Here is a 288,358-nt window from a genome sequence, read left to right on the forward strand (position 1 = left end):
TGAGCTGTATTCGCCAGCAACTCAGATCGTTTGATCACGGAACTTTTTCGAAGCGACATTCCAATTTTGTTCGAAGTCGTCTGCAATATCCACTTATAAACACCCTAGGAACGTCGTATGGGATATCCACTTCTGAAGATGCTGGCAGATACTGCAGTACCATAACAAGTAGTTAAGAATTTATTGTTATCGGTCCATGCATGACACTTCATTTCAGTATCAGTTTAACGCACCTAGGCGTTTGTCTATGGCTGAAAATAATGGACAAAAAAACAACTTCGATGTTCAAATCAAATGTAACTCACATGTCGCAATTAAAACATAATTTCGTTATTACATCTACATGACTACATCTACACGATTTCTTTGTAATCCAGACCTACGTGCCTGGCAGAGGGTTCTTCGAACCACCTTCGGACTATTTCTCTACCGTCCCACTCTTTAACAGCGTGCGGGAAAAAGGACCACTTAAATATTTTCTTACGAGCCCTGAATTACATTATTACTATGGTTATTTCTTCCTGTGTAAGTTCCCGAGGATATAATGCTTCGGCATTCAGAACAGATTTTGGTGATTGAAATTTCGTGAAAAGATCTCGCGGCAAGGAAAAACGCTTTTGTTTTCTTGAATGTCACCCCAACTCTCTTATCAAATCTTGGACTCTCTCCCCTGTTTCGTGTCATTACAAATCGTGCTACCGTTCCTTGGACGTTTTTGGTGTGCACCGTCAGTCACGTCTGTCAAGGATCCCATACCGCGCAGGAATACTATAGCAGTGGATGGACAAACGTAGTGTAGGCAGTGTTTTCAGTAAACCTGTTGCGTATTCTTAATGGTCGGCTAATAAAACGCAGTCTTTCGTTTGCCTTCCCCACAAAAGTATGTTTGCGATCGTTCCAGTTTAAGTTTAACTGGGTGCTGAGATGAATTGACAGTATTTCGACTTGTGTTTTTTCATGTAACCGGAAGTTAATTATTGTTACTGGATCAAGCTTTCGAGTTAAATGTATTCCTCATTCAACAGAGTACACTCCTGTACAACACACGCAACTGTTTCAAAGTATTAGATTGTTACTGATGTTACCAAGTTGCAATGGTCATCTAAACTTGCCGTTTTGAAACAAAGAAAAATATTATAGCGAAATATTGCAACTAAGAAGCGGACTGTCCAAAAACATTTCCGATTCAAGTCGTTGCAGTGGGTCTACTACACAGTAACGTAAATTAGGAACAAAGTCTATTAGTAGATCGTTATCAGGAAAACCAGCCCTCATAATGCAAACTGCCACTACAAGAACGAAAGTTTCCAAACATGTCAGTGAGTAGTCAAGGAATGAGGACGCATTCTGTCTACTGAATCGCAACGCACGCCACTTACAAGGGGACCCGCCAAGTGTCATACCCCGAGCTTGCTGAAACTTCGTTCAGTGAAAGAGGGGACAAAATAAGCGAACACGTGTCTCGGCTTTTCTGCATACACTCGACCGCTTCTGAGAAAACGACGGTCAAAGTTTTCAATGCGCTGTTGCTATAGTGTGGATACCTTTTAACGTATAAGGGCTCAATTGAAGCTGTGGCTCAGCGGCTATCGTTGCAACTTCAGAACTTTGCGTTGCGAATTCGAAATCAGGGTGTTCCTTTTTTTTCCCCCTCACTCTCCGAATTATCTACGAATATTTATTCTAATTTATGCTGAAACAATGTGGTCGTTATTCGTCAATTAAGTTACTATGCAATGAAAGAAGTTAAAAAAATAAAAGAATGAGAAAATGATGTGAAATATTTGTGAATGTCCTCGTAACCTTGCGAGTTGGAAGGAGGTTCAAAAACATTTCACATTATTTTCTCATTCGTTTATTATTTTTTTAATTCATTAATTAGACAGAAAGTTAATTGACGAATAAAGACAACATTATTTCAACATAAATAGGAAAAATATTCGTAGATATTTCTGATAGAGAGGGAGGAAAAAACAATAATAGAAAAACCAATATGGTCTCGAACTCGGGAATCAAAGTTAAGAAGGACGGTAGCCATTGAGCCACCGCTTCAATTTGCATTCTCGGGCGCAAAAGGTATCTACACTATAGCAACAGCGCGTTGATAACTTTGACTGTCGTTTTCTCGGAAACGTTAGAGTGTCTGTAGTTAAGCCGAAACACATGTCCGCTTATTTTGTCCTCTTCTTCACTGTGAAGTTTCCGGACAATCAGCGTATGGCACCTGGTGAATTACCCTCGTTAGTCGAGTCGCTTCTTACACCATGCGAGAATTATGTATGCATCAGAGTAAACTGCGCCACTTGGAAACACGGCGAGTGAGGACAAACACGTTTTCCTTCTTATAAGCCAACCTTCTACAGATAAAATTCACGCAGTGTTCTTCAGGTTGCCTCAGATATTTCAGAAATTTTTCTTGCGTTAGGCCTGCCGTATATGCAAAACGTAAACGTTTCATTTCATGTAATATTTATCAGGATAAGACATGACAAGAACGGACCGGTTTCGGACAGATTCTAAGCTGCTCCAGTGTGTAATGACATGGCTACGGGCTTGCGATCTCTCGTTTTTGCCATCGATTTCCTTGTTACACATACTTGGCCATTGCGTTGTGGCTGCAGTCATGGAGGAGGCAGTATGTTTCCTACTAGCGCTGTTTTCAAAAATGGTTCAAATGGCTCTGAGCACTATGGGACTTAACATCTATGGTCATCAGTCCCCTAGAACTTAGAACTACTTAAACCTAACTAACCTAAGGACATCACACAACACCCAGCCATCACGAGGCAGAGAAAATCTCTGACCCCGCCGGGAATCGAACCCGGGAACCCGGGCGTGGGAAGCGAGAACGCTACCGCACGACCACGAGATGCGTGCGCGCTGTTTTCGCAGCAGATATTAACCGCGACGAATCGTTCAGTCAACGCTAAATGGCCCATCTGGCTGAGGCAGACACGGGCGCTATAATAGCACTCCATGCAAAGGGATTTTCAATTGGCTATATAGCAAGAACTATGGGTCGTCACAAGTCGACAGTAGCCAGGTGGATTAGACGAAAGGAAGAGGGTGGTAACCTGAATGGAAGGCCACATGGCCGTCGCCGCAAAACAACAACGGCTCAGGATCGGCAGATACGCCGTTTCAGTGAGAACCACCCATTTGTCAACGCACGACAAATTCAGCAGACTCTGGGTCTACATGTTAGCAGTAAGACCGTCACTCTTCGTATAGGGGAAGGCGGACTGAGAGCAAGAAGCGCTGCTGTGAAAGAGACATTGACTGTTTCCCATAGAGAAGCCCGCCTTTCTTCTGCTGCTAAAAATGTCGACAAACCTCTTCAGTTTTGGAGGCGAGTGTTTTCACGGACGAAAAAGTTTTCTCTACGGCATAAACTGGAAATGTACTTGTTTACCGGCCAAAAGGTGCTAGGTATGATCCAAAATATATTTACAGTTGCCGAAGGAGTGGCAAGGAGTCGTTAACGGTATGGGCATGGATATCGGCCGAAGGGTGTGGGTTTCTGTGGGAAGTGGAAGGAAGATTCGATGCGCGCAGTTACATATCAGTTCTGGGGAACGTGATGTTGCCATCTGTGACAGCAGGATTTGGCGATGTTCCAACAAGATCGCTCGCCTATTCATATGGCACGTGTGGTTAAGAGGTGGTTTGACGACCATGGTAATATTACTGTAATGGAATGGCCACCTAAAGGAGCTGACAAGAATCCCATTGAGAATATTTGAGCAGAAATGGTCAGAGTAATACTAGAAAAGGGGCAGTCACCGTCGACTCGCCGACAGCTTTCTGATGTGATTCATGACGCTTGGAATGAGTTAATTGAATCTCCTAGTTATGTGGCAGACTTCGAGCCGTTGTGGAAGCCGAAGGAGGCTATACGCGATACTAAGCAGCATCAGCAGAGGTGGTTTTTTTTTTTTAGCCCTTAACCAATCAGCTGCAACAGATGTTTCAAGTTTTTTTTTACAGATATATATTTTATATAATTTTAAGGAAACGCAGTAAGTGGAATCTGGACAAACAAATTAACTCACAAAAAGATATGTAATATTTAATCTGCTAAGGGAAGAAATACGTTATATATTCATACAGTCTCTAAAAAATACATGACACACGTACATATGCAAGAAGGGTAAAAAGCAATTCAGCACAAATGAAAAATATTGAGGAGAAACTCGCCGATGAAAGCGTAATTGGACAGCGAAGGTTGGGCTAGAAGGGGGGGGGTAAGGGGGCCCGAAAAAGAAGAGAAAAACCAAATACCCTATAGCCTTCGAGTCGTTGTTGCTGCAGAGGGCGGTTGGTATAAACGATTCGGAGCAACAGTAGAAGAATAGATTCATTTTCTGATTTTTGAGACTTTACTTAGTGACAGCTAAACAGCGCTGATTCATGAAACCCCGTATTTGTCCACATGTGGCTAAACATTAGACGTGTAAAAAATTTTGAGAGTGCCGAAGTTCTCTGGAACAGTAACGTGTTTTAGACAAGAAGATGATTTCATTTCATTTAAACCATTCACAGTATGCTTTGAGATTCTAATCTATGATTTCATTTTATTATCATGTATCTTTTCTTCAGTGAAAGTGAACGGTAGTAGCTTTCAAGACTCGAAGAATAACTGCAAGTTTTTAATTTGTGGAATAGTTAATATAGTTAATATTTTCAACAAATGTCTAGTTATAGGACAGATTAAGAAGCAAGTCAAAAATGGCATTGTGGAAAGATCAGGTTGGTCTCTAAAGGGTGACGACGGTCAAATAACAAATACAAAATTATGGATAACAACTATTGTTGATGGTGAGGAGCCATAATCGATACGCCACTATTCTGTAATTGTATTTCTGAAATTTATCGTCGATCCTAGGACTGAAATCAATACTCTGTTTTACGTAAAGAATATAACCTTTAAAATTTACGTAGCAGCGCAGAATATTAATACACAGTATATAGATCAGGAACTTAATCCCACTGCCTTTAATTTTATTCTCATTGATCACACTGAGACAGTAAATAACAAGAGGAATAACAAAACTCTCAGAATCAATTTAGAGAATTCAAGTGTATTCAAATGTTTGCTATAATAGCGAATAATTGCTTTCACTGACTCCTTCATGCCTACGTATTTTGGCCGGCCGGAGTGGCCGAGCGGTTAAAGGCGCTACAGTCTGGAACCACACGACCGCTACGGTCGCAGGTTCGAATCCTGCCTCGGGCATGGATGTGTGTGATGTCCTTAGGTTAGTTAGGTTTAAGTAGTTCTAAGTTCTAGGGGACTTATGACCACAGCAGTTGAGTCCCATAGTGCTCAGAGCCATTTGAACCTACGTATTCTCAGTCAGACAATGTTTGAAACTAGGACTAGCAAAGGTAAAACATTTTTCCACAAATTGTCAAATTGGAAGACGGAGAGCAAGTTGCATAAATTACGATAGCAACAATCGTTTTTCAAGTAGACTGCTCACTGTAGGCATCTAACGCTTTTACTGTGTGTTACATTTGCAGTATGTAAACTGGCAAAGCCAACAACATAAAATACCACTAAACTATGAAACAACTGTAGCAAAACAGAGCATCCTTGTTGTCTATGTGATGGATACGACTGGCGAAGCTCGCGCTTCGAAGACACCACAGCATCGTCTGCCACCACTTAGTGGGAAACGAAATACCTCAAATATAAGCCAATGTGTTGTATTCGCATATCTGTGCATATGACTTGGCGCTAAAGTGTAGTTATGGACAGCACGTATGCTCAGATTGCGAATCTAACATCATAAATAAAGACAAGGGAAAATGAATTAGGCGTCCTTCCTCTTCCGAAAAATCAAATATATTTTAGTTATTCTGTCTTAAATGAACTGTGCAGAAAATCATTCACCAGAAGTGAATAACTTTTTAGCAACACCAGATGATGTTAGCAGCTTGCTGGCGCGGGTTAGCCGTGCGTTCAACGACGTCATATCGCGGACAGCGCGACTGTTGCGCCGTCGGTTAGAATCTTTCTCCGGGCTTGAATGTGTGTTAGGTTAGGTAGGTATAAGTAGTTCTAGGTCTAGGGGACTGATGACCAAAGCAGTTTGGTCGCATAATTCTTAGAGCCATTATTTGACCTTTCGCATACATTTTCATTACATAAACGGCCGTATCTTTAGATTGCGTTGACATAGAAGCTCACTTTTTTACGCCACCAAGGCACCGTACACCGCAGGAGGTGCGATATATTTCCGCTTATTATGTCTATCCGTACTCGAGGTAAACGGGTTTTAAGGGTTGGGTAAACAGAAGGACGGTCAAGAAAGTAAGACTAGTAGGGTTACATTTTTACCGATTTAGGTGACGAAATCCTAACAACGAAAACAGCTACGACAGTTACTGCATAAATAATTCCCCCTACTCTTTATTCTATATGTTCTAGTTGCAGTCGATACATCAGCATATTACTCGTAGCTGCGCTTTCGATCCAAATCACGTTTACAGGAATGCAAATAAAATCCATTTGCGTGTACACGTGGTAATTCAGATCCCAGTATTAATGTCATCGCGTTTTAGAAGTGCGAGCATTCCCATTGGTAGCTAGCTTAAGAAACACTTCGACTAATGGAAGTTTTCTGGTTGTGGCGAGTCTAATGGAGAATTCGAAACATTGTAGAATACGTTTGGTAGCTATATAGCCGTTTATTTCCTGGGTGGTGCAGAATTATCCTACTAAATTTACTCGCTAATAACAGTATTTTGTTAATTCGATAAACATCCCGAATGATTGGCACATAAGCGGTGACATAAAGGTAGAAAATTCTTGTTCTTGAGTCCAAAAAGCTTTATGCAACAGAAACTGCAGATCATTTTGCCATTTTCATTGCGAAATTGCCAGCTTATTCATGTCTGGGGTAATAATAGAGGGCTGTTTGCCTGGATTGTCTGCTAGCGTAGTGAAAGGTGTTTGCTACTGCAAGGGAGGTCTTGTTTGTTTTCGGTTCTAATCTCGATGGAGGCAGATAGACTATCAGTAAAGCAATGTTAAGAAATTCTCGCGCCCACAATACGTTTTACTGCTACCTTTATTCTGTACCGCTGCCCTGTGAATGTTGTTGTTGTTGTGGTCTTCAGTCCTGAGACTGGTTTGATGCAGCCCTCCATACTACTCTACCTGTGCAAGCTTCTTCATCTCCCAGTACCTACTGCAACCTACATCCTTCTGAATCTGCTTAGTGTATACATCTCTTGGTCTCCCCCTATGAATTTTACACTCCACGCTGCCCTCCAATACTAAATTGGTGATCCCTTGATGCCTCAAAACATGTCCTACCAACCGGTCCCCTCTTTTTGTCAAGTTGTGCCACAAACTCCTCTTCTCCCCAATTCTATTCAATACCTCCTCATTAGTTATGTGATTACCCATCTAATCTTCAGCATTCTTCTGTAGCACCACATTTCAAAAGCTTCTATTCTCTTCTTGTCCAAACTACACTCCTGGAAATTGAAATAAGAACACCGTGAATTCATTGTCCCAGGAAGGGGAAACTTTATTGACACATTCCTGGGGTCAGATACATCACATGATCACACTGACAGAACCACAGGCACATAGACACAGGCAACAGAGCATGCACAATGTCGGCACTAGTACAGTGTATATCCACCTTTCGCAGCAATGCAGGCTGCTATTCTCCCATGGAGACGATCGTAGAGATGCTGGATGTAGTCCTGTGGAACGGCTTGCCATGCCATTTCCACCTGGCGCCTCAGTTGGACCAGCGTTCGTGCTGGACGTGCAGACCGCGTGAGACGACGCTTCATCCAGTCCCAAACATGCTCAATGGGGGACAGATCCGGAGATCTTGCTGGCCAGGGTAGTTGACTTACACCTTCTAGAGCACGTTGGGTGGCACGGGATACATGCGGACGTGCATTGTCCTGTTGGAACAGCAAGTTCCCTTGCCGGTCTAGGAATGGTAGAACGATGGGTTCGATGACGGTTTGGATGTACCGCGCACTATTCAGTGTCCCCTCGACGATCACCAGTGGTGTACGGCCAGTGTAGGAGATCGCTCCCCACACCATGATGCCGGGTGTTGGCCCTGTGTGCCTCGGTCGTATGCAGTCCTGATTGTGGCGCTCACCTGCACGGCGCCAAACACGCATACGACCATCATTGGCACCAAGGCAGAAGCGACTCTCATCGCTGAAGACGACACGTCTCCATTCGTCCCTCCATTCACGCCTGTCGCGACACCACTGGAGGCGGGCTGCACGATGTTGGGGCGTGAGCGGAAGACGGCCTAACAGTGTGCGGGACCGTAGCCCAGCTTCATGGAGACGTTTGCGAATGGTCCTCGCCGATACCCCAGGAGCAACAGTGTCCTTAATTTGCTGGGAAGTGGCGGTGCGGTCCCCTACGGCACTGCGTAGGATCCTACGGTCTTGGCGTGCATCCGTGCGTCGCTGCGGTCCGGTCCCAGGTCGACGGGCACGTGCACCTTCCGTCGACCACTGGCGACAACATCGATGTACTGTGGAGACCTCACGCCCCACGTGTTGAGCAATTCGGCGGTACGTCCACCCGGCCTCCCGCATGCCCACTACACGCCCTCGCTCAAAGTCCGTCAACTGCACATACGGTTAACGTCCACGCTGTCGCTGCATGCTACCAGTGTTAAAGACTGCGATGGAGCTCCGTATGCCACGGCAAACTGGCTGACACTGACGGCGGCGGTGCACAAATGCTGCGCAGCTAGCGCCATTCGACGGCCAACACCGCGGTTCCTGGTGTGTCCGCTGTGCCGTGCGTGTGATCATTGCTTGTACAGCCCTCTCGCAGTGTCCGGAGCAAGTATGGTGGGTCTGACACACCGGTGTCAATGTGTTCTTTTTTCCATTTCCAGGAGTGTATTTACCGTCCATGTTTCACTTTCATACATGGCTACACTCCATACAAATACTTTCAGAAATAACTTCCTGACACTTAAATCTATACTCGATGTTAACAAAGTTCTCTTCTTCAGAAACGCTTTCCTTGCCATTGCCAGTCTACATTTTATATCCTCTCTACTTCGACCATCATCAGTTATTTTGCTCCCCAAATAGCAAAACTCCTTTACTACTTTAAGTGTCTCATTTCCTAATCTAATACCCTCAGCATCACCCGACTTAATTCGACTACATTGCATTATCCTCGTTTTGCATTTGTTGATGTTCATCTTATATCCTCCCTTCAAGACACCATCCATTCCGTTCAACTGCTCTTCCAAGTCCTTTGCTGTCTCTGACAGAATTACAATGTCATCGGCGAACCTGAAAGTTATTATTTCTTCTCCATGGATTTTAATACCTACTCCAAATTTTTCTTTTTTTTCCTTTACTGCTTGCTCAATGTAGAGATTGAATAACATCGGGGAGAGGCTACAACCCTGTCTTACTCCCTTCCCAACCACTGCTTCCCTTTCATGTCCCTCAACTCTTATAACTGCCATCTGGTTTCTGTACAAATTGTAAATACCCTTTCGCTCCCTGTATTTTACCCCTGCCACTTTTAGAATTTGAAAGAGAGTATTCCAGTCAACATTGTCAAAAGCTTTCTCTAAGTCTACGTGTTCCAGTATTTCTACGGAATCCAAACTGATCTTCCCCGAGGTCGGCTTCTACTAGTTTTTGCATTCGTCTGTAAAGAATTCGTGGTAGTACTTTGCAGCTGTGGCTTATTAAACTGATTGTTCGGTAATTTTCACATCTGTCAACACCTGCTTTCTTTGGGATTGGAATTATTATATTCCTCTTGAAGTCTGAGGGTATTTCGCCTGTTTCATACGTCTTGCTCACCAGATGGTCAGGACTGGCTCTCCCAAGGCCGTCAGTAGTTCCAATGGAATGTTGTCTACTCCGGGGGCCTTGTTTCGACGAAAGTAATTATGAAAATCTTGTAGAATGTCATACTTGTTACTGCCTAATTTTTCCGTTTCTGTCAATAATTGAACTGACTTACGAGAGGCAATGAATGATTTTTAAGTGATTTTCGTTATGGATCTTCATGCATTGCTAAATTTGCACATCTTTGTGGTAGGTCAGCAACGGTAATCCAGTATGACTGGTCTGAACGTTGACACAGACCGTTTCGCAGCCGAATGCGCATAATAATTTGCTAATTCGTAACGATCTGGGGTTCTTTGCCTTACTAAAACAGTTATGTTATCTCGATAAGCTGAAATTCATGTTTATTAGTACAGTTCATACTAATTAGCGTTTCTTCTTTGATTTATATCTTATATTTACGTATTGTGTTTAACACACTAATGAGCATTAATATAGTCTTAAACATGACTGAAAACAGTCTGACAGAGTTCCGATAGTTTTTCAATTTGTTGGCAGCTCTTCGTCGCCTTGCCTGTTACGCTGTGTAGCAGACTTTACAGCTGTGCGGATCAGCATAACGAAAAAGCGAGGGGTCTCGCTCGTTTTGTCCACGACTGTACAGTACCCTACATGTCGGACCTGACATTATTTGTCTTCCAGCTGTTTCGAAGTGGGTCATCTCGACTACTGGTCCTGTTGCAATCTGTTGCGGTCGGAACAGTACCAACATAAAAAATCCTCAATTATTTGTTGGATGTATTTCAGTTTCTGCCTTACCCTGCGGGTCTTTCTCTCTACTGCTTCCTGTCAGTCTTACCTTGTACTGTACACAGTGCTGAATGAATGAATTGAAGTCATTATGGTCTTGATTAAACAGGGTGATTCAGCTGTCCCTATCTACAGGTTTTATACAACGTGCAACGGATTCGAAAACCACAAGCGAGGTTTTCATATTCTCTTGCTCGCTACATGTAAACTATTAGTCCTAGCGAAAAAATCGAAGAAGACCCTATTGCAGGATATTTAATGCAGTTGAATTTTGTACTGGGATACGTATTCGCTGGACGTAAGTTTTCGAGTTATTCAAGGAAAACATATTTGACGGTCATTTTTGTACACTTTTCTTGAATAATTCGGAAACAACGGTCTCTAGCGAAAACGTACCCCAGTACGAAATTTAACTACATTAAATTTTGCTACAAAAAGGTCCTATTCATTTTGTCTGTAGGACTAGTAGTTTGTGCACAGCGAACGGGAGAATATGAAAATCTTGCGTGTGGTATTTGAAGGAGTTGCCGGTTGCTTGAACTAATCTGTAGAGGCAACTGAATCAGCATGCGGGCTAGACTCAGTCCATCGAACCTGAGGTGCTAGCTGGCTGAGTAATGGAGGTTACTGCTTGATGTCGTAACACATATTCCACCATCCTGCTCCTTGTTCTAGTCAGTATTTTCCATACCATCCTTTCCTCGATGGTTCAGCGGAAGGGCACTTCATTCCTTATCTTATCAGCCACCTAATTTTTACTATCCTTCTGTAGAACCAGCTAGCGGCTTTGCCACAGTGGTAGCACCAGTTCCCGTTGGATCTCCGAAGTTAGACGCTGTTGGGCTTGGCTAGCACTTAGATGGGTCACCGTCCGGTAGAGCCGAGTGCTTTCGGTTCAAATGGCTCTGAGCACTATGGGACTTAACATATGAGGTCATCAGTCCCCTAGACTTAGAACTACTTAAACCTAACTAACCTAAGGACATCACACACAACCATGCCCGAGGCAGGATTCGAATCTGCGACCGTAGCAGCAGCACGGTTCCGGACTAAAGCGCTTAGAACTACCCGGCCACAGCGGCCGGCCGAGTGCTCATCGCAAGTGGGGTGCACTCAGCCCTTGTGAGACCAACTGAGGAGCTACTTGATTCAGAAGTAGCGGCACGGTCAAGAAAACAAGGCCTGTTCAGTCGGTGGTTGTTCTATATTACCACGATTCAAATGTTTTGATTGTCTTCGTTTCTGGTTTTCGTAACAGAATTGCATACAATGCCGCGCTCCAGATGTACTTTCTCAAAGTCCCTTAGGCAAGGAAAGGCATCTTCGTCTATGATAGTCTGCTTTTTACGTCCTCCTGCCTGCGTCCGTCACGTGTGATTTTGCATCGTGGCTTCTCTTTTATGTTAAATTCGTCGCTAATTTCTTTTCTGCTACCCCTCGCAACTTTTGCTCTTTTTCTAGATTACTCTCAGTCCATAGCATGTACTCATGAATCTATTCATTCCGCTCAACAGGTCCTGTAACTGTTATCACCCTGACCCATGTGTCTGACCACTGCCATTCTTGCCCGACAATGTTTCGCCTATCGATCTTTTTGAATGTCGGACCAGTTGTGACTGGTGCGTTCTCTTTCGACCAAAAGCGGGTACCTCTAACTCAGCTGCTGAATGCTTTGCAACGACTCGTAGTGTTTCGAATCGCAGTGATAGGCAGCATCACTAAATGTTGAGTTTGGACCCGTACATTGTCTTATTGCTCTGCACAACAAAACAATGTACATTATATGTAGAAAATGTAAGGACGATTAGATTTTATAGTCCCGTCGCTTTTACACACGATCACATAAAAAATTAGTTTGCCGTGTGTTACTAGTGGCTGCCATACACGTAAAGCTCCGCTCCGTCATTAAAGAAGGACCACAAAGTGGGTTTGTGAAAGGATGGGGAAGGAAATCGGTCGTATCAAAAATGGTTCAAATGGCTCTGAGCACTATGGGACTTAACATCTATGGTCATCAGTCCCCTAGAATTTAGAACTACTTAAACCTAACTAACCTAAGGACAGCACACAACACCCAGTCATCACTAGGCAGAGAAAATCCCTAACCCCGCCGAGAATCGAACCCGGGAACCCGTGCGCGGGAAGCGAGAACGCTACCGCACAACCACGAGCTGCGGACGTCGGTCGTATCCTTTTCAAATGAACCATCTGGCCTGGAGCGATTTAAGCAACTCACGTAAAACCTAGATCTAGCTAAGCTGGATGGGGATTTGAACAGTCGTACTCCAGAACGCGAATCATGTGTAGAGGAAGTGTCGCTCTTTTCTCATCACTCACTTATGCTGCTGCAGTTATCACAAACATAATTTCTTCGTGTCGCTCAATGGCTAGGTACAAGTTTCTCACCTGGACGCCACTTCAGCGACTTGCGGGTCCCTAATGTGCCCCAGTTATACAACGGGGAAAGAGAAACTACAGTTCAATGTGGAATTAGAAACACGTGTGGTTACTGGCGACTCCTCACCTCGTTGTGAAGTGGGGGTTATATAAAGGGGAGACCGAAAATTTCCGGTGTCCAACTAGGATTCGATCCCGCGACATACCGGTTTCCAGGCACACACATTGCTAGACCGCTTTTAATTATTATTTCCAACGAAACGACCTGCACTGGTCTTAAAAAATGATCTACACGAAAATTGCAAGCAAAACATTTTTACAAAGAGTTCTTAGCAAGGACCTGGAAACTAAAGAGCTACTGAAAAATATTATCATACAGCAATATTTGAAGTGTTCTCACACAGATTTCATCTAACAACATATTACATAAATTTATGGTATAATGGAGATAGTGACGAAAGTTGTATAAAAACTGATAATACCTTTATATATCAAACAGACATAAAGAATTGAAAGCAATCTTAAATGTTTCAACATCGGATTATACAGCCAACAGGTTGAAAATAACTGTTTGGTACATTGACCTACGTTTCGGCACCGCTACGGATGTACGGATGTCTTCATCAGAGTGAAATTTTTAGAAGCCCTATAACAATTTACATAATATTTATATGGATTGGAAACAGCTTGTAATACTTCCATGATGAAAGCCAGATATCGCTTCTGTTTCACTAAACGGCTTCACAACATTTACTACGAACAGTGAATCTTCTGAGAGGAAATCGCGTATTTTGGAAAGCCCTATGAAAATTAAACTAAATCTATAACAGACAGATGTGTAGCATAAATAAAGTACAAAACTTAATGTATTTCTGTCGATAAACACCGTAGCCACTGCGACAGATAATTATGAAACGTACAACACGTTAATATGATTCTTTATGTTAAAAATGTTAATAGAACATGTATTTCAGTATCAAGGAATAACTACGCAATGTAAAGACATTGTTTGTAACCATGGAAGTCCTATATCATTAGTGTTAAAAGACTTGGTTTAAAGATCTATTCCTACTTTCGTTTCTCCTATTGAAGAATTAAGTCGCTTAGTTGTTTTGACGCAGTAAATATTCCTTGTACGTATTTTCTGTTTCAGTGTATGGTAAAAAGTAAATTTTTCCTGTTCTTATTCCTTCCCTTGGAAATATGCAAGTGAAAATACAGAGAGTGAGTTTCGTACAGGATTGCCCATCTGGCTTACTCTTGTCATGACACACGGGCGGCCGTTACGTGGAATTTATTAAAATATTAAATATTGGACTTCGTCATCGAGTGAACATAATAAATACTTTGAATAATGATAATAATTTTCAAGCACTAATATTTGAAAACTCCATTTTATCAGAATTTTTACGGAATTGCATGGATAAATTTAACTGCATTAGGCCACAAGGCTTAGGTTTGCTTCTCGATCTCTTTGAATTTGCAATTAGATTTAGTTCTGTCAAGTAAATGCTTAACCTAACTGCAGCTAGTGTGATATAAATGCAATTATTTATTGTGAGCACAAATCCTTACGCTACGTAGGTACTTCTACCGTCTCTTTCTTCGCAACAATTAATTTATAGGGCGATAACAGTAATACACTGCTCAGCCAAAAAAAAAAAAAAAACTGTTAACCTGCCTGATATAGTGAAGGGCCTCTGCGAGCACGAGGAAGTGCCGCAACACGACGTGGCAAGGACCCGACTGATGTCTGAAGTAGTGCTGGAGGGAACTGACACCATGAATGCTGCAGGGCTGTCCATAAATCCGTAAGAGTACTAGGGGGCGGAGACCTCTTCTGATCCGCACGTTGCAAGGCATCCCAGATATGCTCAATAATGTTCATGTCCGGGGAGTCTGGTGGGCAGCGGAAGTGTTTAAACTCAGAAGAGAGTTGCTGGAGCCATTCTGTAACAATTCTGGACGAATGGGGTGTCGCATTGTCCTGCTGGAATTTCCCAAGTCTGTCGGAATGCACAATGGACATGAATGGATGCAGGTGATCGGACAGGATGCTTACGTACGTGACACGTGTCAGAGTCGTATTTAGACGTATCAGGGGTACCGTATCACTCCAACTGCACACATCCCACACCATTACAGAACCTCCACCAGCTTGAACAGTCCCCTATTGACAAACAGCGTCCATGGATTCATGAGGTTGTTTCCATACCAGTACACGTCCATCCGATAGATACAATGTGAAACGAGACTCGTCCGACTATGCAGCATGTTTCCAGTCATCAACAGTCCAATGTCGGTGTTGACGGGTCCAGGCGAGGCGTAAAGCTTTACGTCTTGCAGTCATCAAAGGTACATGAGTGGGTCTACGGCTCCGAAAGTCCATATCGATGATGTTTCGTTGAATGGTTCGCACGCTGACACTTGTTGATGGCACAGCATTGAAATCTGCAGCAATCAGCGGAAGAGTTGCACTTTTCGCCGCTTTGAACGATTATCTTCAGTCGTCGTTGGTCCCGTTCTTGCAGGACCTTTTTCCGGACTCACCGATGTCGGAGCTTTGATGTTTTACCGGATTCCTGATATTCACGGTACACTCGTGAAATGGTGGCACGGGAAAATCCCCACTTCATCGCTACCTCGGAGACGCTATGTCTCATCGCTCGTGCGCCGACTATAACACCACGTTCAAACTCTCTTAAATCTTGATAACCTGCCATAGTAGCAGTAGTAACCGATCTAACAACTGCGCCAGGCACTTGTTTTCTTATATAGGCGTTGCGACCACAGAGCCGTATTCTGCCTGTTTACATACAGTATCTCATCTCTATATATGAATACGCATGCCTATACCAGTTTATTTGGCGCTTAAGTGTAGTTTCGTGCTACTTCTGTTTATCTTTGAGCTAGGAGCAGGTTTGGATAACGCAATTAAACCATTTCAAGCAAAACTATAGCAATTTTTACTAATATTTTTGCCTGCGTAGCAACTTTGATTACCGTCGGCGTATATGTAAACCGCACTTACGAGTGTGCAGAATATACGCGACGACCACATCTTACATTAAAAATCAAAACACTTTGATACCAAAGATGAGAGAGAGACGATGCAGTTTTCTTAGATGTATTTCGTAATATTCGAAAACTGTATACGTTCCAACGTCCTACTGGAAATCGATGTCAGTGATAATTTGCTGCGGTTGATGATTTAGTTCAATCCAAGCGGACTGACGATTTGGAGAGGCACCACCCCTGTGCTAAACGCAGACGTGTTCTTAGGGAGTGATTACGAGTATAAGGAAATATCGTTGATTTTAATCCCATCTGGCGATTGCCTTGTCGTTGCATTCGTTTTTAATATTTAACGTATCATACTTGGGATGAGGATGTTGCAGTCAGCGAGTAGCTGGGAAAAATATTTTGTCTAGTTTGGATACTGTGTTACTGGGCGCCACTGTGATAAAATATCACGCCGTAATTTAACTGAGGTTCCACCAGCGGCCGGTACAGGGAGAGATTCGTGGCAGGTATTACACTACTGGCCATTAAAATTGCTACACCAAGAAGAAATGCAGATAATAAACGGGTATTCATTGGACAAATATATTATTCTAGAACTGACATGTGATTACATTTCCACGCAATTTGGGTGCATAGATACTGAGAAATCAGTACCCAGAACAACCACCTCTGGCCGTAATAACGGCCTTGATACCCCTGGGCATTGAGTCAAACAGAGCTTGGATGGCTTGTACAGGTACAGCTGCCCATGAAGCTTCAACACGATACCACAGTTCATCAAGAGTAGTGACTGCCGTATTGTGGCGAGCCAGTTGCTCGGCCACCATTGACCAGACGTTTTCAATTGTTGAGAGATCTGGAGCATGTGCTGGCCCCAGAAAGGCCCATACAGGACATGCAACATGCGGTCGTGCATTATCCTGCTGAAATGTAGGGTTTCGCAGGGATCGAATGAAGGGTAGAGCCACGGGTCGTAACACATCCGAACTGTAACGTCCACTTTTCAAAGTGCCGTCAGTGCGAACAAGAGGTGATCGAGACGCGTAACCAATGGCACCCTATACCATCACGCCGGGTGATACGCCAGTATGGCGATGACGAATACACGCTTCCAATGTGCGTTCACCGCGATGTCGCCAAACACGGATGCGACCATCATGATGCTGTAAACAGAACCTGGATTCATCCGAAAAAAATGCCATTCGTGCACCCAGGTTCGTCATTGAGAACACCATCGCAGGCGCTCTTGTCTGTGATACAGCGTCGAGGGTAACTGCAGCCATGGTCTCCGAACTGATAGTCCATGCTGCTGGAAACGTCGTAGAACTGTACGTGCAGATGGTTGTTGTCTTCCAAATGTTCCCATCTGTTGACTCAGGAATCGAGACGTGGCTGCACGATCCGTTACAGCCATGCGGATAAGATGCCTGTCATCTCGACTGCTAGTGATACGAGGCCTTTGAGATCCGGCACGGCGTTCCGTATTACCCTCCTGAACTCAACCGATTCCATATTCTGCTAACAGTCATTGGATCTCGACCAACTCGAGCAGCAATGTCGCGATACGATAAACGGCAATCGCGATAGGCTACAATCCGACCTTTATCAAAGTCGGAAACGTGATGGTACGCATTTCTCCTCCTTACACGAGGTATCACAACAACGTTTCACCAGCCTACGCCGGTCAACTGCTGTTTGCGTATGAGAAATCGGTTGGAAACTCTCCTCATGTCAGCACGTTGTAGGTGTCGCCACAGGCGCCTAGCTTGTGTGAATGCTCTGAAAAGCTAATCATGTGCATATCACAGCATCTTCTTACTGACGGTTACATTTCGCGTCTGTAGCACGTCATCTTCGTGGTGTAGCAATTTTAATGGCCAGTAGTGTACTATCGTACCACCTGATACGAGACAAAACAGAGAGAAACTTACCACTTCATCTAGCTTTGAAAGATGCAGGAATATCACATCAGCCTTGAGTCCGACATATCGAGACTGCTTCCGAGAGGCGTTCAGTAAGTAACGCAACACTTTTTTTCTCGGCCAGTTTCGGTTGAAAAGATGCAGAATTTGTTGTGGGATTTCGTGCGATATTCTGGGTTCATCCCGTATAGTCTCGTGAAGTTTCGATAGGTGACGGCGCTATACGTAACGTACGGCATCTGTAACAGAGGTGCGTTCCGGGCAGAGGAGATTTTTTGGCGGAAATTAAGAGAAACGCAGGTATTTATAGGCACTTATAGAATGTCTACGGAGAACTGGCAGTGAATAAAGGCACGGCGGGTCGTCGGGAGAGCGTCTGTCATCATCGCAATAAGGTCGGCAAATCTGTCCGCTCTGCCGGCCGGAGTGTCCGCGCGGTTCTAGGCGCTTCAGTCTGGAACCGCGCGACCGCTACGGTCGCAGTTTCGAATCCTGCCTCGGGCATGGATATGTGTGATGTCCTTAGGTTAGATAGGTTTAAGTAGTTCTAAGTTCTAGGGGACTGATGACCTCAGACGTTAAGTCCCATAGTGCTCAGAGCCATTTGAACCATTTGAACCTGTCCGCTCTCATGCGTGGCGGCCAGCTGCACACGGTTGTGACTCGTGCAGTGTTGGAACGTGCAGACACTCTCATTCGACGGATGACAACCAATCACCTCTCTGCAAAAGTGGTCATCTCTGTTGGTAGTGATGATACAATCGCCCACCAGTTGGGGTACTAAAAGACGTGTGCAGAACGAGACTGAATACTGTAAGCCCCAAATCCTCGAAAAATAAGCGAAAAATATACCTATTCAACAAAGCAGATAAAAATTCGCTTGACGCCTTCCTGAGAGACAATCTCCACTCATTCCAAATTAATAATATAAGTATAGACCAGATGTGGCTTAAATTCAAAGAAATAGTATTGGCAGCAATTGAAAGGTTTATACCAAATAATCTAACAAACGACGGAGCTGATCCTCCTTGGTACACAAAACGGGTTAGAACACTGTTACAGAAACAACGAAACAAACACATCAAATTTAAACAGACGCAAAATCCCCAAGATTGGCGATCCTTTGCAGAAGCTCGAAACTTAGCGCGGAGTTCAATGCGAAACGCGTATAACAGTTTCCACAACGAAATTTTGTCTCGAAACCTGGCAGAAAATCCAAAGAGATTCTGTTCGTATGTGAAGTATGTTAGCGGTAAGAAACAATCAATGCCTTCTCTGCGCGACAACAATGTAGATACTATCGAAGACAGTGCTGCCAAAGCAGATTTACTAAACACAGCCTTCCGAAATGCCTTCACAAAAGAAGACGAAGTAAATGTTCTAGAATTCGAATCGAGAACAGCTGCCAACATGAGTAACATAGGAGTAAATATCATCGGAGTAGTGAAGCAACTCAAATCACTTAATAAAAGCGTCTTCTTGTCCAGACTGTATACCAATTAGGTTCCTATCGGATTATGCTGATGCATTAGCTCCATACTTAACAATCATAAACGCCGGCCGGAGTGGCCGAGCGGTTCTAGGCGCTACAGTCTGGAACCGCGCGACCGCTACGGTCGCAGGTTCGAATCCTGCCTCGGGCATGGATGTGTGTGATGTCCTTAGGATAGTTAGGTTTAAGTAGTTCTAAGTTCCAGGGGACTGATGACCTCAGACGTTAAGTCCCATAGTACTCAGAGCCATTTCAACCATTTGAACAATCATATACAACCGTTCGCTCGACGAAAGATCCGTACCCAAAGACTGGAATGTTGCACGGGCCACACTAATATTCAAAAAAGGTAGTAGGAGTAATCCACTAAATTACAGGCTCATATCGTTAACGTCGATATGCAGCACGATTTTAGAACATATATTGTGTTCTAACATTATGAATAACCTCGAAGGAAAAGGTCTATTGACACACAGTCAACATGGGTTTAGAAAACATCGTTCCTGTGAAACACAACTAGCTCTTTATTCACATGAAGTGCTGAGTGCCATTGGCAAGGAATTTGAGATCGATTCCGTATTCCTGGATTTCCGGAAGGCGTTTGACACTCTACCACACAAGCGGCTCGTAGCAAAATTGCGTGCTTATGGAATATCGTCTCCGTTATGTGACTGGATTTGCGATTACCTGTCAGAGAGGTCACAGTTCGTAGTAATTAGCGGAAAGTCATCGAGTAAAACAGAATTAATTTCAGGCGTTCCCCAAGGTAGTGTTATAGGCCCTTTGCTGTTCCTTATCTATATAAACGATTTGGGAGATAATCTGAGCAGCCGTCTTCGGTTGTTTGCAGATGACGCTGTCGTTTATCGACTAAAAAGTCGTCAGAAGATCAAAACAAACTGCAAAATGATTTAGAAAAAATATCTGAATGGTGTGGAAAGTGGCAGTTGACCCTAAATAACGAAAAGTGTGAGGTCATCCACATGAGTGCTAAAAGGAACTCGTTAAACTTCGGTTACACGATAAATCAGTCTAATATAAAAGCCGTAAATTCAACTAAATACGTAGGTATTACAATTACGAACAACTTAAATTGGAAAGAACACATAGAAAATGTTGTGGGGAAGGCTAACCAAAGGCTGCGTTTTATTGGCAGGATACTCACAAAATGTAACATATCTACTAAAGAGACTGCCTACAATACGCTTGTCCGTCCTCTTTTAGAATACTGCTGCGCGTTGTGGAATCCTTACCAGGTAGGACTGACGGAGTACATCGAAAAAGTTCAAAGAAGGGCAGCACGTTTTGTATTATCGCGAAATGTGAGAGAGAGTGTCACAGAAATGATACAGTATTTGGGCTGGAAATCATTAAAAGAAAGGCGTTTTTCGTTGCGACGGAATCTTCTCACGAAATTCCAATCACCAAATATCTCCTCCGAATGAGAAAATATTTTGTTGACACCGACCTACATAGGGCGGACCGATCACCACGATAAAATAAGGGAAATCTGAGATCGCATGGAAAGGTATAAGTGTTCATTCTTTCCGCGCGCTATACGAGGTTGGAATAACAGAGAATTGTGAAGGTGGTTCGATGAACCCTCTACCAGACACTTAAATGTGATTTGCAGAGTATCCATGTACATTCAGATGTTGATGTAGATGCAGGAGCATGCAGGGATCCTCGCCGACTAACAGAAGACCATAAAGAGCAACGAAGGATAATCTATGCTGAGTTGCTTGCGCGTTGCGAGCTTGATGGTGAAAAGTTTTTGTCGAACATCGACCCAGGCGATGAAACATGTGTTCATGACTTCGAACTGGAAACTAAACATCAATCCACGCAGTGGCACCACATTACCTCTCCTCTAGAGAAAAAGCTTGAAGCCGCACCCTCTGCAGATAAAGTCCGGCCTTCTGTGACTCTGGTGGGGCTATTCTTCTTGATGTCCACCCTCATGGCGCAACGACCAACTCGCAAGTGTTTGTAGAAATGAATTCAACGTGTTCGTCGCCACAAAAACGCAAACGAACTTCTCAGTGACAGTGCTGCAGGGATCTGACACCATGAATGCTGCAGGGCTGGCCATAAATCCGTAAGAGTACTAGGGGGCGGAGACCTCTTCTGATCTGCACGTTGCAAGGCATCCTAGATATGCTCAATAATGTTCATGTCTGGGGAGTTTGGTGGGCAGCGGAAGTGTTTAAACTCAGAAGAGAGTTGCTGGAGCCATTCTGTAGCAATTCTGGACGTATGGGGCGTCGCATTGTCCTGCTGGAATTGCCCAAGTCTGTCGGAATGCACAATGGACATGAATGGATGCAGGTGATCGGACAGGATGCTTACGTACGTGACACCTGTCAGAGTCGTATTAAGACGTATCAGGGGTACCGTATCACTCCAACTGCACACATCCCACACCATTACAGAACCTCCACCAGCTTGAACAGTCCCCTATTGACAAACAGCGTCCATGGATTCATGAGGTTGTTTCCATACCCGTACACGTCCATCCGATAGATACAATGTGAAACGAGACTCGTCCGACTAGGCAGCATGTTTCCAGTCATCAACAGTCCAATGTCACACAAGTTTGCGCAACCCAGAGGAGCTCACAAAACTTAATTGGATTATCCTTCCTCATCCACCTTACAGCCCGGATCTCGTACCATCCATCTTCTATGGGTTTGACCCCATGAAGGATGCATTTCGTGGGAAGCAGTACGTGGATGATGGGGAGGTTATTGATGCAGCGAGACGCTGACTCCGATGGCGACCAGTGGGTTGGTTCCATACAGACATAGAGGCCCTGCCAGTAGGTGGTGTAACGCCATCACATTGAATGGAGAGTGTATTGAAAAACATGATTTTGCAGCCAAAAGAGTTAGGAATAGTATGGTGTGTTGGAATCCTGAATAAAACCAACCTCTTTCTTTCTTTCTTTCGCTTACGCCATACTCCCGCAGCGATCGCAGAGTCGGCGTGGTTACAACGGATTTGGCAAGGTTAGTGTTAGGGGTGGTCGGATGCCCTTCCTGCTGCCATCCCGTACCCCCAGGGATGGAATCTGTGTACCCCAGCTGCCTGCATCTAGTGTAAATCGTGAAATAAGTCAAAAAATGTGTGAAATCTTATGGGACGTGACTGCTAAAGTCATCAGTCCCTAAGCTTACACACTACTTAACCTAATTATCCTAAGGACAAACACACACACCCATGTCCGAGGGAGGACTCGAACCTACGCCGTGACCAGCCGCACAGTCCATGACTGCAGCGCCTTAGACAGCTCAGCTAATCCCGCGCGGCAAATCGTGAAATAGTGCGGACGTGTTTCAAATATCTGCGACGTGTGTAACTGAGGCGGAACGTGGGGACCAGCCCGGTATTCACCTAGCAGGATGTGGAAAACCGCCTAAAAACAACATCCAGGCTGGCCGGCACCCCGGCCCTCGTCTTTAATCCGCCGTGTTGATTCTATCCGGGTCCGGCGCGCCTACCCGAGTCCAGGAAGCAGCGCGTTAGCGCTCTCGGCTACCCTGATGGGTCGAATAAAACCAACCTCCTTTCAGAAAAAAAGTGTTGCATTAGTTACTGAACGCCCCTCGTTATGTCGTACGGTCTCCAGTTTCATGCACATGGGAAAGTGATAGTCACGTTTCAGAGTAAACGCCAGGGCTCCGGTATCCTCAGCAATGTTATCAACAAGGAAAACGGAGAGAAAAGTTCCTGTCTATCAGTAGTGCTCCTAGCGGTGAAGTTACAGCTGTTTTTCATTGCGTAACAGGATATGGAGGTCTAACAACATGCACTTTCCACCGAGGATCCATTGTTATGGCTTTATCTGCTGCACAATCTTTCTAAGTACACCTGTGCTGTCCTGGCCGTTTATCAGGAAGGACATGGAAATCAGCAAACACGTGCTGCTTCACTGAATAATTTTCTCCATGTCGTTAACTGTCAGGAAGGCCGAGAAATACCGTCGCAAACAGTTTTCATGTATTAGCTTCTATTCGTAATGACAATTTGTGGGAGTAATACACACAAAAATTTTGTTTTCAGCATCCTTGCAAAAGTAGAATAAAATAAAGCTGTTGTAACACCTCAGCTGATACTTTCCTTGTAGAAAACAGGTTTAGTTAGTTCCAAATGAATATGTGTAGTTGCACATTTTACAGATATCAAAAACAAAAGATGATCGATCATGGAATCGCTGTTATTGGCTCGCCACAGGCACTGATTGCCGAGCTGGTGTCTAGCTTCAAGGTAACGTCTACTCTCCATTGGACCATAATGCTGCAGAGCCGTATCATGCTGGAAACACCTCCACTCATTACACAAGCAAACGATAAAAAAAAAAAAAAAATGCTTTGGAAGTTGCCGGTTATTGCGGTTTTTAGTGCACTGCATTAAAATACAACAGAAAGCCGTTAAAATTCAATAAATATGTGAAAAATATACATTTTTAGCAATTTTAAGTATATATTTCATATATTATTTCAGTCACTAGTGTGAAGTTCTAATATCGATGACAGTAGTTGCATTGTTTGTTACTTATTGTAAATAGTAAGGCAGTCTCTTTGTTGCTATCAACTGCTATCAATTAGATAAAACCTGTACTTTGCGCATTTACCACATACAGAACAACAAATGGATGCAGGAATAGGATACGAAATGAATGTAAGTAAAAACCACGATCTTGTAAATAGAAATTCTTAGATTTAAATGAGCTGCCAAGAATCACCGCAAATCTCATATGTATATTAAATAATTTTCTTTGTATTATAGGCCACTGGAAACGCCTAGCATAAATAGGCGTAACATGTTTAGTACATACACACAAATTCCGAAATGCATTTGGAAATTACAAATACTTGCATGCATGTCGGAAGGAACATTGCACCGAACTATACGGATACTGCCCTACTTTACAAATTTAGTTGCAAAAGACCGAAATTTTCTTATCTGTATGAGAAAGCATCACTGAAACTGTCTTTGGATCTTCTTCTTTATTTACAGCTGTCCATTTCACAACAATGTGCATATGCACGTGTTTAGAATAATGGTTAGTTGTGGTTAACAGTTTCTGTTACATTTGTGGTGAGTTTGTGTTTAAGAAACATCGGAGGAATATTAGTGACTTTGTGAATAAAATGTATTTCGAACACCTTTGAAATAAACTCAGTGATCAGGTTAAGTAGTGGGACTGCATAAGCTGTGCTAGGTATGTTTTGAAGATGTCATAAAATGGCCAAAAAAAGTAATCCTTCAGCTTCGCTCTCCCACAGATATGGAGGGAGTTAAGAAGGAGTTTGTAGTGTTGATGTTACTGAGCACAACTCAAAAAATAAAAAAAAGAAATAAATTAGGCTGATTTTCATTCTGTCGTTCTGCCCGTGGGTCATGGTCCCGATCTTATTGTTTCGAAACCACCAGAGGCTTTTGCTGATGTTGTTCTACAATTTTAGGGGTGGGTGGGTTTCGGTGCTGTCTTTCGTGGGGTTATTTTTGGGAAAAGTCATGTCATTGAGATGAGACCTGTTGTCAATGATGTCGCACTTAAAACTAGGTCAAGGTTTGGAGTTGAGGCTGATGCCGTTGATTCTCATAGTGATGGCAAAGTGGCTGGTACAGCTGATGCTGCTGGAAACGTGGTTCGTGGAGACCTTACAAAATAAAATTCTACAGCTGCTGGCGGCGGAAGAGGAGATGGAGCATGCGGTAGAGACAACAGCTACAAAAGGAAAGGGTGATAAGATTGGCAGTGGTGAAAATGTAGAACAAAAACCAGAAGTAGCTATCCAAGGTGCCTGGTAGGTGGAGGGCTCACGCCTTAATAGACGTAGGCACTTTGTCAATGAGTGAGGAAACTCTACCATATCGTGAATAGTAACTCATGATGGAGACGTGGAGATCAGGAATAGGCAATGACGGAACTTATGGATGTAGGTGCGGAGTGACGGTGTATATAGATGAGTGTCCATATTGTAGTGATGTGGCGAGATGATACTTTGGGTGATTATGGAGACAACTGTTGCTGAGAGTTGGGTCCATAAAACTGGACTTGAGTGTTTGCATCTTGTGGACGGTGAAAGTGGAGGCATGATGTATGACACAAGCAGCCACTTTGAAGGCAGATAATTTTAAAACTAGGGCAGTCACAGCTAAAATAGTTATACATGACTGACTGAGAATTCATAAAGTACAAAAGGCGTTTAACCACAGATGGTAAAATATAAAACTGAATGAAAAGTGCAATAGTCCTCTGTAGCTTTACTCATTTAAGTCGATTACAGACCCACACAACCGGTTTCGCAACTTCTAAGTTGCATCTTGTTGTGTATATTTGTACAGAAAATTCTTTAAATTAATGCTTTGATAACGTGGAATGAAATAATCTGAAATACCTTAAAGTATTGAGTGAATAGATTTAGACAAGGAAGAAAACATTACGCACAGGTGTAGATTACACACGACCCATAGAGAATGGGTCTTTACGTATTTAATAAATAATATTTGTAATTTGACACCAAAAGAAGGACTTACAAATGGTGTGTCAAATGGTTTACGGGATTATTACAAAATGGCGCAGAGTAACAGCTGGTGTGGCTAGGCAGAATTCTCAGCCCACCTCAGTTGACAAAAATGATCATCAATGATGAACGCCTAGCCCTTAACTACTATAGACCGTCTCTCAGACCGCTACTAATTTTTGTGTCGACGTATTTCTCACACCCCTGCAAAGCCAAATGGACTCTTCTGTGTACCTTCCTACTGGTTGTCAAGCTACACGTACCTGCATTGTTGCATTGTTGTTGCTCTTTGTTTCGTAATTATTAGCCTTGAGAGGTCTCACAGACGCACCATAGTGTTTTGTAGTGGGACGAAATTAAACGTCACCCATCCACCAAGTCAGCCCAGTTTGCAGGTGACTATAAGTTTAATTTAGTTTTGCTTATGTGTTTCTTATTATTTGTAATAAATGTGAATTATCTAAAAGTTTTGTATTTTTTTTATGTGTTTCATGTACGGAGAGATCGGCGCAACGAACGGGGACAGCATCTTCGTTGCCGCGACCAGAGAGGAAATTGCTGGCCGCTATACGTCGCGGGTCGACAGCCAAGGAGCAACAGAAGATCCTGGAACCGAGTTGTTGCGTCGTGTTTCTAAAAAATTAAAAATGAATTTTTATACTCTTTTTGTACAACAATGACGTCATAATGAGCTTAATCTTATTGAAATGTTAGTCACTGTCTGTCAACGCTCAAGTTCACATCTGTATGTGTAGGAAGCTAATAAAATAGTGTATGCTATTAAAGTTGAAACACGTGTCTTGAAGATTTATTTATGAAGAGTTATGTGAACGGGTTAATAATATATTTGACAAGATTATTGATTCAGACAGCGTTGGCCGAAACTTTGAATCTAAAAGGTTTATTTAATGTGTGATTCTGATATCGATTAGATCAAGATAACGTGTGTCGATATAATTTTCTGAGGAGAAACAAACGAACTTTAAATTCGAAAAAGTTACGAAAACCAATTGGCCCAAGTGATGTAATTCTCTGCACACGACTCAACTGATGTTTTACAGTTTCGTTCAAGAACCATTCTATGACAATTTAAAAAGAATATAAATAATTTTTTGAAGTGAGTGTAACTGACGTGGGTGACGAAGTCTGCACATGGTCATACATATATCAAACGAAAACCCAAATACGTCGTTACAACGCACCGTGGCGACCTTAGAAACAGGACTTGTGTGCAACTAAGGCACACAGGTACGAAACAAAACATCAAGAGTCCTTCGGAAGTCAACGCGAGTTTTCGTGGAGCCTGCACCAGCCAGCGGCGACTTCGTGGGTGTGGGCATCTGACGGAGCCGCAGCCAAGCAGTACGGTCACGCAGTTGTTCCACGAGAAGGCGCATCTGTTGGGCAGCAGCTGAACGCTGCAAACCCCGACAACCTTTTTTCTCCCTAAACTAATAGGCCCAGTACGTCAGCTGCGGGGCGTTCCTCCGGCTGGTATTAGAGGTGTTGCTGAGGGCTTCGCCTGTCTACGGCGGTGCCGGGCGTGGTTGCAGCCAGCGACGTTTCCGGTGTTCGACTCAGCGTCCTGCCGGTTGCGGAAACGGGGTCGCAGCATCTCAGCGGCTGCATCGACGGCTGTTACATCTGCAGCCCATAGCAGCACACTGATCATCGAGAACTACAAATTACAATATTAAGTGTCCGGTGAGTTTGTTTCAAGTTGGAAGTGGAGTGTTGTATATAGGGAGTGTGCTTTTACAGGATTGTTGATTACAAGTCTGCGTGTGTAGATAGTTAATATCTTACAATAATGTCGGGAAGTGAAATGTCAGACGAAGAGCAGTCCATGTCCGATAGGAGCATGAGATCCCTTTTTAGGGCGATCGCTAAATTAAAACAATCTAACGGGGATTTCCTAGCTGAATTAAAACAGTCTAACGAAGAATCTACTGCTAGATTAAAACAGTCTAACGAAGAATCTATGGCTAAATTGAAACAATCTAACGAAGAATCTACTGCTAGATTAAAAGAGGAATTAAAACAGTCTAACGAAGAATCTATGGCTAAATTAAAACAGTCTAACGACGAATCGACGGCTAGATTAAAAGAGGAACTTAAAGGGGAGCTAACAAAATCGACAGACAGGTTACAGGAACATCTTAATGAAACCAGTCGAGAATTAAGTGATAAAATAGAGGCTTCTAAAGTTGAAATGCAGGAAAAACTAGTAGGACTTAGTAATAAGATTGCTGATAATTGTAAAAGGTTAGAAGAACATATCCAGGAATCGCGCGAGGAAAAAGCTCGCATGCGAAACGATATCACTGACTTAACCGAGAGACTAGATAGTGTCAATATCTTACTTGTAAATGAAATACAGAAAAATAACGATATGTTACGAGATGAATTTTCTATGCAAACAGAAACTGTTCGCAGAGAATTATTGAAATCTATTAAAGAGGTCTCTACCAAACCTGTAGAGATTTCTTCAATAGATAATGTAGAATTAGAGACATTAACTCATCAAGTAGAAAAGGACCATACCGAAATCGAAAACATGAAATTTTTAATTACTGAGATATGCAGTAATCTTGAGACTGCCAAAGATAATAATATTGACGAAGGTACAGAGCGTTCACATCGTGAACACAGTGAAGAATCGATATTAGCTAATCGCGTATCCAATACAGAAATGCGGATACAGGAAATTACTAAACGGTTATCGGAATTAGATAATAACGAGAACATTTCAGGTAGCAGAGGTAATAACATAATCAGAGACAACAGTCGCATCGAATTTGCTAGCACGGACGACAACAATATGAATAAGGCAATCACGGCAAGCCAATCCGATGCAACTCCGTCTCTGCAAGCTAAACAAAATCCGACTATTTCTCTCGCAGAATGTCTGGATGACATAACAACAAATTCAAATGTAGCAAGTCGATTTCCTGTATTCAAACCAGGAGGCGAACTGCACCCTATAATCTTTATAAAAGCTTTTGAAACATCATTATCTCCTAAATGGAGTAATGAAAAACGCATTCAATTTGTAATAGGACATTTAGAAGCAGAAGCTGCGGAGTGGGCAGTACTGCATAGAACTGAATTCAGGGATTGGGATGATTTTGTTAAGCAGTTTAAACAAAATTATTGGTCAAGAGGAAAACAACAACACTTAACTTTAGAGTTGTTAGACCCTCCTCCATATTCTAAACGGTGGGGAGGTTATAGGAATTATTTTGAATGGCATTTAAACCGTGCTAAATTAATTGAAGAACCAATTATTGAAAGTCATTTAATACGAGTCCTAATTAGTAGGTTACCGTATTACGTAAAGGAAAGAATGATAGAAAGAGAATGGTCACAGCCGTGCGAATTGTTAGGATATTTAGAGCAGTTAGATATACTTAATAGAGAAAGGGAAGACGAGAAGTTTAGATTTGGTAGAAATGACAATCCTCGAAATAATAATAATGATTCAGAACCACGAAAAGCTAATAACAACAATCATAGTCGGTTCTGTTATATAAAACGTCAATCTAAAGATAAAGAGAGCCAGCAAAATCGTGGTAATAACTCTAAAGTGCGGAAATTACACAATAACGATCATGAGATAAATCATCCTCAAGTAATTAAGGAAGGTCAAGTGGTAGGTGACGTCATCATAGAACGTTCGGAAAACTAGTAAAGTCCTTTAGTACGGGTCAACTAAAGGGAACTATTGGTCAAGATTATCCAAGACCCAATTGCAATTTATCATTAAGCTGCCAAAAGGACGGTGACTGGCAACAAGATTTACTTCAGGAAGACAATCAGATAAGGGAGAATGTAACATATAAACCCGTTATTAAAGGTTATATTAAAGATACCGAAGTAAATATTATAGTTGATTCGGGTAGCGAAGTAAGTATTTTATCCAAAGAATTATTTCAGCTTAAAAGAAAATATTGGAATTTCCCGACTTTACCTGTAACTGGGGTGAAAATTGTAGGAGTTACTGGTAAAAGAAGTCAAAATATTACTGAAGAAGTTTATGTAACTTTTGAAATTGCTAAACAATTAATTGCTCACTCTGTACTCGTCGTAGCCAATTTAAATGTGGCCATAATTTTAGGTATAGATTGGCTGTGTAAATATAAAGCTATATTAGATTTTAAAGATTCTTCCTTAATCATCCATAAGGAGGCATGTACTTTTAAAGTGAGGTTCTCTAATAGTCAAGTACCTGAAAATTGCTACGAATCCTTACAGATTAAGTACGCACCGACCGTGAATCTATTAACAGATTTTAGTGATCTTGGGTATGCAGTATACCAATGTCAGGCTAGTAATAGTATCGAAACCGAAGTGAAAGAAAAATGTTTATCTACGAATTGTCTATCCGAGCAAGAAAAGGAAGAGTTGGAATCTTTGATGTTAGAATTTAGAGCCGTCTTCTCAGATGAACCGGGGAGAATTAAAGATTACGTTTGTAAACTTAAGATTAAAGATAAAAAACCATTCTTTAAGAAACCTTATCCCATTCCAGTACAATTCAAAGAACCGGCTAGTAGAGAAATAAGTAAGATGCTAGAACAAAACATTATCGAACGATCATGTAGCGCTTTTAACAGTCCGTTGTGGGTAGTTAAGAAAGCTACTGGTGGGGTACGACTGGTTCTGGATGCCCGTGAATTAAATAAAATTATAGAGATGGAAAGAGACAGACCTATTCCTATGGAGGACGTACTTCTTAAGATCGCTGGTTCTCGTTATATGAGTACAATGGATCTAACCTCTGGCTACCATCAAGTAACATTACACCCGGATTCACGGCAATATACGGCTTTTCTTTTTGAAGGCAGATCATATCAGTTCCAAGTTTTACCTTTTGGACTTAATATATCAGTGTCAACTTTCATTAGGGCATTAGATTCTGCTTTGGGTCAGCAATTGTTACAAAAGATTATTTTATATGTAGATGATATTTTGGTAGCTACTAAAACGTGGGAAGAGCACGTAACGATATTACGGGAATTGTTTAACCGTTTAATTGACAGAGGAATTACTTTAAAATTATCTAAGTCTTACTTCGGAAAGGAGGAAGTGAGATTTTTGGGGCATATAGTGGACAGTAAAGGTATTAGGCCAGACCCAGCACGTATTGAAGCTATTGCTCGATGCCCGAGTCCTAGAAATCGGAAACAATTGAAATCATTCTTAGGAATGGTAGGATTTCTGAGAAGATTTCTTCCAGGGCAGGATATTGTTAATCCTACATTACTAGATTTATTGAAAGAGAAGTCAGTATGGCTCTGGGGACAAAAGGAAGAGGAAGTTTTTAATAAGATAAAAGGAGCGTTAAGCAAAGCCAAAATGTTATACCACCCAGATTTCGATCAGGACTTTGGTATGTGTACGGATGCCTCTGATTATGGTGTGTCTTGTGTAATATTCCAAGGTGATCTGACCAATGAAGAGGGATTATATCGGCCTATTGGATTCGCTAGTCGAACTTTAAATAAACATGAAAGAAATTATTTTGTATCCGAGAAGGAAGCTCTCGCAGTGGTATGGGGTTTTCAACGATTTAGAGGATTATTAATGGGAAGAAAAACAATTGTATATACTGATCATCAGGCTTTAATCTTTTTGAACAATTGCCGGTTACTTCACCGTAGGCTATTACGTTGGGTATTATACTTGCAAGAATTTCAGTACGAAATTAGGTATATAAAAGGATCTCAGAATGTAATTTCAGATGCTCTGTCAAGGCTTCCCGTAGGAATGGAGAATATTAATATTGCAGAAGAACCAGGAACAAATTATCATGTTTATTTCCTTTTAACTAAGGAGAACGAACGTAAGGTTAAACGGATAGTAACTGCTGTTAGATGCAATCAAAGAAATGACGATCAATATAGGGACCTTATACAAAACCTTAATAATGGGGACGAAACAGTTAACACCCGGGGTGTGTGGTTATATTTTAACGACTTGTTGTATTGGAAAGCACAGAGGGAACACCAGAGATGGAAAATCTGCATTCCGAAAACTGTTGTGGACGAGTTAATTACTTATATTCATGAAGGTTACGGGCATTTTGGAATTCATAAATGTATTAAACATCTAATGAAGTATTATTATTTCAAAAATATGTCACGTATTGTGAGAAGTATTATTAGGGCTTGTGAAACCTGTCAAAAGGTTAAAGTTAATAACAAATCCAGGCGTTATAAATTATATGCTGTAATTCCTCGAGGTTTGTGGGATCTACTATCATTAGATTTTTTCGGCCCTCTGCCTCGGAGTTCAGGAGGATTAACATATGTGTTTGTTGTAATGGAATGTTGGTCCAAACATGTGAAACTATATACTTTGAAACGAGCGAATACAACAAGCGTTATACGCTGCCTCACCCGAAATTACTTTGTTAACTGGGGCATTCCTAAACGACTTATGTCTGACAACGGTAGTGCCTTTATTAGTCAAAGATTTCAAGATATGATAAGACAATATGGAATCAAACATATCTTAATTTCGAAATATCACCCTCAAAGTAATTTAGTAGAAAGAGTCATGAAAGAATTAGGACGATTATGTAGAACTTATTGTGCACATAAACATACTCGGTGGGCCAAACTAATGCCTGAATTCGAAAAGATATTAAATGAATTGCCTCACCTAACGACTGGATTATCACCTATAGAAATTTTAGGCAAACGAATTATAGGTGAGCCTTTACTAGCTGCTTTACCTTGGCCACCAGTAAATGAGATACAACAAGATATTCCAGACGAAAAAGTTTGCGAACAGATTGTAAAAAATGCCGAACGGAGAGTTAAAAGTTATAATCAACAGGCTGTAGAACCCTCATTTAGGTAGGAGATCTTGTGTTAGTACGATCTCATCCTAAAAGCTCTAAGATCGATAAGGAATGTAGAAAATTCTTCTTTATCTTTGAAGGTCCATATGTTGTACATAAGATTGTACATCCCAAAGCATTACTTCTTATGGAACCTTCATCAGGTGTAATTAAAGGATTATATAGTGTTGATCAAATGAAACTCTTCATTCCTAAATAAGTTAATATTTAGTATATGTTACATACGGAAGAGCGTTCATAGTTTATTCATGTGAAGTTTTTCGTGATAGTTACGTATTATTTTAAAGAATAGAACAGAAAGCTTAAACAAGTGTTCTGCAATAATCTACTGGTACTTCAAAAAGAGAAAGATAACCAAAAAGGGGGATTTATATGGAGGAAACTTTGCTCTTAGGTCAAAAGGAATTTTGCATATTTTAAATTTACTCGGATAGTAGGAACCAAAGGGGATAGTTAATAGTCTTAGGGACCATGGGCGTCCAGAGCTATATGGCTCACGAGAACATAGCAGAGTGCCTTTAATAGAGGTTTGTAATAGTGTTAATATAGAACACACCAAACGGGGCTCTCTCGCTTGTTTCTCCTAAATAAATGGCCATTACCCAACAAGGTGTCCGAAGGTAAAGGAAGCCGTGCCGAGATTCTAAAGAAAGTTTTGCTTGATTTCTTCTTGACCTCAGGCATAAATAAGGCATTAGGGAAGAGAATGACCTAAAGTAAATAGTACTATTAGTTATTGTGAGAAACTTATTAGTAATATACATTCTTGAAAAGAATAACTCTAGTAAATAAATGAAACTGGAACTAATCTATCACAATTTGAACGCTCTGTCCTAATGTACAACGTTAAAGAACGTACTAAATTAGTATTTATTAGCAACTATTAACTGAAGAGGAGCAATCTCCCTATATTCGGTTACGAATTACCATAAGAGCACAATTAAGAGTAAATGACAAATAGTCACAACGATATCGTATTAAAAGGATTAAATCTCTCTAATAGCAAGGACTCTAGGTTACGTAAAATGTGAGGAAAATGTATTAACAGTTAAATATTGTATATTGAACAGTTTTAATTTCGGTTAAAACCTGACAAACTGAGCTTGTGGGTGGGGTATGTAGTGGGACGAAATTAAACGTCACCCATCCACCAAGTCAGCCCAGTTTGCAGGTGACTATAAGTTTAATTTAGTTTTGCTTATGTGTTTCTTATTATTTGTAATAAATGTGAATTATCTAAAAGTTTTGTATTTTTTTTATGTGTTTCATGTACGGAGAGATCGGCGCAACGAACGGGGACAGCATCTTCGTTGCCGCGACCAGAGAGGAAATTGCTGGCCGCTATACGTCGCGGGTCGACAGCCAAGGAGCAACAGAAGATCCTGGAACCGAGTTGTTGCGTCGTGTTTCTAAAAAATTAAAAATGAATTTTTATACTCTTTTTGTACAACAATGACGTCATAATGAGCTTAATCTTATTGAAATGTTAGTCACTGTCTGTCAACGCTCAAGTTCACATCTGTATGTGTAGGAAGCTAATAAAATAGTGTATGCTATTAAAGTTGAAACACGTGTCTTGAAGATTTATTTATGAAGAGTTATGTGAACGGGTTAATAATATATTTGACAAGATTATTGATTCAGACAGCGTTGGCCGAAACTTTGAATCTAAAAGGTTTATTTAATGTGTGATTCTGATATCGATTAGATCAAGATAACGTGTGTCGATATAATTTTCTGAGGAGAAACAAACGAACTTTAAATTCGAAAAAGTTACGAAAACCAATTGGCCCAAGTGATGTAATTCTCTGCACACGACTCAACTGATGTTTTACAGTTTCGTTCAAGAACCATTCTATGACAATTTAAAAAGAATATAAATAATTTTTTGAAGTGAGTGTAACTGACGTGGGTGACGAAGTCTGCACATGGTCATACATATATCAAACGAAAACTAATACGTCGTTACAACGCAGTTTGCGTGCCGCGTTTTTGTTGCATGCTACTGTTTCTCCATGGCGGGGAAAGCTGGGCCTTTTATGCAACGTGTGTTATGTGAGGCAGATGTGGATGTTCAAGATCTCCCCATTGAATCATCGGATGAAGACTTTGATGACAGCGATAATGACCCTGATTTTGAGATATTTAGTGATCGCGACACTAATTCAGAGCAGGAAACTGAAAGTGATGAAGATGTGACAGCTGATAACGATGGAGCTTACTTCTTCAGTAAGAATAGATGTTTTCGATGGAGAAAAAAATCAGCCACCAGCTAACGTAAGAACAAGGCAACACAATATCGTCTTGCAGGTTCCTGGACTGCGACAGATGGCGAAAAGTCTTGGAGAAAACCCTGCTGTTTTGGAGGCATGGAAACTGTTCTTTACACCAGACATTCTAGACGAAATCGTTCGATGGACAAATCTGAAAATATCTAACAAGGGGAGGCCGCCAATTGTGAAATTCAGATTCAATTCATACTGCGCATGATAAAAGCGCATGGCCAGAGGTGTAATGTGGCAAAGCACCAAGATGCACTTCTCAGCCGTTGTCGAGAAAATCGACAGTTAAAAGAAACCGTTGCGGTGAAATACTCTCAACGATTAATAATTATCGACAGCGTCGTGGCGCAGCAGTAAGCGCTCGGGTTCGTAATCCGAAGGTCGCCGAATCGAATCTCGCGTCATGCAAATTTTTTTTAGTATTTGTTTTTTGTTATTCAAATGTGTCTACACACACCCACACACCCACACACACACACAAACACACACACACACACACACACACACACACACACATATATATATATATATATATATATATATATATATATATATATATATAATTCCCAGCAATCAGTTGCAACAATGTGAAATACAACTTTGTTTGCGGAAAACATAATGATGTTCGAAGTCGCCAGTTTTTCCACGACAAACGACCTTCAACAACTTATTATATGCGTAATTGTTGCAACTGATTGCTGGGAATTATATATATATATATATATATATATATATATATATATATATATATATATATAATTCCCAGCAATCAGTTGCAACAATTACGCATATAATAAGTTGTTGAAGGTCGTTTGTCGTGGAAAAACTGGCGACTTCGAACATCATTATGTTTTCCGCAAACAAAGTTGTATTTCACAAATTTTATTAATTGTCTTCATAATGTTAACCACGTATAGTTAACGGAAGACGTAGAAACGATATTCCGAAACGAATACGTATAGCGTAAGTCAAACGTTCGAATTAGAATAGAAACCCCACGAACACAAATTTGCTGTGGCAGGTATGAAATATAAGCTCCGTTACTCGCTCGTTACACTTGAAGGACAGATGTTGAATGGGCCGAAACGAGCCGCCGCATAAAAGCGTAGTTGCCTGCTAACTTAGAAAGAAGGTAGATGCGGTCCCTAGCGCAACTTATAACATCGTCGAAAATCAGTGCGGACGTGAGAGCTTTGGTACACCCTGTGAAACAAACGGAAAAATGGAGGCGGTACAATTGGAGAGCGATCCGCCTTCACCAAAATGCATAAGCAATTCATTAATAGTTTGAATTACAAAAAACTAATAATAAAAAAAAATGTTGCATGGCGCGAGATTCGATCCGGCGACCGACCTTCCGATTACAAACCCGAGCGCTTACCGCTGCGCCACGACGCTGTATAAAACTATTAACCGTAGAGAGCATTTCACCGCAACGGTTTCTTTTAACTGTCGATTTTCTCGACAACGGCTGAGAAGTGCATCTTGGTGCTTTGCCACATTACACCTCTGGCCATGAGCTTTTATTATGCGCAGTATGAATCGAATCTGAATTTCACAATTGGCGGCCTCCCCTTGTAAACTTAGAGCACAGTCTGCTAACGATCGCTTATCCTATCTACAAGATGTTGATGTCATTGAATTGAAGGCTCTAATTGGTCTATTAGTGTATTCAGCCATTTTCAAGTCGGGGAACGAGTCTGTTTGCAGCTTGTTTGCAACAGATGGAACAGGCAAAGATGTTTTCAGATGCACTGTTAGCAAAGAAAGATTTCTGTTTTTATTGCGTGCATTACGATTTAACGATCCAGATGATCGGCTGGAAAGAAAGAAAATAGACAAATCAGCAGCAGTTTCACAAATCTTTTTGCGTTTCATCGAAAACAGTCATCTTTGCTACTCTGTAGATGCAACAGTGTGTGTCGATGAAATGCTTGTTCCTTTTCGTGGAAGGTGTGGGTTTAGTGTTTGACTGACGCTCGTACAAATTACTTGTACAATGCATACATTTATTCTGGAAAAGGCAGCGACGGTCACACCCTCCCCAGCCATGAGAAAGGTCACAGTGTTCCCACACAGGCTGTTCTTCGATTGGTGAAACCAGTTGAACACACAAGGAGAAATGTTACAGGTAACAACTGGTACTCATCAGTAGAACAACTCAATGAACTTTCAAAAAAAGGTCTCACGTTGTTACGCTGGAAAAGAACAAACAGGAGATTCCACAGAACTTCTTATCTAATAAGAAACGTGGTGTGAAGACATCTGTTTACGGTTTTACAGAAGACATGACTCTGGTTTCCTTCGTGCCCAAGAAGTCCAAAGCTGCAATACTGATCTCTTCTATGCACTATTCAGTAAACAATGATCCTGAATCAGGAAAACCTGAGATCATCCTGTTGTATAACACAACAAAAGGTGGTGTGGACTGTCTCGACCAAAGGTCAAGTCGCCGGACAAGAAGATGGCCTATGGCCATTTTCTTCACATTAGTGGATGTTGCTTGCGGTCTAAATTGTTATGTGGTACATCAAGCTCATCCAAAGGCAGAGGTAATGTCGAGATTGAGCTTCATGAAGATTCTAGCAAGAGACCTAGTTGAACCTCATATGAAGCGTAGAATTTCTATTGGATGCTTGCCACGAGAGTTGAGTGACACCATCAGAAGAATACTTCACTTACAAGATGAGCCTCAGACACCGAAAGAAGAATTCGAAAATCGAAAAACATGTGCCTTTTGCCCTCCTCATTTCAAGAGGAAAACAAGATACGCATGTCAACTGTGTGGTGTTGCGATTTGTTTGGAGTGTTCGAGGAGGGTCTGCGTGAAGTGTTTTCAGGTGGAAATTTGACTAAAGTACGATTCAGTGGCACACGAGAAAACGTATTTAATTTTTACTTGTAATTTTAGAAGTAAAATGTGGCAAAGTTTCTCCATTCATAGACTTACAGACTGAAATATTCGCTCTACATTGCAAAGATGAGTCGTAAACTGAAAGTTGACTTCGCACACAATTTATCGTAAGTCAAGTTGGATTTTTCTATCTGGTTATATCGCCAGTTAGTTATATAATCCCTCTGATGAAAACCTGTGTCTTAGTAGAGAGCTAACTACACTCCTGGAAATGGAAAAAAGAACACATTGACACCGGTGTGTCAGACCCACCATACTTGCTCCGGACACTGCGAGAGGGCTGTACAAGCAATGATCACACGCACGGCACAGCGGACACACCAGGAACTGCGGTGTTGGCCGTCGAATGGCGCTAGCTGCGCAGCATTTGTGCACCGCCGCCGTCAGTGTCAGCCAGTTTGCCGTGGCATACGGAGCTCCATCGCAGTCTTTAACACTGGTAGCATGCCGCGACAGCGTGGACGTTAACCGTATGTGCAGTTGACGGACTTTGAGCGAGGGCGTATAGTGGGCATGCGGGAGGCCGGGTGGACGTACCGCCGAATTGCTCAACACGTGGGGCGTGAGGTCTCCACAGTACATCGATGTTGTCGCCAGTGGTCGGCGAAAGGTGCACGTGCCCGTCGACCTGGGACCGGACCGCAGCGACACACGGATGCACGCCAAGACCGTAGGATCCTACGCAGTGCCGTAGGGGACCGCACCGCCACTTCCCAGCAAATTAGGGACACTGTTGCTCCTGGGGTATCGGCGAGGACCATTCGCAACCGTCTCCATGAAGCTGGGCTACGGTCCCGCACACCGTTAGGCCGTCTTCCGCTCACGCCCCAACATCGTGCAGCCCGCCTCCAGTGGTGTCGCGACAGGCGTGAATGGAGGGACGAATGGAGACCTGTCGTCTTCAGCATGAGAGTCGCTGCTGACTTGGTGCCAATGATGGTCGTATGCGTGTTTGGCGCCGTGCAGGTGAGGGCCACAATCAGGACTGCATACGACCGAGGCACACAGGGCCAACACCCGGCATCATGGTGTGGGGAGCGATCTCCTACACTGGCCGTACACCACTGGTGATCGTCGAGGGGACACTGAATAGTGCACGGTACATCCAAACCGTCATCGAACCCATCGTTCTACCATTCCTAGACCGGTAAGGGAACTTGCTGTTCCAACAGGACAATGCACGTCCGCATGTATCCCGTGCCACCCAACGTGCTCTAGAAGGTGTAAGTCAACTACCCTGGCCAGCAAGATCTCCGGATCTGTCCCCCATTGAGCATGTTTGGGACTGGATGAAGCGTCGTCTCACGCGGTCTGCACGTCCAGCACGAACGCTGGTCCAACTGAGGCGCCAGGTGGAAATGGCATGGCAAGCCGTTCCACAGGACTACATCCAGCATCTCTACGATCGTCTCCATGGGAGAATAGCAGCCTGCATTGCTGCGAAAGGTGGATATACACTGTACTAGTGCCGACATTGTGCATGCTCTGTTGCCTGTGTCTATGTGCCTGTGGTTCTGTCAGTGTGATCATGTGATGTATCTGACCCCAGGAATGTGTCAATAAAGTTTCCCCTTCCTGGGACAATGAATTCACGGTGTTCTTATTTCAATTTCCAGGAGTGTATTTGCTGTTATTTTCGTAATTCATAAAATAGAAATATACTCCAAATTTCGCTTTGTTTTAATTGTCGAAGTGTTTAAAATACTGCGTTGTTTAAAAAACTCAAATTTCTATAAAAGACCACCTCTAAGAAGTGTAATGAACGACAGGAAGTCAAGAAACTATACATATATTCAGTAAAATTCTGGTTTGATACATAAAATATAAAAATGCCTTCTGTGAGACCCCTCCATAGCAATTGTGTTCCTATGAATGACCATAGTAGTTAAGGGCTGGTCTAGAAAACGAAGCAGTAGTATTAGGAATTAAACCGATTCTTGATTAAAAAACATTGTAGCAGTAACTAAAACTAAAAAATCGAAATAATATAAGAACGTACAACTGCGTCTCGCAACTGCCGATTTACAACAGCATAAATGCTTTGTTTTTATCAAACATTGTAATGCAAAGTAAACAAGTTAATGCCGTGCGTTACATTTGTTGCAACAGCCAAACATGTACCAACTAAATTGTTTATTCAACGGCAACAAAGGGACGGGGAGCGACAGGCGGCGAGAGTATTGTCACGGAGAATAGCTGGTGCCAATATTCCGAGAAGCTGATTGGAAACGTTGGGCAGTCTGATGTAAGGTGGAACAACTGACCTGTGTTAAAATTGCGAACTGTCATCACTTTATGATTTAAATAATTTCCTGTGGGCCTATGTCAAACAACAGACGATGGGCCTCGTAAATTTATCCAGGAAAGTATTGGTCCTAGAGTGACTGAAAAGTAAAATACAATAAAATACCCGTGGTCTAGCGGTACTGTCATCGGTCCCGGGTTCGAAACCCACCACCGCTTAGATTTTGATTAATAAGCAGCATTAGCGGGCGAAGGCTTCTGGCATAAGAAGTCGCCCTAATTCTGCCAAAGGCCTTGTCAAAGAGGGCGGAGGAGCGGACAGAGGTTCAGGGCACACTCTTGTCCTATGGGTGTAAAACTGCCCTAAAGGCGGACGAATCAACAATGATCTCCGGCATAAGGAAGCAGAAGGCAATGGAAACCACTGCATTAATGACACATAATGTGTATCCACAGGACACACGGCCTGTAATTGAAAGAAGTGTCATGATGGTCTCTCCATTGGCAAAAGATTCCGGAATAATCCCCCGTTCGGATCCCCGGGAGGGGACTGCCAAAAGGGAGGTGGCCATGAGAAGAAGATTGAATAATCAACGGAAGGAGAATGTTCTACTAGTCGGAGCGTAGAATGTTAGAAGCTTGAACGTAGTAGGGAAGCTAGAACATCTGAAAAGGGAAATGCAACGGACCAATCCAGATATAGTAGGCTTTAGTGAAGCGAAATGGAAAGCAGACAACGATTTCTGGTCAGATGAATATAGGGTATTACCATCACCAGCAGAAAATTATATAAGGAGAATAGGATTCGTTATGAACAGGAAGGTAGCGCAGAGAGCGTGTTACTGTGAACAGTTCAGTGACAGGAATGTTCTCGTCAGTATCGAGAGCGAACAAACACCGACAACGATAGTTCAGGCATAAAAAGAAAGGGTAATACAGTACAAAATGGAGATGGAAATCTAATAGTAGTGGGCACTGGAATGCAGTTGCACGGGAAGGAATAGAAGAAAAGGTTACAGGAGAACATAGTTTTGGGACAAGGAACGAGAGAGGAGAAAGACTAATCGACTTCTGTAATAAATTTCAGCTAGTAATAACGAATACTCTATTCAAGAATCACGAGAGGAGGAGGTATACTTGGAAAAGGCCGGGTGGTACGGGAAGATTTCAGTTACATTACATCATGGTCAGACAGAGATTCCGAAATCAGATACTGGATTGTAAGGCGTACCAAGGAGCAGATATAGACTCAGATCACAATGTAGTAGTGATGAAGAATAGGTTGAAGTTTAAGAGATTAATCAGGAAGAATCAATACGCAAAGAAGTGGGATACGCTTGACGTTCTCTAAGGCCATAGACGCAGCAGTAAGGCATAGCTCAGTAGGCAGTACAGTTGAAGAGGAATGGACGTCTCTAAAAGGGCAATCACAGAAGTTGTAAAGAAAAACATAGGTACACACAAGGTAACTGCGAAGAAACCACGGGTAACAGAAGAAATACTTCAGCAGATCGATGAAAGAAGGAAGTACAAAAATGTTCAGGGAAATTCAGGAATACAGAAATACACGTCTCTGAGCATGAAATGAATAGAAAGTGCAGGGGCGCTAAGACGAAATGGCGGCATGGAAAATGTAAAGAAATCGAAAAAGAAATGGTTGTTGGAAGGACTTGCCATATAGAAAAGTCAAAACAACCTACGGTGACATTGAAAACAATGGTGGTAACGTTGAGAGTGCAAGGGGAATTCCACTGTCAAATGCAGCGGAGAGAGCGAATTGGTGGAAAGAGCACATTGAAGGCCTCTACGAGGGGGAAGATTTGTCTGATGTGATAGAGGAAGAAACAGCAGTCGATTCATAAGAGATAAGGAATCCACTACAAGAATCATAATTTAAGAGCTCTTTGGAGGACTTAAGATCAAATAAGGCAGGCGGGATAGATAACATTCCATCAGAATTTCTAAAATCGTTGGCGGAAGTGGCAACAAAACGACTATTGATGTTGGTGTGTAGATGTATGAGTCCGGCGACATACCATCCGACTTTCGGAAAAATATCATTCACACAGTTCCTAAGACTACAAGAGCTGACAAGTGCGAGAATTATCGTACAATCAGCTCAATAGCTCATGCATCCAAGTTACTGAGAAGAATAACATACAGAAGAATGGAAAAGAAAATTAAGGATGTGTTAGATGATGATCAGTTTGGCTTTAGGAACAGTGAAGGCACCAGAGAGGCACTTATGATGTTGCGGTTAATAATGGAAGTAAGACTAAAGAAAAATCAAGACACATTCTTAGAATCTGTCGACCTGGAAAAAGTATTCGGCAATGTAGAATGGGGCAAGATGTTCGAAATTCTGGGAAAAATAGGGGTAAGCTATAGGGAGAGACGGGTAATATACAGTATGTACAAGAGCCAAGAGGGGATAACAAGAGTGGACGACCAAGAACGAAGTGCTCGGATTAAGAAAGGTGTAAGACAGGAATGTAGTCTTTCACCCCTTCTGTTCAATCTGTACATCGAAGAAGCAATTACGTATAGAAACAAAAGAAATGTTCAGGAGTAAAATTAAAATTCAAGGTGAAAGGACATCAGTGATACGATTCACTGATGGCATTGCTATCCTGAGTGAAAGTTGTGCCATTCCTGCCACAAACTTTTTTCATAAGTGAAGGAATAAAGACTGCAAATAAGTTAAGGAGACTGTCAAAGACAGTAATGACAAACAAATATTGAAATATAAGTGTGGTGGAAACATTACGTCATTAAAAGAAACAACGTGTTTATATGTAATTGAAATAAAATCACTGACAGCGTAAATTATTATTATTGTTTGTTTGATGAAGAAGGACACTTTCGTTTGTATCGTTTCATGGAGGTAGGTCTTAATCGCCGCCATTGGTGACGGAATCTGTAAAAACGCTGCCTGTCTGCTCTCGTCTGGGAATGTGTAATTCTGTGGAATACAGATTCTAAGATTTATGTGTTAGCATTCATTTATTCAAAAAGTCATTTTTTGCTTCCCCATCCCACCATATCAATTGATTATCGGATTCGCCGTTTGCTTGCAGCATTGCTTAGTCAATGGCGGTTAGACGCCTTTGAACTAACAGTAAATATAAATTCATATTACACGGCTGTAATAACCTTGAGAGCTGAATATAAATATTATTTATATCTGCAAGATTAAAGTGTACGTAAATAAAACTATGTTTTTGTTCAGAGAGAGAAAACTGGAGCATTGCACAAAGTTACTGGTGAAGACTAACTTTCTTGGCGGCCTACAGTCGCATTTCCATACATTACATAAAAGTTATGAATATCAAATGCAAATTAGTGAGCGTGAATCTTTATATCAGCCACTGCAAAAGATATGTTCGAAATACCCGGGACACAAAAATTAATATCATACGCATCTGTGCTTGTTTGTGATTTGGGAAAGGTTAATTAAACGGCAACTACAGCCACACAATTCATCTCTTCGTTTCGTAAGAAGCCAGTTCGCGCTCACGGTCGATTATTGAAAGTGCAGCGACTACCAAATTAGCAGCAATAACAATTTCTACCACGATCGCCATAATTTGAAGCGAGCGCAAATTTCAGTTCTGCTATTGCGCTACACGCACAAAAAAGTGGTTCAAATGGCTCTGAGCACTATGGACCTTAACATCTGAGGTCATGAGTCCCCTAGAACTTAGAACTACTTAAACCTAACTAACCTAAGGACATCACACACATCCATGCCCGAGGCAGGATTCGAACCTGCGAGCGTAGCGGTTCCGCGGTTCCAGACTGTAGCGCCTAGAACCGCTCGGACACCACGGCCGGCTTACACGCACACAAAATCAAACAAAAGGTAGGCAGGGGCTAGTATAAAGTGAAGAGGAATTGCGTGAGCTGCCGAATGGGATGAATATTCTAATGGGTACAGAATATGGACTGAGAGTAAATCGAAGGAAAACAAAAGTAATGACAAGTAGCAGAAACGAGAATAGCGAAAAACTTAAGATCAGGATTAATGGTCACGAATTAGATGGAGTTAAGGAATTCTGGTATCCAGGCAGCAAAACAACCGATGACGGACTGAGCAAAAAGGGCGCCAAAAGCAGACTAGCACTGGCGAAAAGAGCATTCCTGGCCAAGAGAAGTCTACAAGTATCAAACATAGGCCTTAACTTGAGGAAGAAGTTTCTGAGAACGTACGTTTGGAGCACATCGTAGTATGGTAGTGAAACATGGACTGTGGGAAAACCAGAACAGAAGAGAATCGAAGCATTTGACATGTCGTACTACAGACGAATGTTGAAAATTAGGTGAACTGGTAATATAAGGCATGAGGACCTTCTGCGCTGAATCGGAGAGAAAAGGAATATGTGGAGCCGGTCGGGGTGGCTGAGCGGTCCTAGCGTTACAGTCTGGAACCGCGCGACCGCTACGGTCGCAGGCTCAAATCCTGCCTCGGGCATGGATGTGTGTGATGTCCTTAGGTTAGTTAGGTTTAAGTAGTTGTAAGTTCTAGGGACCTGATGACCTCAGAAGTTAGGTCCCATAGTGCTCAGAGCCATTTGAACCATTTTTTTTTGAATATATGGAAAATATTGACAAAGAGAAGGGACGGGATGATAGGACATCTGTTAAGCCATCAGGCAATGACTTCCATGGTACTAGAGGGAGCTGTTGAGGGCAAAAACTTTAGAGGAAGACAGAGTGGAATACATTCAGGAAATAATTGAGGGCGTAGGTTGCAAGTGCTGAGATGAAGAAGATGCCACAGAAGAGGAATTCGTGGCGGGGTCGCATCAAACCAATCAGAAGACATGTGGCTATATACCGCGTGATCAAAAACTCAGTATAAATTTGAAAACTTAATAAACCACGGAATAATGTACATACAGAGGTAAAAATTGACACACATGCTTGGATTGACATGAGATTTTATTAGAACCACCCCATATTGCTAGACGCGTGAAAGATCTCTTGCGCGCGTCGTTTGGTGATGATCGTGTGCTCAGCCGCCACTTTCGTCATGCTTGGCCTCCCAGGTCCCCAGACCTCAGTCCGTGCGATTATTGGCTTTGGGGTTACCTGCAGTCGCAAGCGTATCGTGATCGACCGACATCTCTAGGGATGCTGAAAGACAACATCCGACGCCAATGCCTCACCATAACTCCGGACATGCTGTACAGTACTGTTCACAACATTATTCCTCGACTACAGCTATTGTTGAGGAATGATGGTGGACATATTGAGCATTTCCTGCAAAGAACATCATCTTTGTTTTGTCTTACTTTGTTATGCCAATTATTGCTATTCTGATCAGATGAAGCGCCATCTGTCGGACATTTTTTGAACTTATGTTTTTTTTTTGATGCTAATAAAACCCCAAGCCATTCCAAGCATGTGTGTCAATTTGTACCTCTCTATCTACATTATTACGTGATTTATTCAGTTTTCAAATTTATACTGACTTTTTGATCACCCGGTACACAAAAAAAAAAAAAGAGAGAGAGAGAGAGAGAGAGAGAGAGAGAGAGAGAGAGAGAGAGAGAATGGGGCAGTCTCCATGTAACGTAGAACAATTGCCAAAAACGGGACTAACCTATATTAAAATCACAAATTGTCATAACTTAGAGAATGATCTAATTTCCTGTAGGCCTGTATCAAGCAACAGGTGATGCTCTTCGTTGACCCATTGACCATTAGTATACGCTTTTTCCTGTCGATCACTGGTGCCCCCCAAATCATGTTAAAAATAATTGTTCATCGTATTTCAGTACACTAATTTTATTGATTGTTATAACTAACTTTATTTTACTCTTCAGTCACTCAAGGACCCAATACTTTCCTGGATAACATTAACGAAAGGCATCGTCTGTGCTTGATATGGGCCACCAGGAAATAATTTTAATCAGTAAAGTGATGGCAATTCGTTATTTTGAAACAGGTCACGCCAGTTCTTGGGAGTTGTTGCGCCTTAGACAGTGACTGCAAAACGTTTCCTGTCCGCTTCTCGGAATACTGGCGTCAGGACGATACTCTAGCCGCCTGCCCCACACCACCCCTTTGTTGCAGGTGCATACACAATTGTCAGGTCGTGTTTGGCTGTTGTGTCAAATGCACCTCGCGACCTGTGGAGGATTGATTTGTTTAGTTTGTTTAGAAATGTTTGATAAAACAAAGCATTTTGTAGTAAACAACAATTTTCGGGAGTATATGACTTCATGAAGTATTCTATGATAAATCAACAGTTGCGAGCTATTCTTACATTTTTTCAGGAATTTCTGGCTTCGAAACTCGTTTCCCCACAACTGCAAAGCAGGTGCCTGTGTAATAAGTGCAATATTCCGATTTTTTCGTTCGGTCACCTATTTTATCTACGGAAATGATCAGAAGTTTACGATCGTGACGTAAACACAGCGCTTCTGGAGTCAGCAGCTGCGGCGAAACAGCGTGTTCTCTGCATCTTAGAAGTGGCATATCGCGTTCCATTTAGGTTCTCCCTTGAACGACCTTTCATGTTGACTACATTTGTCCTGATTTACATTTTTTTCGAGTTTGTTACCTGAGTTTGTTAGCGAGCATGTCCTAGACAAAACAAAAGTTTGAGCTTAAAAGACCTAAATAGCTTCAGGATATTACATTTCTTTCATGTTTTTCACTCTTTATATCACTTTCCTAAGTATCGCCCTTTCAGGGTGTAAAGATCTTGAAATTAAAAGTGAAATACGACTCACAGTTTAAAATTATTTGTTTACTGTTTTCAGAAACATTACAGTAGCCCCACTGTGACTGTAGATATCAGCACGACTATCGTTAAGTGACTGCATGCACCAGAAAATGGAATACATGAAGTGCTTTCACACTTGCGGAAAATGAACGACCATCAGCTGTATAATGGAAAGAAGACTGTGAAAAATTATTCTAGACCAGAACTCGAACCCAGATGCCGGCCGCGGTGGCCGAGCGGTTCTAAGTGCTTCAGTCCGGAACCGCGTGACTACTACGGTCGCAGGTTCGAATCCTGTCTCGGGCATGGATGTGTGTGATGTCCTTAGGTTAGTTAGGTTTAAATAGTTCTAAGTTCTAGGGGACTGATGACCTCAGATGTTAAGTCGCATAGTGCTCAGAGCCATTTGAACCATTTTTGAACCCAGATGTCCTGCTTATCACGAGTGGTCGCCTAACCATCAAGCTATCCATGCACGTTTCACGCGTGACCCAGACTTCCATATGTCATCACCCACTTGTCTAAAACCTGCTGTCGCACATCCATTGTGTGTATTCCCTTACAAGGAAAACACTTTAATTGAAAGTCGTTTGCCGGATATCAGCGAATAAGTACGATATTGCAGCGCCTGTGTTCTTCAGAAGTACGATGTAATGCACTCACACATGTCCAGTGGGACATTTCACGTTACTTCTGAAGAGCACTGACACTGCTATGTCGTAGAAAATGGAGTGCTGTTTGGGCTATCGAAAGACATAGAAATTTATCTATATTAATTGCCAGTTTCCGATTTTTCATGTTGTAGAAAAAAAGGTTTAAATGGCTCTGAGCACTATGGGACTTAACATCTGAGGTCATCAATCCCCTAGAACTTAGAACTACTTAAACATAACTAACCTAAGGACAGCACACACATCCATGCCCGAGGCAGGATTCGAACCTGCGACCGTAGCAGTCACGCGGTTCCAGACTGTAGCGTCTAGAACCGCTCGGCCACACCGGCTGGCCCATGTTTTACACATCTGTTAACGCGCGAGAAATTTTTACTATGATAATCTGTGCCCTCTGTTCGATATATGTGCTTATCGCTGACACTGTTTTTTTTTTGAAGTTCTGTGGAACCATAGCAGTGTAGCATTGCAGAAGCCACTGGGAGCCGGCAAACACACACTACCGTGTACAGCAAGAGAGCTGTTTTCACATTGCGAGACAGACCATGTCCGGCAGCGGTAAGGCAGGCGTCTCACAGAACGAGGCAAGCAATTTCCCCACTGGTGGACCGTGCAAATGCTGCCAGGAACTTGACTGAAAGTGGAAACTTGCAGCAACAAACGAGCCTCTAACTAGTATAAATAGCTGTGACTTTTTAGCAGAGATATTCTCTGCCTGAAAGACCAAGTACGATGAAGAGTCTATACCGGACACAACGCACAACAAGTAGCCACCACGAGTCCGACCAAGCTGTCACTATAGCACTATCTACTAGCGCCAGGTCCATCTTCTAGGAAATGGAGCCACGTGACTGGTGGTCCAGCAGCAGCTCGACTCCTGCGCAATATGCAGTGGGTCGCGACCGGTGTGGTACACTCTCCCTTCTATTCTGGTGCTTGCACCGTGGCTCAAAAATGGTTCAAATGGATCTGAACACTATTGAACTTAACATCTGAGGTCATCAATTCTCTAGAACATGGAACTACTTAAACCTGAATAAGGACTCAGCCACACCCATGCCCGAGGCAGGATTCCAACCTGCGACCGTAGCAGTCGCACGGTTTCGGACTGAAGAGCCTAGAACCGCTCGACCACAGCGGCCGGCTGAACCGTGGCGCCTCAAAACAGCTCTGAGCACTATGGGACTTAACTGCTGACGTCATCAGTCCGTGGCTCCTCGCGCCACCACTTGTGGAGGGGTAAAGTCCCACCAGGACGCATGTACGGTCTGCAACTGTGTAGGTCGTATCCTGTGCTGCTGACGGCATGCGCAAATTGTGACGCGCATTACTGGACGCTTTTTGCTAGCATGTGCAATCTTCAGCATTCCATGTCGCTTATGTCAGGGCCTGCCGACGCGGCGCCGCTTTTGTGTACCTCACTGCGTGCTACACCATGGCATCTGAATGTGGCTTCATGGGTTGTAATAAAGTTATTGACTTGTTAGCACTGTTTCAAAGAGCTGCCACCATCTACATCGTCGCCATGTTCCTCCGCTACCGTCCAGCCCTGTGCACAAGTGACCCTCCACCTCCAGGTCGACTTCATTTGGTATCAACTGTGGAAGCAACACGGTGCACCAACTTCAGTTGGTCACAGAAGAGGGACCGACAACGTCAACAACCACCATCCATGGATGAAGAAGGTGACTCGACTAATTCAGGGTTGGAATTCCGTCAATGAGTGGTGGGGTGAGTGCAGTCTTCTTTGTGACTGTGAGTATCAGTAGTCTTCAGTGTATATAATATATTGGTAAGCTCTATATGTGGCTGGTAGCTGCAGACTGTGTTCTGTGGGTGCACAAGTAAGACTAGCAATATGCAATATGTGTTACCATAAGCAAGGGGCGTGGCTCATTGTCTAGTGGCATACAAAGTGTTAACTATGTGTAGTGATCCAGGAGCGTAAGCTGAATGTTGTGAAGAAGTATTCGTTGTTCTCAGGGTGTAAGCAATAGGTATGAACAGCCCCTCAGACAGAGTAGCAAAGGTAGGTCCTTCCGTAAGAGGTGTTTCGTTGTGTTTAGTGAACAACGTTTTCAGAGTCTGAAAATCGTAGGAAATGTACCTGCAGGCAGGCAACCACTCGACACATCTCTGTTGTTGTTGTTGTTGAGATCTTCAGTCCTGAGACTGGTTTGATGCAGCTCTCCATGCTACTCTATCCTGTGCAAGCTTCTTCATCTCCCAGTACCTACTGCAACCTACATCCTTCTGAATCTGCTTAGTGTATTCATCTCTTGGTCTCCCTCTACGATTTTTACCCTCCACGCTGCCCTCCAATGCTAAATTTGTGATCCCTTGATGTCTAAGAACATGTCCTACCAACCGATCCCTTCTTCTAGTCAAGTTGTGCCACAAACTTCTCTTCTCCCCAATCCTATTCAATACCTCCTCATTAGTTACGTGATCTACCCACCTTATCTTCAGCATTCTTCTGTAGCACCACATTTCGAAAGCTTCTATTCTCTTCTTGTCCAAACTAGTTATCGTCCATGTTTCACTTCCATACATGGCTACATTCCATACAAATACTTTCAGAAACGACTTCCTGACACTTAAATCTATACTCGACGTTAACAAATTTCTCTTCTTCAGAAACGATTTCCTTGCCATTGCCAGCCTACATTTTATATCCTCTCTACTTCGACCATCATCAGTTATTTTACTCCCTAAATAGCAAAACTCCTTTACTACTTTAAGTGTCTCATTTCCTAATGTAATTCCCTCAGCATCACCCGATTTAATTTGACTACATTCCATTATCCTCGTTTTGCCTTTGTTGATGTTCATCTTATATCCTCCTTTCAAGACACTGTCCATTCCGTCCAACTGCTCTTCCAAGTCCTTTGCTGTCTCCGACAGAATTACAATGTCATCGGCGAACCTCAAAGTTTTTACTTCTTCTCCGTGAATTTTAATACCTACTCCGAATTTTTCTCTAGTGCTAGTAATTTAGGAGTTGTTTGTGTGTCTGGAGAGTGGTCCCAAGCATGTCAGAACGTGTGTTTTGTATCAGTGTGCTAAATGTACTGCATTCCTAAATAAAATTACCAAAATAAATAGAGTGCACTCCTTCCTTACTCTCCCAGCAGCCCGGAGCAGGCTGAGTCATTTTCGCGCAATTTTCCTCCAACAGACCACCATCTTGGATTACGTCACAGGAGAGATGACAGCACCCTCTGGTGGCCATATTGTGTACTAGGTCAGTTGGAGTTCAGATCTTGTGGTGGAGACACTGCCTGCAAGATAAAAACTCATGTTCAGCACAGTCAGAGTCGTTTTCCCGCCATTTACCCCCACCATCTAGGGTTATGTCACGAGACGGACGATAGCGCTCTGTGATGTGGTACAGAGTACTAGATGCAGACCTTGTGCATGGCCGCCGTCTTGGACGACAGCGCCCTATGGTGGTGGAGCTGAGTACTGTGTCACTTGGGGTGCAGACCTCCTGGCGAACACACTGGATGGTGGTACTGCCTCTAATTCTTTAAATAAAGACTGGTGCACGATTTCGACAGCTGGCGATTAACAAGCATATTTGCAGAGTATTTTAGATGGATTATTATTTTGACAATTTACGAGTTGTTTGGCTCTCTGGACGTAAATGTATTGGATTATTTACGAGTGGTTTGCATGTCTGTATGCTGTGCAATGCGTTATTTTTGATTGTTTACAATTAGCATGTGTGTGTGTGTGTGTGTGTAGAGCATTATGCATGGGTTATTTAGGAGTAGTTTTCAGGTCTGTATGCTGTGGGGCATGCCAGAGAGTGTGTTCTGTATCACTGTGGTAAATATACTCCATCCCTAAATAAATTGCTCCAAAATAAATAAAGTAGACTCCTTCCTCTCTCCATCAGCCTAGTGCAGGCTGAGTCCTTTTCCCACCAACCCCTAGGAAGAGGTGGTGGCCGGGTGACATAGGTTAGTGGATGTGAGCTTTGTTTCCTGCAATTTTCTTAGGTTGGTATTGAAATTCCGAGTGGCCTTTCTTTACTGCCAAAATTCAAACTTGGCGCCAGTTCCTAGGAGGAGGTGGCTATCGAGTGCCTGAGGTTAGTACATGTGTCCGTTCTTTCGGGCCATTTTCTTAGCTTAGCAGGGATAAGCGAGTGGATGTTTGTTTACCGCCAAAACGGAAACTTGGCGGCAGTTTATAGGAGGAAGTGGTGGCCAGGTGACTTAGGTTAGCAGAGGTAGCCCAAGTGACCTATCTTCCCTCGATTTTCTTTGCTTAGTAGAGATAACAATGGTGTGGTGCATTATCATGTTGGAATTTCAACTTCCCGCCATTTTTCTGGGGGAGGGGAGGGGGTTAGGATAGTGGAGGTAGCCCAATTAACCTTCTTCCCGCCAAAATTCAAACTTCCTGCCAAAATCCGCCATATTGAATGAGGCCATAGCTGTCATCTTGGATGACATGCACTGTTGCCAAGTCTACACGCTGCCAACGTGGATGACGTCATCGCCGCCATCTTGGATACATCTGGCAACAATGCAGAATGTGCTCATATCAGCCTTGTTCCAGTACTATCGTAGCTAGTCGCTATTGCGGGTTTAACCATGACAATGCATATCTTCTGTCCATGGTGATGAGGATTTCCTCGAGGTTGGAAGGACAAGTTACGTCGAGTTGGTTACAAGTTACACAGGCCAAATTAATTGGAGTCTTCGAGTTGCATTGGTGGGTGGTGTTTATAGTAACTAAAGATTCCAGTGTACTAAAAACCATTTGGAATTGTTCCAGTTACTTGTCACTGAATTTGGTGTCATCACTCGATATGTTGACGGCAGTTAAGGAAGTGTAACAACGCCCACCAGACACTACTATTGGCTAAACACGTAGCTAGAAGTGTAACTAAGTAGTGTGTAAGTCTGTGTTTGGCGTTCCAAGCTGCGCTGAAATGTTTTTCCCATTCTAACTCTTATGTCATTATTTTAGTCTGGCCTTTAAATGTGCGCTGAGATTATTCTTGCTATTCTAACTTTTATACCATTATTGAAAGATATTGATAACTAGTTGTGCAGTTAGGATTGTGTATCTAATGCCTCAGAATATTGTCTGCCGCTGATGTTTTATGTTGCAGATAACTGACAGTGGTTTACGTGAGCAAACTGGAATCAGACTACCGCGGTGGCAGAGTGATATTTACGCCCCTCCCCCCCCCCCCCCCCCCCCCACGTCTTGGGTTATGTTGTAACTGTCTTGTAAGTCCATCCTTTCGGTGGAGAGTTGTGGTTTCTGAAGCTCAGTCACAGAGCAAAGTTGAGTACCTTCTTATTTCATTTCCTGTCCCGTGGATTTCTTTTATTGGTTAAAATCTTTTGGTGTGCTTGCGTCCATCACTAATTCTCATGTAGAGTGGAAGCGGCCTCTGTTAAGTTTTCTTGGGAAGATCCCATTATAGTCAGGTACTGAAATCATACGAACCTGGTATATGCAAGTAGTATTGTTCTAATTAGTCTGAAGTTGGCCGAGTAAACTTTGAAAATTTTGGGGCTTGTTGAGCTCAGAACTTTGATGTGAGTTAGTCACGTTAGGCAATATTTTATAAATCAGGGTTTTATGAACATTGTATTAGTTAATGAAAAGTTGGCCGAGTAAACCTTAAAATTTTGGTGCTTGTTGAACTCAGAACTTTTAACTGGGATAGTTGTGTCATATTTTACGAGCATGCTTTTATGAATATTGTGTTTGAATTATGAAAAGTTGGCCAAGGAAGCATTAAAACATTATTGTCTATTGAATACTGGGTTGGTTATGTCAGCCACATTTATATTAATAACGGTTTTATGAATAGTGTTTCATTTAATGAAAAGTTGCCCGAGTAAACACTAAAAACATTGGTGTTTGTGGAACTCGGAACCTTTATTTGAGCTAGTTAAGCCAGTCATATATTACAAAGGATACTTTTATGAATATTGTTTTTAAATTTTGAGAAGTTGGCTAAAGAAGCCTTAAAACATTACAATCTGTTGAATTCCGATCTTGGATGTGATGAAAAGATAGATAAAAGTATTTCCATGTGAGTGATGAAGTAGGTGTGATTTATTTGTCAGTCATATTGAATTAATTATGTGTCCATGGACATGGTTTAAATTAATGTAAGTGGTTGAAAGAAAACGACATGTGGAAGATATTTTAAAGATTTTTTTGTGTTATGTAAAAAGAAGTGTGTGGCAACAAAAACTGGTTTCGATTGTGATTTCGGTGTGTCCTTAGAGACCACATCCCAATCATTACGTTAATGATGAATGGGTTTATGCAGTTCAGTTACGAATCAAATGGAGCACTCAGAGAAAACGAATTCTGGCCCACACCAATCAAAACTGCACTTACCACCATATTGCTCATAATGACTCTGTGCAGTCATGAACACCTTGTACCAATATGGCTCGCCAAGCAACGCGAATTGCAGGAAGGACTTTGCCTCTCATGCACTGGTAAATGGAAGAGGCATTCAAACTCAGGTCGTAATAACCAACGCCACTTCTTAATGCTCAGTACATCTCAGAGCCGCCATATTCGCTCCTTACGAACCACACTCCAGCAGAGACAAAAACAGAATAGAACGAAATGAAACATTTATTTTTGCTTCAACCACACAGGCCATGCAGTTCACACTGGCCACATTGATTTTTCATTGTTACAATCACCAGTCAACCTAAAGAATATCGTCAAGATAAACCACTGCAGCTGAGCCACAAGTGACTACTCCACAGAAGTCGACCCAAGGGGTGATGGGCCAGTTCTGGGACTGGGCAGCGATAGAAGGTTGTGGTGAAGATACAGGCTGATACCAGCTCATTAAAACAGTACCAACAAGTCGCTCACTTTATCAAAACCCACGAAAGTACACTCAGATTCCGTGGTGTTGCGGCTACGGCTCTCTCAGGATGTGTAGACTGAGTGGCGGCGTTGATAGGCGTAAAGTCCCCCCTGCATCAGCGGCAGCATGATGTACTATGGTGTCAGCACTTCTGTAGAAGGGAGGGCAGCTGTACTATCCCAGTCACGACCCACAGCCGCGTGGGCAGGAATCCAAATGCTGCTAGGCGATCCTGGAGTGTCGCACCAGTGAAGTGGCACCAACTCCCAGAAGGCGGACATGGCGCTAGTAGATGGCGTTGTGGTGGCAGCTGGCTGAGCTCATGGTGGCTGCTTGCTCTCACTTGGTGCAACAGTGTCCAGCCAGGCGCCTTTTATATAATCTATCTGTAAATACTCTGCTTGGCAAAATTAATGGATCGTTTATTCGAAAGCCCAAAATTGTCGCCCATTGCAAAGTATAAGTTTGAAATTTGACTCAAATGTGTCTACAACCCTCCTCTGTAGTGGTGCAAAATCGTGCAGCCCTATGACGTCACCCGCTGGCTCGACGACGTTTCAAACAGAAGAGTGTCGACAAGTGCGGAAAAGACACACTTCCACTCAGAAACGACACAAAAGGCCTCGAGGTGGCGTAAATGTAACCACCTCTTTCCTTTGGGGGTTCATTGCCGCACCTTCTCCGGTCAAAAACGACAGTTCTCACTGCAATGTGCAACGAAACGACGTCCTTGACAACCTTTGACGCTGCTGACACCCCCGGACATTACAACCTCTCTCTAAGGACTTTGTGAGCATGACCGCACCCCATTGGAGTGCAGGCGACCGCAGGTTTTGCTCTCATGTGCACTTGGGACCGTTTAAAATCATTTGACAGAATTTAAATGTGATCCAAAGCAGCAAAGAGAGCTTATGCTTTTTCTTATTTCATGCCCTCCTGTGAGATGTGATCATAGAGAGATGTGACATTAACACAGGCATGATTAATGGCGAAGGGTCTCTCTAAGACTTGCTCCCCCCCCCTCCCCCCTGTTTCGCAACACTCTTAGTGGCACATATCCACATTTATTGGAAATTTTGAAACTGTGCCTTCACAGAGAATCCTGCTGCCTGCAGGCAGCCTACTAACACCAGAGGTCTGTCGAGTGGTTGCCTGCCTGCAGGTACATTTCTTTGCTCAGTAGAGATAACTGTGGTGTGGTGCATTCTCATGTTGGAATTTGAATTTCCCGACATTTTTCTGGGGGATGAGAGGGGGTTAGGTTAGTGGAGGTAGCCCAATTGACCTTCTTCCCACCAAAATTCAAACTTCCCACCAAAATCCGCCATCTTGAACGATGTCATGGCCGCCATCTTAGATGACGTCATCGCCGCCATCTTGGATACATGGAACAATGGAGAGTGTGCTTGTACCAGCCTTGTTCCAATACTCATGCTCCTTCACCATGCCGAATTGGCTTCTTTCTGTGCTGCATACAAACACAGTCCCATGTCACACTGTAGATACACACACACCAGCCACCAGCAGAGCATGTGGGCTCCAGTTAAAATCCCCCACCGCCAATGATGTGAAGAAGACAAGTAAGCATCGAAATCGACTCAACGATGAAAAGAAACTGGCGCCAGCAACGCACCAGCTCAATGATTCTTTGCATTTTCGTTGCTTTTATGAATGTTTTGTAAGTGTAGTATTTGTTTTGACGTGAAAGAAACATCATGTGGTTCTTTTGACGTTTACTATATTTGTTCATGGAAAATAACTGCATCTTTGTTTTCCAATAATCATTAAGTGACATAAGGTCTTCCTGCATTTTATTGACCATCGACTGACTTGTTGCCGCACGGGATTAGCCGAACAGTCTAAGGCGCTGCAGTCATGGACTCTGCAGCTGGTCCTGGCGGAGGTTGGAGTCCTCCCTCGGGCATGGGTGTGTGTGTTTGTCCTTAAGATAATTTAGGTTAAGTAGTGTGTAAGCTTAGGGACTGATGACCTTAGCAGTTAAGCCCCATAAGATTTCACACACATTCGAATATTTTTTTGACTGACTTGTTAGTACTGCTTTAATGAGCTGCCACCGGCCTGCATTCTCACCACGGCTCTCCAACGCCGCCCAGAGCTGTGCATGTGTTCGTGGTCTTGTAAATTATTGAGTAAGGGAGCCTACTGTGATCATTGCCTTGAGCACCGTTATTTAATCAACACAACTGCTTATCAATTCATAGTAATTAAAGAACAAATCCAAACACTTAAAAAATTAAATTGTAAGAAAAAGTAATCAAAATTATTTAATGAGCAAAGAGGGATAAAAAATAGTCACAAATAAATATTTTAGCCTAAAGATGTCAAGTGGTGCATTCATTCAGCCAGTGTAAGATTGCTTGCAGTATTTTTGACGAGATTCTTGCAGATTCTAGAAGGTAACATATTTTAAAGTTTTTTTGTAGAAAACGGTTTTGAACTACAGTTATGAGCCAAGTATATTCAATACACATCTTTTGTATATAAGGTATCTTACATTACACTTTTCAAAGTAATTCTTTTATTAACAAACTTGATCATTGAAGTGAATTAAGCAGTCATTATCCTTAGTTTAACTGTTGGGCGAAGTAAGTATTGCCTGTTTTAAGTCGGTCAGGAAATGAAGACAGATTGCGTTGTAATAGTATTTTTGTGTGCCAACATTCATAGAGACAAAAGGGTCATTTTATACAGGACAGTTCTGTATAGGCTGTAGCCTCCCAACAGAAAATAATTACAATATTCTCGTTTGAGTTCCCAATAGAAAAATTTCTTTCCAATAATAAAATTTCAAGTTTTAATGTGACCTTCCATTAAAGACTGACTGCATATCGATTAATAAGTTTTGATTTCAGCAGCGCTGCGTCATGGCCCTGTGAAATCATCCTGAATAAATTGAAAAATTCTTACCTCACAGTGATGTCGCCGGATAACGCTATCTATATATCCGCTCCTATAATAAATTTCTGGCACAGCCCAGTGCAGTGCTGGCCACTAGATTTTCATTTGTAGGAAAACAACTGATTTTCTTTTGCTTAATCAATATGAGTATGCACAGGAAAAATTTGTAAAATCTTGAAACTCAGATAAATGACTGGCGAAAGTTTTCTTCAGAACAAAAGTTATTATAGAAACATTTCTGCAAGGAATTACATGGGACTTTAACATTACAATTGTGGTTAAATCAGTTGTGGCAAAAATATGCGCACGTCAACAAAGAACAATATATATTATATATATATCTTTTACCTTATACCACATCGCTCAGGCACCGCCATCATTCTGCACGACGGGCACAACACAAGTCAACCGCTGCACCGCCCTGTACGAACTCCACAACTCAAGTGCCCTGTGCGAGCTACAAAACACGACTGCTCTCTGCGGGCTACTAAACTCGACGTACTGCCGACAATGCTCTGTCCTACGATTTTGTTATAGCATAGATAGTCCATACCGCAGACAGCGCGTGAGCAATCCATCGAAACTGCATCTGCTCAAGTGCACTAGCGAATAGTAATGCACCCCTAATGAACCCCTTACAAGGCATTTCAGTGTACATCAGATTATTTTAAAACTCAGGTATCTAATAAGAAGTACCAGAGATAGAAAGACATCTTTGGTACAGCTCTCTTATGTGAATACTTCCTCCTCTGCAGGCAATGAGGGAACTATTACCACTTGTCGACTTGACTGCGAGTGGCATGTCAGTGGTAAGCCTAGGGTCACTGAAAGGGTCGGGGCAGATATAAAAAAAACTGAGGGTTTTCCGTTCGTCTCCCTAAGAAATAGGTTCGATGGTGTTGTCAAGTCTATTATGAATGCTGGATGTGGCAATTGTAAACCACGACGAGGGCAAGAAGTAACAGGCGCAAGACATTATGGGCCTAGGAAATGACAAGTGCAGAATGTGATGGGTGCAGGCCAAAATTGATGTAACCACGAGAGAAAGAGGCCATGATGGTGCAGACTATATGGGTACCGTCATTTTAGGCACTGGACAGTGTTGGATCAGGCTACGGTAGATGCAGGCATGACGGACACAAGGTATAAAGACGCACACATATTGACAATTAACGTGGTAACTGTGTCATATCAAGAACAGTAATCTACGAAAGAGATGTTCCAACATTTGGATGCGTTTATCACTGAGTGGAACACGACTTATCTATGAATATAATGGCTCCGTTTTTTAAAGATAACTGTTGTAAAACGATTAAGTTTCTATGAGTCCTACATCTACATCTACATCCATACTCCGCAAGCCACCTGACGGTGTGTGGCGGAGGGTACCCTGAGAACCTCTATCGGTTCTCCCTTCTATTCCAGTCTCGTATTGTTCGTGGAAAGAAGGATTGTCGGTATGCTTCTGTGTGGGCTCTAATATCTCTGATTTTATCCTCATAGTCTCTTCGTGAGGTATACGTAGGAGGGAGCAATATACTGCTTGACTCTTCGGTGAAGGTATGTTCTCGAAACTTTAACAAAAGCCCGTACCGAGCTACTGAGTGTCTCTCCTGCAGAGTCTTCCACTGGAGTTTATCTGTCATCTCCGTAGCGCTTTCGCGATTACTAAATGATCCTGTAACGAAGCGCGCTGCTCTCCGTTGGATCTTCTCTATCTCTTCTATCAACCCTCTCTGGTACGGATCCCACACTGCTGAGCAGTATTCAAGCAGTGGGCGAACAAGCGTACTGTAACCTACTTCCTTTGTTTTCTGATTGCATTTCCTTAGGATTCTTCCAATGAATCTCAGTCTGGCATCTGCTTTACCAACGATCAACTTTATATGATCATTCCATTTTAAATCACTCCTAATGCGTGCTCCCAGATAATTTATGGAATTAACTGCTTCCAGTTGCTGACCTGCTATTTTGTAGCTAAATGATAAGGGATCTATCTTTCTATGTATTCGCAGCACATTACACTTGTCTACAATGAGATTCATTGCCATTCCCTGCACCATGCGTCAATTCGCTGCAGATCCTCCTGCATTTCAGTACAATTTTCCATTGTTACAACCTCTCGATACACCACAGCATCATCTGCAAAAAGCCTCAGTGAACTTCCGATGTCATCCCCCAGGTCATTTATGTATACTGTGAATAGGAACGGTCCTATGACACTCCCCTGCGGTACACCTGAAATCAATCTTACTTCGGAAGACTTCTCTCCATTGAGAATGACATGTTGCGTTCTGTTATCTAGGAACTCTTCAATCCAGTCACACAATTGGTCCGATAGTCCATATGCTTTTACTTTGTTCATTAAACGACTGTGAGGAACTGTATCGAACGCCTTGCGGAAGTCAAGAAACACGGCATCTACCTGTGAACCTGTGTCTATGGCCCTCTGAGTCTCGTGGACGAATAGCGCGAGCTAGGTTTCACACGACCGTCTTTTTCGAAACCCATGCTGATACCTACAGAGTAGATTTCTAGTCTCCAGAAAAGTCATTATACTCGAACATAATACGTGTCCCAAAATTCTACAACTGATCGACGTTAGAGATATAGGTCTATAGTTCTGCACATCTGTTCGACGTCCCTTCTTGAAAACGGGGATGACCTGTGCCCTTTTCCAATCCTTTGGAACGCTACGCTCTCCTAGAGACCTACGGTACACCACTGCAAGAAGGGGGGCAAGTTCCTTTGCGCACTCGGTGTAAAATCGAACTGGTATCCCATCAGGTCCAGCGGCCTTTCTTCTTTTGAGCGATTTTAATTGTTTCTCTATCCCTCTGTAGTCTATTTCGATATCTACCATTTTGTCATATGTATGACAATGTAGAGAAGGAACTACAGTGCAGTCCTCCTCTGTGAAACAGCTTTGGAAAAAGACATTTAGTATTTCGGCCTTTAGTCTGTCATCCTCTGTTTCAGTACCATTTTGGTCACAGAGAGTCTGGACATTTTGTTTTGATCCACCTACTGTTTTGACGTAAGACCAAAATTTATTAGGATTTTCTGCCAAGTCAGTACATAGAACTTTGCTTTCGAATTCATCGAACGCCTCTCACATAGCCCTCCTCACACTACATTTCGCTTCGCGTAATTTTTTTTTTGTCTGCAAGGCTTTGGCTATGTTTATGTTTGCTGTGAAGTTCCTTTTGCTTGCTTGGCACATACTCATCTGACGCATATTGTACGATGGTTTTGAATCAAACTGATACACGAAAAACAATTACCAACATACACAAGGATGTAAGGTGGAGCGCAAGATAGAAATGGGGAAGGTTGCGAAAGGAAATCGATAGAGTCCTTTAAATGGAACCGCCCGGCATTCACCTTAAGTGACTTAGGAAAAATTTCTGAAATTCTAAATGTTGATGACTGCTTGGGGATTTCAACCTTCGTCCTCCCACCTACGAGTTCCGTATCTTACTTTTCCGTCACCTCTCCCGCCTATCCCGTGTAAGAGAATTTTCCACAGTGTTTATGAGAAAGTTGTCGCTCTTATCAATACACTGCTGTCGCGTGTTTAACTATCGCTTACCGATCATAAAAGAACATGATAGGCTGGTTGTCCATCATGTTTTAACCGCCGACGTGCAACAAAGTGTATCGGTGGTGGGGAAGCTAGCTGTATATATAGCGCTTCAGCCGCTGTGTCCCAGGCAATGAGCTGCAGGATGGCGCCCGTGAGGAAGACCTTCGCCGTTGTTGTGTTGATCTGCTCAGGTACTTAAACACGTATTTTCTCGCAATAATTGGAGCGTCTTGTAACACTCTCTAAACATTTTCCGGACTGTTAATTGAAATAAAGAAAGCAGCTTAAAGCTAGTTCGTGACCGGGGTACACAGTCAAGTGCAATAGACTTGGGAAGGGAGATGTTGCAAAGGTATTCCAGGGCACCATACTAACATTGAAGCGAACTGAGGTTCCATTGTAGTCCAACACACCGTTGAATTTTAGCATAGACAAATGTGTTCTTTCGAAACATAAATACTCTGCAGTCATCCCTTCGTCTCACAAACTGATGACGGTTAATCTCTACGCGGGCCACAATGAGATACTATTTGTCACACGCCAGATGACAAACTCTCTCTCCTGTGGGGTTCCTACAGCTGTCGTCACTTCCCACATGTCTCTCGCCATCAGTGTGTATCTCCCCGCGAGTCCTCTTCCATTTCTCATGATTTCTTTTACTCCATCTAAGCAGGCAACCTTCGATCTTCTTCTTCTTCCTTGAGGATAGTATATCAAGATCTTTTTTGGCACTCTGTCATCTGTCATACGCAATCCATGTCCATACCAGGCTAGTTGCCTTCCATTTATTCTATCTGTGATGTTTTACTCGGTCTAGTAATTTTAGATTTGATACAGTACAGGAGTGATTGCACTGCTGCAAATGTTTTTAAGACATTATTTTATGACATTTTATGTGAGTACCACAATTCCACAGTAGTCTTTACAGATGGGTCGAAACAGGGGGAATCCGTTGTTGGTTGCTCTGTTGTTTTCCCTCATAGTCTTCAAAGATCCGAGTGCCTCGAGACTTCAGGACGCCCTCCTCCAATTACAACGCCTGGGCTAGGAGGTGTCTTTCTGCTGGGTGCCAGGGCATCTGCGTATTGCAGGGAATGAAAGGGCGGATGTAGCAGCCAAGGAGGCGTGACGTGATTCTCAGTTATTTCACTGTGCCTTCCCCCTGCATGCTATCACCTATCTGTTGAGGTACAGAGTCATGTGTTGATGGGAAGATGAGTGCGCCTCGTATAGCCCACTATGCGGACGCGTCGTACCTCCTTTGAGCAACGGAGACGGGATGAGGTCCTACTCACTCGTCTTCTCATAGGGCACAATCCTCCGACGAATGGCTCTTGCTCCGGCGAGAGGACCCTCCAGTATGAGGTGCTTGCGCTTGCAGATCACTGTGCGCCACATTTTACTAGACTGTATTTTATTTTCGGACGAGAGAACACCAGCAGATTTGCTGGCAGATCTGCCCTCTATTTTAAGTGACTTTCAAACGAACGTTGTGCGACTTATAAGGTATTGTGATGTGCCTAAAATTTTAGGAAGACGTTTTCATTGTGTTAACACGGTGACTGGCTCACCTACGTTTTTTGTAGTTGGTCAGCCAGTTTCATTTCCATGTGTCTTTCTTTTAGCTCTTCTACTATTTTACTCATGTTTTAATCCGAGGTGTAGGACCTTCCACCCTTTCTTAGTTGTCTGAAGGCAAATGACACAGTAATTGTGTGGCTCAACGAAAGTGAGGCGGGAGTCAATGAGTGCCATTTTATAGATTTTCTCCTCACTGTGTACAACAGGTTTGGCGATTTTATCCACATTCGTTTGTTTTAACGAACGTAAGGCACTGACAACCTCGCCGTTAAGCGCCCATAAGCTTCAAACGCGCACGCACACACACACACACACACACACACACACACACACACTCACTCTCTCTCTCTCTCTCTCTCTCTCTCTCTCACACACACACACACACACACACACACACACACACACACACACACATACAGTGTTATTTCCCTAACCGTTGTATTTCTTACGTGGTCTCGCTGAGATAGTCTATACGATCTTCTGAAATTGTACATTTCTACAAACCTCAATTTGGTCTTATTTTTTCCCAGCATAGCATCCACAGGTCGTTATAAGTTCTGCAATACTACTATGTACCATTTTACTAAGTAGTAAAGGAGTTTTGCTATTTGGCGAGCGAAATAACTGATGATGGTCGAAGTAGGGAGGCTATAAAATGTAGACTGGCAATGACAAGGAAAGTGTTTCTGAAGAAGAGAAATTTGTTAACATCGAGAATAGATTTAAGTGTCAGGAAGTCGTTTCTGAAAGTATTTGCATGGAGTGTAGCTACGTATGGAAGTGAAACATGGTCGATAAATAGTTTGGACAAGAAGAGAATAGAAATGTGGTGCTACAGAAGAATGCTGAAGATTAGATGGGTAGATCACATAACTAATGAGGAGGTATTGGATAGGATTGGGGACAAGAGAAGTTTGTGGCACAACTTGACTAGAAGAAGGGATCGGTTGGTAGGACATGTTCTGAGGCATCAAGGGATCACCAGTTTAGTATTGGAGGGCAGCGTGGAGGGTAAAAATCGTAGAGGGAGACCAAGAGATGAATACACTAAGCAGATTCGGAATGATGTAGGTTGCAGTAGATACTGGGAGATGAAGAAGCTTGCACAGGATAGAGTAGCATGGAGAGCTGCATCAAACCAGTCTCTGCACTGAAGACCACAACAACAGCATCTTACTTACTTACCAGGTACGTTATAAGATCCTTACCTGAGGGTTTAGGTTCTGAATTGGTGGTTTTTCATGCCTCGACGTGCTGCCCCTCTGCTATTACATTCCCTACATTTTCTTGGTTTCATAAATCTTCATTCTTTAGAAACTTCACTTCTGTCCCCACTTATGACACTCTTCTAATACTTTTCTTAGCATAGAGCAGATATCATCCTCTTCACTGACCACCATTACGTGATCATCTGCGAAGGACATGCACGAGACGCCCAACAGTGCAGTTCAAAAATACGTTGCCATCCAGTTTTACCGGCGTGGTAGACGTGAACACCACCGCAGTATTCAGTCGTATAACGTTCACACTACTCTCATTTTATAGTCACTCATCGTTCAAATTACGGCAATTGTTGAGGGTTTGTTCGCGGTGAAAGAGACACATTCAGCCGCTGAAGTCATAACTAACATGGGGACATTCCGCTGTCGGCACTTCGACTTCGACTATCGATACCGTCACTTATATGTGGACAATTACGCTAAGCAACGGCTTGTGGTTTCCTTACAAACTTTACACTAAATTTTCCGCATAATACACCACTGATACGTCTATAATGTCAAAATAACACCCTGCAATAAAAATCACTTGTATTCAGTGTAACATTAGAAATTCAGTTTTACAGTAACCGTTAATATTCAGAATTTGTTGCTCTCCCATTAAATTTTATTTCTGTGACCTGTTTTGTGGAAATCTTATTGTCAGGCCATGACGATAATACGAGAACATCGAGAACAATTGACACTTGTTTTTGTATGTCTTACAGAGTTACAGCAGGAACCATATTATTGTAAGATCAATTTTAAATAAGTTTGTGGGGACCTTGATTCTGCATTTCAGTAACGAGCTGGATAATTTCACTAGTACCGAGAGAATACACCTGACATTTTTGTGTATTCCTTATTTATTTTTCCTGTAAATTATCACAGAAAACGGTTTGTAGTACAGGTGGATGGTGACAAATAATTTTATAAATTTAAGATGGTGTTGGTAGGAAATTTAAAGCGTTAATATGGCAGAAAAATTCGAAATAAATTTAAAAAATTCAAGTTGGGAATAAAGTCTTGCTTCTCCCATTCCCCCTCTCTCTTGTCCTCTTGAGCCAATCACATTGTGGTTTTCAAATGATGCAAAAAAGTAACAAGTTGATGCAAAATGGAAAAGAAACTTATCTCTGATTTAGGTAAGCACGTGTGCACAGTCACACCCTCTCCTCCCTCCCTCCCTCTCTCTCTCTCTCTCTCTTTCTCTCTCTCTCTCTCACACACACACACACACACACACACACACACTGTGTAGTGTATCACCTCCCTCTCCTTTCCTTCAGTCAGAGCCTAGAATTCTGACCACATTTAAAATGAAGCAGCCAATTACAATATAAGCCCATCTGGGCTTTGTTCAGAAGTATCCAAAAGTTCTGAATTCTTTATCAAAAAATACGCCACACAGTTCAAAAAGTATCTGAATTGCATAAAAAGACAAAAAAATTGTCAACTATATTTTTATTATTAACTCAAATAATCGTTTACGGTTTGGCTCTCCAGTTGCAACAGTAAATTTCATTGAAAGCTATATATGATTTGCCGTGGGATCTTAGAGTGAGTATATAACAACCTCCATAAGGGGTTACAAAACAACATTGGCTTATCCAACGTAATAGATGAATTACTAATACATAATTTTCAAACATGACTTATACTTTAAGCTGTATTCTACTAAACTACAAGAATGCAAAATAAAAACAAGTGCTGCTTTCATGATCCTGTTGCTTGTTCTCATCAATAGATGGCTGTATCGGTAAAATGATCAAAGTTCGATAGGTGCACCATAGCGTAAGACACAACAGAATCTCACATTAATTACTTACTGAATCTATGATGTTTGTGAAATGTGAAAATATTCTTTCCAGTTTTGCAAAAATGCATCAGAAACGCAAAAGTGCAGTGTTTATGCCAAACTGGTGCCAAAAACATGACTGAATACTTAAAATAAGTACTACAATGCTATTTTCATGCCTAAACACATGTGGCCCACTAAACAGTCATATAAACTTCTTATAAAATGAGTATGAAACATACGCTCGGTAAATAGAAACTAACATCTTATCATGCAGTATAATATAAGAACAAGTACAAAAATACACTCCATAAATTATTGAGATCAATATTTGCTTCTGCAATATAATTAACGAATCTGTAATACGTAGTTATCGAAAATGTATTTTACTTTAAATAATGATCCTTAGAACTTCTAAAAGCTGAAACAGAATCAAACACTGGTGTAAGATGATATTATTTGTCATCACCAATAGGTGGAGACATTCATAGTTTGATCAGAATACCACGCTTGGTTTACGACAAACAGGGCCACATATTAAATCTTTTTCATGTATGTGACACTTGTTACAAATAACATGATAAACTAGAAGCTGGCATTACAGTTTAGATCTAGCAGATTGATGCCATTAAATTAACACGACCTGGCTTATAACAGCAGAAAATGTATGATAGCTAAAATACTACGCTAAGCAGGGAAGCACACAAACAAATAGGCAGTCTGATCTACCAGAAAAATGTAATTAATTACATGTACTGTAGTGTAGGTCACAATACATCTAAAATTAAATATTCCCACATTTTAAAATTTCTCAAGCACCAGTTTAGGAAGGACAATGATAGTGCATCTTTATACCCTAGAACAATATAATCCATGCCATTGCTAGACCCCATCCATTGATAAACGAACTTCAACCTTAGACTGGTTTCAACAGTTGCATTTGATAGGTCTGACCCCGTAACACGTCTCTCCCGAGGATACAATGTCAATTAATAAAGTTGTGCAATCGACATTTGACGAGACGGTATGGTATAATGGACCCTTATCAGTGTATCCTGAGTGTGGTCTCTAACTCTTCTCTAGCTTTTGACTATGACAGAGGATTCAATAGCTATGAAATCAGTTTTATCAATTAAAATATCTAGAATTTATTGCACTAGCAACGTTATGATTTGCAAGGAATAACAGTTTTCGTTCACAATTGCATATCAATTACTAAATACTCATGATTACTTGTTGGCGACAAATAAGCGTATTAAGGAAGATGTTCTGCAACCTATCGTTCAAAGACACGTGAATTTGTGTGGAGGTAAGAAATGGTTGCATAGCGTTGAATTGACAGTGAATGGAAGTGACGTTACTGTTGGGGCAGAAGGACCATTAAGAAGCTACCACTTTGCATTGAACGAACAGATCATTGTGCCTATATATCCTTCGTATGGCGCTCGCACATTGTCTTCTTACTAGGAGCTGCGTCGTCTGCCCTTGATTCTTATTGTTAGATCGCACGCTGGCCCTTCGTCACTGCCGTCAGATATGTGTTGTGGTGATGCCTGATCTTTCGGAGCAACTGTAAATTTCGCCTAATCAGTATTTCCATCTGAATAATACTCCTGCTATTCATCTCTGCATACACGGACCACACAATTCCTAGCTCTCAGTAATGAATCTCTAAACGTGGTCCCAGCTGTCATACGCGTCATTGGACCATGCCATTTCCGGCTTTTGCACACCTCATTCAACTTCTGTCCAGTTTTTACCACTAAAATCTGCCAATAGCATAAATTTCGTAAGATATCTCTTCCTGCTTCCTTCCGCTCTGTATTAACGCCTAGATCAATCCACTTATTTAGCGTCTTTTTCCGATCAGAAACTGTGACGTAAGACCTATGCCACTGCCCAGCAACCAATTACGAGATGTTTTCTTCCCACTAACATGATTTCACCACCGTGAGAATAGAGAAGGAAAAAAATACGTTCTGTTCTTTTAATACTGTCTGCGAGAGTCACTCGCACCATTATCCCAGCTCACAGTATTGGTGTTTGGTTAGCGTTCTAAGGTGTTACCCCCCGTTATTTCTCTTATGTTTGGCCACATACCGCAACCAAAGACGATGACAGAGTTGAAACGTCTCCAAAAAAATGGTGCACAAAGTAAATTTCTATATCTCGAAAGCAATCTCTTTGATAAAATTATTTATCATTTATTGAGTGCCGAAACACACACACACACACACACACACACACACACACACACACACACACACACTACTGCATGGTTATCGTAATATGCAGGTTCATTACAGACCACGAGAAAGTTCCAGGATAACTAAATTTGTATTATTTCTCAAAATATATAGGTTAGTTGCACCATACTTTCCAAGCTTCATGGAAATTCATATTAAATATTTGTAGTTGTAAACTGTCTGTGTAATTTATTAAGACGCACACAGCTCGTTTATTAGCATTATTTAAATAAGTTATAGGTTGGCAACTCGACAACAAGTTCGATATCTGTACCACACATTAAATTCATCAGAGCCACTGCCGCAAATGTAACTTACAGCTTAAAGTACACTGGGAAGTACAAACGTTAGTCTCAAGTATAAAACTTGTCTGCAAAACTGAAAGGGCGATATTCTTACCACACTTTTCAAGCACAACGGACGTTCAAATTAACTATTTCCACACCTAAATTGTTTGTATAACAGAGTAAAGTATTGTTTACTGAAAACTTTTCATTCGTCTAGAATAGTGCCTTAGATATAACTTACACCGTAAAGTACACTGAGAATTAGCAATTTAAACACTGAAAACATCGCAAAAAAGCGGTTCAATGTATGTACTGGATTGTATTTAGCATAGCAATGTGATCAGAATGTCTGCCACTAGCACAGTACGAAACGTTGTCATCTTCTGACGTTACACAGTGAAAAACTGTATTTCCTGTGTATAGATGCAGAAATATTATACATAATTTTTTGATGTATGATGCACACATGTGTGATGAAAATTAATGATGAGGCAGTACGGTAGATGAGGCAGGTATAGACACATCCGACAATCATTACTGTGCGTATTATTAGGTGGAGAGAATTAGAGTGAGTGGACAATATGGTCAGTGATGGTCAGTGGACAATGATTATCAGTGATTAATGATGATGATCAATGGTCAATTATTATTGCCGGTTTTTTCAGTGGAGAATGATGGTGTGTAGTCAATGATGGTGCTAGATCATTGTCTTTTGCAGTCCATTTAGCTTGTTCAGTTCTCCTGTATTTTCTGATCAAAAACGAACGCTGTTAGGCCAATGATGGCTTGAATACCATTACCCCAAACGAATGGTTTCATTGAATAACTGTCGGGTACAAACTAGAATTTACATTCGTGTCGTGTAATCAGTAGTATGTTTGCAGAAGCTGAGAAACAACCAATTAATTGTGAATTGTTCTGTGGCTTCAAACAATCTTAAGCAAAAACTAGCAAGAAAGCTCACACTATGTCTCTTAAATACAGAAGACAGCTGCCAAGTCGGCTTCAAAAGACCCAAACTTAATTGAGAACGTTGTGAACAAATAGTAGGTATGCCTGGTACAACATTCTTTGATCACAATCATTGATCACTGATCACCATTGATCACTGATCATCATTGATAACTTATCATCATTAAACTGATAATCATTAATCACTGATCATCATTGAGCAATGATCATCATCAGTGACCACAGATCATCTTCATTGATCAGTGATAATAATTTGCCACTAATCATCATTCTCCAGTGACCAGTCTGGGGGTCATCATTGACCCCTGTTTATCATCACTGATCACTGAACATCACCCATTCATTAACTATCACTGATCGCCATTGACCAGTAATCGTCATTCTCAACTGACCACCATTAACCACTGATCATCATTGACCACTGACTATCATTCTCTCCCCTTAAAGGCTGCAGTGTAGTTCTCCTCTGACCATCACTGTCCATTGACCTTCATTCTTCACCCAGTAGTGTACACAGTTATGATGGTTAGATATTTCCATATCTGTCTGTCTACTGTACTGCCGCATTATAAATTTTCGTCACACAAGTGCACACATGACATCTAAGAAATACATACAATATTTTCTACATTCTCATCAATACCTCTCTGATTTACACTTCCCACTAAACTCCCTCTCTCTGCAGTGGTTACTTTAATGATGCAACAGCATTGTAATATATGTTACAGAGGAAGCATAATTTTCCAGAGTGTATCAGTAGAAGATGACAATATTTTGTACTGTGCTGGTGGTAGGCATTCTCATCATATTGCTACGCTAAATGAATTCCGAGATATACAGTGAACAGCTTTTAGTGGTGTTGGCATTTTTCACTTCTCTAATTCTCAGAGTTTACTTTAGGCGGTAAGTTATATCTGCAGTAGTGTTCTAAATGTATGTAATGTTTTCAGTAGGCAATCTGTGTATACTTTAACAAGTGATACAAACAATTTAGAGGTGAAAAAAATTAATTTCAAGTTCCATTGTACTTGGAAAGTATAGTAGGAGTATCGCCGTTTCAGTTTTAGAGATGGATCTTAGACTTGATGTGGTATCATGTATCAGTACCACCCAATGGGCGTCACAGCGACGGAGTAAAAATTTCTGTCTGACGCCGATAATAGCCATGTGGATTCTGGTGGACACAATCGTGCGTGCCCCCTTAGCCACACCTCCAGCAGCTCTGTACTTCGAGTGACCTCTGCCACTGCAGTATAGGACGCCTCACTAGGGCTTGGAGTCGTTTCGCGGTGGGACACCACATGGACGCCACCTATTCGCGGCTGCTACATCATCGTTGTTTCTATTCAGTGAGCTGGACTATTTCTTGTTGCATCATTTATTATGATTTTTCATATTTTTGGAAAAATGAAAGTTACTGTATCTTCTGTTTGTTGTATTACTTGTTTACTAATCATTTCTGCTCCTATCCAGATTTCCTGTAACAACAAAAATGGTTCATATGGCGCTGAACACTATGACATTTAACATCTGAGGTCATGTCCCCTAGACTTTGAACTACTTAAACCTAACTAACACAAGGACATCACACACATCCATGCTCGAGGCAGGATTCGAACCTGAGACCATAGCGGTCTCGTGGTTCAAGACTGAAGCGCCTAGAACCGCTCGGCCACACCGACCGGCCCTATAACAACAGTTGCTGCACAACTCTGTAGCCCAACTCTCCTTGGGTGATTTCCCTAAATCGCTTCAGGCAAATGCCGGGATGGTTCCTTTGAAAGAGCACGGCCGATTTCCTTCCCAATCCTTCCCTAACCCGAGCTTGCGCTCCGTCTCTAATGACCTCGTTGTCGACGGGACGTTAAACACTAACCACCACCACCACCACCACCCAACTCTCCTTATAATTGTGTATAAAATCGCACAAAACGCGTGAGAGCCGTGATGGTAATTCTTGGTGTACTTAAAGCTGGAAGCTATACCTGCAGGAGGTCTCTAGATGAACCTTCTGAATAGTACAGATATCGAACTTTTCGGTGAGTTGCTAATCTGTAACTTATTTAAGTAGTACCAATAAGCGAGCTGTTTTTGTCTTAGTAAGCTACACAGACAATTTAGATGCAGAAGCAGAAGTGTTTAAGTTCCATGGAGCTAGAAAAGTGTAGTAGAACTGTGCAAATAGTATCGTTAAGAAATGCTACTCACCTTAACAGTTTTAAAAGTAGTGTCAGTATGCAAGCTGTGTGCATTTTAATCAGTAACATAGACAGTTTGGACGAGCAGACACTTAGTTTGCAAGTGCTTTGTGCTTGCAATAGTACACATATCGACAAGTAATACAATTGTAGTTGAATTTTTGTAGTGGTCTGAACTAATCTGCATGTTATGATAATGCAGATTTGTGTGTGTGTGAGTGTGTGTGTGTGTGTGTGTGTGTGTGTGTGTGTGTGTGTGTGTGTGTGTACTCGCTAATGAGAAATCATTTTTTCAACGAATTTACTTTATATATATACCGGCTGTTTCTTGTTGCACGATCTTCTTTGGAGACATCTGAACCATTTTATCGTATGTGTTCAAGTATGTGTGTAAAAATAAGATAAGTTCTCGTTCTCTATTACGAAAAACACTTTCTTCCTTCCATCACAATATCGTGTTTGGTCAGTTTGTTTGTTGTGTGTGTATGTGTGTTTTTTTCACACTGCCTGTTTTTATTAGATGTTCGTATTATTTAATAGTTGATTATGAGAAATACAGTCTATAAGCGTTTAGAGAGCCGTGATATAATAGACCTGATTGTAAAGATTGCAACATTCGTCAAAAGTTGTTATTGCACATAACCTGTAGTAGTCTTGAGTCATTCGCAGTGAAGGCAATAACTGTCTACCAATGTCACGATCACATTTTTCTAGTATATTTAAACTGAGGGTGTCTTGTGACTTACAACAAGAGTAGACCTAATTAATTACATTCTTCCAGTAAAACAGACTGCGTATTTGTTTAAGTGCTACTCTGTTTAGCGTAATACAAAAACACGTATTTTCTGCGGTTATAAACCTACTGAGACTCCACTCCTTTTCACATTCGCCAGACATCAGCAAAAACACCTGGCGAGTGCGTTAGCGTCACTTGCATAAATTACTGGGTTTAGGAGTGGACCCTTATTCTATGAAGAGCACATCGTTGTTTAGCTGTACAAAATTTGTTTAATATCTGTATTGTTGTCAAAGAAGCAGACGGGTTTACATAGATTGCGACATGACACTTTCATGACAGTTGTCAAGATAATGTGTTACGCCCTGATTAGCAGAAATAATACTGTACATAACAATATAAAATTTAAATAAAGTGTTCTTTACGAGATTTTTCTTACTTCTAGAGAGTGAAGCACTGTCTGAATTGATCAATATTATGACAAATCATCCAGTTCTGGTTCTAAGTTCAGTACTATTTAGGACGACGATCAAGTCTACAGAAGACGGTTAGTTTTTGTGACAAGATGAGCAAAAGATTACTCAAGGTTGCTCGAGTTCGCATTGGACGCAAGCTGGTGAACCAACAAGCTTACTCCTCTGCCAGCGACATTTACCTTTTAGCTGCAACGTACTGTCGGCTGCATGGCTGCTCTCGCCCTCTGAAAATCCTATAAAAAGCAAATCAAAATCTTTACTGATTTTATCAGCTGAAACTGTCCTATGTTTCTCGCCAGGCGAGAAACCATGCACTCATCCCTAGCCTGCAAACTATGGTGATATACACGTACATAGATGGAGCAGCGTGTAAGCTTCAATGCCCTCTCAAATCTCGCAAGTACAATTAACTACGTGGCTGTTTCGTTTCTCCGCTCTCGGAGCTCAACGACTCTTCAGCTAATTTCTAGCTAAATGTCAGCCAAAGTGGACGCAGTGTTCACACAAAATTCCTCTTTTGGCGTCATACAGAGCGTGATGAGCCCTTTTCTACATTTGACACTGGTTCAGAGGAGAGTCCATGAAGTTTTCGGTATTGTGTCCTTCGTAGCAAACCGTCCCCCATCTGTGTCCCTTCGTGCTTCACGCTACAACTTTTTCGTACCAATGGGAGTGTTCCTTTCATCTTGTGGAAAGTACACTTGCCAATCGCAAAGGGCCTCTTTTACTCCTTCTGAGTTTATTTTAGCCGATCGAACATTTTGTGTCGTCTTCTGACGCATAAAAGTTACATGCGTGCATCACGAGAGTACCACGGGCCTTTCATCTGATCAGTTGCGTCTTTGGCCTGTTTGTATTCATCTGGAAATTTCCCAACGCAGTTTACAAATAATTTCTCCGTCGCAGGCAGTGCTGGACCGCTACCTGCCGCCCTCGATGTATCGCCTGGCGCGTTTGTTATCTCTCTTGCTGTGGGTTACAAAACCTCTGTTAGAAGCCTTTTGTTGTGGGCCGTGACAGCGCAACTACCATCTGCCCCAAACTAAAATGTTTCTTCCAGTAGCTTTTTTCACTTTTTGTTCATTGACATGCAGGATTTGTGTTCGGTGTGTTAATACAGTCGAATCGAGTGTCATCCCTTTGCTTTACATGCTGTACATTTTGATAGGAAAATCTGCTCACTATTGCCGAAGTATGTCAGGTGACATATCCATCAACTTGTTATGATGTATAAACTCTCATGTAAGGTGCGAAATTAACATTCATTTAAGCTGTCACCTTACAGCCTGGTCAGGTTATTTTTACTGTATCGATCTGTTAGACATAAACTGTAATGCCAACTATTAGTTCATCATGTTTTTCGTAACCATTTAAGCACACATCTAGCACTGGATTGCTTACTTTAGATTTAAAAATCATGTTTTAGACCCTAATTTGACGGTTAAAAGTGCATATGAAAAATAACAATGTGATACTTGACGTAAACATTGCATTTTTAGACTTAGAAAGAAAACTGTGACTATTCACAAGCATAATACACGTGGAAAATATTTAATTTGATGCTGTTCTGTCTTTTCATCCAAGTTTGGTGCTCAGATGAAACTATGGATATTGTCACCTATTGGTGACTATTAGGAACCGTAACTTAAACAAGTTGTTGATCTTATGTTGAGTTTTTGAAGTTTTGAGGAATACTGCATAAAGTAAAACTCATTTCCAACAATGCTTATTAGTAATTAGTTAATCACATTACAGAGGCAACCGTTGATTTTTAGTTATTTATGAAGTGTATGTTTTGCGCTTGTCATATTATATTGCATAAGCAGATTGTGGTTTCTACCCGTTTATGGAGAGTATGTTCTATACTCACCGTTGTATTCCGTGAGAAGTTTACCTGCCTTTTGAGAATACCAGATGTTTTTAGGGGTGAGAGCAGCAAAGCAGTACTTTTGAGTTCGCTATCATGTTTTTGTCTCCAGTGTCATGTCAGCTTTGCACTTCCTTGCATTGGTGGTGCATTTTTGCAGATTTCCAAAGAATATTTTCACAATTGACGAGTATAATACATACGGTAAACAATTAATGTGAATTTCTGTCGTATCTGACATTAGGGTGCATCTATCGAACTCTGATATTTTACCAGTGGAGCCATCTGTTGATGAAGAAAAGCAACAGCAGCATAAATGGAGCAGTTATTATTATTTTGATTTCTTGCAGTTTAAAGTAGCATTTAAAGAAAAACTCATTCTTGACAACTATATATTACTAATCAATTTATTACACTGGATAAGCAAGTGTAGGTTTTTGACTATTTCTGGAGAGTATGGTAAATACTTTCTCTAACATTCCATAAGAAACCATATATAGGTTTATGTGAAATTTAGCGATGTAACTGGTGGGCCAGTCCATTAAAGATTTTTTAAAGGAATTAATGAAACACAGTTGACAATTTTTTTCTCATTTTACCCAATTCAGATACTTCTTGGTGAAGTATGTGACTTATTTTTTGATAAATAATTCGGGTCTTTCGGATACCTTTGAGAACAGTCCAGGTGTGACTACATTGTAATTGGCTCTTTCATTTAAATGGTGGATAAAGTACTGGGGTTTAATGGGAAGAGTGGAGAGGAGGAGAAGGTTGTACCTTATGGAGCATGTACATGCACATGCTCACCTTTGTGTGTGTGTGTGCTCTTACCTAACTCAGAGACAAATATCTTTCCCATTTTAAATGAACTTGTCTTTCCTATGCTTCATTTTAATACTACTCTGCAATTGTATCGAGAGGAGAGGGAGGCAGAGGTAGGGTACAAAGTGCAACTGTGCTAGTCCCACTGTCTTCGATTTTTAAAATTTATTTTGAATTCTCTGCCATGTTACAGTTTTAAAATACCCACCAACTCCATCTTTAATTTTGAACTTCCCTGATAATTTTTAAATTTCCCGTAAAGCCACCTTTGAATTTCGCACACGACTGCAGCGAACAGTGGTGGAACTTATGTGCCAGAATCCCCATAGATACACAAATGAGCAAACATTCTGGTACGATAGGGACTACAATTTTTAACAGATTATTAACAGTTATGTACCATGGTAGTAAGGAGGATACTGATAATTGCACATTCAAAGCAGAACCACCCACGATGTGACCAAGTTCAAACGACTTCCTGCAGATTCAGATGAAAAACAACTGACAAACTGTTCCCCAGCAAATGATTCACCTCTGGCATGAATGTACGTTCGTTTCGCTGACACAAAGCTCTACCCAAACTGTTTCTCACATCTCACTATCAGCACTGCAATAATTCCTTAAAACATCTTCATCTTTAAGCGTTACCACATACTCCAATATATTCCCTCAGAATTAGTCCCATTTCAATTGTTTTTCAGGTCCTTTTCCATTACCCAGTTCCTCGTAATGTTCATCGAGATTTCACTCGATCAACTCCGACCCTACTATGAGTTGCCTTCCTATACTGCACCTCATCTTTCCTTCACGCAGTCGTATGGCATTCAACTGTTTTAAGATCCGATCGTCAGATAGACTATCTGCGGAGAGGCTCACCAGCTCCTACACATACATCCTCAGCAGCACAGCAACGCCAACACCATTACCGCCGAAGTAGTTGGTTAACATATCAAGCAGAAAAGTTTCAATTAGCGAAATATGTAGTTTCCCTTATGTAACTTCAAGTCGAAGCACAATCAGCATGATGCATCTCATCGTCAGTAGCTCCCTTATTTATCATCACAAAGAGCGTGTAGAACCTCCCATTCCAAATGCCATGCATACTACTACTACAAGGGACTGATTTGTGGAGTAAATCTACGTAATGACTACACATATTTTCAAGTTATGTTCACTAAAATCATATATCAAATAAATAAAATGTCAGCTGAAGGAATCGCAAAATCATTTCAAAAATTCATCACAGCTGCTGATCCTGTTGCAATGAAGATTATAAAGCTACAATAACAAGCTTAAACCTGCTATTCCCATAAATAACAAACAAAACAACTTGTGGCTAGGGCCTCCCGTCGGGTAGACCGTTCGTCTGGTGCAGGTCCTTCTGGTTGACGCCACTTCGGCGACCTGCGCGTCGATGGGGATGAAATGATGATGAGTAGGACAACACAACACTCAGTCCGTGAGCGGAGAAAATCTCCGACCCAGCCGGGAATCGAACCCGGGCCCTTAGTATTGACAGTCTGCCACGCTGACCACTCAGCTACCGGGAGCGTACATTCCCATATACGTGAAAGACCTATGACCTGTACCAACCCATCTGCTCCTGTAAATGAAAGGGGAGCACACTTTCCAGCGCTTCTGCAGGAACCATCATCCAATCTGCCTATCAATATATCATTCCATCCAAACAACTTCTTACACGCCACTACTTTCCCCGAAGGTATTCGTTAATGCCATCCTCCAAAATATTCATCGTTCACCGTTTTGAGCACCCCTCACATTCTTTCAAATTGATGTTGGCCTACCAGCCATATTCCATGCAGATCCCAGTGTCACAGTTCCAGAACCACTCCCACTTCCTTCTCTTATGGTTAGACACTATCGTAGAATACTGTCTTTGTTGTACCCTATGAAAGGGCAGCAATATCCTTCACTTTCCTGCAATCTCACAATGCTCTCCGTAACAAACTCGCGTTCAGTTCACATTCCTGAACCAACTCCATAATCCCATCCGACTTTCATCTCCCTCTTTACAATCCTACTTCTTCAGTGTAAACTTGAGCTGATAATCAAGCTTCATTAACATAATTATCTTCAACATCAATATCGTCATCATCATATTCTGTATCAACTACAAAGTTTCAAAAACTCATCATCACATAACGCAACACAAGCATTACCTTTTACCGCATCCAGTCAGTGGAGGGCATGTGCCTTCTTCCAAGACACAGACAATTTTTATTCTCCTGGTCACAAGAGAAAGAAGTAACCAAAGGAAGAAAGAGAGTCCTTTTTTAATGTCTCAAAAAACGTCACAGTGTGGATAGATCATTAATAACTTAGAACCAAATGAATTTAATGTCAGGAGAGGTATATAACAGCAATGAAGCATTAGTAAACGTGTCTTTACATGTTCAGCACACGCTAGAACTAATACTTTAGAATATTTTATAGGGTGTTGGATATATAGTTACGCTACGTGGAATTACAACAAAGTTTTCTTATCTGTTTCAGGTGTCTGGTGGGGATCCGAGGCTCGTAAGTATCAACGTTAGTTTCATTATTAAAGCGTAATCACAGAACAGTGTGCAAGCTACTCATTAATAAAATACCTCCACAGCTACATTAAATTCAAGTTTACAGACACGTTGCCTCCATATTTACCACACTACATTCCAAGAGACTATTGTCTTAAGATTTGTTTTGCTTTGGAACTGGTCATCAGCGATGATGTTGTAGAAAGAGAGAATCTTATTTGTCTGTACATTGTGAGATGTATTCCAGCAGAACAATAACTCAGACGTATCGTGTTATCTGAAACAAGAAAAATTCGTGCTTGATACAAGAGAAAACTGGAGAACTAAAATAGAGGCCACAGTGGCACGTGACTGAAGACAACACATTTCACTTCTTACATAACTGCATCCAGGATAGGGAGGCAGTCCAGTTTGACTTGGAGGTGATGACCCAGCGAGCCAGCGAGGTATTAGGAAGGACTGCGGTTTCCACTTCCGGACAGCCAGCTGTAAGGTCGGAATATTCTTTCGAGAGGACATGGCCGATTTCCCTCCTCAATTACATATCCTGCATCTCCTGCTCCATCTCCAACGACCATGTCGTCGACGGGACGTTACCCCCTTAGCTTCTCACCTTAAAGTTGTAAGTTGATGGAGATCAACAACAAATGCCTGAACTTCAGCGAAACTCCGCCAGTGTTAAAACTTTCCTGAGGAACCAGTCCCTAAATCTGGTGTAATACATTCTCTCCTGGCCTTTTTTCCATGCAAGAATGTAATTTAGAAACTAATGTTCTCATTGTATTGACTTTCCTGTTCCAATCGCAAACACAGAGAGGCGAAAACGACTATCTATGACTCCGTAAGAGCCCTAATTTATCTTATCTTATCTGCATGGTTCTCACGTCAAATAGACACTGAAGAGCCAATGAAACTGGTACAGCTGGCTAATATCGTGTAGGGCCCCCGCGAGCATGCAGAAGTGCGGCAGCACGACGTGGCATGAAGTCGATTAATGTCTGAAACAGTGCTAAGGGAACTGACACCATCCTCCAGGGCTGTCCATAGATTCGTAAGAGTACGAGGGGGGTGGAGCTCTCCTCTGAACAGCACGTTGCAAGGCATCCCAGATATGCTCAATAATGTTCACGTCTGGGGTGTTTGGTGGTCATCGGAAGTGTTTAAGCTCAGAAGAGTGTTCCTGAAGCCACTCCGTAGCAATCCACTGTGCAGCAGTTCTAGACGGGTGGGGTCCAGAATTGCTACAGAGTGGATTGCTGCTGAGTATCACCAGCAGAGTGTCGCCTGTCAGAGTCATATCTAGACTTATGAGGGTTCCCATACCACTCCAACTGCACACCCCGACACCATTACTGAGTCTCCATCAGCTTGAACAGCCCCCTGGTGACATGCAGCGTCCATGGATTCATGAGGTTGTCTCAATATCCGTACACGTCCATACACACGATGCAATTTGAAATAAAATTCATCCGACCAGGCAACAAGTTTCCAGTCAACAGCCTACGTCGGCCCTGACGGGTGCAAGCGAGGCGTAAAGCTTTATGTCGTGAAGTCATCATGTTTACACGAGAGGACCTGCGGCTCCGAAATGCCTTATCGATGATGTTTCGTTGAATGGTTCGCACGCTGACACTTGTTGATAGCCTAGAATTAAAATTTGCAGCAATTTGAAGAAGGGTTTCACTTCTGTCACGTTGAACGATTATCTTCAGTAGTAGTTGGTCCCGTTCTTGCAGGATCTTTTGCCGGCTGCAGCGATGTGGGAGATTTGTTGTTTTACAGGATTCTCGATATTCACTGTACACTCGTGAAATGGTAGTACGGGAAAATCCTCACTTCATCGCTACCTCGGAGATGCTTTGTCCCATCGCTCGTGCGTCGACTCTAACGCCAAACTCACTTAAATCTTGATAACCTGCCATTGTTGCAGCAGTGACCGATCTAACAACTGCGCCAGACGCTTGTTGTCTCATATAGGTGTTGCCGACCGCAGCACCGTATTCTGCCTGTTTACATGTCTCTGTATTTGAGTACGCATGACTATACCAGTTTCTTTGGCGCTTCAGTGTAGAATAATTCTGCAGTCAGCTTCAATGCTGGTTCTCTAAATTTTCAAAATAGAGTTCTTCGAAAAGGTCGTTGACTTCCCGGAGCATCTCCGTAATACTTGTACCGAATCTATCAGCATCTATCAGCACTCCTCTGAACTGGCTCGATGTCTTCTTTCAGTGCGAACTGCCGTCGATCGCAAACACTCGAGCAGCATTCAAGAATGGGTTGCACTAGTGTCCGATATGTGGTCTCCTTAACAGAAGAACCAAGCTTTCCTAAAATTCTCCGAATAAACCAAAGTCGACCGTTCGCCATTCCTACTACAACCCGTACAAGCTCGTTTTATTTCATATGGCATTGCAATATTACACCTAGACATTTAATGGACATAACTGTGTCAAGCAGCACACTACGAATGCTGTATTCGAACATTATTAATTCTTGTTTCCTACATATCTGCATTAACTTATACTTACATTTAGAACTAGCTGCATTCCATCACTCCAGGTAGAAATTCCGTCCAAGACGTCTTGTATCCTCCCACAAATCACTCAACGGTGACATCTTCCCGTACACTACAGCATCATCAGCAAACAACCGCAGGCAGAAACTCACCGTATATCATTCCTTTACATAAAAAATAATGGCGGTCCTAGGGCACACCTGACGATAACCTCTTGCCATTGAGGGCAACGTACTCCGTTCTTTTACTTAAGAAGTGGCACAAAATTAACGGAGGGAAGAACTCAGTTTCAAAGTGCTACAAGCTGTCCATCTGGCACAGTGAGTGTGTAGGGAGTTAAAAAAATGGGATGCGGTGGTCGAGAAACTCCTCATAAGCCATATATTTCTGTCGTCAGTGTTAAGTGAGGCGATAGCTTTGGCCAATGTCTGGATTAAATAGCCTGCAGTCGTCTGTAGTGCCAATCGTGACGCACAGAGGAGGTGGTTTTATTGTATGGGAGTGCATCTCGTGGTTGGGTTGTGGTCCACTTATTGCCTTAAGAAAACACTAAATGCTGAAGATGTGAACACATTTTACATCCTCCTGTATTGCACACAGTAGAAAAATAGTTCGGAGATGGTGGTTGTAACAGCATGACAATGCAACCTGCTATAAACGATCGTCTGTGAGACCATGATTTGGGGACAATGACATTCCCGAAATTGTCTGGCCTGCCCAGAGTCTCGACCTGAAGCCAAAGAACACCTTTGGTATGATTTACATCGTTGACTTCCTCCAGACGCCAACGTCCAAAGTTTCCATCGTTTCAGCTCTTGAGGAAGAATTGGCTACGAATCCTCCGCAGACATTTAGACACCTCATTGAAAGTGTCCCCAGCAACAATCAAGATGTCATAAAGCCGAAGATTGGAAACATCAATATTAATGTCCTCTAATAGATGTCCTGACGCTTGATCACACCGTATAGAAGCAACGGGGAGCGTTGAAAATGGCATCTGACATCGAGATGTGTATAAAACAGATCAATGTCACAGAGGCATTCACTGATGAAGAAGAGGTGACATAAAATTTATAGAATTTTCCTGAATATTTACTGTTATAGCAATGTTGACGTGAGTAATATGAGGCGGTAGGTACTGCATTGCAGTAGTGTTGCGAAGGATGTATACGACACAAGCTTAAAACTTGTGTGTGAAGCTCAACATCATGGAAAAATCATTGCCATTTCTGCAGATAGCTTGAAGTTGGACCCTACCTATTTTTGAGCAGTGTGTAACGCAGAAAGGCTGTCATTGATAGCACAAATAGAGTGTTCATGATGGGAAATATTTGCAGCTACTCTCAAGAGCCAAACAAACAGGTGCACCTGCGTAATATCGTGTAGGGCCCCCGCGAGCACGCAGATGTGCCGCAACACGACTAATGTCTGAAGTAGTGCTGGAGGGAATTGAAACCATGAATCCGTAAGAGTACGAGGGGGGGTGTGATCTCTGAAGAGCACGTTGCAAGGCACTCCAGATATGGTCAATAATGATCATATCTGGGGAGTTTGGTAGCCAGCGGAAGTGTTTAAACGCAGAAGACTATTCCATGAGCCACTCTGTGGCAATTCTGGGGAGTCGCACTGTCCTACTGGAACTGCCGAAGACCGTCGGAAGGCACAATGGACGTGAATGGATGCAGGTAATCAGAGAGGATGCTTACGTACGTGTCACCTGTCAGAGTCTTACCTATATGTATCAAGGGTCCCACAACATTCAGCGCTCGCACGGAGCACGTTTTACCATGCGTTATTCGAGAGTGTAACGGTAGAGTCGTAGCTTAAAAATGGTTCGATGACCCTCTGCGAGGAACTTAACTGTGAACAGCAGAGTAATCTTATAGATGATAGAGTACGGAAGGAGATGGTGAGACAAGATAAGCGCATACCAGACAGCATAGAAAAGAAATTGTTAAGGTGGTATGACCACGTCAAAAGAATGGGAGTTGGAAGGATACAGAGACAGGCAAGTGAGATAACAGTAGAGGCAAGAGGCCTAGAGGAAGACGGAGATAGAGATGGATCGTTGGAGGGGATGTATGTGTGAAGAAGGGAGGAGAAAATTAGTACAGAGTATAGAGGAAAGAATGAAGACAGACAAGGAAAGAGGAGAAGTTTGTGCTCTAAACAGAACCAGCCAGGGGATTGAAACTGGCTCAAAAAATGATTCAAATGGCTCTGAGCACTATAGGACTTAACATCTGAGGTCATCAGTCCCCTAGAACTTAGAACTACTTAAACCTAACTAACCTAAGGGCATCACACACATCCATGCCCGAGGCAGGATTCGAACCTGCAACCTTAGCGGTCGCGCGGTTCCAGACTGTAGCGCCTAGAACCGCTCAGCCACCACAGGCAGCTCACATTTGATGATAATCACTTTTGTGGCAGTGGTAACTGCATGTATGTGTCACAATAAAAGGTGTCCGATGGGTTTCGACACATATCGGATTTGTCCGGAACACTTTATGTAGACTTCCTTGTTTTTTCGTTTCTGCCACGCCAGCGGCCTAGCAGCTGCAGTGTCAAAACTGCGTGGTGAAGTTAAACGTTGCAGTTTCTGTTGGTAGCGCCGAGCGCCGATTACGTCAGAATTTCCCCTCACACGTCTCCACCCTCCGCAAAGACCGATTTTTGTTCATCATTTTCGGCAACTGTTTGTGAAGAGTGCCGATGTGAAGAAATACCACACTAATTACTTCAAAATTGTTTTTTAACGCAAGTAGTGTGCTATTTCTTCATTTCACCACCTCCACTGGAATCGCACTTCTTCTTTTGTGCCACTTATACTTCTTTCACACAATCAAAGACAATGACTGGATCCGAAGAAAGCTCAGAAAGTGGCGAGTCCCTCTAGACTCCTTCACATAGAAAAGTAAAATTATATTCTACTACCATTTAGAAAAACACAATTTCAAATATTTACTGAAAATAGCGAAAAAAATTAATATAAATTAAAAATATCGCCACTTGATACTGCCATTTTGACATCGATATATCGAGGAAAGAAATATCGTTATAAACAGCCCTAGTTTCTACATACCAAATAAAATACACTCAAGCGCCAAAGAAACTGGTATGGGCATGCGTATTCAAATAAAGAGATATACAAATAGGCGGAATACGGCGCTGCGGTCAGCTTCACCTATAGCGTTCAACATTTGTCTGGAGCAGTTGTTGGATTGGTTACTGCTGCTACACTGGCAGGTTATCAAGATTTAAGTGAGTTTTAACGTGTTGTTATAGTCGGCGCACGAGCGATGGGACACAGCAACTCCCAGGTAGCGATGAAGTGGCGATTTTCCCGTACGACCATTTCACGAGTGTTTCGTGAATATCAGGAATCCCGTAAAACATCAAATCTCCGACAACGCTGAGGCCGGAAAAAGATCCTGCAAGAACGGGACCAACGACGACTGAAGAGAATCGTCCAGAGTGACAGAAATGCAACCCTTCCGCAAATTGCTACAGATTTCAATGGTGGCCCATCAACAAGTGTCAGTGTGCGAACCATTCAACGAAACATCATCGACATGGTCTTTCGTAGTCTAAGAATCATCCTTTATGATTGAACGACACAAAGCTTTACTCCTCGCCTGGGCGCATCAACACAGACATTGGACTGGTGATGACTGGAAACATGTTGCCTGGTCGGACGAGTCTCGTTTCAAATTGTATCGAGCGGACAACCTCATGAATCTATGGACCCTACATGACAGAAGATGATTGTTTAAGCCGCTGGAGGCTCTGTAATGGTGTGGGGCCGGTGCAGTTGGAGTGATATGGGACCCCTGATATGTCTAGATACGACTCTGACAGGTGGCACGTACGCAAGCATCCTATCTTATTACCTGCATCCATTCATGTCCATTGTGCATTGCGACGGCCGTGGGCAATTCCAGCAGAACAATGCGACATCCCACACTTCCAGACTGGCTACGGAGTGACTCCAGGAACACTCTTCTGAGTTTAAACACTTCCTCTGGCCACCATACTCCCCAGACATGAACATTATTGAATATATCTGGGATGCCTTGTAACGTGCTGTTCAAAGGAGACCTTCATCCCCTCGTACTCTTACAGATTTACGGACAGCCCTTCAGGATTCATGGTGTCATTTCGCTCCAGCACTACTCCAGACATTAATGGTGTCCATGCCACGTCGTATTGCGTCACTTCTGCGTGCTCGCGGGGGCACTATAATATATTATGCAGTTGTACCTGTGTCTTTGGCTCTTCCGAGTAATACATAGGTAACTTTACAGGCTTGAACTGTCATGAATACGTTAACTGACTTAAATGTTAACAGCACCATTCACGTAATGCAATGTCGTATACTCGCACAGAAGTATTCACAGCATCATTTATGTTGTGTCTAGACAAGACAGCCTAGACACAATGAGAGGAAGCCGAAAGGCACGCGCTAAGCTAAAGCAGGATGGCGTGAGGTCTGAAACGGGATACGTAATGAATGCTATAAAGAAAAGTACGTAGCTTCTGGACTACTTAACTTTAATCCATCCTTTTTGGTACATCTGGAGATTGTGGCGATACAAGTGAGACTCTTTAGATACATGAAATGTTACTAATGGCGCCTTGCTAGGTCGTAGCCATGGACTTAGCTGAAGGCTATTCGAACTATCTGCTCTGCAAATGAGCGAGGCTTCGTCAGTCTAGTCGCTAGCTACGTCGTTCGTACAACTGGGGTGAGTGCTAGTCCGTATCTCGAGACCTGCCTTGTGGTGGCGTTCGGTCTGCGATCACACAGTGGCGACACGCGGGTCCGACATGTACTAATGGACCGCGGCCGATTTAAAACTACCACCTAGCAAGTGTGGTGTCTGGCGGTGACACCACAATTTAGGCGAATTATAAAATCATTATCGTCAGGTGATAAAACCATGAATTTTGTACTGAAAATAAATGTTTGCCGTAACATAGTGACGTGAATCACTATGAAAACCACTTATCGTAAAAAGGTAATCACATTTTTAAAGACTTACCCTGTTATCGCATCGCAATATAAATTACATCATCAATCTACAAAAACCCCGCTGGGTAGTTTACTCGTTCATTACTGTGAACAGGTTTGTACCGCATACAGGCGACTCCATTTTTATTGGCAGAGGCAAGAATGGTCACAGAGAACTATATCGATAGTGACCAGTATCTTTCAATTAAGGAGCTTTGTGTCGTCTTTTACATAAAGCACACGTGACGGTCATGACAGGTGTTCTATGTTAAGCACCAAATAGCAGTTTGTGCGTGTTACAGTCAGAAGAGCGGTGACAGAAAACAAAATATTGTGTATAGTTCATGGCTTTATCATCTCATGATAATCATTTTATATTTCGCCTAACATGATGCTGTGAATAATTAAATGTGAATATGTGACATTTCATTACGTGAGTGTCGTTGTTAACATTTGGGCCAATTACCAGATTCGTCACTGTTTAAGCCTGCAATGTTAATTGTGTGTTGATTTATGTGGTATGCAGGAACCTAATATTGGGCACACGACTGAGATTGTTTATGCAAATAAAGTATTTTACTAGCAGATCAAGGCAGTAATATGACATTTTTCTACTATAATAATCACGTGCGCCAAGATGCAGAGCCTCGAGCTATCATGGACTCAATTCATCACGTTAGTTTTGTTATCGTTGTGTGAGGAGGAATTCTGAATGACAAACACATAAGGCCACTTTACCCGAAAAATTAACAGATTTTATTAATGTAGAATGCTACCCACGCAGAAGAACAACAGATGTGGCTTATGCACGAGGGCATGAAACCATTGTCTGCGCCTCATACGCGTCCCGCCACCACGAATTCCTCTCCTGTAACAACCTATTCATCTCAGAACCTACGTCATCAATTATATGCTCGATGTATTCAAGTTTTCCTCTACAGCTTTTGTCCTCTGCAGCCCCCTCTAGCACCATGGAAGTCATTCCCTGATGTCTTAAGAGATGTCCTACCATAGTGTCCCTTCTTCATGTCAGTGTTTTCCATATATTCCTTTCCTCGCCGATTTTGCAAAAGAACCTCGTCGTCAGTCCACCTAATTTTCAAAATTCTTCTAGAGCACCACGTCTCAAATGATTCGATTCTCTTCTTTTCCAGTTTTCCCATTTTTCACTGTGCTTCAAACGAACATTCGCAGAAATTTCTTCCTCCAATTAAGGCCTGTGTTTATTAGTAGTAGATTTTTCTTGCCCAGGAATGCCCTTTTTGCCAGTGCTCGACTACTTTTGTGTCCTCCTAGCTCCGTTCGTCCTGGGTTTTTTTGCTGCCTAGGTAGCACAATTACTTAACTCATCTACTTTGTGACCATCAAACCTGATATTCAACTTCTCGCTGTTCTCATTTCTACTTCTTGTCATTACTTCTATCTTTCTTTGATTTGCTATCAGTCGATATTCTGTACTCGTTAGAGAGTTCATTCCATTCAGTAGATCATTCAATTCTTCTTTACTTTCACTCAGGATAGCACAGTCATCGGCGAATCGTATCATTGGTATCGTTCCACATTGAATTTAATTCCACTCCTGAATCTTTCTTTTATTTCCATCATTGCTTGTTCGATGTACAGTTTGAACAGTACGGGCCAAAAACTACATCGCTGTCTTACACCCTTTTTAATCCCTGTACTTCGTTTTTGGTCGTCCACTCTTGTTATTCCCTCTTGGCTCTTGTACGTATTGTATATTACCCGTCTTTCCTTATAGCTTACCCCTATTTTTTTCTCATAATTTCGAACATCTTGCCCCATTCTCCATTGTCGAACGCTTTTTACAAGTCGACAAATCCTGTGAACGTCTCTTGATTTTCCTTTAGTCTTGCTTCCATTATCAAATGCAACGTTAGAACTGTCTCTCTGCTGCCTTTACCTTTGCTAAAGCCAAACTGGTCATCATTTAATACATCCTCATTTTTATTTTCCATTCTTCTGTATATTAGTCTTGTCAGCGGCTTGGATACATGAGCTGTTAAGCTGATTGTACAATAATTCTCGCACTTGTCGGCTCTTGCAGTCTTCGAACTGTTTGAATGTTTGTTTTCCGAAATTCATATCACCAGTCTCATACTTTCTACACATCAGTGTGAATAGTCGTTTTGTTGCCACTTCCCGCAGTGATTTTAGAAATTCTGATGAAATGTTATCTATTACTTCTGTCTTATTTTATCCTAAGTCCTCCAAAGAGCTCTTAAATTCTGTTTCTAATACTGAGTCCCCTATCTCTTCCCCGTCGACTGTTTCTACTTCTAACACGTCATCAGGCAAGATCAGGCAAGTCTTCCCCCCCCCCTCCCCCCTCCACTCTAATAGGGGCCTTCGATGTACTCTTTCCACATATCTCGCTTTCTCCTCTGCATTTATCAGTGGAGTTCCCGTAGCACTTTAATATTACCATCCTTGCTTTCAATTTTTATTTCATTCCTAAGTGACTTGTATTTCTGTGTTCCTGAATTTCCATGAACATTTTTGTTCTTCCTTCATTCGTCTATCAGCTGAAGTGTTTCTTATGTTACTATTGTTTTTTTCGCAGCTACCTTCCTGGTACCTATGTTTTTCTTTATATCTTATGTGACTGCCCCTTTTAAAGATGTTCACTGCTCTTCAACTGAACTGCCCACTGAAAAATTCCTTATCGTAGCATCTAAGATACCTTCAAGCGTATCTCGTCATTCCTTAGTTCTTACGTGTCCCACTTTTTTGTGTGTTGAGTAATCTCTTAAATTTCAGCCTACTCTTCATCACTACGAAGTTGCGACCTGAATCTGTATCGGATCCTGGGTGCAATCCCTGTCTGATTTCGGAATCTCTGCCTGACCATGATATCATCTAGCTGAATCTTTCCATCTCTCGCGGCCTTTTCCAAGTATACCTCTACCTCTTGTGATTCTTGAACAGACTGGTCGCTCTTAGTAGCTGAAGTTTATAGCATAACTCAATTAGCCTTTCTCCTGTCTCATTACTAGTACAAAGTCTATACTCTCGCATAACTTTTTCTTCTACTCTTTCCCCTACAATTCCTGTCCCCCATGACCATTAGATGTTCATCTCCCTACTACAAGTTCATTATCCTCATATACGTTAATAATCGTCTTCTGCTTGCGACGCCGGCATGTACACCTGAACTACTGTTGCTGGTGTTGATTTGCTGTCGATTCTGGTGAGAACAGCTCCCTCACGGAACTGTTCACAACAACACACTCTTTTCCCTACCTTCATTTTCATAACGAATCCTACTCCCGTTATACCATTTTCTGCTGTTGTTAGTATAACCCTATACTCATCTGACCAGAAATCCTTGTCTTCATTCGGTTCTATTTCAGAGACCCCACCCCCCGTACTGTATCGAGACTGAGACTTAACATTTCCCTTTTCAGATTTTATAGCTTCCCTACCGCATGCAAACTTCTAACATTCCACGCCCGGGCTCTCAGAACGTTGGTTATTGAGTCTAATTCTCATGATCACCTCCTCTAGCCGGCCGGTGTGGCCGTGCGGTTAAAGGCGCTTCAGTCTGGAACCGCGTGACCGCTACGGTCGCAGGTTCGAATCCTGCCTCGGGCATGGATGTGTGTGATGTCCTTAGGTTAGTTATGTTTAATTAGTTCTAAGTTCTAGGCGACTGATGACCTCAGAAGTTAAGTCGCATAGTGCTCAGAGCCATTTGAACCATTTTGATCACCTCCTCCTTGGCAGTCATATCTCGGAGATCAGAATGGAGACCAGTCTGGAATCTTTTCCCAATGGAGGGACTAGGAGGACACTTTTTTCAATTAGAGGCCACATTTTCTGAGGATACACATTATGTGTCTTTAATGCAGTGGTTTCCATTGCTTTCCGCATCCTCATGCCATTGATTATTACTGATTCTTCCGCCATTAGGCGCACTTTCCCACCCATAGGACAGGAGAGTGCCCTGAACCTCTGTCTGCTCCTCCACTCTCTTTGACAAGGCCGTTGGCAGAATGAGGCTGACTTCTTACGGCGGAAGCCTTCGGCCACCAATGCGGGTTATTAAACAAAATTGAAGCGGCGGCGGGATTAGAACTCGGAACCGATTTGATTACTAATGGAAGACGCTACCCCTTCTTTCTTTGATCTCATTTTGTTCGTTATTGTTCGTTGCATTTGTTCGGGGCGGACGTCTCATGACATTCGCTTTCAAGTTCATCGTTGATCCATTTACTCAGCTTTTTTGTTTCTGATGGCAGCTATCCCTCTGACGGAACACGCGGAGCTAACGTGGCGGCCCCCCTATACCCTATATGTGACCAAATCCGAGGGCAGGCAGCTGTGTTTACACGTTCGTGGCACTTGAAGAAAGAAGGCGGAAAGATATATAAGACAGTGGGGACGACATAAAGCAAATCTTGTAGTGTCAACATACTGGACTACTGTTGGACATAATGGTTCATATCTCAACAAGTCTTTGCTTTGTGAGTGCTAGGACTTCATTTTCCAGTTTACCTCGTACTATATGCTGTCAAGATCAGAGACATTGTTTTAAACACCCTATATACGACCAATAACTGAGGATGTTTGGTGTAAAACCGACTCTGGTATGAATTTTTGGACACAAAAGAGGAAATCGTGGCGGAGCTCATCAATCTAGTCAGACAAGAATACGTGTGGAGCACAGGATGTTGCGCCTAATTCACAATATCTGCAAAACATCAGTAAGAATATGCGAATAACAGTGGCCTTCGCTTCACATATAATTTTACATTTTGAGATTGTAAATGTAGATTAAACTTCTTAGTACATCACACCTTTATTTCCTTCTCTGAAACAGGCATGCATGAAAATATCAGTCTCGTATTAACGATGTGCTAACGAGTGTTCATCCATTCCATTTTTCTGCGCAATATTTCGAAAATCGATCCAGACGTCATCCTCTGGGTCGGTAGTCGAAATATTTTGCAGTAAAATGGCACCAACAACTCGGCTGAACACCGTAAGTCCAGCGTTAAACAGTCATGTCGATGTAACCTGAGAGATCAATCTCATATCCACACAGCATGCGAGACAGCTTGCCTCTGCACTGACGTCCCCTCTCGCAAGTTGTAACACAATGTGATATATCTAGTTAGCTCAGTCGTTCAGACATAGGAATCATATAGCTGGGAGAGCGGTGGTTGGAATCTCGCGATGTACATCTTCCACAGTGACTTTGAATAGCTAAGGCAAATAACGGAATGTTTCCTTTAAAAATGCTGAGAGCCGCAGAGCATGAAGCCCAACTTGATGCCATGTTCCTTTACTTTGGGAAGGCATTTCGTACATTTTAGTACTACCGCTTGTTGGAAAAAAATATCGGATCAACTTTGCGACTACATTCGGGACTTTTTAACAGATGTGTAAAGTCAAAAAACAGACAAACACATGTGATCGTTTGGGCTACGTAAATGACGATCTGAGTTTTTGTATGGCTGGAATCTATAGAGTACCATCTCACTGCGGCAGATCCTACAATGGTCAAACCACACGTACACTGTGTGGAACATGATCAGCACACTCGCCTTTCGCTATCCAGGAAGTCAGCCATAGCGGAGCATTGTATCTCCAGAGGAAATTCTGCACCTCGCTGAAGACAAAATACTTCTGAGATTCAGTTATTAAGGACTCTGTGGAACGTGTTAGGCAGAAAATTTTATTAATCATGTTTGCGGCTGTGAAACTGATAAGGTAGCGAATTCCTTAATACATTAGAACGACGAAGTTTTATACCTACTGAAACTTTTAGCGACAGATATTTTTACCATTGAATTTTCACTACACATTCCCCAATCCGACACCGGGCGTGCATCCGATATTACTATAATGCACGGGGCTTCGCGCCTTAGCTGAAATAATGTTCGAGAGGGCGTTAAACTCGACAGAGGATGCACATACTTGGCCAGGCATTCCCCAGCAAGCTGTATAATAAATGCAGGAACACGTTAATCCTCAGTATACTGTTTAATAAAAACTGTCTAGCACAATATGATGTAATCCCAGAGTATACAGTGATAGTGTAAGTACACTACTGGCCATTAAAATTGCTATACCACGAAGATGCGCTACAGATGCGAAATTTAACCGACAGGAAGAAGATGCTGTGATATGCAAATGATTAGCTTTTCAGAGCATTCACACAAGGTTGGCGCCGGTGGCGACACCTACAACGTGCTGACATGTGGAAAGTCTCCAACCGATTTCTCATACACAAACAGCAGTTGACCGACGTTGTCTAGTGAAACGATGTTGTGATGCCTCCTGTAAGGAGGAGAAATGCGTAATATCACGTTTCCGACTTTGATTAAGGTCGGATTGTACCCTATCGCGATTGCGGTTTATCGTTTCGCGACATTGATGCTCGCGCTGGCCGAGATCCAATGACTGTTAGCAGAATATGGAATCGGTGGGTTCAGCAGGGTAATACGGAACGCCGTGCTGGATCCCAACGGCCTCGTATCACTAGCAGTCGAGATGACAGGCATCTTATCCGCATGGCTGTAACGGATCGTGCAGCCACGTCTCGATCCCTGAGTCAACAGATGGGGGCGTTTGCACGAACAGTTCGACGACGTTTGCAGCGGCATGGACTGTCAGCTCGGAGACCATGGCTGCGGTTACTCTTGACGCTGCATCACAAACAGGAGTGCCTGCGATGGTGTACTCAACGACGAACCTGGGTGCACGAATGGCAAAACGTCATTTTTTCGGATGAAACCAGGTTCTGTTTACAGCATCATGATGGTCGCATCCGTGTTTGGCGACATCGCGGTGAACGCACATTGGAAGCGTGTAATCGTCATCGCCATACTGGCGAATCACCCGGCGTGATGGTATGGGATGCCATTGGTTACACGTCTCGGTCACCTCTTGTTCGCATTGACGGCACTTTGAACAGTGGACGCTACATTTCAGATGTTTTACGACCCGTGGTTCTACCCTTCATTCGATCCCTGCGAAACCCTACATTTCAGCAGGGTAATGCACGACCGCATGTGGCAGGTCCTGCACGGGCCTTTATGGATACAGAAAATGTTCGACTGCTGCCCTGGCCAGCAGATCTCTCACCAACTGAAAACGTCTGGTCAATGGTGGCCAAGTAACTGGCTCGTCGCAATACGCCAGTCACTACTCTTGATGAACTGTGGTATCGTGTTGAAGCTGTAGGCAGCTGTACTTGTACACGCCATCCAAGCTTTGGTTGACTCAATGCCCAGGCCTGTCAAGGCCGTTATTACGACCATAGGTGGTTGTTCTGGGTACTGATTTCTCAGGATCTATGCTCCCAAATTGCGTAAAAATGTAATCACTTGTAAGTTCTAGTCTAATATATTTGTCCAATGAATACCCGTTTATCATCTGCATTTCTTCTTGGTGTAGCAATTTTAATGGCCAGTAGTGTAATTCTGAACAAAAAATGTTATATGAACATAGGTCCGCAAATGCTTTGTTAGAGACATGTGGGTATTGAAAGGAACTTTAATTCTGCAAAACTGATGTGCACAACGTGAACCTATACGCAATACAACGTGATTTTCTTGAAAACAATGTTACAGAGAAGTACAGTTATGTTACACATTTTTACATAACGTTTATTTATTTTGCATTTAGTACATAATGCATTACAGCATGCATGTTACATGTATTCAGTTGAAAAAGACGTACCACATCTTTTACAAACGGCTTTAACACTTATCGTACAGTTCACAGAGCAGGTTCGAATATCCCACCATGAACGTCAATACACTTTTGCGCTCTAGCGATAACATATTTTGTTGCTTGTTCAGTTGCCTGTGGTTGGTTCCTAATCTATTTAGCACCATCCATGATGCGACGAAGCAGTTCATCTCGTGTATTTACCTTCACTTTGTTCACCTCTGATTTCATCGTTCATCGAACCCTATAAACAGAAATCTAAAGGTCTAAGGTCAGGTGGTGTTGGAGGCCAGTTAATAGCACCGCCACGGACGATCCACCGATTAGGGTAGGTGCGGTTGAGATGGTTCCTCACATGTAAGGTGGAGGGGCACCGTCATGTTGAAAGTACATTCCAGTTCGCTTGGCTAAAGGAACGTCTTCCAATAGTTTCACAAATGAATTTTCGAAAACATGCAGGTACCTCTCTCCCGTCAATCGGTGATTGATAATAAATGGACCTATCAAAAGGTTACCGATCATGCCGCACCAAACATTTATGGCAAAACGAACATGGAAATTGCTATCCACTGAAGCGTGTGTATTTTCCCGTGACCATCGATGATTGTTGCGTGTGTTGTGTATTCCATGTCGTGAAAACTGGGCTTCGTCGGTGAATAGTATTTCTGGAAGCAAATGACTATTCCCAATTACCCAGTGACAGAATTGAAGTCGTTGTGTATTGTACCAACGTGGAGATTTTGGACACGTTGTATGTGAATGGATACAGGTCTGCCGCATGTAATGTTTCCCGTACACGTGTCTGTGGGACATTCATACGCAGGGAGATTCTTCGTATATTCGTACTGGGACTTCGGTCAACAGTTGCGCTACTTTCTTCCTTTTCTTGCAAAGTTTGTTGACGTGGACGCTCGGACGATAAACGTCTACTTGGAAGAGAGCCTGTTGCACGCAAAGTGATAAACACTTGGGTAAACAACCTACGATCAGGTAATCGTCGTGTCGGAAAGCGCCTGTGGTATTCTTCTCTTACAGCGGTAGCGCTACCGTCGCTGAAGTCATAAACATACACCATATCTGCGTATTCCTCATTACTGTAGACGTGTGGCATTGTTAGCAACGCACGTACGAACATAGTTAACACCATACACTACACAGCTAACCGATCCGTCGCCGGTATACTACACAGTACGGCCTACACTACACGACTGCACAAACAACGGGTGATTGTACTACGTACTTCACATGACCCTAATACGTGGTAGGTTGCATAGCGTAAACATGGCATGCACCCGTGCATTGTTTGCAAGAAAATCACGTTGTATTGCGAATCCGTTCACATTGTGCACATCAATTTTGTAGAATTAAAGTTCCTTTGAATAACTATACTTCCCTAACGAAGCGTTTGCGGACCTACGTTCATATAACATTTTTTGTTCAGAATTAGTTATGGTATCAGTGTTTAAAATATTGACCTGTCCTCCCCAAACATCCTGTATGAAAGTCTCTGTGAATAGCATGTCATCTGCAGTAAGAAAAGCTAAAAGAAAGGCGGAGGTTTTGTGGTTAAATAAGAAATAAGGGAACTGTATGCGAAAAACCCCTAGCTCACTACAGAACTTTACGGAACACGTCTACAACTGACCAAAAAATTCACCATATTAGGTCAGATTGAGAAAATAACAAACAGAAGATAGCCACACATTCAAAAGTAGTACACGATAAACAGGAGGAACAAAGTAAAAACTCGACAGAATCATAAAGAACACACTACAAAGAGTCACCAGAATCATACGCAAATTAAAATGTGTGTATAGCATATCTGACAAGGAGTCCCCTTCAGGGTAGTTCACTCACCTGGTGCAAGTCTTTATTTGACATTATTTTAGCTACTTGCATGTCGATGATAATGAAATGATGATGAGAACAAACACACCCACTTCCGAGTGGGGAAAATTCCCAACCCAACCGGAAGTCGAACCCGGGACAGCTGGTGGCAAGATCATACACATAATTTCCATGACAGAATCATCCAACTAACTGACATACATCTCACCAAACAAGAAAGTACCTCCTTCATAAAAGACAAAAATACAACATTAACACTCATGTATAGCGTGGAACAACAGAAGATCTCGTAACAGAATCTGAAAATTTATAAAGAAATAAGAAAAACTCAGCCCACCAAACCGTGACACACACTTGACAAGGGAATTGGTAGCTGTGGAAACAACACAAATAGTCAACACACACACATATCCACCATAATCTCTTATAATAGAGCGGCTGAAGAAATCATATACTAGAACCTAAAAAAAGTGAGAACAACATAGTCTCTTAGTAACAAAGGCAACATAATGGTCATCATGAATGCGAAGGGGTACATAGATAAAACAGAAGATTTTCAGGAGGATAACAATATCATCAAATTGACCAATGATGCAACAGCAAGATAGCAGAGAAACATTCAGCAAACACTGTACAACATTCAAAACACATTCACAAAACGCCAGATAAAATGAATGACACAGAAAAATCAAAAGGACTCACACTAAATTGCTTATCAAAAGTGCACAAATAAATATTCCATTAAGACCAGCCATTAACTTGAGAAATGTTATATCTCATCATCCAGCTGAACACACAAACATTTTACTAAAGTAAATTCAAATTTTTGAACGATCAAAGGAACCCCGAAAAATCTTAGGAATTAATAGACAGAATCAAATACATTGACATTCCAGATGCAGCAAACGTTAGATCATTCGATGTTACATCAATGTACACTGGAATACCAATGGATGAAACAGTCAGCATCACCACACGAGGAACAAAACAAGGCAACGAGACACACACACTGATGAAACAGCAACCATTCTCAGGAGCATACCAGCAGAAAATTTCTTGGTGTTCAACAAAGAATTTTATTCCCAACACAGAGGAATGCTAATAGGATAACCAATAGTGGCCTCTTATCCAACATAATCATGAACACCATTAAGAACGAGATCTTCATACATGTAGTAAAATAAAAAAATACAATTTTATGTGCTGGTTATATTGAATCGCTGACAAAAAACCTGTCTGAGGAATCACATACACACATTAAACAGCTGCAAAATACACAATGGAATAAACAGTTACCAGCCGAAAATTCTCTTCACATTAGAAACAGCAACAGAGGATGTACTAAATTTACTGAATCTCGTCAAACAAAGAATAAACAACTCTCATGACTTCACAGGATTCAGGTAACTGGCAACCACAAGCTCCGCCATTCAAAGTCAATCAAGCCATGATTTACGAGCTTCAGTTTCATACTCCACAGACAAAAAAGAACACCCATAAGCAAACTGAGCTACACATGGCAGCTAAACACACTGAAACAAACCGCGGTCGAAAATGTTTAGGATACAGATATGAGAAACTAAACCAAAAAATACGTAAATGTGAAAGTAACGAACAGGCCTAATGTACACAAGGCATTGCACAACAACACACAAGAATACACCACACAGATTAAGACAAGCAAGAACCCACACCCAAAAAAGTGGCAATAACAAAAAAGTTCACAGAATGTGCAACATATTAAAGAAAGAGGGAAGCCAGACAAAACAACACAGGAAAAGTGGACAACACAGGAGGAACTCACAGATAAATTCAACAAATCAGACAAATATGAACTTACAAGCACACATAAGGCAAACATGCAGTAACTTTAACACAAGATGCTCAGAACGCCTCAGTTCTAAAAAGTGACAGCTCGAATAGCACATTCGCTGCTCACCTAATAGCCCACAACCACCAGCCATCAAAAATAGAAACTGATTTAAAAATACTAAAATTCAGCCGTAGCTAACAATATAAGGAAAATTCCTCATACAGAAGGCAACAGCAGAAGGTTCTCGTCAGCACCTCTGCTAGCGATCATGTATACACGTCAAAAAAAGTTTTGCACCACCCCGGTTCCCAGGACTCCTGAAGATAGACGTTGACTGTGTATATTGTCTGACAGACAGAATCCCTTTGACTGTTCAGAGATATCACTAAACCCGTCCAGAGAAGTAAACAACCCTGCATGAGCAGCGCCTATTAGACGGAGGGGTGTCTGACAGCCGATCAGTTCCAGTCATTCCACTAGGAAGGAGGAACACGGCTCGTGTTGCCTGTAGTTCAACCATGCCAGACGGACAATACCGCGGTTCGATCGCGTCTGCATTGTTATTTTGTGCCAGGAAGGGTTCTCAACAAGGGAAGTGTCAAGGCGTCTGGAAGTGAACCAAAGCAATGTTGTTCGGACAAGGAGATACAGAGAGACAGGAACTGTAGACGAAATGCCTCGCTCAGACTGCTCAAGGGCTCCTCCTGCAGTGGATGACCGCCACCTAAGGATTATGGCTCGGAGGAACGCTGACAGCAACACCTCCATGTTGAAAAATGCTCTTCGTGCAGCAACAGGACGTCGTGTTAACGACTCAAACTGTGCACAATAGGCTGCATGATGCGCAACTTCACTCCCGACATCCATGGCGAGGTCCATCTTTGCAAACACGACACCATGCAGCGTGGTACAGATGGGCCCAACAACACGCCGAATGGACCGCTCAGGATTGGTATCACGTTCTCTTCACCGATGAGTGTCGCATATGCCTTCAACCAGACAGTCATCGGAGACGTGTTTGGAGGCAACCCAGTCAGGCTGAACGCCTTAGACACACTGTCCAGCGAGTGCAGCAAGGTGCAGATGTGGAGTTTTGTGTTAACCCGCTAACCAAGTTTCACATTAATATGAATTAGCTGCAGATAAGCTATCAGTATCTGATGATGTACGGAAGGTCCTAAACAAACCAATAAAAGTTAAGGTAATAACAGACCAGAACTGTTGTTAGACTGAATTTTCGTGGAATAATTATTGCTCGAAACCTGCTCAGATTTTACACATTTGAATACAGAATACCCAGTGACTATGTGACAAAAGTGATGAAACATGTTTGGGTTTAGATGAAAGAATGGTTGTCTGCATAACAGGCGGACCTTATCCCCAATAACTCTCTGCTTCAGTTCACATTTTTCAGCCAGCTCTATAAATACACCCCATTTCCGCTTGCTTCCTTAAAATCTTATTACTCCAATGTCACCTTGAACTAGTAATCAAGCCTCACCAACATCACTACCTTCAAAATCGACAACATGGTCACTTTCTTCATCAACAACAAAGCTTCAGAGATTGATCATAATCTAGATCAAGGCCATCACATCAGAATCACATTGTAACGCAACAAGTTAGCGTTCGGCATGTCCCGTCTGCCAAGGGCCTCACAATCTACGGTAGTGGTCGTCAGTCCTCAAACTGCGGCCCGAGCAAATTGTTCGTGCGGCACACGGTTCTCAGCTGTATTTTATAAGGTGCAACTGAAAACTTCGGGAAATGATTTCAGAAAATAAAGGATACAACTGTTACAAGCAAAATACCTTTACTGGCCTTCAAAGTAGTCACCGTCAGCTACATCACACTTCTAAAAATGGCTGCTAAGCCGTCCGAAACTGTTAGTGAACGCTTCTCGTGCAACTGATCGAAACACAGTGGTTACGAGCAACGACTGCGAATCGTAAGCCTTTCAGAGCCAATTTCAACCGGGGAAGCGAAAAGAAGTCTGTCAAATGGTTCAAATGGCTCTGAGCACTATGGGACTTAATATCTGTGGTCATCAGTCCCCTAGAACTTAGAACTACTTAAACATAACTAACCTAAGGACATCACACACAGCCATGCCCGAGGCAGGATTCGAACCTGCGACCGTAGCAGTCGCGCGGTTCCGGACTGAGCGCCTAGAGAAGTCTGTCGGCGCCAAATCTAGAGTACAAGGGTTAAACAACAGAAAAACTGTGTTAAGCGAGAAGGCTGAGCACGCCTACGCTGCGGATGTCCAGCAATGTGCGACTACGCTGTTCGAGCGATTACACAAGAAGTGTTTACCGATAATTTTTAATAGTTTTACAGTCGGCGCGAAACGTGTGTTCGAGCTAACGGTTATTTCTCTGAAATTCAGTCGGCTATGTTTAACTCTCGTTCTCGTAGTTTTCTGAAATGATTCACCGTACTTATCAGACGGAACTTACATACGGGGCAATCAAAAAGTTTCCCTTTGAGGGCGCTGCTACAGCGTATACGCAACCCAGGGCGGCTCCGATACGGGTACATAAGCATCGATATGTATTCATGGCGTTAGTGTGGGTTTCGAACAGAATCTTCTTGATAGTCCATTATAATATGGATCTACACTCATGTTAACAGAAAACAGAACACATTGAACGACTAGAGATAGGATATTCATATTCACAGGACATGTAGTATCATGCGCAAAAGTATCCGAACGACCTGAATTGTGATCCGTCTGATTTGCATGCAACCAACATAAATTAGCTGTCTTTGCGGTACAGTCGTTCGACGATACAAAATGGATACCACGAGAGACCACTAGACAATACTGTTCTTTAAGGCTATCAGTGCGATGTAACATCACACCATGATACTGCAAAAACTACAAGAGCACGTAATTAGAGATAAGTTAGTCCCTAAGGCTTGTACAGGTTACAATGATTTTCATTACATTCTGAAACAACTAACTATGGCACATAAACTATGTACCAATCCTTAAACAAAGTAAATGTTTGCATGAACAAGATATTCTGAGACAAAGTCTGGACTAATAACAGTCTATGACAGTTGGAAGTATTTTTCCTCTGTATAAGATTTTCGCTCACCTGGTAAATGTCCCAGTGACGAATGGTTTTTGCATAAACTGGTCATTAAAGGAACTAGTTAAAGAAAACGCGATAAATAGCGGCAAACGCTCTATAGAAACCGCATTATTAATGGAGTATAATCAGAAACGTGACTGTATTAATTATTCATGAAGAATTATTTGCCCACATGATTGAACTATAAATGACATGACGAAATTTTTTGTTCTGGATCTGGACAGAAACCCAGCATACGTAGCCACTACTAACTGAAATACACTTTCTCACCTGCCCGGGACTTGATCAAGGCAACGATCATCAATGCTATACGTAAAGAGACGTGAAATATAGTACATTAGCACGTTCTGCAAAAATGATAAGCTTCTGAACCAAGTCGGCCCTCTTGTTTAAGGTCAGCATCGATATCGAGGCGCAACACCACCTAACGGTAAAATGCGCCTGCGGCTCGCGTTGTCGCTTTATTTGAGCAGAGGTGAAGGATGCCTCGCAGGCGTATGCGTGAGCCGTAACATCATATCAGTGTGTTTGCAAGAGGGCGCATTAGTGTAATGAGAGAAAGTGATGCATGTATCAGGAAAATTGCTACTCGTGTGGAAGGAAGTATTTCGGCGTTGCAACGAGTGTGTGCAGAATGGTCCACGGAAGACCACAGAACACGACGAGATGGGTCAGGTCGCGTCACCGAGATCATCCCGCGAGAAGATTGGCACCGCATCCGTATGGCATTACAAGACAGATCTGCGTCCTCCTCGGCTCTGGCACAACAGGGTACACATCGTACGCTATCAGGCGTGACAGTGAGTCACCGTTTATTACAGCATGGGCTACATGCTCGTCGTCCACTTCCCCGCCTACCTTTAACGATGTGTAGAAACATGCTAGACAGCAGTAAGTGTATGGGACGACATCACTGGGGACAGGAATTGCATTATCTATTGATACGTAATCAGCATGGTTTCAGAAAACATCGTTCTTGTGCAACGCAGCTAGCTCTTTATTCGCACGAAGTAACGGCTGCTATCGACGGGGGATCTCAAGTTGATTCCGTATTTCTAGATTTCCGGAAAGCTTTTGACACCGTTCCTCACAAGCGACTTCGAATCAAGCTGAGGGCCTATGGGGTATCGTCTCAGTTGTGCGACTGGATTTGTGATTTCCTCTCAGGAAGGCCGCAGTTCGTACTAATAGACGGCAAATCATCGAGTAAAACTGAAGTGATATCAGGTGTTCCCCAGGGAAGCGTCCTGGGACCTCTGCTGTTCCTGATCTATATAAATGACCTGGGTGACAATCTGAGCGGTTCTTGTTGTGGACTGGCAAGACAGCCAATCCACTAGGAGGAAGCCGAAAGGCACGCGTTTAAGCTCACGCAGGCTAGCGTGAGGTCTGGAACAGGACAAGGAATTTATAGTAGCAAAGAACGTACGTAACTACTGGAATACTTAACTTTAATTCATAATTGGTGAACATCGCTCTTGATGGTACATGTTTTACAGCATCAATAGTAACTGGTAATGGTGCCTTGCTAGGTCGTAGCAAATGACGTAGCTGAAGGCTATGCTAACTATCGTCTCGGCAAATGAGAGCGTAATTTGTCAGTGAACCATCGCTAGCAAAGTCGGCTGTCTAACTGGGCTAGTGCTAGGAAGTCTCTCTAGACCTGTCGTGTGGCGGCGCTCGGTCTGCAATCACTGATAGTGGTGACACGCGGGTCCGACGTATACTAACGGACCGCGGCCGATTTAAAGGCTACCACCTAGCAAGTGTGGTGTCTGGCGGTGACACCACAGTTCTCTTAGGTTGTTCGCAGATGATGCTGCAATTTACCGTCTAGTAAGGTCATCCGAAGACCAGTATCAATTGCAAAGCGATTTAGAAAAGATTGCTGTATGGTGTGGCAGGTGGCAGTTGACGGTAAATAACGAAAAGTGTGAGGTGATCCACATGAGTTCCAAAAGAAATCCGTTGGAATTCGATTACTCGATAAATAGTACAATTCTCAAGGCTGTCAATTCAACTAAGTACATGGGTGTTAAAATTACGAAATACTTCAGTTGGAAAGACCACATAGATAATATTGTGGGGAAGGCGAGCCAAAGGTTGCGTTTCATTGGCAGGACACTTAGAAGGTGCAACAAGTCCACTAAAGAGACAGCTTACACTACACTCGTTCGTCCTCTGTTAGAATATTGCTGCGCGGTATGGTATCTTACCAGGTGGGATTGACGGAGGACATCGTGCAAAAAAGGGCAGCTCGTTTTGTATTATCGCGTAACAGGGGAGAGAGTGTGGCAGATATGATACGCGAGTTGGGATGGAAGTCATTAAAGCAAAGACGTTTTTCGTCGCGGCGAGATCTATTTACGAAATTTCAGTCACCAACTTTCTCTTCCGCATCCGAAAATATTTTGTTGAGCCCAACCTACATAGGTAGGAATGATCATCAAAATAAAATAAGAGAAATCAGAGCTCGAACAGAAAGGTTTAGGAGTTCGTTTTTCCCACGCGCTGTTCGGGAGTGGAATGGTAGAGAGATCGTATGACTGTGGTTCGATGAACCCTTTGCCAAGCACTTAAATGTGAATTGCAGAGTAATCATGTAGATGTAGATGTAGAAGGAGTTTTCGAACGAATTTAGGTTCTGTTTGTTTGAAAATGATGGCCGCATTTTGGTTCGCCGCAGGAAAGGGGAGCGACTTCACAGATACTGTATTCGCACAAGACATTCAGCGCCAACTCAAGGCCTATGGTGTGGGGTGCTATCGGGTGCAACGACAAATCACAGTTGGTGCTCGTCCGGGGCACTGCGGCCAGAATGACATACTGCGAGCTGGAGCCATACGCTTTCTGCACAACATCCTAGACGCCATTTTTCAGCAATACAATGCACGACCACCCATAGCTGCACGAACACGTGCCTTCTTGGTGTCAAAGGATGTCACCCTTTTGCCCTGGCCCGTCAGATCATCAGACTTGTCGCCAATCCAAAATGTGTGGGATATAGTGAAAGGTCAGATGCAGCGCTGTTCCCAACGCCAACCACCATAGATGATTTTTGGAACCAGGTGAATGCAGCGTGGATGGCTGTACCACAGGATGCCACTCGCTCCTTGTACGCACAGATGCCATCACGCGTGGAACAAGTTATCAGCATCCATGGCGAGCCCTGTGCCTTCTAAGTAATAGGACACATGCTGAACCGAGGTGACTGAAATGCTAATCATTTCTGCAGAACACAGTAATGTAGCCGTCTTGCGAATATGAACGTCCTACCTCTGGTCGTTCAAGGTGTTCTGTTTTTCCTGAACATGAGTGAAGCAACTAACTGCCAAATTCAAAAAGTGAGCTAACGTTGAGAGATTCTTAAGAGTGCGATTTTCCTGCTCACAAGGGAACCTCCCCATCGCATCCCCCTCAGATTTAGTTATAAATTGACACAGTGGATAGGCCTTGAAAAACTGAACACAGATCAATCGAGAAAACAGGAAGAAGTTGTGTGGAACTATGAAAAAATAAACAAAAGATATAAACTGAGTAGTCCATGTGGAAGATAGGCAACATAAAGGACAACGAAAGCTGATGAGCGCCGTGGTCTCGTGGTTAGAGTGAGCAACTGTGGAACGAAAGGTCCTTGGTTCGACTCCTCCCTCGACCGAAAATTTTATTTTCGCAGAGTTACGATCTGCCCGTTCATTCATTGACGTCTCTGTTCACCGTAATAAGTTTGGTGTCTGTGTTTTGCGACCGCACCGCAAAACCGTGCGATTAGTAGACGAAAGGACGTGCCTCTCCAATAGGAACCGAAAACATTTGATCGCAAGGTCATAGGTCAACCGATTCCTCCACAGGAAAACACGTCTGATATATTCTTTGCGACACCGGTGACGGCATGTGCGTCACATGACAGGAATATGTTGTCGACCCACCTAACTTGCACGCTTGGCGAATGGGTAAAAAGATTCTTCTACCTTGCCCGATTTAGGTTTTCTTGTGGATGTGATAATCACTCCAAAAAAAGTGATGAGAACATAAGAGTTTGTCACATAAACTGCATCAAATGAGTGCAACGGTTTCAGAGTCGCACAGTTTTCCCTGTGCTCTGTCAAAACATATGTTTTTTTTTACGTTTTCAAATGTTTCCGTGCGTAGACCGTCAAATGCTGTATATGTCCAAGCAAATCTGAACATGTCCTGGAATTTTGGAGAGCGAAGTTGATTATGTGTGAGTGCCTGAACTTTGATAATTATCTGAAAATAAAAAATTTAAATTTTCAGTCGATAGAAGATTTGAACCAAGGACCTGTCGTTTCATAGCCGCTCACGCTAACCACGGGACCACGGCGCTCGTAAGCCATCACTCTCCTTGATGTTGCTTACCTTGCGCATGGACTACTCAGTTTGTATATTTTGCCTATTTTTTTCATAGTTCCACACTTCTTCCTGTTTTCTCGATTGATCCGTGTTCAGTTTTTCAAGGCCTATCCCTGTGCCAACTTATAACTAAATCTGAGGGGGGTGCGATGGGGAGGTTACCTTGTCAGTAACAAACAAAAATACAGAGACAGTAATATTTTGACATGTGCTTAATTTTAACTGACGTTGATGAATACGGTCGTGAGCCAAGTAAAGTTGACCGCTTGCCACAAGGACAAGAGGGTTAGGTTGCCTGCCTACTGCATGGTTAGAAGATGCGGGAGGAGGAACATTTTATTATTTGTGTTCCAGTAGGGAAAACTCATGGGCATGTGCAATTTGTACCGATCAGCTGCTGTGGTATAAATTTTGACACGGAAGTAGCAGAGATTCGCGAATATGCAGTGTAGACAGTGTCATCTTAGAATGCGACATATATTTGTTGCAAGGAATATGAAATAAAATTAAGGCTGGCTTAAATGCCTGTGCTCGAGAAATTAAGGTGTCGTAATGCAACACTATGACTAGAAGAAAAATGACATTCAACACATTTAGCAAACATTTGTCATGGTGTCTCATACTGCACAGTGCAGTGGTTCCCAACAGGTGATCCGAGGACCGCCTGGGGTCCGCAAGCTATTTTTTATTTATTTATTGCCAAATTATAGACCTGTTACCTAATGTTTAAAATAGGTCGTACATCTTACAATTTTCGTTTTTCATCTTTTTACAGTTTTCTTTCCTTTTGTTTTATCTACAACATTTACAAAGAATGATTCAAAATAACAATAATTTGAGGTTGAAATATAAATAAAATTTTGTTGTTTTTAAGAAGAATATAAAAAGAAGATAGGATAGATTAGAGATATGTTAGTACCATCACCGAGTGTGATTGACGGTGAATACCTCGGAATGGTTTCATCGAGCCGTTGACCGCCAGTCACACACACACACACACACACACACACACACACACACACACACACACAAATGGTTATTAGTAGAGAAATAATGTTTCTTATCCTATTTGTTACTAATCCTATGTTGTTGTTGTTGTGGTCTTCAGTCCTGAGACTGGTTTGATGCAGCTCTCCATGCTACTCTATCCTGTGCAAGCTTCTTCATCTCCCAGTACCTAGTGCAACCTACATCCTTCTGAATCTGCTTTGTGTATTGATCTCTTGGTCTCCCTCTACGATTTTTACCCTCCACGCTGCCCTCCAATGCTAAATTTGTGATCCCTTGATGCCTCAAAACATGTCCTACCAACCGATCCCTTCTTCTAGTCAAGTTGTGCCACAAACTTCTCTTCTCCCCAATCCTATTCAATACCTCCTCATTAGTTACGTGATCTATCCACCTTATCTTCAGCATTCTTCTGTAGCACCACATTTCGAAAGCTTCTATTCTCTTCTTGTCCAAACTGGTTATCGTCCATGTTTCACTTCCATACATGGCTACACTCCATACAAATACTTTCAGAAACGACTTCCTGACACTTAAATCTATACTCGATGTTAACAAATTTCTCTTCTTCAGAAACGATTTCCTTGCCATTGCCAGTCTACATTTTATATCCTCTCTACTTCGACCATCATCAGTTATTTTACTCCCTAAATAGCAAAACGCCTTTACTACTTTAAGTGTCTCATTTCCTAATCTAATCCCCTCAGCATCACCCGATTTAATTTGACTACATTCCATTACCCTCGTTTTGCTTTTGTTGATGTTCATCTTATATCCTCCTTTCAAGACACTGTCCATTCCGTTCAACTGCTCTTCCAAGTCCTTTGCTGTCTCTGACAGAATTACAATGTCATCGGCGAACCTCAAAGTTTTTACTTCTTCTCCATGAATTTTAATACCTACTCCGAATTTTTCTTTTGTTTCTTTTACTGCTTGCTCAATACACAGATTGAATAACATCGGAGAGAGGCTACAACCCTGTCTCACTCCTTTCCCAACCACTGCTTCCCTTTCATGCCCCTCGACTCTTATAACTGCCATCTGGTTTCTGTACAAATTATAAATGGCCTTTCGCTCCCTGTATTTTACCCCTGCCACCTTCAGAATTTGAAAGAGAGTATTCCAGTTAACGTTGTCAAAAGCTTTCTCTAAGTCTACAAATGCTAGAAACGTAGGTTTGCCTTATCTTAATCTTTCTTCTAAGATAAGTCGTAAGGTTAGTATTGCCTCACGTGTTCCAACATTTCTACGGAATCCAAACTGATCTTCCCCGAGGTCCGCTTCTGCCAGTTTTTCCATTCGTCTGTAAAGAATTCGCGTTAGTACTTTGCAGCTGTGACTTATTAAACTGATAGTTCGGTAATTTTCACATCTGTCAACACCTGCTTTCTTTGGGATTGGAATTATTATATTCTTCTTGAAGTCTGTGGGTATTTCGCCTGTCTCATACATCTTGCTCACCAGATGGTAGAGTTTTGTCAGGACTGGCTCTCCCAAGGCCATCAGTAGTTCTAATGGAATGTTGTCTACTCCCGGGGCCTTGTTTCGACTCAGGTCTTTCAGCGCTCTGTCAAACTCTTCACGCAGTATGTTATCTCCCATTTCTTCTTCATCTACATCCTCTTCCATTTCCATAATATTGTCCTCAAGTACATCGCCCTTGTATAAACCCTCTATATACTCCTTCCACCTTTCTGCCTTCCCTTCTTTGCTTAGAACTGGTTTGCCATCTGAGATCTTGATATTCATACAAGTGGTTCTCTTCTCTCCAAAGGTCTCTTTAATTTTCCTGTAGGCAGTATCTATCTTACCCCTAGTGAGATAAGCCTCTACATCCTTACATTTGTCCTCTAGCCATCCCTGCTTAGCCATTTTGCAATTCCTGTCGATCTCATTTTTGAGACGTTTGTATTCCTTTTTGCCTGCTTCATTTACTGCATTTTTATATTTTCTCCTATTGTCAATTAAATCCTATATTTCTTCTGTTATCCAAGGATTTCTACTAGCCCTCGTCATTTTACCTATTTGATCCTCTGCAGCCTTCACTACTTCATCCCTCAAAGCTACCCATTCTTCTTCTACTGTATTTCTTTCCCCCATTCCTGCCAATTGTTCCCTTATGCTCTCCCTGAAACTCTCTACAACCTCTGGTTCTTTCAGTTTATCCAGGTCCCATCTCCTTAAATTCCCGCCTTTTTGCAGTTTCTTCAGTTTCAATCTGCAGTTCATAACCAATAGATTGTAGTCAGAATCCACATCTGCCCCTGGAAATGTCTTACAATTTAAAACCTGGTTCCTAAATCTCTGTCTTACCATTATGTAATCTATCTGATACCTTTTAGTATCTCCAGGATTCTTCCAGGTATACAACCTTCTTTCATGATTCTTGAACCAAGTGTTAGCTATGATTAAGTTATGCTCTGTGCAAAATTCTACAAGGCGACTTCCTCTTTCATTTGTTCCCCCCAATCCATATTCACCTACTATGTTTCCTTCTCTCCCTTTTCCTACTGACGAATTCCAGTCACCCATGACTATTAAATTTTCATCTCCCTTCACTACCTGAATAATTTCTTTTATCTCGTCATACATTTAATCAATTTCTTCATCATCTGCAGAGCTAGTTGGCATATAAACTTGTACTACTGTAGTAGGCATGGGCTTTGTGTCTATCTTGGCCACAATAATGCGTTCACTATGCTGTTTGTAGTAGCTAACCCGCACTCCTATTTTTTTATTCATTATTAAACCTACTCCTGCATTACCCCTATTTGATTTTGTATTTATAACCCTGTAATCACCTGACCAAAAGTCTTGTTCCTCCTGCCACCGAACTTCACTAATTCCCACTATATCTAACTTTAACCTATCCATTTCCCTTTTTAAATTTTCTAACCTACCTGCCTGATTAAGGGATGTGACATTCCACGCTCCGATCCATAGAACGCCAATTTTCTTTCTCCTGATAACGACGTCCTCTTCAGTAGTCCCCGCCCGGAGATCCGAATGGGGGACTATTTTACCTCCGGAATATTTTACCCAAGAGGACGCCATCATCATTTAATCATACAGTAAAGCTGCATGCCCTCGGGAAAAATTACGGCTGTAGTTTCCCCTTGCTTTCAGCCGTTCGCAGTACCAGCACAGCAAGGCCGTTTTGGTTAATGTTACAAGGCCAGATCAGTCAATTATCCAGATTGTTGCCCCTGCAACTACTGAAAAGGCTGCTGCCCCTCTTCAGGAACCACACGTTTGTCTGGCCTCTCAACAGATACCCCTCCATTGTGGTTGCACCTACGGTACGGCCATCTGTATCGCTGAGGCACGCAAGCCTCCCCACCAACGGCAAGGTCCATGGTTCATGGGGGGAAGTAATCCTATGTATTAACTACATTAGGTGCGCATCCTTGTACAGCATTTGGTGTTTTCTTGGCTAGATTGCCAGCAATTTGCTTATTTACTGTCACATCTCAGCTTCCTCCTTCTGTTCCTCCTCATTTTCACTATTTTCGCTGTCACTGTGGGTATCGCTGTCCATCCTCTGGAGATTTCTGTTACGCTGCACATAGGCATGTCTGTGATGTCGTGTCCGCATATACTCTTCATGCGTTGTTTTTGGAACACTGTTTGTCAGTGCGTTTAATTGTGCCCATTGTTCTTCGTCTCTTATTTCTGTGTATATATCTATGTCTGTATCTGTATAATCTAAGTGTAGTGTATGTCTATTGTTCGTGTATTGCCCGCAGAAAAAGCTATGCCAGAGGGGTCCGCAGGATGCTATTAGAATTAAAAAAAATATATTAAATATATTTCGTATGATAACAGACTTTTTTGTTCTGGCCGCTTACTGCATGAGCAGAGCTTTAGCGAACACTAACTACTGCGTCTAGCGTCTTCCTAGAGCTAACTGACACTAGCACACTCCAGCGCAAAACAGGAAATATATAGAGGCAAATAGTTCTGCTGCTTGTCGTTAGACTGCGCGCGATGCCTCTTTCCAGCTGACAACTGACAGTCGCTTTACACAGAAACTCGCATTTCAGACGACAATCGGCCATTGTTATTTTATTGCCAGTGTTTTCACAGACCGTGAAAGTTTCAAGTTTGGAACGTAATATTTCAAAAGTAATGGATTCAAAGGTGAGATTGAACTTATCTGATTAAAAACTGAAAATTAAAACTAACTGTATACTGATGGAATACTCTGTTGTAACTGTATTTTTCAAATACATAATACCTTGTATGAAATTAGTGTTTTCTTGTTTTTCACACATGTCTACTCAATGCAACCTCAAGTGTAGTACACCTGAAAGACCAATACATTCAGTTTGAATTTTTTTCTGTCATTTTCAGTTCATACTCAATTTTCAGTTCATACTCAATCCCCCCCATGAACCATGGACCTTGGCGTTGGTGGGGAGGCTTGCGTGCCTCAGCGATACAGACAGCCGTACCGTAGGTGCAACCAAAACGGAAGGTTATCTGTTGAGAGGCCAGGCAAACGTGTGGTTCCTGAAGAGGGGCAGCAGCCTTTTCAGTAGTTGCAGGGGCAACAGTCTGGATGATTGACTGATCGGGCCCTGTAACACTAACCAAAACGGCCTTGCTGTCTTGGTACTGCGAACGGCTGAAAGCAAGGGGAGACTACAGCCGTAATTTTTCCCGAGGGCATGCAGCTTTACTGTATGGTTAAATGATGGTGGCGTCCTCTTGGGTAAAATATTCCGGAGGTAAAATGGTCCCCCATTCGGATCTCCGGGCGGGGACTACTCAAGAGGACATCGTTATCAGGAGAAAGAAAACTGGCATTCTACGGATCGGAGCGTGGAATGTCAGATCCCTTAATCTGGCAGGTAGGGTAGAAAATTTAAAAGGGAAATGGACAGGTTAAAGTTAGATATAGTGGGAATTAGTGAAGTTCGGTGTAGTGGGAATTAGTGAAGTTCGGTGGCAGGAGGAACAAGACTTTTGGTCAGGTGAATACAGGGTTATAAATACAAAATCAAATAGGGGTAATGCAGGAGTGGGTTTAATAATGAAGAAAAAAATAGGAGTGCGGGTAAGCTACTACAAACAGCATAGTGAACGCATTATTGTGGCCAAGATAGACACGAAGCCCTCGCCTACTACAGTAGTACAAGTTTATATGCCAACTAGCTCAGGCGATGATGAAGAAGTTGATGGAATGTATGAGGAGATAAAAGAAATTATTCAGATAGTGAAGGGAGATGAAAATTTAATAGTCATGGGTGACTCGAATTCGACAGTAGGAAAAGAAAGAGAAGGAAACGTAGTAGGTGAATATGGATTGGGGGTAAGAAATGAAAGAGGAGGCCGCCTCGTAGAATTTTGCACAGAACACAACTTAATCATAGCTAACACTTGGTTCAAGAATCCTAAAAGAAGGATGTATACATGGAAGAAGCCTGGAGATACTAAAAGGTTTCAGACAGATTATACAATGGTAAGACAGAGGTTTAGGAACCAGATTTTAAATTGTAAGACATTTCCAGGGGCAGATGTGGACTCTGACCACAATCTATTGGTTATGAACTGTAGATTAAAACTGAAGAAACTGCAAAAAGGTGGGAATTTAAGGAGGTGGGACCTGGATAAACTGAAAGAACCAGAGATTGTACAGAGTTTCAGGGAGAGCATGACGGAACAATTGACAGGAATGGGGGAAATAAATACAGTAGAAGAAGAATAGGTAGCTTTGAGGAATGAAATAGTGAAAGCAGCAGAGGATCAAGTAGGTAAAAATACGGGGGCTAGTAGAAATCCTTGGGTAACAGAAGAGATACTGAATTTCATTGATGAAAGGAGAAAATACAAAAATGCAGCAAGTGAAGCAAGCAAAAAGGAATACAAACGTCTCAAAATTGAGATCAACAGGAAGTGCAAAATGGCTAAGCAGGGATGGCTAGAGGACAAATGTAAGGATGTAGAGGCTTATCTCACTAGGGGTAAGATAGATACTGCCTACAGGAAAATTAAAGAGACCTTTGGAGAAAAGAGAACCACTTGCATGAATATCAAGAGCTCAGATGGAAACCTATTTCTAAGTAAAGAAGGGAAAGCAGAAAGGTGGAAGGAGTATATAGAGGGTCTATACAGGGGCGATGTTCTTGAGGACAATATTATGGAAATGGAAGAGGAGGTAGATGAAGATGATATGTCAGATATGATGCTGCGTGAAGAGTTCGACAGAGCACTGAAAGACCTGAGTCGAAACAAGGCCCCGGGAGTCGACAACATTCCATTGGAACTACTGACAGCCTTGGGAGAGCCAGTCCTGACAAAACTCTACCATCTGGTGAGCAAGATGTATGAGACAGCCGAAATTCCCTCAGACTTCAAGAAGAATATAATAATTCCAATCCCAAAGAAAGCAGGTGTTGACAGATGTGAAAAATACCGAACTATCAGTTTAATAAGTCACAGCTGCAAAATACTAACGCGAATTCTTTACAGATGAATGGAAAAACCGGTAGAAGCCGACCTCGGGGAAGATCAGTTTGTATTCCGTAGAAATGTTGGAACACGTGAGGCAATACTGACCCTACGACTTATCTTAGAAGAAAGATTAAGGAAAGGCAAACCTACGTTTCTAGCATTTGTACTTAGAGAAATCTTTGGACAATGTTAACTGGAATACTCTCTTTCAAATTCTGAAGGTGACAGGGGTAAAATACAGGGAGCGAAAGGCTATTTACAATTTGTACAGAAAGCAGATGGCAGTTATTATGAGTCGAGGGACATGAAAGGGAAGCAATGGTTGGTAAGGGAGTGAGACAGGGTTGTAGCCTCTCCCAGATGCTATTCAATCTGTATATTGAGCAAGCAGTAAAGGAAACGAAAGGAAAGTTCGGAGTAGGAATTAAAATCCATGAAGAAGAAATAAAAACTTTGAGGTTCGCCGATGACATTGCAATTCTGTCAGAGACAGCAAAGGACTTGGAAGAGCAGCTGAACGGAATGGACACTGTCTTGAAAGGAGGGTGTAAGATGAACATCAACATAGGCAAAACAAGGATAATGGTATGTAGTCGAATTAAGTCGGGTGATACTGCGGGAATTAGATTAGGAAATGAGACACTTAAAGTGGTAATGGAGTTTTGCTATTTGGGGAGCAAAATAACTGATGATGGTCGAAGTAGAGAGGATATAAAATGTAGACTGGCAGTGGCAAGGAAAGCGTTTCTGAAGAAGAAACATCGAGTATTGATTTAAGTGTCAGGAAGTCGTTTCTGAAAGTATTTGTATGGAGTGTAGTCATATATGGAAGTGAAACATGGACGTTAAATAGTTTAGACAAGAAGAGAATAGAAGCTTTCGAAATGTGGTGCCACAGAAGAATGCTGAAGATTAGATGGGTAGATCACATAACTAACGAGGAGGTATTGAATAGAATTGGGGAGAAGTGGAGGTTGTTGCGCAACTTGACTAGAAGTAGGGATTGGTTGGAAGGACATGTTCTGAGACATCGAAGGATCACCAATTTAGTATTGGAGGGCAGCGTGGAGGGTAAAATTCGCAGAGGAAGACCAAGAGATGAATATACTAAACAGATTCAGAAGGATGTAGGCTGCAGTAGGTACTGGGAGATGAATAGGCTTGCACAGGATAGAGTAGCATGGAGAGCTGCATCAAACCAGTCACAGGACTGAAGACCACAACAACAACAATTCAATTTTTACTTTTTAAGGAGTTTGTTATAGTAAACACCCGGATTTGAAGACAAAGATTTTGAGCAATAATCAAAAATTTAACAATAACAATGATTGCTAAATTGAAAAAGTCATACATGGTATTCAGTCACTGATACATATGCGGCTCCAAGTGCCCTTCCAAAATGTCAGTACTGGCTCTTGAGCAAAAAAGTTTGACAACCACTGATATAGAGTCTCCTGGACACCATAGTGAAGAATCGTCCAAAGGAAAAGAAACTGTGTCCCCTCTTTGAATACATCGTAAAACGTGAGAGTGTAGCTGTATCTCTGACAGGCAAAGCAACCTGCGTGAAAGGCAGGGAGAGGTCTCTAACAGTATCGAAGCAATAACAAACTTGAGGTTACTACCTTGCTCTATATGGTAGATCTAGTACTTTGGAATATTTTATAGCGTGTTAGACGTAATTGTTGTACGTGGAATTACAACAGAACTTCTTTTCTGTTTCAGAACGGTGTCCTGCTACCTGGGGATATGGAGTGGAGCGTAAGTATCAACACTGGTGCGTACTACTGATGGAAAGCTCTCGGTTTACCAGCTAGGTAGCAATTTTAAAATGCTGCCGAGAATTCTTCGGGGTTGTATGGTCGTGGTCCATGGAACTCTTCAATCCCTGACGTTTCGTCCAAGGCTACGTTGGACATCTTTGGAGTTGCTCCCGGTTGTGCTGAGTCGGCAACACTCAGCACAACCAGGAGCACCTCCGAAGATGTCCAACGTAGCTTTGAACGAAACGTAAGGGGTTGAGTTCCATGAACCATAGCCATACAACCCGGAAGAATTCTCGGCAGCCGAAAGATCCGGTCATGAAAGCCTTCATTGTATGAATTTTAAAATGCGCGAAGTTTTGAAGAGTGTCATACTCACGATCATCTGGCGAAGCGGCGAGAAACTGCGCCGCCTTCTCTCGCTGTGACCTTTGTCCGGCCGGAGGGCGGGGAGTGGGGTGCCGGTTGCGCCGGAGAATGCGCTGGTATCTCTGACTGGGCATTCCGGAGGCGAGAACGGAAACGACACAGGCTTGAGCGCTATCCCCACCACGTCGTCCCAGCTCTAACAAAGCGACCAATGAAAAGTCAGAATCTGAAGGCCAATCGGAAAACGCTATGTTTATATTCTTTTCCTTCCTAACGTTGTTTATGACGCATGGAACATTTATTACAAACACGTCACACTTGGTGGGATTTCTTATAACTAATAACAGTTAACGACGCACCGACCGAAAAAGTTATCAGGAGATATTAACATGAATGATAACGTTAAGATGGTGGTGGTGGTGGTGGGTAGTGTTTAACGTCCCGTCGACAACGAGGTCATTAGAGACGGAGCGCTAGCTCGGGTAAGGGAATGATTGCGAAGGAAATCGGCCGTGCCCTTTCAAAGAAACCATCCCGGCATTTGCCTGAAACGATTTAGAGAAATCACGAAAAACCTAAATCAGGATGCCCGGAGACGCGATTGAACCGTCGTCCTCCAGAATGCGAGTCCAGTGTGCTAACCACTGCGCCACCTCGCTCGGTGATAATGTTAATAGTTTGGCTCTCTGTTTAGTTCGGTCGTGTAGTTAGAGGCATCGTATTACTGTGTCAGAGGTCACAAGTTCGCGACGTGTCGTGCGTTAACATTTTTTTTTTAAATTGTCGATTTTGTGACGGATTCTGAGACCAGCAATGATATTTCTATTCTTATTTGTCACAAACAATTCACGGTTTTTTCTGTTTATGTCGCGATTTCCATTGGCAGGGACATGACTACAGTTTAAATCGCTGCGATTGAACATTTAGAGAAGAGATTGCCTAAAACAGGACCACCCTCCACCCAGTTTTTTTTATTTAAAGAATAGAAAATAGTAAAAATTATATTTTGAACCATGTAATATTTACTTTATATTGTTATGCACCATTTATATTTCAAAAATGGTTCAAATGGCTCTGAACACTATGGGACTTAACTTCTGAGGTCATCAGTCCCCTAGAATTAGAACTACTTAAACCTAACTAACCTAAGGACATCACACACATCCATGCCCGAGGCAGGATTCGAACCAGCGACCGTAGCGGTCGCGCTGTTCCAGACTGTAGCGCCTAGAACCGCTCTGTCACTCCGGCCGGCATTTATATTTCAGAAAAAGGAAATAAACGAAAATTTATTACGAAAAAGCTATTTTCAAAAACTTTACTCTTAGAAAATTCCAAAAAATAGCTGCCAGAATCGAATTATATGTATAAATAGTCAAAATAACACTGAGCAAAATTAGAAAAAGGTATTAAATAGGAGAAAAAGTAACCGAGTTTCAAAGAAGTCATATTCAGAAAATTATAGATTTTCTCTGTTTTGTCTTTTCAGAACCCAAGAGCCCTGCTATAGGATGTTCTTGTGGGATTTATTTCTGACAGTTTGGTATTGTGTCGTTTGGTAGTTTGATAACTACCCCAAATTTTCACAGCAATTTCGCCTTTGAAAGGGTGCTCAATGTTATTTCTCTCTGCCAGTTGTATAGTCATTCTTCACAAGTCATTACTACTAAGCGTGAAAGAAGCCTCCATACCAAGACGATACTACACCAGTTTCTCTTACGATTTTTACCCCAAAATGTAGGTCTATCTCTTTTTTTGCTGCTTCCTTAGGTGGTCTGTCCTTCTTGTTGGTCATCCTCGTAAGACTTGTTTTTGGAACGTTAAGCTGTCCACTGGCTTTCTTCCAACTCGCCTGGTTTTGAACTACGTCAGTAGCTCTAGTGATTTTTGACTCCACCTTCTTCGATCAACCTTCCCTGTTACTCTATGGGAATTAGTACGAGAATCCCGAGAGAATAAGAGTGTGTACTAATCGTAAAGGCTTAAAATAAAACAAATACATCCCGACCAGACCTTGAAGGCCTAACGGTACCGACCGACCATACCCAGTCCCTGGGCGTCACCGGATGCGGGTACGGAGGTGCCTGTGCTCAGCACACCGCTCTCCCGGCCGTTATCAGTTTTCGTGACCGATGCCGCTACTTCTCAATCGAGTAGCTCCTCAACTGGCTTCACAAGGGTTGAGTACACCCCGCTTGGCAACAGCACTCGGCAGACACGGACAGTGACTCGTGTAAGTGCTAGCCAAGCCGACAGTGTTTAACTTTGGTGATCTGGCGGAACCGGTGTTACCACTGCGGCAAGGCCGTTGGCTATGGGACGACTTCAAATGTGAAAAAGTAAAGGGTCCAGTTTAAACAGCTACACGAGGCCCAGTTTACGTGACTAAGGCTTACATTTTGTAACAGAATCACTTTTTAACCGAATATCTAAGTCAAACAGTTTCAAGACAGCCATTAAACGTAAACCTAACTATTCAGGAACGTACATATATGTTGAAACACTTGTCTGGTATTATTCAAGAGAAAGAAAGAAAACCGTAGAACAATGTAAGAACTTTTTCCATGAATAAAATTTGTAATGGTGAAATGATAAGTAAGAAGGGAAGTGACCGACTTGTACACCTCGCTAGAGAGTGGTGAAAGCCTAAACTACACTACTGGCCATTAAAATTGCCACACTACGATGATGACGTAATACAGACGCGAAATTTAACCGACAGGAAGAAGATGCTGTGATATGCAAATGATTAGCTTTTCAGAGCATTCACACAAGGTTGGCGCCGGTGGCGACACCTACAACGAGCTGACATGAGGAAAGTTTCCAACCGATTGATCATACACAAACAGCAGTTGACAGGCGTTGCCTGGTGAAACGTTGTTGTGATGCCTCGTGTAAGGAGGAGAAATGCGTACCATCACGTTTCCGACTTTGATAAAGGTCGGATTGAAGCCTATCGCGATTGCGGTTTATCGTATCGCGACATTGCTGCTCGCGTTGGTCGAGATCCAATGACTGTTAGCAAAATCGGTGGGTTCAGGAGGGTAATACGGAACGCCATGCTGAATCCTAACGGCCTCGTATCACTAGCAGTCGAGATGACAGGCATCTTATCCGCATGGCTGTAACGGATCGTGCAGCCAAGTCTCGATCCCTGAGTCAACAGATGGGGAAGTTTGCAAGACAAAAGAACAGTTCGACGACGTTTGCAGCAGCAAGGACTATCAGCTCGGAGACCATCGCTGCTGTTACCCTTGACGCTGCATCACAGACTGGAGCGCCTGCGATGGTGTACTCCACGACGAACCTGGGTGCACGAATGGCCAAACGTCATTTTTTCGGATGAATCCAGGTTCTGTTTACAGCATCATGATGGTCACATCCGTGTTTGGCGACAGCGCGGTGAACGCACATTGGAAGCGTGTATTCGTCATCGCCATACTGGCGTATTACCCGGGGTGATGGTATAGGGTGCCATTGCTTACTCGTCTCGGTCACCACTTGTTCGTATTGACGGCACTTTGAACAGTGGACGTTACGTTTCAGATGTGTTACGACCATTGGCTCTACCCTTCATTCGATCCCTGCGAAACCCTACATTTCAGCAGGATAATGCACGAGCGCATGTTGCAGGTCCTGTACGGGCCTTTCTGGATCAAGAAAATGTTGGACTGCTGTCCTGGCCAGCACATTCTCCAGATCTCTCACCAACTGAACGCGTCTGGTCAATGGTGGCCGAGCAACTGGCTCGTCACAATACGCCAGTCACTACTCTTGATGAACTGTGGTATCGTGTTGAAGCTGCATGGTCATCTGTACCTGTGTTCGCCATCCAAGCTCTGCTTGACTCAATGCCCAGGCGTATCAAGGCCGTTATTACGGCCAGAGGTCGTTGTTCTGGGTACTGATTTCTCAGGATCTATGCGCCCAAATTGCTTGAAAACGTAATCATATGTCAGTTCTAGTACAATATATTTGTCCAATGAATACCTGTTTATCACCTGCATTTCTTCTTGGTGTAGCAATTTCAATGGCCAATAGTGTATTATATACACTTGGTCCTACGGAAGTCCAGGAGAACGCCGAGCCAAGAGACCAGTTGACCTGCTTTAGGGGGAGAGGAGTACATTCTAGCGTACTTTTCTCTATTCTTCTCTCATTATAAATATTTGCTATTTATTTCCGAATATGTTGCGGTTTCCAAGGGTGTGGTTATGCAGGAGCCTAGGAGTACAGCTTAAAGGACATTAGATTCTTTGTTGTCATAAATATTTAGATGTTTTCTGCGAATATGTGCGATTTCGCCGGCCGGTGTGGCCTTGCGGTTCTAGCGCTTCAGTTTGGAACCGCGTGACCGCTACGGTCGCAGGTTCGAATCCTGCCTCGGGCATGGATGTGTGTGATGTCCTTAGGTTGGTTAGGTTTAATTAGTTCTAAGTTCTAGGCGACTGATGACCACAGCAGTTAAGTCGCATAGTGCTCAGAGCCATTTGAACCATTTGTGCGATTTCCTGGTCCGCTCACTGAAGCTATATTACTCGTTTGTTCGTCCACATCGTTATAAGTTAAGTTAGTGATGCTGAATTTGCTGCGATTTTGAAATAGGCAGGAACAAACCGAGAATATAGAGTTCATGTAACTCAGTTTAAAACATAAACCCGCACGCGGGTCAAACACTGTGCTTTTCGACTGGCCTTCCAGTACGAACTTTTCATTGCTTGCTTGGGTAGAGGTGCACCGACGTGATGCGGATAGTACTAAAGTCTGTGTCGTTTCTATCTCACTATGACAGATGCGTCTTACATGCTGCAAAGACCTAACTGTCTGTTGGGCGCATTCTCATCGATCGCCGCTAAAATGAGATTCCATGCAGCGCAAAATTGGTACGCTTCGGTCCTCCTGAAAAGATCCTCGTAAATCCTTATTTCTATTGATTCCTTTACCACAAAATGCCAGTAGTCAGTTGTTCAGCGTAGCACCTTGGTGTTATTAAAGCCAAAAGTGTGATATCAATTCTGCGCCCTAGTATCGTTGAATTCCCCGTGCGTCCCACTCTCTCATGCCTGACGTCCTACTCGCAGTGTTTCGGAATACAGCACTGTGTTCACCAGGTGTACTGGAGCCCACATTCACAAGATATGCTATGTATCCTATGTAGGTTCAATTTTAATGCCTCTTTTCCAGAGACAAGGCACTCTTTCGACCTTGGGGGGGGGGGGGGGGATGGGAAGACGGTTTTTATGATGGATGTTTCAAACAGCCTCGAAATTTGCACTGAGAGCGGTCCCAGGTAAGACTCCCTTGTCTTCTTCCCCTCATAGAAGTGATTTCTGTCGTTCCCCAAGGTAGTGTTATAGGACGTCTGCTGTTCCTTATCTATATGAACGATTTAGGAGACAATCTGAGCAGCCATCTCAGGCTTTTGCAGATGATGCTCTCGTTTATCGTCTAATAAAACAAATTGGAAAAAGATTTAGAAAAGATATCTAAATAGTGCGAAAATTGGCAGTTGGCCCTAAATAATGAAAAGTGTAAGGTCTTCCACATGACTGCTAAAACGAAACCATTAAGTTTCGGTTACACGATAAATCAGTCTAATGTAAAGGCCGTAAATTCAGCTAAATATCTAGGAATTACAGTTACGAACAATTTAAATTGGAAAGAACGCATAGAAAATGTTGCGTGAAGGCTAACCAAAGACTGTGTTTTATTGGCAGAACACTTAGAAAATGTAACAGATCTACCGCCCACGCTGCGCTTGTCCGTCCTCTTTCGGAGTACTGCTGCGCAATCTGGGGTCCTTACCAGATAGGATTAATAAAGTCGAGAAACGTTCAGAGAAGACCAGCAAGTTTTATATTGTCGCGAAATAGGGGAAAGAGCGTCACGGGAATGATACAGGGTTTGGGATGAACACAAAACAAAGGCGTTTCTCGCTGCGGCGGTATCTTCTCACGAAATTTCAATCACCAACTTCCTCCTCCGAATGCGAAAATATTTTATTGACGCCCACCTACTTAGGGGGAAATTAGAGCTTCCACGGAAAGATATAGGTGTTCGTTTTTTTCCGCGCGGTGTTCGAGAGTGGAATAATAGAGAATTATTCTAAAGGTGGTTCGATGAACCCTCTGCCAGACACTTAAATGTGATTTGCAGAATATCCGTGTTGATGTAGATGTATATGTTGTTCCCGGTTTGCAGTATCTTCTCCCTTCTTTGATGCCCTACTAAACTTTGGTTCGTTCTACTCATTTTTGCGGAACACTCCCTTCAGCTGCTGTAATTCTGAAAATTGATGTATGTTGATTGTTGTATATGGGAACTGTGTGTAACCAAATCTGGAAACTGACTTCTAAAGTCCGATTACAGGTTCTAATCTAAAATCGGCGTAGCTACCCTACTTTTGAACATGAACTTATTTACGAATATTTCGTTTTTGGGCCGTGATTTTAACTTATCTTAAATGCATCTGACTGTAAGTTAAAAGAATGAATTAAAAGTATACTCTGAATGACGAACTGTTACGCAATTTAACTGTGCCCTATTACAAAAAATTTACACGAAATTTCACTGATTAAAAACTGTTCCTAATATTCTATCAAAATGTTCACTTAGGCCCTACAACAAATTCTTACCTTCCAGCGGGTAGCTTGTCTCTGGTCTGGCTGCGCTGCGCTGCGCTGCAATAAACAACTGCGCAACAGTTTGCCTTCTTATTTTTATTGATTTTAAATTGCTGTTCAAGCAAATGATTTTTTGATCCTCTTTACAAAATTATTAATTACTGTCCACACAAAAGAGTAAGGCGTGACAGTGCATTTTTACCAAATAAATTTTTCTTTGAATTGGAGGGATATGCTTTGCGAAATATTTATAAATGAGAAAACGAAGTACTTTGAAGCTATATTCAGCCGTTTTAATGACACAAAAGTAAACTCAAACTAATATGAACACTCAGGATTGTCTTCCTTCACATTGTCATACACCACTATTTCCTCTTCCACAAAATATTTATGTGATAAAGTTTGTTTTCTTGAGTTCCTAATGCAATACTATTTAACTAAATATAATGGTGGAAAGCTAATTAGAATAATGAAGACGTGACTGATAGTATTCCCTGACTATCAACACACAGATATTATTCGACACAATGAAAACTTTGCATAGCAATAACTACTGGACCCGCGCTTGCAGCTAACAAACTCAAATTACCATTTCTGAAATGCTGTCTCTCTTTAGTGGCCATTTTCACTGAAGGTAAAATCTTGCAGGGTGTTAGGCCACGTCATCTTCTTCGTCAATATCTTCTTACCAAATCAACTTTTTGACTTCTCTGCTGGGATCTTCTTCATGATCGTCTGGTGTTCCCAGTTAGCTGGTGTTCAGCTAACGAGGATCACAGCAGAGGGATCGAAACGTCGATTGTGTATGACGATATTGAAGAGGAAAATAACATGGCCTAACACCATGCAACACTTTACCTTCAATTTTCAACATTACCAACCTTATCCTGAATTGTTTGCAATACATCAACGGATTGTCTGTGATCAATATCTTGTCTCAAAACCTAATCTTTAACTTTAACCACAGAGAGAAGCTGTTTACCTTCAGCTCTATTTCTGCACCATAGAAATTCAACACTATTTCGTGTGCACTCAAAAAAATCTGTTCCTAAAATTATATCCATGATAAGTAGAGGGAGGATGAAAAAATTCACTGCTAATGTATGCTCTTAATACATGAAATACAGCACTCTTCCCCATAATCGTTCCTTTCATATTCGTTCTCTGTAATGGGAGGACTGCTCATGCTATCTCTTGTTCATATCTACGAAATGCAGTGTCACTGATCACTGAATCAGCATTTGCAATAATGAGAATGCCCAACGGAATTACTTTATCGTTGGTAGTAATACTCACAAGGTGATCCACAAAAGTTTTGCTGGCTTCATTCTTCTCCAAAACAACGTCTCTTGTATCTTCACGAAGTTATCGCTAAAAAAAAAAGTCCGCTCCCTTCTCCCCTATTTGTCAAATCAAGTTCAGCTGGTGTTGTTTATCATTTCTACAGGAGAATGTCTGTACCATTTTTACTTCTAGGATCTGTGTACCTAACCTCAGTGGCACACATCTTCTCTGTTCGTGTCGGATCTGTCTGAACCTACGCACACTACACTCGCTATTATACCATCTTGATTTTGACAATTCCAGCCCCTGTTCCCAGTTCTGAATTCGGATCTATTGTGGGATAGTCCCAGAGATTACGACATGTTTCATGTGCCCAGCTGCGGCCATAATTTTCGCCGACTTGGTTCGTTACTGTGATTTCTTGGGTGGAGGTTAGCGATATCACGTTATAGTGGTAGCATCATTGGTTACTAATCAAAATGTCCTCGGTATCGGGTTCAACCAGGCTAGTACTTAAATTCTGAATAAAAATCATCAGCAGTGGCGGCTAAAGTCTTTCAGCATAAGAAATCATACTCATTCTGCCAACAGCCTTGCCAAAGAGGGCAGAAGAGCGGACAGAGGTTCAGAGGTCTTGCCCTTGCCTCTAAAAGGAGGAAGAATCAGCTCTGCTCAATTAAATAATGATGCAAAAGGCTATGGAAATCACTGCGTTAAAGGTATATGACGTGTATTCACAGGACATGTGGCCTGTAATTGAGGAAGTGTCATGATGACACCTCCCATGGCAAGAGAATCCGGAGTAGTCGCGAGAGTGAGTTACTGTGAACTGTTCTGTGATACGGCTGTTCTCAACAGAAACGACAGCAAACCAACACCGACAACAACAGTTCAGCGTTAAGTTCCGACATCACAGGAAGAAGACATAGAGAAAATATATAAGGATATTGAACAGGTAATTCAGTACGTAAAGGAGGAACATTTAATAGTCATGGAGTATTGGAATGCAGTTGTAGAGGAATAGTAGAAGAAAGGGTTAGGGCAGAAAATGAGCTTGGTACTAAAAATAAGAGAGAAGGAAGACTAATTGAGTTCTGCAATAAATTTCAGATGCTGCTAGCGAATACTCTGTTCAAGAATCAGAAGAGGAGAAGGTACGGGAAGATTTCAGTTTGATTACGTCATTGTCAGACAGAGGTACCGAAACCAGATGCTGGGTTGTCAGATCACATTTTGGTGATCATGAAGAGCAGGCTGATCAGGAAAAATCAATGGGCAAAGAAGCGGGATACGGAAGTACTAAGGAATGAAGAGAGACGCTTATAATTTTCTGAGGCTATAGATACTGTGATAATGAGTAGCTCAGTAGACTGTTCAGGAAGATATTTCTCCGAAAGTCTGATGGTATGTCGCCAGTGTCATCGAATCTACACAGCAACTTGAATAGTCCTTTGGTTTTCCCCAGTGATTTTAGAAATGCCGTTGGACTGTTATCTGTACTTTCTGCTGTCTTTGATCTAAGGTCTTCTAGATATCCCCTGTCTTCCTAACCGACTCAAGTTTCTTCCTCCAACACATCACAGACAGTTCATCTCCCTCACTGAGACCTTCAATGTACTTTTTCCACCTATCTGCTCTTAACTCGCTCTGCGTTTAACAATGCAAATTCCACCACACTCTTAATGCTACCACCCTTGCTTTTAATTTCACAGGAGGTTCTTTTGGCATTTCTGTATGTTGAGTCAGGTCTTCCGACGATCATTTCTTTTTCCATTTCTTCACATCTTTCATGCACCCGTTTCGCCTTGGCTGCCCTGCATTTGCTATTTATTTCATTCCTAAGGGATTTACATTGCTGTATTCCTGTCTTTCTCTGAACATTTTTGCACTTCCTCCTTTCGTCGATCAATTAAAGTATGTCTTCTAATACCTAAGATTTCTTCATAATTACCTTCCTTGTACCTATGTCTTACAGTATAACATCCGTGATCTCCACATAAAATCAGTTGAACTGTCTACCGTGACATTCACTATCGCAGTACCCACATCCTCAGAGAACTTCATCCTCAGAGAACTTCAAGCCCATATCATCTTTCCCCAGCACTGCAGTATCTCTCTTCCTTCCACGCAAATTCTTCCACACGATTCCTTTAAACTTCAGCCTACTCTTCATCATTAGTAAATTGTGTTCTGGTTCCTTGTCTGCTCCTGGGTATGCCTTATAATCCAATATCTGATTTCGGAATCTCTCTACCTGACCATAATGTAATCGATCTGCAAGCTTCCCATATCTCCCGCCCTTTTCCAAGTATGCCTCTTCCTCTTGCGATTCTTGAACAGATTATTCGATGTTATTAGCTGAAATATATTGCAGAACTCAGTTAGCCTTTCTCCTGTCTCATTCCTGCTACCAAGTCCATACGCTCAAGTAACTCTTTCTTCTACTTCTCCTCCTACAATCGCACTCCAATACCCCAAGACTATTAGATTACAATATCTACGTACTGAATTACCCGTCCAATATCCTCATATTCTTCATCGTCTGCTTGCGACGTCGGCATGTATACTGAACTACTGTTGTCGGTGTTGGTTTGCTGTCAGTTCTGATGACAACAACCCTATCACTGAACTGTTCACAGTAACACACTCTCTGCCCTACTTTCTTATTCATAGTGAATCCTAATGTTAAGCCTTATACCATTTTCTGATGCTGTTGATATTACCCTGTATTTGCCTGACGTGAGCTCCTCGTCTTCTTTCCATCTCATTTAACTGACCCCCACCACATCCCAATCGAGCCTTAGCATTTACCTTTTCGGATTTTCTAGCTTTCCCATTACGTTAAAACTTCTGACATTTCACGTTCTGACTCTTAGAATGTCATCCCTTCGTTGCTTACTCCATCTTTTTCTCATGGTCACTTAGACCTTCGCAGTCGCATCCCGGAGATCCGGAGTGGGGACTAACCCAGACTTTTTGGCCAATGGAGAGATCATGACACTTTTTCAGTTAGAGACCAGGTGTTATGCGGATACCATTTGATTTCCATTGCCTTCTGCATCCTCATACCGTTGATAACTCCTAAACACTTCGGCTGTCTGGGGCAATTTCTCACCCTGAGCGCAGGGGAGTGCTTTAAGCCTATGTCCGCACCTCCACCCTCTCTGACAATGCCGTTGACGGAACGAGTGTGACTTCTTTATCTACATCTACATAATACTCCGCAAGCCTCCTAATGGTGTGTGGCTGAGGGTACTTTCGGTACCACTATCTGATCCCTCCAACCCTGTTCAACTCGCGATTAGTCGGTTAGCATCTGTATTGGCTCTTATTTCTCGAATTTTCTCCTCGTGGTCAAGTGGAGGGAAGTAATATATAGTCCGACTGCTCATGAAAATTTCTGTCCCGAAATTTCGATAGTAAATCTCTCCGTGATGGACAACGCTTCTCTTGTAACGTCTGCCAGCAGAGTTTGTTTAGTATCTCCGTAACGCTCTCTCGCCAGCTAAACGATCCCAGTGACGAAACGCGCCGCTCTTCATTGGATCTTCTCTATCTTCTCTATCAGTCCTACTCGATAGGGATCCAAGATAGACGAACAATGCTCAAGAATCGGGCGAACAAACGCCTTATAAGCCACTCCTTTCGTGGACGAGTTTCATTTCCTTCAGATTCTTCTGACGAATCTGAGTCCGGTATCTGCTTTTCGCACTATCTGTGTTATGCGGTCATTCCACTTAAGGTCGCTCTAGGTAGTTACGCCTAGATATTTTGCGGCAGACGCTGTCTCCAACTGTTTGTCATCAATAGTGTATCTGTACAGCAGTGGATTTCTTTTCCTACGTATGCGCAAAATGTTACATTTATTTTCGTTCGCGTTTAACTGCCAGAGCCTGCACCATTCATCAATTCTCTGCACGTCGTCCTGCAAATTCTTACTATCTTCTGGCGTTGCTACTTCGGTATAGACAACTGCATCATCTGCGAATACCCTTAAAGAGTATCCGACGCTTTCTACTAGATCATTTATATCTATTGTAAACAGCAACGGTCCTACCACACTTCCCTGTCGTGCTCCGGATATTACTCTTACACCTGTGTATTTTGTTCCGTTAAGAGCGACGTGTTGAGTTCTATCTGCAAGAAAGTCTTTAATCCAATCGCAAGTCTGCTCCGGTACTCCGTAAGCTAGTATTTTTTCATGAAACGGCAATGCTAGGCGGTGTCGACGACATCAACTTGAGCGCCGTTGTCCACTGCGCTGTGATTCTCATGGAGGAACAGAGCGAGTTGAGATTCGAAGGATCTCTGTTTGCGAAATCCATGTCGATTTTTATAGAGGAGATGTACATTTCCCAAAAAGTCACAATTTTTTAACATAAAACATGTTCCATAATTCTAACAGATTGACGTCAACGGTATAGGTGTATAATTGTGTGGATCTGTCTTATGGCCTTTTTAAAACAGAAATGACCTGCGCTTTTTTCCAGTCGTTAGGTACCTTTCGTTGCTCAAGCCATCTACGATAAATTACTGCTAGATGGGGAGCAAGTTCTTTTACAGAATCTTATAGATATCTCATCTGGTCATGAAGCCATTGCACTACCAAGCGATTGTGGCTGCTTTTTAATTTCGCGATCTGTTATCTCAATATCTGCCATTTCGACGTTCGTACGACGATTGAAATGAGCGACAGTGTTATGATCTCCGCGGTGAAACAACTTCAGAAGGCCGAATTCAGCATTTCGACATTCTGTTATCTTACGTTTCGGTGCCCGTGTGGTCGCTAAGAGAACGAATAGACGATTTTGACTCGCTTAATGATTTTACATACGGCTAGAATCTCTTAACGGTTTTTACTGAGATCGGTTGACAACGTCTTACTTTCAAAATCACTGAATGCTTCTCTCATTGCTCTCCTTACGCTCATTTTCGCTTCTTTCAGCTTTTGTTGGTGAGCTAGAGTTTTACTTCTCTTGAATCTGAGATCGTTTACGTAGCGCTTTTCTAACACGGCTATTAAACCATGGTGGGTCTTTCCCATCCCTTAAAACCTTACCTGGATCAGACTTGTTTAGAGCATATTGAACGATGCCTTTGAACTTGTTCCATTTTTTCTCCGCATCTTCGTCCTCATCACCGAATGTTTGATGCTAACTGCTGAGATATTCTGAAATTTGTATCCTGTCACTTTTGCTGAGCAAGGCCCGAAATCTTCGGCTGCAATTGCTGATGATATATAGTTGAAATTTAAGAGGTGGGTGGGTTCGAACGCACGATCCGTGACGTTTTGAATGTTAGTCAAATATGCTACCCCGATACCAGCTAACGTATTCTGACTTATTTGTTCAGAAAGTCCCTCCTTACGTTTGTCTTGTCTCTTCTTCAGACATGTCAAGCTCGAGTGTACTCTCTTTTCTTCGTATCAACCTCCTCCCTCTTCAGAGTTTGCTCTCCCCCCCCCCCCCCCCCCTCTCTCTCTCTCTCTCTCTCTCTCTCTCTACAGGGTGAGTCACCTAACATTACCGCTGGATATATTTCGTAAACCACATCAAATACTGACGAATCGATTCCACAGACAGAACGTGAGGAGAGGGGCTAGTGTAATTGGTTAATACAAACCATAAAAAAATGCACGGAAGTATGTTTTTTAACACAAACCTACGTTTTTTTTAAATGGAACTCCGTTAGTTTTGTTAGCACATCTGAACGTATAAACAAATACGTAATCAGTGGCGTTTGTTGCATTGTAAAATGTTAATTACATCCGGAGATATTGTAACCTAAAGTTGACACTTGAGTACCACTCCTCCGCTGTTCGATCGTGTGTATCGTAGAGCACCGAGTTACGTAGGGATCCAAAGGGAACGGTGATGCACCTTAGGTACAGAAGAGACTGGAACAGCACATTACGTCCACATGCTAACACCTTTTTATTGGTCTTTTTCACTGACGCACATGTACATTACCATGAGGGGTGAGGTACACGTTCGACGGGCGTTTATAGGACGTGGACGACGCATAAATTGGCCAGCCCGTTCTCCTGATCTTACACCTCTGGACTTGTTTCTGTGGGGTACGTTACAGGAGAATGTGTACCGTGATGTGCCTACAACCCCAGAGGATATGAAACAATGTATTGTGGCAGCCTGCGGCGACATTACACCAGATGTACTGCGGCTTGTACGACATTCATTACGCCAGAGATTGCAATTGTGTGCAGCAAATGATGGCCACAACATTGAACATCTATTGGCCTGACATGTCGGGACATACTCTAGTCCACTCCGTAATTGAAAACGGAAACCACGTGTGTACGTGTACCTCACCCCTCGTGGTAATGTACATGTGCGTCAGTGAAAAAGATCAATAAAAAGGTGTTAGCACGTGGACGTAATGTGCTGTTCCAGTCACTTCTGTACCTAAGGTCCATCACCGTTCCCTTTGGATCCCTACGTAATTCCGTGCTCTACGATACACACGATCGAACAGCGGAGGAGTGGTACTCAAGCGTCAACTTTAGGTTACAATATCTCCGGATGTAATTAACATTTAACAATGCAACAAACGGCACTGAATTCGTATTTGTTTATATGTTCATATGTGCTAGCAAAACTAACGGGGTTCCATTTAAAAAAACGTAGGTTTGTGTTAAAAAACATAATTTCGTGCATTTTTTGTGGTTTGTATTAACCAATTACACTAGCCATTCTCCTCACGTTCGGTCTGTGGAATCGATTCGTCAGTATTTGATGTGGTTTACGAAATATATCCAGCGGTAACGTTAGGTGACTCACCCTGTATATATAGGGTGGCTCAGGGGAACGGGAAATGTTGAACGTTACAGTTGGCAGCACTGTAGCGCCGGCAGATGTTCGAAACTTTGCACAATTGATGTGAACGCATTGCCATTTAGTAATCATGGAGAATTGGATTGGTGTGGAACGTGCAGTAGCTGTGAGAGCGTTTTACAAAAATGGTGATAGTGCGACTGCCGCACAGAGAACATTTCGACAGCATTACCAGCTTGGACGTCACGGACGTGTCCCATCTGCGCATGCGATTACAACGTGGGTGCGTAATTTTGAAGAAACAGGATCTGCCTTGAAAAAGAAACCTCCATGTGGCATTCCAACGGCACGTACCCCAGAGAACATTGCAGCTGCTAGAGCTGCAATCGAGAGAAGTCCTCGCTGCTCCGTTCGACAGCATGCATCTTCGCTAGGGATTAAGCGATGAAGCTTACAAAGAATACTGCACGAATTAGACTTCCGTCCCTATAAGTTGCAGATTGTGCAACACTTACATGAACCAGACCCAGCGTCACGTATGGAGTTTAGTAGCCAGATATTGGCTAAAATCAACGAGGACGCGAATTTCCTTGGTAACTTACGGATATCAGACGAAGCCCGTTTCCACCTGAACGGATCGTGAACAAACATAATTTTCGTTATTGGGCACAGGACAATCTTTGTGAGTTTCACCAGCGACCACTACATAGCGCCAAGGTCACAATATGGTGTGCTGTATCATGTCATGGTGTTATCGGCCCTTATTTTTTTGAACGTGAGGATGGTAGTGCAGTGACAGTAACATCCGCTCGATATGTTGAAATGCTTCAAACATTCTCTACACCGAGACTGTACGAGCTTAATCTGAACGTCGAAAACATGTGGTTTCAGCAGGACGGAGCCACGTCACACACTGATCGACAATCGAGGGCAGCAGTTCGTCAATTGTTTGGAAGACGCATTATTTCACGTAACGGTGACATTGCATGGCCTGCGAGATCCCCTGATCTTAGTGTGTGCGACTTCTTCCTGTGGGGACATCTTAAAGGCAAGGTGTACCGTACACGTCCTGCAACAATCCATGAACTGAAGGAGAACATTGAAAACGAAATCACTGCCATTCCCCAAGATTTGCTACACCGCGCGTTCCAGAGTTTTCATAACAGGCTGTTAGAGTGTGAACGCCGAATGGGAGCACATCTTTCCGATGTCATCTTTAAAAACTAAAGAGACACTTTTGGACATTTTGATTGTAAAGACATACTGAATAATGGCATACTGAATACATTCACTTTCGTTAATAAATTACTAGTTTTATGAATTTATTCATGGAAATGACGTTATTTCGAAATTTCCCGTTTCCTTGGGTCAGTCTTGTCACGAATTTTATTAAAATTGGAACCACTCTTCAACACTTGTATGAGCTGTCGGATCTGGCTTTGAAAGTGAGCGGTAAGTTCATCCTTCACATTCTCGATTCTTTCTGATCATCGTCTCACCGTCTCTCGACATTCCTTTGCACCATCTTCCTACTGTTGTCTCAATTCTCAGCTGTCTGCTAAATCTCCCCTGAGCTTCGTGTGACTATTTTGAGGCCTTTTATTGTTCCCATCCCGATTGCGTTACATCGCCTGCATGTCTTCGCTCCGGTGGTTAATACTTTCCTTCGGTTGCTCAACACTTTCCACTAGTGCTTTATTAGTTTGAACTCATTACCCGCGTTTGTGCCAAAATGACATTTCATCGCATGTTCTGCAGCATTACTGTGAGCACTCGATGGATGAGAGGCAGGGTTAGCCGGTACTGAGATTATTTGAGACAAGAAATTCCAACCCTGAGTGTTAATTACAAAGCATGACAGTTCGGATAACTGACATTCCAAGGAAGTACTGTCGAGTACTGATTCTCCCGGCGCACTTGTCACACCCACCTCTAGGGGAAAATATCTGACCCCCTTGTTCTCTCCTTACGTGTGTTGCTGTTCCGCGTACACCACCAGAATGAATCCTTTAGGGAGTATCTTCAGTAATATTCATATCCGTTACAGATAAACCATCAGATACAACACCTTCCTTTCCTCCACTTTCACGTCTGCTGCTCGTAGTTGCCTCGATTACGACTAATTGTGAGAATAACAAAGCAATAAACCTGAGCAATAGAATGTCAGTGTGAAGTCTAACACTGCAGACCACATAAAGGTGCTACTTGTAGACAAGCATTTTATATAAGCAGTGTGATGTACATTTTCGGAATGTTAGTTGTTCACTTGTGTTTAATACTTCATTGAAACTCTTCGTTTATTTCACGGCATTCTCACCCCTCACCTACCTTCTCTCTGTTTGTGCCCTCTTTCCAGACATGACGACGTTTCATACGGCACTGAAGGCGGTCATCTACACAGGGTGGTACATTGATCGTGACCGTGCCAAATGTCTCACGAAATAAGCGTCAAACGAAAAAACTACAAAGATCGAAACTTGTCTAGCTTGAAGGGGGAAACCAGATGGCGCTATGGTTGACCCGCTAGATGGTGCTGCCATAGCTCAAATGGATATCAACTGCGTTTTTTTTAAAAAAAAGAACCCCCACTTTTAATTACATATTCGTGTAGTACGTAAAGAAATATGAATGTTTTAGTTGGACCACTTTTTTCGCTTTGCGATAGATGGCACTGTAACAGTCACAAACACATGGCTCACAATTTTAGACCAACAGTTGGTAACAGGTAGGTTTTTTAAATTAAAATACAGAACGTAGGTACGTTTAAACATTTTATTTCGGTTGTTACAATGTGATACATGTACCTTTGTGAACTTATCATTTCTGAGAACGCATGCTGTTACAGCGTGATTACCTGTAAATACCACATTAATGCAATAAATGCTCAAAATGATGTCCGTCAACCTCAACGCATTTGGCAATACGTGTAACGACATTACTCTCAACAGCGAGTAGTTCGCCTTCCGTAATGTTCGCACATGATTTGACAATGCGCTGACGCATGTTGTCAGGCGTTGTCGGTGGATCACGATAGCAATTATCCTTCAACTTTCCCCACAGAAAGAAATCCGGGGACGTCAGATCCGGTGAACGTGCGGGCTATGGTATGGCGCTTTGACGACCAATCCACCTGTCATGAAATATGCTATTCAATACCGCTTCCACCGCACGCGAGCTATGTGCCGGACATCCATCATGCTGGAAGTAAATCGCCATTCTGCCATGCAGTGAAACATCTTGTTGTACCATCGGTAGAACATTACGTAGGAAATCAGCATAAATTGCACCATTTAGATTGCCATCGATAAAATGGGGGCCAATTATCCTTCCTCCCATAATGCCGCACCATACATTAAACGGCCAAGGTCGCTGATGTTCCACTTGTCGCAGCCATTGTGGATTTTCCGTTGCCCAATAGTGCATTTTATGCCGGTTTACGTGGTGAATGAAGCTTCGTCGCTAAATAGAACGCGTGCAAAAAAATCTGTCATCGTCCCGTAATTTCTCTTGTGCCCAGTGGCAGAACTGTACACGACGTTCAAAGTCGTCGCCATGCAATTCCTGGTGCATAGAAATATGGTACGGGTGCAATCGATGTTGATGTAGCATTCTCAACACCGACGTTTTTGAGATTCCCAATTCTCGCGCAGTTTGTCTGCTACTGATGTACGGATTAGCCGCGACAGCAGCTAAAACACCTACTTGGGCATTATCATTTATTGCAGGTCGTGGTTGACGTTTCATATGTGGCTGAACACTTCCTGTTTCCTTAAATAACGTAACTATCCGGCGAACGGTCCGGACACATTGCATGTTGTACCACCATACAGCGTGACCTTCAGAGGTGGTGCTCCAGATTGCTGCACGCAACGGTATCTCTAATACTCAGTAGCACGTCCTCTTGAATTGATGCATGCCTGTATTCGTCGTGGCATACTATCCACATGTTCATCAAGGCGCTGGTGCTCCAGATTGTCCCACTCCTCACCGGCGATTCGGCACAGAGCCCTCAGTGTGGTTGGTGGGTCACGTCGTCCATAAACAGTCCTTTTCAATCCATCCCACGTATGTTCGATAGGGTTTGGAGAACATGCTGGTCACTATAGTTGAACGATGACGTTATCCTGAAGGAAGTCATTCACAGGACGTGCACGATGGGGGCGCGAATTTTCGTCCATGAAGACGAATACCTCGCCAATATGCTGCCGATATGGTTGCACTATCGGTCGGAAGATGGAATTCACGTTTCGTACAGTCGTTACAGCGCCTTCCATGACCACCAGCGGCGTACGTCGACCCCACATAACGCCACCCCAAAACAGCAGGGAACCTCCACTTTGCTGCACTCCCTGGACAGTGTGTCTAAGGCGTTCAGCCTGACCGGGTTGCCTCCAAACACGTCTCCTACGGTTCTCCGGTTGAAGGCATATGAGACACTCATCGGTGAAGAGAACGTGATGGCAGCCCTGAGCGGTCCATTCGACAAGTTGTTGGGCCCATCTGTACCGCGCTGCATGGTGTCGTGTTTGCAAAGATGGACCTCGCCATGGAGATCGGGAGTGAAGTTTCGTATCACGCAGTCTATTGCGCACAGTCTGAGTAGTAACGCGACGTCCTGTGGCTGCACGAAAAGCATTATTCAACATGGTGGCGTTGCTGTCAGGGTTCCTCCGAGCCATAATCCCTATGTAGCGGTCATCCACTACAGTAATAGCACTTGGTGGCCTGGGCGAAGCATGTCATCTACAGTTCCTGTCTCTCTGCATCTCCTGATGTCCGAACAACATCGCTTTGGTTCACTCCGAGACACCTGGACACTTCCCTCGTTGAGAGCCCTTCGTGGCGCAAGGTAAGAACTACAAACAACACCAGTCGTGTACCTCCTTCCTGGTAGGATGACTGGAACTGACTGGCTGTCGAACACCCTCCGTCTAATAGGCGCTGCTCATGCATGATTATTTACATCTTTGGGCGTGTTTAGTGACATCTCTGAACAGTCAAAGGGACTTTGTAATACAATATCCACAGTCAACGTCTGTCTTCTATAGTTCTGGGAACCGGTGTAATGCAAAACTTTTTTAATTTATGTTTATAAAAATCTGTTGCCGCATGTATGAAAGATCGTCAGCTGAGAACGGTTTGACCGATTTGTTCCTGTTTTTATTGTATTCGTTAGTGATTTGTATGAGAGAAAAGTTTTGGAAAATTCAACAGAAAAATCGGAAATTAACGACTGCCGCATGTATGAAATATCAGTTAGGAACGGTTCGTCAAATTTGGTTAAGTTTTGTCTTTATTGCGTTCGGAATTGTCGGACAAGGTTTGTATGAAAGACGATGTTTGGAATCAAAATCAAAGCCGAGAATCAAAATCAATTGTGAAAGATCACCACTTGAGACCTGGTTGACCGATATGGTTGATTTTCTCTTTCTGTTCGTAATTGCGGATGCTGATGGTGTTCTTGGTATGAAAAAAGAGAATAAAAACACAATTGCGTTAAGTCTGACAGTGTTGCTGTCACATGTATTCATAACACAAAAAATTTGTTTGATAGTTGTAACGTATGAAGGGGAAAATGTTGTTACGGAAAATCTCGAAATATTCTTGACCGATTTACTTCCAGTTTTGACATGATACTCTAATGAATATTGGTATGGAGATAGGCTATATACTTTTTTTATATATAAACTTATAGGTAATGCAGAAAGGGAACAGCTGTTACCATAAATTTCGAAAAGGTTTTGGCAGATTTACTTCTGATTTTTACACCGTGGAGGAAGGTGGACATTGACAGAAAGAGCGGGGGGGCATAAAGTTATGCACAGAAAGATGGGGGGGAGGACATGTACGGAGAGAGGGGATGAAAGACTGGTTGAGAGAGGGAGGGGGGGCAAGAAATTTCGGATAGCTGCAGTTCCCATACATGTTTAGCAATTACGTAGCATTGCCGGGTTCGCTAGTACGTTCATAAAAATACCATGTGATTACGAAAGAAAATTTTTTACATTACTAACAGTAATGACATCGCTAAGTCCCATTGACGATTTTATCATTTCATTTAATAGCATAATAGTTTTTCAACACACAGTTATATGAAAATCCCTTGTGTTTTGCAGCTAGCTACATCTACATCTACAAGGATACTCTACAAACCACACTTAAGTGTCTGGCAGAGGTTTCATCAAATCATCTCCACAATTCGAATAGCGCGCGGAGAAAACGAACACTTACATCTTTCCATGAGAGCTCTGATTCCCCTTATTTTACTATGATGGTCGTTCCTCCTTATGTAGGTCAGCGTCAATAAAATATTTTCACAATCGTAGAAGAAAATTGGTTACTGAAATCCCGTGGGAAGATCCCTCCGCAACGAGAAACGCCTTCGTTTTAATAATGTCCGCCCCAAATCTTGCATCATTTCCGTGACACTCTTTCCTACAGCTCTTGATAACACAAAACATGATGCCCTTCTTTGAACTTTCTCGACGTTCTTGATTAATCCTGTCTGGCAATGATCCCACACCGCGCGGCAGTACTCCAAAGCAGGATGGACAAGCATAGTGTAGCAGTCTCTTTAGTAGATCTGTTGCATCTTCCAAGTGTTCTGATAATAAAACGCACTACAAGTGAATCGTAAAAGTGAGGGTGCTATGTTGAAGCTCTTTCATTAACGTCCTTGGCCGGCCGTTGGTGCCGAGCGGTTCTAGGCGCTTCATTCTGGAACCGCGCGACCGCTACGGTCGCAGGTTCGAATGCTGCGTCGGGCATGGATGTGAGTGATGTCCGTAGGTTAGTTAGGTTTAAGTGGTTCTAAGTCCAGGGGACTGATGACCTCAGATGTTAAGTCCCATAGTGCTCAGAGCCATTTGAACCATTAACGTTCTTGTCCTTTATTTGTGGACTAATACGCACGTATGCACGTCTTGTCTTTGTCCACAGAGGAGCGCGAGTGGAGTTGTTGGTTTATGTGTGACGAAGGATATACCCAAAGCCCCATAGCGATCGGGACCAAGGGCGGATGGATTAATGATCCTTATATCAACAGGGCGGTGACAGCTGATATACCTCCTCTCACCGGGACTTTCTACGACGAACGCAACACACCGTTCCGCTTCAACATCACCAACAACAACCACACTGGTGAGTATTCAGATTCATTCGCAAGGCCAATGAACCAATTCCACCCTCCTGTCCAGCATTCCGTGGATGTTTGGTGTTGAGACAGCTGTCAGAAAGCAAAAAATTAAATTACGCTGTATGAACTATATTTTTGCCTGAGGATATCGCCGTACCAATGCATGGCCGCGCAATAGAAAACGGGCTGTACGGGTACTTACTGAAAATTTCAGTCTAACCCTTTCCAAATAATTATGTATTCAACTGAACATATTTAGTTTTGGAAAATCATTCTGTACTGAGCAAACGTACCTGTAATCTTCCTTTTTTTTCATCCATACATGTTGTTGTGTTGGTGTTCAGTCCTGAGACTGGTTTGATGCAGCTCTCCATGCCACTCTATCCTGTGCAAGCTTCTTCATCTCCCAGAACCTACTGCAACCAACATCCTTCTGAATCTATTTAGTGTATTCACCTCTTGGTCTCCCTCTACGATTTTTACCCTCCACGCTGCCCACCAATACTAAATTGGTGATTCCTTGAAGCCTCAGAACATGTTCTACCAACCGATCACTTCTTCTTGTCAAGTTGTGCCACAAACGCCTCTCTTCCCCAATTCTATTCAATACCTCATCACTAGTTATGTGATCTACACATCTAATCTTCAGCATTCTTCTGTAGCACCACATTTCGAAAGCTTCTATTCTCTTCTTGTCCAAACTATTTATCGTCCATGTTTCACTTCCATACATGGCTACACTCCATACAAATACTTTCAGAAACAATTTCCTGACACTTAAATCTATACTCGGTGTTAACAAATTTCTCTTCTTCAGAAACGCTTTCCTTGCCATTGCCAGTCTGCATTTTATATCTTCTCTACTTCGACTATCATCAGTTATTTTGCTCCCCAAACAGCAAAACTCCTTTACTACTTTAAGTGTCTCATTTCCTAATCTAATTCCCTCAGCATCACCTGACTTAATTCGACTACATTCCATTATCCTCGTTTTGATTTTGTTGATGTTCATCTTATATCCTCCTTTCAAGACACTGTCCATTCCGTTCAACTGCTCTTCCAAGTCCTTTGCTGTCTCTGACAGAATTACAATGTCATCGGCGAACCTCAAAGTTTTTATTTCTTCTCCATGGATTTTAATACCTACTCCGAATTTTTCTTTTGTTTCCTTCACTGCTTGCTCAATATACAGATTGAATAACATCGGGGAGAGGCTACAACCATGTCTCACTCCCTTCCCAACCACTGCTTCCCTTTCGTGCCCCTCGACTCTTATAACTGCCATCTGGTTTCTGTACAAGTTGTAAATAGCCTTTCGCTTCCTGTATTTTATCCCTGCCAACTTAAGATTTTGAAAGAGAGTATTCCAGTCAACATTGTCAAAAGCTTTCTCTAAGTCTACAAATGCTAGGAACGTAGGTTTGCCTTTCCTTAATCTATTTTCTAAGATAAGTTGTAAGGTCAGTATTGCCTCACTTGTTCCAGTTTTCTACGGAATCCAAACTGATCTTCCCCGATGTCGGCGTCTACCAGTTTTTCCATTCGTCTGTAACGAATCTGCGTTAATATTTTGCAGCTGTGACTTATTAAACTGATAGTTCGGTAATTTTCATATCTGCTTTCTTTGGGATTGGATTTCTCCTTGAAGTCTGAGGGTATTTCGCCTGTCTCATACATCTTGCTCGTCAGGTGGTAGAGTTTTGTCATGACTGGCTCTCCCAAGGCTGTCAGTAGTTCTAATGGAATGTTGTCTACTCCCGGAGTTTTTTTCGACTCAGATCTTTCAGTGCTCTGTCAAACTCTTCACGCAATTTCATATCTCCCATTTCATCTTTTGATCAAAATTAACGACCGTCAATGTGTTCATTTTATTTTCTGTTGAATAGCAGGTAACAGCCAAAACAATATGACCACTGCCCATCACGACGTTGGATGCCGCCTGGTGGCCCTGTGGGCACGTGACGCGGTAACAAAAGTATGTGAGCGGAGCAGACAAGGACCGGCGATCGCCGTAGCGAAGATATGGGCTGCAAATGGGGAAATACACTGAGATGGGCGACTTTGACTAAGGGCAGATTATAATTACGCGGGGCCTGTGAGCGAGTATCTCGAAAAAGGCAAAGCTGCACGAATGTTCATGTGCTGCTGTCGTGAGCATCTACGGAAAGAGGTAGAACAACAGTGAAACTACCACCAGGCGCTAAATGGTTGGACGTCCACGACTCTTCACAGAACGTGGGGCTCGGACGCTTATTTCTACATCTACATCTACATTTATACTCCGCAAGTCACCCAACGGTGTGTGGCGGAGGGCACTTTACGTGCCACTGTCATTACCTCCCTTTTCTGTTCCAGTCGCGTATGGTTCGCGGGAAGAACGACTGTCTGAAAGCCTCCGTGCGCGCTCGAATCTCTCTAATTTTACATTCGTGATCTCCTCGGGAGGTATAAGTAGGGGGAAGCAATATATTCGATACCGCATCCAGAAACGCACCCTCTGGAAACCTGGACAGCGAGCTACACTGCGATGCAGAGCGCCTCTCTTGCAGAGTCTGCCACTTGAGTTTGCTAAACATCTCCGTAACGCTATCACGGTTACCAAATAACCCTGTGACGAAACGCGCCGCTCTTCTTTGGATCTTCTCTATCTCCTCCGTCAACCCGATCTGGTACGGATCCCACACTGATGAGCAATACTCAAGTATAGGTCGAACGAGTGTTTCGTAAGCCACCTCCTTTGTTGATGGACTACATTTTCTAAGCACTCTCCCAATGAATCTCAACCTGGTACCCGCCTTACCAACCATTAATTTTATATGATCATTCCACTTCAAATCGTTCCGCACGCATACTCCCAGATATTTTACAGAAGTAACTGCTACCAGTGTTTGTTCCGCTATCATATAATCATACAATAAAGGATCCTTCTTTCTATGTATTCGCAATACATTACATTTGTTTACATTAAGGGACAGTTGCCACTACCTGCACCAAGTGCCTATCCGCTGCAGATCTTCCTGCATTTCGCTACAATTTTCTAATGCTGCAACTTCTCTGTATACTACAGCATCATCCGCGAAAAGCAGCATGGAACTTCCGACACTATCTACTAGGTCATTTATATATATTGTGAAAAGCAATGGTCCCATAACACTCCCCTGTGGCACGCCAGAGGTTACTTTAACGTCTGTAGACGTCTCTCCATTGATAACAACATGCTGTGTTCTGTTTGCTAAAACCTCTTCAATCCAGCCACACAGCTGGTCTGATATTCCGTAGGCTCTTACTTTGTTTATCAGGCGACAGTGCGGAACTGTATCGAACGCCTTCCGGAAGTAAAGAAAAATAGCATCTACCTGGGAGCCTGTATCTAATATTTTCTGGGTCTCATGAACAAATAAAGCGAGTTGGGTCTCACACGATCGCTGTTTCCGGAATCCATGTAGATTCCTACATAGTAGATTCTGGGTTTCCAAAAACGGCATGGTACTCGAGCAAAAAACATGTTCTAAAATTCTACAACAGATCGACGTCAGAGATATAGGTCTATAGTTTTGCGCATCTGCTCGACGACCCTTCTTGAAGACTGGGACTACCTGTGCTCTTTTCCAATCATTTGGAACCCTCCGTTCCTCTAGAGACTTGCGGTACACGGCTGTTAGAAGGGGGGCAAGTTCTTTCGCGTACTCTGTGTAGAATCGAATTGGTATCCCGTCAGGTCCAGTGGACTTTCCTCTGTTCAGTGATTCCAGTTGCTTTTCTATTCCTTGGACACTTATTTCGATGTCAGCCATTTTTTCGTTTGTGCGAGGATTTAGAGAAGGAACTGCCGTGCGGACTTCCTCTGTGAAACAGCTTTGGAAAAGCTCTGTTAAGTAGGATAGATGGTGATCTGTGGCATCTCTGCCGAAAGAGACCAATTTTGGTGCACGCACAAGTGATTCGGAGAACACTGTTCATCATACATTGTCGAACATGGAGCTCCGCAGCAGACCACCGCTACGTGTTCACATGTTGATGCAACGACAACGTCAATTACGATTACAGTGAGCACGGGACCATCGGGATTCGACCGTCGATCAATGGAAACGTGTCGGCTCTGCGGATGAATCACAATTTTGCAACGCTCGGTCGATGGTCGGCTCCACAAACGCAGTCATCGAGGTGAACGGCGGCTCGAAACGTTCAGCGCGCCATGGATGTAGGCTGGCGGGAGCAGTGTTGTGCTATGGGAGACATTCTCCTGCGTTTTCATGGGACGTGTGGTAGTTATCGAAGACACGCTAACAGCTGCAAACCACCTGCATCCCTTTATGCTTGATGTGGCCCCGACGGCGATGTCATCTTTTAGCGGTGTAATTACCCTTGTCTCGGTGCTAGAACCGTGCTACAGCGATTTGAGGAGCATTATAGTGAACTCACATCGCTGTCTCTGCGACCAAATTCGACTGACGTAAATCCTGTGGAACCCATCTGGATTGCTATCGAGATCAGCGGCCCTTTGTGTATGTGAATTGTATGGCCTGTGCGTAGACATCTAATGCAACATACGTCCCCAAACCTACCAACATATAACGGATTCCTCATACGCAGAATAAGTGATGTACAGGGCTATTACAAATGATTGAAGCGATTTCATAAATTCACTGTAGCTCCATTCATTGACATATGGTCACGACACACTACAGATACGTAGAAAAACTCATAAAGTTTTGTTTGGCTGAAGCCGCACTTCAGGTTTCTGCCGCCAGATCGCTCGAGAGCGCAGTGAGACAAAATGGCGACAGGAGCCGAGAAAGCGTATGTCGTGCTTGAAATGCACTCACATCAGTCAGTCATAACAGTGCAACGACACTTCAGGACGAAGTTCAACAAAGATCCACCAACTGCTAACTCCATTCGGCGATGGTATGCGCAGTTTAAAGCTTCTGGGTGCCCCTGTAAGGGGAAATCAACGGGTCGGCCTGCAGTGAGCGAAGAAACGGTTGAACGCGTGCTGGCAAGTTTCACGCGTAGCCCGCGGAAGTCGACGAATAAAGCAAGCAGGGAGCTAAACGTACCACAGCCGACGGTTTGGAAAATCTTACGGAAGAGGCTAAAGCAGAAACCTTACCGTTTACAATTGCTACAAGCCCTGACACCCGATGACAAAGTGAAACGCTTTGAATTTTCGGCGCAGTTGCAACAGCTCATGGAAGAGGATGCGTTCAGTGCGAAACTTGTTTTTAGTGATGAAGCAACATTTTTTCTTAATGGTGAAGTGAACAGACACAATGTGCGAATCTGGGCGGTAGAGAGTCCTCACGCATTCGCGCAGCAAATTCGCAATTCACCAAAAGTTAACGTGTTTTGTGCAATCTCACGGTTTAAAGTTTACGGCCCCTTTTTCTTCTGCGAAAAAAAACGTTACAGGACACGTGTATCTGGACATACTGGAAAATTGGCTCATGTCACAACTGGAGACCGACAGCGCCGACTTGATCTTTCAACAGGATGGTGCTCCACCGCACTTCCATCATGATGTTCGGCATTTCTTAAACAGGAGATTGGAAAACCGATGGATCGGTCGTGGTGGAGATCATGATCAGCAATTCATGTCATGGGCTTCACGCTCTCCCGACTTAACCCCATGCGATTTCTTTCTGTGGGGTTATGTGAAAGATTCAGTGTTTAAACCTACTCTACCAAGAAACGTGCCAGAACTGCGAGCTCGCATCAACGATGCTTTCGAACTCATTTATGGGGACATGCTGCGCCGAGTGTGGGAGGAACTTGATTATGGGCTTGATGTCTGCCGAATCACTAAAGGGGCACATATCGAACATTTGTGAATGCCTAAAAAAACTTTTTGAGTTTTTGTATGTGTGTGCAAAGCATTGTGAAAATATCTCAAATAATAAAGCTATTGTAGAGCTGTGAAATCGCTTCAATCATTTGTAATAACCCTGTATTTTGTTTAAAAGACTGACAGTCAAGCTATCGCAACTTGGTCGTCAGTGAAAGCAGTGTACTAACATGCTCATTATTACTGTTTATATGTTATATTCTCTGTATCTAAGTTTGGGTTAAATCAAAAGGGAACACACTATGTCTGCTGCCCGCTGTCTTTATTTTGTTAGTCATAATAACGGTGATCTACGAGAAGCCGTTTTTTGATTTAATATGCACTCTCCGTAACTACACCGTGACTGGCCTTTCCATTATAATGGTGTGTGAAATACTGGTCTCTTATTGGAGAAGAGGGTATAGGATAGCAGGGGGGAGGGGGTAGAGGAGAGGAGGGGAGCGGATGACTTCGTTGAGAGGACACTTGACATGTTACGTGATGATGACACCATAGATAAGGAGGAATATGGCACTCAACTGAAGTCACAAATTTCGACAAAGTGGACCAGAACATACATTGATATACTATGTCCTCTTTAGCTAATTCTGTAGCATTATACGCAAAAGGCTGGCATACAAAGTCCAGAGATATTATCGAAGATACGTAAGATTATGGCTATGCGTGCACTGCTCAATGGATGTGAAAAATAGACCCTTAAGAAGACACACGAGGAAGAGTAGAAGCATGCGAAACGAACTTTCTTATATATGTGGCTGGATATAGTTTAATAGAGAAAAGAGAAATGATGACATATGGGCTGAACTGAATATGCCAAACATAACTGACACAATAAAACGATATCAGAGAAGATTTAAAGAACAAATTAACCACATGTCAGTTGAAATCATCACTAAAAAAATGTAAACCATGAGGCAAATAAATTTTAGGAAGACCAATGAATAGATGGTTTGACAAAGTTTGAAGGAGATGGAGTGGACCAAAAGGCCCAGCCCCTTACGTAGATGATGATGACATTCATAACATTTTAACGAATTGTATACCCTAATTGCACATACTTACGTTCATGTAACTCGACTGTTGTCTTTAGTACGGTTGATAGTTTGATACACATTGCAGTCTGCAACTAATAAGGATATCTCTGTGAACATTACTTTTACTGAACGGAAGTGTTTGATCTAAAATAATTATATTGATATTTGGAGAATTTTTTAATATTTTGTATATCTTACAGCAATCATTTAAGTATAACATTTTTTTGGCAGAGCTATTATGTTAATTATTTTCAACGTTTGTTTGCTAGGTTATTGTAACAGTTTTCGAAAAGCTTGCTGTTCATTGGCTGTGAGGAAATGTTACTTGCAGTTTGTTATTTGTAAACTTATAAGTGTGTATGACGTTTACAAGGTGAATTACGTAAGAGTAACACCCCTTTTCTTTCGTGAACGGTTACACATATCGAAACGCTGTTTTCGGTATATGTTAGAGCGTCGAGGGGCGCGTGTTTTTTTTTGGTTAATGTTTTTAGCTCTAGTATCAACCGACATATTGAAGCAAGAACGTTTTTTTAAATGGAACCATATACCTATTATAACTGCATTCGATAGCTCTTGAGAAGACAATTACAGTGCTATACCGTTTGTTAATGTTGACTTTGAAAACAGTGATAAAAATTCGAGAAATGTCCTAAAATTTGAAAGTACGGAGGCCGGAATCGGCATTCGCGCTGCAAACAACGCCAAGCAGATCTCTCGTGCTACGCTACGGCAGAATGTCAACACATGTCCCTGTTTCCTTGTCTGCACTGCAGGCCACCCATTTTTACTTCACCATTCGTTGCTTGCAGAAGTTGGTTGTACAACCTTTATATGTGAAAGTAAAGGAAACGCCATAAAAACAGTACAGCGGTGTAGGGCTGTCTATCCGGATTGCCAATGTCCGACGCGCCAGGCAGTTACTCGAATTATTAAGACGCTGGTGCGGACAGGCTGCTTGAACGTCAAAAAGAGGACAAGAAAGAAGACTGCAGCTGAGAGAGAACACGAAGAAGCCGCACTATGGTAAGAGACATATTGCCAAGGAATGTGGAATCATCCATACGAGTGTCATTCGCATCCTGCATCGACAGAATTTCCGTCCCTGTCATCTGTCACTACATCAGGCACTCCACGATCATCATTTCGAACGTCGTACGGTATTTTGTCGGTTTGTTCTTCAGAAACTAAAAGAAGATCCTCTGTTTTTCCAATGTGTTCTCTACCGATGAAGCAACTTTCACTAACGATGCTAATGCAAATTTGCATAACATGCACTACTTACTTTACTTTACTTTACACGTGGTTAAGGCCTTATCGACCATACACCTGCTCTACGAGCCTCTTCCAATTATTTCTATCCAGGGAAATTGTTGTCCAATCAGAGTTGATGCCCATCCTAGCTGCATCTTCCCGGATATTCTCCATCCACCTAATTCGAGGTCTTCCTCTTCTTCTCTTTCCTTCTAATTTCTTAGTGGATGCTATTTTCGGTAGTCTGTTCTCCGGCATCCTTGCTACATGACCAGCCCAGTTCAGTCTTCTCTTCTTTAACATTTCCACAATGGTACTATGTTTGTACAGCTCCCGTAGTTCTTCATTTTTCCTTATCCTCCACTCCATGACATTTTCATCGAAGATTGGTCCAAATATTTTTCTTAGTATTTTTCTTTCAAATATCAACAGTTTTTCTTCATCTTTTTTTCTGAATGTAATAGCTTCACATCCATATAATGCTACTGGTACAATAGTTGACTGATAAAAACGGATTTTGAATTCAGTACTAAGTGATCTCATTCTTAAAATTTTGATACAGCTGTAAAAAGTTCTATTAGCTGCTGCTAGACGGGCGTCTATTTCTATTTCTGCTCTATTGTCTCTGCTAAAAAGACTCCCTAAGTACTTGAAGTGGTCAACTGCTACATGACCAGCCCAGTTCAGTCTTCTCTTCTTTAACATTTCCACAATGGTACTATGTTTGTACAGCTCCCGTAGTTCTTCATTTTTCCTTATCCTCCACTCCATGACATTTTCATCGAAGATTGGTCCAAATATTTTTCTTAGTATTTTTCTTTCAAATATCAACAGTTTTTCTTCATCTTTTTTTCTGAATGTAATAGCTTCACATCTATATAATGCTACTGGTACAATAGTTGACTGATAAAAACGGATTTTGAATTCAGTACTAAGTGATCTCATCCTTAAAATTTTGATACAGCTGTAAAAAGTTCTATTAGCTGCTGCTAGACGGGCGTCTATTTCTATTTCTGCTCTATTGTCTCTGCTAAAAAGACTCCCTAAGTACTTGAAGTGGTCAACTGCCTTGAAAGTCAGACCATTTACGGTCAGTGGTGTATTCTTTTGGAGTTTTTTACTTATGACTAGATATTCTGTCTTTTCTTCATTCACATGAAGTCCAGCTTTCTCAGCTATTTTGTAATAATTTTGCATCATCCTGATTAATTCCGCTTTTGAAGTGCTTGTTAAGGCTACATCATCTGCATAAGCAAGTCTAATAATGTTCTGTCCCTGCAGTTGGATCCCTTGTGGATTAGTTTTGGTGAATTCTCTATCAATCTTCTCTAAGATAATATTAAATAGAATAGGTGAGATGGCATCCCCTTGTCTCAGTCCAGTGTACACCTTAAAATATTCATGCACTACTGGGCAGCCGAAAATCCTTACTGGCTTCTTCAGGTGCAACATAAACGGCAGTGTAGCTTAAACGTGTGGTGCAGCGTCATAGGAACATACATTGTGGGTCCTTGTTTCCTCTCAGGCGTTCTAAATGGACATTCGTACGCACGCTTTCTGACGAATATTCTGCCGGTTCATCCAGAAGAGGTACCACTGGATATTCGACAGTGTATGTGACTGCAACACGAAGGTTTTCCAGCTCACTCGTTCCGTGTTACAACGCATATACTGAACGAGAACCTTCCTGGACGTTGGATAGGACGAAATTCTGTTGTCAAATGGCCAGCGAGGTCCGCCGATTCGACTGCTCTCGATTTGTTTCTTTGGGGGGCACTCAAAGATGCAGTCTATGACGAAGCCCCAATTACGCCAGACCATATGTGTCGTCGGATCGTCATGCATTCTAAACCATACCATCCAGTCTAATTACATCTGTACATCGTTCTTTAGTACGGCGATTGCAAAAGTGCCTTTCAGTTCATGGTCAACAGTTTGAACGCATGCTTAAATAAAGGACAAATTTATTGTTTTGCAAGACAAAACTTTTGTGATTTGAGTGGTTACCACTTCATTGTTAGTAAATTGTTTATTTTATTTAAGTGTGTGATAAATTGCACTGCAATGTCAAATAAGTCGACACCATGTATTGCACGTAGCTGATAACGCTGTCACTACGCGCTTACCTTCAGCATGAAACGACGTTTCATTAAGAGGAATATTTATTTTGCGATGTACAGGTGGTTACCAAAGTATTTATAATGAAACGCTTAGTTCAGCGAACGTATCTCATATGATATAATTTACAGCAGTGCAGGTAGACACAGTTGTCCGGCAGTATGTACTTTACGTCTAAGAGGTCTTTTTTTATAGCATGTTACATGAAATAAATATAAAAAGGGTCCCGTTGCCATGTTTTTTCAAGTATTACAATATTACTGAGAACGATATACGAGTATTTGGTGTATATTCGACCAGTCCCTCGTAAAATACAAGGAGCGACCAGAAGAAACCAGTTTGTCGGAAATTCCCCTTACTAAGGCAGTGATTCGTAGATGACTGGCAGTATCCGTAAGAAGTACCAAATTAAATACGCTTTTACGCCATTTGACGCGTATGTACTCTCCCGGAGTCTGTTAAATACAATCAGGATCTCAGCTAGTGAAGTGTTTCTGAGACTGCACAATAAATCTTATATTAGCTAAACTTCCCGCTCTATTAAAGAAAGATGCAACGAACATAAACCCCGCAAATGCGGTTACAGCGACAGGGAAAATCATCAGCCGCTGAGCAGTTGCCGGCCGAAGTGCCCGTGCGGTTCTAGGCGCTACAGTCTGGAGCCGAGCGACCGCTACGGTCGCAGGTTCGAATCCTGCCTCGGGCATGGATGTGTGTGATGTACAGGTTAGTTAGGTTACTTAGTTCTAAGTTCTAGGCGACTGATGACCTCAGAAGTTAAGTCGCATAGTGCTCAGAGCCATTTTTGCTGAGCAGTTGCAGCATTACCTACAGACAGACTCACGTGCTGACGAACTTTCCATGCGTAGTTTTTTGGTGCCGATTAAATCCAGACTGATCAGTGCTTTGTTATAGATTTTACAACAAAATACAGAACTAAAACTTGAACAGGGTGAATTACGCTTTAGACCAAAAATAAGAGCCTAGAGAATTCTTCACAGCACTCAAGAGCTTCTAGAGAGAAGGCTGCAATTAAATATGGTTACCTATATAGCCTTTATTGATCTAGGAAAGGTAGTTCGCAACATTAGTTGGTACTTTTCAGGCTTTTGGGTGAAAAAGATTAGCTGAACAATATTAAACATACACAAAAACTGAAGTGCAAGTACCATATTAATTGACAGCAAAGAGAAGCCAAAATTAGTAACAGTTTAGATAAGGATGCTCATTTTCACTTAATTTATCTAACATTTTCGTCAAGAAAGGTGAAAGGATATTTAAAGGAAAAGACGCTGGAGTTAAAATGAATGGAATTCCCATTCACTGCGTAAGATTTGAAAAAAAATATTGTCTTAATAAAAGCTGGTCAGAAACGGTTGCAGAATATACTTTCTAACAATTACGAATAAGTTTAAACTTTAAAGTAATAGTAAAGAAATAAGATTTATAACAACAAATTAAAAACGAGGACACCTTTTACTAATCAATTATAGAAAGAAATGAACCTTATAATTCTTTTATTCAGGCACCTAAATGCAATTGTAGCACGCAAATCACAAAAAAATTAGAACAACTAATCGTTTGAAACAAGTCGTTAGTATAGAAAATTACAGTACGGTCTCTTAGTCTTTGCCGCATGACGGAAAGGCGTTAGAAGCCATGGAAATGAGGCTATGGAGAAGGCTGCCTAGCACCAAATGGATAGATAGGAAACGCCACAGGGATGTTTAGAAAGAGATCAGAGAGCAGCAAACCACACAACAGCTATTCAAAAAAGGAAAACGTAACATTTTGGATATTTATTTTTGATGGGTATATAATGGGAAAGGTTACTCTTGGTATCTATGAGTTCTGTCACCCACAGGTGAATATATTTTGCGCATGTTACTACAAACTTGCAACGATTGCGAAATAAACACCTGCAAAATACTGATAGTGGTGACTGATGCAAGAGAAATACTGTTTAAGGAATAGAAATGACATTTGGTAGAAATGAGTCATATGTTATGTTTTGTCTACGCTCTCTTTTGCTAGGAAAAAAATCTTTTGGAAGGATTGACAAACTGTCTGAGTTAATTACTGCTGTATAAAATATTGTAATGTTAACGAAGTATAGTAGGAGGTATTGAGTTAAGAGAAGCATCAGACCTCAAACTAATTCAAGAAGTTATCATTAGATGGAATTCAACGTTCTTTATGACTGAAACATTTTTGCAGCTGCCTCCAGTGATTAATAACAACGTTCATGCCACGCTAGCCCACCACACACGCTAAGAGTTGAAGATACTGTAGATGTGGGAGGTGTTTGTGTCATCCTACAACCTACAAAAGTGGCTACCCTGAAACTGACGTAGAAAAGTACGCTGCAAACAATAAAGTAACCCCAATAACTATGTTGTTGATTATAAAATATTTGGCATTCAACCAGTACAGACAGAGAATCTAATTTGTAATATCATAACAGAAATCAAAAAGATCTTGCTGTCATCGAAACGTGTTAACATATTAGACTACCAACTTTGCTCGATATGCAAAGTCGAGAAGGTACAATACACTTCCAAGATGATTTAGCATGTTTGAAGGTAATCAAAACTATTAAGGACTTGCAAAGAACAGTCGTTTCTGCATTTGCCAAACGTCAGTGAGGATGGGAAACACGCTGATACGTTACAAGAGAACAGAGAAAGTAAGTTTGATTTACGGGATGAACTTTATTAAAGAGCTCAAGAAAAAAATAATTTCCAAACTAGAAGGGAAACGGATCTAACATGGCACTTTAATTATTACCCGTAAGATCGCTATCTAAAACTTAAAGAAGATCCATTAGGAATATAGAATTCTATCATCGCTACTATCTAGAGTTGTAGAACTACTGCAGCCTAGGGCAGACTATCGTAAGTAATTGTAAACTATGGTAATTTACCTGGTAGCCATGGTCAGTTAAGATGGTAACTGCGTCACCTATACGTTAGGTGTGTTGCATACCTGTCGGGAGTTTACTCATGTCGATCGCTTTGTTTGCTTATGCGATCAGTGTCTTACTAGGTTCGCCTAGAAACTGAAAGCCATGAACCGCTTAAAAACTGAGTGAGGACGTATAATGGGCCGCGTAACTTACTGAACATTTTTGTTCTACATAGTTATCCTTCTGTCTGATACTTAAGTATGAACACTATTTATAGCCAAATTGAATCTGTCAGTATTTAAAGCAGGTTTTGTCTGAACTATTGTTGATTTTTTAACATGAAAAAAGGGATATATTGTAACAAAAAACAGAAAAGCGAGACATATATGTCATGCGGTACTAGGAATTGCAATATCTTCATAAAAAGGTATAATAAAAAATACAAAACAAAGAGTATCAAATGTCGCTTCAATACGTCGTTGAGCTTATATTAAACATTTTTCTGTTAGTCACAAACAACTTCCGTACTTCTCAACATTAACAGGAAATTCTTGTCCTTGATCATGATAAAAGAACGTTCCATTGAGTACAGAATAAGAACATTAATTACAAAGATTTTTTTATGTTTGTCCATGCAAACTGTACTTACATCAGAAGTATTCACAATTGAATTTGTTACATAAAAGCGCAGAAGTTACGTGATATTCTAATTTTTATTACTTATAAAATGCATTTAGATGTTGCAAGTATTCTGCAAGTATATAAAATAAACAGTGGACTAACACTGAACGGCGTGCAGTTCTAATAATGTGCAAAACACACAAACAAACAAACAAACAAAAAACAAAGTGAAGTCGGTGGCTTCCAGTTTTTCTCTCATACATTCATTTATATTTCTTCCCGTACCAATACTACCCGCAATATTACCATTTACTATGTCGTTTATGTACTGTACCAGAACTACCTAACTGTAGTTTTGGTAGCATGCAGCTCTAATACTACCTATCCAAAGCTACAAAAAAGTGCAGTCAAGTATTTGAGCTATGTAGCCACAGCGTCAGTTTCTGAGAGACTGTTGTCAAAATGAATTTATTCACTTTGTGAACAAAGTAGTAGACTAAAGGGGAAACTTCTCTCAAAAATGTCATTTTTTCAGTCCGCGTTTATCTAAAGTTGATTATTGTTGTATTTACTGATTAATAAAGGTTTCCGTATATTGATTTTTACTCTACCCTATAATTCGTCAGTTAACATCGTTGTTTTCTGATCGATTAATGTCGGTCTTCGATTTTTTAGATGTTGATGATGAAATCGAAATCTGCATCGATGATTTGTCAACATCGCAGGTCTCTGACTATCTAATCACGTTACCACATTTACCTCGCACTACAACGCCGGGAGGGACTTTCACCTTGGGGCAATAAAGCTTGATTGACACCGGACGTGAACGGAACTGTACGCAACGGAACGGGCCGACATCACGTCGCTTAGCCCAAATCTTGACGGCGAAAGTGAGGATTTTTTTTGTTATTACAAAACCTGTGATGCTAAATGTCGGAATACAATATCAGAATTAAGGAACTATCAATGATAGCAGAGTTTTTTTTACCGTGCAAAGCAAAACTCATAAAAGATACCTTGAGAGACGTTGTACAGGAACTTTTGCACAGTGCCATGTAGTGAAAAAACAGCGAAAGGGTTGTCTAAGTATTTCAACTTATCGTATTTATTTGTTCGTTAAAATGTGTGCAAACCAGTGGAAAAAAGCTCCTACGTAGCGCAAAAAAAGGCGAATATGCTCCTTTTTGTTAAAGGACTTTCGCTAAAAAGTGGAGTACTAGCAGCCTCATTCTATCTTCTTCATCACATATAAAAACTTTTGCTAAAATATTGGCATTCGAAAATATTCGCAGTTTTTAACACGCATTTCACCTCAAATTCTCAGACGATGCCCTAACCGTAACTCGCTCACACCCACTAGTCCTTTGCTGTAAGTCTCATGCCCATCCACTCCTAGTTGCCCATTCTCACGCAGCCATTTGGCCCAAATCGTTGTCATTATCTCTTTGTGTCTCTCCAAATGTCACTGTCTCCTGTCTCACAGTCAGTCACTTTCATTCTGTCTTACTACTACTGCCCCCTCTGTCACTTCTCCCTGTTGTTCTCTCTTACAACTACAATCTCATTGCTTCCTTCCTACTGTTGCTGTCTCTTCTCACTGTCACTATCTCTCTCTCTTCCTCGTTGTCCTTGTCATACACCCTGTACCTCTTATCACTGAATCTCATCCACTCCGACTTTCTCCATTTCTTTATTCCTCTCCCATTGGCAGGGTCTCCTTCATTTGTTTCCTAGAACTGTTTTCTCACTGTCTGCTATGTTCCACTGCCACAGTGTCCCTCTCTTTCTCTCACACCGCCGCTGTCTCCTTAGTTCTTTCTATACCACAACCACTGTAAACTATCTTCCAGTATTTACTGCTTCTCCGTCATTTGCCCGCTGCCACTGTCTCCGTCTCTTTCAGCATAAAAAAGCGCGAATATGTTTGGAAGCTAATATTTTTGCGAAATTTTTGAAGGTGCTGACGCAGGTAGAATGAGGCAGCCTGTACTCCACTTTTCAGTTAGAGTCTTTTAAAGAGCAGCATATTCGCGTTTTTTGTGCTCCAATAGGAGCATTTTTCCGCTGATTTCCTTCTTTCCCCTGTGGCAGCAAGGCTTGTCACTCATCTGAAAAAAAAAACCAAAAACATAATGACACTAAGACGATCCTTTGATGGGATATACAAATGGTCCCTAGCCAAAGAGCTATCCACATCACTCGACCATACCTTTTTATCACCAAAATTTTGATAGTTCACGTACTTGAAACTAACTTTGCACCTTAGATCGGATTTCACGTGCACAAAAATATTGCACGTGGAATTCCCAGAACCCTTACGATGACATCAGAAACGCTGTGCTTTATATTTCTCTTTCCTACGTCACTTCATAAACTACGTTTTCGTTTCAAACCATGTTATATGTGCGTATTTTATGTGGACAAGTAGGGTAACTTTAAACCTGTGTGAACGGCTTATGGTTTTCCTTCCAAACGCCTTTAACAGTGAGCTCGTTGTTTTGTCTCATAGCTTCGTGTAGATCGTCGAATATTTATGGAGTGAGGAAACTGCTGGTCAAATTTGCAAACATGTCGTAACATACTCGAAGTTCCAGGATGAGTGTTTGTTAACTATTTACACAATTTGCTTTGCGAGACACCTACAGATTTGTTTGAACCGACTCATAAATACACTCTGCTGGATGTCCGCTCTGTTTCTTGACTGGTATGTATTCCTCAATTCTTAATTTATCCTCAATCGAAATTAGGTTTGTTCATTTTACTGCCCCCCCCCCCCCCCCCCCCCCCCAACGTTAAGATAAATGAGCAGCAGTGAAACTGCCTACGCAAACAAATACCTCGCTAGTTACGTTAGATTGATAACAAGCTTCAAATGTTTTATTGATTCCCTGGTCCATCGGTTGAAGCAAGCGTTTTGTATTCGGTGGCAAAAATACAACTTTCACATGTAGCTCGAAATTAATTAGAGTAAGAGGTCGATGACCTGGCTCGTCGTCGATTAATAGCATCGCTTTAAATGGGATTTGTTTTAGCAGGCAATAACGTTTAGCTGCAGGTGCGAAGTGATGACCAAACCAGACCTCAAAAAGGGAAGTTGTCACCTACGCTTCAGCGTTCGATTCCCAAATCACGGGCAACACAGCTTCATATGTAATTTTTAAAGCTCTTCGATTTCCTGAGGAATGAACTAAGTAAGGTCTTAATTTACAATCACAAGCTGCATTCACATCAAGCATCACTGTCAATCTATATTTGGCAGCTTTAAAACCTGGAAACTTCTTCTCTTCACGTATGATGAAACCTTCTGTAGGCGTCTCCTTCCAGAACAGACCAGTTTCATCTACGATAAATTTGATTTGGCTGATGTAGGCCGCTTCTTCTATCATTGTCTTGAGTTTCTCTGGATACAGGGACTAAGTCTCTTTATCGCTTCTTGCTTCAGCGATGCTAAGCCAATTGCAACGACTTTTGAACAAAACCGTTACCAGCTTTAAACATTTTTTTTCTTTTGCGTCTCCTCGACTTGTTCTTTCAGACTCTTAAAAATTAGCTTAGCCTGACAACACAACGTGTTCTGATCGCAGTACAATTTTTCACTCTTGCTTGATTATCACACCATAATTTTAACTTTGCTTCCATGTGTGAGATAAAACAGTGACCTATACTAATTATACTTCAATTCAAAGACTCAATATTTTTCACAGCTTCGAGAATTTTTTGTTTACCATCTATGAGTGTCTGGGCGTTGATTCCGGTGGATCAAGCTGCTTTGCCAGTTAACAAATTTTCGATAGTATTAACTTTACGTTTTAATGATAGTGATTTTCTTTTCTTGTCTGATATAAAAGTTTTGGATATGCTTCATTTGGATGACATGATTAGAATATATCAATCAAGCCAGCTCCTTGGGTACAACGATTCCGCAAGAAACACATCCGAACATGTAAGCCGAATGCTGCGTGAGCAGAGTGGGGGAATAAAGGTGTGTGGTGCTCGAACAGGCGAATTGTGTAACTCCGGATTTGCGTCAGAGGAGCAGCGTATATCGGGGTATTATTGTATGTTCTTATTTAAGCACCGTGGAGGTTTTCTGTTTGTCAAGGTATTGTCAGTCCATAACAGTTTTTGGTTTCAAAGATTTTACCTCCTTTGTTGAAGAACACTGGTAGTAAAACCATCCAAGTCCTCCTCGATTCTTCGCACTGTGTCCCGAAAACAATAAGATATTACGATGACAGAAAATCACAAAATTGACTACTGTGACAAGCTTAATCGTGGCTAGGGCAGATTCCGACGTTACCAGACGACGATACTAACATCTTCGGCCCCTTCCCCTCTCCCCCTCCCCCTCCCCCTGTCACAACACCAGCTTCAACGTCAAAACGAAGAAACTCTCTTCCCTAGAATCGGTTACGTTGACATTTCTCCTTTGGCGAAAGGTACCGGAATAGTCCCCCATCCATATCTCCGGGGAGGACTGCCACGAGGGAGGGACCGTGATAAAAAGACTGAATAACAAACGAAAGGATATCGTTATACTACACGGAGCATGGAATGTCAGAAGCTTCAACTTCGTAGGGAAGCTAGAAAATCTGAAAAGGGCAATGCAAAGGCTTAATCTAGATATAATATTGGTCAGGGAAGTGAAATGGAAAGAAGACAAGGATCTCTGGTCAGATGAGTATAGGGTAATATGAACAGCAGCAGAAAATGGTATAACGGGAGTAGGATTCGTTATGAATAGGAAGGTAGGGCAGAGAGCATGTTACTGTGAACAGTTCATGATAGAGTTGTTCTTATCAGAACGACAGTAAACCAACACCGATAACAATAGTTCAGATATACATGCCGACGTCACAAGCTAAAGACGAAGAGACAGAGAAAGTATATGAAGATAATGAAAGGGTAAAACAGCAAGTAAAGAGAGATGAAAATCTAATAGTCGTTTGGGACTGGAATTCAGTTGTAGGGGAAGGAGCAGAAGAAATAGTTACAGGAGAATGTGGGCTTCTGACAAGGAGTGAGAGAGGGGAAAGACTAATTGAGTTCTCTAATAAATTTCAGCTAGGAATAGCAAACGCTCTGTTCAAGAACCACAAGAGGAAGAGGTATACTTGGAAAAGGCCAGATGGTGCGGAAAAATTTCAGTTAGATTACGTCATGGTCAGACAGAGATTCCGAAAACAGATACTGGATTGTAAGGTATACCCAGGAATAAATATAGGCTCAGATCACAATGCAGTAGTGATGAAGAGTAGGTCAAACTTTAAGAGATTAGCCATTAAGAATCAAGAAGCAAAGAAGTGGGATACAGAAGTACTAACGAATGACGAGGTACGCTTGAAGTACTGAACGGCTGTAGATATAGCAGTAAGGAATGGCAGTACATTTGAAGAGGAATGGAAGTCTCTAAAAATTGCAATCACAGGAGTTGGAAAGAAAAACATTCAAAACATCATCAAAAGTATCCGGACACCATTAAAAACATACGTTTTTCATATTAGGTGTCTTATGCTGCCACCTACCGCCAGGTACTCCATATCAGAGACTCAGTAGCCATTAGACATCATGAGAGAGCAGAATGGGACGCCCCGCGGAACTCAGGGACTTCGAACGTGGTCAGGTGATTGGGCGTCACTTGTTTCATACGTCTGTACGTGAGATTTCCACAGTCCTAAACATCCCTAGGTCCACTGTTTACGATGTGACGGTGAAGTGGCAACGTCCAAGGGACACGTACAGCACAAAAGCGTACAGGCCGACCTCGTCTGTTGACTTACAGAGACCGCCAACAGTTGAAGAGGGTCTAACATGTAATAGGCAGACATGTATCCAGACCATCACACAGGAATTCCAAACTGCGTCAGGATCCACTGCAAGTACTTAGGCGGTAGGTGAGGAAACTTGGATTTCATGCTCCAGCGGCAGCTCATAAGCCACACATCACACCGATAAATGCCAAAAGACACATGGATTGGTGTAAGGAACGTAAACATTGGAGGTTTTAACAGTGGAAAAACGTTGTATAGAGTGACGAATCACGGTACACAATGTGGCGATCTGATAGCAGGGTGTTGGTATGGTGAATGCCCGGTGAACGTCATCTGCCAGCCTGTGTAGTGCCAACAGTAAAATTCGGAGGCGGTGGTACTATGGTGTGGCCGTGTTTTTCGTGGAGGGGACTTGCACCCCTTGTTGTTTTGCGTGGCACTATCACAGCACAGGCCTACATTGATGTTTTAAGAACCTTCTTGCCTCCCACTGTTGAAGAGAAATTCGGTGACGGCGATTGCATCATTCAACACGATCGAGCACCTGTTCATAATGCACGGCCTGTGCCGGAGTGGTTACACGACAATAACAACCCTGTAATGGACTGTCCTGCACGGAGTCCTGACCTGAATCCTATAGAAGACCTTGGGGATGTTAAGGAACGCCGACTTCGTGCCAGGCCTCACCGACCTACATCGATACCTCTCCTCTTTGGCAAAGGACCAGAGCATCGCAGATATTCATAGACGCTTGCAGAATATCTGCGGAGAACTAACAGTGAACAAAAGTACAGTGAGTCATTGAACGAGATGTCTGCTATCATCGCAACAGGGTCGCGCAAACCTGTCCGATCTTCCACACGCTGGTCGGCCACACGCAGCTGTAAGTCTAACAGTCTTGGAACGTGCAGACACTCTCATTCGAGGTGATCGATGGATGATGGATGACAATCAAACAACAAGCAGTAAGTGCTGACACACTCGTTCACCAGTTGGGCTACGCAAAGGCGTGTGGTTGCTAGGTTCCAAACAGAATGCCATAAACAGCAATGAAGGGCTATCTGTTTGGTCCAGTGAATGATGCACTTGGCTGGAAGCAGTAAGTAGATGATGGGGAGGTTTTTGATTGGCTCTGACGTATAGAGTGGTACCGAGCAGCCATGCAGTAAGGTGGCGTAAGGCTATCGCGTTGAACGGAGATTATCTTGAAAAATAGGGTCTTATACGCATGACTGATAACCAATCTACACCCATCAACAAAAGCGTTGTAGAACGCCGCTCGCAGGATTTCAATAGGAAGTAAAGCTCTTGTAGGGGGGCATCTGTGGAACAGTAAAGTGAAAATCCATCATACCACGGACAGTCGCGACCAGTGATTCGGTCTACATCATTGCATTATGCACAGAAGGCTCGTCAAACAGGATACCTGCTCAGTGTGTGCATCAGAGTCACATTGATGTGGTGCAAAAATGGAATCATTTCCAGTTGACAGGTAGTGTTGAGGACGTACACTGCACAGGTCGGCCAAGTTCGACGGTTTCACAGGATAATCGAAATCTTCGACTTTTGAGTCAAAGAAACCGAGGCCTGAATGCCCCAGAATTGAACTCAGCGTTCGAAGCGGCTGCAGGAAGTTTTATCTCATCTCACTGTTAGGAGACAATTCTGTGATGCGGTCCGCCTGCTTATCTGGTTGGTAACGCGTTCGCAAATGCGACCGGATTCGATTGCCGGTCGCGTTGGAGATTTTCTCTGCTCGGAGACTGGATGTTGTGTTGTCCTCATCATCATTTCATCCTCATCGCCGGCGCCCAAGTCGCCCAATGTGGCGTCGACTGAAATAAGACTTGCACTTGGCATCCGAACGTCCCCGGATGTGGCCTCCCCGCCAACGATGCCATACGCTCATTTCATTTCATTCTGTGATGCGAATCTCCATCCCGATGGCGATCGCCCCGTCATACTTCACTACCCCATGGACTCCATTACGGATTGGTGAGAAATCATGCAGAATGAACACCCCAGGATGCATGTCGGGCGATGTTAATAGATGATATTGTTTTCTACCCTGATAATAGCAGACAACGTGTTTGGAGACAACCAGGAAATATCGAAATCCTCCAGCGATGTGTCCCACATGTGCAACAACATTGTAGTGGTGTGATTTTCTGGATTGGCATTACGTGGGGCTATAGTATACCTCCATTGCTTGTTGAGGGCTATCTCATTGTCCCATTTTACAGGGACACGATTCTGGAGTTAATAGTGGGACCATAGCGCCAACAATTTAATGAAAATTTCATCTTGATGGATGATAAGTAGCATCCTCATCACGCTGATCACGTGAACACGTTCCTTCACCATGCTAGGATCCCAAGAATGGAGTGGCCTGTCTTTTCCTCGGAGATGAAGCCAATCCAACATGTGTGGGATCGATTGAAAATATGTTTTTTTGGAAGTCGACAACAACCACGTACTTTGAACGACTTACTGAGAGTCACCATTCAAGAGTGGGACAGTGTGGACGAGGGCTGGCTTTTGCATTGATTGACAGAGGTTTCGGATGTCGTCCTCAGGGATCTCGAGCCAAATTGTGTCCAATTGGCGCGTTACAGTGTCGAAATTCCGAGGTGGTTCAGGACCCTACCCATAACGCTCCAAATGTTCTCAATTGGGGAGAGATCCCGAGATCATGTAGGCCAAGGAAGAGTTTGGAAAAGACGAAGACAATTAGTGGAAACTCTCGCCGTGTGCAGACGGGCATTATCTTGTTGAAAAGTAAGCCCAGATGGCTTGCCATGAACGGAAACAAAACGGAGCGTAGAATACCGTCGACGTACCGCTGTGCTGTAATGGTACCGCAGTTGACAACTAAAGAGGTCCCGCTATGAAATGTAATGGCACCCTAGACCATCATTCCTTCTTGTTGGGTCATATGACGGGTGACAGTGAGGGTAGTATCCCACCGCTGTCAGAGGCGTCTCCAGACATGTCTTCGCTGGTCATTGGAGCTTTCTCAAAGCGGGACTCATCACTGAAGACAATTATACTCAAGTCAATGAGAATTCAGGCCGAAGACGGATCTGGAGAGCCCTGGACAGCGGTGGAATACGGAAGTGACTGTCGCCAACCATACAGCCTGACAATCATGAGTGCCATTTCTTTTCATAGCAGTACCATTATAGTTGTCAACCGTGGCACCCTTACAGCATAGCAGTACGTCGACGATATTCTGGCACACCGTCCTTGGCTTACATTTCAGTAACAGAATGCCCGTCTGCACACAGCGAGATTTTCTAGTGTTTGTCTATGTGCTTGGAAAACCCTACCTTGGCCAGAAAAGTCGCCAAATCTTTCCCAATCGAGAACGTTTGGAGCATCATTGACTTGCTCAATTTGTGAAGTTCTTTCTCATGAGTTAATCAGCCAATTTTTTCTAAAATTGTAATTTTTTTTTTTTTTTGTCTTTACATGTACATCATACGACGGTTAGCCCAAAAGTTAGGTCTCTATTTATAAGCACAGAACTCTGTTTGTGTGGGAGTTGGTCACACTGTTATGAAGAGTGCTTCACGCGCTGAGTGTAAACATGCGCACTCCGCGCTGAGGCGCTCAATCTTGGCTTGGCAGCCGTTGAGAATGGAGCTCCCATTGGATGTTACCGACAAATGCGAATTGCGCGCAGTCATTCGGTTTTTGAACGCAAAGGGCACTGAACCGATTGAAATCCATCGCCAATTGACGGAAGTGTATGGTGAGTCGTGCATGGATGTAAAAAATGTTCGTAAATGGTGCAGAGAGTTTGCAGCTGGTCGGACCGAAATTCACGACGAACAAAGAAGCGGGAGACCGTCAATTTCTGAGGAGACAGTGTTGAAGGTCGAGCAAAGCATGCTTGAAGATCGGCGGATCACTCTGGATGATCTCGGCTCGTTGGTTCATGAGGTTTGGCCGACGAGGTGAAAGAAGAGGTTCATAACTCTCTGAACAGCATGGCGGCGAGCTGGTATGACATGGGCATACAAAAACTGCCACAGCGTCTACAAAACTGCATTATGGTGATTATGTCGAAAAACAGCTAAATGTTCAAGCTGTAAACTGATGTAAACCATTGTAGAAATAAACAGGTCTATGTACTTCTAAAAAAAAATAGGAGACTTTACTTTTAGGATTACCCTCGTATATACCTGTTTCCGTCCCGTTTGGATAATTTCTTCATAGTGCGTCTTTATTCTTTGTCTTAGAGTATATTTACTTACAGGTGTAATAGGTATAAGATTAATTATCACAGAGTGGTATGATGTGAGCTTGAAGTAATAAATAAAGATAATGAAATTTTCATTCTGCCACTGAGTGTGCGTTGATATGAAACTTTTCGGCGGATTGAAACTGATGTCCCAAAGCGGGACTGGAACGTAGAATCTTATCATTTGGCAGAGAAGTGCTCTACCGACTGAGCTACTCAACCATGGCTCACGACCAGCCCTCGCAGTTTTACTTCCGCCAAGATCCTACCTTCCACACTTCACAAAAGTTCTCCTGCGAATCTGGCAAGACTAGCACTCCAGAAAGAAAGGATATTGCAGAGATGAGGCTTAGACACAGACCGGGGGATGTTTTCCAGAACTAAACTTTCCCTCCACGGCGGAGTGTGCTCTAATACGAAACTTCCTGACAGATTAAAATATGTGGCGGACCGAGAGTCGAAGTCGGGACCTTTGCCTTGAAGTTCGGAAGGCAGGAGGTTATGCAGGAGAGACTCGTTGATAGTGATCCCCTGATGTAACGCGGTACCCTCATGATGTCTCGCCAATTGGTGGTGCTATTTCCCTGTGGAATCTTGTACTATGTCCTGCTTATGCTCCAAGTGAATGTCTGGTGAGGTGATTAGTTGTGGTTCTTTAAAGCTAAAGGAAAAAAATGGATTCTGTGAAGATCTGTAGTAAGGTAAGCTCATTTTAATTGTACCATTAAATGCGATTTACTTGGAGGAAGTATTGTTTGTAGTTAGTATATTGGTTAGCTGCACCTTTAATTTAAGTCATCTCTATGTTTCGACATTTTAAAATGTGTTAGACATCTTGTAGGCATCTTTTTCTAGCCTGAGAGTGTCTGGGACAAGAGAGTCCGCTTTTCTTCAAGGGGACCGCTTTGCTCCAAACATATTCAAACGCATGGTTCGTGTTTTTTCTTACAGATAGCTCTTAAATGCCTAGAAATCGACCTCGCAAGACTTCACAATAATGCTGAAGTAAAAAAAAAGTTTGTCAGGTCATTAAAGCAATGAGAGGTGGCAAAATATGCTCCAAGAAAGCAAGTAAAATATTTAGTATTCCCAGGATGACATTGCTGAGGCGAGTCAACAACCTAACTCAGGGTGCAGCCTATGACAATAAAGTACTTGGTTCAAAACGACTTGTTTTCACCACTGGACAGGAGAAGGAACTAAAAGAATATATTTTGAAAATGGGAAGAAAGTTCTTTACAATAGAAATGTCAGAAGTCTTTCTTTTCAGCTGGCTGAGTATAACAAAATCAAATATCCTTTCAACAAAGAATCACGTCTTGTTGGAGAAGACTGGGTCTACGGACGCAAGAGTCAGTCACCCAAAACGGACACTGAGATCGCATGAAGCGACATCTATTGCAGCGCCTATAACAGCCATTAACGTGGCATTTGTCCTTTTAACTCTGATGCTTCTGAAGAAGCGTATTTTGTTGCCTCTTTGGCTACTGACAGACCTCTTATTCCTGAAGATAGGTCTGTGTTTTCCAACTCAGAAACCCTGAAAATAGAAATCATTTCCATCTACATCCTCTAATAATGCACCACATATTCCAGCGCCAACGTCATTGCAACCTTGTTCGTCTTTTGTGGTTACTCCCGAAGGCATCAGCCCGCCACCCAGATCTGTTCAAGCTCGTTCGCAGAAGAGGAACAGGGGCTCGGCTGCCGTCCTAGCAAGCAGTCGATACAAGCAACAGCTGGCCTAAGAGAAGAATCCGAAAGCAGCAAAAGAAAAAGAAAACTGAAAGAAGACGATTATGCAGAACACGACAAATAGGGCGCGGAGGAACTTATTGCTTCAGATAAGCAAAAGGAGATCAACACAAAGAGGCGTTTTTTCCCTTCGGGGGAATACAAGCAGCGAGGATGAAAATGAAGGGGGTGACAGTGAAAACTAATGCAACCATTATTGCGTTTCCCTGATAACCTATTGTGTGAAAATGTTACATTTAATTTCAACAAGTTATTGTCTGCCCCTGGTAGCTGAGTGGTCAGAACGACGGAATGTCATACCCAACGGCCCGGGTTCGATTCCCGGCTGGGTCGGCGATTTTCCCCGCACAGGAACTGGGTGTTGTGTTGTCCTTATCTTCGTCATTTCTTCCCCATCGACACGCAAGTCGCCGAGGTGGCGTCAACTCGTAAGACTTCCACCCGGCGAAAGGTCTACCCGACGCGAGGCCCTCGCCACACAACATTTTCAATAAGTTATTTTCAAATTTGAATGTGACAATGCTTTAATTTCATTTAGTAAATTCTAATAGATATATATAGTCTATACTTGTATTAAAATTGATTACTACATTGAATTATGGTTTCCTTTAAGTGCATAAGCGATTATTTAATATTGTTTGTATTTTTTTCAGCAAGGGATAACATTACCCAGTTTTATGGGGCAAAGTGGTCAGTGTGCAGACATTCAAATTATTACAAAATTGTTAAGGCTTTCGTGGCCACTTGTTGACAAACTGCCCGTTGGCTTCTGTCTCGGGTTCTTCGGCCGACGTTCATCTAATGATTTTTCTGACATTTCGCCAGCACGAGTGGCTGGCATTGTCAAAGCTTCACCCTCCATTGCCGGTGGTGAACTGGAGCCGAGCTCGCGGCCGCTGACTATATGTACCTGGCGCGCCAACGTCCGAGGGCTTCTCCGCGGTCATTTCCGGTGCGGTTCTCCTCTTGCTACCTGCGACGGTCGTTCGCTGCAGTACGGGAAGCCAGGATCCGTTTACCTTAACGTTTTCCTCTTTCTTGTTCAAACTGTTCGCGTGTTTTTGTATTTCTACAGCTTCTCTGAACAAGCGCGTGTGATAGTGCTTCTCTACAGCCAGAACTTCCGTGTCGGCGAATTTTATTATGTGGTCGGTCTCATTCAGTGCGTGCTCTGCCACGGCCGATTTCTCCATCTGCCCCAACTTGCAATGTCGCTTATGCTCTTTGATCCTGGTGTTAATGGATCGTCCAGTCATTCCGACATAAACTTTTCCGCATGTGCATGGTATACGGTATATTCCCGACATTGCAAGTGGGTCTCTTTTCTCCTTCGCCGATCTAAGACACTCTTTGATCTTTCTTGTCGGTTTGAAAATCGTCTTTACGCCATGTTTGCGCAACATACGTTGGGGCAGGTGGAGAAATCGGCCGTGGCAGAGCACGCACTGAATGAGACCGACCACATAATAAAATTCTCGCTGTAGAGAAGCACTATCAAATGCGCTTGTTCAGAGAAGCTGTAGAAATACAAAGCCTTAAGGTAAACGGATCCTGGCTTACCGTACTGCAGCGAACGACCGTCGCAGGTAGCAAGAGGAGAACCGCACCGGAAATGACCGCGGAGAAGCCCTCCGACGTTGGCGCGCCAGGTACATATAGTCTGCGGCCGCGAGCTCGGCTCCAGTTCACCACCGGCAATGGAGGGTGAAGCTTTGACAATGCCAGCCACTCGTGCTGGCGAAACGTCAGAAAAATCATTAGATGAACGTCGGCCGAAGAACCCGAGACAGAAGCCAACGGGCAGTTTGTCATTAAAATTATTGTTTTTAACACGAACGTGTGTAACTTTATAAAACTGGTAAACAATGATTTGAACATATATGAACATCAACAAAAGCAAAACGAGGATAATGGAATGTAGTCGAATTAAGTCGGGTGATGTTGAGGCAATGAGATTAGGAAATGAGACAGTTAAAGTAGCAGATGAGTTTTGCTATTTGGGCAGCAAAGTAAGTGATGATAGCCGAAGTACAGAGGATATAAAATGTAGACTGGCGATGGCAAGGGAAGCGTTTCTGAAGAAGAGACATTTAACATCGAGTACAGATTTAAGTGTCAGGAAGTCTTTTCTGAAAGCATTTGTTTGGAGTGATAAATGAATGAAGGACGATTAAACAGTTTAGACGAGAAGAGAATAGAAGCTATTGAAATGTGGTGCTACAGAAGACTGCTGAAGATTAGATGGATAGATGGCACGACTAGAAGAAGGGATCCGTTGGTAGGACACGTTCTGAGGCATCAACGGATCACCAGTTTAGTATTGGCGAGTAAAAATCTTAGAGTGAGACTGAGAGATGAGTAGAGACCAAGAGATGAATGCACTAAGCGGATTTAGAAGGACGTAGGTTGTGGTAGTCATTCGAGAAGAAACGGCTTGCACAGGGTAGAGTAGCAAGGAGAGTTGCATCAAACGAGTCTTTGGTTTGAATACCACAGCATCAAACAACAACAATAGTTCACTGATGAAGTTAGAGAGAATGTCTCTGAACGATGTGTCCATTGTCGTACTTTATTCCTTAAGGTGACCACATTGCGCCGGTCTCCCCTACTGGCGGGTGAAGCAATGAGGGCGGGTTGTAAGTCGTTATTGAGTAGCTCAGTTGGTAGAGCACTTGCCTGCAAAAGGCAAGGTCAGAGTCAAAAGTCTTTGATGTTGCTGAGCAACAGTCATACAATAATTTTTTAATGAACATACCACTATTTAACTGTATTGTTGTTTATTTAATTCCGACCCAGGTTTCGCCCATATATACCATTTTCAAGCCATTGAGTTTATGTCATTAACATATATTACAGAACATCAAGCTCACAATGGCCCATAAGAAAAATGTTGTTTCCTCACGAAATGCGAGATGTAAAGTCACCGCCCGCATCTCGTGGTCGTGCGGTAGCGTTCTCGCTTCCCACGCCCGGGTTCCCGGGTTGATTCCCGGCGGGGTCAGGGATTTTCTCTGCCTCGTGATGGCTGGGTGTTGTGTGCTGTCCTTAGGTTAGTTAGGTTTAAGTAGTTCTAAGTTCTAGGGGACTGATGACCGTAGCAGTTAAGCCCCATAGTGCTCAGAGCCATTTTTTTTGTAAAGTCACCGTCTTGTAAAGAGATCACTAAATAATAGTGGGAGCACTCTGTCTTCAGGCCACGAGTCGCCTACCGGGACCATCCGACCGCCGTGTCATCCTCAGTGGAGCATGCGGATAAGAGGGGCGTGGGGTCAGCACGCCGCTCTCTCGGTCGTAAGATGGTATTCTTGACCGAAGCCGCTACCATTCGGTCGAGTAGCTCCTCAATTGGGATCACGAGGCTGAGTGCACCCCGAAAAATGGCAACAGCGCATGGCGGCCTGGGTGGTCACCCATCTGTGTGCCGACCACGCCCGACAGTGCTTAACTTGAGTGATCTCACGGGAACAGGTGTAACCACTGCGGCAAGGCCGTTGCCAATAGTCAAAGCACGTCATATTTAGTAAAAGCTGGTTTACTTTGGTATAAAAAATATGAACATATGTCCTCGGGTCGTAATGATAGTGAAATCAAGGAGAAATATCAGTGTAAACCTTTTTTACTAAATGTGACCTGCTCCGATTATATTTACTGATCTTTTTGCAAGATGGTGGCTTTACGTCTGGCATTATCTGGGGGGCCAATATTTTTCTTAATTTATGCCAAATTTTGAGCTTGATATCCTGCAATATTTGTTAAAGACGTAAAGTCAATCACTTGAAAATGGCATAAAAGGCTGAAACCTCGGTCGTAATTAAATAACGAACAGTACAATCAGAGGCAAAAGTTTTAGCCTCGGTACAGCACACAGTTTTAATCTGCTAGGAAGTTTCAATAAATATACATTGCGTTATTTGTTAACTACTGTTTTACTGTGTCTGATGCCAGGCAGTAACCTCACAAGTGTCACAAGATATTAACATCCGTTTGAAAGATTATCTCTTCTATAGATGGTTATAAACTCCCCGACACTGACCTCGGTGTGTTCTGTCTCGTGTCCACAGTGAAGGTGCAACTTATTGGCGGCGAGAAGCTCTATCTGGAGGGTGGAAGACTGCAGGATCGCTACTACCTGGATCACCTCAGCTTCACCTGGGGTGCAACCAACGACGAGGGTAGCGAACATGCCTATGGCTATGGGAGGTGGGTAAAGTTTCCGCTCCCGCCGCCGGTACGGTAGCTCAGTGTGTTCGGTCGGAGGGTTAGCTACCCTCTGTAATAAAAAAGAAACTGAGTGAACGGATCAACAAAGAACTTAAACGGGTGCCATCGGACGTCCGCCCCGAACAAATTCAACCAATAATAGAGAACAAAATGAGATAAAAAACCCTACTGGTCAAGTACAGTAGGCAGCTGAGAGGAGTGGAGCGCGGAGAGGGCAACTGGCTCTTCTACTTGCTGCCCTGCTCCCAGCGGCTGCCAATCGTCTTTGATACTGGCCGTTCTAAAAACATTGTCTTGCCAGTAGAATTCATTTTCAACGCCTTCTGTGCTCTATTGTTCGCCGTTTGCGGTCTCCAGTTTCAGTTATTTGAGGTGTACACAAATAAATCAGGCAAGTTACAGTGAAACCTGCATACGGGCGATGCATCTGCGTGGTAAGCAAGAAACGGGCGAAAAAACTGTTGTGAATTGGCAGGAGCCAATTCACGGGGTTTGGAGGAAGCCGAAAGGCACGCGTTTAAGCTCACGCAGGCTGGCGTGAGGTCTGGAACAGTTATAGGAGTTGAGTCTAGTAAAAAGGAGGTAACTAGTAGAATACTTAACTTTAATCCACAATTGGTGAACATCTGTCTTGACTGCACATGCTTCACAAGATAAATATCAAATGCTATGGCGCCTTGCTAGGTCGTAGCAAATGACGTAGCTGAAGGCTATGCTAACTATCGTCTCGGCAAATGAGAGCGTAGTTGTCAGTGCAGCATCGCTAGCAAAGTCGTCTGTACAACTGGAGCGAGTGCTAGGAAGTCTCTCTAGACCTGCCGTGTGGCGGCGCTCGGTCTGCAATCACTGACAGTGGCGACACGCGGGTCCGACGTATACTAGCGGACCGCGGCCTATTTAAACGCTACCACCTAGAAAGTGTGGTGTCTGGCGGTGACACCACATTCCTCCCCCGCAAATCGGCGTACGGTTGTGTTATAAGGCTTCCGCCCGCCGTGGGGAGGACCCCATGTCGACGTATGCGACGAGGTGTGGAGCCTAACAACAGGCGAGGCTGTGCCACCTGCACCCTGCCATTCGGCCCGAGGGGATCTAGGAAACGCCTGAAAACCTAGTCCAGGGTGCACGCAAACATCTGGTGTATGCGTCCGTAAAGAGACAGGAGGGGCCGAAGGGTCGACCTCCATCGCGTCGGCGTACCCGACGGGCGAAGACGCCATCTGGTCCGGAGCGGACAAGAGTTCCATGTCGGAGGACAGCTGGTCACGGGAAGCGATCGGCGGCGCGTGACCCAGGGAGGCGCTTGGCGGTTGCAGCGAAGGGTCCACTGCGGGCGTCGCCGGCGGGAGAACAGGCGGCGGCGGTGGCGCGTCGCCATGGGGCAAAATGGAAGACAGCGTCGGTAACACCTGGGGATGAGGCGAGCCAGTAGATGGGTCCGTAGGGCGCTGACCGGACGGTACCGTCGCTGAAAGCAGACGGGGAGCGGCAGAACCCGTGCGACGACAGAGGCGCAGCTGATCGAGATGCCGACGCACCTCACCAGAGGCCCCCAAAACCAGATACATAGCGCGGCTGAGGCAGCGAACAATGCGCCCTGCGAGCCAACGCCGTGAACCTCGATAGTTGCGATAGTATACAACGTCGCCTGGGCCAAAAGTAGGTGTCTGCCGCTGCACAGGACCCTGATGCGGCGGATGCAGCAAAAACATCAAGGTTCGATGAGGACGACCGTGGAGCAACTCAGCCGGCGAGCGACCACCTCGGGGCTGAGAGCGATACGAAGACAAAAAGAGCAATAACGCGTCCTCCCGAGAGTGCGACTCTTTCAACTTGAAAGTCCGTACCAATCGTTCAGCGGCACCGTTTAACTGCGGCGAAAACGGCGCGGACGTGAGATGTTGAATACCATTGGCCCTGCAGAATGACTGAAATTTTGCGGACATGAATTGTGGGCCATTGTCGGAAACAATAGTCTGTGGAAGACCTTCAATAGAAAAGATAGCGGATAACGCTTGGATGGTGGCAGATGACGTCGTGGCAGACATTCTGACAACAAAAGGAAAATTACTGAATGAATCTACGACAACCAACCATCGAGCATTCCAGAATGGACCAGCAAAATCGATGTGTAAGCATTGCCAAGGGGAAGTGGCTTTCGACCATGCAAAGAATTTCCGCGGTGGTGCAAGAAGAGCACATATTCGTAATCGCAGCATCGATTCCGAACCAAGTACAGTGCTGACGAGCAAGTTGTTTCGTTCGCACTATACCCCAATGTCTTTGGTGGAGAAGCCGTAAGACAGAGGACTGTAACGAACGTGGGACCACGACCCTGGACTGATCATTATCAGAACGCAACAGCAAAACACCACGTCGAACAAAAAGTCTCTCCTTGTGAGCAAAAAATCGGCGAACCAACGGATCCTCGATCCATGACTTGGACAAGGGCCCTTGCGTAGCAACAAAACGCAAAACGGGAGCAAGGACAGGGTCAGCAGCAGTGGCTGTAGCCACACGACGAAAATCAATCGGAAACGATTCGACCACGTCATCGGTTTCCGCATCAATGAACATGCAAGCAAGCTCGGAGGAATTGAATGCTCTATCCTCAGCAACAGGCAAACGGGACAACGCATCGGCGTTTCCGTGCTTAGCAGTGGACCGATACAAGATATCGTAGCGGTACTGCGAGAGGAAAATAGACCAGCGAATGAATTTCTGCGCTGTACGTGGTGGTACAGGCTTGTGTGGATGAAAAAGCGATGTAAAAGGTTTGTGGTCTGTGATGATGGTAAAGTGACGACCATACAAGAAATCATGAAACTTAGTAACACCAAATACGAGAGCCAAAGCTTCTTTCTCTATCTGTGAATATTGTCTTTGCGCAGACGAGAGCAATTTGGACGCAAAGGCAATAGGGCGATCATGCGATCCATCTTTGTGCACAAGCACAGCACCGATCCCGAAATCCGATGCATCTACCATCAACAAAAGGGGTTTCTGGGGATCGAATGGCGTAAGGCAAGTAGTGGAAAGCAACGCCGATTTCAACTGGCGAAAGGCGCGTTCGCATTCCGTCGTCCAGACGAACGGAACACCTTTACGGCGTAAGCAATGAAGCGGAGCTGAAATGGAAGAAGCGTGGCGCACATATCTCTTATAGTAATTGATTTTTCCCAGCACACTCTGTAGCTGCTTCAAATTCTGCGGCGAAGGCAAGTCTTGAATGGCACGGAGGTGCTCGGGACTGGGATGTATGCCTTGGGCATTGATTACACGTCCCAGATAGGGTAAGTCACGAGCAAAAAACACACATTTGTCCTTCCGCAAGCGAAGACCATTTTGTCGCAAGACCTGAAATAATGCTCTGAGATTGGCTAAATGTTCTTCTTCCGTCTTTCCGGAGATCACAATATCGTCCAGATAGTTTGCTGCAGTAGGGACCGACGCACAAACAGTTTGCAGATATTGCTGAAACAAAGCAGGGGCGGATGCACACCCGAATGGCAGTCTTTTGAATCGATACAAACCAAGATGCGTGTTAACCACCAAGACGCGCTGGGATTCGTCGTCCACCGGTATTTGCAAGTACGCATCTGCTAGGTCCAACTTCGAAAAATATTTACACGGGCACAGTTTGTCAAAAAGATCTTCCGGGCAGTGTAAAGGATAAGTTGCAATCACTAGTTGTGGATTCACTGTTGCCTTGAAGTCCACGCAAAATCTCAATTGTCCAGAAGGTTTTGGCAAAATTACTAAGGGTGATGCCCAGAGAGAAGCCTGCACACGTTCAACCACACCTTGTGATTCCAAATCGTGTAATGTTCTTGCAACCTCATCACGCAATGCGTGGGGAACATTGCGCGCTCTGAAAAATTTCGGTTGCGCGTTTACTTTCAGTTCGAAATGTGCTTTATAGTTCTTAGCGCAACCAAGGCCCGGTGCAAAAAGTCTGCAAACTCGTCAAAAAGACGAGAAACACTGTCTGAAGGCACAGTCTGGTTCACTGAGAGGACCTGATTTACTATAGACAAGTTAAACAACTAAAATAAATCTAAACCAAACAAGTTCACTGCAGAAGAAGAACGAAGTACGTAAAATGACACAAGTTTTGTTTGTCCCTTGTATGTTGCAAGAAGGCTGCACTGTCCTAACACAGGGATAGCTCGTCCTGAATAACATTTGCGGCATGCAACGGAGGTGTGCTCAGTTGTTTGTACGTGTCGTTATTGATCAATGAAACTGCAGCTCCGGTATCGAGCTGGAACGGGATCACGTTGCCATTAATGTCCAAGTCTACAAAAAGTTTATTGTCCTGCTGACAACAAGAGCAACTGTCTCGTGCAACGTGAACTGACACTGGTACAGAATCACTTGCGACTTGATGGGATTTTCGTCGACGTCGACACACACTAGTTGTGGGACGAACACTGTCACTGTTAGAGAGAGTGGCACTGGGCGGAGTGGATTGAAATACATGAATTTCTATGGGTGAAGGTTCAAGAGACTGAGTATTCTTGGTTCGATTCCGATTCCAGCGTGAAGCAAAGGGCCTGGAATGGTTGTGAGTGTCCGATCTAAGCTTTTTCTGGCAAACACTCTGAACATGTCCTTTTTTATTACAGAAAAAGCAAATAGCTTGGCGTGACGGGCAATTCTCACGCGAATGTCTAGTAGCACACCGCGGGTATGATTTTAGCACTTCATTTGCTTGCTTGCGCGGCACACGTAGCGGAGAGCTTGGTGGCAGCTGCGCGGATGGGCGCAAGGGCTGTTTACTGTTCCGTGCAGCGCGCCCGGCGGGCCGGTTAACATGACACACGGCTGGCGAAGGTGCAAATGATTCCTGAGCAAAGTCAAGTGTGTCTTGCCTATCCAATATGTCCATCACTTATTGAAGGGAGGGATTGACTAGTTTCTAAATCTGTTCCCTTATACGAACATCAGAAACGTTCTGTGCAATTGCATCACATACCATAGTATCTGAATAAGGGAGTCCACATTCACAATCAAAAGCACAATCCCTAGTAAGGCCTTGCAAAGTTGCAACCCACTCCCGATTAGTTTGACCGGCCGTACGTTTTGTACGAAAGAAGGTATACTTTTTTGCAACTACATTGACTGATTCTTTGAAAAATGCATCTAATGCAGACAAAATTTCGTTGTAGGACTGAGTTGCTACGTCGTGTCGGGGAAATAATTTCACTATCACTCGGCAGGTGGATACACCTACACAAGAAAGCAAAAAAGGCTGCCGCTCAATACCTTGAATTCTGTAGGCGGCGAGATGGAATCCAAATTGGCGTGACCACTACGTCCAGCTTTCCAGTGCCGCATCAAAAGGACGAAAAGGTGGTGCAACAGCATGTTGTGGCTGCGGTAGCGGTGGAGCGGTGGCGGCCGCATCGTTTTGCATCGCACGTTGACCCTGGATGAGCTGTCCGAGGGCATCCAATAAGGCCTGCGTATGCTGATTCTGCAAGCGCTAAAATTCGGACAGTACATCTGGAGATTGTGGCGAAGCCATGACACAAGTAATTTAAGCAAGTATAAAGAAGAAGACCGTTTTCACACTCGTCGCCATTTGTTGTGAATTGGCAGGAGCCAATTCACAGGGTTTGGAGGAAGTGGAAAGGCACGCGTTTAAGCTCACACAGGCTGGCGTGAGGTCTGGAACAGTTATAGGAGTTGAGTCTAGCAAAAAAGGAGGTAACTGGTAGAATACTTAACTTTAATCCACAATTGGTGAACATCTCTCTTGACTGTACATGCTTCACAAGATAAATATCAAATGCTATGGCGCCTTGCTAGGTCGTAGCAAATGATGTAGCTGAAGGCTATGCTAACTATCGTCTCGGCAAATGAGAGCGTAGTTGTCAGTGTAGCATCGCTAGCAAAGTCGTCTGTACAACTGGAGCGAGTGCTAGGAAGTCTCTCTAGACCTGCCGTGTGGCGGCGCTCGGTCTGCAATCACTGACAGTGGTGACACGCGGGTCCGACGTATACTAGCGGACCGCGGCCGATTTAAATGCTACCACCTAGCAAGTGTGGTGTCTGGCGGTGACACCACAAAAACACTATCACTGCTGAGGTTTTAACTTAACTAAACGAAGCGTATATCACGTTTAGCTAACTCATTTCAGTAGTAGCATGCACAATACTTGTATTAGAAGTCGCTCTTGTTTAAACAATATACACCACTGGCCATTAAAATCGCTACACCAAGAAGAAATGGAGACGATAAACGGGTACCCATTGGACAAATATATTATACTAGAACTGACATGTGATTACATTTTCACGCAGTTTGCGTGTATAGATCCTGAGGAATCAGTACCCAGAACAACCACCTCTGGCCGTAATAACGGCCTTGATACGCCTGAGCATTGAGTCAAACAGAGCTTGGATGGCGTGTACAGGTACAGCTGCCCATGCAGCTTCAACACGATACCACAGTTCATCAAGAGTAGTGATTGGCGTATTGTGACGAGCCAGTTGCTCGGCCACCATTGACCAGACGTTTTCAATCGGTGAGAGATCTGGAGAATGTACTGACCAGGGCAGCAGTCGAACATTTTCTGTATCCAGAAAGGCCCATACAGGACCTGTAACATGCGATCGTGCATTATCCTGCTGAAACGTAGGGTTTTGCAGAGCTCGAATGAAGGGTAGACCCACGGGTCGTAACACATCTGAAATGTAATGTCCACTGTTCAAATTGAAGTCAATGCGAACAAGAGGTGACCAAGAGGTGTTACCAATGGCGGCACCCCATACCATCACGACGGGTGATACGCCAGTATGCCGATGACAAATACACGCTTCCAATGTGCGTTCACCGCGATGTCGCTAAACACGGACGCGACCATCATGATGCTGTAAAGAGAACCTGGATTCATACGAAAAAATGACGTTCTGCCATTCGTGAACCCAGGTTCGTCGTTGAGTACACCATCGCAGGCGCTCCTGTTTGTGATACAGCGTCAAGGGTAACCGCAGCCATGGTCTCCGAGCTGATAGTCCGTGCTGCTGCAAACGTCCTCGACCTGTTCGTGCAGATGGTTGTTGTCTTGTAAACGTCCCCATCTGTTGACTCCGGGATCGAGACGTGGCTGCACGATCCGTTACAACCATGCGGATAAGATGCCTGTCAACTCGACTGCGGGTGATACGAGGCCGTTGGGATCCAGCACGGCGTTCCGTATTACCCTCTTGAACCCACCGATTCCCTCTGCTAACAGTCATTGGATCTCGACCAACGCGAGCAGCAATGTCGCGATACGATAAACCGCAATCGCGATAGGCTACAATCTGCCCTTTATCAAAGTCGGAAACGTGATGGTACGCGTTTCTCCTCCTTACACGACGCATCACAACAACGTTTCACGAGGCAACGCCGGTCAACTGCTGTTTGTGTATGAGAAATTGGTTGGAAACTTTCCTCATGTCAGCACGTTGTAGGTGTCGCCACCGGCGGCAACCTTGTGTGAATGCTCTGAAAATCTAATCATTCGCATATCACAGCATCTTCTTCCTGTCGGTTAAATTTTGCGTCTGTAGCAAGTCATCTTCGTGGTGTAGTAATTTTAATGGCCAGTAGTGTATTTACGCGTATGTCATTCCAACCCCTTCACGTCATCCACAGTTACAATGTTGACATAACTAAATAAAGAAAATGTTTTTATTTAGGCTTGTACTTTTCTGTCTTGAGTACATCACCGTAGTCGCGGTTGCTCCTCTGTGGCTACTGCATCCCCTCTTGGGCGTTCTTCTCTGTTGCTGACAGTGCCACCGAAAGAAGTTCAAGTGCGCCGATGATACGTGAGCGCGCCTAAAGACTGGAGAGCCATTTTTCTGCTTCAGACTTCGATTGATCTGTAGTTTCAAAAATACACCGCTTACTTCATGCTCTTTTTCAGTGTTTGGCAGACATGTTTGCACTGCTTGCTGAAGTTCCATGAGAAGTACTGAACTGTACGTATCGAATGTTGTGAAAATTCAGTTATAATACGATAGTCTCTAACAATTTCTCGACTATTTAATTAGCTGCTTCTTCAGTAAGAAAACTGGTGTTATTTTTTATTCGTTTCCTTGTACCATCTGCGAAAAGGTTAAAAATTGCATCGTCTGAAATTGCAAGCGGAAGTTCATTTATATATTCCAGATGACTCACTTATGACACACAATGTCTGTCCAGCCGACTTTTTTCTTTTGAGTCCTTGTCTTCTGACTGGTTTGACGCGGCCGGCCATGAATTCCTATCTTGTGCCAACCTCTTCATCTCCAAGCCGCACTTGCACCCTTTGTCCTCAAATATACTTCGCTGTGTTCAAATTTCTGTCTTCCTCTACGGCTCCCTCCAGATCTATGGACATTATTCCCTGGTGCTTTAACATATGCCCTATCATCTTGTACCTTGTTATTGTCAATTTTTCCCCATACGTTCTTTCTTTCCCAGATTCTGCGGAGAACCTCTCCAACCCTTATCTTATCCGTGCACCTGACTTTCTACCTTCTTTTGTAGCACCACATCTCAAAATCTTCGATTTTCTTCTGTTCCGTTTTTCCCACTGTCCATGTTTCACAATCATAAAATGCTCTGCTCCAAACGTACATTCTCTAAAATTTCTTCCTCAAATAACGGCCTAGTAGACATGTCTAGGCTATCCGTCGTTGGTTATTTTACTGCCTTAGTAGTAGAATTCCTTGACTTAATCTACGTCGTGACAATCAATCCTGATGTTAAGTTTCTCACTGTGCTCATTTCGACTACTTCTCAGTACTTTTGCTTTTCTTCGATTTACTCTCATTCCATATTCTGTACTACTTAGGTTGTTAATTCGATTTTTCTTCATTTTCACTCAGGATGGCAATATCATCAGCGAATCGCACCACTGATATCCTTTCATCTTGAATTTTAATTCCTCTCTTAAGCCTTTCTTTTATTCCCATCATTGCTTCTTCGATGTACAGATTGAACGGTAGGGGAGAAGGACTACATCCCTGTCTTACCGCCTTTATAATCCGAGCACTTCGTTCTTGGTCGTCCACTCTTATTTTTATCTCTTGGCTCCTGTACATGTTTTGTAGAACCTGTCTCTATCTATAGCTTAGCCTTATTTTTCTCAGAATTTCGAACATATTGCAACATTTTACATTGTCGAATGTTTTTTCCAGATCGACAAATACTATGAACAATTTACATAAAGCCATAAAATCACTAAGCCTCGCGGGATTAGCCGAGCGGTCTTGGGGGCTGCAGTCATGGACTGTGCGGCTGATCCCGGCGGAGGTTCGAGTCCTCCCTCGAGCACGGGTGTGTGTGTTTGTCCTTAGGATAATTTAGGTTGTGTGTAAGCTTAGGGACTGATTACCTTAGCAGTTAAGTGCCATAAGATTTCACACACATTTCAACATAAAATCACTTATCTTGGCCCAAAAAGGGGGCCAGTGTTCAGGAACACACATTTTCAATAAATTGCTAACAACCATTAAGTACTTAATTTCAGATGAAGCACGGTTTAAACAGAGTTTGAAAGACTTTTGGATAGCCAATTCCATCTACGCTATAGACGAATGTCTTAACATAAACTGTTAGCCCAGCGTAAGTAAAATTGTCTGTTAGATTTAAGTTTTGACAGTAGTTGCTCACATTGGGTATTTTGTGTATGATAAACTTATTAAAAGTGCATTCTGACAGTGTATCAATTCTGTAAATATTGACAGTAACAGTTTACTGTAATATATTCACCTATTTTGACAACCTTTTGACAAATGATCAGGGTAGTGAGTATTATATTCAAATGTTTTATGTTTTTTATATGTTATACGAGGGCTATTCGGAAAGTGAGGAACGATCGGTTGCGAAATGGAAACTGCTGTGAAAATCCGACGAGGCTTTTCACAGATGTTTTGGGCAGTGCCTTTAGTATGCCCATCGATCGCATCAAGACGCTCTTTTCAGTTGTGAGCGCTCTGAGAGCGAGTTAAGATGCCTAGAACAACAATGTCTTCCACCAAGTAGGAGGACCCGCTGAGACGCTCCGCCTTAATGAGTGTAGCCCACCTAACACAACTGCCACGCACTTCCTTCTTCATGGAAATTCTCAGCTGTACTCTGCAGGGGCAGTGAAGACGCTCCTGCAGCCTTTTCGATGGGAAGTGTTCGATCACCCACAGCACAGCCCTAATTGGCTCGTCCTTAGTATCATCTCTGTTCACATGAAACGCTGGATACGAAGACAACGTTTAGGCGCAGGCTACGCGCTATAGACCAGCGTAGAGAATTATTGGAAAGCACAGGTGGCTGCCTTCTTTGTCGATGGTGTTGGAAATTTGATGTAAGGCTCCGACAAATGTCTAAGTCGGAGCGGCGACTATGTACAGAAGCACCTGGAAGGTTCACTGTGGTTTCCATTTTGCAACCGATCGTTCCTTACTTTCCTAACAACCCTCGTATTTTCTGACATGTTCCATGCCTACGAGAATCATCTCATTTTTGGGTCTATGGAACGAAAACGGAATCCATACTAATCTAACGACAGAATGACGGTATCCAAAACTGGCGTCGAGGCAGTTGTGGGGCACCATGGGCAATAGATGGCACATGTGAGAGACAGCTGCAGGAACAGACGTGCAACTGTTTAGCAACAGACGGCCCATATGAACCAAGGGGCTACCAACAACGTCTCCTCATTTACTCTTTAGCGAATGTTGCTGCGTATGGGCCTTCACAGAAGGCGCCTATGTAATGGTTCAAAAAATGGTTCAAATGGCTCTGATACAAGATGACTTGGACCGGATTTGTGATTGGTGTAAAGATTGGCAGCTAACTCCAAATATAGATAAATGTAAATTAATGCAGATGAATAGGAAAAAGAATCCTGTAATGTTTAGATTAGATTAGATTAGAATAATACTGGTTCCATGGATCATGAATACGATATTTCGTAGTGATGTGGAACGAGTCAAATTTTCCAGTACATGACATAATTAAGTTAATTTAACAACATACTTAAGTTAATATAATAACTTTTTATTTTTTTGTGTTTTTTTATTTTTTTATTATTTTTTTTGTTTTTTTCTTTTTTTTCTTAATTTATATCTAAAAATTTCTCTAAGGAGTAGAAGGAGTTGTCATTCAGAAATTCTTTTAATTTCTTCTTAAATACTTGTTGGTTATCTGTCAGAGTTTTGATACTATTTGGTAAGTGACCAAAGACTTTAGTGCCAGTATAATTCACCCCTTTCTGTGCCAGAGTTAGATTTAATCTTGAATAGTGAAGATCATCCTTTCTCCTAGTATTGTAGTTATGCACACTGCTATTACTTTTGAATTGGGTTTGGTTCTTAATAAAAAATTTCATAAGAGAGTATATATACTGAGAAGCTACTGTGAGTATCCCTAGATCCTTAAATAAATGTCTGCAGGATGATCTTGGGTGGACTCCAGCTATTATTCTGATTACACGCTTTTGTGCAATAAATACTTTATTCCTCAGTGATGAATTACCCCAAAATATGATGCCATATGAAAGCAATGAGTGAAAATAGGCGTAGTAAGCTAATTTACTAAGATGTTTATCACCAGCATTTGCAATGACCCTTATTGCATAAGTAGCTGAACTCAAACGTTTCAGCAGATCATCAATGTGTTTCTTCCAATTTAATCTCTCATCAATGGACACACCTAAAAATTTGGAATATTCTACCTTAGCTATATGCTTCTGATTAAGGTCTATATTTATTAATGGCGTCATACCATTCACTGTAGGGAACTGTATGTACTGTGTCTTATCAAAATTCAGTGAGAGTCCATTTACAAGGAACCACTTAGTAATTTTCTGAAAGACAGTATTGACAATTTCATCAGTTAATTCTTGTTTGTCAGGTGTGATTACTATACTTGTATCATCAGCAAAGAGAACTAACTTTGCCTCTTCATGAATACAGAATGGCAAGTCATTAATATACATTAAGAACAACAAAGGACCCAAGACTGACCCTTGTGGAACCCCATTCTTGATAGTTCCCCAGTTTGAGGAATGTGCTGATCTTTGCATGTTATGAGACCTACTTATTTCAACTTTATGCACTCTTCCAGTTAGGTACGAATTAAATCATTTGTGCACTGTCCCACTCATGCCACAATACTTGAGCTTGTCTAGCAGAATATCATGGTTGACACAATCAAAAGCCTTTGAGAGATCACAAAAAATCCCAATGGGTGGTGTTCGGTTATTCAGATCATTCAAAATTTGACTGGTGAAAGCATATATGGCATTTTCTGTTGAAAAACCTTTCTGGAAACCAAACTGACATTTTGTTAGTGCTTCATTTTTACAGATATGTGAAGCTACTCTTGAATACATTACTTTCTCAAAAATTTTGGATAAAGCTGTTAGAAGGAAGATTGGACGGTAATTGCTGACATCAGATCTATCCCCCTTTTTATGCATAGGTATAACAATAGCATATTTCAGTCTATCAGGGAAAATGCCCTGTTCCAGAGAGCCATTACACAGGTGGCTGAGAATCTTACTTATCTGTTGAGAACAAGCTTTTAGTATTTTGCTGGAAATGCCATCAATTCCATGTGAGTTTTTGCTTTTAAGCAAGTTTATTATTTTCCTAATTTCAGAGGGAGAAGTGGGTGAGATTTCAATTGTATCACATTGCATGGGTATGGCCTCTTCCATTAACAGCCTAGCATCTTCCAATGAACACCTGGATCCTACTACATCCACAACATTTAGAAAATGATTATTAAAAATATTTTCTTCTTCTGACTTTTTGTTCATAAAGTTTTCATTCAATTTGATGGTAATACTGTCTTCCTCTGCTCTTGGTTGACCTGTTTCTCTTTTTATAATATTCCAAATTGTTTTAATTTTATTATCAGAGTTGCTGATTTCAGACATGATACACATACTCCTGGATTTTTTAATAACTTTTCTTAATTTAACACAGTAGTTTTTATAATTTTTGATAGTTTCTGGGTCACTACTCTTTCTTGCTGTCAGATACATTTCCCTTTTCCGGTTACAAGATATTTTTATACCCTTAGTAAGCCATGGTTTGTTACAAGGTTTCTTGCGAGTATATTTAACTATTTTCTTGGGGAAGCAGTTTTCAAATGCATTTACAAAAATGTCATGAAATAAATTATATTTTAAATTGGCATCAGGTTCACAGTACACCTCATCCCAGTCTAACAGCTGTAGGCTTTCCCTGAAATTTGCAATTGTTAAATTGTTGACTGAACGTACTACTTTGGAGGACTGTTTAGTATTACTGAATGGAGCTATGTCATATATTGTAACTAGCTGTGCACCATGATCAGAAAGACCATTCTCAACAGGCTGAGCATTTATCTGGTTAAACTTATCTTGGTCTATAAAGAAGTTATCTATCAGTGAGCTGCTATCCTTTACCACCCGAGTAGGAAAATCAATAACGGGTGTTAAATTGAAAGAACCGAGTAATACTTCAAGGTCATTTTTCCTATTACCCTCTTTCAGAGAATTTACATTGAATTCCCCAGAAATAATAATTTGCTTCCCCCTGTCTGACAGATAGCACAACAAGGAGTCCAAATTTTTCAGAAATAGATGAAAATATCCTGATGGGGACCTGTATACAGTTACAATTATAAATTTGCCTTTATTTAATTTAAGCTCACAGGCACATGCTTCTATATGTTAAAACTTTTTTGTTTCTATACTTATTGCACAATGATAACTTTTGACATGTATGGCAACTCCTCCTTTCTCCATATTTTCTCTCATTACATGTGCAGAGAGCTTATATCCACTTACATTTACCTTATCCATATCAGTAACAATGTGATGCTCAGACAGGCATAGTATATCTATTTCATCCTCAGCTTCTAAATCTTCTAAACAAACCAGAAGCTCATCTATTTTATTCTTTAAACTCCCAATATTTTGATGAAATATACTTACATTATTTTTAATTATACTTTTATGAGAACCTTTCCTTATTCTAACATTTGCAGTACTCTCCTGTCTGAGTTTCTCATTGTGCTTAGGCCTAGTTCCTATACCAGTGGTCACATGGTGTTCAGAGAGGCAGATTATGTCAACTGGGTTGGGTGACTAATTCATCAGTGCAATTACCTAGGACTGAGATACCACATGGTGGAGATAAAATTTCTGGTGATTGGTGAAAATTTATAATTGACAGCTCCATGCTCCATCAGTAGTGTAGTGCTTGACACGGTCACGTCGATGAAATATTTGGGCGTAGCACTGCAGAGCAATATGAAGTGGGACAAGGATGTAATGGCAGTTGTGGGAAAGTTGATAGTCGTCTTCGGTTTACTGGTAGAATTTTGGGAAGATGTGGTTCATCTGTAAAGGAGACCGCTTATAAAACACTGATACGACCTATTCTTGAGTACTGCTTGAGCGTTTGGGATCCCTATCAGGTCGGATTGAGGGAGGACATAGAAGCAATTCAGAGGCGGGCTGCTAGATTTGTTACTGGTAGGTTTGATCATCACGCGAGTGTTACGGAAATGCTTCAGGAACTCGGGTGGGAGTCTCTAGAGGAAAGGAGGCGTTCTTTTCGTGAATCGCTACTGAGGAAATTTAGAGAACCAGCATTTGAGGCTGACTGCAGTACAATTTTACCGGCGCCAACTAACATTTCGCGGAAAGACCACAAAGATAAGATAAGAGAGATTAGAGCTCGTATAGAGGCATTCAGGCAGTCATTTTTGCCTCGTTCTGTTTAGTGGAACAGGGAGAGAAGATGGTAGTTGTGGTATGAGGTACCCTCCGCCACGCACCGTATGGTGGATTGCGGAGTATGTATGTAGATGTAGATGTAGCACTATGGGACTTAACATCTGATGTCATCAGTCCCCTAGAACTTAGAACTACTTAAACCTAACTAACCTAAGGACACCAGACATATCCATGCCCGAGGCAGGATTCGAACCTGCGACCGTAGCGGTCGCGCGGTTCCAGACTGGAGTTCCTAGAACCGCTCAGCCACACCAGCCGGCTCTTATTTAATGCACCCATGCTGACTGCTCTTCATCGGCGACGAAGGCTGGAATTTGCTCGCTAATATCGGAAATGGACGTCCACTGAGAGGGGACTGCTGTCCTTTTCAGATAAATCATGTCTTATGCTTCATCGGACAGACGGCTGTCTGAAAGCAAACACCGTGCAACAATCGTCATAAGGGTCGAAACCGGAGGAAGGAGCGTTGCAGTATGGGAAATGTTTTCGTAGTTTTCGCTGAGTGATCTAGTCGTTGTGGAAGGCACACTGGATTACACAAGAATGCGTCTATCCCTGGGGACCATGACCACCTCCACATGCAGTCTATTCTTCCTCGGCACGATTGCATCTACGAGCAGCGCAATGCAACGTGTCATACCGCTCGTAGTGAACATGCGTGGTTCGTAGAGCACCAGGATGAGTTTATCGTATTCCCCTGGTCACCAAATTCCTCGAATTTAAAGCGAAACTGGAATCTGTGGGACCACCTCGACGGTGCTGTGCGCGTTACGGATCCTCCAGCAACAAAACTAGCGCAGTTGACCACGTCAGTGGAGTTGGACATGGCTGCACATCCCTTACAGAACCTCAATGACTCTCTTCCTGTACGTGTCACAGCCATCTGGGCTGATGATGATGATGTCGGTTTGTGAGGCGCTCAACATCGTGCTCATCAGTGCCCAATCTTTCCAGTTTCAATCTCGCCACTTCCCGAATGATGATGAGATGGTGTGGACAACACAAACGCCCTGTCCCCGGGCGGCGAAAATCCCCGACCCGGGTGGGACTCGAATCCGGGACCCCATGATCTAGAGGTATCACGCTAGGCACTAGACCACGAACTGCGGACGATCTGCATGAAAAAGGTTTTCAGGCTTTTGACAGGTGGTCATGTTGTGTAAGTGGACAATGTACTTATTAGTTGAATGAGATTTTCACTCTGCAGCGGAGTGTGCGCTGATATGAAACTTCCTGGCAGATTAAAACTATGTGCCCGACCGAGACTCGAACTCGGGACCTTTGCCTTTCGCGGGCAAGTGCTCTACCAACTGAGCTACCGAAGCACGACTCACGCCCGGTACTCACAGCTTTACTTCTGCCAGTACCTCGTCTCCTACCTTCCAAACTTTACAGAAGCTCTCCTGCGAACCTGCAGAACTAGCACTCCTGAAAGAAAGGATATAGCGGAGACATGGTTTAGCCACAGCCTGGGGGATGTTTCCAGAATGAGATTTTCACTCTGCAGCAGAATGTGCGCTGATATGAAACTTCCTGGCAGATTAAAACTGTGTGCCCGACCGAGACTCGAACTCGGGACCTTTGCCTTCCTACTGTACTTATTAGTTGTTGCTCCTGACTTCTACTGGCTGTTTTAATAACGTCAAATAGCTGAAGTGAATGTCAATATCAATGAAATTATCCAAGAGCCGTGTAGCTGAGATGTTATTTTATTTTATTTTGATGGCTACCAATTTCGGCATTCAACAATGCCATCTTCAGGCCCCATACACAATCTCTCCCAATAAACGATAATGTCATATAGTGCCATAAATCCCTGGATGTCGTTAATTTATATGCTTTCACTAGTGCTTCATTCGAACACTTGATAGTAACATGCTATCAAGTCTTCGAATAAAGCACTAGTGAAACAATTGAGATTTATGGCACTATATGACATCATAGCTTATTTGGAGACATGCATATGGGGCCTGAAGATGGCATGTGGAATGACGAAACTGGTAGCCTTCAAAATAAAATGAAATAACATCTCAGTTACGGCTGTTGGAGAATTACATTGATATTGACAGTTACTTAAACAGCCGATGTCCCCTGTCCACGATGGATCAACAGAGAATAGCTGACGTGGTCGTTCCTCAGAGTGTATCGAATAAGATACACTCAGAAGATAAGATAAGGGATCTTGCAACTCTAGTAGGCACTGAAATCCAGGAGCCACAGTACCGTTTCACGTCACTAGAGAAGCCAAAACAAAAGCGCTCAACCCACTGATAAATTCTAGACGGGCTTCTCTACCGGTGTGACACCGCACTGTGGCGGGCTGATTTTAACTGTACCAGGACTGTGGATGTGTGCCTGCAAGAATAAGAACTTAATTACAAAAGAAATTAATTTCTCTGTAATAATAAAAGCTTTAGGACTACTAATAATACGAAAGATATTGCAGCTTGCGGATAAACATAACTGAAATACACTCCTGGAAATGGAAAAAAGAACACATTGACACCGGTGTGTCAGACCCACCATACTTGCTCCGGACACTGCGAGAGGGCTGTACAAGCAATGATCACACGCACGGCACAGCGGACACACCAGGAACCGCGGTGTTGGCCGTCGAATGGCGCTAGCTGCGCAGCATTTGTGCACCGCCGCCGTCAGTGTCAGCCAGTTTGCCGTGGCATACGGAGCTCCATCGCAGTCTTTAACACTGGTAGCATGCCGCGACAGCGTGGACGTGAACCGTATGTGCAGTTGACGGACTTTGAGCGAGGGCGTATAGTGGGCATGCGGGAGGCCGGGTGGACGTACCGCCGAATTGCTCAACACGTGGGGCGTGAGGTCTCCACAGTACATCGATGTTGTCGCCAGTGGTCGGCGGAAGGTACACGTGCCCGTCGACCTGGGACCGGACCGCAGCGACGCACGGATGCACGCCAAGACCGTAGGATCCTACGCAGTGCCGTAGGGGACCGCACCGCCACTTCCCAGCAAATTAGGGACACTGTTGCTCCTGGGGTATCGGCGAGGACCATTCGCAACCGTCTCCATGAAGCTGGGCTACGGTCCCGCACACCGTTAGACCGTCTTCCGCTCACGCCCCAACATCGTGCAGCCCGCCTCCGGTGGTGTCGCGACAGGCGTGAATGGAGGGACGAATGGAGACGTGTCGTCTTCAGCGATGAGAGTCGCTTCTGCCTTGGTGCCAATGATGGTCGTATGCGTGTTTGGCGCCGTGCAGGTGAGCGCCACAATCAGTACTGCATACGAACGAGGCACACAGGGCTAACACCCGGGATCATGGTGTGGGGAGCGATCTCCTACACTGGCCGTACACCACTGGTGATCGTCGAGGGGACACTGAATAGTGCACGGTACATCTAAACCGTCATCGAACCCATCGTTCTACCATTCCTAGACCGGCAAGGGAACTTGCTGTTCCAACAGGACAATGCACGTCCGCATGTATCCTGTGCCACCCAACGTGCTGTAGAAGGTGTAAGTCAACTACCCTGGCCAGCAAGATCTCCGGATCTGTCCCCCATTGAGCATGTTTGGGACTGGATGAAGCGTCGTCTCACGCGGTCTGCACGTCCAGCACGAACGCTGGTCCAACTGAGGCGCCAGGTGGAAATGGCATGGCAAGCCGTTCCACAGGACTACATCCAGCATCTCTACGATCGTCTCCATGGGAGAATAACAGCCTGCATTGCTGCGAAAGGTGGATATACACTGTACTAGTGCCGACATTGTGCATGCTCTGTTGCCTGTGTCTATGTGCCTGTGGTTCTGTCAGTGTGATCATGTGATGTATCTGACCCCAGGAATGTGTCAATAAAGTTTCCCCTTCCTGGGACAATGAATTCACGGTGTTCTTATTTCAATTTCCAGGAGTGTATATGTATGGCATATTATACAGGTGGTCGTTAAAGGATACAAGTGACTGTCTTGTGTACTAGTTCTCAACTCTTGAATTGTTTTCACGGCATTCTCGGTCGCAGTAATGTAATAATTTTTTGTACCACGTTTTCGAAAAAGAGAAACATTTTTGGTGACAGAGACTATTGAAAGAAGCACAAATAATGAAACAGTTCTTAGAGTACTTGGTAAATAAAAGATCTCTGAAGCACTTTCTGGGACAAACACAGGATGCAATCGCTACAAATGCCACTGTACGCTGAAAAAAATCACCCTATAAATCGAGTTAGACTATGAAATGACTGTATACTTTCTTAGTGAAATTAAACTTGAAGAAAAAAAAACTTATTTGCTGACTTTTAAAACACCCATAAATACGACTGCATATGGCGCTAATGTAACTGGACTAAACCGTTTCATTAAGTCTAGTGCGTTTTCCAATTCTGGATATGATCTATTAGTAGTACCAAAATCTGTCCCATTCCTTTCTTTGAATTTACGCACATCAACAAAAGTGTTGCATCATTCCGTAACACCGTGCAGGAGCGCTGCCTTTGCTACTGTTCCTGTACTGATCAGAAGGCCACCCCTTATACTGTTTGTAAACATACACACAGTTACCATGAGCGGTACCTACGGACAGGACGCCCCACTCAAATGGACTACAGCTTTTCAGTTGAGAGTAAAGCACTGGTAGTTACACGTTAGAGACGTCTGTGTAACAGTAAACATTCATAATGCCAGGAAGGTCACTCACGACCAATGACTGGGGCCGCATCATGCGCGCAGAGCACTTGTCAGCCAGCGAAGTTGCTCAATGTACGTACCGGAGTGTTGAGCGGTCAAGGAACCAGTTGCACTTGATCGATAGTATTGGGGAGTTGCGTTCCACAGGAAGATCGAGATCTACGACTTTTGAGTCAAAGTAGCCGTGGCCTGAGTGTTCCGGAACTGAATTCGGCGTTCGAAGAGGCTGACGGACGTCCTGTATTGCATCAAACTGTACGGAAACCATTTCATGACGCGAATCTCCATTCGCGACCATCACAGGCAGCGCCACCTTGTACATAACAACACCCTGGAACCCGTTACGGATGTGCAAGGAATCATACAGAATGCCCAACCCAGTATTGAAAAAACTCGGCTCTGCTTGTATGCTTATAACCGCTGCCAAAATGTTAGGAGACAACCAGGTAATATCGAACGCCTCCAACACTGTCTTCGACAAGTGCAGCAAGGTGGTTTTGTAGTGATGTTTCGGGGTGGCATTACACGGGGCCACCGTACATCTCCTGTGATGTTCGAGGGCAATAACACTGCTGTACGGTATGGGAACAAGATTCAACAACCAATAATGGACCCGTGCTGCCAACATTTTGACGACAATCTTCATATGATATCTCGCGTGCTCATTGTACTATTCTCCTGAATTTGTTCCTTCAGCATAACAGGATCGCCAGAATGGAGTGAACCTTGTATTCTCCTGACATGAACCCAGTCGCACATGTGTGGGGTCAATTAAAACGAGCTGTTTTTGGACGTCGATGATGAGCACGTACTTCGCACGATTTACACGGAATCGTCTTTGAAGAGTGGGATATTTTGTGCCAGGGTCAGCTTAATGATCTCGTCGATTTTATGCCACGACGGATTTAAGATGGCGTCCGAGCAAGGTGATCTTCCACCGCGCACTGACGTTGCTCGGGAGTACTGTGAACAACACATTACAAGAACTGTGTAATCTCCTCCCTCTTTCCTAATTCCATCTATTGTCCACATTAGTCTTTTATGAAGATTTGAGAGGAGTTACAATAAACTTTCTAGTTTACTTGGCTTGTCATGTAGAGTTGGCTCCAGTTCTTCTTGTCTACGGGGTCTGATTCTTGAAACTGAAAATGTCATATTTTAGGTCCTCATGGTTGTATTGATGTAAGTAAATTTGAAGATTATTGTTACAGAATTTTTGTTTTTGCGTAAATTTATTTTATCGCATTTTAGTATATCGCACAGTCTTTTGATTTTTCACATTAACAAAGCCGAAATTACATTGTTCGCACAAAATACAAACATACGTCCGATCACATCAGTGGGATGTTTACGACAGTCACACTCTGTGGAAAAAACCATATCCCAAAGGGTTTACAATTTTTCTTAACAAATGTATTTCTACTAGTTCATGTTACATCATTACTTTCGAGTATTATTATTTCATAAATGAAACCAGTAATAAACATAGTAACCAGTACAGTATTGTGTAATAAAGAATAGGAATTTTAAATGTGCCAATGATTCGTACCTTCAAATGTTTCTAAAAAAGTTATTTACCCTGTACATTCAGAACTAGTACTTATCGATTATAACATCGAGACTAAAATATTTTATAAAGTAATTAATTTTAATAAATTTTAGCTTGAAATATAACATACTGTTTATAAAATTATATGAAGGTTTTCAGAAAAGCAACTGAGATAATATTGATCTGTCCAAACTTCGAAAAATAATTCTGCTATCGACAACTAGCGTTGAGGTAATGCTAGTGGAGGATGTCCCGTTACAAACGGACGATTTTGTTTTGTATGTATGATGATGTGAACGCTTTAGAAACGAATATATACAGATGCCTCAGCGCCAATTCTTGTTCTATGTTGCATGAATTTGAAAATAAAGGAATGACGCAAATTTTTTGTTGAAGTGTTTATTATATTAGGTTGGTGCATAGATTTGTAGCGTTTTTTCACAAGTTTAATCAACACAACAAGTACACGTAACAGAGACTTTAGTCATCAATAATATATTCTCCTTCACTATCTACAACTCTCTACCAACGCTGGGGTTGCTTGTAGACTCTGTGACTGGAAACCACGTGGTTTTGAGGCGAAGAACTCCTCGAGTCATGTTCGAAGTGCATTTTCATCCGGAAAGGAAGTTTCTTGAAGGTTGTTCGACAGAGAGCGGAAAAGCTGAAAATCTGATGGCGCAAGATTAGGTAAAGAAGGCGGGTGCGGTATGACTTCCCACGGGAGCAGAATGTTACCGTAGAGTACACGCAGTCTTCCTGGTCGTTATTATTGGAATGCGTATGCAAGACGTCTCAGTTGTGGACAGTAAACGTCAGCGGAGATCGTAACACCTTGGGGAAGTTATTCTAGCATACCACTCCGTCGCTGTTGGACCAGGTGCGTAACATTATCCGTTGTGGCTGCGCAGGCCCTTGTACGTGGAGTCGATGCTTTGTTTGGGCTCAACCATGGCTTTCTTTTCCTTGTGTTAGCGTAAAGACACCACTTATCCCTACCAGCAGCGACACAGGATAGAAATGGTCGGTGTTGTTCACGAGCCAATTGATGGCGAGGACGAAACAGAGATGCATTATCACCCACAGATTTTTGTGATTTTGGTTCAGAGCATGCAGTACCCATACAGCCGATTTTTGAACCTCTCCATTGCATGCAAATGTCACACGATTGTGGAATGATCACAGTTCAGCACACTTGACAGCTGTCGAGTACACAGATGTAGGTCATTGTGGATTAAAGCGTTTAAACGGTCTTCATCAAATCACGAAGGTCGGACAGTTACTAATGTCATAACAATCCTCCTGAAAATGGAAAATACAATTTTGTTGTCATGCTATGTCCAATATCATTATCCCGATACAGGGAGAAAATGTTTCTGGATGCTTCCGCTGCTGTCACCCCTCTAATGAACTCTGTCACAAGAGTATGTCGAAAATGTTCTGGTTTCTGCACTTGGCACTCCATTTTCTAGCGTCCAAAGTTCCACTCAGTACCTCGAAATAACAAAATAACAATATGAAAACTCAAACAGCAACAGCGAACTACAGATAAAAAATGACAGTCGAGCTACGAAGTTATACGGCAACCTAATAGTTGTACGAGAAGAGCGGTCTTAGACGCTGCAGTCATGGACTGTGCGGCTGGTCCCTGCGGAAGGTAGAGTCCTCCCTCGGGAATGGGTGTGTATGTTTGTCCTTAGGATAATTTAGGTTACGTAGTGTGTAAGCTTAGGGACTGATGACCTTAGCAGTTAAGTCCCATAAGATTTCACACACATTTGAACATTTTTGAATAGTTGTACGTTATGGTGTTCTGTAAGATATATTGTACTCTCTTTGCTTAGTCTTGTACTAATTCTGTTGCCAATGAGCTCCACATACAGGGCTATTACAAATGATTGAAGCGATTTCATAAATTCACTGTAGCTCCATTCATTGACATATGGTCACGACACACTACAGATACGTAGAAAAACTCATAAAGCTTTGTTCGGCTGAAGCCGCACTTCAGGTTTCTGCCGCCAGAGCGCTCGAGAGCGCAGTGAGACAAAATGGCGACAGGAGCCGAGAAAGCGTATGTCGTGCTTGAAATGCACTCACATCAGTCAGTCATAACAGTGCAACGACACTTCAGGACGAAGTTCAACAAAGATCCACCAACTGCTAACTCCATTCGGCGATGGTATGCGCAGTTTAAAGCTTCTGGGTGCCTCTGTAAGGGGAAATCAACGGGTCGGCCTGCAGTGAGCGAAGAAACGGTTGAACGCGTGCGGGCAAGTTTCACGCGTAGCCCGCGGAAGTCGACGAATAAAGCAAGCAGGGAGCTAAACGTACCACAGCCGACGGTTTGAAAATCTTACGGAAAAGGCTAAAGCAGAAGCCTTACCGTTTACAATTGCTACAAGCCCTGACACCCGATGACAAAGTCAAACGCTTTGAATTTTCGGCGCGGTTGCAACAGCTCATGGATGAGGATGCGTTCAGTGCGAAACTTGTTTTCGGTGATGAAGCAACATGTTTTTCTTAATGGTGAAGTGAACAGACACAATGTGCGTATATGGGCGGTAGAGAATTCTCACGCATTCGTGCAGCAAATTCGCAATTCACCAAAAGTTGACGTGTTTTGTGCAATCTCACGGTTTAAAGTTTACGGCCCCTTTTTCTTCTGCGGAAAAAACGTTACAGGACACGTGTATCTCGACATGCTGGAAAATTGGCTCATGCCACAACTGGAGACCGACTTGATCTTTCAACAGGATGGTGCTCCACCGCACTTCCATCATGATGTTCGGCATTTCTTTAACAGGAGATTGGAAAACCGATGGATCGGTCGTGGTGGAGATCATGATCAGCAATTCATGTCATGGCCTCCACGCTCTCCCGACTTAACCCCATGCGATTTCTTTCTGTGGGGTTATGTGAAAGATTCAGTGTTTAAACCTACTCTACCAAGAAACGTGCCAGAACTGCGAGCTCGCATCAACGATGCTTTCGAACTCATTCATGGGGACATGCTGCGCCGAGTGTGGGAGGAACTTGATTATCGGCTTGATGTCTGCCGAATCACTAAAGGGGCACATATCGAACATTTGTGAATGCCTAAAAAAACTTTTTGAGTTTTTGTATGTGTGTGCAAAGCATTGTGAAAATATCTCAAATAATATAGTTATTGTAGAGCTGTGAAATCGCTTCAATCATTTGTAATAACCCTGTATTATATGTAAACGCACATTTCAATTTTCAGACACGCAATGGAAGCTCAATGGGCGCTAATCAACGAGGAGTACTCAAACTACGAGGAAGCAGCGGGACGTTACTGGGGAGTCATGAAAATTGGCAGAGTAATGAAAGTGAGTATCACCAGCAATAGCTCAGATAACAAACCAACTGTAAGGAAAGTAAGGAAGACTTAAAAGTGAAAGGAATATATAGGAGAGCTGCAACGGAAAGATTATTGAGGACAAGTTGTGGAGGAGGTAGATGAATATGGGACGGTGATGTGATACTGTGAGATAAATTTAAAAGTGCGTTGAAGAACTTAAAGAAGTCGAAACAAGGCGTACTTAGGGGACAACATTCCATTAAAATTATCATTATCTTTGGAAGATCCAAACATGACAAAACTGTCCGACCTAGTATGCAGGATATATGAGAGGCGAAATACCCTTAGATTTCAAGAAGAATGTGATAATCCTAATACTAGAAAAGGCAGGTGCTTGCTGGCATCAATATTACCGAAAAATCAGTTAAATAAATCATATGAGGGTTGAATGAAAAGTAATGGCTCCAACTTCGTTAATTGGGTTTGGATGGGAATATTTTAATAAATCAAACTCAGAAATAATCCTTAGGATGTAATCTTTAATTACCAATATTCACTTTTCTACATAATCACCAGCCATTTGGATGCATTTCTGCCGACGATGAACAAGTTTCCTGAAGCCGTCACGGAAGAAGGCAACACTCTATTTCCGCAACCACAGTCGCACAGTTCTCTCAACGTCTTAGTCGGAAGCATAATGATGTCCCCGCAGGTCGTGTTTGTTTATCGGCAATTCAGAATCTGTGGCTTTAATATGTAAATCCTTGTGACTACGAAGGCTTTCACGGCGTAATAATTGATAATATTCTTCTCGGATATGCAGCCGGATCATAACGTCTTCATGACACAATATTTCCGCGGTCCATCATGAAGACGTTATGATCCGGCTGCATACCCGAGAAGAATATTATGTAAATCCTTGTCTGTAAGGTTGCTCTTTAATTATCTTGAATTCTTAAAATGGCCTTTCACCGTACTGTGTAAATGCTTATCTTAGGCTTGTCTTTCATTTTTCGAATAATTGTTTGGGCCTTCAGCTGTCAAGATATTTAAAGTTTTCTTCAGATGGTGTTCTGTAGTGCTGTGTAAATGCTTATCTTTAAAGGTTCCCTTTTATTATGTTGAAATATTATTGGGCTATCAGCCGACGAATTAATTTGAATTTTCCTTAATATGCCTTTTAAAGAATTTCCTTTGGTGATCTGAAATATTATTTCGGCCTTTAGCCGAGAAGATATTTTAATTTTACTTAAGTAAGGACTTCAGCCGTTTCTCTAAATCATGGGTTTTAAAAGGAATTATTTAAACTTACGAGGGGTGTCCAGAAAGTAAGTTACGATTGATCACGAAATGAAAATCACAGTGAAAATCAGAAATGTTTCATTTGTAACAGTTAGCTACACCTTTCAGCTACTTCTCTACGTAGTCGCCGTTCTGACTCAGACATTGGTCGTAGCGTTGTACCAACTTTCCAATACCCTCATCATAGAAGGCAGCCGCCAGTGCTTTCCGCCAATTCTCTACGCTGGCCTAAAGCTCGTTGTCTTCATAGCCAGCGGTTTGTTTGAGCAGAGATGAAACTCAGTGGGAGACAATTACGGGCTGCATTGTGGGTAACCAAACATTTCCAATTGAAACGATGCAGGAACATCTTCATTGCCCCTGCAGAATGAGGCTGAGAATTGTCTTGAAGAAGAAACCGCGCGACAGTTATGTAATGTTGGTTGCACAGCTTCAGGGGAAAATTCTCACCAGGCCCTCGTACTTGGCGGGAGACACTATTTTCTATAACATCTTTACGCGCTCGCTAAGAGCTCAGGGATGAAATGAGCGACATAATTCTACCTAGAGTCATACTAGAGACACTGCCCAACACATCTTTGCAAAGCTTTAACGGATTTTCATAGTCGTTTCCATTTCGCAACCGATCGTAACTTACTTTCTGGACAGCCCTCGTATTTTTGAGAAGTCACTTGGGCCCTCAGCCGTGAGTTGACCCTTGTTGTCTTAAAGAGAAAACTGTGCATTTGTTTTCAGGGAATAAAGTTGTGTGTTCTTGTATAACTGACAGTGACTGATCTTGGCCCTTTTCCACAACCTGATCCGCTCTGTCGTGCGTAACCAGATTTCAGCCTCCAACCGAAAATAACTATTTCCTGTCAGTGATCGGTTCGTTCCATGTAAACACTGCCCACAATATTATGCAGCCACCACCAGCTTGCACAGTGCCTTGTGAAAACTTGTGTCCACAGATTGGTGGCGTTTGCCCCACACCCGAACCTTGTCAACAGCTCTTAGAGCAACTGCAAGGGGGACTCATCTGACCAGGCCACGGTCTTCCAGTCGTCTGGGGTCCAACCGATATGGTCACGAGCGCAGGAGAGGACCTCCAGGCGACGTCGTGATGTTAGCAAAGACACTCACGTCGGTCGTCTGCTGCCGTAGTCCATTAATGCCAGATTTCGCCGCACTGTCGTATGTTCGTCGCACGTCCCACATTAATTTCTGCGGTTATTTCACACGGGGTGTTGCTTGTTTGTTAGCGCCGACAACTCTATGCCAAAGCCGCTGCTCTCGGTCATTAAGTGAAGACCGCCGGCCACTGTGTTGTCCATGGTGAGAGGAATGCTTGATATCTGGTAGCCTCGGCACACTCTTGACACTGTGAATCTCGGAGTATTCAATTCCCTAATGATTTTCGGATTGAATTGTTCCATGTGTCTAGCTCGAACTACCATTCCGCATTCAAAGGCTGTTAATTTCCGTCATGCGACTATAATCACGTCGGAATCCTTTTAACGCGAATCGCTTGAGTTCAAATGACAGCTCTTTCAATGTACAGCAGTTTTATACCTCGTGTATGCGATACTATCGTCATCTATATACGTACATAGAGCTATCCCATCACTTTTATCAGCTCAATGTACATCTGTGTGACCTATCAGTGTATATCTGTGTGAGCTATGGAACTATGATGAATGTTCGCTGGGACCACCCCAATTTCAGGAGTGCCCATTGCACGACTAAGTTAGTTAATTTCACATGATTTCATGGGTGTGGCCATTTTTTTACTGTTTACATCACCAGTTATGGGTCTTACGATCATTGGAGGAATATGCTGAGCACCCAGCCATAGTCTCTGAATGTGCATATCCAAGCATATAGCAACTCTTCACGCCAGTTAGACATTTGTTGCATGCTATTTATGGCGTTGGAGATTTAATGGTCAGCACTGTGGAATTCCCCCTAAAGCCCACCCGCTGATCTGGTGGCCCTTATGCTGCTGTATATCGCTTTTGTGTCGTGTTTTTGCAGCTTGCCGAAGAGGATAATCCGTCTCTGGCGCCCATAGTAGCAGCACTGGCCAGTGTCCGCCAGCCTGGTCAGACGGCTTCCCCAGAGGAGCCGATAATCTACAACAACCTCTTCTCCGACGCCGTCGACGACTACTACTCCTACAACGGCAGCTTAACCACGCCACCCTGCAGCGAGCCAGTTGAGTGGCTCGTTTATTTCTTTCAAGAAGGCGTCTCCAAATCGCAGGTAACACTGTTTGTCACTTACTACTTATACAGGTGTAAGTACAGATACTTGCTGATTGGGGAAAGTGTACTGAACAACATTAAACCAGTGTATAGGTCATTTGCAGACTAAAAATTAAAGCTATTTCAAGGCATATGGTTTTAGGTTGGTTAGTACCTTCAAGTACATGTGGCAAGAGCAAGCCATTAATGCCTATTTTCCCCAGGGCAGCGGTTCAGATGTTGAAGTGTGGACGCATGGACGCAAAAAGGTTGGCCTATACTGTCAGGTGCAGTATGACCATGCAGACAACATCAGGTTGCAAAATTTGTGACGTGTTTGTGGGAAGATTGTTTGGCGCAGAAAGAAAAACAACCATCACACTGATGCGTGTACAATTAACCTACAACATGTAAAATATCTACCTCTATACTCATTACAATAAATTATACACATTACACTCTGTACTTGCGGACTACATTGGGTTGTGCGTAGTAAATACACTACTGGCCATTAAAATTGCTACATCAAGAAGAAATGCAGATGATAAACGGGTATTCATTGGACAAATAGATTATACTAGAACTGACATGTGATCAAATTTTCACCCAGTTTAGGTGCATAGATCCTGAGAAATCAGTAACCAGAACAACCACCTCTGGCCGTAATAACGGCCTTGATACGCCTGGGCATTGAGTCAAACAGAGCTTGGATGGCGTGTACAGGTACAGCTCCCCATGCAGCTTCAACACGATACCACAATTCATCAAGAGTAGTGACTGGCGTATTGTGTCGAGCCAGTTGCTCGGCCACCATTGACCAGACGTTTTCAGCTGGTGAGATATCCGGAGATTGAGCTGGACAGGGCAGGAGTCGAACATTTTCTGTATCCAGAAAGGCCCGTACAGGACACGCAACATGCGATCGTGCATTATCCTGCTGAAATGTAGGGTTTCGCAGGGATCGAACGAAGGGTAGAACCACGGGTCGTAACACATCTGAAATGTAACGTCCACTGTTCAAAGTGCCGTCAACGCGAACAAGAGGTGATCGAGACCTGTAACCAATGGCACCTCATACCATCACGCCGGGTGATACGCCAGTATGGCGATGACGAATGCACGCTTCCAATTTGCGTTCACCGCGATGTCGCCAAACACGGATGCGACAATCATGATGCTGTAAAGAGAACCTGGATTCATCCGAAAAAATGACGTTTTGCCATTCGTGCACCCAGGTTCGTCGTTGAGTACACCATCGCAGGCGCTCCTGTCTGTGATGGAGCGTCAAGGGTAAGGGCAGCGATGGTCTCCGAGCTGGTAGTCCATGCTGCTGCAAACGTCCTCGACGTGTTCGTGCAGGTGGTTGTTGTCTTGCAAACGTCCCCGTCTGTTGACTCAGGAATCGAGACTTGGCTGCACGATCCGTTACAGCCATGCGGATAAGATTCCTGTCATCTCGACTGCTAGTGATACGAGGCCGTTGGAATCCAGCACGGCGTTCCGTATTACCCTCCTGAACCCACCGATTCCATATTTTGCTAACAGTTATTGGATCTCGACCAACGCGAGCAGCAATGTCGCGATACGATAAACTGCAATCGCGATGGGCTACAATCCGACCTTTATCAAAGTGGGAAACGTGATGGTACGCATTTCTCCTCCTTACACGAGGTATCGCAACAACGTTTCACCAGGCAACGCCGGTCAACTGCTGTTTGTGTATGAGAAATCGGTTGGAAACTTTCCTGATGTCAACACGTTGTAGGTGTCGCCACCGGCGCCAACCTTGTGTGAATGCTCTGAAAAGCTAATCATTTGCTTATGACAGCATCTTCTTCCTGTCGGTTAAATTTCGCGTCTGTAGCACGTCAGCTTCGTGGTGTAGCAGTTTTAGTGGCCAGTAGTGCAGAACACAGTTTGTCTTTGTTAATGGAGAGAATTCTTATGACTTAAAAAATCGTTTTAGGTATACATGCTGTATGTTTTACTGGACTACTACTGTTCACTGTATCTACCTGGTGAACATTAATGAAATCGACAAATTGAAGGGATGGATTCCTGACTGGAAATGGAGGAAAAAAGTTCCTATTAACATGTGTTTGGAAATGGACAGTGTGCATGCAATGACAGCAAGTCATGCTGGAACAAAGTGGAGAGCTGCATCGCATCCATGTCACAACAAAATTTTCAAAGCGACCTCCACGGGGTGCAATACACGCGTTCACGTGTCGCATCGTGAATTGCCTTACTGTCTCGCACGTTCTGGCCTCTCCCCGAATAGCATCACAGGCGTCGTGAACATGTTTTTGAATGGTCTGCGCATCAGGAACTGGTTCAGCGTACACAACGCTTTCCAGATGCCCCCTTAGGTAAAAAGCCCGGTGATCTAGCAGGCCATGCTAAGGGCATCTCGCGTCTTATTCAACGTCCGGTGTAGGTGTTGTTGAGCTGTCGGCAAACTGTAACGCGCAAGTGGGTTGGTGATCCATCACGCAGATACCACACAGCCTGCAGTACTCCGAAAGGTATATTGTCAAGCAGAACAGGCAGAGTATTTCGCAGGAAGTCTTGGTACATTCAGTCGTCGAGGCATTGTGGGATAATAAACGCTCCAAGTATGTGGTCGCCAAGAATCCCTGCCTACACATTGATGTTGAACTGTTGCTGATGAGACGCCTCAACCATTCCCTGAGGATAGTCTTGCGGACTTTCCATAACTACGCACCCTCCGACTCAGAGTTGCAACATTAAAAGTTTTGGCTAGTTTCGTTGTCTAGGGGCTGGGATACGTAGTTGCCGCATTACAGACCAAATACTGCTGAGTCTACAGTATACGATAAGAATACTCAGATGAATCGAATAGTCGAAGGTTATTATCACTCGGCAATTGCGAATTAATATAGAAATTTATAAATGAAAGATTACAATTAAATCAAAACTGCAGGCTCTATCAAAAATGGTTCAAATGGCTCTGAGCACTATGGGACTTAACATCTTAGGTCATCAGTCCCCTAGAACTTAGAACTACTTAAACCTAACTAACCTAAGGACATCACACACATCCATGCCCGAAGCAGGATTCGAACCTGCGACAGTAGCAGTCCCGCTGTTCCGGACTGCAGCGCCTAGAACCGCACGGCCACCACGGCCGGCGCAGGCTCTATCTTAACGACTTTAAATGATGAGTACAATAGTAGAAGTGCTTTTGAGAATGCGGTATGTTTCTGCAAAACTTGGTGTCGATGGTCCAGCAATTAAATAAAAGTTGAATAACAGGGAAACAATAGATTCCTACTGCACGTAATTAACGACAACATAGCTCGCGAGATGTTCACTTCTAAACGCACATTACGTCTTCACTGCAGAAGCCACGGCAATCTCACGAGTGCACAAGTCGGCACTCCGAAGTATTTCTATCTTTCGCGACCACGCGCAAACTGCTCCACAGTCCAAGTCTTTCCCGCGACTGTGCGTCTGTCGCGCCGTCCCGTCCCGACCTTTCGCGTGTCCTGTGCCGCACCGTCCAGAACTGCCGCACTCTCCTCAACTACCTCGTGTCCTCTCAGGAAACGATGCTCCCATCCAGTCTCCCCATTCACAAGCGCTGTGATTGGCTAGAGCGCTCGCGCCAACGCACCCACACACATATTTAAGCACATCCGAAATACTCGAGTTACATTTAAATATCTGAAATTAAATAAATATTCCTACGGCTGGGCCATAAACGCGCTCTAACACACATTATTAAATACATAAACAATTAAATAAACATATATCAAAAGAAAAGAAGCAAAAGCTAGGCCAGGAGCCTAATGCTTCTGTGATTTCTAAAACGCAGTAAATAATTGACCAGTTTCTTCATGAATAACACATATCGGATATTAACAAAGACACAGATGAATCAAAATATTTATAAGCATGCTCCTACCGTTTTTTCGTGTAACTGTGGAGTAATTATGGCCTGACGCGATCGATAGTAATCGGCCACTTTGTCCTCCAACAACTCATGTACTATTTAAGTTACATGCCTGTAATTCATACCAATTTAGGTTTACACTAATAGCTTTCTACATCTACATCTACATGATTACTCTGCAAATCACATTTAAGTGCTTGGCAGAGGATTCATCGAACCACAATCATACTTTCTCTCTACCATTCCACCCCCGAACAGCGCGCGGGAAAAGCGAACACCTAAACCTTTCTGTTCGAGCTACGATTTCTCTTATTTTATTTTGATAATCATTCCTACCTATGTAGGTTGGTGACTGAAATTTCGTAAATAGATCTCGCCGCGACGAAAAACGTCTTTGCTTTAATGACTTCCATCCCAACTCGCGTATCATATCTGCCACGCTCTCTCCCCTATTACGTGATAATACAAAACGAGCTGCCCTTTTTTGCACCCTTTCGATGTCCTCCGTCAATCCCACCTGGTAAGGATCCCACACCGCGCAGCAATATTCTAACAGAGGACGAACGAGTGTAGTGTAAGCTGTCTCTTTAGTGGACTTGTTGCATCTTCTACGTGTCCTGCCAATGAAACACTACCTTTGGCTCACCTTCCCCACAATATTATCTATGTGGTCTTTCCAACTGAAGTTGTTCGTAATTTTAACACCCAGGTACTTAATTGAATAGACAGCCTTGAGAATTGTACTATTTATCGAGTAATCGAATTCCAACGGATTTCTTTTGGAACTCATGTGGATCACCTCACACTTTTCGTTATTTAGCGTCAACTGCCACCTGCCACACCATACAGCAATCTTTTCTAAATCGCTTTGCAACTGATACTGGTCTTCGGATGGCCTTACTAGACGGTAAACTACAGCATCATCTGCGAACAACCTAAGAGAACTGCTCAGATCGCCACCCAGGTCATTTATATAGATCAGGAACAGCAGAGGTCCCAGGACGCTTCCCTGGGGAACACCTGATATCACTTCAGTTTTACTCTATGATTTGCCGTCTATTACTACGAACTGCGACCTTCATGACAGGAAATCACGAATCCAGTCGCACAACTGAGACGATACCCTATAGGCCCGCAGCTCGATTAGAAGTCGGTTGTGAGGAACGGTGTCAAAAGCTTTCCGGAAATCTAGAAATACGGAATCAACTTGAGATCCCCTGTCGATAGCGGCCATTACTTCGTGCGAATAAAGAGCTAGCTGCGTTGCACAAGAACGATGTTTTCTGAAACCATGCTGATTACGTATAGATAGATCGTTCCCTTCGAGGTGATTCATAATGTTTGAATACAGTATATGCTCCAAAACCCTACTGCAAACCGACGTCAATGATATAGGTCTGTAGTTCGATGGATTACTCCTACTTCCCTTCTTAAACACTGGTGCGACCTGCGCAATTTTTCAATCTGTAGGTACAGATCTATCGGTGAGCGAGCGGTTGTATATGATTGCTAAGTAGGGAGCTATTGTATCAGCGTAATCTGAAAGGAACCTAATCGGTATACAATCTGGGCCTGAAGACTTGCCCGTATCAAGCGATCTGAGTTTCTTCGCAACCGCTAAGGTATCTACTTCTAAGAAACTCATGCAAGCAGCTGTTCGTGTTTCAAATTCTGGAATATTCCATTCGTCTTCCCTGGTGAAGGAATTTCGGAAAACGGCGTTCAATAACTTCGCTTTAGCGGCACAGTCGTCGATAACAGTACCATCGGCACTGCGCAGCGAAGGTACTGGCTGCGTCTTGCCACTTGTGTACATACGACCAGAATTTCTTCGGATTTTCTACCAAATTTCGAGACAATGTTTCGTAGTGGAATCTATTAAAGGCATCTCGCATTGAAGTCCGTGCCAAAGACACGGCGATCGACAAAATCGGACTAAGCGTTTAAATTTTGGAAATTCGTTGCTGAGTGTTACTTGTATAATTTACCGTCAGGTACTAAAGTTTATACTAATAAAGATATTGAAAATCTGATTACTCCATCAGAATCGTCGTGCAAATAATAGTAATGTACATGTTTCTTTTTGGGGTATCATGACTCCTCTGGCTATTATTAATTTATTTATGAACTGCGAAATGTCTGCCGTTATGGTTTCACGAAGTCAGCCATCTTTGGTGCTCTCGGCATACAGCGTCACCAAGGAATTCCCAGCCACGCGGCTGGACCGGCTGGACCGGCCGTTGTGCAGCATCATGCGGTTGCTAAGCTAACGTCCGGGACTGGAAGTGAAAGTTGCTGAATTGGACGGGTTACTCCTGTAACTTAAATATCAGATCTGAAGATGGTTCTGAATGAACCGAAACCGGTCATATGAATAATAACTCTTATAAAAACAAACTCCTCGCAGAGTTTGGTTATTTTTCAGATACTGTCTCTCAAAACCGATATCAACGTCTCGATGGAGCACCATGCCGGATTGTGTGCGCCGCCCTTCCTTGTAATAAAAGCAATTGTGTTCGATGTCCATCGATCTTCTCCACGTGTAAATATAGCGACTACACCACTCGATAACAGGATGACTCCTTTGATCTGAAATCATAACCAAAAGTCCTTTGGGTGTTCGTGAGAGACTTTTCAGCTTACGCGATCTTGCTGACTGTAGTTCTTATGCCCGTTTTGAGAATGGGTACTCAAACGTTGAAAACATAATGTCTTGAATCATCAATCCATTACGACAGCCGATGTCACATCATGATTTTTGTGACGATATTGTATTGTTCATTATTATTCCGTCGTCAAGTAGTCGCTACGTCTCGTATTCAACAACTACAAGACGTAATTCCAGAGATAGCATACCCTTGATAAATGTTCAGAATGTATCGTATTTCGGTGTAAACTTATTGCTGTTTACAGTTAAATTGTCACTAATTCACTTTTCACTTTTATGTTATCCGAAGAATCAGTTAATTCCACAAATACACTTTAAATGTCCATTAAATGATGTATGCGACACGAACAATTGAAGTTGAATTAAAGTTTATTGTTCTTCGTAATTATTTGTCCTTTCACTGAGCACACACACCGATTTTTCATTCAGGGAATTGCGTCTGCTAGCATCAGCAATTCCGACTTTGACGATAGCTTCTGACAACACGGCGCAATTGTAAGTTCTTCGTGACTGGGTTTATCTGTTGCTTACTGAAGTCTAATAATTGAGTTTATGTCGGCGATCAGTCTCTTTCTGTGTCCTTTGATGTTCGTGACTATTAAGTATCACGAAGGCTACGTCGCATCACAAACCAGCAATCACACGAGTTATTTTTCTCTCACAAATATCAACTATCCCTTTATCTGTCTAAACGGTAGAGGTGATTTTACTTCAGTCCGACTTCCGACTAATACTTCCAACCGTAAAACTTTTAAACTTCAGATCAGTTATAAAAGAATCTAATAGCGCTTAACATGCGTACTACTAGTGCAAGAGTACAAGAGAGAAGAAAAGTTAATATCTCCATTGCAGAGTTACATTGTAGTCACAGCCAACTTACAGCTCGATGCGACTACAACTCTCTTCAAAGATAAATGTTATCTTTGGTTCATTTATGGTCTGGGCTTTAACATTCGTAAATAATAATTCTTTGAGTTCTTTCTTTAAAGTTTCAGTTTCGTATCATATGGTATTCTTTCGTTCAGTCCTTTCATTATGATAAGCATAAGATTATGATAAGCATAAGATTTCCTGATGGCGACTCCAGAATCAATTGCATATATTAACTCATTAGATGTTTGTTTGTAATTACTTCCAAACTACTATAACTTTGTATAACTACTGTAACATGTGTATTATGTGTAATTTTGTATAATTTTGTATAATTCTGTATAACTGTTGTAATAACTGTAAGAATATCTAATGTCAAATTATTACAATTTTGCATATTGATTGTAATAACAATTGTGTCTAAATGCCATACGCTAAATAAATAAATTATGATAAGCATTAGTATTTACATAACATTCTTGCTGATCAAACTGTCAAGAGTGTAAATTTTGCTCTCAGTAGCTGCCATCAATGTCAGGATGACTGATTTTTCTATTTCTTTTTGCAACAAAAAGGTCTTCATATAGTTTCTATAATTGGGGTGTTAGAGAATCACGTGACTTCCGGCCCGGGGACATCTAAAAGGAACTGGAACTGCTGTGAGAAACTGTTGAGCAGGTTGTTTTACAGATTCAGTATCTCATCAATATCTGTGGTGCTCAAATTGAAGAAATTGGGTAAGCAGCAGTTAATAATAAAATAGGCGTTATGCCTTTCTCACTTGTTTGAGCTTTTCTACCGATGCCCGGCTCCTAACCCATTTAATACAGCAACATTTCTATATGTCTTTGCTGAATTCGCAGCGCCAGATTTTCACCTGGTGGCCAAAACTGAAACTAATTTTTTCCATCATAAATCGGTTCCACATTAATACATCATAAAATGTACTATGTTCCGCTGCCATACGGTAATTACAGCCCACACGGGACCTCTGTGAGTTATTGTTGTTGTGGTCTTCCATGCTACTCTATCCTGGGCAAGCTCCTTCATCTCCCAGTACCTACTGCAAGCTACATCCTTCTGAATCTGTTTAGTGTATTCATCTATTGGTCTCCCTCTACGATTTTTACCCTCCACGCTGCCCTCCAATACTAAATTGGTGATACCTTGATGCCTCAGAATATGTCCTACCAAGCGATCCCTTTTTCTACTCAAGTTGTGCCACAAATTTCTCTTCTCTCCAATTCTATGCAGTAGCTCCTCATTAGTTATGTGATCTACTCATCTAATCTTCAGCATTCTTCTGTAGCACCACATTTCGAAAGATTCTATTCTCTTCTTGTCTAAACTACTTATCGTCCACGTCTCACTTTCATACATGGCTACACTCCATACAAATACTTTTAGAAACGACTTCCTGGCTCTTAAATCTATATTGGATATTAACAAATTTCTCTTCTTCAGAAACACTTTCCTTGCAATTGCCAGTCTACATTTTATATCCTCTCTACTTCGACTATCATCAGTTATTTTGTTCCCCAAATAGCAAAACTCATTTACTACTTTCAGCTTCTTATTTCCTAATCTAAATCCCGCAGCATCACCCGAGTTAATTCGACTACATTCCATTATCCTCGTTTTGCTTCTGTTGATATTCATCTTATATCCTCCTTTCAAGACACTGTCCATTCCGTTTAGCTGCCCTTCCAGGTCCTTTGCTGTCTCTTACAGAATTACAATGTCATCGGTGAACCACAAAGTTTTTATTTCTTCTCCAGGGATTTTAATTCCTACTCCGAATTTTTCTTCTGTTTCCTTTACTGCTTGCTCAATATACAGATTGAATACCATCGGGGAAGATAATGGAATGTAGTCGAATTAAGTCGGGTGATGCTGAGGGAATTAGATTGTGAAATCAGACTCTTAAAGTAGTAAAGGAGTTTTGCTATTTGGGGAACAAAATAACTGACGATGGTCGAAGTAGAGAGGATATAAAATGTAGATTGACAATGGCAAGGAAAGCATTTCTGAAGAAGGGAAATTTGTTAACATCGAGTATATATTTAAGTGTCAGGAAGTCGTTTCTGAAAGTGTTTGTATGAAGTGTAGCAATGTATGGTAGCGAAACGTGGACGATAAATTGTTTAGACAAGAAGAGAACAGAAGCTTTCGAAATGTGGTGCTACAGAAGAATGCTGAAGACTAGATGGGTGGATCACATAACTAATGAGGAGGTATTGAACAGGATTGGGGATAAGAGAAATTTGTGGCACAACTTGAGTAGAAGAAGGGATCGGTTGGTAGGACATGTTTTGAGGCATCAACGGAGCACCAATTTAGTATTGGAGGGCAGCGTGGAGGGTAAAAATCGTAGAGGGAGACCAGGATATGAATACACTAAACAGATTCAGAAGGATGTAGGTTGCAGTAGGTACTGGGAGATGAAGAAGCTTGCACAGGATAGAGTAGCATGGAGAACTACATCAAACCAGTCTCAGGACTGAAGACCACAACAACAACAACAAGATTAGTTGTAGTGTCAGTATTGCCTCACGTGTTCCAACATTTCTACGGAATCCAAACTGATCTTCCCCGAGGTCGGTTGCTACCAGTTTTTCCATTCGTCTGTAATGATAGCACTTTAATTATAACTACCTCGTAGCTGCATGCAAATAAAAAACGAAGTATGAAACTGTATTTTTTCGGGGTTTAGTCTCAGTGGGTGTGGTGAGAACCAGAGTCTTACTTGTCCGCAGTTGGCAGAGTTCCGGAAACTGCAGACCACAAACGGCCCCATGGTGAACAACTTCCGCCAGCTGCGCAGGAAGCTGGACCGCGGCCTCGTGCTTCATCCCAGTTGCACCCACGGACCGTGCGACTCACGCTCAGGGACGGGGCGGCAACACGGCGGTGGACGTCGCGCGGCAACCCAGTCGGGCCGCCACGGCGCCTCCAGGACCCACGGCGCAGCGCGGCGCAGCAAACACTAGCCGACTGCCTCCAGGATCTGCTGCTGGAGTACCTGGCCTCGACCAGCACCACAGGCCCGGCTCACCGACCCACTCTGCTGTTCTGCTTGACGACCTTGCTAATGCTATGTTTGACCTTCCTAGAAGCACTGGGGTCAATATGGCCCCATAAGCACGTTGAAAATGTATGTCTCCTTTGTTTTCAGTACTATTATTTTCAAAATATATGACTTTCTGAGTGAGTTGCACCCAATGATGTTGCTTAGTTTTTATATTTGCAACCTATTAAAATTTTTTCATGGTTTTTGCACTGACAAGGGGAGGCCACGACGTTTGGAACGCGGATTTACTTCTGATTTCGTACACTCGTAGTACTCCATTAGGACAGCAAAATGTGTAAGCAGTAGCGCGTACTTCTCAAGCGTTATTGAGAAAATCGCAAGATAATTTCGGTCGTCAAATATATACCTGTGCGTGGCCGTTTTTACCAGGAAGCGGCGGCAGCCGAGTGCGGCTCGAAGTTAGTTACCTCCGAGCGAAACTGAGCGCACCACTACAGGACCTTAGAACCGCCCAACTATAGCGGATAATGAATACTGGTGAAAGAGTAAACCGCATGGAAACGAAAGATCCCCTACGGGATTGGGATCAAATCTGGAAGAACATCCACAATAAAGTGCTCGGAACAAATATCAGATCAACGTGGTATAAAGTAGTTAATGAGACCATGCCTACGAAACAAAAATTACACAGAATACTATTGTCGGCAACTGACAGATGTGGGGAGTGTGCCCTCATAGACAACTTACAATACAGATGTGTCTGCGGAGAAAATAAATTGGTCTGGCAATGGTGCAGAATGAACCTTGCCTCTATCTGCAGGACAGCTAGACAGACAGTCTCCATCACATCGGTGTTGCAACCTCATGGCACTTACTGTCCCATTACGAAGAAAAATACATTGACATGGCTGACAGGCCATACTCTGCATTACCTAATTCAAGCCGAAGATACGCCATCTTACCAGGGCTACACAGTATATCTAGCCACACAAGCACAACTGCTGACGAAGGATGACAAATACAGACAAAAGTTCGCGAACTGTATACCAGCCTTGAGAATAACGACGCTATGAACGACAAAGACGATGAAAAAAAAAAAAAAAAAAAAACGAACAAGGGACGACGAAGTAGATGTAGGCACTGCGTCCGACTGTTCATAACGTTGATGGCAGTGTGTTATGTATTTTTTTTCCCTTCAATTCCATATACTCCACATCACAACCAGTGTGTGGCATCCGGCAACTGGGCACTCAGTGCTAAGAGAAGACAATTGCTGACATAGGAGATAACATACAAATGGGGAAAATGGAACGAGACGAAGCATATGCTAGGGGTATACCATAATAGGCAACCCTCGAGAAGACGAGCGTTGAATGCCGTCAATAAGCCGAGATATCTCACGCAAAGAATAGTGGAAACAAACAATTACAAAAAACTTTTTTTATACATTAAAACAGTTAAAAAAACAAAAAAAAGAAAAAAAGATGAAAATAAAAGCTTTACAGCAAAGAGTCATCGACAGGAATGAAACGTTTCCTTTGGTGCAGAAGCAATGCCCCTTGAAATTTCCACTGCAGTGACAACAGCGTTTCTTTTCTTGATGCAGAAGAAGCATCCTTTGTATTAAACGTTCTTTTGACGGCATAAGCTACGTAATCGCTGGATCGAGTCCCGTTCGTCAGTTTTCTTTTATTTCTAACACAGTCATTTTCTTTACTATTTACATTACAATTGATATAATGGGAAAAATACGTGTAATCGGATGAACTTCTATTAAATTTACAGTGTTATTTAACAGTCTACAAATTTTTATTATCACAAATAATATAATATTCATAAATATCGACTAGTAAAAGACCAAACGCATAAAGTGACACTGAAAATGTATGCTTGTCCGTGATTTGAGAAATCCCATATACCTGGAAGGGGCCCGAAACTACTTGTTACCTCCATGTTTTGACCGACAAAGACGGCTTTCGAAAGATGTACAATTAATCGTCGCTTTCGACATTACAAGTTGCAGGATGGTATTTTTCGTAAAAACATGGAAAACATAAAGTTAAACGGCACCAGCTGCACTGAATAAAAGCTGTTTCCGCATACGCAACGTCTTTTGAGGTTCTTCGTGGAAAGACAGACCTCGTTAAGATTTTCAAAAACCTGTCTTTCAGCCGATAATTTGGAAGCAAACCATGCGCAACGCAGCATTTCCTCAAATATCGGCGCTGAGAATTGATCATGTAATATCGAGTGTATTTTAATAGCGTCTTCACGAGAAGCAGTTCCTCGTTCTTTGTCGATTAAATACGAACAATCTTGAAGACACGGACTAGCATACATTTTCAATATCACTTTATGCGTTTGGTCGTTTACTAGTCGATATTTAAAAATATTATATTATTTGTGATAATAAAAATTTGTAGACTGTCAAATAACATTGAAAAATTTAATAATAATAGTTCATCCGATTACACTTATTTTTCCAATTATATCAACTGTAATATAAATAGTAAAGAAAATGACTGTGTTAGAAATAGAAAGAACTGACGAACGGGATTCGATCCAGCGATTACGGGGCTTGAACGCTACCCACTCGGCTGTCGCCGCTACATGGGGAAAACGGCCACGCACAGGTATATACTTGACGACCGAGATTATCTTGCGATTTTCTCAATAACGCTTGAGAAGTACGCTCTACTGCTTACACATTTTGCTGTCCTAATGGAGTACTACGAGTGTACGAAGTTTGAAGTAAATCCGCGTTCCAAACGTTGTGGCCTCCCCTTGTGAATATCACTGTGGTCAATACGAACCTAGCTTAAGTGTGAAAGATGAGTATTGTAAATGAAGTAAGGATCCACGCAGTGACAACCAAGTGAAAATGCTACTCCTTATGTTCCAGATCTAGACTGCCATTAAAAAAAATGTGAAGGAACTGTTAATCAGAACGCAAGGAGAAGTTGTAATCTAATTCACAATGGTCTTAAACATGACAAGGCAACAAAATTATTAAAGAATAATCATACAATTTTTTTTAATTTAGCAGACGTCTTACTAACATGGGATCTTGTAGTGTAACGACGTATTAGTTTTTCGTTTGATATCTGTATGGCCATGTGCAGACTTCGTCACCTACGTCAGTTACAACCCACTTCAAAAATGATTCATATTCTTTAAATTGTCATAGAATGGTTCTTGAACGAAACTGTAAAACATCAGTTGAGTCGTGTGCAAAGAATTACATCACTTGGGCCAATTGGTTTTTGTAACTTTTTCGAATTTAAATTTCGTTTGTTTCTCCTCAGAAATTATATTGACACACGTTATCTTGATCTAATCGATATCAGAATCACACATTAAATAAACTTTTTAGATTCAAAGTTTCGGTGAACGCCGTAAGAATCACGAATCTTGTCAAATATATTATTAATCCGTTCACATAATTCTTCATAAATAAATCTTCAAGACACGTGTTTCAACTTTAGTAGCATACACTATTTTATTAGCTTCCTACACATACAGATGTGAACTTGACCGTTGAGAGTTAGTGACTGACTTTTCAATAATATTAAGCTCTATGTGACGTCATTGTTGTACAAAAAGAGTATAAAACTTCATTTTTAATTTTTAGAAGCACGACGCAACAACTCGGTTCCAGGATCTTCTGTTACTCCTTGGCTGTCGACCCGCGACGTATAGCGGCCAGCAATTTCCTCTCTGGTCGCGGCAACGAAGATGCTGTCCCCGTTCGTTGCGCCGCCCTCTCCGTACATGAAACACACAAAAAAAATACAAAACTTTTAGATAATTCACATCTATTACAAATAATAAGAAAACACATAAACAAAACTAAATTAAACTTATAGTCACCTGCAAACTGGGCTGACTTTGGTGGATGGGTGACGCTTAATTTCGTCCCACTACAATCTATGGTGGACAAAATGATCTGCCGGGGATCGACACACCACACTAACCAGAACACTATTCGCTCTATCTCACTTCATACGTGAATCCAGGTTATGCCATCAAACGAGGCCACCACCAAGCATCTATATTCTACCACATAAAAAAGAAAAGAAAAATATGGTTCGAAAGAAGAGAGTGCTGAGCAATAGATATTATAGCCCTACGTCGCAGCAGCGAATACTTTACCGTCCTGCTGGTCAAGGCGGCACACTACGATGCGTTCGGCGACTGAAGTCATGGACGGCGGTAATCTGTTCTTAAATGCGCGTTCCCGAAAAATGCAAGTACTCGGTCTCGCGTTCGGTTAATTCAGAACGCAGGTACTTCCCTATGAGACTCTGAAACCCCGAAGGATTCCAGTGTGCAGGTGGACCCGTTTGCTGATCTGCCAAACCAATTTAACTCCGTGCCACGACTGTGCGTGTCGGAATACGTCAAATGTTTAGACGGCCGACTCAAGACAAATAAGTACACCCATGCATCACTCGTTGTGACCGTGATGATATAAGCAGTACCCCTCACGGTTCTGAAGGTGACTGGCACAGGCTCTAAGTCGCACCCTAGCAAGGGACACAAGTCTCACCGTTTAGGTAGAGACCTGCAGTTCTTTACTAGCGAAGCGCCAGTACAAGAGACTTGTACAAGAGAGATCTTTCTTCCTTTCTCCCCGTTTCCTCCTCAGCTCGGTTCCAAAAGGACATTTCTCTTTTGTTGACTTCCCCCACTTTCACACAAGCCAATCACGAGCTGGAGCCCGGCATTCTAAGCTCGGAGAATGGTCTTTGCACTGCAAACCGATTTGGCCAATCAGAGACTTTTAAGTTAATTGGCAGGAAACGGAAAAAAATTCAGCTTCGCGGCCTCTTTCCCACGCGTTTGCAGTGTCTTTTGCTAATACAGGGTGAAAGCACGGCCCCCCATTTCATCATACTGTATGAAGTCAAATCGCAGTAGATCGTATTCCCTACACCGAATAAGAAGTGAGATTGCCTTGCAATCTCTCAAGATTTCTTTTGGTTCTTAAACGTAGCACTTACGAAAACAGACTGTGAATATTACGGTGAACAGATGGTATACGAAGCACCAGAAACAATGAAAATATTATTTCCTGCTAATTTTTCTACCGACTGTTCGACTTTCTTACATCAGCCGTTGTTATACCGATCCTAATACCACTGGAGTGAATATGAGCCAAAAGCACATTGGAAAATAAAATCTCCCTTGTTTTCAAAGCTATTTTTCTCCAAAATATATGACTTTCTATCTCTGAGTGAAGTGCATCCGACGATTTCCTTCCCACCTATATGGTTGCAGCACATTAAAACTTGTTGGATATACATTTTTTTGGAGACATGTGAGTCTCAAGTTTACGAGGCGTGTTTTTTAAGTAAGTACCGTTTTGAAATTTAAAAAAAAGACGTGCTAAGATATCTCAATAATTTTATTTTTACATGAAATCCTGTACCGTAATCTACGCACTGAGGCCATTACAGTCTGATACTTCCTCGTTTACGCTGTGTACGGAGTGTGTAAGATGCCTCCGATAATCGTGAGTCCCGCCGACTTTGATGCACGGGCTGTTATAAGATTTCTTAGTGCTACAGGCCTAAAAGCGATCGATATTCAACGTAAGATCTGTGCAGTTTACGGAGAAAACATTATGAGTGATGGAATGGTAAGAAAGTGGGTGAGAGCATTTAAAGATGGCCGCACAAATGTCCATGATGAACAACGGAGTGGGTGTCCTTCGGTTGTTAACGAAAGTTTGGTGCAGGAAGTGGACGATAAGGTGAGAGGAAACAGACGCTTTACGATTTGCTCCTTGACCGATGACTTTCCTAATGTTTCGAGTAGTGTTTTGTGTGGCATTGTAACTGAGCACTTGAATTACCGAAAATTGTGCGCACGTTGCGCACCGAAACTTCTGACGGATGTGCACAAATCCAAACGTTTAGACAGTGCATTGACTTTCCTTGAGCGGTACCACAACGACGGTGATGATTTCTTGAGCCAAATTGTTACGGGCGATGCTACATGGGTGGCCTACGTCACACCAGAATCAAAGCAACAGTCCATGGAAGTTGAGCAAGGGCATCGTTTTGCTGCGAGACAATGCCTGTCCGCATGTGGCGAATCAGACCAAAGATCTCACCACATCTTCTCGATGGGAAACTCCAGATCATCCTCCGTACAGCCCCGATCTTGCGCCGAGTGACTACCATCTGTTCCTGCACTTGAAGAAACACCTGGGCGGTCAGCGTCTTCAAGACGATGACGAAGTCAAAACAGTGGTGATGCATTGGTTAACAAGTCAGGCGGAAGACTTCTATGAGGAGGGTATTCAAAAACTGGTACAACGTTGTGACAAGTGCCTCAATATTGACGGAAATTATGTATAAAAGTAGATTAAGGTACAGGCTTTCATGTAAAAATAAAATTATTGAGACACCTTCGCACGTCTTTTTTTAATTTCAAAACGGTACTTACTTAAAAAAACACGCCTCGTATTTTTGATAAGGCCAGAAGCTGAAGCAATGGATTAAAATTTGTGCCATGGCAGGGGCGCTATTCCTGTGAGAAAGAGCCTCAACAATACTGCCGATTTAAGGAGGAGGAAATGGGCCAAAGTTTGTGTCAGTGACGGCATTGCACTATGGTAGCCTGTGTAACTGTGGAAGCCACAACGCTCCGGTGATGTCATGGTTAGCACTTTTGCCTAGCAAGCAGGTGACCTGAGTACAAATCCCGGGTGTGGCTCAAATTTTAATTCATTGCTTCAGCTTCTATCCACATCAAAATTTATTCATGATTTTTGCGTTGAGTGCCACTGGGGTCTACATGAACACAACCTAAATTTCTTTTTGTATCTTGAACGCAGTATTAATGAAAACTGAATCATTACATATTCAGTGAACAACTGTAATTTATGTTTTGCGACAGATCATTAAAATAGCGCCAATACATCTTGTGTAAATTAATTCGTGTCTACAGGGTGGTCCATTGATCGGGACCGGGCCAAATATCTCACGAAATAAGGGTCAAACGAAAAAACTACAAAGAACGAAACTTGTCTAGCTTGAAGGGGGAAACCAGATGGCGCTATGGTTGGCCCGCTAGATGGCGCTGCCATAGGTCAAACGGATATCAACTGGGTTTTTTAAAAATAGGAACTCCCATATTTTATTAGATATTAATGTAGTACGTAAAGAAATATGAATATTTTAGTTGGAACACTTTTTTCGCTTTGTGACAGATGGCGCTGTAATAGTCACAAAGATACGGCTCACAATTTTAGACGAACAGTAGGTAACAGGTAGGTTTTTTAAATTAAAATACAGAACGTAGGTAGTTTGAACATTTTATTTCGGTTGTTCCAATGTGATACATGTACCTTTGTGAACTTATAATTTCTGAGAACGCATGCTGTTACAGCGTGATTACCTGTAAATACCACATTAATGCAATAAATGCTCAAAATGATGTCCGTCAACTTCAATGCATTTGGCAATACGTGTAACGACATTCCTCTCAACAGCGAGTAGTTCGCCTTCCGTAAAAGTTCGCACATGCATTGACAATCCGGTGACGCATGTTGTCAGGCGTTGTCGGTGGATCACGATAGCAAATATCCTTCAACTTTCCCCACAGAAAGAAATCCGGGGACGTCAGATGCGGTGAACGTGCGGGCCATGGTATGGTGCTTCGACGACCAATCCACCTGTCATGAAATATGCTATTTAATACCGGACATCCATCATGCTGGAAGTACGTCGCCATTCTGTCATGCAGTGAAACATCCTGTAGGAACATCGGTAGAACATTACGTAGGTAATCAGTAAACATTCCACATCTAGATTTGCCATCAATAAAATGGGGGCCAATTATCCTTCCTCCCATTATGCCGCACCATACATCAACCCGCCAAGCTCGCTGATGTTCCACTTGTCGCAGCCATCGTGGATTTTCCGTTGCCCAATAGTGAATATTATGCCGGTTTACGTGGTGAATGACGCTTCGTCGCTAAATAGAACGCGGTGGGCACTGAGTCAGTTACCACTTATATGGTGCAGCCATCTCAATCCGCATCTTGCCGATCATGTACCTCGCCGTCCACATCTACATGTAAAGATTTCCTTCCTCGGCTGGTTTCTCACAAAATGAGGGAGTTTCCGATGCTGTGAACGTCCCCTCGCTCTAGTACGAGTTAAAGTTGCCCTGGGCAGTCTCTAGCAGAGTTCTGTGGCCGAAGTTAAAACTTCGACAACAGTGGGCCTGATTTGTATGTAATTCCCGGGCTTGGATTGCGCATGCGCAGAGAGGGGCTGAGATCGCGTAATACCGCTATCTTCCTTTTCTCGGCAGTGCCTGTGTGGGTTGTCGCCTTGAGCAGTTAAGAGCGATGTGGCTGCCACATGACGTCTGGAATCTCTCAATCTCTTCATGCAGCAGTCCTGAGTCACACGCCTACACTGCAGTGGTTTGGATACCCACAATCCTCTTGTCTCTTGTAGTCCCCTTGTGCGTTTTCCAAGTACCCTTGACCGCTCTGGTTTGTCCTGTGCTCACACGACGCTTTGATTGTGACAGTTAACTGATCTCTCAACGTAAATATTAGAATAATACTGTCACTAAATCGTACCTGTTAATCAAGTGTTACTTTAGACGTTGGAGCCTATTACATTTTTAACCCTGTAAGATGCGTAAAAAGAAAAGCCAATTTGTACCATTCAGCCAGTCCCTGGGTAGTTACGTAAATAGTATTGAGCTTTTTTACAATGTTTTTCTTTTTGCCGTTAATGTTTCTATAATTTAAAATAACTCAGTATCAGTCATGCCTTGTCACTGTAAAAATCTAGTCCCATAGATCCGTCCCGCAGCCTCTTGCACGCAGATAGCTTCTTGCAGACAGGGCGTTGCTCGCGCACGTGCAACGTATTCATTCTTTCGGAAGCAATAAAGAGGGGTAGACATTGCGGAGTGTTGAGTCGTTCCGCTTCGGCAAGCTATGATGCCTTTTCCTCGCGGAGCCCGTGGCATGTTTACAGTGCCGAGTGCGTTGAACGCACTAATGAGCTGATCTGTTCTCCCATTTTATGCTCTTCGAATTTTTCAGTGTGAGGAAACATTGAAACATTAGAATTACCCTTAATTACACAAATCATTTAGAAACAATTGCTGCAATAATGGGAACTAGGAGAATTTCATTTGCTTCAGGCATCTCACAGCTTAGATGCAACCTATTAAATAATTAGCGTTCCTGGAGCGTATTACTTGGTTACTACTGGAAGGCTCCGTCCTATTACTCGTAAATAACGGTTTATCTCATCCCAAGTGCTGCGCAAGCCCGTTTCCCGTCGAGGTAGATGTAATTTGGTGTTTGGGAATGGCTCAAACATCCCCAATTCTGTAATTTCACTTACAAGGAGAGGCCGCCAATTGTGAAATTCAGATTCGATTCATACTGCGCATAATAAAAGCTCATGGCCAGAGGTGTAATGTGGCAAAGCACCAAGATGCACTTCTCAGCCGTCGTCGAGAAAATCGACACTTAAAATAAACCGTTACCGTGAAATACTCTCTACGATTACTAATTTTCTACAGCGTCGTGGCGCAGTGGTAAGCGCTCGGGTTCGTAATCCGAAGGTCGCCGGATCGAATCTCGCGACATGCGATTTTTTTTTTTTTTTAAGTATTTGGTTTTTGTAATTCAAATGTGTGTATATACACACACACACACACACACACACACACACACACACACACACACATATATATATATATATATATATATATATACATATATATATATATATAATTCTCGGCAATCAGTTGCAACAGTTATGCATGTACTAAGTTGATGAAAGTCGTTTGTCGTGGAAAAACTGGCGACTTCGAACATCATTATGTTTTCCGCAAACAAAGTTGTATTTCACAATTGTTATTAATTGTCTTGATAATGTTAACCACGTATAGTTAACGAAAGACGTAGAAGCGATATTCCGAAACGAATACGTATAGCGTAAGTCAAACGTTCCAATTAGAATAGAAACCCCACGAACACAAATTTGCTGTGCCAGGTATGAAATATAAACTCCGTTACTCGCTCGTTACACTTGAAGGACAGATGTTGAATGGGCCGAAACGGGCCACCGCATAACAGCGTAGTTGCCTGCTAACTTCGAAAGAAGGTAGATGCTGTCCCTAGCGCAACTTACAACATCGTCGAAAATCAGTGCGGACGTGAGAGCTTTGGTACACCCTGTTAAACAAGCGGAAAAATGGAGGCGGTACAATTGGAGAGCGATCCGCCTTCACCAACATGCATAAGCAATTCATTAATAGTATATATATATATATATATATATATATATATATATATATATTTGAATTACAAAAAACTAATAATAAAAAAAGTTGCATGGCGCGAGATTCGATCCGGCGCCCTTGGGACTACGAACCCGAGCGCTTACCGCTGCGCCACGACGCTGTAGAAATTTATAAATCGTAGAGGATATTTCACCACAACGGTTTCTTTTAACTGTCGATTTTCTCGACAACGGCTGAGAAGTGCATCTCGGTGCTTTGCCACATTACACCTCTGGCCATGAGCTTTTATTATGCGCAGTATGAATCGAATCTGAATTTCAAAATTGGCGGCCTCCCCTTGTTAGTGTAATCTCCAGTACTTGCTGCTCACAAGGGAACCTCCCCATCGCACCCCCCTCAGATTTAGTTATAAGCTGGCACAGTGGATAGGCCTTGAAAAACTGAACACACATCAATCAAAAAAACAGGGAGAAGTTGTTTGGAACTATGAAAAAATAAGCAAAATATACAAGCAGAGTAGTCCATGTGTAACATAGGCAACATTAATGAGAACGTGGGCACGGTGGTGCCGTGGGCTTGTGGTTAGCGCGAGCAGCTTCGGAGCGAGAGGTCCTTGGTTCAAGTATTCCCTAGATTGAAAATTTTTCGTTCCTTATTTTCGCAAAGTTATGATTTGTTCGTTCGTTCATTGACATCTCTGTTCACTGTAATAAGTTTAGTGTCTGTGTTTTGCGACCGCACCGCAAAACCGTGCGATTAGTAGACGAAAGGACATGCCTGTCCAATAGGAACCGAAAACATATGATTGCAAGGTCATAGGTCAACCGATTCCTCCACAGAAAAACACGTCTGACATATGCTATACGACACTGGTGACGGCATGTGTGTCACATGACAGGAATTTGTTGTCGACCCACCCAACTTGTACACTTGGCGAATGGGTAAAAAGATTCTTCTACCTTGCCCGATTTAGGTTTTCTTGTGGATGTGATAATCACTCCCAAAACACTGATGAAAACATAATAGTTTGTCACATAAACTGAAAATAAAAATTTAAACTTTTCACTCGAGGGAAGACTTGAACCAGGTACCTCTCGTTCCGCAGGTACTCATACTAACCACGGGACCACGACGCTCCTCTGGTTCTGTTATCCTTGATGTTGCTTACCTTGCACATGGACTTCTCAGTTTATATATTTTGCTCATTTTTTTATAGTTCCACACAACTTCTTCCTGTTTTCTCGATTGATGTGTGTTCAGTTTTTCAAGGCCTATCCACTGCGCCAACTTATAACTAAATCTAAGGGGGTGCTATGGGGAGGTTCCCTTGTCAGAAGACAATGAACAAATTTGTGCAAATACTACTCTCTTAAGTGGAACTCCAAAGAACAAGTCCACCGTAATTGGGCATAAAGTGGGGATATACGGGACGAAATGAATGTGAGCCTTTACCAGCAGCTATTATCTCTTTTGTGGTGGTTTGGGTTTGGGGTTACCAACATGTAGATTATTATCGTCATATCAGCAGTCAAGTAATCACTCGGGCCATGAAGGCGAACGCAGGAACAGCATCTGGAGGTACAGTACCACATCGCACACTCACGTCGTTCTCTCGCCGAAATTGACGGCTTACTTACACTTTTCGTGCCTGTTTCGCACAACGTTCTGTTTTGTGTAAACGAGAGGGTGCGACAGTCACCTTTTGAAAGAAGAGTCGCGCAATGTTTTGCGAGGCAATCTAGCACAGTGTGTAAGAATTTGAAGAGATTCGGAAACATGAACTGCAGACTATAACGCTAACTTGCCACGTATAATGCACAAGCGTACTGTGAAACAAGCTAATGTCACCCTCTGAGAGGACTTTGAATTTGTAACCGTGCGTGTGTCTAATGGGTAAAGGTATCGGACTACAATTTTGAATATGGTGAAAGTAACAGAAAAAACTAAACTGACTTGAACCGTTGAAATTAATGAAAGTGGTAAAAAACCCTACGTGAATGAAAAACTGACACAGGGCACTCTGAGCTGTGTGTAGCACCAGTTATCAATAGCGCACACATTAGTAATTATAGAAAGCAAATTTGTACCGACCTCATACTAGTAACAGCTACTCTCAAGATCTTTCCTCAAACCATGTTACTGCACGAAGTGCAGGGCTAAATTTGCATAAGTGGCTTCTATCTTAACTGACATGTAAAAACACAAATAAAGACAAATAATATCATAAATAAACTGTTTGTATTCCTGTACATATATCAGTTTTCCTTAGCAGCAGTAATAGTCCGATTATCTTTCTAAATGTGGAGAATATGATGGGGATTCATGAGCTAGTATAGTGTCACTAGTCAAACTCTATGATTATTTCAGTAAAAAGGACTAATTCTAACAAAGCTAATCCTTCGCTTCACTTGGAGTAGTTCACGAATTACTTTTAAAGACAAAAAATTCAACAGTGAGCTCAATTAGCTTCGAAAAAGGAACCATTCATGATAGAAATCAAAACACGACTATTTTTAAAATGAGCTTATTTGTCTTTTTTACCACTTATGAAGCAGGTATTTTAGACAGTAACATTTACACAATCTGGCACTGTATTCCTGCAAAACTATACATTGCAATAAACTAGGACTACTTTAGCACAATCCTATCTAACTTCACTTTGGTGGTTTTAATTTTAACTTTTTCTACTCCTTTTACATTCGACAAACAATAACATCACACTTGAATACAAGAATTGTTCATTTAAAACAGGATACTCGGTTTTAGTAGCACTTAGGTGAGGACCCTGCATAGGTTCGTGATCAGGATAGAAACTATGGTTCCGGACACAGATTTCTAACATTTAGATTATTATTAAAACCACAAATAAATTAACTGGTCCATGCCCATATACACAGCTGCATGTATGAAGTTAGTAAAGCAGTGGCGAAGTTTTGCTAGCAAGCCACATGGCGGCTAACTGTACACACGACGCTTGGTGTTCGAATGCTCTATGAAGTCTCTTCTTGGCGTAGGAATTTTAACATATTAGAGCCATTCCCTTTTGTCGAGGAAACCAAGTAATAGCCAGATCCTCATCTGAGGCAAAAATACATTGCAAAGCAGCTTCTTCCAATTGCCTCTCTCAGCACCGTCGAAGCGTACCATGCTACGGCTAGCCACATACTGCGTACTGTTCCCACCAAGGAGCCACCCAGTTCGACCGCCAAAACCACCTTTTACATCGCGCCAAACCACTTCAGTTGCGGAGGGACTTCCCTACGTCTTTTATATATGTTACAACTACAAGTGCTCTAGGCACGAAGCAGTTTCCAGTAAACATTGTCTTTCTCATAAACATACACATATTATAAAAATTTATTTTTTTAACAAATCATTTTACTTGTTTCATATATGCATCACAAAAATCGAAATTTCCTCTCACAAATCAGTGACTTTAACTAACACAGATTACCCAATCCATAATTGTAAATACACAGTTACATAATGCGTATAAACCTACTTCTAATCGATATAAGTGCTACAAGACGTCTATAGAGAATCTCCAGAAACAGCACTGAATTTTTTTGCTTAAAACTTCCGGGCAGATAGGCCGTGGTCGATGTATAAAACTCTCCCATGACGTTTCGTCTGCGACTGCGGGAGACGTTGTTTACCTCGGAGGATGTCTCCCTCAGTCGGAGACGAAACGTCAGGGGAGAATTTTACACGTCGGCCACGGTCTATCAGCTCCGAAATTTTAAGTGAAGACAATACCGGCCGTGAAAGCCCACACTGTATGATGAAATTTTTCGATCGACCAGTTTCCGTAACGCTAATCAATCGCCGGCCGCTGTGGCCGAGCGGTTCTAGGCGTTCCAGTCTGGAACCGCGCGACCGCTACCGTCGCAGGTTCGAACCCTGCCTCGGGCATGGATGTGTGTGATGTCCTTAGATTAGTTAGGTTTACGTAGTTCTAAGTTCTAGGGGACTAATGACCTCAGAAGTTAGGTCTCATAGTGCTCAGAGCCATTTGAACCATTTTACTAATCAATCAAGAAAACAATTTCTACTGCTGACGCGACATACTAAGAATAATCAATTAGAAAATTCTGCAGCTTAAGAACCAATCACGACACAATAATTTGGTAGCATTACGGAGTGTCACATTTTAGCAACACTTCTGGAATTAATTGGAATCTTCATTTATGTTCTTCTCTTGCATTTTGTGGAACTTTCTGCAAGATAGCTGTACCCAAACACACTTCAAGTATGCGCACATATGCAATAAAGAAACTACGCATTCAAAAGCTGTTGTTCTTTTCGAAACGTGTCGCAATCCTTTTCTTCTTAGGTGCATTGGAAAATACTATCATTATTTAAAACGTGAGACGATATAAAAAATATTCGCCAAATAATTCACCAACAGAAAAAAGTTTGAACAACACTGTACTTGGAATCTTCCTGTCGGAGATTACATGCCTTTACCTTCGCCTGACCTTGGAATTTACCAATTCAGTATAAGAGGACTTGTAGTTAAACAAGGACTCCAAATCACGTTACAAATAAGCATTTTTCATAAACAAATATCATTGACAGACTGTTAAAGAAACTGTAAGTAACAAAAGAAATTCCCATTCCAACTATGGATCGAAACGCAGACCCCGACATTAATAGTCTGACATTTATCAACAGAGCTATAAAATCACAGGCGATTTGTTAAAGACTCACAATGGGAACTCAATTCACGTTGGTTACAGTTATTACTTATGAAAATTTAGCACTTGTCTGAAGCATTTGCAATTAACTACGTATAGAAAGAGTACCTGCGTCAGTTACAGGATTATAAATAGAGTTCATTACACTCATTTCATTTCTACATCTGTCTTTTGCAACATGCTAAATTTATCTGACACAATTAACGTTTTTCTGTCACACACTATATTCACTGTATAAGATAATAGGAATGACCGACCTAAATTGAAATAATGTAAATGACCGATAATCGACTGGGAACATAATGTTGAACTAAATGAACTTGAGTGTGCTAGTTAACAGTGATTAATTCCACGATGCGTGGAATTCTCTGCGAAAAGAATGAAATTACGTTTACTGTGCAACTCAAAATAAAATTGTACTCATTTACTCGTGCTGTAGCTTTACTCAAACATGCGGAAACCTGGCGGAATAAAATACAATAAGCATCATTTTGTGATATTAAATATAATACTAGAAGCATACAGCACCAATATTGTTGAATAATAAGTAGTGTGCACCCAGAAATGCACGCAGTCACTCAAAACACACTGACAAGCCAAACTATGCGACTACCGTAATACAGTAAGCAAACCAGCCTAAAACATGTGCACACGAACTGTCAAATTCGAATACCGCGAAGGTTTTGGTTCTTGGCCAATCAGAACAAACCACGCTTATGATAGGGTCGCGCCCACACGTCGTTAGCGGCAAAAATATATCAGCCGGAAATGTCATTGTATGTAACATATGAAACAAGTCTCTTCATGATCTATGCGTACGTAAGAAAATAAACAGCAAAATATTTGTAACAATGAAGAACATGCATGGTATTGCTCCTCGTTTCGCTCGCAGCAATTTAAGCTGTCCCCTTACGTTCCAGCCTAACCACACACTCGGAAATCGCCACATACACGGAAATAAGCAGCGAAAAGCTTGTGACAAGGAATAATCTGAACTGTACTGCTGTTCATTTCACTCGCAGCAATATAAGTTGCCCTTTTAGATTCATGCCTAACCACACACTCTGAAACAAATAGCCAAATATTTATTGCACACTTCGTTTTCTAATCAGACGGAAATGTACATAATGTCGAATATTGCAGAACATACTTGTATTACATTCGTAAGAAAGTCCCACAATCTGTTAACAACAATAAGATGGCACTACCAATATTGTGTAATACGGAATTGATATGAATAAGCTGTTAACGTGTACTTTCGATCACACGCTTTGCATTGGCAGGTTGCAGATCTGAACGTTTGCAACGTTTATTTATTTCGTGAGAAACCAGTATCTGCGAAATTTGGCAGATAAATTTAATTTGTCGGGAAACTGTGTCTGTTAACTTTCTAAATAATAGACAAATTGTATGTATGCAAGTAGAGAAAACTGAACACTTATATAAAAAAAACTAAACGACGCCCGAACAGACCATGAAAGCCCAACCGTACCGACCGGCCGCCATGTCATCCTCAGCCCAAAGGCGTCACTGGATGCGGATATGGAGGGGCATGTGGTCAGCACACCGCTCTCCCGCCCATATTTCAGTTTACGAAACCGGAGTCGCAACTTTTCAATCAAGTAGTTCGGCAGACCGGATGGTCACCCATCCAAGTGTACGTTTATACAAGGTGTTCGGAAATTCCTGTTACAAACTTCTAGGAGCTGTAGAGAGAAATAAATACATAATATACTTAACAGGAACCTGGCAGGACAGCATCATTTCCGTTCTACAGCCGTTTGAAAACGTGTTTGCTAGGTAGGTATGCAGGAGGGTAGTCATAGAGGGCGGCGGTTACGTCGGATCGGCTGATGTCATTTGACGTCTATTCTACCTCCCTGACCGAGCCTCATTCATGAGTATTTGAGTATTAGAGCAACATGGTTGAGTACACCGAGAAGATCCTTCTGAATGCCGAAGCTCACGTTAACGGAAGACCTGCTTGTCGCGTTTACCAAGACGATTCTCCACAACGTTCGAGTGCCTCTCATACGCTTTTCGCCACAATTACGCAACTGTTTCGAGAATGTATTCCTTCACCATCACCAGGCGTGACTGTTGTGCTCCAAGAAGACGCTGCTCACCCGAGCTGGAAGACGCCGTACTGAATCACTCTGAAGAGCACTTGTCGAGTACACGAGCGATTTCTTTTGCTATTAATGAGTGGAAATGTAAAACAAGTGATGAACTGAGTCACGCCTAACCAATTACTTGTAAAAGTGATAGCGTTACCAACATGTTTTCAAATGGTTGTAACTTGGAAACGGTACCTTTCCGGGCGTGGGTTCCAATTCACTATATTAGCAAATCACTCCAGTCTCAAAGTCTTGGAAGTTAGGAACGGAAGTTTCCGAACACCCTGTATGTTGTAATGTTACGAGTACAGTGCTGTCATAGATTGACTAGTTACAGTCTTAAGAATGGAACAACACTATATTTTACAAAGAAAACAGGTACTAGATTACTTTTGCAACTGAGAGGCTGATCGCACTTAACAGTATTTCAAAAATACCCACATTGGCAGAAGCTAACCTCGTTACAGGATTCCCAGACCATGTGGTGACGATGAAGCTCGACGCTGGCATTTGGCGATTCTACGTCTAAAATGTCTTCAGATACTGGTGTATATTCTTCTAGAGTGTTCTACTACGTGGCATCCACAAAAGAAAATAGTCTCAGTTAAATGACTGACAAGGCGACGCAGTTCAAGGCTTACTCAGATCAAAGCACAGTCCTCTAAATGTGTAAACCAGATGTCGTGCTCACGCATTGTTTCACCAGCACCCCCGCCCTCCCCCCCCTCCCCCCCTCCCATTCCCCATCCCAATTTGCATCCATTGCACATGTGAAAACTGTCTTAGTTCATCCACGCGCAGAACACAGAGTGCAGTTCACAGTTCACTCCAGTCACTTTCCTTCTGCAGTTCACTCTATTAGATGCACTTAAAGGGATTTTGGGCATAAGTGCAGATATTTCGCTTGATGGCCGAGAACAGTGTAGTGAAAAACATTACATCAGTATTTACTTCATTTGCAGATTAATTATTATAGCTATTATCAGTAGTAAGTTTTTAGGTTGGGTACTACCTTCCACTGGGCAGGAGGTCAAGTGTTGAAGTGTGGACACACTGACGTAAAACGGATAACCTATACTGACAGACGCAGTACAGTTCAAGGCACAGATACAACTGTGCAGAAAACATCAGCTAGGAGGTTGTGTGGTTTGTTTGCAGGAAGAATGGTAGATGCAGAGAAAAAAACAACTGACATACTGATGTGGGTGCATATTAAGGTACCAATTACCGCACTATCTGTGCCTGTGCAACTAACATCCTGTATAGGCTTACATGTTATTTTCGTGTCTATAGTTAAGGATGCATTGAAATATTTATGTTCTTGTAATAGCTATAAATAACGATTTATCGCTAAACATAATGAATGAAACAAAAAAATAAAAAAAATATTTGTACAGGCTCCTATAAAAGAAAAAAATGTTTATGTGAGCTCGCTAGAGCTATGCCTTTACAGTTACAATTAATAAAAGAAATCAATGATATTCCAAGAGTGTAAGAAAAAAGCCTTTTCACAGAAAAATTAAGGGTAGCTCTCTAGTTCTGCATCAAGAGAGGTCGGTTGGCTTCAGCCTCCTCGTATTTTGTGTCTGGCCACTGGCGACCTCAGTGATCTAATGCAGAGCTTACTACATGGAGCCATTGCAAACTGATTGTTATGCCGTGTTTGGTTATGTTGTGTCACACGTTAATACATCTCTTGATGAGTAATGAAGCGTTTCCTGGCCCTTCACGGACTGCGCCAGATGCTCTTTCCTCTCCTCAGAAAAAGGCAAGGCAAAGCAGTTTATAGTGTGGAGCTTCTTTCCCCTTTGAATTACGTTAAAATGGTCATTTTTTGTGCAAAAACACAGTTATTTGTTGTAGAAAGTCCTGATACTGTTCCCCTTATAAGGGAACATTATAGGTGGTTCCAAGAAGTCGATCCTACACCTACCTCTCCTTGTTAACTGTCACTATTGATTCTCCATACAGTACAGTCTTACATTCTGACGGTTCTGTTTCAAATTCTCTTTCACTTAGGTCAAGATTTAGTGCAAAATACCAGTTGAATAACTTCGACAGTGGTGTGAGACAAGCAATGAAAGACCTACACTTTGGGCAATAGAGGTGCTTGTAATGAAAGCATGAGGAAGCAGGCTTCGTTACCTTTATTTCGACGACATTTCGGCGAAAAGGTGTTAGCTGCTCATAAAAATGGCTAGAGGGAAAGGTCACTTGGTTGTCCGCTTGCTACACTACGATTTTGATTTAAGTGCGCTGCAACCAGCATGGGCAAAAGAGTAAAGGTTGTTTAGGCTGAGCGACATCTCAGGGAATATGTCCAATGACAATATGTTTAAAACTGCCAGTAAGCCCTGGAAAATCGCAGAGAACGTGACATGGCGCGTTATCGAACTAATCTACCCTACACAGTCGCCCAGCGCTCACGCTACTGGCGTATTTAACCACAGTTACAAAAAATCCTCATAAGTGCGGCGCTCCATCCTGTCTGGCAAAACATCATAACCTCCCACTCCATGGCTACCGGTAATAATCGCTCAGTGTCTCTCGCTAACGCCATCAGATATAAACTATAACAAACAAACCTTCCTTATGGAACAAATTTGCCCAACGTCTCATCGAATGCAGTCATTACTGTAATTTTTCAACACTGCGGCAGTTATTTAAGCATCACCGGAAGTTCGGCCACAAACAATTTATCCTCTCTCAATGTTTCTTGCACAGCCACCCGTGATTATGGAAGGGGTTGCTATCTATTAAACTAATCTCTCGAGGTGTGAAATGTGTCGCCGACCTTTCGAGTTGCGATTCCTGGGGTCTCAGTCTCAACAACTGTATTATGAATGATTTTCCTTACTCTTTACAGTACACGATATACGTATATAAAATAATTTATGATTTATAATAAATTTGCTGTTAGAGTGACCTCCTTCTCGTTTTCAGTAACACTATATCGTCCACAAACTCGCTTCTTCTCATTGCCTCTTGCGGTTATTTTATAACCCCTCATTTTTCATCCTAGGCAAGCCATTCTGCATCCAATTTCACGTTCACACTCCAGTTGTTCAAAAGTCATAATCTCGCCTGTCGTACTCACGACCCACAAAATACCCCTAGTTAATTCCCAAAGTTACACTCACCATAAGTTATCGGTACATAATAAAGGTTCCTGGGGTTGCATTTCGTCTAATGGCGAAGTCGGAACTTCGGCCTGCAGCTGAACTCACCTCATATTCCTTTCCTCATCATTTCCTCTTGGCTTTTTTCGCTGGGTGTGAGCCCCTCCACGCTCGCACAAGCATGGTGACCAACTCAAAAGGTTTACTGTCACCTCTGCATTGTTAGTGTTTAGAATCGAGGAGATCGCAGGAGCAAGGAACTGCGATGTTATCCGTACGTCTGGGTAGGGTTACCCATTAACAGGGGCGCATCTGGGTGATAGACGTGGTCGAAAAAGCTCGGCAGAATCAAGCTTGAAAGAAGAGCGGTTTGAAGGGCAGAAGGAAAGGAGTGCCATGGGAAAAAGGCCTCTGTGACCGTGTCAGGTTGGGTAGTAAGGGCAGTAGCGGTTTCTTGCTATATGCGACAGATCGTGCAAGGTAAGATTATGTTAGTGGTTGGGTATCATGCATCAGTACCATAGAAGCAGTGCCAGATTGTCATGGAATGATCAGTCCTGTCGAGGAGGTGAGCGCTGCTACTGCTGGGCCGACGATGTCTCCTGGGCCAGCTGCTGCTGCTGCTGCTGCTCCTGTAACATAGCCATGTCGTTTTAGGTTTGTCAGCTCGATGATCCACAAAGGAACTGGCAGTGTGATATGTGTTGGGGGTTTGTTTGTGAGTCGTGTATGGCTTCCCTGCGATTGCCAGTTCTCATGGCTCGCCTCATTGTGTCGTTTGCGTAGTTTGTAACCTCCCCCTCACTTATCGACCTTAATGACAGTGAAAAATTAAACCGCGTGTACCTAATGGAAATTTGGGAAAAGCAATCGTCACCGAGGTTAATTTGTCGGTAAAGAGGGAGGAAAGGGTTACATCTAAATGAAAGGAAAAATGCTAATGAAACTGGTGGAAATTAATTTTGAAATAGGGGTAAAGTTAATAAAGAAAGTAAATGTGCGGCCGTTACGTTAACAATCAACTAGCGGTAATTAGATATTTGAGATTTGGGGGAAATTACGGTCGCCAGTCCTAAGGACAATTACTATAGTAACTGAAAAAGAAAGATTATTACACATATAATTGGCACTGGAAGCGTGGCAACTGAAGGTTGACAAGTGTAGTGTGAAAACTGAAAGTTTGTCAGAAGTAATAAATTTCGCTACACTTAATTTAGCAAAAGAATTAATAAAACCGGAAAATCGAAAGTTAATTTAGTGACTGAAGTTAATAGTGAGCTTTCTTTCTGAAGCACATCGAAATTCAGTAAAATACGGTTAGTCTTGGACTACCTCAACAATCATTTCAAAAGCTACTTGAATCTACGCAATTTAGAAATAAGAGATTTAACTTTGAACTTGAATTAAATGATTCTGAACAATTAACAATAGTAAAATTTAGTACGTACCAAGCTGAGCTGCAGTCACAGGTAAGCTAAAATATGGTAACAAAACTAGCACTCTTAATTTGTGCTTGTGTAATCTAAGTATTGTAGCCAGCTATGAATACTTTAACTGAACTTTGAAATTAAAGTAGTGAAATGGAATGATTGTATTTTAATGCTGGCGTCTGAATTTGAACGACACTCGGGTTCATTCCGGAAAAGGAAGGGACCCTGCTTGGTAATGCAATTGGGACAATGAGCAACAAAGGTTCATGCTAAGTAGCTGTAATTTTGTGATGCAACAATTTTAAAAGTTTGAAAAGCTGAGGTCTGCCATACAGTTCTAAAACTTTACGTGCTTCCAGTCTTCCTTGTTGGTTGATTGAAGGTTTGAAGCCGTCGATCGAGGAGGTGGCGACAGTCACTCATTGTCGGCCGTCGCTGTTGCATAAGCTGGACGTTGGCGCGCCTTCTTCTCGACACGGTCACCAGACGAAACGGGCTCTTGATGTGCGCCAGCTAATGCTTCCCGTCCGCGACATCATGTCAGAAACTATCATCGCAAGTCGAGCGCAATTACATGCTGCCAAACCCCGAAAGCGCGGCAACTCGCGGGAGCTTCACACAACACACCTGCTCCACTCGCTACTCCAGCCAGACTCCCTCTGCTCTGCCCGCGCTCCACGCGGCAGAGTTAACACTACCAAAGATCCTAAACACTTTGGTTCTCCACACGACCTATCGATGTAATGGTTCGATAGCATAGTTTTCCCTAGGCAAGATCCAGCGTAAAATACAAATAATGTTTACAAAACAAGTCAATTATACATCGACATAAATGCATACATATATATATATATATATATATATATATATATATATATATATATAGTAAAACAATCACAATATATAAAGACACAGAAATGTTATATCTTCAGGTAACAAAATAAGGAAAAAATTATGGTACAATAGATGCAAATAGGAGGATATGCATTTCCGGCGTTACAAGTTACGAAGTTACCATAGATGGTTAGTCCCTTAGGAGTGTCTTTGGGTGCTTGTGTTTCCTCTTTCGCTGATCTGTGCCACGTATTTAAACGGTTTCTGCACCCTCTCGTCTTTGATCTTTACGTCCTCTGTGATCTCGCATATCGTCTGCACGATAATGCTGCGCTCATGAACCACGGTGATAGTATCTGTTCCAACAGTTACCGTTTTTGCGGGCAGGGTGCCTCCCTCGGCCTCCCTCGCCAGTTCGAATTCGGAAGCCCACATTGTGGCGACTCGTGGTGCGTTTGTACAAAGCACACCGATTGTCTGACACTGGTTTCGCGATCGTAGCCAAGTTCGAGGAGAATGTATAAGAATGCGCCTGCATCTTCCATACTCCGATCGGCTAACATAATGTCTTTTTGAATTCGGTTTGGCAGCATGGTTTGGTAGATCCATGCGTGCAACAACTGGTTTCTCTTGACCGTTTCCTTAAAGTACAGCATCGAACTTCGAAGTTGCGTCTCTGCATGAGACAGATTTCCTGCCGACATACCTATAAGGGGGGTAGGACGTCAAACGGGCCGACTTCGAGCATGAGAGGCATCACAGGACATTTTAATTTCCAGTGTCTATACTTTAACAAATAAATTCATAAAACTTTGTCAGCATCACCAGGAAGGATTCAGGATTCATACTAATTGCAGTGGAAGTTCGAAAACATAACAAAATATTTTTTTTACGTGTGAAATGTCATCGTTTTTTCATTTACTAATGGCTGCGTTTGTTGCTATAGGTACACTTTTCTTCATAAGTTAGAGAGATTCTTCGATGAATTTTGCACAGCATACATACCATACTTACAGGCGTATGAAACTCTAGAATTTATTTAATTTATGAAAAAACGAATGACCTGTTGTATTCTAAACTTCATGTTTAGAAAAAGCACAAATTTTGTAGTTAATTACCTCAATTTTTACCACAGTTTTAATAGATCTGGAAAATTCTAGAGTTTCATACACCTTTAAGTATTGTTTATATGCTGTGCAAATTTCATCGAACCATCTCTCTTACTTATGAAGAAAAGTGTACCTATAGCAACAAATGCTGCCATTAGTAAATGAAAAAAATGATGAAATTTCACATGTAAAAAAAATTACTTCGTTATGTTTTCGAACTTTCACTGTTACGTGTGTGAATTCTGAATCCTTCCCGGTCATGCTGACAAAGATTTATGAATTTATTTGTAAAAGTATAGACACTGGAAATTAAAATGTCCTGTGGTGCCTCTCCTGCTCCAAGTCGGCCCGTTTGACGTCCTACCTCCCTCAACAGACTAATTCCGCCCTCAGGTCTCTGGTAGCTTGTATTTGATGCACTGTTGACACTTTGCTGCAGCTGCACCCTCACACTGACGATGCGACACAGAAATTGCTTCGAGACTGAATACAACAGGTTCCCTGCCAACGTCTCTCCAAGAGACTAACACCACCCTCAGGTCTCTAGTTAGCAGTAACTGACGCACAGGTGCTGTGGTGTCACCGCCAGACACCACACTTGCTAGGTGGTAGCCTTTAAATCGGCCGCGGTCCGCTAGTATAAGTCGGACCCGCGTGTCGCCACTATCAGTGATTGCAGACCGAGCGCCGCCACACGGCAGGTCTAGAGAGACGTCCTAGCACTCGCCCCAGTTGTACAGCCGACTTTGCTAGCGATGGTTCACTGACAAAATACGCTCTCATTTGCCGAGACGATAGTTAGCATAGCCTTCAGCTACGTCATTTCCTACGACCTAGCAAGGCGCCATTACCAGTTACTATTGATGCTGTAAAACATACCTCACGCCATCCTGCGTGAGCTTAAACGCGTGCCTTTCGGCTACCTGTCATAGTGGATTGGCTGTCTTGCCAGTCCACAACAGGTGCCACCTTACTACAGTCACCGAACCATCACACTGACGATGCGACACAGAAATTGCTTCACGATTGCAAACTACAGGCTCACTGTCGCTGTATCTCCGAGGGAGTAATTCCGCCCTCAAGTCTCTAGTAGCTTATAACTGATTCTACGATGCCACTTTACAGTAGTCCCCGCACCCTCACACTCATGATGCCACACAGAAAATGCTTCGCGATTTCATCCTACAGGCTTCGTGCCGACGTATCTTTAAAACACTTATACAGCCCTTAGGTATCTAGTAGCTTGTATTTGAGGCACCATTGACACTTTACTGTGGTCAGCACGCATGGATCTACCAAACCATGCTGCAGTCAGTGGGATGGTGCGGCGACTACTGAAAGGTGGCAGTGGTTCATTAGTCACAAGCTACAAGAGACTTAAAGACAGTATTAATCTATTGGACATACGTTAGAAGGAAGCCCGTAGTGCGCAATCATGAAGCAATTTCTGTGTCGCTTCGTCGTTGTAGGGATTGCGGGGACTACAGTAATGTTTCATTGGTGCATCAATACAAGCCACTAGATATCTGAGGGCGGTATTCGTCGTTTAAAGATACATCGGCAGGAAGCTTGTAGCAAGCAATCGCGAAGCAATTTGTGTATGACATCATCATGTGAGGGTGCAGGGACTACAGTAAATTGACAACATTACATCAGTTATAAGCTACTAGAGACCTGAGGGCGGTATTAATCTCATGGAGATAGGTAAGCGGGGAGCATGTAGTATACAATCGCGTCGCAATTTCTGTGTCACATCGTCAGGGTTCGGGTGCAGCGACTACAGTAAAGTTGTAGCGGTGCATCAGTTACAAGCTACTAGAGGTCTGAGGGCTGTATTACTCTTTTGGAGATACGTCAGCAGGGAGCCTGTAGGTTGCAATAGTGAAGCAATTTCTGTGTCACAGTGTCACAGTGAGGTTGTTGTGACTACAGTGAAGTGGAAGCGGTGGATCAGTTGCAAGCTGTAAATAGGCTGTTTAGATTTTAATGTTGGTTACGTCACCTAGCGCTCTGTATGAAAATCACTGGCTGTGCTGTGTGCAGTCTGTGGCTGGTTAGCATTGTTGAAATAGTCGCTATTGTAGTGTTGGGCAGTTGGCTGTTAACAGCGCGTAGCATTGCGCAGTTGGAGGTGAGCCGCCAGCAGTGCTAGATGTGGGGTGAGAGTTGGCGGAGTTTTGAGAGCGGATGATCTGGACGTGTGTCCATCAGAGACAGTACATTTGTAAGACTGGATGTCATGAACTGGTATAATGATTTTTGAACACTATTAAGGTAAATACATTGTTTGTTCTTTATCAAAATCTTTCATTTGCTAACTATGCCTATCAGTAGTTAGTGACTTCAGTAGTTAGAATCTTTTATTTAGCTGACAGTATTGGCGCTCGCTGTATTGCAGTAGTTTGAGTAACGAAGATTTTTGTGAGGTAAGTGATTCATGAAAGGTATAGGTTATTGTTACTCAGGGCCATTGTTTTTTAGGGATTATTAAAAGTCAGATTGCGTTGCGATAAAAATATTGTGTGTCAGTTTAGTGTTGATCAGAGTAAGTTAAGAGAGTGATGTCTGAGTACGTTCAGTTTTGCTCAGCTGTTTGAAAAGCAAATAATGTAAGAGGTTTATCAGCACAGTCATTCACAAATTTTTCTAAGGGGACGTTTCAACTTGTTCCTTAGTCACAAGCTTCTATAGACCTGAGGTAAGCATTAGTCTCGTGGAGATACATCTGCAGGGGGCCTTTAGTATGCAATCACAATGCAATTTCTGTGTTGCCTCGTCAGCGTGGGGTTACGGTGCATATAGTAAAGTAGCAGCGATGCGTCAGTTACAAGCTACTAGAGATTGGAGGGTGGTATTAGTCTCTTGGAGGTACGTCCGTAGAGAGCCTGTAGTATGTATGTGCGGAGTAATTTCTGTGTCGCATCGTCCGTGTGAGGGTGCGGGGTACTACAGTAAAGTGTAAGCAGAGAATCAGTTTCAATGTGCTGGTGACCTGTGGGTGGAATTACTCTTTTGGAGATACAGGGTGTTTCAAAAATGACCGGTATATTTGAAACGGCAATAAAAACTAAACGAGCAGCGATAGAAATACACCGTTTGTTGCAATATGCTTGGGACAACAGTACATTTTCAGGCGGACAAACTTTCGAAATTACAGTAGTTACAATTTTCAACAACAGATGGCGCTGCAAGTGATGTGAAAGATATAGAAGACAACACAGTCTGTGGGTGCACCATTCTGTACGTCGTCTTTCTGCTGTAAGCGTGTGCTGTTCACAACGAGCAAGTGTGCTGTAGACAACATGGTTTATTCCTTAGAACAGAGGATTTTTCTGGTGTTGGAATTCCACCACCTAGAACACAGTGTTATTGCAACAAGACGAAGTTTTCAACGGAGGTTTAATGTAACCAAAGGACCGAAAAGCGATACAATGAAGGATCTGTTTGAAAAATTTCAACGGACTGGGAACGTGACGGATGAACGTGCTGGAAAGGTAGGGCGACCGCGTACGGCAACCACAGAGGGCAACGCGCAGCTAGTGCAGCAGGTGATCCAACAGCGGCCTCGGGTTTCCGTTCGCCATGTTGCAGCTGCGGTCCAAATGACGCCAACGTCCACGTATCGTCTCATGCGCCAGAGTTTACACCTCTATCCATACAAAATTCAAACGCGGCAACCCTTCAGCGCCGCCACCATTGCTGCACGAGAGACATTCGCTAACGATATAGTGCACAGGATTGATGACGGCGATATGCATGTGGGCAGCATTTGGTTTACTGACGAAGCTTATTTTTACCTGGACGGCTTCGTCAATAAACAGAACTGGCGCATATAGGGAACCGAGAAGCCCCATGTTGCAGTCCCATCGTCCCTGCATCCTCAAAAAGTACTGGTCTGGGCCGCCATTTCTTCCAAAGGAATGATTGGCCCATTTTTCAGATCCGAAACGATTACTGCATCACGCTATCTGGACATTCTTCGTGAATTTGTGGCGGTACAAACTACCTTAGACGACACTGCGAACACCTCGTGGTTTATGCAAGATGGTGCCCGGCCACATCGAACAGCCGACGTCTTTAATTTCCTGAATGAATATTTCGATGATCGTGTGATTGCTTTGGGCTATCCGAAACATACAGGAGGCGGCGTAGATTGGCCTCCCTATTCGCCAGACATGAACCCCTGTGACTTCTTTCTGTGGGGACACTTGAAAGACCAGGTGTACCGCCAGAATCCAGAAACAATTGAACAGCTGAAGCAGTACATCTCATCTGCATGTGAAGCCATTCCGCCAGACACGTTGTCAAAGGTTTCGGGTAATTTCATTCAGAGACTACGGCATATTATTGCTACCCATGGTGGATATGTGGAAAATATCGTACTATAGAGTTTCCCAGACCGCAGCGCCATCTGTTGTTGAAAATTGTAACTACTGTAATTTCGAAAGTTTGTCCGCCTGAAAATGTACTGTTGTCCCAAGCATATTGCAACAAACGGTGTATTTCTATCGCTGCTCGTTTAGTTTTTATTGCCGTTTCAAATATACCGGTCATTTTTGAAACACCCTGTACATTTGCAGGGAACCTGTAGTATTCATTCGCAAAGCAATTTCTGTGTCGCATCGTCAGTGTGAAGGTGAGAGACAACAGTAAACTGGCAACTGCGCGTCTCTGAGTACCCGCATTTTAATTATGACCATCTCCTACTTTAATGGTCTGGAATAGATACGCTAATACGGAGGCAGTTGTCTAAAACAGGAGAAGTCAGACATTTTTAGCTACCGGACACTTTTGTATATCTGTTGCCAGCTATACTTACTAACTGTCGGCTGGTTCTACATTTATAGTGATTTATAAAGTAGGCTACAACTATGAAATTTATCACACTGAATTACAGCATGTTAAATCATATAATAATAGTTACTTACCAAATGCTTAACATTAATATTTTATAAATACCTATTGCACGTGTTTTTAAAATCCACACCACGTGCCGCCCACAATGAATGTAGCAACGCCAACAGGTGGGCGATAGGGACCAGCTTGACTACCAGTGGTCTAAAGGAAGGTGCGTAGACAGCATTATAAGACATGGAGTCACATTGAGAGCGTAAAGCTGAAAGAAGTAATACACGAGGAAGTCTGGTGGAAATAATAAATATGATGACTTAAAGACTGTAACAAATTAAATTAAATATGAAATTATTAAAGCCAAAATTAAGACTTGTGGGATGAACTGAAATAAGCATCAGTTAACAGTAATTGTTAAACATATTATTAAATAAAAAGACTGAAAAATCTGGTAGCTATCAGGAACGTTAGTAAGTGTGGGTAAATAAACCTAACGTAAGTAGTTACCCTTCTCCACATCTACATTCGCAGCATTTGTATGACTCTAAACACGTGTTTATCAGATCCTACAGTTCTGTTCAGCTGTTTGAGGAAAGACAGAATATTTTGACCTCCATACAACTGTCATGGAGGGCTAAGTCGCCGACTTCTAATGATATCCATATCTGAGCCTCCACGCTAAACCATCTACATAAGTAAAATCGTATATCTCTGAGGGTTAATCATAAGATGCTTTCAAATTTATTTTGATAAAACATTGAATTCGAATACGAACAAGATTTTGTATGAAACTTCCTGGCAGATTAAAACTGTGTACCCGACCGAGACTCGAACTCGGGACCTTTGCCTTTCGGAGCAAGTGCTCTACCAACGGAGCTACCCAAGCTTGGGTAGCTCCGTTGGTAGAGCACTTGCCCCGAAAGCCAAAGGTCCCGAGTTCGAGTCTCAATCGGGCACACAGTTTTAATCTGACAGGAAGTTTCATATCAGCGTACACTCCGCTGCAGAGTGAAAATCTCATTCTGGGAAGATTCTGTATGTATACAAAAAATATAATCCTGTAGTATAGTAGTGATGAAGAGTAGGCTGAAGTTCAAGACATTAGTCAGGAAGAATCAATACGCAAAGAAGTGGGATACGGATGTACTAAGGAATGACGAGATACGTTTGAAGTTCTCTAACGCTATAGATACAGCAATAAGGAATAGCGCAGTAGGCAGTACAGTTGAAGAGGAATGGACATCTTTAAAAAGGCCCATCACAGAAGTTGGGAAGGAAAACATAGGTACAAAGAAGGTAGCTGCGAAGAAACCATGGGTAACAGAAGAAATACTTCAGTCGCTGAGGAATGAAATAAATAGGATGTGCAGGGAAGCTAAGATGAAATAGATGCAGGAAAAATGTGAAGACATCGAAAAAGATATTATTGTCGGAAGGACAGACTCAGCATACAGGAAAGTCAAAACAACCTTTGGTGACATTAAAAGCAACGGTGGTAACATTAAGAGTGCAACGGGAATTCCACTGTTAAATGCAGAGGAGAGAGCAGATAGGTGGAAAGAATACATTGAAAGCCTCTATGAGGGTGAAGATTTGTCTCATGTGACAGAAGAGGAAACAGGAGTCGATTTAGAAGAGATATGGGATCCAGTATTAGAATCGGAATTTAAAAGAGCTTTGGAGGACTTACGGTCAAATATGGCAGAAGGGATAGATAACATACCATCAGAATTTGTAAAATCATTGGGGGAAGTGGCAACAAAACGACTATTCACGTTGGTGTGTAGAATATATGAGTCTGGCGATATACCATCTGACTTTCGGTAAAGCATCATCCACACAATTCCGAAGACGGCAAGAGCTGACAAGTGCGAAAATTATCGCACAATCAGCTTAACAGCTCATGCATCGAAGCTGTTTACAAGAATAATATACAGAAGAATGGAAAAGAAAATTGAGAATGCGCTAGGTGACGATTAGTTTGGCTTTAGGAAAAGTAAATTGACGAGAGAGGCAATTCTGACGTTACGGCTAATAATGGAAGCAAGGCTAAAGAAAAATCAGGACACTTTCATAGGATTTGTCGACCTGGAAAAAGCGTTCGACAATATAAAATGGTGCAAGCTGTTCGAGATTCTGAAAAAAGTAGGGGTAAGCTATAGGGAGAGACGGGTCATATACAATATGTACAACAACCAAGAGGGAATAATAAGAATGGACGATCAAGAACGAAGTGCTCGTGTTAAGAAGGGTGTAAGACAAGGCTGTAGCCTTTCACCCCTACTCTTCAAACCGTACATCGAGGAAGCAATGATGGAAATAAAAGAAAGGTTCAGGAGTGGAATTAAAATACAAGGTGAAAGGATATCAATGATACGATTCACTGATGACATTGCTATCCTGAGTGAAAGTGAAGAAGAATTAAATGATCTGCTGAACGGAATGAACAGTGTAATGAGTACACAGTATGGTTTGAGAGTAAATCGGAGAAAGACGAAGGTAATGAGAAGTAGTAGAAATGGGAACAGCGAGAAACTTAACATCAGGATTGATGGTCACGAAGTCAGTGAATTTATGGAATTCTGCTATCTAGGCAGTAAAAAAACCAATGACGGACGGAGCAAGGAGGACATCAAAAGCAGACTCGCTATGGCAAAAAAGGCATTTCTGGCCAAGAGAAGTCTACTAATATCAAATACCGGCCTTAATTTGAGGAAGAAATTTCTGAGGATGTACGTCCGGAGTACAGCATTGTATGGTAGTGAAACATGGACTGTGGGAAAACCGGAACAGAAGAGACTCGAAGCATTTGAGATGTGGTGCTATAGACGAATGTTGAAAATTAGGTGGACTGATAAGGTAAGGAATGAGGAGGTTCTACGCAGAATCAGAGAGGAAAGGACTATGTGGAAAACACTGATAAGGAGAAGGGACAGGATGATAGGACATCTGCTAAGACATGAGGGAATGACTTCCATGCTACTAGAGGGAGCTGTAGAGGGCAAAAACTGTAGAGGAAGACATAGATTGGAATACGTCAAGCAAATAATTGAGGACGTAGGTTGCATGTGGTACTCTGAGATGAAGAGGTTAGCACAGGAAAGGAATTTGTGGCGGGCCGCATCAGACCAGTCAGTAGACTGACGACCAAAAAAAAAAGTATTAGTCTCTTGGAGATACATAGGCAGAGAGAATGTAGTATGCAATCGTGAAGCAACTTCTGTGTCGCATCGTGAGTGTGAGGGTGCAGGGACTACAATAAAGTAGCAACGGTGCATCAGTCCCAAGCTACTAGAGACCTGAGGGTGCTATTAGTATCTTTGGGATACAAAGGCAGGGAGCTTGTAGTGTGCAATAGCAAGGCAATTTCTACGTCGCATAGTCAGAGTGAGGGTGCGGGAACTACAGTATTGCGGCATCTGACCATCAGCTCGGCACCTGAGGGTGCTATTGGTCTGTTGGAGATAAATCGGCAGGGAGCCTGTAATACCCAATCGCGAAGCAATTTCTGTTTCGTATCGTCAGTGTGAGGGTGCGGGAACTACAGTAAAGTGTCAGTGGTGCAACAAATACAAGCTGCTAGATACATGACGGTGGCATTAGTCTCTTAAAGGTACGTCGGCAGAATGCCTATAGCATGCAATCCCGAAGCAATTTCTGTGTAAAGTTGCAGCTGTTGATCAGCTGTAAGTAACTAGAGACCTGAGGGCGATATTATTCTCTTGGAGATACGTCGGCTGGGAGCCCGCAGTATACAAACACAAAGTAACTTTTGTGTCGCATCGTCAGTGTGAGTTTGCGGGGAGTACAGTAAATTTTAAGTGGTGCATAAGTACAAGCTTCTAGAGACGAGAGGGCTGCATTAGTCTCATATACAGGGTTTTACAAAAAGGTACGGCCAAACTTTCAGGAAACATTCCTCACACACAAAGAAAGAAAATATGTTATGTGGACATGTGTCCGGGAACGCTTACTTTCCATGTTAGAGCTCATTTTAATACTTCTCTTCAAATCACATTAATCATGGAATGGAAACACACAGCAACAGAACGTACCAGCGTGACTTCAAACACTTTGTTACAGGAAATGTTCAAAATGTCCTCCGTTAGCGAGGATACATGCATCCACCCTCCGTCGCATGGAATCCCTGATGCGCTGATGCAGCCCTGGAGAATGGCGTATTGTATCACAGCCGTCCACAATACGAGCACGAAGAGTCTCTACATTTGGCACCGGGGTTGCGTAGACAAGAGCTTTCAAATGCCCCCATAAATGAAAGTCAAGAGGACTGAGGTCAGGAGAGCGTGGAGGCCATGGAATTGGTCCGCCTCTACCAATCCATCGGTCACCGAATCTGTTATTGAGATGCGTACGAACACCTCGACTGAAATGTGCAGAAGCTCCATCGTGCATGAACCACATGTTGTGTCGTACTTGTAAAGGCACATGTTCTAGCAGCACAGGTAGAGTATCCCGTATGAAATTATGATAACGTGCTCCATTGAACGTAGGTGTACATACTGACGAAACTAAAATGAGCTCTAACATGGAAATTAAGCGTATCCGGACACATGTCCACATAACATCTTTTCTTTATTTGTGTGTGAGGAATGTTTCCTGAAAGTTTGGCCGTACCTTTTTGTAACACCCTGTAGATACGTCGGTAGGAAGCCTGTAATATGCAACCATGAAGCATTTTCTGTGTGACACGGCAGTGTGAGGGTGCGGGGACTAAAGTAAAGTGTCAACGTTGCATCAGTTATAAGCTACTAGAGACCTGAGGGCAGTATTAATCTCTTGGTGATACGTAGGGAGGGAGCGTGGAATACGCAATCGTGAAGCAATTTCTCTGTCACTTTGCCAGTGTGACTGCGCGGAGACTACAGTAAAGTGGAAGCGGTGCATCAAATACAAGCTACTAGAGACCTGTAGACGGTATTAGTCCATTAAACATACATAGGCAGGGAGCCTGTAGCTTGCAATCGCTAAACAATTTCTGTGTGACATCGTCAGAGTGAGTGTGCGAGACTACAGTAATGTGCCAGCAGTGCACCACTTACAATGTACTAGAGAGATGATGGTGGTACTAGTCGCGTGGAGGAACACCGACAGGGAGCATGCAGTAAGAAGCAATTTCTGTGTCGCATCATCAGTGTCTGCGGTACATCAGTTACTAGCTACTAGAGACCTGAAAGCGGTAGTAGCCGCTTGGCTATCGTCGCCAGGGAGAATTTAGTATGCAATTGCGAAGCAGTTTGTGTGTCGCATCGTCATTGTAAGGGCGCGGGCACTACTGTAAAGTGGCAGCGGTTCATCAGTTAAATGCTACTAGAGACCTGAGGTTAGCATTAGTGTCTTGGAGATACGATGGCAGGTAACCAGTAGTATGCAATCGCGGAGCAAATTCAGTATCGCATCGTTGGTGTGAGGTTGGGGAGACTACACTAAAGGGTAGTGGGGCATCATATACAAGCTAGTAGAGACCCGGTCGGGGTGAACGAGCGGTTCTAGGCGCTACAGTCTGGAACCGCGCACCGCTACGGTCGCAGGTTCGAATCCTGCCTCGGGCAGAGATGTGTGTGATGTCCTAAGGTTAGTTAGGTTTAAGTAGTTCTAAATTCTAGGGGACTGATGACCTCAGAAGTTAAGACCCATAGTGCTCAGAGCCATTTGAACCATTTGAACTCTTATAGATACGTCGGCAGGAAGCCTGTGGCGTGCAGTTTCTATTTCTGTGTGGCATCATCAGTGTGCGGGTGCGGCGACCACAGTAAAGTGGCAGCGGTGCATCAAACTCCTGGAGACCTGGGTGTGGTATTACTCTCTTGGAGACACGTCAGCAAGGAACCTGTAGTTTGCAATAGTGAAGAAATTTCTATGTCACATCGTCACAGTGAGATTGTCGTGACTACTGTGAAGTGGCAGCGGTGGACTGGTTACAAGCTACTAGAGACCTGATGGTGGTATTATGCTCTTGTACATCTGTTGCAGGGAGCCTTTAGTAAGCAATCGCGGAGCAATTTCTGTGTTGCATCGTCAGTGTTATGGTAATGGGCTCTAGTAAAATGGTAGTTATTTATTAGTTCATTAGCTAATACAGACCTGTCTCTTAAAGGAATGTTGGCAGGAAGCCTGTCACATGCAAACGCAAAAAATTTCTGTGTGTCATCGTCATTGTGATGGTGCGGGACTTATAGTAAAGCAGCAGCGATGCATCAGTTACAAGCTACTAGAGACTGGAGGGTAGTGTTAGTCTCTTGGAGGTACGTTGGTAGGGAGCATGTAGTACGTAATTGAATAGTAATTTCTGTGTTGCATCGTCCATATGACGGTGCGGGGACTACGGTAAAATGGAAGCACAGAATCAGTTTCAAACTGCCAGTGACCTGAGGGTGGTATTACTCTGTTTGATATACACCGGCAGGGGGCCTGCAGAATGCAACCGCTAAGCAATTTGTGTTTTACATCGTCATTGTGGTGGTGTGGCTGTACACCGGTTACAAGCTACTACAGACCTGAGGGTGGTATTAGTGTGTTGGTAATACTTCAGCAGTGAGCCTGTAGTATGAAATCCCGCAGCAATTTCTGTGTTACATCGTCAGACTGAGGTTGCGGGGACTAAAGTGGCAGCGGTGGATCAGTTACGTGCTACTAGAGACCTGAAAGCGGTAGCAGTCTCTCGGCGATACATCAGCTGGGAGTCTGAAGTATGCAAACGCAAAGCAATTTCTGTGTGGCATCGTTTGAGTGAAGGTGTGGGTAACACAGTAAAGTTGCATCAGTGCATGACCTGAAACCTACTAGAGATCTGCGGGCAGTATTACTTTCTTGGAGATAGATCAACGGGGGTGCCTGTAGTCTGTATTCGCTTAGAAATTTCTATGTAGCATAATCAAATTTTGGGTAAGAGGACTACAATGAAGTGTTAGTGATGCATCAGTTACCAGATACAAGACACCTGAGGGTGGTATTAGTCTCTTGGAGATACGTCGGTAGGGAGTCTGTAGTATGCAATCGCGAAGCAATTTCTGTGTTACACCGTCCGTGTGTGGGTGCAGGGACTACAGTAAAGTGGCAGTGGTTCATTAGTCACATGGTACTAGAGATACGAAGGCAATATTGGTCTCTTGGAGATATGTCAGAAGCGAGCCAGTAGTACGCAATCGTGAACCAATTTCTGTATGGCATCATCTGTGTGAGGGTGCACGGACTTCAGTAAAGTGACAGCATTGCATCAGATATAAGCGACTAGAGACCTGGGGGGGGGGGGTATTAATTTCATGCAGATACTTCTGCAGGGAGCATGTAGTATACAGTCGCGAAGCAATTTCTGTTACGCGTCGAAGTGTGCAGGTGCTTCGACTACAGTAATGTCGCAGCGGTGCATCTGTTACTAGCCACTAGAGATTTGCAGACAGTATTAGTGTTTTGGTGATACGTCGGCAGTGAGACTGTAGCCTGTAATCGTGAAGCAACTTCTGTGACGCACGTCAGTGTGGGGGTGCGAGACCACAGTAAAGTGGCAACACTGCATCATTTACAAGCTACTAGAGACCTGAGGGAGATATTAATCCCTTGGATATACCTTGGCAGGGGTCTTCAGTGTGCAAACACAGTGTAACTTTTAAGCTGCATCGTCAGTGTTAGCGTGTGGGGAATACAGTAAAGTGAAACTTCCTGGCAGATTAAAACTGTGTGCCGGACCGAGACTCGAACTCGGGACCTTTGCCTTTCGGAGAAAGCTTGGGTAGCTCCGTTGGTAGAGCACTTGCTCCGAAAGGCAAAGGTCCCGAGTTGCTTGGGTAGCTCCGTTGGTAGAGCACCTGCCCTGAAAGGCAAAGGTCCCGAGTTCGAGTCTCGGTCCGGCACACAGTTTTAACCTGCCAGGAAGTTTCATATCAGCGCACACTCCGCTGCAGAGTGAAAATCTCATTCTGGAATACAGTAAAGTGTCTGTGGTGCATCAAATACAAGTTACTAGAGACCTTAGGGCGGTATTAGTCCCTTAAACATACGTTGGCAGGAAGCATGTAACATGCAATGGCTAAGCAATATCTGTGTGGCGTCAGTATGAGACTGCGGGGCCTACAGTACAGTGGAAGCTGAGAATCAGTTTCAAACTCTAGTGACCTGGCGGTGGTATTAGTCTCATAGAGATACACCGGCGGGGAGCCTGTATAATGCAATGGCCAAGCAGTTTCTACGTCGCATCGTCAGTGTGTGGGTGTAGGGATTTTAGAAAAGTGGCAGCAGTGCATCAGTTACAAGCAACTAGAGACTTGAGGGTGGTGTTAGTCTCTTGGAGATACGTCTACAGTGAGCCTGTAGTATGTGAAATGTTAAGAAATTTCTGTGTCGCATCCTCAGTGTGATGGTGTAAGGACTACCTGAGGGTGGTATTAGTCTCTTGGAGATAGATTGGCAGAGAACCTGTAGTATGCAATCGTGAAGAAATTTCTGTATGACATAGTCAGTCTGAGGGTGTGGGGACTACAATAAAGTTTCAGCGTTGCATCAGCTACAAGCTACTACAGACCAGAGGGCGGTTTTAGTCTCTTGGAGATACGTCTGCTGGGAGCCAGTAGTATGCCACCGTGGAGCATTCTCTGTGTCACATTGTATGTGTGAGGGTGTAGTTACTACAGTAAAGAGGCACTGGTCATCAGCGACAAGCTACTAGAGACCTGAGGCCGGTATTAGTCTCTTGGAGGTCCGTCAACAGGGTGTCTTTCTTATGCAATCTGGAAGTAATATCTGTGTCTCATCTTCAGTATGTTGGTACGGGGACTACAGTAAAGTGGCAGCGATGCATCAGTTACATGCTACTAGCGAAATGACTGTATTATTAGTCTTTTGGATATACGACGGCATTGAGGCTGTAGTATACAATCACGTAACAATTTCTCTGTCGCATCGTCTGTGTGAGGGTGCCGGGACTACAGTAAAGAGTCAGTGGTGCATCATTAGACAAGCTTCTAGAGTGATACAACATCGAAACTGACCATAAGATCTGAGCTGGCCAACTTGAGTTTCCCCATACGTTCCAGTTTCGGTGTTGTATCACTTTTCATGAGAGTTCCACTCAAGGATTCGCTGGATCTTATTGAGAATATCGTGATGATTGGGTGTTGTGTGATGTCCTTAAGTTAGTTAGGTTTAAGTAGTTCTAAGTTCTAGGGGACAGATGAAATAGATGTTAAGTCCCATAGTGCTCAGAGCCATTTTATTGAGATGAAATTTGGGCCAACATTCACGAAAGTATTTAACTTTGTGCTCACGTCAACATATTTTCTTTTTGACGGACATTACTACGAACAGACAGACGGCGTACCTACGGGTAGCCCCCTGTCACCTGTGGTGGCCAACATGTACATGGAAGAATTTGAGGAGAAAGCGTTAGAATCAGCACCACTAAAACCAACAGTCTTCTACAGATATGTTAACGAAACTTTCGTCCATTGGCCTCACGGGGAAGAGATGCTCCAACTGTTCTTACAAAATCTGAACTCTATCCACCCCCAAATTCAGTTCACCATGGGGGTGGAGAAAAACGGGCAGCTACCATTCTTGGATGTTCTGGTACGGAAAAAGCCTGATGGAACACTGGGACACAGCGTCTACCGGAAGACAACCCACACGGATCTGTACCTTCACGCCTCCAGCTGTCATCACCCGTCACAAAGAGAATGAGTACTAAATACTCGTACATTGGTTCACAGAGCCCGTGTGATCTCCGACGAAGAAAGATTAAAACCGGAACTAGACCACCTCAAGGATGCGTTCCAGAAGAACGGCTATAGTGACCGCCAAATTCGACGCACCTTCAAGCAGAAGACCACACCACAGCCGACACCTGATGATGATCCACCGAAAGCGACAGCCTACATATCATATGCGGGCAACGTATCTGGAAAAATAGGCAGGATTCTAGGACGTCATAACATCAAATGCGTCTACCGCCCGCCGCCAAAGATCAAGTCCCTTGTAGGGACATTGGAGGACGATTTAGGAATCCGGAAATCTAGAGTTTATTTCATACCGTGCGAGTGTGGGAAAGCATATGTGGGGCAAACCATTCACACCATCGAGGAAAGGTGTATTGAACACAAACGCCACACCGATCTCCAACAACCTACAAAATTTGCAATCGCAGAACATTGCCTCGAGACAAATCATCTTATGGAATACGAGAACACAGAAGTCCTGCACAACACATCCCGCTTTTGGGACTGCTTACACAAGGAAGCAATTGAAATACGGCTGCACGAGAACCTTATCAACAAGTACAACGGATTTCAACTCATCCAAGCGTGGAATCCAGCAATAAAAGTTCTGCAGGAGCAGAAGGCGGTATGCGTACTGACGCCCGTCAGTCATCTCGTCAGCGCAAGCTACCCCCACCACCGCGGCCTGCACATCCCTCGGTCCATACGCGGAGTCAGTGGAGGGGAGAGGCGACAGATATATATACCACACCACCCGCCGGCCTAGGACGTCAGTCAACGGGAGTAACCTGATGATGATGGCACGTTACGCCGTCGAAAATTCGTTCAACAACGACCAGTCAACCCGGCTGCATAGCCGAGAGACCTTCAAGTATGAAATGGAATGATCACTTTGGCTCAGCCTTAGGTAAATTAGATGACAGAAGTTGGATCATTTATAGGATATGCGACTGTGCTGTGAGTCTGCAAAGAAGATTTCTTACAAAACGTAAGGTTGTGAACCACTACCAAACAGTACTAACATATGATACTGAAAGTATTCAAACAAGAGTAGGACGAATGATCACATATCTGTTTGACTCACGAGGGAGAGTCCCATATATGCTAAAAAACTCCCTCTGCCAGGCGCTTAACTGTGAATTGAAGAGTAATCATCTAGATGTAGATGAACCTACATGGTATGATGGTACATATAGAAATTTGGTTTGCAACTCTAAGCAGGAATTTTATTACTAAATTCGTCTAAAATACTTGTGGCATATGACAAGAAACGTCCTGGTAAATTCAAAAATTATATTGCTGTCTAGGCCACATGAAGTGTCTACAAAAATCTTTTATACTGAACATAAAATACGACTGGTATCCATCTCTTTGTATCAAATTATTTGTGGAATGATGTAGTATACAGTCGCGACGCAATTTCTGTGTCACATCGTCAGGATTCGGGTGCAGCGACTACAGTAAAGTTGTAGCGGTGCATCAGTTACAAGCTACTAGAGGCCTGAGGGCTGTATTACTATTTTGGAAATACGTCAGCAGGGAGCGGGTAGTTTGCAATAGTGAAGCAATTTCTGTGTCACAGTGTCACAGTGAGGTTGTTGTGACTACAGTGAAGTGGAAGCGGTGGATCAGTTACAAGCTGTAAGTAGACTGCTTAGGTTTTAATGTTGGTAACGTCACCTAGCGCTCTGTATGAAAATCACTGGCTGTGCTGTGTGCAGTCTGTGGCTGGTTATCATTGTTGAAATAGTCGCTATTGTAGTGTTGGGCAGTTGGCTGTTAACAGCGCGTAGCATTGCGCAGTTGGAGGTGAGCCGCCAGCAGTTCTAGATGTGGGGAGAGAGATGGCGGAGTTTTGAGAGCGGATGATCTGGAGGTGTGTCCATCAGAGACAGTACATTTGTAAGACTGGATGTCATGGACTTTTGAACACTATTAAGGTAAACACATTGTTTGTTCTTTATCAAAATCTTTCATTTGCTAACTATGCCTATCAGTAGTTAGTGACTTCAGTAGTTAGAATCTTTTATTTAGCTGACAGTATTGGCGCTCGCTGTATTGCAGTAGTTTGAGTAACGAAGATTTTTGTGAGGTAAGTGATTCATGAAAGCTATAGGTTATTGTTACTCAGGGCCATTGTTTTTTAGGGATTATTAAAAGTCAGATTGCGTTGCGCGAAAAATATTGTGTGTCAGTTTAGTGTTGATCAGAGTAAGTTAAGAGAGTGACGTCTGAGTACGTTCAGTTTTGCTCAGCTGTTTGAAAAGCAAATAATGTAAGAGGTTTATCAGCACAGTCATTCACAAATTTTTCTATGGGGACGTTTCAACTTGTTCCTTAGTCACAAGCTTCTAGAGACCTGAGGTAAGCATTAGTCTCTTGGAATTACATCTGCAGGGGGCCTTCAGTATGCAATCACAATGCAATTTCTGTGTTGCCTCGTCAGCGTGGGGTTACGGTACATATAGTAAAGTAGCAGCGATGCATCAGTTACAAGCTACTAGAGACTGGAGGGTGGTATTAGTCTCTTGGAGGTACGTCTGTAGAGAGCCTGTAGTATGTATGTGCAGAGTAATTTCTGTGTCGCATCGTCCGTGTGAGGGTGCGGGGTACTACAGTAAAGTGGATGCAGAGAATCATTTTCAATCTGCTAGTGACCTGTGGGTGGAATTAGTCTTTTGGAGACACAGGGTGTTTAAAAAATGAACGGAATATTTGAAACAGCAATAAAAACTAAACGAGCAGCGATAGAAATACACCATTTGTTGCAATATGCTTGGGACAACAGTACATTGTCAGGCGGACAAACTTTCGAAATTACAGTAGTTACAATTTTCAACAACAGATGGCGCTGCAAGTGATGTGAAAGATATAGAGGACAACGCAGTCTGTGGGTGCGCCATTCTGTACGTCGTCTTTCTGCTGTAAGCGTGTGCTGTTCACAACGTGCAAGTGTGCTGTAGGCAACATTGTTTATTCCTTAGAACAGAGGATTTTTCTGGTGTTGGAATTCCACCGCCTAGAACACAGTGTTGTTGCAACAAGACGAAGTTTTCAACGGAGGTTTAATGTAACCAAAGGACCGAAAAGCGATACAATAAAGGATCTGTTTGAAAAATTTCAACGGACTGGGAACGTGACAGATGAACGTGCTGGAAAGGTAGGGCGACCGCGTACGGCAACCACAGAGGGCAACGCGCAGCTAGTGCAGCAGGTGATCCAACAGCGGCCTCGGGTTTCCGTTCGCCGTGTTGCAGCTGCGGTCCAAATGACGCCAATGTTCACGTATCGTCTCATGCGCCAGAGTTTACACCTCTATCCATACAAAATTCAAACGCGGCAACCCCTCAGCACCGCTACCATTGCTGCACGAGAGACATTCGCTAACGATATAGTGCACAGGATTGATGACGGCGATATGCATGTGGGCAGCATTTGGTTTACTGACGAAGCTTATTTTTACCTGGACGGCTTCGTCAATAAACAGAACTGGCGCATATGGGGAACCGAGAAGCCCCATGTTGCAGTCCCATTGTCCCTGCATCCTCAAAAAGTACTGGTCTGGGCCGCCATTTCTTCCAAAGGAATCATTGGCCCATTTATCAGATCCGAAACGATTACTGCATCACGCTATCTGTACATTCTTCGTGAATTTGTGGCGGTACAAACTGCCTTAGACGACACTGCGAACACCTCGTGGTTTATGCAAGATGGTGCCCGGCCACATCGCACGGCCGACGTCTTTAATTTCCTGAATGAATATTTCGATGATCGTGTGATTGCTTTGGGCTATCCGAAACATACAGGAGGCGGCGTGGATTGGCCTCCCTATTCGCCAGACATGAACCCCTGTGACTTCTTTCTGTGGGGACACTTGAAAGACCAGGTGTACCGCCAGAATCCAGAAACAATTGAACAGCTGAAGCAGTACATCTCATCTGCATGTGAAGCCATTCCCCCAGACACGTTGTCAAAGGTTTCGGGTAATTTCATTCAGAGACTACGCCATATAATTGCTACGCATGGTGGATATGTGGAAAATATCGTACTAAAGAGTTTCCCAGACCGCAGCGCCATCTGTTGTTGAAAATCGTAACTACTGTAATTTCTAAAGTTTGTCTGCCTGAAAATGTACTGTTGTCCCAAGCATATTGCAACAAACGGTGTATTTCTATCGCTGCTCGTTTAGTTTTTATTGCCGTTTCAAATATACCGATCATTTTTGAAACACCCTGTACATTTGCAGGGAACCTGTAGTATTCATTCGCAAAGCAATTTCTGCGTCGCATCATCAGTGTGAAGGTGAGAGACCACAGTAAACTGGCAACTGCGCGTCTCCGAGTACCTGCATTTTAATTGTGACCATCTCCTACTTTAATGGTCTGGAATAGATACGCTAATACGGAGGCAGTTGTCTAAAACAGGAGAAGTCAGACATTTTTAGCTACCGGACACTTTTGTATATCTGTTAGCAGCTATACTTGCTAACTGTCGGCTGGTTCTGCATTTCTAGTGATTCATAAAGTAGGCTACAACTATGAAATTTATCACGCTGAATTACAGCATGTTAAATCATATAATAATAGTTACATACCAAATGCTTAACATTAATATTTTATAAATACGGACTGCACATGTTTTTAAAATCCACACCACGTGCCGCCCACAATGAATGCTGCGACGCCAACAGGTGGGCGATAGGGACCAGCTTGACTACCACTGGTCTAAAGGAAGGTGCGTAGACAGCATTATAAGACATGGACTCACATTGAAAGCGTAAAGCTGAAAGATGTAATACACGAGGAAGTCTGGTGGAAATAATAAATATGATGACTTTAAGACTGTAACAAATTAAATGAAATATGAAATTATTAAAGCCAACATCAAGACTTGTGGGATGATTTGAAATCCGCATCAGTTAACAGTAATTGTTAAACATATTTTTAAATAAAAAGACTGAAAATCTGGTAGCTATCATGAACGTTAGTAAGTGTGGGTAAATAAACCTAACGTAAGTAGTTACCCTTCTCCACATCTACATTCGCAGCATTTGTATGACTCTAAACACGTGTCTATCAGATCCTACAGTTCTGTTCAGCTGTTTGAGGAAAGACAGAAACACAGAAAATTTTGACCTCCATACAACTGTCATGGAGGGCTAAGTCGCCGACTTCAAATGATGTCCTTCCTTATCTGAGCCTCCACGCTAAACCATCTACATAAGTAAAATCGTATATCTCTGAGGGTTAATCATAAGATGCTTTCAAATTTATTTTGATAAAACATTGAATTCGAATACGAACAAGATTTTGTATGAATCTTCCTGGCAGATTAAAACTGTGTGCCCGACCGAGACTCGAATTCGGGACCTTTGCCTTTCGGAGCAAGTGCTCTACCAACGGAGCTACTCAAGCTTGGGCAGCTCCGTTGGTAGAGCACTTGCCCCGAAAGGCAAAGGTCCAGAGCTGCTTGGGTAGCTTCGTTGGTACAGCACTTGCCCCGAAAGCCAAAGGTTCCGAGTTCGAGTCTCAATCGGGCACACAGTTTTAATCTGCCAGGAAGTTTCATATCAGCGCACACTCCGCTGCAGAGTGAAAATCTCATTCTGGGAAGATTTTGTATGTATACAAAAAATATAATCCTGTAGTTTAGTAGTGATGAAGAGTAGGCTGAAGTTGAAGACATTAGTCAGGAAGAATCAATACGCATAGAAGTGGGATACGGAAGTACTAAGGAATGACGAGATACGTTTGAAGTTCTCTAACGCTATAGATACAGCAATAAGGAATAGCGCAGTAGGCAGTACAGTTGAAGAGGAATGGACATCTCTAAAAAGGGCCATCACAGAAGTTGAGAAGGAAAACATAGGTACAAAGAAGGTAGCTGCGAAGAAACCACGGGTAACAGAAGAAATAGTTCAGATGATTGATGAAAGGAGGAAGTACAAACATGTTCCGGGAAAATCAGGAATACAGAAATACAAATCGCTGAGGAATGAAATAAATAGGAAGTGCAGGGAAGCTAAGACGAAATGGCTGCAGGAAGAATGTGAAGACATCGAAGAAGATATGATTGTCGGAAGGACAGACTCAGGATACAGGAAAGTCAAAACAACCTTTGGTGACATTAAAAGCAACGGTGGTAACATTAAGAGTGCAACGGGAATTCCACTGTTAAATGCAGAGGAGAGAGCAGATAGGTGGAAAGAATACATTGAAAGCCTCTGTGAGGGTGAAGATTTGTCTGATGTGATAGAAGAAGAAACAGGAGTCGATTTAGAAGATATAGGGGATCCAGTATTAGAATCGGAATTTAAAAGAGCTTTGGAGGACTTACGGTCAAATAAGGCAGAAGGGATAGATAACATTCCATCAGAATTTCTAAAATCATTGGAGGAAGTGGCAACAAAACGACTATTCACGTTGGTGTGTAAAATATATGAGTCTGGCGACATACCATCTGACTTTCGGAAAAGCATCATCCACACAATTCCGAAGACGGCAAGAGCTGACAAGTGCGAGAATTATCGCACAATCAGCTTAACAGCTCATGCATCGAAGCTGCTTACAAGAATAATATACAGAAGAATGGAAAAGAAAATTGAGAATGCGCTAGGTGACGATCAGTTTGGCTTTAGGAAAAGTAAAGGGACGAGAGAGGCAATTCTGACGTTACGGCTAATAATGGAAGCAAGACTAAAGAAAAATCAGGACACTTTCATAGGATTTGTCGTCCTGGAAAAAGCGTTCGACAATATAAAATGGTGCAAGCTGTTCGAGATTCTGAAAAAAGTAGGGGTAAGCTATAGGGGAGACGGGTCACATACAGTATGTACAACAACCAAGAGGGAATAATAAGAATGGACGATCAAGAACGAAGTGCTCATATTAAGAAGGGTGTAAGACAAGGCTGTAGCTTTTCGCCCCTACTCTTCAATCTGTACATCGAGGAAGCAATGATGGAAATAAAAGAAAGGTTCAGGAGTGGAATTAAAATACAAAGTGAAAGGATATCAATGATACGATTCGCTGATGACATTGCTATCCTGAGTGAAAGTGAAGAAGAATTAAATGATCTGCTGAACGGAATGAACAGTCTAATGAGTACACAGAATGGTTTGAGAGTAAATCGGAGAAAGACAAAGGTAATGGAAGTAGTAGAAATGGGATCAGCGAGAAACTTAACATCAGGATTGATGGTCACGGAGTCAGTGAAGTTAAGGAATTCTGCAACGTAGGCAGTAAAATAACCAATGACGGACGGAGCAAGGAGGACATAAAGAGCAGACTCGCTATGGAAAAAAAGGCATTTCTGGCCAAGAGAAGTCTTCTAATATCAAATACCGGCCTTAATTTGAGGAAGAAATTTCTGAGGATGTACGTCTGGAGTACAGCATTGTATGGTAGTGAATCATGGACTGTGGTAAAACAGGAACAGAAGAGAATCGAAGCATTTGAGATGTGGTGCTATAGACGAATGTTGAAAATTAGGTGGACTGATAAGGTAAGGAATGAGGAGGTTCTACGCAGAATCGGAGAGGAAAGGAATATGTGGAAAACACTGATAAGGAGAAGGGACAGGATGATAGGACATCTGCTAAGACATGAGGGAATGACTTGCATGGTAGTAGAGGGAGCTGTAGAGGGCAAAACCTGTAGAGGAAGACATAGATTGGAATACGTCAAGCAAATAATTGAGGACGTAGGTTGCAAGTGCTACTCTGAGATGAAGAGGTTAGCACAGGAAAGGAATTTGTGGCGGGCCGCATCAAACCAGTCAGTAGACTGATGACCAAAAAAAAAAAAAGTATTAGTCTCTTGGAGATACATAGGCAGAGAGAATGTAGTATGCAATCGTGAAGCAACTTCTGTGTCGCCTCGTCGGGGTGATGGCATGAGGACTACAGTAAAGTAGGGGAGAGTAGCATTAGTTACAATCTATTAGTGACCTGAGGGTGGTGTTAGTCTCTCTTAGATACGTCGGCAGGGGGCCTGGAGTAGGAAATTGCGACGCAATTTCAAAGTCGCATCGTCATTGTGAGTTTGCGGGGAGTACAGTAAATTTTAAGTGGTGCGTAAGTACAAGCTTCTAGAGAGGAGAGGGCTGCATTAGTCTCATATACAGGGTTTTACAAAAAGGTACGGCCAAACTTTCAGGAAACATTCCTCACACACAAAGAAAGAAAATATGTTATGTGGGCATGTGTCCGGAAACGCTTACTTTCCATGTTAGAGCTCATTTTAATACTTCTCTTCAAATCACATTAATCATGGAATGGAAACACACAGCAACAGAACGTACCAGCGTGACTTCAAACACTTTGTTACAGGAAATGTTCAAAATGTCCTCCGTTAGCGAGGATACATGCATCCACCCTCCGTCGCATGGAATCCCTGATGCGCTGATGCAGCCCTGGAGACTGGCGTATTGTATCACAGCCGTCCACAATACGAGCACGAAGAGTCTGTACATTTGGTACCGGGGTTGCGTAGACAAGAGCTTTCAAATGCCCCCATAAATGAAAGTCAAGAGGGTTGAGGTCAGGAGAGCGTGGAGGCCATGGAATTGGTCCGCCTCTGCCAATCCATCGGTCACAGAATCTGTTGTTGAGAAGCGTACGAACACCTCGACTGAAATGTGCAGGAGCTCCATCGCGCATGAACCACATGTTGTGTCGTACTTGTAAAGGCACATGTTCTAGCAGCACAGGTAGAGTATCCCGTATGAAATCATGATAACGTGCTCCATTGAGCGTAGGTGTACATACTGACGAAACTAAAATGAGCTCTAACATGGAAATTAAGCGTTTCCGGACACATGTCCACATAACATCTTTTCTTTATTTGTGTGTGAGGAATGTTTCCTGAAAGTTTGGACGTACCTGTTTGTAACACCCTGTAGATACGTCGGTAGGAAGCCTGTAATATGCAACGATGAGGCATTTTCTGTTTGACACGGCAGTGTGAGGGTGCGGGGACTAAAGTAAAGTGTCAACGTTGCATCAGTTATAAGCTACTAGAGACCTGAGGGCAGTAGTAATCTCTTGGAGATACGTAGGGAGAGAGCGTGGAATACGCAATTGTGAAGCAATTTCTCTGTCAATTTGCCAGTGTGACTGTGCGGAGACTACAGTAAAGTGGAAGCGGTGCATCAAATACAAGCTACTAGAGACCTGTAGACGGTATTAGTCCATTAAACATACATAGGCAGGGAGCCTGTAGCTTGCAATCGCTAAACAATTTCTGTGTGACATCGTCAGAGTGAGTGTGCGAGACTACAGTAATATGCCAGCGGTGCACCACTTACGAGGTACTAGAGAGATGATGGTGGTACTAGTCGCGTGGAGGTACACCGACAGGGAGCAAGCAGTCGTGAAGCAATTTCTGTGTCGCATCATCAGTGTGAGTGTGTCTGCGGTACATCAGTTACTAGCTACTAGAGACCTGAAAGCGGTAGTAGCCGCTTGGCTATCGTCGCCAGGGAGAATTTAGTATGCAATTGCGAAGCAGTTTGTGTGTCGCATCGTCATTGTAAGGGCGCGGGCACTACTGTAAAGTGGCAGCGGTTCATCAGTTAAATGCTACTAGTGACCTGAGGTTAGCATTAGTGTCTTGGAGATACGGTGGCAGGTAAGCAGTAGTATGCAATCGCGGAGCAAATTCAGTATCTCATCGTTGGTGTGAGGTTGGGGAGACTACACTAAAGGGTAGTGGGGCATCATATACAAGCTAGTAGAAACCCGTCGGGGTGAACGAGCGGTTCTAGGCGCTACAGTCTGGAACCGCGCACCGCTACGGTCGCTGGTTCGAATCCTGCCTCGGGCAGAGATGTGTGTGATGTCCTAAGGTTAGTTAGGTTTAAGTAGTTCTAAATCCTAGGGGACTGATGACCTCAGAAGTTAAGACCCATAGTGCTCAGAGCCATTTGAACCATTTGAACTCTTATAGATACGTCGGCAGGAAGCCTGTGGCGTGCAGTTTCTATTTCTGTGTGACATCATCAGTGTGCGGGTGCGGCGACCCCAGTAAAGTGGCAGCGGTGCATCAAACTCCTGGAGACCTGGGTGTGGTATTACTCTCTTGGAGACACGTCAGCAAGGAACCTGTAGTTTGCAATAGTGAAGAAATTTCTATGTCACATCGTCACAGTGAGATTGTCGTGACTACTGTGAAGTGGCAGCGGTGGACTGGTTACAAGCTACTAGAGACCTGATGGTGGTATTATGCTCTTGTACATCTGTTGCAGGGACCCTTTAGTAAGCAATCGCGGAGCAATTTCTGTGTTGCATCGTCAGTGTGATGGTAATGGGCTCTAGTAAAATGGTAGTTATTTATTACTTCATTAGCTAATACAGACCTGTCTCTGAAAGGAATGTTGGCAGGAAGCCTGTCACATGCAAACGCAAAAAATTTCTGTGTGTCATCGTCATTGTGATGGTGCGGGACTTATAGTAAAGTAGCAGCGATGCATCAGTTACATGCTGCTAGAGACCTGAGAGCGGTAGCAGTCTCTTGGCGATACATCAGCTGGGAGTCTGAAGTATGCAAACGCAAAGCAATTTCTGTGTGGCATCGTCTGAGTGAAGGTGTGGGTAACACAGTAAATTTGCATCGGTGCATGAGCTGAAACCTACTAGAGACCTGCGGGCAGTATTACTTTCTTGGAGATAGATCAACGGGGGTGCCTGTAGTCTGTATTTGCTTAGAAATTTCTATGTCGCATAATCAAATTTTGGGTAAGGGGACTACAATGAAGTGTTAGTGATGCATCAGTTACAAGATACAAGACACCTGAGGGTGGTATTAGTCTCTTGGAGATACGTCGGTAGGGAGTCTGTAGTATGCAATCGCGAAGCAATTTCTGTGTTACACCGTCCGTGTGTGGGTGCAGCGACTACAGTAAAGTGGCAGTGGTTCATTAGTCACATGGTACTAGAGATACGAAGGCAGTATTGGTCTCTTGGAGATATGTCAGAAGGGAGCCAGTAGTACGCAATCGTGAACCAATTTCTGTGTGGCATTATCTGTGTGAGGGTGCACGGACTTCAGTAAAGTGACAGCATTGCATCAGATATAAGCTACTAGAGACCTGGGGGCGGTATTAATTTCATGCAGATACTTCTGCAGGGAGCATGTAGTATACAGTCGCGAAGCAATTTCTGTTACACGTCGAAGTGTGCAGGTGCTTCGACTACAGTAATGTCACAGCGGTGCATCTGTTACTAGCTACTAGAGATTTGCAGACAGTATTAGTGTCTTGGCGATACGTCGGCAGTGAGACTGTAGCCTGTAATCGTGAAGCAACTTCTGTGACGCACGTCACTTTAAGGGTGCGAGACCACCGTATAGTGGCAACACTGCATCATTTACAAGCTATTAGAGACCTGAGGGAGATATTAATCCCTTGGATATACCTTGGCAGGGGTCTTCAGTGTGCAAACACAGTGTAACTTTTATGCTGCGTCGTCAGTGTTAGCGTGTGGGGAATACAGTAAAGTGAAACTTCCTGGCAGATTAAAACTGTGTGCCGGACCGAGACTCGAACTCGGGACCTTTGCCTTTCGGAGCAAGTGCTCTACCAACGGAGCTACCCAAGCTTGGGTATCTCCGTTGGTAGAGCACTTGCCCCGAAAGGCAAAGCTCACGAGTTGCTTGGGTAGCTCCGTTGGTAGAGCACTTGTCCCGAAAGGCAAAGGTCCCGAGTTCGAGTCTCGGTCCGGCACACAGTTTTAATCTGCCAGGAAGTTTCATATCAGCGCACACTCCGCTGCAGAGTGAAAATCTCATTTTGGAATACAGTAAAGTGTCTGTGGTGCATCAAATACAAGTTACTAGAGACCTTAGGGCGGTATTAGTTCTATAAAATACGTTGCCAGGAAGCATGTAACATGCAATGGCTAAGCAATATCTGTGTGGCGTCAGTATGATACTGCGGGGCCTACAGTACAGTGGAAGCTGAGAATCAGTTTCAAACTCTAGTGACCTGGCGATGGTATTAGTCTCATAGAGATACACCGGCGGGGAGCATGTATAATGCAATGGTGAAGCAGTTTCTACGTCGCATCGTCAGTGTGTGGGTGTAGGGAGTTTTAGAAAAGTCACAGCAGTGAATCAGTTACAAGCAACTAGAGACTTGAGGGTGGTGTTAGTCTCTTGGAGATACGTCTACAGGGTGCCTGTAGTATGTGAAATGTTAAGAAATTTCTGTGTCGCATCCTCAGTGTGATGGTGTAAGGACTACCTGAGGGTGGTATTAGTCTCTTGGAGATACATTGACAGGGAACCTGTAGTATGCAATCGTGAAGAAATTTCTGTATGGCATAGTCAGTCTGAGGGTGTGGGGACTACAATAAAGTTGCAGCGTTGCATCAGCTACAAGCTACTACAGACCAGAGGGCTGTTTTAGTCTCTTGGAGATACGTCTGCTGGGAGCCAGTAGTATGCCACCGTGGAGCATTTTCTGTGTCATCAGCGACAAGCTACTAGAGACCTGAGGCTGGTATTAGTCTCTTGGAGGTCCGTCAACAGGGTGTCTTTCTTATGCAATCTGGAAGTAATATCTGTGTCTCATCTTCAGTATGTTGGTACGAGGACTACAGTAAAGTGGCAGCGATGCATCAGTTACATGCTACTAGCGAAATGGCTGTATTACTAGTCTTTTGGATATACGACGGCATTGAGGCTGTAGTATACAATCACGTAACAATTTCTCTGTCGCATCGTCTGTGTGAGGGTGCCGGGACTACAGTAAAGTGTCAGTGGTGCATCATTAAACAAGCTTCTAGAGTGATACAACATCGAAACTGACCATAAGATCTGAGATGGCCAACTTGAGTTTCCCCATACGTTCCAGTTTCGATGTTGTATCACTTTTCATGAGAGTTCCACTCAAGCATTCGCTGGATCTTATTGAGAAGAAATTTGGGCCAACATTCACGAAAGTATTCAACTTTGTGCTCACGTCAACATATTTTCTTTTTGACGGACATTACTACGAACAGACAGACGGCGTACCTACGGGTAGCCCTCTGTCACCTGTGGTGGTCAACATGTACATGGAAGAATTTGAGGATAAAGCGTTAGAATCAGCACCACTAAAACCAACACAGATATATTGACGAAACTTTCGTCATTTGGCCTCACGGGGAAGAGATGCTCCAACTGTTCTTACAACATCTGAACTCTATCCACCCCCAAATTCAGTTCACCATGGAGGTGGAAGAAAACGGGCAGCTACCATTCATTCATGTTCTGGTACGGAAAAAGCCTGATGGAACACTGGGACACACCGTCTACCGGAAGACAACCCACACGGATCTGTACCTTCACGCCTCCAGCTGTCATCACCCGTCGCAAAGAGAAGGAGTACTAAATACATTGGTTCACAGAGCCCGTGTGATCTCCGACGGAGAAAGCTTAAAACCGGAACTAGACCACCTCAAGGATGTGTTCCAGAAGAACGGCTATAGTGACCGCCAAATTCGACGCGCCTTCAAGCAGAAGACCACACCACAGCCGACACCTGATGATGATCCACCGAAAGCGACAGCCTACATACCATATGCGGGCAACGTATCTGGAAAAATAGGCAGGATTCTAGGACGTCATAACATCAAATGCGTCTACCGCCCGCCGCCAAAGATCAAGTCCCTTGTAGGGACAGTGAAGGACGATTTAGGACTCCGGAAATCTAGAGTTTATTTCATACTGTGCGAGTGTGGGAAAGCATATGTAGGGCAAACCATTCACACCATCGAGGAAAGGTGTACTGAACACAAACGGCACACCGATCTCTAACAACCTACAAAATTTGCAATCGCAGAACATTGCCTCGAGACAAATCATCTTATGGAATACGAGAACACAGAAGTCCTGCACAACACATCCCGCTTTTGGGACTGCGTATACAAGGAAGCAATTGAAATCCGGCTGCACGAGAACCTTATTAACAAGTACAACGGATTTCAACTCATCCAAGCGTGGAATCCAGCAATAAAAGTTCTGCAGGAGCAGCGGAAACGGGGCACCACACCCGCCGAAGGCGGCATGCGTACTGACGCCCATCAGTCATCTCGTCAGCGCAAGCTACCCACACCACCGCGGCCTGTACATCCCTCGGTCCATACGTGGAGTCAGTGGAGGGGAGAGGCGACAGATATATATACCACACCACCCGCCGGCCTAGGACGTCAGTCAATAAGAGTAACCTGATGATGATGGCACGTTACGCCGTCGAAAATTCGTTCAACAACGACCAGTCAACCCGGCTGCATACCCGAGAGACCTTCAAGTATGAAATGGAATGATCACTTTGGCTCAGCCTTAGGTAAATCAGATGACAGAAGTTGGATCATTTATAGGATATGCGACTGTGCTGTCAGTCTCCAAAGGAGATTTATTACAAAACATAAGGTTGTGAACCACTACCAAGCAGTACTAACATTTGATACTGAAAACATAAGTGTGTCAACCACTACCAAACAGTACTAACATTTGATACTGAAAATATTCAAACAAGAGTAGCACGAATGATCATATGTCTGTTTGACTCATGAGGGAGAATCACATATTTGCTAAAAAACTCCCTCTGCCAGGCGCTTAACTGTGAATTGAAGAGTAATCATCTAGATGTAGATGAGCCTACATGGTATCATGGTACATATAGAAATTCGGTTTGCAACTCTAAGCAGGAATTTTATTACTAAATTCGTCTAAAATACTTGTGGCATATGACAAGAAACGTCCTGGTAAATTCAAATATTATAATGCTGTCTAGGCCACATGAAGTGTCTACAAAAATCTTTTATACTGAACATAAAACACGACTGGTATCCATCTCTTTGTATCAAATTATTTGTGGAATGATGGGACTCTTCAAGCGCTACAGTTGTACTAATAGAAAATCCATGAAGAAAATTCTACCGACTGTAATTTTAATTAAGATCCAACAGCCCTAATGTAATTACAGTTTTAGTGCCAATATTAAAACTCCACACAAGACAAGAAAAGATAAATAAGAAAATGACGTTTTTGGTAGCAACGCTGATGAACTGTGTGCTAGTCAGCATCCAAAATAAGGCTCAAATAAATTTACACAGATACGATTACAATCGTATCGGCATACTCATCCAATAATGAGATCAGCACAGTAATTTAAAATGAAAATAAAATTAAATTTGATTAATAATTCACCATAACAAGAATTTTTGCTACAATGTGATAGTACTCTCTTAATTCAACTTTATTCTTGACTGATTAAAAATTTTGCTATTGATGTAAATGATTCTGTATCGAGATATTTATCAGAATAGTGGGAAATTCAAAACAGGAATGAGTTGCAGTCAAGGAGATACCATACCGCCTAAACTATTCAGAGATGCCGTGGAGAAAGTTCCTAGATCCCAAAACTAGGAAAACTAGAAGTTATACGCGTTAATGGACGTTGTGACCGTACAGAACCCCCAGGAGGTACGTTATAAACTTGGGGAGCGGTCGCGGCTGAGAGCGCGTAGTTTTTTATACCATGTGTGACAGTTGACGGCGGGGAAGGTCACGTCTGACAGATAAGAGGGGGAGGTAAGAGGCCACGTGCTGGCTGGGGGTAGCTGCCCACAGTGGCAACAGCTCGGTAGTTCGTCCCCTAGATGTGGGTGCCCTTTGAGCACTGCTCTTGGAATTGGCACCGTGTACGATAAATTCTGATGCTAGCAGACGACTAACTCACTCTGAAAGCACACGGCCGGTATTTACTGTGTTCGAAAGCCGCTTGGGAGAAAAATGGCGGAAAGGGCCGCCATGAGACACTAAGGGATCTTGTTAAACACTGAACAGTCAGATGTGTTCCACTAAAATGTAAACCTAGTAAGATACTGGAAAGCTAGTACCACAGAAATAAAGGGAAAATTATAGCGAGTAAGAGAGTGTTAAGTACGCCCCCGACGCGATGAATTTTTTTAACATATTCTGTGTTAAATAACTTATAAACTGTAACAACGTTAAAAAAGTGTAACTCGGTGACAACTATACTGATTTTCATATACGAAGTGTCAATGGATAGTTCTCGCAGAGACCTATCACATGACCGAACCAAAATTGTAATGAACATTAACATTTTGGATATGTAGGCCGGAATGCTTATTCAGTGCAGAAAAATCGGAAAATTTAGCCGATTTGTTTATAATTCATATCGTAAAAGTAGAGGCAGTACTGAATAATAACAACAGCTAGGAAAGTAGAAGTAGGTTAATAATTAATCTATATATATAAGAGGCAATGTCCTGACTGACGCTCTGACTCATCGTTGCCCAGCCCAAACCACTAAGGACAGAAACTTATGGTTTGAAAAAGGTGTAGATCTGATACTGGAAGCATGGTTTAAGACGGGATTTTTTTTTGAATATCCAATCCTGAAGGGGTGAAATAGGGGAAGAAGTATTTTTTTGAAAAATGTTACTATTAAGGCAATGTTGAAGCTAGACCTACGAAAATCGGTATTTGTTGTCTCGGTAAGAAATACATGTTTCAGCGTTTTTGGAAATTTAACCCTATGGGGATGAAACAGTAGGTGAAAACTTGCTTTGAGGATCTATCTTTATTAAATAACTACTAAAGTATTTTTAAAGCTATATCTGGGAACAATGGTACTTGACTTCTCGCTTACAAACTAAAAAAAGTACGTGTTTCACTGTTTTTGGAAACTGAATCCCTTAGGGGGTGAAATAGGGGATGAGATTTTTAAGGAAAATATTTTATTATGGAAGAATTTGTAAAGGTAAATCTACGATATTTAAATTTAGGTTCTCAGTTAGAAATAAAAAAATACGTGTTTCATCGCTTGTGGGTATTCAACGTATCTGAGGATAACATGGGAGGTGAACGTTTTTATGGAAATATTTCACTGTGCAAGCCTTTTTGGAACTAAATCAATGAAAATTTGTATTTGCTTGTCTATTAAAAGTAAAACATACGCAGGTGACTGGTTTTGGAAATTCAACCCCTAAGGTAGGAGATGATAAACTTAAAATAGTAACAGGAGGAGACAAACTTTTGATGCCTTGTGATTTTAGGTTAGTGATAAATTCTGAGAATTCATTTATTTGTCTTTAGCTAATATTATGCTCAGTATGTTAGTAAGTTTGTTTTCAATGTGCGTTGCCATAATGAATCTCACAAAACTTCAGTTGGTAATATCTTTTCATTAAAATATTTTATTATGCATTTCAAAACTTTCTAGCAACGATATTGACAAGTATGCTTCACATTTGTTATTTTGTTTGCAGAGATTCTGATATGGTCGCAAGTAGATTGCTCAAAGAGAGGGTCTATCAATAATATATGTCATTCTGTCTAAAAAGAATACATTATGCAAGTTATGCACACAGTGACAGCTTTGCAAGTGGAACAACTTCTTAATCACATACTTCTAATGTTACTGAGTCTATGCACTTAAAAGAACTAGCACTGATGTCTCTGTAGTTACTATTTTTCTAACTGAGCTGCCTGTACAAACATTCTCTTAGAAGTACTTATCATGAATCTTTATATGTGTGGTGTCATCTATAGTCCAGATATTTTGTTTAAAACAAATGACAGATTTCTTTGACGTTACATAAATAGAATATTTTACACTCTCCATTAACAGCAATTACACGTCATGAGAAATGTATCTAAAAAGGTATTACATTTAGAAATAAAAGCTGATGAATTAACTAAACTGGCCATCCCACGTAGGCTTTCACCTCGGAAGATGTTCTCCGTAGTTGAGAACGAAACGTCAGGGAGAAGAAGTTCTACAGATCGACCGCGGCAACTTAGCCCGGAAGTGTTTACTGATAACTAAACTGGTTCTAGTGACACTTTAAAACTTACTCTCCAATCATTCTGCTGTAAGGTTGGTTAGTGATAATGGCAGGAAACTATGGTATCTCGAATCAAAAGTGCAAATAATTCTCTCTAAATAAATGGAACAGTTTTGCACTGATTGAGTTTGAACCATTAGTCATTTTTAAACTTTTGTGTAACTCTCACTTAACACCCCGGTAATTATGGTTTCAGTACAACAAATTGGAGGTGTGTGTTACCATAATGGATTATAAAATACAAGCAGGTTTGGGTAGTACATCAAGATCTACTAACATATTTATTGCCAGACTTCTTTAGTGTAAGGTTGCATACAATGCTGAGTTGGTTATTTGGATAATAATTGGTGAATTTATGATGCGTTTGCAATACAGATCGTCAATTTGGTTTGATAATTAAACATCGTAACGTCATTCTTACGTGCTATAACGTCAAAATTTCAGTTAAGAATGATCATCGTGAATATTCTGTATATTTTGAGAGTCTTTTTTCTGAAATTGAGAATAATTTAGTTTAATCCTGATATATAAAAGCCATTTGGGAGGAAAAGGAAAATAAACATAAAAAAATGGTGTAAAATTGTAGATAGGACCGAAAAGAGTAAGAAATTTGAATTATCAATCAACATATGATAATTTAAGATTTCTTATGTGAAAGAAGGATGTATGGATCTAAACATGCTGTATGCCTGGGATAAGCCAGTGCATATACTTGACAAGATGAAGCCGAAATGCTTCCCTATTTTTCGAAGTATAATTGAAGGTTGTTCTGTAAAGTGGGCAAAACTGTTTGAAAAGGGCTGTGGTGGCATGGGATACCGATGGTAATTATCTAGCAACTTGATATCACTCTGCTTCTAGCGACAGACCGATTGGTTTTAATATTCTCAACAACATTCTGGATGTGACTTCTGAGCACAGGGAACAGCGTAATGAATCGCTTTCCTTTCACCCAAAATACATACTTTACAGAGCACTCTAGTCCATTATTAACAGGCGCTGCAATTTAAGTGAAAGCGTGTATCGATAGCTCGAGAAAAAAAAGGACAAGGGAACTAAACACTCGAGGTAATCAAATTAGTAAGAACAGCAATTATCTGATAACATCAGTAGTAGAGAATCGTTTAGGGCCCTGTAGAAAATGTATCTGCAGGGACTGCTTTTACCTTTATGGCCGAGTCTTGCATTAAGCGAGCAGCGAAATTTATTTTCTTAATTGCACACTGGAGGTGAGTATTAGTTCAATTAGTCAGTTTGTGAGTATGGAAACTCCGCTCATGACTTCAGTTCGCAGCTCCACATGCCCACAGATGGCACCACCTCAGGAAAGTGTACGTCGTTCAGGCCTGGATACAGTGCTTCGGCCTTTGTTGATCGTTTCAACCATTTCTGGAGTGCCGATCTCTCTCCCCTGTCACCCCCTGCTTAGAGCCTGCTCTCGGATCTACACATTAGCTGTGTTAATGCTAGTGTTGTACGCTGGCTACCTCGCTCTGGCTCAACTACTTAGAAATGACGACGGCTTTGTTTCCTACAGGTGGATTCTCTCAGGCCTACTGACTTCCTCACTCACTACTGTCATGACAATCGCATGCGTCTTAACTTGTAGAATGCGAATGAACAAAGGTTTCCTTGAATTTATTAGTCACATTCACCATGTCGATACTTTGAAGAAGTGGGACATAAAGCAGAGTAACAAGACAATCGGCCGTTTTCTCTATGTTTTGTTGACTATCATAATCGTTTTCTTTGTCGTGAACACATCGTATTCAATTATTTGTACAGCTCGATTTCTTCTAGTTGTCACACTAGACATTTCCATCACGACAGTGCTGTTGCTCCAGTTTGTAACGGGAACTTTGATTCTCTGCCAGAGGTTCAAAATGCTTAATGAAAACATATTCGCGGGATTCTGTGACCGGTTTCCACACGGTGGCCCTCCAGACATATTGAATGTTTTACAGGAACGAGCTATTACTTCTGTTTCAGCATTCATGCAATCAAATGCCAGACGGGGGCTGTTACCTCCATCACAGAAGCGAATGCTGGAGTACAGGGTTTTTCACAAGTCTCTAACAAAGCTCGCAACATTTATTAATGAAATCTATGCTGAAACCATTCTTGTAACTGTAATTCAGACTCTCATGCTAACTATTCAGTTCTTGTTTTATCTCATTATACTTTTAGTGGGTTTACATGATAGCACACCAGAAGGAATAGTAATAACAGTAGGTTTACTCATCTTTCCTCTAATTATTCTGGTATCGCTAATTTTTGCATGTCATTCAACACATTTGGAGGCAAAGAGGATACTAGGGCCCATTGATGAACTACTTTTATGGAATGACACAGGTTTGTGGACAAAATATGTTTCCTTAACTGTCATGTGTTTGCAATAAACTCTATTTTACAAGCTTAAAGATCGGTAGTTCCCAAGTGCATAATACTTACAAAACATTCACAATGTACACATGTGTATTCAAGACAGCTAAACAGTTATAAGTTGGTAGTCTTCCAGGACCAGTGTCAATTTGAACAAAACCATTTTTATTAGTCTGATTCATTATAAAACATTACAATGAGATGGTCTCTGGTGTCACACCTGGACTGCTCGTGTGCTTGGGAAGCATCTGACTCTATCCTACTTGCATTTGTGAGTCAAGCAGTTGGTTTGAGTATAGTCTGATCGAAGCTAATCATGACGATGTAGGTGAATGGGAAGGGCAGTATCATGTCAATAATAAATGGAAGAGTCCGTATTCGACTTGTTAATTGCTAGATATTCTGCATTCAATATTTGCAAAGCAATAGGAAACGAATATTAAACACTGGATTTTGGAAGAAAGAGTGTACAAGTCTTCAGTGTCTAGTTAAAGCACGAATTAAAATAAAAATACAAAACTGCAATCAATGTTGAGAAGCACGAGAGAGAAATGCTAGCAATGATGTAGCATCTCGCCTTGTTGTGCCAACGAGAGTTAGTGTTGTCCACACGTTCTCCATGAAGGATTCCAATGCTACATTCAATGCTGCAGTTCACTCACAAAGGTGATGTTCAGTTATTCTAAATGATCACCAATTTCAATTTTACTTCAAAGATAATTCTAGTATGTTTTGGTTGCTGCAGTGACTGCAAAATATAAATTATTTTAATTCTAATTCTCAGTCAACACTTCCATTTATTTATTACAAATGCAGTTTATTGTTACAGAGAATTGTTAAATAATCAGTTATGGGCATATGTGGTTCTAAATATTTATCAACTCCACAAACTGCAATCTTTATAATATCTATGTTGGCAAACCCATATTTGTGCTCTTATGATAGGTACGTCAGTTAAACTTCTGGCCATCATTCTTAAGTTTCTAATTTATTATATACTGGGAATTTTTGAGTTCTCAACTGACAATTATGTAAATTTATTAAATGATTGAAGTAATATGTTATAACATTTTTGCAGTACAATGGGAGCTTTCTGAACATCTTATGCTTCAGGGCTTTTGATACAGAGATGTGTAGTGAACACTGATTCTTTAACCCTTAGACCCTTTAAAAATTATAAGAAACCACATCACTAGTTTGGTCCAGATAATAACAGCTACAGTGCACTTAAGTAATGTGATACAAAGCATTTGCCATGGTTTAGTGGGCAGATAGTTTGAGAACAATTTTCTTGCTGAGTGTACCTTGTGTGTGTAGGTGTATACCTGTCACCTTTATTCTGACATAAAGCAGTTACAATACTGCTCCTGGCTTAGGGTACTGTTTTCGTTCTCACACATTCTGTAAACCATTTTACAAGTCATTGCTGTTTCTGTTACACACAGACACAGACACAGACACACACACACACACACACACACACACACACACACACACACACACACATATATATATATATATATATATATATATATATATATATGTGTGTGTGTGTATATATATATAAAATTAATTAAAAGGTTTCTCAAAATATATGAACAACAAGCAAAATGATGCTTTATTCTCACTGCTCTATTCTGTAACTTGCAACATACAAATTATCAATTTCCTATATCCTGTTTCGAATCTAACTTATTCCTTGTGTGATGAAGGTCAAAGTTTTTCGTATGCATGTAGGTGCTGATTTTAGATAACATCTTGACTGGCTTATCAAATCCCACTTTTCTTTAGCAAAACATACAGAGAGCACAAAAGGGATGCGAAAGATATTGTCGCTTGGTAGTGTAGTTTAGGACTTGAAACGAACTTTAGAAAGTAAGGTACTATCCTAAAATGATGGTTCACGTTGTTTTCCCATTTAAAATATTTGTATTACATTTGTTTCATATTCATACCGTTAAACTCTAAAATTGTAGCAATAAATGAGAATGGTCTCTCATGCAGCAGGTGGCCTGGATGATGTGTCACAGCAACTGCGTCAGCTGTCACAACAGGTACAAGGCAACCCTGTCACTTTCAGTGCATGCTCACTGTTCACTGTGAATGGTGGGCTGTTTACTGGCTTTGTAGCAGCTGTTGTCACGTATGCCACCATACTGCTGGATTTCAGTGTACAGTAACAAATGTCTACAACTACCTCAACATGCCACTCAGTTAGAGATATCAGATAGAAACAAATTGTGTGCAATCGAAAAAACGCATGACTTTGCTTATACTTGGCTATAAACATAAACTTTACATTTGAGGAAAATTAAATATCACAAGCAGAATAATAATACCTTGTATTTATTGATGGAGGAACATATTTTTTTATGTCTCAAATTTGCAATGTATATAATAAAATTGAATATCTATGATTAAATATATCTGTTAATATGGAAAGGCTAGAACTTGAAATATAAAACATAATATTCATTCTGTTCCTTAAAATATTTAGAATTCAGAACATGTTAGTCATTATCAAAATGAAATCTTTAAAATATTTTTTGCATTGAGAATGATACTACTACAGCTGCTGAAGCTGATTCAACAAATAGCTTTAAATAATAGTGCAGTTATATGTTTATACTGCCTGAATGATAATACACTGGTTTTTAATAGATAGATTAAAATATCCCACATTTTGCTTTTATTTGTGAATAGTTTTGGCTGTGAAAGATTTTCAACTGATTGTATCATGTAACTCATACAACTAGACATAGTTGCATTAGTTTCCAACGACTCATCCAATCAGAGTGATGAAAAATAGAGGGTTGGAAAAACATAGTTAAAGGTGTGATAAGAAGTGCTTCTTGGACAGCACTGATGTAACACCTAAAAGTGCAGTTGTATATTCACGCTCTCAGGCCATATGCTGTTCCACTGGTGTTAATGGTGAACATGGCATTATGTCTTTAACTAAAAAAATGTGGCAGTTTCCCTATATTTTAGCTCTGTGTGATTCACAGTAATGGTTCCTTCCACTGCTGCTTAATAAAGTTGACAATTGCTAGGAGACTAATTGAAGTATGTCATTTTGATTGTTTATGCTATACATCTATTTTCAAATAATGTTGCACTTTGTAACAGCAAAAAAGAAATTTTAACACAGCCCATAAAAGCCAGACAATTTGAGGTGGCTGTGGAGTTTTTTGCAGCTAAAATAATTGTTTAAATTTTAATAATGTCATATGTGGATACATAATGAATGTAAATGAAAGAGAAAGTGTACTGGAAAGTGATAGTGTGAAACCACAGGACTATACAACGAATGAAGTGGAAGTAAAATCCGTATTATGTGAAAGACTAAGATCAGTTATTTTAAGTCAACATTGCTTCATGTGTAATAATCATGTACTTCAAAAAATAATAACGAAGGAGGAAGTAATAGTGATAATGTGTGGTCTAAATTGAAGCATACTCCCCAAAAAACTTGTTCTAAGCACTGGTTCGATTTAATACTGCTATGCAGTATACATACTCCTTAATAAAATTTAATATAAATAATATACCACATTATCCACAAGATAAATCAGGTCATTTATTACTAGGAATAAGAATAATGTGCAAAATAATTGACGGTCCTTGGTTGTTCAATAACTCTTCAGCAACCACAAAAATATTTATCTACCAAAATAGTACAGTTTAAGGTCAATCTAAAAGACTTACCGACAGCCGGTTTCTACACCATGAATAATTGTTTTAGAGAAGCAATTATTATGATTTGTAGAAATTGCTTTAATTATTAGTGTGTGTGTGTGTGTGTGTGTGTGTGTGTGTGTGTGTGTGTGTAAATTTCATTAATATGATAATTAGCAATGATCACCAGAAAGTATTTTATTTGAGGATAAATTGCAAGATAGACCTCAACTTATTTGGGTATTTTACTTAATAACTACACCATAAATGCAATAGGTTTTAATTTTAGTAATATTTCTTCGAAAGTTCTGAAGACCACTGTAGTAGGATTTTCTTGAGTGAATATGTATTTTAGACATACTGAAAATATCTACAAAAATACATTTTATGACGTTTAGAATGGCCTCCCTACACTAGATCTATAGAAGCGACAATACAACCTAGAAAATATTTTTATGCACTCAGAGTCAATATATTTTTTGCACATAAATACGTTTGGAGAGGCTTTATCGGTGGCCCTATGTTTAAACTACGCATAAATAAACAAAATATAGACAGTTTCTTGTTAAAACCCACTCCTTGTGACCTTAAAGAAGCCTAGGTTTCCCTCTCCTAGTAGTTTTTTTCACTGGGGGGACTGCAGTGGAGTGGGTGTTGGGAAAGTGGATCAGGCTCATCAGTGGTTATGTAGGATTTGCAGCAGAGATAGGAAGATAGTGGAACAGGAGGGGAAAATTGCTGCCCTTCAGGCTGAGCTAGATCAGGCTAGGGAAGATCTGGACAGGTTAAAGAGGGAGAAGGGCAAAGAGAGGTGGGAAGTGGCAACAGGTAGCAGAAGGAACAGGTCTAGAACTAAGTCTGACAGTTTTGTGGTGAGTGTCAAAAATAAGTTTGACCTGTTGCTTCAGTTAGAAACTGATGAGCCTCAAGCAGAGGTAGGTGTAGACAGGACACAGCAAACTTTCAATAGGAAATTGAAAAATAATGTAGGAAAGTCATCGAAAAGGAAGAAAGTTTTGTTGTTAGGCAGTTCTCATGCCAGAGGTGTAGGCCAACTTCTGCAGGAGGAATTAGGACTAGGATACCAGGTCACAAATTTTTTCAAACCAAGTGCTAGTCTGGATCAGGTGACAGAGGATTTAGGTTAACTCTGTAAAGGATTTACCAGGGAAGACACCGTGGTTATTGTGGGAGGGCCAGGGAACAGCATCGACAGAGGTCCTGGGTACAGTATAGAGTGTGACCTGGTAAAGATTGCGTCGGCATCGAGACACACCAATGTTGAATTTGTATCTGTCCTGAGACGCCATCACCAGCCTCATTTGAACTCTTCTGTTGGGAGAGTTAATTTGGAGTTGGAACAGCTGCTTGGGTCGGGTGCGGGGGCTCATATTGGTGTGGTTCCTGTTGATTATCTCTGTAGGTGGGACTATTGGGACTATACCAGGCACGGCCTACATCTCAACAGGAAAGGGAAGGGGAAACTGGCTGGGGTAATAGCAGGAAATTTAAGGGGGGGAGGCACTGCCATGAATGGTAAGATACCAGTGGTTACAGGTGTTGGAGCAGCACCTTTTTTAGGGTAGGTAAGACAGAAAGATGTCAAGTTCTACGAGAGGTCAGGATTGACACAAATCTTCAGTTTAGGAAAGAAATTAAACAGCACAATTCTAGCACATTTGATCACCAATCACAGCTATCAATTATAAATTTTTACCAATCACCAGAAATTTTATCTCCAGCAAGTTGTATCTCAGTCCTAGGTAATTGCATTGATGAATTAAAGTCACCCAACCCAGTTGACATAATCTGCCTCTCTGAACACCATGTGACCACTGGTATAGGAACTAGGCCTAAGCACAATGAGAATCTCAGACAGGAGAGTACTGCAAATGTTAGAATAAGGAAAGGTTCTCATAAAAGTATAATTAAAAATAATGTAAGTATATTTCATCAAAATATTGGGAGTTTAAAGAATAAAGTAGATGAGCTTCTGGTGTGTTTAGAAGATTTAGAAGCTGAGAATGAAATAGATATACTATGCCTGTCTGAGCATCACATTGTTACTGATATGGATAAGGTAAATGTAAGTGGATATAAGCTCTCTGCACATGTAATGAGAGAAAATATGGAGAAAGGAGGAGTTGCCATATATGTCAAAAGTTATCATTGTGCAAAAAGTATAGAAACAAAAAAGTTTTGTGTAGAGAAACATATAGAAGCATGTGCCTGTGAGCTTAAATTAAATAAAGGCACATTTATAATTGTAACTGTATATAGGTCCCCATCAGGAAATTTTCATCTATTTCTGAAAAATTTGGACTCCTTGTTGTGCTATCTGTCAGACAGGGGGAAGCAAATTATTATTTGTGGGGACTTCAATGTAGATTCTCTGAAAGAGGGTAATAGGAAAAATGACCTTGAAATATTACTCGGTTTTTTCAATTTGACACCCGTTATTGATTTTCCTACTCGGGTGGCAAAGGATAGCAGCTCACTGATAGATAACTTCTTTATAGACCAAGATAAGTTTAACCAGATAAATGCTCAGCCTGTTGAGAATGGTCTTTCTGATCATGGTGCACAGCTAGTTACAATATATGACATAGCTCCATTCAGCAATACTAAACAGTCCTCCAAAGTAGTACGTTCAGTCAACAATTTAACAATTGCAAATTTCAGGGAAAGCCTACAGCAGTTAGACTGGGATGAGGTGTACTGTGAACCTGATGCCAATTTAAAATATAATTTATTTCATGACATTTTTGTAAATGCATTTGAAAACTGCTTCCCCAAGAAAATAGTTAAATATACTCGTAAGAAACCTTGTAACAAACCATGGCTTACTAAGGGTATAAAAATATCTTGTAACCGGAAAAGGGAAATGTATCTGACAGCAAGAAAGAGTAGTGACCCAGAAACTATAAAAAATTATAAAAACTACTGTGTTATATTAAGAAAAATTATTAAAAACTCCAGGAGTATGAGTATCATGTCTGAAATCAGCAACTCTGAGATTAAAATTAAAACAATTTGGAATATTATTAAAAGAGAAACAGGTCAACCAAGAGCAGAGGAAGACAGTATTTCCATCAAATCGAATGAAAACTTTACGAACAAAAAGTCAGAAGTTGAAAATATTTTTAATAGTCATTTTCTAAATGTTGTGGATATAGTAGGATCCAGGTGTTCATTAGAAGATGCTAGGCTGTTAATGGAAGAGGCCATACCTGTGCAATTTGATACAATTGAAATCTCACCCACTTCTCCCTCTGAAATTAGGAAAATAATAAACTTGCTTAAAAGCAAAAACTCACATGGAATTGATGGCATTTCCAGCAAAATACTAAAAGCTTGTTCTCAACAGATAAGTAAGATTCTCAGCCACCTGTGTAATAGCTCTCTGGAACAGGGCATTTTCCCTGATAGACTGAAATATGCTATTGTTATACCCATGCATAAAAAGGGGGATGGATCTGATGTCAGCAATTACCGTCCAATCTTCCTTCTAACAGCTTTATCCAAAATATTTGAGAAAGTAATGTATTCAAGAGTAGCTTCACATATCTGTAAAAATGAAGTACTAACAAAATGTCAGTTTGGTTTCCAGAAAGGTTTTTCAACAGAAAATGCCATATATGCTTTCACCAGTCAAATTTTGAATGATCTGAATAACCGAACACCACCCATTGGGATTTTTTGTGATTTCTCAAAGGCTTTTGATTGTGTAAATCATGAAATTCTGCTAGACAAGCTCAAGTATTGTGGCATGAGTGGGACAGTGCACAAATGGTTTAATTCGTACCTAACTGGAAGAGTGCAGAAAGTTGAAATAAGTAGTTCTCGTAACATGCAAAGATCAGCACATTCCTCAAACTGGGGAACTATCAAGAATGGGGTTCCACAAGGGTCAGTCTTGGGTCCTTTGTTGTTCTTACTATATATTAATGACTTCCCATTCTATATTCATGAAGAGGCAAAGTTAGTTCTCTTTGCTGATGATACAAGTATAGTAATCACACCTGACAAACAAGAATTAACTGATGAAATTGTCAATACTGTCTTTCAGAAAATTACTAAGTGGTTCCTTGTAAACGGCCTCTCACTGAATTTTGATAAGACACAGTACATACAGTTCCGTACAGGGAATGGTATGACGCCATTAATAAATATAGACCTTAATCAGAAGCATATAGCTAAGGTAGAATATTCCAAATTTTTAGGTGTGTCCATTGATGAGAGATTAAATTGGAAGAAACACATTGATGATCTGCTGAAACGTTTGAGTTCAGCTACTTATGCAATAAGGGTCATTGCAAATTTTGGTGATAAACATCTTAGTAAATTAGCTTACTACGCCTATTTTCACTCATTGCTTTCATATGGCATCATATTTTGGGGGAATTCATCACTGAGGAATTAAGTATTTATTGCACAAAAGCGTGTAATCAGAATAATAGCTGGAGTCCACCCAAGATCATCCTGCAGACATTTATTTAAGGATCTAAGGATATTCACAGTAGCTTCTCAGTATATATACTCTCTTATGAAATTTGTTATTAACAACCAAACCCAATTCAAAAGTAATAGCAGTGTGCATAACTACAATACTAGGAGAAAGGATGATCTTCACTATTCAAGATTAAATCTAACTTTGGCACAGAAAGGGGTGAATTATACTGGCACTAAAGTCTTTGCTCACTTACTAAATAGTATCAAAAGTCTGACAGATAACCAACAAGTATTTAAGAAGAAATTAAAAGAATTTCTGAATGACAACTCCTTCTACTCCATAGAGGAATTTTTAGATATAAATTAAGAAAAAAAACACAAAAAAATAAAGTTGTTATATTAACTTAAGTATGTTGTTAAATTAACCTAATTATGTCATGTATTAGAAAATTCAACTCGTTCCACATCATTACGAAATATCGCATTCATGATCCATGGAACTAGTATTAATCTAATCTAATCTAATCTAATCTAATCTAATCTAATCACCCACTTCCCAGTGCATGTCTTTCCAATTTCAATGAATGTGCAGTGAAAATTTTTAAGACCTACTGCCTTTTCTGTAACGAAAAATCCAGCATACTTTTTTAAATTGTGCAAAGTATTTAACAGCAGAATAGTTGATTGAACATTTGCTTTTCCCATCTCATGGCATTTGGGAATAAAACATGTCATTCAGGTTGAAAGTTGTAATGAAATTGTCTTGGAAACAGATCACAAAGTTGCAGGTTCTAAATTTCGACAAGAGGAAATGAGGATCTCAGTTAATTGCACACAAGATTGCTAGATAAAAACATCATACATTAAATACCCCTTGGACGCTAATAATCCTTTCAGGTTTATTAATAATATTGTTGTGTGATGACTATTCACAACAAAGTTTCATGTATCATTAGAAGTGAACATTCGAAGTATTTATGAAATCTAGCTATGACAATTTATTCATCTGGAGAGCATAGATGCACTTTGTAGAACTGCTTAACCAACGAATCACAGAAGACTAGTGGGGACAGTAAAATGACTGTTCATTTTGAATAAAATTATTTATAACAAAGCAGGCAAAATACAAGGGCAACAAAGATTTTAAACTTTTCACACATACCACTTTGGATTCTTATGCGACATGGGCGAAGAACACAAATTATAAAATCTAGACACAATATCCTACAATGTATCTAATGGGGACAGACTTTATTTACTATGTAAACAGGTCTGTCGCCATTCTCATTTTACTTGCTACAATAATCAGTCAGTTTTTAATATTTTTTCTTGTTGTATGAGGACCAAATTTCATTTCTTATATTTTATTTTACATAATTTTTGTATTTATTTCTGTTTCTTAGCAAAACGGGTGACGATTGGAATACTGGAGAGTATAAATTTTTTTCTCATTTACTCATATGTACATACATATTTAATAGTTCTTAAATGTTTCCCTGAGACATTTAAGTCTCTTTTTATTATCTATGATAATGCTTGCAAGCATGTAAGAAGATCCGGGTTCGAATCCTGGCCACAGCACAAATTTTAATTCATTTCATCTGCTTCGATCACTATCGTAGATACTGAATAGTGGTGAGAATGTTATGACAGCAAACAATAAAGATGGCTTTGTCTTCATGTGGTGATTATATAAATTAATTATGTGTTGTTTGTCTTTTAAATAGTATAGAGCATTAATTATTGCTGCTGTTGGTTTTGCAACTTGTCAGGTTGGATTTTATCATTGACTCTGGATTACCTTTTTTATTTTGTCCCACTATTCGATCTATGCCCCACGGAAAGAAGGAGAAAGCCGTGAGAAGTCTTCAGCTCCTTAAGACTTTTAATCATATTACACATTACACTTTTAATTATGATATTCTTGTTTTATAGTAAGTTAGAATGTTCAGATAAGACATATTTTACAGAAATAAGGCTTCTCATTGGGCTACATGTTTTTCGTAAGGTTATTTACAATTATCTGAGCGCTGAATCAGCTTAGAAAGAAATAATAGGGCAGATGACTCATAACTTAGAATAGTTTATTATCTGTTGAGAAGAGAACAGCGTGTTATAAAAAGACTTTGGCATACATTTTTGTCTTACTATTTTCTTTCTTTCGTAAAACGTAAAAGTTCGATTTTCAAAACGGTCTTTTCGTTGTAGTTTCTTTCTTAATAATGGTTACTGGGTTGAGATCATTCGTTGTAATGGCATAATTTGTAGTGAGTGGAAAGTCGACTCATTGCTCCATCCAAGAGTATAGTGCACTGGTATATCTTAAGGCCCCCTAGATGATGAGAACTACAGCTCACAGAAGTGCAGTCCAGTGTCAGATGGCAGGAACACATGAAAAATTGCACAACTGTCAAAAGCACACAACAGTAATAAATTCATACACAGGAGGTAGAGGTATGCTCTCACATGAAAAAAAAGGTCGTAACCTAACGAAAACTGTAAAGGTAAAGGTTAGGGAGAGGCAGCCTCCAATAAAATTAACTTGTCAATGGCAAGCAGAATCTCGTCGCTGTTTGTCATCTCATGATTCGTAACAAAAAATGTTCAAATGTGTGTAAAATCCTATGGGACTTAACTGCTAAGGTCATCAGTCCCTAAGCTTATACACTACTTAACCTAAATTATCCTAAGGACAAACACAGACACCCATGCCCGAGGGCGGACTCGAACCTCCGCCGGGACCAGCCGCACAGTCCATTCGTAACACAATCTACACTTATTTGAGGCACTGAGAGCAGAAGCAGGCTAACCCGCACTTTTTGTGCTTTTGGGGCATTAACATGATGTGATAACAGTATATGATTATTATGCAATGCCTGTTGATCTGTTCGTTTATCTGAAGGTTTGTCTCATTTAGCAACGTACACATTGCTGTTGCACTCAACCGCCGATAGACACCATTGAGATGGGGAGTGGACTACGCGTCATAGTCCATTTGTTCTCTGTGCTCTCCGTCCACTGTCACTGCGTGTGACGCCGGCGAACGAAAGACTTGTGTATTCAGCGTCGTACAACGTATTGGACCAGTGACCACGTGGAAGTGCATGTCGGTTGTTCAGCATGGAAGCCCCTGCGAACAGCGTGGAGGAGCAACTGCAAGGTTAGTTGTCAGGGATTTTTTTTCTAAAAACATTTGAGGGTACGCCGACATTGGATATAATGCAGCGAAAATTACTTATAACTGAAGCATGGGATACCATCCATCTGCCTTTAGCCATAACGTCATCAACATGACGAAATACAAAAAAATATGGTATCGGACTCTTCAGTTGAAATGCTGTTCAAATGAAGCAGGCGATACCGAGAAACATCCAAGAGAATGTGGTATCCAACACTTCAGTTGAATCACCTCAAATGAAGCATGCGATTCCCATTAACCCTTAGTTTTGCGCTCATCTCTCACCTCCATCTTAACTTACAAGCTGCAACGAAAGACGGGACACACTCTAAAACTTCGCCCACCCGACAACAATGGAACAGCAAACACAAACGAATGAAGAATAACAAAACAAAGACGGCAATAAATCGCGAAGGATCATGGTAGCGGGACCGTAGAGACATCTATCGGTAGCTCGGCATTTGAACGAACGCATATCCGTTTAGCACTACCATCGCCCACAATTAGGGGGCGAGGGCACTACATGCTTGTGGAACTGGCTGCCAGCGATTCAGTTGCCGAAAACGGTTGCCGCAGTTTCGAAATGCCTGAAAGAGTCAATGGCATCGCTTTTCCCACCAAAAACTGCACTGGTACGTTCGTATTGCAATTACCAACACGAAAAAATGAAATAAAAAATTTACGTCCGTGAAATAAATCTTTGGCACTGTTCCAAGTTCTCAACATCGTAAAAAAAATTACTTTGTCGACGAAAAAGTTTAGGGGTACGCATCCCCCAGCGTTCCCCACAAAAAACAGCACTGGTTGTTGTTGTGTTCCTTTCTTTTGTTTTCGGATAACATTGTCGAATGCACACTAACGTGTTCATATTCAAAAACGTCCAGAGGTATCGCGAACGGTGACTTTGTTCACAAAATCTGTTTTCCATACGAAAACACAATGAAATACAAACAATACTTTATTTATTGCGATATTATGTAATCGAGTGATGATCACTTTTAATGTTATGTGTACAACAATGTATTACAGCCCGCCGAGTCTGTCTGTGGGTACCAAGGTCCACGTTGACCATTACTGTCGTGTAGTTAATATTTTTATTATAGAGATGCTTGCGTCCGACGGGGAAGCGCCGGGAGAAACGAAGGCGAGCACGGCTGCAGCAACAACTTTTCCAGAGGAAGCGTGTTAGTAACGAGGATAAATGGCTTCGTAACGTTAGGAAAGAACGGAGAGCTCTAAGTCAAGAGTGTGCCAACTGTAAGGGTGTCCTTGTACCTCGGAAGGAATTGCGGACAATCAGCGAGTGTTCGTGCCGATATGAGTGCCACAAAAACATCAACGAAGAACGGGATGAACAAGTGTTCAATGAGTTTTATAATTTAGGCAGCCATGATCTGTAGTCAGCTTTCCTGTTTACCATGATTAAAGCTGTTGATAAAGCAAGGTCTTACGTAGTTCAGCAACATTCACGCAGGGAGAAGACAAAATTGTATTACTTGCTCAATTCAAATGGGTCCTGAACTAGGAGTGAAAAGATTCTTTCAGAATATTTAGCCATATCTGGTGGAAGAATAGACAGGGTAGTCAAGAATAAAGGGGAAAAGCAGCCCCTCTTCGTAATGGTAAGGTGAACCCGGTAATGAAACATCTCCCCACAAAGTTTACGTAGTAAAACGTTTCATAGAAACATTTCCGGCTTATGAAAGCCATTATGCGTGTCGCAAAAATAACAGGACCAGATTTAAATTTATCTATCATGTATTCACTGTACTGTGCAGAGGAGCGAATGCCCGTCTTTCATAGCATTTTCCGCAAAATTTTTACGGAAACTGCATTTTGTCATTTCATCCACCAGCGTGCGTCTCTCGTCGAACATGCGATGCTTTGCTGGTAAAAATAATAGCTGCCGATAATGATAAGGAGAGAACGGAGATAACTGCAGAACGTGAATTCCATCAGCAAAAAGCTGAGTATGCATGGGCAGTTTTACAGAGTGATTTTTTGTCTACACAGGTCATCTCAACTGGAATTTGCTATTACAAACGCCAGTTGTGGACATATTGCTTTGGCATCCACAATATGCACAATGATGAAGCATACACGTTTCTGTGGAATGAATACATTGCGTCGAGAGTGCCACAAGAAATTGGTTCTTGTTTGCTGTATTTCATACGCAACTTTTTCAGGACTGAAAAACTAATTACGTACTCTGATCAGTGTGGAGGCTAGAATAGAAACATAATAGTTGCTGTACTGTGCCAATACAATGTAAGCAGCTCAGAGTTCTCTGTGAAGGAAATATTCCATAAATTTTTAGTTAGCGGACACTCGTACCTGTCCTGTGATCAGGATTTTGGTTTTGGCTTGGTTCAGAAACAAAAAAGGAATTTTCCTTACGTTAACCTTCCTGCACACTGGAATTATGTGGTAGTGAGTGGAAAAAAAAAGAATTCGTTCAAGTTAGTCGATATGAATGTGGAATGTTTCTTTTCAACAAAATAACTCGAAAGAAACATCACGAATCGAAAAATGTCTTCTGGCAGTTGTAATGTACAATGGTGGAACATACAGTGACTGCGGTTTGAAGCAACCAACGGATTCAAAATGTGGTATAAATACTCGAATCAAAGCCAACAGCCATTTCAGGAAATACATGTGGCCAAACGAACATCCAAATGCATCAGCAATCTCGAACTGATTTATCGTAATGGATATGTAATTAATTACAGAGGAAAAAAAGAAGGATTTGCTCAGTTTGCTTCCCTGTGTAACCCCCCCCCCCCCCTCGCCCTTCATCGTGATTTCTACAAAAAATTAAAAGTCTCTTCAAATGCTGTAGAAACATTTCCATGGATGATTTTGAAATGCAACATAGTGCTTAAAATTATAGAAACCAGTGTAAAATGTTACATGTAATCCGTACAGCGTATAATAATAATGAATACTATTATCACATGCAATCTATGGTGGACCTTGTGCAATGAACAGCATGAATATCAGCGTACTAAAAGTATTTGTATGGAGTGTAGCCATGTATGGAAGTGAAACATGGACGATAAATAGTTTGGACAAGAAGAGAATAGAAGCTTTTGAAATGTGGTGTTACAGAAGAATGCTGAAGATTAGGTGGGTAGATCACGTAACTAATGAGGAGGTATTGAATAGAATTGGGGACAAGAGGAGTTTGTGGCACAACTTGACAAGAAGAAGGGATCGGTTGGTAGGACATGTTCTGAGGCATCAGGGGATCACAAATTTAGCATTGGAGGGCAGCGTGGGGGGTAAAAATCGTAGAGGGAGACCAAGAAATGAATACACTAAGCAGATTCAGAAGGATGTAGGCTGCATTAAGTACTGGGAGATGAAGAAGCTTGCACAGGATAGAGTAGCATGGAGAGCTGCATCAAACCAGTCTCAGGACTGAAGACAACAACAACAACGGACCTGTCATCGAGAATGTTCAACTACTGGGAGCAAAAATGGACTAATCCACAACAAAAATGCTAATATTGTACTATATAATTAATGTTTGTACTGTATCTATGTAAGAATATTGTTTAACAAAACCACAGTTACATCGTATGCACGTTAAAAGGGCAGCAATGCATCACCCAAAAACATTCTTTGTGATCCCTTATTATTAGGCATGTTTCCTCCATATTAACTTCCCCGGGGTTAGTCCACTTGTGCTCTCAGTGCCTTATTTAGTCTATATTAACCGCTGACCATAGCAAGTACAAGTGCACTCGCATAACATCTTTGTAGTTAGTTTACTGCAGACTTAATAAACTATTTCGTATATCTCGAAGGTGCCTGATGCTCGTAGTTTCTATCAACAGTGCTGCTGGCAAGTCTAGTTGTAGCCCTATCGACTGTTGTCCAGTAGCAGCACACCTGTGCTAGTTTTTACGTGTGTAATATTAAACTTGTCCTTCACGACACATTGGAATTAGTGTTGATTAATGATTATGCTTTCGTCACACACAGTAAGGCTTCTCATCATGACTAGCCGCATCAAACTTGCAATTAAATGTTACTCGCAGTTTTTATTACGTGCAGCTGTAGTTTATAGTTCGTTGCTCGCACTGTAATGTCAGTGCGCACTGAGTAATCTAATCAATTAATGTTGAATGTTCGTATTACCAGTTTACAGATATAACACAAACGTATTAGTATCGCAGCCTTACAATACATAAGGTCGCCATTCCAGATCATACACGACTTCAGATGCGATCTGGCAAAACTAATATACTAACATAAATAACTCTTTACATATTAATTCAGCAGATGGACAGAAATTGTTTCCTGAGGTCTGTGCTTAATTGCTTTATCGGTGGATAACTATCATATTCCTCAATCAGTTAACAGAGATAGACGTGTAACTTGTATGACTCACAAATACACATAAAAGACATGGCATCTCTGCTTCTCAAATGTCTTAATTACGCACTTGCCTAGTTCGTTAGCGCACAGGTGGTTTTTGTGTATACAGTTAGATAATACAGACTGCTGTACACATTATTACATTCGAATCTATACTGTGCTTAGTTGCACCAAACTTAACAAGAGATGCAATTAACAGCAACATTAAGAGAAGCAGAGAAATTGTAAACATTTATTCAGCTCTGAATGAAAATCTACACCTAGCTTATAGCACGCTTCACAGCTTAGAATTGCTCAAAATGCAACAATTTTTAAGGGATTGTTAGGTATGGCAGCGTCTAACTCGCCCTCACAACCTTAATGGATGCTTACACCTTTCAACAGAGCAAACATATCCTTAAGACCCTCTGCACTTACATTCTCTGTTCGGAAAGTAGCGGTACAATTGATTTTACTGGCACATGTTATGACGCCAAAGTGCTCCCATACGTTATCTGTGTACCATATTATTGTTTCTGATGGAATGTACGCTCACCAGTTTTTAGGCTTTTGGCGCTAAAATAACACAATCATACATCGCAAATCACATACATGTTTCTAAGGTTTCCAAAAGGGTTCACTATTAACTGTTATTTCACTTTATTCTACATCTGATTTTAGTTTTGAAGTTTACCAATATTTCTGCACAAGTCAAAAAAATACATTCTAAATATCGCGTCTTACGTTATCAAAACTTGGAAGCCTGAAGATAGCTCAATTGCTAACCACAATATGCCCCATCTTACATTTTCAAAATTTGGTAATCTGAACATTTCTCATCACAATCCAATACATCCTGCAATCCTTCTAGTACTCGAGACAGAGCATAGGCTACCACATTGATTTTACCTTTTACCTGGATAATCTCGAAATCATACTCTTGAAGGGCCAATGACCATCTGACCAAGTGAGCGTGTAATAGCTTACAGTTAAAGAGAAAAATCAACCCTTGTTGGTCACAACACAGTTTGGTTTGATACCCTGCAACACAGTAATGAATTTTTTTGAATTCCCACACTATTCTGAGGGCTTGTAACAAGGTAGTTCAGTAGGCTCTCTTGCAGTCAGACAATATGCCACTTGGAAACGCTACAGTGCCAACTGTATATTATTCATATTCCATATCTCTCTTTTGAGCACGCCATCACTGGCACCAAATGAACAGGCATCATCTGCATGACAAAATTTAAATGACATGTCTAGGTGATACAGCATGCTGAAGTTTACTAAACCTTGTTCAATTTCATAAAAGTCCAGAAGGCATTCTTTTCCCCAGTCAGAAGTGACAAACTCAACAGTGCGTCACTGTTTAATAATTGGTCTGGCACAAATCTCTTATAAAACTGACCAGTAATATGAAGGCTTTTAATTATATCTTGGTTCGTGGAATTGGAAAATCTTGAGTGCGTTTCTTTTGGCACTCTCCAGAAATATTCCATGCTGTGTGATCAGATGTCCTAAGAACTTGAGCATTTTATGACAAATTTTGCTACTTCAAGTTGTCAGTTTCGCCCTCCTCCATACATTTATGTAATTTTCTCTTGATGAGATCAGTGTGATACAGCCACATTTGTGTTTCTGTTAATAGGTCTTCCACAAACAGGGCTAACATATTTAGAAATTATGATCCCAGTATAAAGTGGAATATATTTAAACTGAAGGGCAACAATGTAAACACATTTCTACTTAATTCCCTTATTCAATCTTGCCATCATAAATACAGAGCAACTCAGATTTACAGATAAACAGAACTAAATAAATAAATAGAAAATTTCTTGTAACACTGGCCAGCATGAATCACATAATTCTGAAAACTTATTTGGTCACTGAGAGAAGGCTCTTTGGTATATTCAAGGTAATGCCGTGGAAAAATAAAATGCCAATTAACAATTGAGCATTACATCAATGTTAAAACTATTACGCTGAAAACCCAACTGGCCAGCATGAATCACATAATTCTGAAAACTTATCTGGTCACTGAGAGAAGGCTCTTTGGTGTATTCAAGGTAATGCCGTGGAAAAATAAAATGCCAATTAACAATTGAGCATTACATCAATGTTAAAACTATTACGCTGAAAACCCAACTTCAGGTAAGGGGAACCACGAAAGGTGCAGGTACTGCAGGCTAGGAGATGGACGAATAACGGCCACTACTGCGTAAATAACGCCCGATCGCTATGAGATCCAAACTCAACTTATAAAGGGTGTAGTAGCAAACCAGGAGCTCGTAACGTCTCAGAGTCTACGGTAAGACGGGAGCGGCGCGCCGCCCACGCAAACGTACACAGCCGACGCCGACAGGCTACGCCCGGTGGACCGGCGGGTGACAAAGAACACCCAGGAGCAGTGCCGCCAAACGCTACGAACAGCTCAGAAGGCCGACAGAAAACAAGCAAATACGTAAATCATGCATAATAACCATGGAACATACGACAATGCTCACATCAAGACAAAAGCTCAACGTGAGCTTAAGTTGCTTAGAAGGTAACAGGCAGATCTTGAGGGCTAACATTCAAACAACAATCGTAATCACATTTGAAACAATAAATATTAATTTTCCTGAAAGGGCGAAATCTCACCAGAGTTACAGAACTCAATTTTGCAAAAGAGCCAAGAGTCACTAGTGTATGCTGATGACAGTTGTAGGCTATTTTATAGTAGCTACAACAGTCAGGGAAGCAACAACTTCAAACACAAATCAGACTCAGTTTCGACCTCAGTGGTCACTAACACACGTGGCGGTCTAGAACATACTGACAAATAAGCAGACACTGAACAAGTTGTAATTAAAAACAGTTTTGGAACACACAAATGTGGCACCCAAATAATATCAAACGGAGGCATCAAGCGGTAAATTCCATTCTTGGAACAGAGTGATTGAGAACCAGAGGCAATCCAGCAAAGCAGGAGAAATTTCAACACGGGATCACATGCGGCAATCAAGTAAGCGCAGAACAGACGGCTTTAGAAAGTGAACAGCATTCCAACACCCATATCAGTAACTATGCCTCCTTAATCCAGGATAAATCGGCTGCGTCCACATTGTCCCAAGTATTGCCGACCAACACGACTTTAGCGAAGACTGGCCACTTAGATAATCGTACACCTGTAAGCCCCATGCACAGCCCGCGATACGTCACATGTACCCCTTGTCTCTCTCTCTCGCCCTGACTGCGACTGACCGACAGCGAATGTGGTCAACAAGCAGCCCTAGGAACTACAAACAAACACTCTACTAACACCCAACAGAAGCGCCACCTAGCGACTATACAGTGACAGATCTCGCCACTGGGAGGGGCTGTAAAAACATAGAACGAGCCAAAACGGCTCAAATACCTTAAACTGGTAGCTTCTACCAGTATAGATACAAAATTGTGTTTCCATGACACATCAGATAAAGGAAATTGCCAGTAGAAGGTACTGGGATCTATACTAGTCAAACATTTAAAAATTTTGAATTTGTTCCTTGATGGTTTCTGCTTAGGTCTGGACAAGTACAACGATTTTATTACTAGCTTTGGCTTTAATGATCGATCTCCGTTTTGCTACTGCTGGTAGTAGGCTAGAGTATGGACTCAGATTCTCCAATTATATTCCAATCCAACATCCTTTATATTTCCCTAGTGATGAAAAATCTTCTCGCTTGTGAAATGGGACAGAAGATTTCAAAAGTGATGACACATGTACACTGCTGGCCACCGTAAATGCAACACCAAGAAAGACAAGAGGTAGCGCAACAAAATTTATTTTGTAGATAACATGTTGACCAAGTATCAAATGATTACGTCTACAGACGTCTGTGACATGTGGTTCCTGCCAGAATCAGTAGCCAGAGTAGCCGCCATTGTTGGAGATCACCGCTGCCACACGTCTCGGCATTGAGTCAAAGAGACGTTGGATGTGTTCCGGGGGACAGCAGCCCAAGCAGCTTCCACACGTTGCCAAAGATCATCTGGTGTGGCAGCTGGGGATGTAATCTGGGTCACTCGTTGAGCAACCATGGACCACATGTTTTCTATCGGCGAAAGATCCGGAGAGCGAGCCGGCCAGGGAAGCAATTCAATCTGGTTATTGACGAAGAACCTTTGGGCAATGCGTGCCACGTGTGGTCGCGCATTATCCTGTTGAAATATGGCTGTGGCCGAGCCCTGAAGGTAAGGAAGGACAACTGGCTCCAGCACCTTGGATATGTAGCGCCGGCTATTTAAAGTACCGGCAATGCGTACTAGAGGCGTGCGAGAGTAATATCCAGTACCGCCCCATACCATAATACCCGGTGCAAGACCAGTGTGGCGGTGCATAATGCAGCTGTCCTGCATCCTCTCTCCACGGTGTCTCCACACTCGAATCCGACCATCGTGGTGCTGCAGACAGAAGCGTGCCTCGTCAGTAAAGACAACGTCATTCCATTCTGCCGTCCACATCCGTCTGTCATCACACCATTGGCGACGGAGGCGTCTGTGGTTCTGCGTCAATGGTAGACGAAGCAATGGACGTCTTGCGGACAGACCACTCTGCTGTAAACGGCGTCGAATGGTACGCGCAGACACTGGATGATGCGTTACAGACGCAATGTGCTGTGCTATGGTTCGGGATGTCACTGAGCGATCCGTCACTGCCATGCGCACAATTTGCCTTTCAGCACGTGCAGTGGTGCACCGAGGTGAATGCGATCGACCACGTCGGTCCGTCGTACCTTCCTGTATCCAACGGTCACATATCCGCATTACAGTTGTTTGGTTTCGTCCAACACGACTAGCGATTTCTCTGTATGATAATCCACAATCTCGGTCAGCCACTATCCTTCCTCTGTCGAACTCGGATACTTGATCAAACGATGTTCGCTGTTGTCTACGAGGCATAACTGATCGTCTTGTGAAACAACCACAAGGTAAACACACGTGCCGAACGTACACTCGTCGAAATCGCCAAGCCTTAAATGGCGCTATGAGGTGGCGCCACAGGCGCGCGTGATGTGCGTCTGCGCTGAAATTCTAATCAGTTGCATATCTCATCGCTGCAAACCCATGGTGTAAATTTCACTTGATTCGGATGCTTCCTTCAGGGTGTTGCATTTACGGTGGCCAGCAGTGTAAGTTGCTTTATACCACGTCTCTGTTGAAAGACTTCTGAATGCCTTGACAAAATACTAGTTATGTCAGAGCGCTGTTCATTGCTTTGAAACAAACTCTCATTTATTTTGTTAATGACTTGTTCCTTAGCACAGGTAACAGTAGTTATCTCAAGTTGCTGTGTTATTGTGCAGTTAGTCTAACCAGTTAACAGCTTTATTTGTGGACCTGGGTAATATTTACCATTGCCAAGATCTTATTTAAACAGTTTGACATAAAGTATATAAATTATATCACATCACCGACGTGAGTTCTATTTATGAAATTGATTGTAAGTTTATTATTAAAATGATTTATTTGGATAATGTTACTGTTATTATGATTTTAGTTCTTCACTGACAAGTACAAATTTACTTACTTCTACTGTTATTTAGCTGTCGTTCATCTAATTAACTGGTAATGCCTTAGGTTCAGTACTTGTGAATAGCTCACAGAAGTTCAGAGAATTCCCAAGAAGTCATTGTGCTGGGCTGTAAAAATCTCGCTGATTAGCTACAACTCATGGATAACCTATCTGGATACGCAGATTTCAACAAAACAACAATGTGTTATAAATTCTCCCAATGAAGTGACTGTGTTTGCGGACTTGATGGGAAACATCTACAGATCAGTGTCCAAAACTGCTATGACAATGCTCAATGTGTGCATCTCAGACCAGTCACTTAAAGATAAGTAAAAAAAAAGTTATGTTTCTTAATTGTGTCAAAACTTAGAGTGAATACAGGCCATAATGTGTAGTGTAACGACGTAAGTTTCGTATAAATGGTTTTCTTTTGATATCTGATCATGTGCAGACTTCGTCACCTACGTCAGTTACAACACACTTCAAAATTATTTAAGTTCTTTTTTAATTGTCTCTAAATGGTTCTTGAACGAAACTGTAAATAAAACAACATCATTTGAGTCGTATGCGCAGAATTACGTCACTCAGTCCAGTTTTTTTTTTGTTTTTTTTTTTGTTTTTCACTTGCCGCCCTGATTTTACGACCCACCACCTAAGTGCTTAAGGTGGATCTATTTTGACCACTTGGCCGCTACGTCCGGTGTACGGGTGCTTATGTAGTTGATGAAACTCACTCCAGTTCCCGCATCCGGCCGCACCGTTGCCCGTGTCCCGCCACGTGGAGGCGGGTCTGTACTTTGTTTTTTTTTTTTTTTTACTTTGGCAGCTTTCCCAAAACCGATGTAACAAAAATTTTCAAAATTAAATTTTGGATTAGAAGAAGGAAATACAAAGAATAGTTTAGACTGAAGAGGAGAAAAGACGATAGGAAAGGAAGAGATGATAGTCCCACCACCGTAGGCTACTGAGGATGAGCGCCTTGGGATTTATCTTCAAGCCTCTGATCCTCAGTCTCCTAACCTTAGCCTAGGAAGTTCTATTCTATTCTATTTATAGCAATTGATATCTCTATTTATATTCTAGCTGGTTATTTATATACAGGTTTAGAGTGCCGTGGTAGCTGATGGCAATTGCGACGGTGCGCCGACACTGTTTATACCTAATTTCATACATTAATCTATTGTCCGTTGCAGGACTACTTATGTAAGTCTATTGCATGTCAGTTGTTTTATATTGAGTCTTAGTTTACCTTTTTCCACTCTATGGTGTCTGTCTGGGTGCTGCATATGGGTTTATTGTCTGTGTGGTCTTCCGTTCCTGTACTCTTTGTGGCATTCATCAGAAATTTTGTCTGTTTGTGCGTTCAATATGTCCCAAAGTTCATGTGTTCTGATCGCATCGTATATGTGTTCCTCTGTCTGTAGGTGTTGTATCACTGGTGTGTTCCTGTGCTGTCTGTATTTCCCGCAGAATAGGATCGTGTGTTCGGGAGTTCCCATACCTCCACATGTACACGTTGACGTGTCTCTAAGACTCTCGCGATTTAAGTGCGTGGGATAAGGTCCGTGGCCAGTCAAGAAATGCACCATTCCGCGGCTAGGATCGGCATGTTTCATTCTTAACCTTTCCGTTATGTTCGGAAAAAATGTATAGACTCTCCGTCCCTTATCGCTTGTACCCCATTCCTGTTGCCATGTGTCGATTTTCCATTTTTTGAGGTCCCGCTTATTGTTCAGCGGGGAACCAGTCATTATGTTGACCTGGTCTAGTCTACCCATCTTTAACCAGTACAGAGCGGCCCGATATTTGATTGTAATATCTATCGGGAGGATTCCTAGCACGACACACAGTGCTTCGACTGATGTAGTGCCAAAGGCTCCCGATAGTCGCAGAAGGACGCTTCTCTGCCCTCGCCTAACCGCTATTCTGTTTGTGGCGAGGTTGAGTCTGTGCGCCCATGTACTGGCCGCAAAGCTTAGCACTGATTCGAAGAGTGCGCAGTGGTAGGTTCGTGTGACTGACAGAGGAAGTCTGTATTGTCCTGAATTAATCCTTGCCAGTTTATGTAGTAATTTTTCTGCCTTGTCTGTTGTTATTCTGATGTGTTCATGGAAGTTCAGTTTCTCATCTATGTATACGCCCAAGTAGCGGGTTACCGTCATTCTCTTTATGTTGTTGTTCTGTATTTTAATTGATGGATTGCGTCTGAGTTGTCCTTTCAGCAGTGTGTATGTTGTTTTGTTGCCCGCTATCTTGAGCTTGTTTGTGTTGCACCATTGTGTTATTGTTTGCAGTGTGCCACTCGCCTTCTCCTCTAGCTGGGCTCTTGTATTTGCTGAGATAACCATCAGTAGGTCATCTGCATAGGCGACAGCTCCGTCTGTCCTCATATCCTCATCCAGCAGTTGCAGGAGAGGTTCAAAAATTATGTCCCAGAAGATGGGTCCACAGATCGATCCCTGCGGACATCCTTTGGTAATTTTCCTTATTACCTTCCGGTTGCCCACACTCCATTCCACTATTCTGTCTCTGCAGTAGTCTAATAGACTGTTGTATAGGGCTGCGGGTACTTCCATCTGGCGTAACCTCAGAAACAGTGCTGGCCACCACAGGTTGTCAAATGCTCCTGCGATGTCTATCATGTTTGCCAAAGAGTACGTTTTATCTGTGTTTTGTGTAATTTCTAAAGCTCTGTTTATTGCATCATCGATGCTTTTTCCTTTCCGAAATCCAAACTGGTGAGGATTCATTCCAGTTGGTTTGCGTAAACTTTTTCAATTTAAATGTCGTTTGTTTCTCCTCAGAAATTATATTAATGCAGGTTATCTGCTTTAATAGACATTACAGCCACATTGAATAAACTTTCAAGACTCAAACTCGCGATGAACGCTGTCAAAAATTAATGATCTTGTCAAATAAATTACTTAACATAATTCTTCATAAATAAATTCTCGGAACACGTATTTAAACTTTTGTAGCATCCACTAGTTTATTATCTTCCTACATATAGACGTGAACCTGAGCCTTGACAAGACAGAACTGAACATTTACAACAAGATTAAACTTTCTATGGTGGTGGTGGTGGTGGGTTTAAGGATGAAAGGGACCAAACTGAAACTTTCTATGACATCATTGTTGTACAAAACATTACAAATTCCTATTTTTCGATTTTTAGAAGCACGACGCAACAACTCGGTTTCAGGATCTTCTTCTGTTGCTCTTTGGCTGTCGACCCGCGACGTATAGTGACCAGCAATTTTCTCTCTGGTCCTGGCAGCGAAGATGCTCTCTCCGTTCGTTACGCCGCCCTCTCCGTACATGAAACATAAAAAGTAAATACAAACTTTAGTCAATTCACAACCATTACAAATATTACAAAAATACATCAACAAAAACTAAATTAAACTTATATTCACCTGCAAACTGGGCTGACACTGGTGGATGGGTGACGTTTCAATTTCGCGTCCCACCACAAATGCCAGCCAACAGTTATACAAATCGCTACTAATAAATATTCACATCTATACTCATTAAGTCTCCAAAACAAAGTAAAGTCAAAATTCTTGAATACATTCATTACAAGATTTGCTTTCCAAGGAGAAGTACTACGGTCACATGTCTAGTGCACTCTCACAGTCCGAGAAAACTTTTCTTGATACATTTTATAGAGTCCATTAAACAAAGAAAAGGTTTTTCACTTCTCATTTTTATGCATGAATCTTAAACAATTAAACTTGACACAGAAACACGCTATGTTATGCTATATGATCCCTCGTGGGTGTGAAAATTTGCTGATCATCTTTTTGCAACCGTAAAAGATGATGACTTGTGTAGGGGTATGATTGCGTTTGTAGCGATTAGTGAATGGTATTTTAATTGGCTGCTTAGGATAGTAATTGCAACCCAATGGGTATCAAGTAGTAATGGCTGACTACCGGCAACAAGTTGGAAATTATAAGTACTAACTGCCTTAGTTACTTGTGAAGATATTAGAGTGGTCTTGACCTATTTATTAAGGATGACTTTCCCTTTCTTGCAAGGGGTCTAAGCGAAACCCAAAGCAAAGTCTACCACTCAATTCTTCTACCATATAGTTTACAGAAGGCCTGTTCAACCTGTGTGAATTGGTGCGATATTTAGGAAACGTTTCAAATCATATTAATGCTGAGTGACAGACTGGAATATAAGATTATCTTATGTTAACACGCATGAAATTAAATTCATTTCCTCACTAAATTACAAAAAAGGCTTGTGCTGAACTCGCATATATAGTTTACAAAGGTCTTGCGTTGAACTGGATAAATTACATTAATACACGAAACAACTTGCCTTGTTATGAAACATAAAACTGACGTCTTCGCCGTGACGTCAGTTGGGGATCTGAAGAGTCAAGTTCTAGGTGTGATGACGAGGGATGTTCTCCTTGAGATTGAAACAGAAGTGGATGACGGGACGGGACAGTCATGTAATTAATATTCAGATAGAACAGGCTGGGATCAGGCATCAAGGTGCTATGATTTTAGCAGTGACTTCTGAACATGAAAGAGAACATATATATATAACTACTATTTACTCATGAAATTTCAGCAAAAGCATAGAGTTAGCACACCCAGCTCATGTCAGACCCAAATGGCAAGATTTGGAAGCAGTAGCTCCAAAGATGCATGACTCTGAATTCAACTCCAGGAGTGGTAGAAAAGAACTCTGACATCGTAGTCACTCGTCACTGTGAAATGTGGATACCTTGTGCAACAGTCTTTCATTGTCGTTGGTAAGCTGACAGACGCATCTATTAGTCACTCCTGAAGGTAATATGCCTCAATGAACATTCAGAAATTTCTGTGATGATTCACATTTAGTCAGGAATAACCCTCTGTTCATGCGTATTCAGACTTTATTCATTGTAACATTTAATGCACAACTCCCATAACTTAATATTGTTCACTAACGAGCCGCAGAACGCTTCATTGACGTTCATTGTCTGCATATAATATCT

At 42.4% G+C, this 288,358-nt stretch overlaps 1 protein-coding gene across 1 annotated transcript; it reads left to right on the forward strand.

Annotated features, from left to right (window-relative positions):
• The first annotated feature begins 61,249 nt into the window (after positions 1–61,249).
• Positions 61,250–203,701, forward strand: LOC124776042 (carbonic anhydrase 1-like). Its single transcript, XM_047250882.1, has 8 exons — positions 61,250–61,279; positions 77,842–77,865; positions 113,417–113,452; positions 135,461–135,661; positions 165,267–165,405; positions 189,656–189,761; positions 193,049–193,276; positions 203,468–203,701. The coding sequence occupies exons 4-8, from the start codon at positions 135,487–135,489 to the stop codon at positions 203,699–203,701; spliced, it is 882 nt and encodes a 293-aa protein (XP_047106838.1). The 5' UTR covers positions 61,250–61,279; positions 77,842–77,865; positions 113,417–113,452; positions 135,461–135,486.
• Positions 203,702–288,358: the final 84,657 nt, after the last annotated feature.

This window comes from Schistocerca piceifrons, chromosome 2 (genome assembly GCF_021461385.2).
Source record: "Schistocerca piceifrons isolate TAMUIC-IGC-003096 chromosome 2, iqSchPice1.1, whole genome shotgun sequence".
Lineage (NCBI taxonomy): Eukaryota > Metazoa > Arthropoda > Insecta > Orthoptera > Acrididae > Schistocerca > Schistocerca piceifrons.

What these genes read in the sequence shown, in the direction of transcription:
- LOC124776042 (XM_047250882.1), top strand. Translation starts at nt 135,487, where the DNA reads ATGTGTGACGAAGGATATACCCAAAGCCCCATAGCGATCGGGACCAAG. An exon ending in CATGCCTATGGCTATGGGAG is followed by an intron (nt 165,406 to 189,655) that starts GTGGGTAAAGTT and finishes TTCAATTTTCAG; the next exon opens with ACACGCAATGGAAGCTCAAT. An exon ending in AAGGCGTCTCCAAATCGCAG is followed by an intron (nt 193,277 to 203,467) that starts GTAACACTGTTT and finishes ACTTGTCCGCAG; the next exon opens with TTGGCAGAGTTCCGGAAACT.